Genomic DNA, 288,358 nt, shown 5'->3' with positions numbered 1-288,358 from the left:
CACACAACAAGCAGCTTATGACACTGAGGAATCAGGAAAACTTGAAGGTAGCTTAAGGCACATTAGAAAAGACTTAAAGATTACTGTCCCATAACAATGCGTTTTAATATCAGGATGCTCGCTTATATAGTTTTGTGGAGTTGATCTGAATTTTAGTGGCATGGCACATGTCATTTTGACAGTATGAGCTTGGACTAATTGGGAAAAAAAAGACTTCAACCATAATTTTTTTACATTTAATACACACATATTCAACATTATTGTACAGTAGTTTTGCAAAATACACACTTGCTTGTTTGTTGATTTTCGGTATGTACAGTGTTGGTTAATAAGCAGTTACAGTTCTAATATTGCGCTCTTCCTAGAGCACAGCACATTTGTAACCCAAAATAGTTGTTGAGTTGACACTGTGACACCATCCCTCTTAAAATGAATGTGCTTCCTACCAATTTGTTGACTGGTCTTCCATATCTTATCACTTTACACATGTATAGAGGCTCTTGTTCACTTTCTTAAAAAGTCTGAATTTAATGTCATTTGTTTTCAATCTCTCTCAGCATTAGCACCACCTATTTTATTCACCTTTGCTTCTTTTCCTTCCTGGATGCGCTGACTTTTAAAGTCAGTCCTTTGTAAAGCTTTGCCTGACAAACCCATTACTGTTAAGGGTTATGTGCCATGTTATTTTAGTAAATCTGTGTTTCATTTCACTTTTGTCAGTGTCGGCCAATATGTAAAACGGAAATAGCAATGTTTTGTAAACATCATTTCTTACGCCAAACCATTTCTTATTCCCTTTTGATTAACAGTTACATTTATTAAGGCATCGACTTCATAAAGGGAATCTAAAAAACATTCAATTCAGGCTCATATAAATTTAGTTTTTTATTTGTTAGTTTTTATTTCTATAATTATACATGGAGGACAGAATGGTGACAGAAAGGTTGTATGAAAACAATGTACATATGTTAATATATTAGAAAATACCATCATGTATATGTTTTCCCCCCATTTTTAATTTCACTGTCAGTATCTTTTTCATTTCACCATTTATTTAATAAAAATCTCCATTTCTTTGTGAATATACGACTGTGGGTTAGGCCATCTACACGCATACAGAGGTATGCACACACTTTCATTTGTATTAAGCATCATGCACACCGTACTGTCCGCCATGACACTGTGAGTAAAGCAGGAGGTTTTGGATTTTGTATAAATGTACATAACTGTAACCCTGTGAATGATGTTACAGTTGAATAATTTGTAGTATTGCTATTGGTTTATTTTCTATGAAAGAACATTTGTGGCCCGTTATGTTTTTCTTCAATAAAATATGGAGCAAGGGTCAGTGTCATGGATCATGTCATAAGTGTTTATTTTTTCCTCTTGTTTGTTTTGCTTGTAGATGTTTTACTGCTCCAGACCACAAGAGGGAGCAAAAGGCTTCAAAATGAGAACTGTGTTTTCTGACGTTTTTTAAATGTATTTACTGTCACAGGCTTTAATGTAACACTGATCCCTGCATATAACTGTGATCTCTTCCTTACAGTGATCATCAGATTTCTTGAAATGCCTATAACTCCTTCCTCTAAAGCCGTTTGTCCGGCTCTGCCAATGGAACTAAAGATGCCTCAGTCTTGTCATCTATTTAGCCTAGTCTTGTTTTGTTGACATCCTCCACTGTCACCCGGACACCAAACAAATTAGTGAGCTGTGTAAAAGTCACAGATAGGGAAACAGCTTCTCCATCTGTAGTATTAGAATGATTAGAAAGCTTTTGGCTGTGATCTGGGGTACTACTGTGTAGAGTACAAATTCTGACCAGCTGGTTTTGTCAATGCCAATAACTGTATCTTAATTCATTTTCGCAGGTGAATTGTGACTATCCGACCAATTTCAGAGTGGGGAGTGTTCTGGATACTTTTAGGTGGCTTGCTGTACACCGATTTTGTCCAGGAGGTCATGACAAATCAGGGTCAAGTAAAGTCGCATCAACAGCCAATCTTTGAAATACGATCGAACTATGTCAAGCCCATCTGATAACTGTAGTATCAGTTCATTGGCTGTGGTGGACAACAGTGTCTGTTTTAATCCCAGTGGAATTAGCAACACAACAAACCACACCAAAAGTACAATGAATTATTAATCCAGTAATCCTATAATCTGTATTAATACGTTGCCATGTTATTCTACATACACTACTGTATGCTTAAATCTACATGAATTCAATTTGTCGCTACTGTTGTGATTGAAAATGCTTTAATGACTTGGCCCAGTTTCCTTGATCCCTTGTAGTTAGGGACTTCGACGCTGTGCATTCAAGTGGGTGTCCTAGTTTTCGAGACATTCATATTTTGTGACTATCTGTGCTTTTTTTCCCCAACTCAAACTATTTATTTTGTGGCCAGTTGTCTCAGGATTGCAAAGGTTCACAGAGGTGACAGTCTCTTGCTCTTGGGCATGTTGGCGAGGATCATCTAGAATGAGGGCCTAGAATGCACCTGGAAGAAAAGTGTGTCACCATGTCCTCAGTTGAGGCTGACAGGTGCTCTATTTTTTGAGGGGGCTGTCATGCAGACTTCTGGCTGTGTGTAAATGTGTATATGGGATTATCTCATGTTTCTGTTTTAAAGACCCTGGTGAGAGAATCTAGGCTCTCCTAAGCCCTGTCATACACCTACCTTGACATGGTTCTGTAAAAAGACATGGAATCAACTCATGCCCACCAAAGCAAGGCACACAAAGTTACCATCCCTTTATTTTCTTGCACGCGAGCTACATTTAGATCACAGTAAGTCGCATTACCTTTTGTTTGTGACCTTTCTTGTTGTTTCCCATTGATTACCCAACTGTGCCAAACAGTGTGCTGCTCATGATATTTATCATTAATTCATGTGTCAGATTTTAATTGTGAATGGAAAATCTGCACAGCATTTCCGACACTGTCAAATGCCCTACTGAGAAGATATCCTGTACCTACCTCTTTCTTTGCACTAATGAACTTGACATTTCTTTCTTTTACAGGGACACTGTGGGTAACTTTTCAGACAAGTTTTTCAAAGATGTGCCACATGAAAAGGTCAAAGGCAAGTCTCTTTTTTTGTTGTTGGTGATGCCTGCCAGAAAGGTCAAGGTTAGGATTTGACCTATGGGAGTATTGTGTAATTCCACTGGGCAGTGCCATGCCATTCTCCAGTGCATGTGATGTAAGAGGAAAGCTGTCTGTGGTCACAGCATGTGTTCTGTTTGCCTGGAGATTTACAGCAGCACAGGAGTAAACATGAATTCGAAACACAGAGCGACAAAAATAAACAACAACAGCTGGAAAAGAGATGAGTAATGACTGCTTTCATGGACGCACTGGAGAAGAGGTACTGTCATAACCTTTTTGTATTCCTCTCGATTCATATAGACAGATTTTTTCGGACAGCTGTTACATTTAGGAAATAAACAAGCATGATTGAAGTGTGTAGCTGTGATGAGGTGGGAAGGTTTTGCGTGCAATATTTGATTCGTACTGTAGCATGCAATAGACAGCAATAATCCTCTCCACTGAGGTTCACACAGTAATTCACAGTCACCATCTCTCACTTTCAGGGCAGTAATCTGCATGCACACAGCACCATGTTAATCGTCACATGCATCACCATGGCAATGGAGCCATAATATGAAATCAGACACTACGTGACTGAATTGAAGGACAACAAAAAGAAACCGAATGTCATTAGATTGCCAACAAGTCATTATTCATAAATTCAGGATTGCAACTACAGCCTTGGGTCAAATGTGCTGTTAGCACCACGTTACGTCTTGCACCCATTCAAGAGCAGAAACGTTTGGACCAAGATAAGGATCCTCACATGGTATACATTTGAATTAAGAAATCCAGAATTCCCTTCCGACCGTGGGTTAACCGAGTGGGCTACACCTCCCTTCTATCGTCACACTGCCCTCCCCTCTCGGTGCCCCCAGCGCTTCCCAGTCTGTGGTTCACTCGTCTCTGTTTACCTCCACTAATCCCTCACATCGCCGTCTCTCTCACTCTCTCTCTCTTCCCCACATTCTCTCGATTGCTGTCTCTCCTCCCCTTTCATGCTCAGAGCTAGCGGCTTGCCACACGACCCACACTGCCTGCTACATGATCTCCTGGAAAACATAGATCCGTGTTTTTGTAGCTGCTTTTCGCTGCACGAGCCTTTGTAGATTGCAATCTAGGAGACAAGGAAAGATGCCTTCACGACAACCCTGACTCTAGTCATCTCCAGATTCACCCCTGTCCCCTTTCCTAGTATCTCACCCCCTGACCTTTACCCCATCCCCGTTCCTCTACCCTTCTCCAAACCTCCCTCTCTTAATCCCCCCCAAACTCCCCTTCACCTCGCACCCTCTTGACAATGTTCTCATGTGTTCGCTGGCTTCAGCCTTTCCTTGCCTTGCTGTCCTCTACCTTGTTAACTTGCGGGTACAACTGTCCATCCAGCTGCTTGTGTCCGGACCATCACACCGTGGACTGCACAGGTCAAGGGCTCACCCGTCTTCCAGACTCCATCCCTTTGGACGTGAGGAGACTCCTTCTGTCTAACAACTGGATTCCCTGGATCCCTTCTGATTTCCTGGTTCTCTACAGTGATTTGGTCTATCTGGATTTGAGGAATAACTCTTTAACAAGGCTGGAGCCTGGAACTCTGAGCACATCCTCCAGGCTGGTCTATCTGGACCTGGGGAGCAACAACTTAACTGAGATCCCCTCTGGAACCTTTGGGGAGTCCCGTAGTCTGATCAAGCTACGGCTGGGGAACAATCCATATTTGAACATGGTCAGCAAGGACGCCTTCTTGGGCCTCACCTCCTTACGAGAGCTCGAGCTTGAGAGTAATGCCCTCTCTGGCCTGGACGTTGGGGTGCTAAGCCAGTTGCCTTCCTTACGGATGATACGACTGGAAGGGAACCCCTGGGTATGCAATTGCAACTTTGCCAAACTCTTTTTGTGGCTTCTGGAGAATCAACACAAGCTCCCAAATGGTAAGCTGCTTAAATATTGCTTTTCCGATCTGCATGAAATAATTCCCTTTTCCCTCTTGAATGAATCATTTGAATGCTCACCGTTTGTGGTGGTTCACGTGTGGAACTTTCAAAAGATCAGTAACACCCAAGGGTGAGAAGTGTTAATCCATAAAACCTACTAGACCTCGACTTAGTCATACATGGTTGGGTTATAGATGCCCATATAGATGCCCATAACAGCCTATTGATCACTGAACTAGACTCGTCTCATTATTGAGTTAGGCTAATAATTGGTTAATGCCTTGAAATGAAAAACACAGAGAGTCAAATACACTGTAGGTGATCACTAGAATATGCAGAATATTTTGTGCATAATTCATGAAACATATGCCACACCACATGTTCCCTAATTTTTTCCTCACATCTTGTCCTCTTTGTTGACGTTAATTTGAGTGGCAACTAAAGGATGAAACTGAGGGAACTCTACTCTCTTCTATATCTACAGTATCTGTTGGTCATTAGGTCAGTTACCTATAGTTCAAGGTTAAGGTCAATTTAAGCTCCACATTAAAACCAAATATGGATGCAGGATTCCCACTAGTCCATATAAACACAGGTTACTTTTCACACAAACATGTGTCTCTTTTAAACACTGATGTAATAGTAAGTCGCATGCTATAAATATGTAAATATAAAAAAATATATTTATTTATACAAGGAACACGTGTAGTGGTGTTACAAATTCAGCTGTTTTTTAAATGTAGTACTAAAAGCAACATACTATATTATCTTTTTTGGTGTGAATCTTCCTGATTGGATTAAACTCATCATAATGGAATTATTTCATAGCTGTTATTTCTGTAGCTTTCTGTTATTTAAAGATGCGTTTTGTGCATAAATGTAAAACAATATGCCATGTTTTTATTTTTAGACGACCACTTCTTCATAATAAAGGTGGAATAACCTTGATGTTCAATCACAGCAAATGAAAGCATTTGTTATTCTGACCAATTGCCATTATCTGAAAAAACGAATCAAAATAGCTCCAAATGACAAAATTTGAGCTTGTTATCAGACTTTTATAGAATAAAACAAATATTAACATTTTACTCAAACCCATGCCGAAAATATCCAGTAAATCCAGAGAAACTGAGAATTTTCCATTGTTTAGAATAGAAATAATATGCTCGATATTATAATGATGGAAATCATGGAATATCCAACTACCAGGCAACTGAAAAGATGCTGAAATGACATCTGACTGTATAATTTTAAATTTGAACATCCGTAATGAACGTTAATTTTTTTAGATTAATAATATTAACCGTGCTTGCTGCTTGTTTCTTGTATCCAGGAAGACAAGGAAAGTTAGTTGAATTTGTAAATTGAACTTTTACCCAATCATAAATGTGTAGTTGGTATAGACCTTGCAGTAGTTAATGAACAACACAACAACACTTCACCTGTATTTATAGATTACTTACATGATAGAAGTTGGAACAGTGAACAGTAGTACATTGACTTAATACTAATGCAATGATATAATATAACTTGGATATAATGTACTTTGATATAGTTATAGAATACTACTTTTGACCCTACAGAAAAATCCATCTTAAACCAGCTTAGGCTGGTTGGCTGGTTTTAGCTAGTCAACCAGCCTGGTTTTAGAGGGGTTTTGGCCATTTCCAGGCTGGTTTCCAGCCATTTCCAGCCTGGTCTTTGTTGGTCAGGTTTTAAAATGACCAGCTAAAACCAGCTTGTTCAGCCTAGACAGGCTGGGAGCCCAGCCAAAACCAGCTATGTCCAGCTTAAACCAGGCTGGTCAAGCTGGTTTTAGCTGGATTTAGCTGGTCATTTTCCAGCCTGACCAGCTAAGACCAGGCTAGAAATGGCTGGAAACCAGCCTGGAAATGGCCAAAACCCCTCTAAAACCAGGCTGGTCAACCAGCCAACCAGCCTAAGCTGGTTTAAGCTGTATTTTTCAGCAGGGGATCCTTAAGATAATTATGTTGTTTTGGTTTAAACAACTAAATCAATTAAAAATAAATACCATTATAATTTAGATTTCTGAAAATGTTTTCGACTGTTTAAATTACATTTACACATTTGGTATGAAAGTGTCTGTGTGTATATATTTATTTATTTTTCAAAAATTTACATTGCAATCAGTGTATAGCTACATAATGCTACAAATTCTGCCAAAAAAACGGAACAGAAAGATGCACATTAGTTAAAATAATGCATGAAGAAAAACAGCTCAAAACGCCCCACAGTGTAAGCTTTGACTTGGGTAGTCCAACTACTTACTTGAGTACGGATGAACATGTTACATTCATTATTCAACCCAACACTGAATCTGATACTGATGATGGCACAATTTCAGTTGCCTGGTAATTGGAGATTCTATGATTTCCATCATTATAGTGTCTCAAGCATATTATTTCTTTACTAAACAATGGAAAATTCTCAGTTTCTCTGGATTTACTGGATAATTTAGGTTTGAGTAAAATGTTAATATTTGTTTTATTCTATGGTCTGATAACAAGCTCACATATTGTCATTTATGACAATTGGTCAGAATAACAAATGTTTTAATTTGCCATGATAGAAAATCAGGGTTATTCCACCTTTCTTATGAAGTTAAAAATGTGGTTGTCTAAACAAAAAAAAAACATGGCACATTTTTTTTTATTTATGCACAAAAAACATTCTAAATGACATTTTTATCTGAAATTTGGAAGAAATATCATCAGTATTTTTCACAATAAAATGAAAATTACACACAATAAAGCAATTACACATTTTTATTGCACACATGACTTAAAAAAAAAACCTCAAAGGTCAACAGAGCCTGGGAGGTTACCACGTCATACCTCATATCACAATTAAGCCACGCTTTTACCACAAACATACAGCAAACGTACGTTATATCAGTCAATCTCATGCAATCCAGTGCAATACACAAACTGAACAAAGAGAGACCTAATGAGATTCATGCATCCAGCTGTATTACACAACAAAGGCTTTGATTCATTTCACCGTGGCGAACATAAGAACATGGCAGCGTCCTCCTCTCGTTACACATATGTGGTGACAGCAGGCAAGACGACACTAGTCGGCTGACTGAGCTTGTGGCTGCTGTGAGAATTTTCTAAATGGGCAAAAGCATGTGTGCGCGTGTTGCTGATTTGTTCTCTTGGCTCGGAGGGATCCCTGACGCTCGAAAACATTAGATAGGCAAACGGCCACGTGACAGGCAAACTCGACAAAGAAAGCTGAGGTCACTGAATCCCCTGCATGAGGAAAACCCCTTCTGGATGGAGTGAGTCATGCACATTTACCGCCTCACACGGTTGATGATGATGTCAGCTGACTTTGACCAATGACATGAGCAAAAACGGTTGTGTATCAATGAGATTGGCATTTCTCTTTTGTCTTAGCATTTCCTCCAAACGGTGATGCAGAAACACAAGGGGTTTGGAGCGTGAATGTACTTTAATAAAAAGAGGGAAAGGTGGCTCTGTTGTGTCTGTCTGTCAGCGTGGCTGTATTACGTAGGCGATGTTCCGCTTTAAATCTGTCATCTGGTGGCCGCTGATCACACGGCTGAAAGGAGATTAAACCTCCCTCTGTGAAAATCAAAATACAAACCAACGAGGAAAATTTCACAAATGTTTCCTATAAAGAGAGAGAGAATGGGGAGGGAAATGAAGGCGTCCCATCTCGCATCTTATCCTGCTGTTATGTAATGGGAGTTTTCTGAGTCATAGCTGCAGCTCGGTGTTATTGCTGGATACAAAAAAAAAATGTCTAAATGATGCTTTTTCATGTTATTGTATGCTAGTATGGCATATTTCTGAGTACTGATATAGCATTATACAATATATATTTATTATGTTTTATTTATCTCCTCAGCTTAGAAGTCAAAATTGCTTGGAATGCGAAGACATTATATATTTGAGCAATACCACATGAGTAGTAGACAGTGCGATATGGCTGTATATTGGCAATGGTGGGAGGCGTGCTTTGGCTTGAGGCCGCAGGCAGAGTCCCTTAGTGCACCACCAGTGACGATATACAGCCATATCGCACAGCTGCGAGTGTAATTTTGCGTTGATATGGACAAGAGTTTGACAGCATAATCGTGTATATAATTTTTTTTTTTTAAACGCGGAGAGTTTCAAAAATTCTTTTGTACAAGGAACTACTTTCTTCCACTATTCATTCACATCTGCAGCTGACCGTTAAAACAGCAGAAACTGTTGCTGATTCACAAACGTCACTTTGGAGCTTGTATTTATTGATTCTTTTGCGTAATGTCTAAAGTGATCACAAAACAGGTGATTTTGCTCACATTTTAAGATTATATGGCTGAACAGCATGAAATGCCATCAGTCTACAGAGATTTCCCAGTATTTCTATGTTGCGATCGGGAGATCACAGTAAACCCCTAAAAAGCCAAGCCAAAGCCAACACTACTAGTTTACTGTGGTGTAAATACAGCACTACAAAATACAATAGAGGGAGAGATCGACTTAGAATGTCACTTACCTGTTCTATAATGATTTGTTCAGTTGTAGTCTGAAACTTACGCAGAGAAAATGCTGACCTTTTATCCCTCTACGGACTTATTATGTGGTCTCTGTTGCCATCTTATTGCGAAATGACAGCTGTCAATTTTTTTAGCTCTTCTCAATATGATGTCCACCGATGCCCTGAATCTCTGAAATTATAAATATTTAAAAATAGGCACTATCCTTATAAATAAAATGCATAGCTGCAATCTAAACAACTACATTCTTGCCTAAAGCCTCAAAAGTACATTGTTGTCCAAAACTCTAGTGAGCTTATTCCTCTGCTTGTCATGTGTACAAGGATGAAGAGGCTGTACGAGTGCTGTTATTGCAGAATATCGGCTATCAGCCAAGCAGATTCGAAAATCATATGTCCTATTGTAATTCTAATAAGCAGTGGTGGACAGAGTACTGAAAAATCATACTCCGGTTGAAGTACAGTACTATTTCTTGCCAAAAAATGTAGTGCAAGTAGAGTAAAAGTATTTGTTCTAAATGCTATTCAAAGTATGTGTAAAAAGTAGCCCTTCTAAAAGCATTCCAGTAGTAAATACTGAGTAAACTGAAAATCATTCCACCTTATACAGTACACTGCAATTTAAAAATGTATTTTCTTTGAAGGGTGTTCCTAAGTGTAAGTTAAATGACAGTATTTGCCATCCGTGCACTAAAAATTTAAAATGTGAGATGAGTTTATAAGCCGACAAAGGTTAATTAGGTTGATACATTTATATGCGGAGTAAAGTCAAAGTAACCTACAGTAAGTGCAAAATCTGGCTGTGAAGATACATTAATTCTTAGGTTTTGCACTTCAAAAACTGACAATCAAGCTACAGTATGCGTGTCTATCAGGTGGTTTATGTAATCATGTGTTTGAAAACGTAACGTTCTGTAGTGCATTTAGTTAATGTTTAAGGTTATTTTGTGATTTCAGTCATCATACAGCAGGCATCCTTCATCTTCTCATCAGTGACAGGATGTCTAAACAGTCAATCTGTTGTTGCGTGGAACAATTTTGAATCTTCTTTATGCTTCCACATATTAAATGTTTGCTATTTTTATAAAGTGTTGAGGTCAAGCTGGTGGAATTTTCTATATGATTTGTGTGATTTGATTGGAAAGGAATCACAGGACTGAATATTACTTATCCAATCCTTGTAGACAAGAGAAAATAAAGTAATACAGAGACATGATTCAAACTTTAAGTAAAAGTACATATTTTAAACTACTCAATTACAGTAATTTGAGTATTTGTAATTCATTAAGTCACGCTACTGCTAATGTGAAACAGAAACAACATGCAATATTTAAAATGTATGGAAAACTCAAATTCCACTATAATGTAGTCTTAATTTAGTCAGCCAAAAAGCCTGTAGTTTAAAAACCATAGAGTAGTTGTTGTACTTTTGGCACATTGTGACTACATTATAATACGAGATGTTTAATACAGAATCATTATAGACCCCAGAGAGTTTTGTTGTGGCTGGGTTTTCATATTTTTAACCTCATCTCAAACAGACGTGTCAAATCTCATGAGTATTCAGTGCAAACCAGGAAAACAGACTCATTCTACGTGTAACTCGATCATCAGAAAAGCACTTATGTGTAATGGCCCTGAGTGCTATTACACATGTTCTGATAGTGTACTGTATATAGCCTTGGGTTTTATGTGGGTTAATAAAGTCTGCTTGCTCATTTATTATACTTTGATGCTGGATATATGAGCATCAAATGGCATTTAAAGAGATGAACTTAATTAAATGAGAAATATGAACTCAATTTAAAATGTGTGAAATGATAAATCAATTAAACCGCTGAAAAATATCTGTAATTAACAGTAGATTAGCATTCAGAGGTTTGAACTAGTTAAGGATTGTAGAATGTCATTTATTCTTGTGATGGCCACTTTTCCAGTTTTCATATCCTTCTGTTTTGCTGCTCAAGAAACATTTCTTATTGTTATTATGAATGTTGAAAATGGTTTTGCTGCTTAAAATCCACATGAACTGGAAGCTGCAACCATTTTTTTCCATAATGTGACAGTTCAAAGAGAAACAAAATATTAAATGACATAACAGTAGGCGTGGCTTGTTTTTTCTACTGCGATGGTTATTGGATGTAGTAAAGTAGGAATTTCATTCTGAAAGATTGGGAAAGGGGTTTGGGAAGAGTTATTACAGTACAACCTAACAGACTCCTCCTCATCACCATTTCTTTTTGTTATCAAAACTGACAGTTGAAGCAGCGTTATTAAATATGTTAGTGAGGCCTAATTCCTAAGATATATGTAATCTGACAATTTAACTGAAAAACAAAAACAGGAAGTGCATTTTCAGATTTTAATGAAAGATTAGATAGCAAACTTTTTTGTTTTTAATGACATGCGCAGATGAATTGTTCACCACAAAACTAGCAATGTGAGCTAACGAAATCACAGTTAGTTTTGATTGCATGGGGACTTTATTTTTTTACGGACAGTTGAAATGCAGTATTTTCAGGATTCTGAACAAATTTAAAGAGTGTTTATTTAAAATCAAAATGATTTTTAATGATGTAAATGTCTTTACTGTCACACTTGATCAATTTAATGCATATTTGCTGAACAAAAGTATTCATTCATCTTTTAAACCTTTAGCTAAACTTTTTAACGCTTGTATATACATGGGTCAAAGATAGGGCATCCATCAAATTTAATTAGCAAAATAAAATTTATACACAAAGAAAGCCTACTAATGCAAGTAAAGTGTCATGTCAAATGTTTCAAATAAAAACGGTTGGTAAAAATTAAATGTCCACAAATGGGTGAAATAATGGCAACATACTCATTCTGACCTGTACTTGTTAAAATACTTGTGCTTTTTGTACTGCCTTTTTGGGAAGACCAGTGAGGAGTCCGTTACAATCCACTCTGCTGGTGATAAAAGCATGAACAAGTTTCTCTAAGACTGGAAACAAAGTACTTAAATTCTTGCAATGTTTTTGAGATGATAGTATGCTGATTTAGTTAGTTTTGACATGACTACTGAAACTTATAGCTGACTCCAGAATAACACTAAGATTCTTGAGCATATGTTTTGTTGTTTGACCCTTAGAGCCAAGGTACGCATTCACCTTGAGAACCTCATCTCTGTTCCTAAATGCAATGACTTCAGTTTTTTCTTTGTACTGTAAGTAATTGGCACATCCCATAATGCTACTAATGCAAGTAAAATGTCATGTCGAATGTTTCAAATAAAAACTGTTAGTAAAATGTAAATGTCCACAAATGGGTGAAATAATGTCAACATACTTATTCTGCCCTGTACTTGTTAAAATATATAAAAGATTAAGTGATCATACTAAAATTCAGCATATTTTGAAATTAAAAAGCTTTTAAAATGAAACGTTTATTAGGGGGAGGCGAAAAGGTCTTTTGGGGGATTAGAAACTATTGCTTTAGTGTGTGTGTGTGTGGGGGGGGGGTACATTTAACTTTTGAACTTTTTTAATTTACTGAAATAAAAAACAGTAAAGCTATTATACTTTTATTGTTTTGATGCTTGAAAACCTCTTTTCTTCTAAATGCAGTAAATCAACCCATACCTTTTATGCAGCACGGCCTCAATCTATCATCATATGATGTGTGATATGCTAATTAGTAAAGGTGTTGAGACTTCTAAAATGACTGAATATGAAATCAAACTCAGATAATGTGCATGATTTTGTGCAACCGAGTCTGCTTGTGACATTAAGGAACTGACATGTGAGCTGGTTCGGAAACTCATACAAGGCCGGTAACTGAACACTGGTCATTAGAGACTAAACTGAATGTTCCACGTACACTTCATTAAAAGATTCACCATGTTCTGTTAAAGCTGTCATATAATAAAAATCACTTTTTTTCATTATAAATATTTTTCAGATACCGTAGTCATTCAGAACTTCCTCCCTAGACCAAAAACTAGTCTTTGTACTTTGTATGTCCTCATTGATTTTAATAAATAAAAAAACTAAACAATGTCTAAATACTGCTATGTGACATTTTGAACAGTAAACAAGCTTAAAAAAAACATGCAGAAGTACACTTTCATACGCTTTCAACCTCAAAAAATGTGCATTTAAGGACAGAAGCAAAGCGCAGCATGTAATATTAAAGAACTACTGTTACACCTGCTGGAATAAAATGTAATCGGCGACAGGAAACATTTATTATTTTTAATCATGTTCAAAAAAAGGATTATTTCACCACCCTATGTGAACCGGAGAGGAGGATATATATATAGAGAAACTAAACTGGTCTATGTCAGACCTTTTCTGTTGCTTTCCAAAACCTTCAACCTCTCCTTTTTGATGTGCTATCACCCCTCACTAAACACCATTACCTCTTTAAAGAAGCAGCTCTTTTGCCATCACTTAATTACCTCACACTTTTATGTACAGTAGAAAAACAAACTATCATTTTGTACAAAATCAGGCCATAATGTATTTTGATTCAAGTTTGTTTGAGGAATTTAAAATCACTGGCCATAGAGAATTTTATAGAAAAATTTACTTCGGCTGGTAAACACCTTTGATACGCTCCCATTGATCAATGGTGGTTGTTTAATAGCTTCAGTAGGTGTGTAGCTTTGTAAATCTTTTCTGGTTCTGTAGATCAATCCACAGATGTCTGTGCGTAAAAACATAAACAGATATTTTTGTGTGTTTGATTTAAGCTGCTTGATTTAAACTGTATCTATTTGAATCTTACTGTATAAAGTGCTTTATATATACTGTAAATGTGTCTTCACTGCAGTGCCGAATTACAGAGCTTGTGCAAACATCCACATCATTATCTTTATTGGATGCTTTCTTAACTGTTGTTTTCTCACCACTACAGGTTTACTCGTATGTTTAATTTGTTATTGTGATTAAACATGCTGTGAATTATTTACATGTACATATTAATCTAAACTCTGCCCTCAGCACTAATGTAACCCTGATGTGCCACATGCCCTTTAATAGCAAGCAAGATGTTTACAGCTTGATTACATAATTGCTTTGTTTAGAATGAGGAGGATGTTTTAAGCTGTGAACCTTTCTGGATGACTTGCCTGATTACCCTAACTTCCCTAATTAACCTAATTAACCTAGTAAAGCCTTTAAATAGCACTTTTAAGCTGAATACTAGTATCTTGAAAAATATTTAGTAAAATATTATGTACTTTCCTCATAGCAAAGATAAATGAAATCAGTTACTAGAAGTTCGTTATTAAAACTATTATGTTTAGAAATGTGTTGAAAAAAGTCTTCTTTTCATTAAACAGAAATTGAGTGGAAAAATACACAGGGGGGATAATAATTCAGGTGGGCTAATAATTCTGTCTTCAACTGTGTATATACCATCCTTATATATTTTTTTATTTAGAGTATTAAAGTCATTAAAGTATTAGACTAGGGTCAACACAATATTGCGAAGACATTTTCATTGAAGCATTTAGTTACTTAATACAGTGAGTAAAACTGTTGTCCACTGTTAAGTTGACTTATCTAAGGCTAGGGTATACCCACTTTTTAGGTAAAGTAAGCTAATCACCTTTAAACGCAATAAGTTTTACTCACTTTACTCACTCAACTAATCGCTTTATTTAAATCAGAGGGAAATAATAGGTGAATAATAATGGTGTATAAGCTACTAACCCTTATTTAAAGCCTAAAATTACACTGAACTATAAACATATCCCTCAAATCTGATTGGCTGTAGCCGCAGGATGGGTTTACTCATTTTAGTAAACTAATCACTTTAAAAACAATGAGTTTTACTGACTTTTTAAAGTAATTTAATCATTTTTACAGTGTTCCTGGATTAGCATTCCTGTTCAAAAACTTTACTTGGCATCGTACCTACACTTAACCCTAACCTCTTAAATCAGAGGGAAATAATAGGTGATTAATAATGGTGTATAAACTCCTAATCCTTATTTAAAGCCTAAAGTTCAACTGAACTATAAACATATCCCTCAAATCTGATTGGCTGTTGCTCCAGAATGAACAAAGATATTGATCCAGCAACACGTTCTACTGTACTTGGTGTAATCGTGTTTAGAATAAGTTGGAGGAATATAATATTTTTTCTTCTGCAGAAAGTTGTTTTATTTCGGCTAGAATAAAAGCAGTTTTACATTTAAAAAAAAAAAACATTTTGAGGTCAATATTTTTTGCCTCCTTAAGCAATATATTTTTTTCAAATGTCTCTTCAGAACAAACCATCATTGAACAATGACTTGCCTAATAACCATAACTTGTCTAATTAACATAGTTAAGCCTTTAAATTGCACTTTAAGCTGAATACTAGTATCTATAAACAGTATTCTTCAAATCTGATTTTGCTCCAGGATGAACAAAGATTTTGATCCAGGAACTTGTTTTACTGTATACTTGGTAAAATCTGGTTAATAATTAGTTGATAGAAGAACAAGTTACTTAATAGGAAATCTACAGAGTGAGCATCAAGTGTTAACAGATACTTATAGTCAACGGAATGTGAAAAAAGTGTGTGTTTTTCTCTTTTTTTAGGGTTGGAGGGTATGGAGTGCTCTCTTCCAGTAGACGGGCAGCAGGTGTCCCTCAGCGATCTTTCTGAGGACAGTTTCCGGGAGTGCCGGGGACTGCTGACTCTTACTGATTATCTCATAGTGATTTTTTCTGGGATTTGTATTTCAGTGGCAGCCATTATCGCCAGTTTCTTTCTGGCCTCCACCATCCACTGTTTCCAGCGGCTCAAATCCAAAAGGACAGATGAAGAGGAGGCAGAGGACTGAGGACGGACACAATGGAAGTTACAAATTTCCCATAATGCACCATTCAGTGGAAGCCAAGGGTTGGGATAAAGAGGTGAACAACTTTATTTCCATGACTAAAGAGCCCTGAATTAGGCCCCTGTGCGACTATTCGGATTTAAAACCTTCGCTGTGAAGCATCATGTGGTTTTTTTTATACTTGAACATCGATGATTGAATTGAGCCTTAAGACTAAAACTGTTCCTGAAAATGCAGTTCATGAAACCACTATCCCATGTATTCAGCATTATATTTTGACATCAATTAGCAACAATGGTCTTTTTATGGAAATGAGTTGATTAGTATTTTCTACATGATTTATTTTTTTGGTATTGTGTACATGAATCTTGCTCCGTTGTAGTAAGGTTTAGCTAATTGCACTTTAAAGTACATAGATGATGTATTGCACACAATCCCAGTGAGCCATAATGTAAGCCAGTTTTTCATAAACCGCAATGGCACTTATCACCAAAGAACTAACATGAGCATATTTGTGACGTACGTGTTTCTCAAGAGAAGGGTTCAGACGCCAGTCAATTCAATTCTATTATAAATACATGTTTTGTTGTTGTTGGTGATCTACGATGACTTTCATGCAGACTTTCAATATAGAAAACTGTAGATGAAGATGGGTCGCAGTTATCGTGATACTCAAACAAGGTCATTTAAAAGCTGAATTAAAAGGGAACGTTTTGTCCATTTTATGTCAACTTTGTCTCGTTATATTCTTTCCTTTTTTATTTTATAAAATGACAAAATAATAAAAATTGACGCCAAATTGTTTAAAATGATCTAGTAATGCCTTGATCATTATTTTTTAATATATATTCTTTGCAAACATATGTGCTTTTCACATTGCGCACAAGTTTGTCCACTTTTTGACAAAAATGTAAACAACTTAAATGCTTAAAGGGGTGGTCCAGAGTGTATTTTTAAGGCTTGGTTGTGTTTAAAAGATGCAAAGCAATGTGCGTTCATGCTTCATATGTATAAAAATCACATTATTTTTTTTTAAATATATCTTACTTTAATATACTGCTACTCAGCTAACATGAAAACGACTGTCATATTTCCTAGTTCCTCCAAAAGTCCGCCCTCAAGAGGCTCTGATTGGTCAGCTAACATAATGTGCTGTAATTCACAAATTGGCTCCACATTACCAGGAAAGGCGTCATACACCTACAAGCAAGCGCTTTGTCTTTGCTCTATAAATACTGTCATTCGGAATAGCTGTTAGCTGTATCAGTTGAGGCCTGAATCAGACAGAAAATAGGAAGGACACAGCTGAACCTCACGCCTGCTCTTTAAATAAAATCTGACAAGTGTCCTTCACATATATTCGGAATAAGCATGTGTAAGTAGTATAAAATGTTCACATATGTTTTGCAAGATTGTTATTTGAGATGCAGAACTCACAGACAGTGGTCACATAGAGAGACACTGCAGCGCTGCTGAAGATTGTTGCTGTTTACAGCAGTTTGACGTATAAATATGAGTTTGTAGCTAAATTGTTAAACCATACCTAACAGCATTTCCCATTGTTTACGTCCTTGCTACAACATACTGTTAACGCTAGACATGCTATGCATGTAATAGATCAATTTTAACAACGAAAAAAGTTTACAGGTTGTGGCTCACAATCCACAGCTTCATCTATTATGGTTGGAGCTGCTCCTTCTTTGAGGAGTTTTTAGCTGAATCCAGCACTGAAATGGGGGAAATTTTGGAAGTTCTCCTTTGTCAAATGTTAGCTATATCTTTTATTAGAATTATCTGGAACATAATTAAAATTAAACTGTAAGCACTTCTCTCTTTGTGTGGTCCTTTGGAAGTCCAAATACAGAAACTGAACAAGTTCTATGAAAACAGCAGCGTTTGGACGGCATTTTAGCTTTCTCTGCTATAACATTACAGCACCTCTGGCCACGCCCCTTTGCTGGTCATCGTGTATGCGCATGGTGAATGCTCGTAACCTGTGATCTCACTAACCCAGATGTATTTTTTTGTTGTGCCCAATCTTTGTTCGCTGTAGGCTTTGCTAAGCTTACTCTGTAAAAGTCAATGTCTCCCTTTGCATTGAACATTGAGCATATTACATTCAGAGATGATGTTTCACAGCTACATTACACAACAACTAAAGTTTAAAATATGATATTGTAGTGATTAGTCAACCACCCCTTTAAATTATTATATTATATTATATTATATTATATTATATTATATTATATTATATTATATTATATTATATTATATTATATTATTATATTATATTATTATATTATATTATATTATATTATATTATATTATATTATATTATATTATATTATTATATTATATTATATTATATTATATATATATTATATTATATATTATATTATTATTATATTATATTATATTATATTATTATATTATATTATATTATATTATATTATTATTATTATTATTATTATATTATATTATATTATATTATATTATATTATATTATATTATATTATATTATTATATTATATTATATTATTATATTATATTATATTATATTATAATATTATATTATATTATATTATTATATTATATTATATTATATTATATTATTATATTATATTATATTATATTATATTTTATTTTATTTTATTTTATTTTATTTTATTTTATTTTATTTTATTTTATTTTATTTTATTTTATTTTATTTTATTTTATTTTATTTTATCTTATTTTATTTTATTTTATTTTATCTGAAAAAGATAACTGTTCACAGTGTTTTGGGCAATGCTTTCTGCCAGTGTCTTGTGAAAATAACATCAAGTTCCTGCAGGTGCAAGCAATGACATGCTGTATCACTCCTTATTTCCTTTGACCCGGAAAGCCCTGAAAGCTCTCAAAGTGCAAAACAAACAATAGAGCAAATGCGCTGCTTTTATATAATCTCATTTTGCTTCTGCTACACATAGAATTTCATCTCTTCAGGTTGATGCTGGAGGACATTTTTGTTTCAATGAAAGCTTCTAAAATCGAGCTTACGATACGCTGTGGATGAGAGATACCCATGACTGAGCAACAGTGACGTTTGAGTTTTACTCGGACTGAGTAATTAAGCCGACGACACAGACTCTCTCAGAGGAGGGCAGGCACACTAGGCTTATTCCTGCTCGTTTTGCCCACTCATTTTCTAGGCGAAAAGTTGAATGAGACAGAGAAAAGAATTTGTTGAAATGAGGCTACGGTCCTCCAGCATCCAGATCTGGTTGTTGCCATGGTTACATGTCCGTGGGCCAGTTGTGTTGAATTCAGACACAGCCACTGAGGACGGCTTTTGAATATTTGACTAATCAAACCTCCTCCGGTCCCTTGACATCTCTCACTTAGTCTAAAACCAACTTTTCTCTAATCAAAACTGACTTGATCTATAACAATGTTTCCTTATTATTTAAAGGGATAGTTCACCCCAAAATTGGCTCACCATTTACTCACCATGTGGACACAATATATATTGATTCATTCATTTTCCTTCAGCTTAGTCCTATATTTATTAGGAGTCACCACAGTGGAATGAACTGCCAAATAACAAGTGTATATCTAATTTAGAGCAGTGTTTCCCAATCCTGTTCCTAGAGGTACAACAACAGTATATATTTTTTATGTCCCCCTTATATGAACCATTCATTTCAGGCTTTTGGGTTTTTTCTAATGTTCTGGGGCCTCATGTACGAAGATTTGCGTTAAAATCATACTAAAACATTGCGTACGCACAAACCTGTAAATGGGCGTACACAATAAAAAATTCAGATGTATGAAACACTGTACGCAGAATCCCACGCATATTCTCTTTGTACATCCAATTTAACGAGAAACTGAGCGCACATGCACGAGCGCAAAACCACTGCCTCCTGCCTCCTCCCCCTAATAAATATGGTAATGAGTCTCCTTTGGCAAAACCAAATGAAAAAATGATGGCAAAAGCAAGCAAATAGAGAAACTATGAACAGAATGTGAATTGGAGGTGCTCCTATCGGAGGTAGACCAGAGAAAAAACAGTGTTATTTACAAGTTTGTCATTGGAATGAGCTAGTTGAGTGATTTCCGCCCGTTTGATTGACATACAAAGCTGAAGAGAGTGGTTGTAAGCAGTGCGTGTGGCATAGCTTGGAAAGCGCATGGCATCATGTTTTGACACTATCATTCATGAACCCGGTTCGAATTCAGCGTCTAATGAACTTCTTCTTTTCCACATTACATATCAGATTTTGCCTACTCTTCATCACGAGGAAGACAAGTAGGAATCATTAATAAGTGTGTGTGTGTTATGTTAAGCGCATTTGAGCATCACATATTATTTGCACATTTATTGAATGGAAAGTTTCCGATTCATGTAGCCTATGCAAATTCATCTTCAGATGGCACCTTTATAGCAATGTGTGTGCAGTAGATTGCTCCGATTACATTGGGAAAACCGGCGATCGCTGCAAATTGCGCTTTAATGTTTGGCTGGTCAACTGTATGGTATGGAAACCTTATATACCTGTTAGACATGCGGATGATCCCGTCCCATACAGCTGCCATTGCACGGCTCAAAGATACTTTGTTGTGTGCAATTTAACACAATTGCTTCTAGGAGTCGCCAATGGAAAAAAACAAACACACACAAGAAATGCACGTACGCCAGACATGTAGTTGGCGTAGACCAACTCACATTCTCACGTTCATTTCATCATTAGTAAATCCAAATGTGAGCGTGAAACCTGGCGTACGCAAAGTATTTGTGCGTACGCAGCATTGATACATGAGGCCTCTGATGATTTGATTCAGGTGTCTTTGAAACAACGCAATTTCACGGCAATTTGTACATTTTTGATTTAGTGGCTAAAGCTGCGGTCACACTGGGCTTTTCCTCCCATAGACTTTCATTCACACGCACGCAAATGCGTCAGACCGGAAACGCAGGGTCATGCGTCAAGTTTCGCAGGTTGCTGCAGTGCAAAGTTCAAGCTTGGTGAACTCTGACCTGCGAAATCGCATCACTTGACTGCGTGAGACCAATCAAGGATCAAAACATGACCTCTCTGGACAGAAATTTAAAGCATGGAGCAATCGCTCGCTTTTTTTAATGTCTAATCATCTTGTTTAATCCCGCCCCTTTTCGCAGCGCAGTACGACAGAATTTCGCACACACAAAGCCCGGTGTGACCGCAGCTTAATTCTTATGAATTTGTAGGATCTAATCAGTACAATTTGCTCATCACCCAATGACTGTTGAGTTTAGGGGTGGGGTTTGGTGCCACGCCTCCTTTTTAAAATCGTACATTTTTGTACGACTGAATTAGCCACTAAACTGATAAAACGTAAAATACTTGCGTTTTCTCATGAGATCAGGCTAGTTTGAATAGGAAGTGGTTGAAAATGTATACTGTTGATGTGCCTTCAGGAACAGGGTTGGGAAAGTATTCAATATTTAGAGTATTCATATTTAGAGTATTCAAACTAGTCCTTGACTTAGTATAAAAAATACTATGGAAGTCAATGGCTAGTTTCGAATCTACTGAGGTCTACTCTATCACAGACGATTGCCTTCTTTTAATTCATTGCAAAATAAACTCAAAATGCTCAGCCAAAACAGATTTGAAAATGTTAAACCAAGAAAACGATAAATATAACAATAATATTGCAGAGACCGTTATAAAAGTAGTTCTACATTTCAAGAATTAGGAACTTTAAACATGTTCGAGCTGATAACTGCTAAATTGTTTGAAACCCTTGTTTTTAGAAACATCGGTGGCCAATAATTGAACTGCAGCCAGCAACTAACTGCTTGTGCTTGTCCTCACTCACTCATACAAGAGACCGAATGTTAATTATTTAGCTCATGGCCCCAATATATTATTTTTCAATTTTTGACTAGAAGTAAAATAAATAATGAATACCTTTGCTGCAATATACTGATGCTGAATGTTCTGACTGAAATCATCTGCACTTCATATAGACTATCCATGAAATCCAGATAGTTCTTGATGATGTACGTCTCAGCACTGTCAGTAACTCATGTGCTGCACGTTTCTTTGTCAATAACAAAATAAAATGCAATCATTTTGGTGAGAAAACAGCAGTTAAGAAACTATCTGATAATAGTAATATGGTTAAAGTTGCATAAGCTCAGCCATTCACCAGCATCCTTTTTAACAAATTTTGTCATTACAATTGACATTGACATTACATATAGATTGATAATGACATATATTTGAGATTTAGATCTGGGTATAGTCCCTTTATTAATCTGGGGTCACCACAGCGGAATGAACTTATCCAGCATATGTTTTACGCAGCGGATGCCCTTCCAGCTGCAACCCATCACTGGGAAACACCCATACACAGTCATTCACACACATACACTACAGACAATTTAGCTCATTAAATTCACCTGTACCACATGTACCACAAACGTGAGGAGAACTTGCAAACTCCACACAGAAATGCCAACTGACCCAGCTGAGGCTCAAACCAGCGACCTTCTTGCTGTGAGGCGACAGCGCTACCTACTGCGCCACCGCATCGCCACTTTACAAATATACTGTATATTCAGTTTAATTTGGATGGCCATTCTCTAAAGGAAAAACAACATGACATAACGCATTACATCATCAGAGTTTTACTAATTCATAGAAACACTGATACTCTGTAAAAGACTGAAACAACATCCTCTCACGTCAGGTATGAAGGCGAGTAAAGCCTACAGGTCAAAGGCTGCTACAGTTTGTCATGAAAATGAAGGCACGTGTCGGGTATGAAGGTATGTGTCAAGCTCTGTTTACTTGGAGAGAGGCCAAGATACTTTTACATTCAGGACAAACGAAACTGATCCTCCAACTGTCCACTCATTATCCAACGGTGGACTATGACCTGAGAAGGAAACCTAGATCCCTGAAAACAAGAGCAGCATGACCCTGCATCCTGATCCTCTCTACTGTTTCTGACACCGATGCTGCTTAGTTTACAGCGCTGAGTGTGATTACAGCAAGAATAACCTGCCCTGGTAGTATGAGGTAAAATAGCGGGAAATGTGTTGTATAGAAGTGCATTGTATTAAGTATTTGCTATATATTGATGTTGGGAGCAGTGGATTATAATCATTACAATCATACCAGGTAACTCATAATGATCAAACTCTTTTGACTATATTTAAATTAAATTTGTATGTAAGTTATTTAATGTATTTTAGGAAATTCTTTTAATATGACTAATTATTGTTTTTAATAATTTTGTATAATATTAACAACAAAGACAGGTTGCCTTTATGCATTTTTTAGTAATATTATTAATCTTAAATTGTTGATTTTTTAAAAATATAATTTCAAATGTACAATATGTTTAAAAAATGATAAATATTGCTTATAATGCATACACTTTAATGTATGTTAATCAATAATATTTGTATATTTTATTCAGAAATAATTGTATTTATTATTTTTGTGTCTGTATTTAAGCACGCACACAAGTTTGACCAACATTATCTAATATACAATATATTAATTATTATATTAACATATTATTTGTGTAGTAAAATTCTCTTTTAACACACATTTATATATTGCTATCTTTTAACTTATTGGTCATATGTCCTTTACCTTTGCGTTATATTTTTAAAAACTTTAAATTTTATTTATCTTATTATTAATCTCCTTTATTTAGCTAGGAAGTCACAATGAGACCGTACTGTCTCTTCTTCCAGTGAGATCTGGTCAAGACGGCAGACAGCACATAAAGTTTGACATAAAAATCACAAAAACAAATATCACAACATTACAAAATCACCATTCGTAAAAAGGTCAGATCATAAACCAAAGATCCCTTGTGTATAAATTTGAGTGTTTAAGTTGACTACCCATTAGTTGTGTTGGTGGCTGTTTCTGCCCCATTGACTTCCATTTTAACCACATTTTTGATTGCAAAGCCATGGCACCAAATAATCTTGCATTCTTGATTGTTGGTGTTCATCCATGTTGGAAAGAGTTAAAACTTTTCATTTTTAATGTTGATCATCGGTTGGCAGCATTCACCCTTTAGATCAGGGGTGTCCAAACTCGGTCCTGGAGGGCCGGTGTCCTGCAGATTTTAGCTCCAACTTGCCTCAACACACCTGCACGGATGTTTCTAGAAAGCCTAGTAAGTGCTTGATTAGCTAGCCCAGGTGTGTCTGATTGGGGTTGGAACTAAACTTTGCAGGACACCAGCCCTCCAGGACCGAGCTTGGACATGCCTGCTTTAGATAGACCTGTGCAAAAATGTTTCTGGCTTTTATATGGAGTTCTGTAAAGTAAAACAGCAGATTATAGTGTGCACGTATATAAATACACTTACTATGTTCTGAGAAATGAGCTGCTAATTTTTTTATTTTCTCAAACATATCAAAATATGTACACAAAGGTCTCTCTCACACACTCGCACACACTCACACACACTATACTCCATACACTGTAAAAAAATGTTGGGTTCCACATAATTTATTTGTGTTGGGACTATATGAAGGAATTAAGTTAACTTATTAGTTTTTACAAATTTAAATGGATTGAACATAAAACAATTAAGTTGTGGCTAAAAAAATCTTAAGAATTGTGATGTTTTAGCTCATTTTAAGTAAGTAGTTTAAACAAACTGCAAAACAATTTAAGTGTAGCACCATTTTTTTCTTTAGAAACTAAGCTTTTTTTACGCTGCAACTAATGATCAACAGTTAAAATGAGTAAATGTACCTCTTCCCAACAGGGAACAATCAAGAATGCATATTTATATGCTGTCATAGCTTTGCTATCAAGAAATGTCATTACAATGGAAGTAACTGGGGCAAAAACAGCCACCAACATAACGAAACGGTAGTCAATTTGCCCAGCTTGTGTTTTTGAAATATTTTTTTAAAAATTTCTAAAAACGTGTCAAAATAAGATTTGTCGCCGAATATCATTCCAATTTCTGAAACACGGAGAAAGATTTGACCGAATTAAGACTCAAAATTAGCCTAGAGTGAATGAAAACATCCACAACAGCACATAAGGGATATATTACCTGATACATTTATTTGGAACAAAAAGAAAATAACACTGAAAAAATTATATCTGCCGTTTGTTCAAACTACCTGTATAAAATGTAAGGAGACTGGTCTTGCTAGATTCCTTGGATCATTCGGAGAACATTGATATAATTTATTGCCTAATTGACACAACTTTCTGTCCACCATCTTGAATTAGTTTGAAAATTAGTTGTTTTGAACTCTAGTTCTATAGTTCTCTATAGATTGTTAGCCCAATTTCCACTAAATTTGGCTCAGAGCATGCTGCTAAAATGTTATAGAATTCTCCAGTTGCTCTGCTGCTGTGTCTGTTCATGATGTAGCCGCTAGGCTGCTTGGCCCTGATAATTGCTGCTTGCAGCTATAGTTTTTGTTTGTTTATGGGAGGTAACTTATTTGTTTTATGTTCAATCAACTTAAATTTGTAAAAACTAGTAAGCTAACTTAATTCCTTTATGTTGTCCCAACACAAAATGATTGCGTGAAACCCATTCATTTTTACAGTGAACACAATAAGCCATTATCCATAAAATTTGTGCAAAGATATTGATTCCTGCATGCTTAAAATAAGTCTACAACCATTAGTTTATCATCCACGCTAAGATACACAGTTATGTTCCGTTTAAATTGTACAACTGCACACTTCAGAAAGAGACGTTTATGCTTATAGACATATATGATATCAGTAATCGCCGTAATCTCTGTAATGACCATGTTGAGTAAAAATACAGTATGACAGAACATCTAATCTCATTAGTGAACTTCAGATGGGAGGGCAGAAAAGAAGAGTTTTAGCGTGAGAGAGAGGGGGACGTTCGCTGCCCCCACTCCACTGTCCAGATGTGCTGTTTTAAAGGCCTATGAGCTGAACAGATGGCCCTCTCTGCTATTGTAAACAGCCTGGGATTATGTGGTTGCACACGACCGGGCAGGGGGGTGCAGAACTCCACATGTGCTGGGATTATTGTTATTTTATGTGTTCAGCAGGAGAGTGGTGTATTTCATCTCAAGATATATGACAAACAGTCCTGGATGTCTACTTGCATCTGAAACAAGCAGGGGGGGGGGGGATGTGGAATTACTAAAACTGCAGCCTCTGGAAGGCCTGTACGGATTACACTAGATGTAGGGTTTGCGTGGATTACACTGCTTAATGCATGTGGTCAGATCTTATGAATTTATGCCATCTCTGTACTGTCAGTTCAGTAATTAAAGATGCAAGAACATCAACAAAAAACAACACGGAATAGATAAAAGTGCGAGGTCTAGAAATAATGCAATATTCCTTTAAATGTCATATGAAAATAAATATACTTCATGCACAGTGTCTAAAAACAATAAACAAGAGTAAATCATTGTGCGAGAGTATTATAAAATATGTTTTCAGTCCATTTAACTAATACAAAAGTTAAATGCAAATGCTCACCTATCTATTGACAATTGATTGACAAGGGCTTATTTACCTAAACTTAAAACTGTAAATCAACAGCTTCAGTATTTTGTGTGTTTTCCGTTTATTTAGGGTTGTGAATTGCATTATGGGACTTTACTCCAGGGAATTTACACTGTATTTAAATGATGATGATGATGTTGATGATGGTCCAGGATCAACAAAAATGATGATGATGATGGTCTAGGATCAATATAAATGAGGATGATGATGATGATGATGATGATAGTCTAGGATCAACATAAAAGAGGATGATGATGATGATGGTCTGGGATCAACATAAACAATGATGATGATGATGGTCCAGGATCAACAAAAATGATGATGATGAAGATGATGGTCCAGGATCAACAAAAATGATGATGATGATGGTCTAGAATCAATATAAATGAGGATGATGATGATGATGATGGTCTAGGATCAACATAAATGAGGATGATGATGATGATGGTCTGGGATCAACATAAACGATGATGATGATGGTCCAGGATCAACATAAATGAGGATGATGATGATGATGATGGTCTAGGATCAACATAAATGATGATGATGATGATGATGGTCTGGGATCAACATAAATGATGATGATGATGGTCCAGGATCAACATAAATGATGATGATGATGATGGTCTGGGATCAACATAAAAAATGATGATGATGATGACAGTCCAGGATCAACATAAATTATGATGTTGATGATGATGGTCTGGGATCAACATTAACAATGATGATGATGATGGTCCAGGATCAACATAAATGATGTTGATGATGATGGTCTGGGATCAACATTAACAATGATGATGATGATGGTCCAGGATCAACATAAATGATGATGATGATGATGGTCTGGGATCAACATAAAAAATGATGATGATGATGACAGTCCAGGATCAACATAAATTATGATGTTGATGATGATGGTCTGGGATCAACATTAACAATGATGATGATGATGGTCCAGGATCAACATAAATGAGATGATGATGGTCCAGGATCAACATTAGGGAATTTATACTGTATTAAAATGATGATGATGATAATAATGGACCAGGATCAACATAAATGATGATGATGATGATGATGATGATGATGATGATGGTGGTCCATGATCAACAATAGTGAATTTAAAATGTATTTAAATGATGATGATGGTCCAGGATCAACATAAATGATGAAGATGATGATGGTCCAGGATCAACAAAAATGATGATGGTCCAGGATAAACATAAACGATGATGATGATGGTCCAGGATCAACATAAATGATGAAGATGATGATGATCCAGGATCAACATAAATGATGATGATGTTGATGATGATGATGGTCCAGGATAAACATAAACGATGATGATGATGGTACAGGATCAACATAAATGATGAAGATGATGATGGTCCAGGATCAACATAAATGATGATGATGATGATGATGATGATGATGATGATGATGATGATGATGATGATGATGGTGGTCCATGATCAACAATAGTGAATTTAAAATGTATTTAAATGATGATGATGGTCCAGGATCAACATAAATGATGAAGATGATGATGGTCCAGGATCAACAAAAATGATGATGGTCCAGGATAAACATAAACGATGATGATGATGGTACAGGATCAACATAAATGATGAAGATGATGATGGACCTGGATCAACATAAATGATGATGATGTTGATGATGATGATGGTCCAGGATAAACATAAACGATGATGATGATGGTACAGGATCAACATAAATGATGAAGATGATGATGGTCCAGGATCAACATAAATGATGAAGATGATGATGGTCCAGGATCAACATAAATGATGATGATGTTGATGATGATGATGGTCCAGGATCAACATAAATTATCTATACAGATACACACGATACACTCCATACATATGCACACATGATACACCCTATACATATACACACATGATACACTCCATACATAAACACACGATACACTCTATACATATGCACACATGATACACTCCATACATATGCACACATGATACACCCTATACATATACACACATGAAACACTCTATAGATGTAAAACATATGATACAACCTATACATATACACTCCTGTTAGGGTCTGGGATAGGTCTCTGGTGTGAGAGGTGAGTCACATAACAACTGAGCCACTGGAAGTTGATAAATCCAGACAGCCAAACACCCTGGTACACACTATACATATACACTCTATACATACATGATGCACTTTATACATACAGTATACACACATGATACACTCTATACATATACACTCTATACATACATAATACACTCTATACATCTACACACATGATACAGACTATACATATACACACATGATACACTCTATACATATACACACATGATAGACCCTATTCAGATACACTCTATACATACACAATACACTCTATACATCTACACACATGATACACTCTATACATATACACACATGATAGACCCTATTCATATACACTCTATACATACACAACACACTCTATACATCTACACACATGATACAGACTATACATATACACACATGATACATACTAAATATATACACAGATGATAAACACGATACACTCCATACAGATACACACATGATACACTCACATGATGGTGTGAGAGGTGAGTCACATAAACACTGAGCTAATGGAAGTTGGTGAAATTTATTAATACCAAAAAATCTTAAATACAGTGAACAACAAACAGTGGAAAAATACACGATACACAATATACATATATGCTCATGATACACTCTATGCATTTGGACACATGATACACTCTATACATAAACACACATGATACACTATATACATATACACACTTGATGCACTCCATACATATGCACACATGATTCCCCCTCTACATATACACACGATACATTCCATACAAATGCACGCATGATACACCCTATAAACTCTATACATATACACACAGACACTCTATATACATACACAAACTATTTATATGCACACATGATACATTCCATACATATACACTCTATACTTATGCACACATGATACATACATGATACACTCTATACATATACATCCTCTACATACATATGATACACACGATACATTCTATACATATGCACACATGACACTCTATTCATATACACACCATACATATGCACACATACAGTATACATATACACTCTATACGTATGCACACATGATACACTCTATACATATACACCCTATACATACATATGATACACACTATACATATACACACTTGATACACTCTATTCATATACACACATGATACACTCTATACATACGATACATTTTATACATATACAAACATGATACACTCTATACATATACACCCTATACATACATATGATACACACTATACATATACACACTATTCATATACACACATGATACACTCTATACATATGCACACCCCATACATACACACACGTTACATTACATACATACTGTATGCACACTCTATACATACAAACACACCCTATACATATACAAACATGATACACTCTATACATACACACACTATACATTTTATAAATAAACACTCTATACATATGCACACATCCACACTCCATACATATGCACATTCTATACATACACACAGACATGATACAGTCCATACATTTGAACCCTTTACATTCACACACATGATGCACTCTATACATATACACACACGATACACTTTATACATATTCACACATACATATAGACACATGATACACTCAATGCATATACACACATATGATACACTCCGTACAAATGCACACATGATAGGGTCTGGGATAGAACCCGGGTCTCTGGCGTGAGAGGTGGTGAATCACATAACCACTGAGCAACTGGAAGTTGATGAATCCAATCAATGAAAGGCATTCTATACATATACACACATATACATTCCATAAATATGCACACATGATACTTTTTACATATACACACCATACATATGCACACATGATACACTCTATACATTTACACTCCATAAATATACACAGATGAAACTCTATACATATATAGACCATACATATGCAACCATGATATACTCATATACATATATATATATATATATGTATGTTCAGTTCATGTTCAGTGTGGTTTAATTTTCACTGCTGAAAGTCTAAACACTGAAGAGCAAATCCATCGATGCGCAGCTCCACAAGTCCCTTCACCAATTGACGAAAGTGAAGGATAAAAAGCCTGGAGAGAAACCAGGCTCAGTTGTGCTGTGCACGACCATTTCGTCTTGTGCCCGACCATGGCCAAACGTCTTGTGCAGAGCTGAGTCTAGGCGCTGAGGCTGGAGAATGCTGGATGTCCATTGTGGAGAAGCGGCAGGTGGAATAGGTCACCGGCTGGGGTTCAGGCTGGCCCTTCAGGATCAATGTGAGGACTCGTCTGTCACTGGGGTCTTACAGGAATCAGTCTCATCCTCTCCACTCCTTCATGACAACAGCAGCTGCTCAAATAAATGGTATTTTTCATAGTAGTTAAAAATATTGTTAAATTAAAAAGCTATTCATACTGTTGTTCTATTTAAGTGATAAACAAATATAGCACTACATTAAAAAACTGACATTTGTTTACAAAGCATTGAAATTTGACCATTTTCAAGTTAAATGCCAGCCGTGGGGTAAACAACTGAACGTGCACTTCTGCCGCCCTCCAATGCTGGAAACCAGAACTGCAGTCTTGGAAAATGAACTGACGCGTTTACATAAGTTTACATAACAGGTTACATAGCGATTTATTTTTGTATCCTGTTTATCAATATTACACGAATGAGCATCAATGCCGATAAACAGCTCAACGCCGATTTATGTAAATTATCATCAGATCAACCCCCTAGCGCTAGATGTCACATGACGACATCACTTTTGTTTTGGCACGTGACCGGAAGCGTTGCAGGCTCCAGGAAGCATTTCGTGAATTCAGTTTGACATGTTGGAAGTTGAACGCAGAGGACCCACAACAGAAACTGCCTAGAGATAAGGGATTATTTCGCTTGAGACTCGGACCGGTGGAGGACTAAACTACGGTCTGTGAGCGCGCACTGTGCCCGGTTGTTGGTTATGTTTTAAAGTTAGCAGGTGGCTGTTTGTGCAGTGCTAAAGGACGAGCGCTCATGCTAACGCTGCCCCGGTGTCACTGCTGTTGAGTCACACAGAGTTGGGTTGTTTAGTTCGTCACACATACACACACAGAATCGAGTGTGTTTTCGGATGTGGTTGTCAGCTGCGGTTTGTTTTGTGAGGATATTCTTTTTAAAGAAAGAAGCTATTTTACTTTCTCTTTAACCAGCAAGGACAGCTTATTGGCTTGGACATTGGGGATCTTAACCTCATTTGGACTGAAATGATTATAGACTGCGGTTGACTGAGGAACAGCAGGTCTCATAACAATGGTAAGTTGTTCGTTAATAATGTTAGTCTACGCTAAAATGAGAATGCTGTCATTGTTTTGTCTCATCCTCATGGGTTGTAGGGCAGAATGACAACCTCACTTTCACTTTCCTTATATTGATTAATTGCAGTGAAGATTAATGCTGTCTGAACCTGGCAGCTCCCGAGGTTATGCTTCTTCTGTTCAAATTTTCAATTAGACAAACCACTTTAGTGTGTTTGTAGTGTAGATGTTTAGGGCATTGATTCTTTGCAAGGGGCAAGGGTCCACTAGAGGGGGCTCAGCAAACTTACAAACGTTTTTATTTCACTTTTATTTACTACTACGGTCACATGTGTTGTCTTTTAATTCTGTCAACAACGTATTTCTTTTTTTCTATTTCTTTTATTTATTTTCATATATCAAATTCATGCCAAGACCAAAGGGTTGCCCAAAACCATAAAACTAAAATCTACCAAACAAAAATGACATTTTTTAATTTTAATTAGATTAATGTATTATGTTTTAATTTAAGAATGTTTTTACAATGAACAAAATCAATTTATTACCTGTCAACCACTTTTTGAAGAGGGACCTGAACATTAAATTTCCAACTGTCATCATAAACCTTGAACGCTAGTTTGGACTTAAATTTGGTCTCTTATTTAAAAAGATGCACGGCAGATTATTGCAGGAAAAGTGAAAATTACATGAATTAATAATATATATGATTATTGTTAATGAATACAAACATATTATCTTCAAAATGTATAGGAAATTGAGGCTTTTTACAATTATTAACTGAAAAAAAAACTTTGAGACTTTAATATATGAAAAAGTTACTTTCATAAGGATTTCTGTTTGAGCACAATACAAAACAAAATATGCAAACTCCACACAGAAACGCCAACTGACCCAGCCGAGACTCGAACCGGCGGCTTTCTTGCTATGAGGCGACAGCACTACCTACTGCGCCACTGCATCGCCCAATAATAATAATTATTATTATTATTATTATTAACAACTTATTATTAATTGTCTACTTTATGTACAGATAGCAAGTATTTAGTACCATTCTGATGTAGTAGGGAGAAAAAGACAACAGCACCAGAGTTAAAAGTGTTTATGTTTAAGTATATACATATAAACCTGCATATAAAGTCTTGCAAATCAATAAAATATTATGTGTTATTAATAGGCTTATTCAGTGAATCATCTGTTAAAGTTACAGAGTTGTGTCTTTAGAATATTGTTGTAGTTTTTTGGAAGCTCTGCTGCAGTTACTGTTGAAATCAGAATTCTTTTTCAAATATTTTCAAAATGATGTTTAACAGAGCAAGGAAATTTTCACAGTACGTCTGATATACTGTTTTATTTTTACTGTTATGGTCTTATTTGTTTTATTTCGGCTAGAATAAAGCAGTTTTAAAGTTTTTTTAAATCCGTGTTAAGGTCAAAATTATTAGCCCCTTTAAGCTATATATTTTTTCGATAGTCTACAGAACAAACCATCGTTATACAATAACTTGCCTAATTACCCTAACCTGCCTAGTTAACCTAATTAACCTAGTTAAGCCTTTAAATTAAATAATATTTATTTTCATCATGGCAAAGATAAATTAAATCAGTTATTAAAACTGTTATGTTTAGAAATGTTTCAAAAAAAATTATCTCCGTTAAACAAAAATTGGGGGAAAAAAATGAACAGTGGGGCTAATAATTAAGGGGGATTAATAATTCTGACTTCAACTGTATAAGATGTAACTTTTGTGTCTCTTTGACTCCTCAGACTTCAGATGAATGGAGTGAACACTAACTGTGAAGCTCATTGCCTGCTGGGATTTACTCTGCCTGAATAATCCCAGCGCACTCTTTCCTTCCTATAATGTTGGAAGGACTTGTTGCCTGGGTGCTCAACACATATCTTGGCAAATATGTGAGCAATCTTAACACTGACCAGCTCTCCATTGCTCTTCTCAAAGGTATTTGAATGTATTTGTTTTAGACCTTGCTCATCAGAGTTTGCTGTCTGTATTGTGTATCATTTTGTGAACTATGCATATTGCTGTAATTTAGGGGCAGTGGAGTTGGAGAACCTTCCACTAAGAAAAGATGCACTACGAGGATTTGATCTGCCTTTTGAGGTCAAAGCAGGTCAGTGTTAAAGGTTCAGTATTTAATTAGTTTGTTTTGTGCGCTGATATGACAGTCACCTTGGACTTTATACTGCGCCTATCACTGTGACCCTAATTCATCAAACAAAGTGAAGTGTTTTATAATAGGTAACCTAAGGAAGCCTTGATATAAATGAGTAGTATTTGGGTGGTCATGTGATCGCATGGTGGCCACTTTGAAGTAACCTGATTTTGAGCAAGTGAGCTGGGTTACTGATTACTGGAGTATTGATGATATTTTGTTTGCATGTTATTTTAAGCATAGTTGTCTGAAGTAATATTCATGATTTTAGATCATTAATCCTCAATGAATGTATTTTGATTTTGTCTTTTATCTAAGGCTCAGATAGTCTATTTACGTCTAGTGATTGTGTCAAAACAGAGTAATCTGGATATTCTTGTGAAGTATCATTATGACATCTGTATTGTATATACCTTTTAATTTATATTTAGGTATTATTACTTGCTCAATTTCATTGATATTTATTCATAACTTAGATATTAAATATTAGACTTCTGTTCAAAGGTTAAAAAATTATGAAGTTCAAAAAGGATGAAGTTAGCAAAGATGTTTTTAATGTTACCAAGATTCCTATTTCAAAAACATTCTGTTCTTGTGTATTTCTTTCCAGGTGTCATTGGAAAGATCACCCTGCAGATCCCCTTTTATCGACCACACAGTGATCCATGGGTCATCTGCATGTCCCAGCTAAACCTGATTATCGGCCCGGCCCTCCCCCAGGAATATGATGAGGTGCAAGAAAGAGAAGCTGAGAGAGAGCAGAAGAAACAGCTGCTCAAGGCACTAGAGGACAAGTGGAAGGTACAGGCTGCTAGAAAACATTAGCATTCACTTATTGCTTTTTACAGGGATGTTTTTTTTACTTCTGTTACTTATTTTTACACAGTTTTTCTTTCGTGCTATTCCTTATTTGTATAGACAGAGTGCTAAACATTAATTGATGAATCAGTTTATTGTATGTATAAAATATGCAATACAAAAACATATTTTTTTTGCATACTTTAAATGTTCCTATAGAGTGAATGTGAGCAGAAGGGAGAATCCTACTGGTACTCTGTCACAGCATCCGTTGTGACTAGAATCGTTGAGAACATTGAGGTAATTTTTACTGTTGCCATATTCATTTCTTTGCTTGCACTTTGCTGCTGTATCGATTTATTTTCAGATATATTATTTCTCTGTATGTTATTAGTTGAAAATTCAAGGTGTCCACTTACGATTTGAAGATGATTTCTCCAACCCTGAGAAACCCTATGCCTTTGGTGTTTGTATCAAGAATGTATCAGCACAAAACTGCTTTAAAGAACCAGTGAGTTATTCACATTTTTCTGTGCCTTCTTGAATTTAAATGCTTTATTTATTTTAAACATATGCTTTTCACTCACAGGCACAGAAGCTTATTCGGCAGAAGGAGCTGGAAATCAGTGAATTCAGTGTTTACTGGGACACAGAGTGCACCATGCTTGGAGATCTTCCCCCATCAGAAATACAGGTAGATTGCTGACACTGTCAGGACACTCAATGACGCATTGACTAATGCTTGAGGTAAACCTTTTCTCAAAAAACTTTCTGCTCCAGGAGCGGATGAGCAAATGTATGCAGAGCCGCGAACATCAGTATATATTTGAGCCAGTATGTGCCTCAGTGCTGGTGAGAAGGAATGCATCCAAAGAACCACTACGATCTCGTAACACACCTCGCATTGAGGGCCAAGTGCAACTGGAACCCCTCTCGCTGCGTCTGTCACAGGTAACGACTTTTTAAGATCTTTCAGCATTTATTAAATCTTAAACTGAAATAACATGTATACTGTTTTTTTTGATTGATTTGTAATATGTTCCTTTTTATGTCTGCTTATAATGTGAACGCCCAAAATACTGAAGTGGCTTGCTGCCTGTTCTCTTACTGTATAAATGTAATCATTCTGAGGTTCATTCGAAATCTACTAAATATGAACAGTCTATGTTATATGGTTGTTTTCTTGTGAGCTCAATTGAATGAACTGGTGGTTGAATACAGGTTCAGTATCAACAGATCATGGCGTTCCTCAAAGAACTGGACAGACGGGAAAAGGAGATGCTTTTTCGAAAGTGGAGACCTAAACTTCCCATTTCTGGAAAGTAAGATTTATTTTTTCATTTTATTACAAATAAGCCAAATATGTTTTAAAATAAGCGTCTAAGTAGATTAAAACCTGAAAAATTCTTTGTTTGACAAAGGCATTGTCCTCTAGAATAATGTTGCCTTTATTGTTGAAGCTGTCGACAGTGGTGGATGTTTGCCATTAATGCTAACCTGCATGAGATCAGAAAGCAGCGCCGACACGGAAGCTGGGATTTTGCTCTGCACAGGGCGCGTGATGCTAAACTCTACACTAGCCTGTATGTCCAGAGGCTTAGAGGAGTTACTCTGAGTCCACAGGAGGAGGTAAGAATTATAGACTTAGAATAGAAGGGTTTTCAGAACAAACTTATATTGTCTAATTTCTCAAGAGCTTTTTAGCTTTGCATGTTTTATCAGTTTGCATGGTTTTCAAACAATATGAAAACTTAAAAACATTATCAAACCAAAAGTGCTTCAGGGGTAAGTAATGTGTGGGTGCTCTTTGGGTAAAGGATTCATAAAGATAAACAATGAAATCATATCCTTGTAGTGCCTGGGACTTCTGTTTTTATTATTTATCAAAATGAAAACTTACTCTGTCTTTCACATTAATAGAGTGAGATGGAGAGGATTGAAGATGAACAGACATTGGAGGAGTTGCAGATTCTCCGGGAGACTGTTTATGTCTCCTTCCGGAAGCATGAGGAAATTGCTGAGGCAAGCTGAGATTACTTACTGTCCTAGTTGTATGTCCTTGAAAAAATGACATGTTATCGATGCTATGAAATATGATCCTTTTCCTTCTATGAACAAAAAAAATATTAGCAATGTAACAACAAAATGTCAATATTGAAATAGCTATTTTTAATGTTATCAGACAAAGACTTGTATCTGGAGCGATTTTAAAGGAATTTTTTTAATTAATAAAATTTGGTAGAATTCTTCAAAAATGGTAGAATTTTTATCAAAGTAAATCTTTAAAAACTGTTTCATCTTTTTAAAAATCTTTTTTTATTATTATTTAAAATTGTTTTTAAAGAATATTATAAAAGTATTATTCATAAAATGGTTGTAAACTTTCTCCGTTTTTCCCATGAAGATGTCAAAAGAAGCTCTTTCTCAATGTGTCAAAACCCGAAAACACTCATCAATAATTTGAATCATACCTCTCATCCATTTAGAGTCTACGGGAGCCTCTAATAAATGAGTCCCCAGCTACTTCTCCCTCAGGCTCCATACCTAAAAGTGGAAGTTCTGGAATGATTCAGTATCTGCAGTCTTGGTTCCCAGGCTGGGGTGGTTGGTATGGGGGGGCTGAAAGAGGGCCAGATGGACAGCCGGTTTCGGATGAGCTTTTACCAGGCACTGCACAGTGGGAAATTCTCGGTCAGTTTTCTATTTATGCTTATCATGGTTTAACAATTTTACATGCAGTGCTTCTTGGAAATAAAATCTGTATCAAATAATATAATGAACCATGTAACAAGACATCTGTCTCCTCCAAACAGCTGAGACAGATGATCTCTTTGACCCTTTGGAGGATTCACAAACATTGAATACCTTTACAAGAAGGGATCATCTCTTTGCACGGCTGGACTTTAAGCTTGAGAAAGCGGCTGTCACACTGTACCATCAAAACAAAAATAAACCTCTTTTGAGTGAGAGTGGGGTCATTCAGCTGGAGTTTTCAGGTATTTTCAGTATCTACTTATTGCATTTATGTTTCAGTGGTGTTAAATCAATTTCAAAGTTGATTTTTCACATTTTCTATTTTGCATTACAGGTGTGAAGATTGAAGTTGAGTCTCTACCTCGATCTGAGTCATCCTTGCTCACAGTGAAACTTGGTGGGCTGTTTCTCCGTGATCTTACTACGCAGGGCTCAATTTTTCCAGTGCTTGTTTCTCCAAAACCGGTTAGATTTTCCCACATTTAAAGTTGCTTGGGATTATAGAACAGTAATATATTGTGTTGAAATGATCTGTGGCAGAAATATAAATGTTATAATAATTTTCATATCACTACTCTTCATTTAAGGACAAGGTTGTTGTTGCAATCAATCAACCGTTTGGCCAGACTAACAGCACAGAATATAGCAATCCCGGTGAGTAATTGAATAAAGGCATAGGTCAGCCCAAAAATCCAAATTATGTCATTATTCCTCTACTGTCTCAAACCTGTTTGAGTTTTGTTCTGTTAAACACAAAAAAGATGTTCTGAAAAATGTTGGAAACCGCTGCCCATTGACATGCATAGTATTTTTTTCCTACTACAGATATCATTGGCTACCAGCTTCCAATCTTTCTGTAAATGTTTTCTTTAAATTATTATAATCATATTAATATTATTATTATTACCTTTTTCAGCTTCAGATGTGGAATCATCAGCACCACCTGTCTTTGAGATGATTTATGAACGTAATCCAATAAGGAGCAAATTTGAGAGGAGACTAGAGGTCAATACCAGTCCCCTTAATATCATTTATAACCCTCAGGCTATCAAGAAAGTGGCTGAGTTTTTCTACAAAGGAAGGGTCCACACCTCAGGTTTGTATTAAGGATAAGCATCCCTCTTAAATTAGTTTGAATTGCTTTTGTGAAATATCAGATCAATATGGTTTACGTGACATTTTTCAGGATTCGGATATCAGTCTGAGTTAGAGCTGAGAGTGGCTGAAGCAGCCAGGAGGCAATATAACAAGCTGAAGATGCAAACCAAGGCGGAAATTAGACAAACCATTGATCAGCTGCTAGTTGGAGAGTTCATTGTACGAGAATAATTGAATTACAATCAATCAGTACTCTTTTTTTTTATTATTATAGTAAATCAATTATGATATGTTTTCATAATTCTGCTGTGGTTTTCATTTTACAGGAGAACAGTAAACATTGGACTATGAAATTGGATATTTGTGCCCCTCAAGTCATCTTCCCAGATGATTTTCAGTCTGAAGACCCCATGCTAGTTGTTGTAGACCTTGGGCGTATTCTTCTTACTAATTCTCAAGGTAACTGATTCTGGTCAAATCTAATTTTCTGCTTTCATCTTTTTGTGTGTTCATAATTTATTGCAGTTGATAGCCACTTGTGACAGTTTTATTTTTGTTCACATAGAAGATCATAAAACAAATCTTAAGACCTCTCAGACAGAAGGAGAAAGTGATGAAGAATTCCAGACCCCACTAGCAACACCACCTGCATCTCCGCCTCCAGAACAAGAGGTGGATGTCAAAGGTCAGGAGAAGCACCGTGATTTCAGCAGCCTTAAGTCATCAGAAGGTGCCCAAATTATCAGCAGGAACCTTTATGAAAAGTACTCTTTATCTTTCAATGACCTTCAGATCATGGTTGGTCATTATAAAGACAATTGGAAGCATCTTCAGGAGAGTGAAGTGGGGCCCACACATGTGGTGGAGAAATTCAATGTCCTACTACAGCTAGAGCAACGACTGCGATACACCTCAGACCCTCAGTTTCCAGGGGCTGTTCTCTCAGGAACACTACCAGACCTCAAAGTGCACATCAACCTGGAGAAGATGACTGCCCTGAGAAGTTGCCTGGCTAGACTTGGTAATTCAGGGGCTGATGAAGGTGAGAGTAATGGGGAAAATCTCAAATCTCCTGACCCACTTACACTTCGTCATGAGAAGATCTTTCAGAGGGAAGACAGTGATTGGAAGCTCCAGGGCTCTGACAAAAATCTTACCAAGAGTGTGATGACACTTGAGCAGCATACCCGAGAGGTGCTTGTGGAATCTAAACTTCTTCTGGTAGAGTTTAGTATCAATTATATGCAGCTTGGCATTGAAAGTGGTGGACGGTATATTTCTGTTCTGAAAGTGTTTGGAACAAATGCACATTTTGTGAAGCGGCCATATGACGCAATGGTTTCCCTCACAGTTCATGGCCTTTATCTGGTGGACACATTGCAAACGTATGGCTCAGACTTTGATCTTCTTGTTGCATCTCATAAACATTTAAGTTTTGATGTTCCTACTGGAAGTCTACGAGAGAGCCAGCCCACGTCCCCTGTCTCACCAGACAATAAATCTCCAGAACTACCAGGTTTGCATAGGAACTCTTCAGATCTTGCTTTTGACAAAGCATCTCCACGGGGCTCTCCACTAAGAGACCAGGAGGCTCTCATTAAGTTGGAATACCAATTTATCAGCTCAGACTGCCCTTCTATGAACTTGGACAGCTCACTTCAAGTCACCTCCATGCAGGTCAACAACCTGGATATCATCCTTAACCCTGAAACCATGGTAGAGCTTCTAAAATTCCTTCAGCAGTCTTTTCCTAAAGAAGAAAGCTCTCCAGCACAACAGATAGCACCAGTGCCTAATGGAGAAGACAACGAGGAGAACTATCAATCCACTTATGTCCAGAATAAAGAACTGACTGTTGAAATTCACAGGTTAAATTTACTCCTTCTAAGAACTGTTACTACTGGTACTGTTTTGGGAGGTGAGAAGAAAGGCATGAAAATTGCTACTGCCAGTATAAATGGGACAAAAGTCAATGTATCAATGGGAAGTCGGTTGGATGTCAATGGTTCTCTAGGATGCATTCAGCTTGTAGACTTGACTCAGGAAGGTGGCAGAAGTCAGTTTGTGGTCAGTATTGGAAGTGTAGAGGACAGCACCTCTACAGATGGTGTGGCATTCTTTCCCATTGCTGGCATGACTCCTTCCGAAGCTTTGAGTTTCCGCTTTATGGAAAAATCTCAAGGAGAATGCTCCCTTCAACTTCAGATGGCATCTTTACACTATAACCACTCGGCAAAGTTCCTGAAAGAGCTCAGTTTATCAGCAAATGAAGTAGAGGATAATTTCAGGTTTATGCTGAAGACTGCAGCTACAAAGGTCTCTACTGTATTGGTGACGAAAACAGCAGAGTACAGTGGTATGGTGTCTCTCTTTGACAACCCGTGCAGAAGATCCAGGAGGCAGAGTCAATGCAACTGGACACTTGACCCATTCGAGGAAGATGATTTCTGTGTCCCTGAAAAAGAACCAGCCTTAGATTCTTTTCTGGTCAAGCTGACTCTAGATGTCAGTATAGAGTCCCCCGTTGTGTCAATTCCTAGAAAGCCTGGTCACCCTGAGCTGCTTGTTGGACATTTAGGGAGCATACGAATTCAGAACTTTGTTACTGGGCAAGACTCGGAAGGGGAGAAACTACAAGTTGAAGTAAGAGATATAAGACTTTATTCAGTCAACACAAGCAACTTGTTTTTAAGGAAAGGAGCAAGACTCAACAGCAGCACCACTTCCGGACCCTCACCTTCTCATGGTGGCAACATTAATTTGAACGAGCCACAGTTTACACGACATGACTTCTTTGAGTACTTAAGCAGAGGAAAAGGTCAGTTTTTTGTTGTCAGTTAAATTTTGGGAATTCACAACTTTATCTTATCCTTTATGTTTTAATAGATGCTTTAAGACATTAAAAAATCTGTATTTATGTCTTCTTCTTTCAGCATTTCATATATTAAAAGATGCAACAATCCAGCTCACTGTTGAGAAAATCCCTGTTGACGAAAACTCTACCTTTAACTTTTTGTCTTGTGATGAACCTTACCAAAGCACTGGGATATTAAGAGTAGAAGGCAAATTTGTTAACGCTGTGCAGGTAAAGCACCACAAAATTGCACAACAGCTGTCCATTTATCTTATACACATCTCCTGATATTTAATTTGACATATTTTCCCTCAGGTGTGTCTCTGCAAGCCTGTGTATGAACAGGTCCTTCAGACTCTTGATAATCTCTCCTTCACTGAAGATCAACGAGTAACCCCAAGTCAACCACCCACCCCACCACCTCCCACACCCTCCTCCACTAAACCACACCGATTCCCTGATCATCAAGGTGGGCTCTTTGCCCGAGACCCTCCTCATGGTGGAGTCTCTTATTCCACACTGTCATCATCTCTTTCAGCAACACTTCCACTGCATAATGAAAGCCCTCCTCTCCAGCCTCCTTCTTTTACCCAAGTGAGGGCCACCTTTCGAGTCTCTGAGCTGCAAGTGCAGTTAAGTGGAGATCTCAGCCAAGGATCTCAAGGGTTGGTTAGTCTACGGTTTCAAGATCTGGAAGGAGACTTCACTAAAGATCATCCCCACTCAATCTCCATTCAACTAGCCCTTCACTCCTTGTTAATGGAAGACTTGCTAGAGCCAAACCCTGAATCAAAATACAAACACCTCATGGTGTCTAGAGGTGCTCCAAAGCCTTCCACCTTTAGTCCAAAGGAATATCTATCACAATCTTGCCCGACAGCATCCAATGTTCTGTACACTGAAATGCCCCGTTCTCTTCCAGCTCAATTTGAAGAGGCACAGAATGTTTTCCAGTTTTATCAGAGGCATCCCAGTACGCCATCTGCATCCAGTCGAAAGAGCAAGAAGGATGCAGAGTGTCCCAGCACACCACCTCCATCCCCATCCCGCCAAACTCCATCTCCACACCCACGACCAGATTTTGACGACTCTTTGGTACATATCAATGTGTTAATGGTTGATAGGCGGCACTCTGAATTTAAGACACGGTATGGCAGCATCGGTCGTAGTGTGGACGTGGACTTCAACTGCCTTGATATTCTCATAACACTGCAAACCTGGGTCATGATTCTAGACTTCTTTGGCATTGGCTCTACTGCTAACAATCATGCAGTCAAAGTGCCTACCACCACGCCACAGCCTATACATGAACACTCACCAGAAAATTGCACACTCAATGACTTTAGTGATTTGTATCCAGAGATTGAAGAAAGGGTCAATACAAAGCTAGATTTAAAGGTATGAATATAAACATTTTTATTCATAAAACAATGTATATTACATATGTTCAGCAAATTATAGACTTTTTCCCTCCAATTTTCAACAATTTTCTTCACAGGTTCATTCTTTATCACTGGTGTTGAGAAAGAAAACCAATGAGCTTGCCAAAGCTAGTGTCTCTAAACTGTTTACACATATGGAAATGATTGGTTTGTACAACTTTTTTTAAAATCAGATCAGACATTTTCTGAGTAGTGGTTTTTGTTTAATTTATATATGACTTTTCAGATGGAGATTTGGCATTGCAAGGGAGTCTGGGAAGTTTATCTCTGAGTGATTTGACCCCTCATGGGGATCTATATAGAGAACGTTTTACAACAAGGGGTGGAGAGGCTCTCGTCTATAACATTTACAAGTATATTCTCGTTACATTAATTTTTTTAAACATGGATTTCATGCTTATTAGGTGCAGTTGCACGTTTTGTGTGCCCATGATTTAGCATTGACCTTGCTTCTGTCTTCAGGTATGGAGAAACTGACCTCTTCTTGCAACGAGAATATGATATGAAGGTGTCTCTTCAGATGGCCTCAGTGCAGTATGTCCATACACAGCGCTTCCAGGCTGAGGTAGTGGCCTTTATCCAACACTTCACCCAGCTACAGGACGTCCTGGGCAGGCAGAGAGCAGCCGTTGAGGGTCAGGCTGTAAGTGGGCCATTTTTATTCTGTTTGTTCAGAAGTAACCTTTGGACAGAATGAAAGATTATGTTTATATAGCCCATCCGTGTGTGCTTTTGTATAACCTAGTGCAAATGATGCATGTATCCCAGGGAAAACAGACCCGCAATTGCTGCTCAGATAGCCGCTTGCCATTTGGGTGATCAGCTGGCTGCCCTCAATCCTTCCCCGCAGAGACATGATAGAGTTATACAAGTAGTTGTCAACACCCATTTCTTTTAGACTGGAGACACTGGTGATGAGGCTGGACACTGAGCTGTCTGTCCTGCCTCTAATCTCCTACTAAACACCACAAGCGGAGAATCAGCAATTGCCCACTGTCGTGTCTCACTGTCAGACTCGCTCTTTTGTGCTTATTACATTTTTGTATTAAGAAAGCAACAATATTTGAAGCTCTTTCACAGATTTTTTGTTGATTTATTGATTTATTAATTTCACAGTTCATTATTTTCTGAATTGGGCTGGTTTTTTATTAAAAGCCCAAATTTATATGGTCAAAATGTATATAAATGGGTCTAAAACAGTGGTTCTCAAACTGGCTTTCTTCTAGTGGTGCATGGAGAAATCGCTGAATAATTCAAGTAAAAAAATGAATACACTTTTAACCCTTTAAACGATAACACTGATGTGATCAGTAAATTGATTTTAATAGGCTAAACCTTTTATTTTATTTTCAATGTTCTAATTGTTATGTATTCCATTTGAAGCTAATTTCCTCCACATATTTGTAATGGTTGTTGGAGGTGTATCCCCTATTTTCATATCCCTATGTTGACAGGTACAGTTTAATTACACACAAAGCCTACTCTTAACGCGCAGTAAGCAGATCTAATTTCTAGTTTAAATATGTAAATCCAGTTCATAAATGAAAAATACAAGTCAATGTTTAGATTTCAAGTCATTTATAATACATTTATACATGCAACATATATTTAAAAATGTATCAAAAAGAGTTTATATTTGAATATGATGACATATAGCCTATATTTATTAGGTCCAAAGAACATTTCCAGGTTTTGATGAATAGGCTACTTTATGGTAATTCTTTGCATTTAAGTACAGCAGTTTTCATTTTACTTCTTAAGAACAGTGCTATTTTTAATTAACTTTTAAAAGCACATTTTAATTTAAACATTGACCTTTTATCTATTTTTTATTCATTATGGTGGTGCATGGAAAGACATTTTTTTTCTGAGGTGGTACTTGGTGATAAAAGTTTAAATTTATTTGGAAAAGATTAGTTTTTATTATGTTACTTTTATTTCTATTCTTTATATTAGTGTATTTAATAAAACATTTATTAGCTTATTTTAATACAATTTTATTTTTAAATGTGATTTCTAAAATCCTTTTTTATAATCTATTATTTGATTAAAATGACTATTGCTTGTATTATTAAATTATTAGTATTATAATGAATGATAATGTTATTTATATTATTTAATTCGGTAATGATACATTATATGTGTTTTGAAAGTCATTAACATATTTTTTAATTACATACCATTACTCAACTAGTGAGTTACTCAACTGAAAACTGAAACTTGAAACACAAAAAATGGAAATATTACATATTTTTAATCACACAAAACAAATTCAACAAACCAAAACATGTTAAACATTATAAAACATGATTTATTTGTAATATTTTAGTTTCTAAATTAGTTTAGCTCTAAACAAGAGATTCCTGGCATGGAGGTAACATTTATTTCTATGTAGTCATTATGACATTCTAGTAACGTTGTCAGGGGATTGCTGTTAATTCACTGTCTATCCTCCAGGTGCGTGAGAGGCCACAGCGAGCTGCTCGTGTGCTGCTGGACATAGAGGCAGGTGCTCCTGTTCTCTTGATCCCAGAAAGCTCCCGCTCGAAACGCCTCATAGTGGCCAACCTGGGCCAACTCCGAGTGCGTAACTGCTTTCTGCCAGCTGGCGCTCGTGGCACCTTCTCTCTCAGAGATAAGGTAGAGAAACTTACAATGGCACATACCTTTTTGCCTTCTCTGGTGAGTCCTGTCATCCCCAAATACGGTACACATAATACTGCCAGATGTGGGATGCATTTAAGGAGCATTTTACTGTTATTGTTACTGTTTGCTGCAATCTGAGAATGATTTAATTATGTGAGAAGACTTGGGAGGGTAAACCCATTGAGTTTTAATAGCCAAGACTCAACATCTTAAACAATCTTAGAGGAAAGTGCTTCATGGATGTAGTCCCAATTTTTATTGCGCATGGTAAAGTTCACATATTTGCACTAAAACTTTGATATTAACACAACTGGGTAATTGTTTGCAGTTTGTCAAATGTAATTTAATGGGCTGGTTAACACAAAACTGAAAATATGACATAATTTACTCACCTTTTAGTTGTCACAAATCCTTTTGACTTTCTTTCTTCTGTTAATAAAAAAATATATTTGGATGAACAATGGAAACCAGTTACTATTGACTCCCATAGTTTACTTCCATACATGTTGTTATTCCTACTTTGGGTCTCAATGGTTAGCAGGTTTTCAGCTTTCTTCTAAATATGTTTTTTTGTGTTCAACATAAAAAAAAAACTCAAAGGTTTGTAACCACTTGGGGATAAATATTGAGTAAGTTTGAAGTTTTGAGTGAACTGTCCCTTCAAAAGTAACGGTTTAAAAACACTAACATCACTCTCGTCATTTATTTTTGAAGAATTTGATTTTGCATGCAAATTCATACAAGGATCCCTCACATTATAAGGTATTAGGGCATGCTAAACTGGTGTGTGTGTGTGTGTGTTTTATTTGGTAATAGGATGGTGTTTCTTCTCTCTTATCTTGTTTTCATGACTCACGTTGAGTAAATTCCACTTTAGCGTTGCTTGTAGGAAATGCAGTGAACTTTAACACTGTAATTTCACACAAGAATTATAAGTATGCCATTATTTACTCCTTTCATGCACTAAACCTGTACGAACATGAAAGAGTAAATAATGAATGTTATTTCTGGGTGAACTATGCTTTAAATTATGTTAAAACTGACTCATGCATGCCTTTGAAGATTAGCAAACTGTGTTAGTAAATGTAAATGAAATGCCTTATCTCAGTGTAATTGGAATGTGTGTTTTCAATATCAGTATTTCGGCTGCGGTGCACACACTGAACTAAGCTCTGACTTTTATTGGGATTTTTTTTTTAAATGTAAATATTTAGAAGTGCCAAAGTTGTTGTTTCTCTACTGATTTTCTCTATAATGAATAAATGTGTTAGATTTGTTTTTCGGGCTTCTCTTCACTTGATTATTAACATGAATCATTCTTGAAGGATCGAGTGAAGGATGTCCATTCCGCCTCTGATGCTGGGAAGACTAGTCAAAAAAGGCCTACAAGTTTCAGCACATCTTCTGGATTTATGCTGGGCAAACCTCAGCCCAGTCTCGGATGCATACCAGAAGGAGATGTTCTAGGTCTAGGTCAGCAACCAAAATGCTTCATTATGGGGAAAAATTTTCTATTAAATTGTACTAGTAGTCATTTTGTACCCCCGAGCTTGGTTTGTATTTACCCAGTTAAATTCAATTTATATGTGTTACAGAAGACCATGTGTGCCTGCTGGATTGTATAGCGCTTGACCTTCAAGAGATGGACATTTTTGCTGCAGAGCGATTGCCCTGTGAGCCATGGGACAGTGCTGGAAAGCATCTAGAAACCGATTTGGTCTTCCCATCCTACTCAGTGCGTAGAAGTGGAGAGAGCCTCTTAAAGGAGCGTTGCCATCTGAAGCTGAAAGTTGAGCGCAACCTGGACAAGTCAGTCCATTGTGCACATTTAGCCTTCTGTTTCCTGTCTGTTCCAAAAAATACTCCCATTTTTAATTCAGTTGTCGTGTATTTCATTTGTGGCTTAGGGAATTAAGTCATGCTGTCCCGGACATGTCCATTCATGGCAGCCTGTCTTCTGTCCACTGCTCGCTGGACCTGAAGAGGTATCAGATGATCCGTGGACTCTTGGAGCACAATCTGGGAGAGCCTGTGGAGGAGTTTCTCAGACCTTACAATCTCCAGGACCCCAGCTCATATGTAAGCTTGTTACCACAGCTAGCGGTGGGCAGTGTTTATCATCTATTATCTTGCTTTAACAATGTGCAAGCTGACATTATGTGTATATCACTCATTTTGCAAAAAACACAAATAAAACATGTCTTGTGAAACCAAAAGCAATTACTGAATGGTGAAGTATTTTATATAGCAGTTGGTTTGACCCTGAAAGTCAAAGTATGAAAGAAAAAAAACACTTTTCACTTTGTACTTATCTAATAAAACATAAGTAATAATTACTATAGTATGCTAATCATTTATTATTTGTTTATTATTATTGTATCAGGCCAAAACCAACTAAGGTACCGTTACAAAACACATACAGCAAAATACTGTTTAATTATTATATATTTTTTAAACAAAGCTATCACGTACCCCTTTTCCCCTATTCAAAACCTCTTCACATAAACAAAGGAGGAAAATAACTGAATGAATGATGAAACCTCATTAAATGAGACGATGAAAATGATTCTTCCATTTGGTACCTCTAAAAAGACTTTATCCGGTTCAGTTACTGGATAAAATGAATAAATTATAAAAAATAATTAAGCTACTGTAAAAGCATCTCTGTGCAAGGATCATTTTCATCAAGCTCAGATCAGTTCAGTGTTGATTCATTTTAGTTTAATAACTGAATAACAGTTATCTAGTTATTAACAGCTTGGAACAGTGATGAACAAAAAAAAAAACTGCACTTAATGTCCTAAATATTAGATTCCTGAAATAAATTATGGAGAATGGCTTATTTCTCAGTCAAATTCATTAATTCATTCCCCTGTGGCTTTCTGTTCCTATCTGCAATTAAGACAAAACTAGCTTATTAGTTTGTACATCAAAATTCAGTAATTACTTCTTCCCCCATTGCTTTCTGTTTCCTATCTGTAATTAAGACAGAAAGCAGAGAAAATTCAATTATTATAATATTCTATACATTTTTGTAAGATGAAGTAATATGCAGTCTTTGCAGGACAGTCATAATGTATTAATGTAAGTGTCATCTTGCAGACCGTTTTGAGTGGTGATGTGTTCACATCCCTGTCTCTTCTGGTGGACATGAAGGACGTCAGTTTGGAGTTACTGGACAACCATAAATCCACAGGTCTTAACCGCTCCTTGGCAAGGTAATTCTTTCAGAATATTTTATTTCCTTGCACTTTTGCATAGACCAAAGATATATCTGACGATCTTAACCTTTCATTCCAAATAGATTTGATTTTATGAAATCGAAGCTCCTGTTCGAGAGTTTCTCTAATGGCTCCAAGTCTGTGAACCTGGTCTCCCATTCACTCCTGGCCCACGACACTCGATTAACTGGCAGCAGTGCCCCTACAGAAGGCAAGCACAATGTGTTTGATTGCATTCTGCAGCCATCCAGGACTGGTACAAACCGAGCTTCGCTGCAGCTGGAGCTACATTACAGGTCAAGACTGTTACTGAAACCACATTTAACTGCATATGAACAGTAAATGTATGCTATATTCTATATTTTGCCTGCTTCACAGATCAACAAGGGACTCCTCATGCTTCACCGTGGTTTTAAACAATCTGCGAGTGTTCCTCATTTTTGATTGGCTGCAGCTGGTACAGGACTTTCTGCACATGCCTGTGGAAAAAGCAACAGCACCAATACACCAGCGCTGGCCAAGTGGCAGCAGTGACCAAGGTTGCACTGGAGCCGTCATGCCCAAAACAGTCAAGAGTGGCGTGGTCACCAAGCGATCCACTGTGCCTGTCATTCAAGATAAACAGCTGGAGGTCAAAGTCAATGTGACAGGTAACTATACTGGGTTCATTTCTAGCACTTTTCAATGTGTACATCTCATTGGAAGCGTATAAATTGAATTGAAGGGGAATAGAGTGCTTCAGATTTAAAGATAGAAGATATTTTATTTGTTCCTAAGGAAATTGGTCTTGGACATAAAGGCTGCCACATACAAAATACATAGTAGATATATAACAGGAGACCAATTATTTAAAGCAAGTTCAAAACGACAACGACAACAAATCACTTCACCTCAACCTTATATCCTAAGTTCAGGAGAGTCACTGATGAGGAATAAAAACATGTGGGAATAACTTTTTTACATTAACTTTGAATTTGCATTTACTTATCTGAAAGATGCTTTTATCCAAAACAACTTATAAATATGGACTATAGAAGTACTAAAATCAACAGTTATAACCATATTATTGTTGGGGAAAATCATATAAATCATGAGGTACCTGTAGAATACTGTTGAAACCATGAAATTATAATCTTTTGATAAATTATATGTCTTTAATGTCAATTTAATGCATCCTTGATTCATTAGAGTATTAGTTATATGAGAGTATTATCTTTTTTAAAAATCATAGTGACCTGAGTTTTTTCTTCTTCTCTTTTCTCCCCAGGGACAGAGTTTGTGGTGGTTGAAGATTCTTCATGTTTGGACACCAATGCTATCATTTTGAAAGGCACTACTGTGCTCACATACAAGCCTCGACTTCTCGACAGACCTTTTTCCGGCAGCTTAGCAGGCATTGAGGTGATGTGAGGCCCTGGACATCTCTGACTGTCCATTATACATGACTTAAAGCGTTTTGATTTTTAATTTATCGTTTCTTTTATTTAGGTTTTCTCCTGTCGACTGGGCAGCGAGCAAGAAACAGCTTTGTCCATCATTGATCCTGTCAATGTCCAAATGGAGCTCTGTGGAAGCCCAACATACCAAAGCAGTTCAGGCCTCCTTGATGCCTTCAACATAGAGGACTTTCCACCTCTCTTGGAGGTCAGTATTGAATCCAACTGATACACGTGTCAGGAAGAACCATCTGTGCATAATTTAAGATTTTGGTTTCCCAACAGATCCAATTTCCTGCTCTAGACATCCGTCTTTCCTACAATGATGTGCAGCTATTCCTGGCAATAGCTAAGTCCATTCCAACTACAGCATCTGCCAACCCTTCAGACACTGCCACAGAAGCGGAGAGTTTAGCATCCACTGCCAGTATTGACACCCCATCCAAAACAAAGGACAGCTTCAGGCAAAAGACAGAGGCTTTACTGGGTTTGTTCATTTATCAAATCATTTTTTAATTAACTGGTACCTTCACCCATAAAGAAAAATGCAATGTAATCAGTGTTCAAAAAATAAATAAATAAATAAATAAATAAATACATTGTTTTTATTATTTATTTTATTTTTTAAGTTGAAAATAAAATGACTAGAGGTACTGATAGAACAGTTGAGGGGTAAAGGGCTATTTTTTAAAATCAATTAAAGACTTAAACAGCTATAACAATAGACGCATTCAAAATCAACACAAGGATTTTTTTTCATCACTCCGCTTACATAGCATTTATCGCTGTCACTTTTTAGCCAGCTGTCCAGTCAAATAGCACACTGAACAACTGACACATGCATGTCACCAGCCAGTAACAGCAAGCACAGCACTGGAGCTCATATTTTACATTGTGTCAACGTTTTTATATTCGCAAACTTAAACTCTCTGCAAAATATTAGCTTGACAAAAAGCTGATCACAAAACTATTTTGTAAGGAATTTACACATAGCACAAGTGCCTTATTAGACACATGTATTATAAAAGTGGTTTGTATGATTCACCCACTATGTACTAACACTTTTGAAGACAAATGATAGCCTTGAAAAAAATGACATCCAAAGTGATGGACTGGTTTGGTCATGCATTGTTTGTAATTACATGAATGTGCAATTCTTTATGCTTTTACTATACTTTTAAATAACTATTTTGCAAATATTTTGTTATAGAAGGTCAGCTTACTCGATTACAGGACCTTGGGTTTAGGAAGGAAGACTGCAGACGGGCACTTATTCACTGTAGAGGTAAAGCACTAGTCTAGTAATATTGCAAAACACACACTTTTGAATCAGAGGATGGCATGCTTCATTTGTTTATATACACTTGTATATTCAGGTCAGTTGGATCAGGCTGCCACATGGCTATGGGAGAATGCAGAGAGCATGTCGGGCAGAAGCCGAACTGACTCTGGCTCCAGCAGCCATTCGGCTCCTCCACTGTCTGGAATAGAAGTGAAGGCCGAGAGCGTGTGTATCTGTTTTATCGACGACTGTCTGGACTGTGACGTCCCTCTGGCAGAGCTCACCTTCTCCCGTCAGGATGACTGCATACTGTTATACATTTCATATTGCTAGAATATTGTAGCAGAATTGAATATTTCAATTCTGAAGCGGCTTTCCTCTTCCGCAGGTCTTTATGTTCTACAGAGGATTGGGTCTATGCAGGAAGGCAAGGCTAGTTTCACATTGTCTGGAGATTATTACAACAGAGAACTCTCAGGTGAGATCTGTCATCCTTAATGTTGTTTAGCCGGTCCCTTCTACAGTTCACATAACTTTCTGCTGCTTTGGATAGATTTTTTGATTGTTTTGATAGATTGAGTTTAGGTTTAATTTTTGAGACACATCAGAAATCTGGCATACAAAATTAAGTGAAGTTTTCAAACTAGTTTCGAGAGGAGCACGTGATATGATTGACTGCAGCTGGCCACTCATCTACATTCACTAGTTAGCCAATCAGATTAACCCCAACTCACTATAAGTAGCCTAGCTAGAACTACTCTCTTATCTTCGTTTTCCGAAGAAACCCCCCATCCACCCCTTCTTCTCCTTTTTTCTTTTACCACGGGGAGCTCTCGAGAACCACCTGATCTCGTACTCCCCTCACATGCTCTATGGACCAGGCGGGAGCCCTGGGCTCACCTATCTCTGAGCTCAGGGTTCTCTCCCGGGACAGCATGCCAAACTTGCTAACAGTTGTCAAACAATATCTAAGTGTGAACTCTTGAAAATTATTTTAGGAAAGTAGAGATACACTGATTTCAAAATTCTGGCTTAAACTGAGATGCCAATAGTTGTTTAAATTATATGTACAGTAACCAGTGAAATTCAAATATCTTATATAAAGCTGAATACTAGTTTAATTAGTTTAAAATAAATAAATTAAATAGCTAAATTGAATTTATGCATTACATCATTAGTCATTTATTCATTTTTCTTTTGGCTTAGTCCCTTATTCCAGCATATGTTTTACACAGTGAATGCCTTTGCATCCGCAACCCAGTACTTTCGCATTCACACACACTCATACACTACAGCCAATTTTGTTTACCCAATTCACCCATAGTGCATGTCTTTGGACTGTGAGAAAAACTGGAGCACCCAGAGGAAACCCACGTGAGCATTAATAGAACATGCAAACTCCACACAGAAATGCTCACTGACCGAGCCGGGATCAAACCAGCAATAGTCTTGCTGTGAGCTGACAGTGCTAACCACTGAGCCACCGTGCTGCCACATTACATTGTTATACTGTGTAAAAAAATGTATTTGAAATCTAATTTGAGAGAAGATTGCATATATTTTTTGTCAGTAAATAATTTTGTCCCACATGTTAAACAAGTCTACAGAAAGTTCACACATTCACACACACACACAGACACACGCAATAGCGATTTCTCTTAAAGGAGCCGCACCCCATTTTCACTCATTACAGACACATGTCAGATTTTATTTTAGAGCGCGAGCAGAAGGTTGACTGACTGTTTACACAGCAGAAAAGCGTGTGCCTGTAGGGGCGTGACGTGGAGTCAATCCGCGAATCGCAGCACATTATGACAGATGACCAATTAGAGTCACTTGAGGGCGGGCCTTTCAGAGGAACTAGGAAATATGTCAGTCGTTTTCATGTTAGCTGAGTAGCTGTATATAATCAAAGTGAGATATATGAAAAAATAACATGATTTCCTTCAAGTGAAACATGAGCACACATTGCTTTGCATCTTATAAACACAACCAAGCCTTAAAATTACATTCCGGACCACCCCTTTACCAAACATTTTGACGTAGTGTTAGATGATGACAAAGCTTATTTAAAATGCGTAACTCAAGTAAATAAGTACTGAATTTACTAAATCTAAAACAAAATAAAACCAAATATTCTATCACAGATAGTGTAGTTCAAGTGAATATTTAAAATAAATAGATGAATAAAAGTTCATTTGAAATGTTATTAGATTACATTAAAGTAATACAGATACAGTTATTATCAATCTGTGTGTGTGCATGTGTGTGGAATAGCTCAATAGGGTATATGCCGAAGCATGCTAATAGGACTTTGAATTTGCCAGTAACCTGGGTTAAGCGTTTCCGGTCAACTGTATGTCAATGCAAAAATCTGCGCGTTTAAGGTCAGTTTTCTTCAAAAATCTGCAATCTCCACTGGCTGAGTGATATCTGATATAAAGTGGGTCTCAGATTGTACAAGAACCACTGCATTAAATTACATTTCCCCCACCATGTCTTTATAATACGAGCATTTATTTTACCCCATTATATTCAATGGAGCTTCTGCGCTAGCCTGCCGATTCTGACAGGCGCGTGCAAGTAAACGGCTTTTTGTCTCGTTTTACACTTGAGCAACTAAATGAATGCCAAAGTTTATTTAACTGAATGTATTTTAATTACATTACGACATCGATGCTGTAAAAGGAACCGTATAAAATGGAAAAAAATTCACAATAACAGGTCACCGGATGTTTATCAGTATAAGAAAAACACTAGCTCGGTATATACCCTATAGCCTGATGGTGATGATGTAAAATTAATGTTAATTTTGGCGATTCTGTATTCATTCTACTTCATTAATCAATGGAAATTGGACAACAGCACACACATTAGTCTATAATGAATGCTCAGCCAAATAACAAGCACAAAAATGTACAAAAAGATAGCAACACCAAAGCTCCAAAAATATGAATTTATTAACTTAAAAGCCTTTCACAAAGCATGTGACGTTTGGAGCCCATTTTTAGGTTAATAAGTTCATTGTTGAAGCTTTGGTGTTACTGCCTTTTTGTGTATTTTTGTACTTAATTCATCAATAAAATGATACATTTTTGGGTGTTGACTTTCCTCCATTTTGCCAAATGTCACGTTTCCAAGGAAAACCACATGGGTCATTTTCAAGTTTCGACTAATTGTGAAATGTAAGCCCCACTCTATGCATTTCTGCGCACCTTCATAAGCACACACACACTTGTGTTTGCCGGTCTTCAGGCTGGGAGCCATTCATCGAGCCTTGGCCGTGTTTCCTGGATTGGCAGCGACAGGCGGCAGGCCGGCTCCATCCTCCGCGCCTGAAGATCGGAGTTCGAGCCAAGCAGAGGCTGGATGTCAACATCACCTCTGTCTTATTGGGTACATAGTCTGGGTCAAACACTCTTGCAGGCCTCTGCGCTTTTCTCTGACTGTTTGCTTCCATATTTATGAGTGGTATGTTGATTCTGACACCGTGCTGCGGGTTTGTCGTTCTGACATACAGAGCAGTACAGCACCACCAAGACTTCGTGGTTAGCAGATTACTGTAAGGAAGACGAGCAGTCGCCACAGGCCTCCACCGCTCTGTCTTGGATGGGCTCATCAGTGGATCCTCCTTCCTTTGGCCAGAGTGAGTAGAAGTCATCTGATTGGGGGAAAAAAAAGAAGAACTGCGGCTCTGTGTGTTACATACTCGTATATACACTACCAGCCAAAAGTCATGTTTTTTTTTTTAAAGAAAATTATTCTGTTCATCAAGGTGGCATATATTAAATGGAAAAAAGTAAAATTGTTAAATATTTTTAAATTTTTAAATAACTGCTTTCTTATTGTATGTAGATTCATATGAAATTATTACTGCAGTCATTATTGCTTTTATTACGATTACCATTTATAAAAATAATATTAATCATAACAACAATAATAATTAATATTAGAGTGATTTCTGAAGGATCATGTGACTGAAGACTGGAGTAATGAAGCGGAAAAATCATTTTAAAACTAACAACTTTAAAATCACTGGAATAATTTATTAAATTAAATTATAAACTACTTTTGAACTGTTATTTTATAGCGCAATAACATTTCACAATTTTACAGTTTGTTCTGTATTTTTGATAAAAAAATTGCAGCCTTGGTGAGCAGGATAAGCTTATTTTAAAACATTTAAAAAACCTACTGACTCCTAACTTTTGACCGGTGGTGTAATAAAACTTATTCTACCTCTAACATGGTTTTCAAAGCTGAGGAGGGATGGAGTCATGTATACTTAACAAGTCAGCATTTTTTGATTAAAAATACTGTAAAAAATACCAATAATAAAGAAATAGTTTTTAAAAATTAATATATATATATATAGAAATAACAATTAAAATTAATTTTGTAGTATTCATTTGCGATTATTTCTGTGTTGACTTGATCCACTTGACACCTGATCTTTCAGGAATAGTTCAAATATGCTGATTTGGTCTCGTGGGCTAAATTTACTTTTTTAAAGCATCAGAAAAAGGTTGTAATGCATGATATTTTGGGGGAAACCATTCTTTTTTAATGAATTCTTAGAATAAGAAGTTTTAAAACCAACAGCATTTATTTGAAGCATTTATTTGTGGCCTATCCCTTTAAAAAGTCAAAAGCGTCTCTAGGACTACAGGAAAGAAAAAATAAGAATGAATGAATTAATGAATGAATGAATGAATAAATAAATAAAATACAAATTTAAAGTCACTACATTGTGGATGCCCTGAGTTTGTACACTTCCGTTGAAGAAAGGAATACTACAGTGGTCACTGAAATAACTTGAACCTAAAAAAGCAATGATTAATAAAAGAAATACTGAAAGTAATCTATTGAAAGTCAGTTACTGAGTTTGAATTGTGGTTCAAAAGATGCATGAAAAGGGCAAACTAATGAAACTGGCCTGGACTAAATTGAAGGGTACCAACAATTTTGTCCACGTCTGTATATAAATAATAAATCTGTTATACTGAATGGCAATGTAATGCCAAATTAAGACTTTTTTTTTATCATTTAAAACATATCATTATCATTTAAACATTTGCGCAAACACTTTAACATGCACGTAATAGTTGTTTTTTTCCCTCTCAATTTAAACAAGAAAATACTTTACATGTTCACAGCTTTAGGCAAATAAATGTTGAACAGCTTGACACAATTAATACATAAAATAAATGTTACATAAGTAAATTTAAAATAAGAAAATGGCATTCATCAAAAAACAAATGTAAATCTTAATTTTGTTTAAAATGAATGACTAACAATGTGCACTCAATATTTTTAGATAAGATCACAGTGTAAAGTACCATGATGTGTGCGTCTCATTCTACCCTTCTCTCTGACCGTATGCATCTCCGGTCCTCTTCCCACAGCCACCTAGCATGACTCTCTCTCTCTCTCTCTCTCTCTTTTCCCTAACCCTTTCTCTCTGCTGTCAGGTCTTCCTCTTGCCTACCTTAGAACTAGAAGCTCTACCAGCTTGACTTGTCTCGAGCAGCAGATTCATGCCCGAGGTACAGTTCATAGAGGCGTAGACAAACTCAGAGTCAGACCCTCATCGTGTTTGGTGTCATAGAGTTTAGAAAAGCCTCGTTTTCTTGAGTTCTGAGCTTTTGTTCTTTCCCTAACCCCTGATTTATCCCTGACCCTTAACCCATTACCATATATTAAACCTCTTTTGTGTTAATTAGTGGTTTATGATGCCATATTTCTTTAATGCCATAGTTGATTTTTACAAAATGATAGGGATGCACGATATGATCAGAATGTTCAGTAAATGTTTAATGTTACACTAATAAAATGCAAATACAATTCTAAAGTATTTAGCTAATTCTGTTTAGGAATTCTGCATTAATTGGTGTCATCAAATTACAAGCCTCATTTGATTTGATGGTCAGAAGCTACAGCTTATTGGGAATAAAAATCACAAACCTGACACTTGTAAGCGAACACTTCAAAAAAAGATATTGGCCAAAAGAAGTAAAAAAGTATCAGCTTATCAGATGTATGCAAAAATCCAATATTGTGCATCGCTAACAATGTGTTGTAAAATTGACGTTTATAGCCTTACTTTTCTGTTGAATCTCTATGAATATGATTTGCGCTGCACTTCAGTGAGAAACATTTCAAGTTCATTTCTCACCAAATCAATCATAATTGGTATTTGGTTGATCCAGGGTTTCCACACTTCTTGAAAGTACTTAAATTTCAGACGGATGGATTCAAGGCCAGGAAAGTATTTAAAAACAAAGATAGATCCTTGAAAGTGCTTGAATTAAATTTGAAATTAAATTTGTTTATGGTGTTATTTCAACAACACAGCAAACAATTTAGTGTCTAATAGACATCTAAATGTAGACAGCTTGGCTAAAATAATGCTAAACTTGGGCTGTCAGTGAAAATCTAATAGACATCTAAGAATAGCCCAAAACTAGACTAGTTTTCAAATAGACAGATTAGACAGACTTTAAATGTGTAGTCATTCATTTCTGTTTATGATGAGTTGTCTAGTTTTGGCCTATTCTTAGATGTCTATTAGATTTTTACTGACAGCCCAAATTTAGCCTTGTTTTAGCCAAAATGACTGTTTAGACATCTATTAGACCTCTTTTAAAGGCAAAAATCCTTGCTGGGAATTGTACTGTGTGGTAAAAAATGCTCAATTCCACACAATCGATTTGAACATGAAGGAATTAAGTTAACTTATTATTTGTTATTAATTTAAGTAAATTGAACATAAAACAATTAAGTTGTTCCAAAACAATGTCAAGAATTTTATTGTTTCAGCTCATTTTAAATAAGTAGTCCAACAACAAACATATTTTTAAGTGTGCTGCTGCTGTCAAAAACAGTGGCTAAAAAGAGAAATTCTTAATTTAAAGAGCCCATATTATACATGAAATAGGGTCATCTTTAGGTTTTAAGGGTCTCCAACAACAGTCTAATATGCATGCAAGGTCAAAAAACACTTTGATGGTCTTATAATCTGCATTTATTTTTACCTAATTATTCTAGCGACTCCCATATGATTCGTTCAGCGATTCATTTGTTCCCAAACCCCTCCTCAGCGCGAAGCTAATCTGCGCTGATTGGACCGATGACAGCCTGTTGTGATTGGTCGAAACTGACAGCCTTCAGCGCGAGACAGAGTGAAATGCCCAGCAGCTAATCAACAATAGAAAAGTAGTCACAGTGCATACACGCTTCATAGTGTAAGGTGTGGATTTTGGCTGCCAGTGGGTGAATGTAAATACAGACGATGGACTTAAAAAAACAGACGACTAACTATTTTATTGAGCAAAAACTCCAAGAACTGGCGAGGAGCCCGTCACCTGCTCTTTTCACACAGACACGCACACGCACACGCACACGCACACACACACACACACACACACACACACACACACACGTCCGCGACACCTCCCTCACCACCCGCGTCCTCGGTTATATCTGCGACACCCCCCGGTCCTCGCGTTGCTAACGGGTCACTTTCATTTTCACTTTCGGGTTGAGGGCGGCGTGATCGTCCTTAACCTAGAGCGGAAGTTCAGCTTGCTGAACCGGCTCTGCGCAACACACACACACACACACACACACTCACCGTTCGCCTAGACTAGAGCGCCAGTTCAGCTTGCTGGGTGCAATTTAGACAGCTCCCTTGAATCTGAGCTGAAATATTTTGAAACTTGACCGTTGCATGTGTGTAAACAGCTGACGATCCGTAAACAAAGCAGCACGCGTCGCGTTTTCAACGTGTCTTTACACGCGATATGAGAATATAAAGAGTTAACCTGATACAGTACACGCGGTTACAAGTAACAAAACACAACTAAATACATAATTTGCAAGCTAGAGTAAACGAGGCAACAGTTTTAATCGCACGTACTTACACCGGTGAAATGGGGGAAGAAACTGATTCATGATGCACTGATCCATGTTCAGACAGTCTTCACTGATCCTTCCTTTAACAAACTGATGAAGTCTTCTTTTTAAGCATGTAGTTTCCAGAAGCACTCGATCTGCTCAAGGCTGGGCTATATTGCTGATGTTTCATCTTTGATTAGACTGTCCATAATATCCATCTGCACAGCGTGACTTTATTCGACCGGTGTCTGTGTGCGTCTCTTTGTGTGTGTGTGTGTGTGTGTGTGTGAGACTTTTTTTCTGTTAGTGGGCGGGGCCGCAGGTTTCAAATGTCCCGGGTTTGCGCGTGCAACTATTTGTGTTTCGTAGCCACGTCATCACGAAACACCTAATGACTCGTTATCAAGACGACTCGTTTGAAGCACTTCGAGTCGACTCTTTTATAGATGAATCAATAGTTTTAAACACTGTACACTTACAGATTTAAGCCTTAGCTGGATACTTCACTTCACTTAGAGCTGTGTTACACACTACATGGAAGGGCATTTTCAAAAACCCATAATATGGGCTCTTTAAGATCTTAAATTGAAATCTTGCACAACATAACTGTTTAAAGGCAAATTTTTGTTTAATTTCTACATTTGTGGAAAATGAAACATAAAAAAAATCAGTATTACTCAAACATTTTTAATGTAAACATTAAGTTTAAGTGAATTGTTAAGTACATCAAGGACTGTCATGGCACTACATATGCTGGATGGGTATAAATTACAACAGTGCTTGATTTAAAATGAGTGGTGCTTTAAAAAGTCATTGAATCTGCTGTTTATGAAGGTGTGGGAACCCTGTTGATCAGTCTTGAGCAAAACCTGTTGCTGATTTTTTGTTTATGGCATGTTTCAGCGGATATGAAGCTCTCTAAGAGGAGGCAGCCATTTGTGCCCTATGCTTTACGCAATCATACCGGCTGCACAATGTGGTTCGCTACTCTCACTACCACACCAACCAGGTCAGAGGATGGCACATATATTGTTTATACATAATTTAACTACATTTTGAAGTTGGTGAAAATACATATTGTTTGTGCTGTGTCCACAGAGTGGCGCTGTCCCACAGCAGTAGTGCTGACTCTATATCTGAAGTTCATGGGCCCGGGACAGATGATACGCACAACATCAGCCAATGGAGAGAGGTGCTGCCAGGAGAGGAGATTCCGTTTGAGTTTGAGGCCCGTGAGAAACTTCGGCACAGGTAGCAGAGAGTGTCTCTCAAATGTATTGCCTTGCTTTGATAAAAATTGTTTGGAACTTTGCAGTTTTCCGTCTTTTGTACTGTTTAGTCTACAGCTTATGATTTTTGATCATAGCCACAGGTGACAAAATCTGTAAAATTACAGAGATTGCCCCCCATTTTTATTCATTTATATTTGGATTAACCAAGTTAGCCTGGAAAATAGTAGACACAATATTTTATAAAAACGAAAATGTTGGGCAGAACTACTGCAATGCATTGGAAGCAATTGTTTGCCACCAGTATTATTTTAATATTATTTAAATATGTATAAAGTTTATATGACTTTTTATATGTTTTTCAATAGTATTTTGAAGTTAGTTCTCACTTGTCAATTTTAAGTGTAGTCATTTTTCATGTGTTTTTGTAAGCTTTTACTATTGTTTTATTATATTTCATAAAATATTTTTATTCCAATTGGGTTTTTATTTCCATTGTAGTTTTTTCAAGTTAGTTGTTACGTTAATTGAAAACAAAATGAGATTTTCGTCATCGTTGTTGTTGTTTTTCCTTTATTAATGGTTATAAAATTTCAAGTGACAAAAATGGTTTTAGATTTAGCTAACTATGCAGTAAGTCTCACTGTTTTAAATGTTAAGTTAGGTTTACTTAACTATAATAATGCAGCCGAATTAGAGCCAATCCTGAAAGCACATTTGTTACAATAGTATATAAATAGCAATAGGCTTTTAACATCCAGTAGCCCTTTGCTTGTCATCAGAAGAAAAATTTTTAATTACAGCATTTAAAATACAATGCATTTTCTTAATTGTGAATAATATGAAAAGTAATACTCAGAATAGGAATTTACTGATGTCATTTTTTAAAAACATTTATTCTGGTCTTTAGTTGAATGATTTTGTTCATGTGTTTGCTGTTGATGTTCTCTGACCGCAGACACACCCATGAACTGAAGCTCCACCAGCTGCTGGTGCGTGTTGTGGGCTGGGAGCAGGTAAAGCCTGTGTCTGTTGACAAAGTTGGGGTTTTCTTTCGCTACGCTGCCCCGGATCGAAACAACCCCTCGAGCACAGTGAGTTCTAATGAGCCAAACAGTTTGAACTAGTGAGAATTCAGTGGTTGGCCTTGTGGAAAATAAGGGGTTTGGGTTTTGGAAAACAACACTAAACTCAGTAGTAATTCATTAATAACATATTAGCGGTTCTCTGCATGCGAGTATACTCTCATGAGTCTCTAGAAGTCTTGTTATTTCATCATTTTGAAATACAAAATCTTTCAGTAGTTCATGAAAACAACAAATGCTTCATAAATATTTAATATGACTTTTCTAGGTTGGCAGTCCAATTAGCAGAACCAACATCATACACCCACATGTATATGTAAGTGTTTGTATCTCATTGCATTGCTCTCTAAATGATTCTAGAGGCTACACACTTGCGTCTTTGTTCAGTTCTCAGCTTTGCCGCCTGTTCGAGTGGTTTTCTCCATCACTATGGAGGGCAGCGCTCGTAAGGTCATTACAGTGCAGTCTGCGCTCACAGTGAAGAATCGCCTTGAGGTTCCCATGGAAGTGCGACTAGACAGCCCTTCGGCTCCAGACAGTAAGTGTCCACAAACTAGCACATGCTTTGTTTGCTATGGTTTACCCATGTTTATCTTCTATGACTCTAATATGATTCTTCTGTAGAGCCCGTTGTCCTGCCACCCATCCTGCCTGGAGAAGCTTTAGCCATCCCTCTCCATCTAACATCTTGGAGGCTTCAGGCGAGACCTAAAGGCTTGGGGCTATTCTTCTGTAAGGTGCCTATCCATTGGACCAGCGTGGAGCGACCTGGGGAGGTCAGCAGCAGTAAGAGAGAGTGCCAGTCAGCAGATTTTGATGAACAACTCAAACGCAGCTTCAGGTACAAACAGGCTGACTGGAGAAAAAATACCTCAATGATGAATGAGTTGTGAATACATTCGCACTTTTTTTTAGGTTCTGTGTTGTCATTAAGAAAGAGAACTACCCTGAACAGCAGCCTGCTAAAACTGTGGCGGGCGGTGGCACCAAGCAGATCTATCGCCAACCAGGTCACACCATCTTTCTGCTGCCCACCCTAGTGCTGGCCAACCTTCTTCCCTGTGACCTCAACTACTACATCAAAGGCACCTCAATCAAGGGAACCATGAAGCCAGGAAAAGAGGCAGTGCTGCATGCGGCAGACACGTCACAGAATATAGAAATAGGTAAACTACAGTGTTTAATGTATGTGGCACATAATTAAAAGGGTTGGCAATTAAGAATTTTTTTGGGTTGGGGGGGTACATTTTGTTATTGATTTTTCTACATGATAGGCTAAACAAAATCCTCCAGATGTCATTTAATATAGAACAAAAAGTTAATTTGCTTTCTCACCATGCCATCTTACAAATAACATTGACAATAACATACAATCAAGATAAAAAAAAAACTAAACACAAATGGTGTAGAATTAAAAAAAATGAAACCCAGTAAATGCAAGGTTGAGGTACAGTCTACAATACGGGTCACCAGAGAATGAGAATTCAAAAGTTTTACAAACACAAGTAGGGTAATAATTTCCATGAAGTAGAAAACACAGATATAATCTCAGAACCCAATCAAAAATGGGATGAGTTAATGCTGACTATCATGAAATTTGAGATATTTTACATGAATAAATTCAAAATAGTGCTGGATACCTAATCATATCAATTAAGGGGTTTCTGTTATGAATATTAAACCACAAGAGATTTTTGAATATGAAGTCTTTATGTTCTGTGTGTGTGACAAGATGGTGCAGTTTGGTTAGTCTTATTAATTGAGGACAAAAACACTCAAACGTTATCTCCAGAGCTGATCTGAGAGTCACCTCACCAGTGTTTTAGCATTTTATGTTACAAAAGTGTCACATCATGTACGCATAGAAACTCACAGCGTCTTAATAAAAGTTAATAAATTGTTGTTAAATAGGGTATATGCACAAAATTTCAAAAGGTCTGTTTTCTTTAAAAATCATCAATTTTCACTGCTTAACTTGTGTCTTAGAATGTAAAAGAAGCACTGCATTAAACTACATTTATCTGTGCCATGTCTTTAAAATATGAAAATTTATTTTAGGGGCGACGCAGTGGGGCAGTAGGTTGGGTTGCGGCTGGAAGAGCATCCGCTGCGTAAAAACGTGCTGGATAAATTGGCGGTTCATTCCGCTGTGGCGACCCCGGATTAATAAAGGGACTAAACTGAAAAGAAAATGAATTAATTTATTTTACCTTAGTATTTTTAATGACGTTTCTGCACTAGCCTGCTGATCCTGACGGCACATGCGTGTAAAAGGCTTTTTTATCTCGTTTTACGTTTGACCAACTAAATGAATGCTGAAGTCTATTTATCTGACTATATTTTAATTACATTACAACATCGATGCTGTAAAAGGAATTGTAAAATGTTAACCGTTCTCCAGAAGTTTATTGGTATGGAAAAAAAAACACTAGTTGTGCATATACACTACTGAAGAATTTTCAATTCAATTCAATTCACCTTTATTTGTATAGCGCTTATACAATATAGATTGTGTCAAAGCAGCTTCACATAAAAGGTCATAGTAAATAGTAAATAGGAACAGTGTAATTCAGTTTGTAGTGTTTAAGTTTAGTTCAGTTTAGCTCAGTTCAGTGTGGTTTAATAATCACTACTGAGAGTCCAAATACTGAAGAGCAAATCCAACGATGCGCAGCTCTACAGATCCTGAACCATGCAAGCCAGAGGCGACAGCGGAGAGGAAAAAAAAAACTTTACTAATGGCGGAAGTGAAGAAAAAAAACCTTGAGAGAAACCAGACTCAGTTGGGCACGATCATTTTAATTTCTCCGCTGGCCAAGCGTCTTGTGCAGAGCTGCAGTCTCAGTGGCGGAGGCTGGAAGCTGGCCTCAGCGAAGACTCGTCTGTCTCTGGAGCGTCACAGGAATCAGTCTCATGATTATTTTATTGCATTTTGAGTGCTAAAATTTATTCATTCAAAATACAAACTATTATTTAGTCATAATTCCTCAGAAAAAAATGATTCAAATCTATAGCAAAAGTAAAACAATAAACTGTTTATTGTACAATAAACATGTTTCAGATCATGTCAATGAGACATTTGTCCATTTTATTCTGTAAATTCATTTTTAAACAAAGAAATGTAGTTCATGGTCTTTTTAACATGAATCTTTGTTTGCATACACATAAAGCATTCAAGGGTATGCTTTTTGTCCTCAGGTGTGCTATTAGAGAACTTCCCTGTGTGTAAAGAGCTGCTTATCCCTCCGGGTACACAAAACTATGTGGTACGCATGCGGCTCTACGATGTCAACAAACGCCTGCTCTGTCTCACCATCCGGATTATTCTCAGAGCCCAAGGAGCATTAAAAATCCTCATCTCTGCTCCCTACTGGCTTGCCAACAAAACTGGTATGCTTTTAATTCTATGCACTGATTATAGGTTGAATTTGAATTCATCTGACTTAAAGGGATAGTTAACCCAAAAAAGGTAATTAACTCATCCTCAAGTGGCTCTAAACCTTTGTGTTTCTTTCTTCTGCTGAAACAAAAGAAGATATTTTAAAGAAAGCTGAAAACCTGTAACCATTGATTTCCATAGTAGGAAAAACAAATACTATAGAAGTCAATGGTTACAGGTTTCCAGCATTTTTCTAAATGTCTGATTGTGTGTTTAACAGAAGAAAGAAACTACTAAAGGTTTGAAACAAGCAAAGGGTGAGTAAATGATGACAGAACTTTCTCTTTAACCTAAACACACAAACACATCTATTTTCATTGGTTATTGTGTGTCCAGGGCTGCCTCTGATTTTCCGTCAAGACAATGGGAAAACAGATGCTGCTGGACAGTTTGAGGAGCACGAGTTGGCCAGGAGTTTGAGCCCACTGCTCTTCTGCTACACTGACAAAGAGCAGCCCAATATGTGAGTTCAAAAGAAAAGGCTATCATCAGATGCTTTTGAATATCTAATTTAATAAGCCTGCATACTTTGCACCACCACAGTCATTAATTTGTTACCCAACACAGCAGAAGTGTAGCTTGCTTGCATAGCTACTGGAGTTCTCTAAAGTCTTGTCCTCTTTGATCAGGTGCACCATGCGGATCGGGAAAGGAATCCACCCAGATGGTGTTCCAGGGTGGTGTCAAGGTTTCTCTCTGGATGGAGGGAGTGGAGTGAGAGCAGTCAAAGTCATCCAGCATGGCAACAGACCTGGACTTATTTATAATATTGGTAATAAGGAATGCACATTCGGTTTAAAGAAACATTTCTCTTGCATTGTGGAATCTGCTAATTCAGACATCATTCTGAACAGTAATAATGCATTGAAATGTCTCATTGTAGGAATAAATGTGCGAAAAGGGAAAGGACGCTATCGTGACACACACATTGTGACTTTTGCTCCACGATACTTGCTTGACAATCGATCATCTCACAAGCTAGCCTTCTCTCAGAGGGAATTTGCCAGAGGAAAGGTGGGAATGCATGTTTTCAGTGTTTTTGTGCTGTGTTTTAGATATTTTTCATGTATCATAAGATATGCATGAAAGAAAGGCTAGGAAGTGTTTTTTTTTTTCTTCAAAGAAGAACTCAGAACTAATTCATGATTATTATTTAATTTATTTACATGTTAACTTTCTTTTTCACTATATTTCAAGTGCAGAATACATAAACTGTGCAAATGTAAAATGTGTATGTGTTTGGTCAGGAATGATGCATGAAACAAGTAATACATTAACATTTTAACCCTCCTAAAATCCCTTAACACTTAAAACCTCCCGAATATACTTCTTTTAAGGCTTATGTCTAGTAATCTATGTCTTTTGTTGACTATTTAAATAAATCATGTATATACTGACCTTAAACAATGAATAGGGTCGAATTGACTTCTCTGAGAAATTCTTTAAAATTAAGAAATGCAATATTTTCATAACCAAAATGTTGGCATTCAGCTTTAGAGTCCAACTCAAAGTATAATAACAACAAGTGTAATGCCAGTAGCAGGTGATTATTACCAATAACTAAAATAAAAATTAATTCAAAAATTCCTGCACCATAATGCATAAGCATATATGAGTTAAGTATGCAGTACTGTGCAAAAGTCCAAAAACCAAGGTTTTTGTTGTCCAAGGTTTAAAGTTGGTTATTTCTATAGGTTTCAGTAGAATTGATCAATTTACATTCACAAAATTTTTTTTTTGTCATTAATTGTAATTAAACAGTGATTATTGTCTGCACAAATAGTCTGACTACAGCCAGTGCTCCACACAGAGATCTGATTGTCATCCGGTCTTTTATGGAATGACATGATGAAACGGAACAAACTGAGACAAACTAAATCCTAAAATATCTACCTGCAAAGCTACAATAATGTTTAAAGTTTTAGGCACTTGTGTAAAAATGTTGCAAAAATAATGTGTAAATAATTTACCAATTAACTTATATTAACTAAATCAAATCAACATTTGGTATGACCACACTTTGCATAGTCTTTTAGGTAGCTTTGCAGGTAGGTTTTTTTTCTTCAAAATGACATGCTACATAAAAATATAGAATAAACTGACCCCAAACTTTTTTGGGGTGAAAATACTAGTGGCCTAAGTCTTTTGCACAGTACTGTACACTATTCCAAAGTGCTGCTTTTGCTTATGTAAACACATTTGTCTGACATGTTTTGCATTTGCATCTTTTTTCAACATCTAAAAACATGCTCCTGTTAAAATAAGTTCAGCTGGAATCATATAATCATATAATCTTTCATTTTTTATTATTTGATTGCCTGCTTCTCTGTGTTTAGCTCTTTAGGACAAGCAATATGTTTTTACAGTATGTTTTTAAGGAGAGCGCGTTCCTATTACCATTCATATTCATTTTTTGTTACCAATGTTATAATTGGCATTATGTTAAGATTAAATGTAACGTATGAAGTTCTGATAACTTCTTATAGGGCACAGCAAATCCAGAAGGATACATCTCCACCCTGCCAGGCTCCAGTGTGGTGTTCCACTGGCCTAGAAATGACTACGATCAGCTTCTCTGTGTTCGACTCATGGATGTTCCCAACTGCACCTGGTCTGGAGGTTTTGAGGTCAACAAGCCTAAATCTTTTCACATCAACATGAGGTACCCGGATACATAGATACACTCAATCTCTAGGGATGGCTGAACAGAACAGAAAATGACTACTGAGGGTGAAGTTCTCGATTTCATAGACACTTTTTTCCCTTCATTATGTGTTCCATAGAGACACTTTGGGGAACTGCTTCTTCCTGCGTGCTGAGATTGCTTTGAAAGGGGCAACGCATCAAATCTCATTCAGTGACACTGACCAGCTGCCCCCACCCTTCCGTATAGATAACATCTCTGAGGTAAGTCCACAGAGGGTACTCATTATCAGGTATTATAAAGCAGTTGAACGCTTCAGAAGATTTCAGACTAAAGAGTATCGCAAGAATGGTTTGGAATATGACCTGTTCTGAACTTGAACCCAGGTCACTCGTGAGAATCACAGCTCTGATTTTGCTTTAAAAAGGGTCAGGGTTCTTCTTAAAATAATGACATCATCAAGAGATTTCCTTTCAGTGTTTGTTGTGTTTTATTCTGACACCATAACTAAAAGAAGAGTCCTTGTAATTAATATTTTTGGCTGTTATCCGGGGCTTAATGGAATATTTGCAGGTGTGCACATTTTTTGTCACCTTCCTCCGCTTTTAAGCCAGCTTCCCTGTCATATGATCTGTTGGTGGTTTTAAATTTACAGAGTGAGACACCATTGTAGTCTCCACAAAAGGTGGATATAAAGCTTTTGTCTCACAAAATAGCTCTTTTACTCCCTCTGGCATGACTTAAGCAATCGATTCATCTGTCAAGCATTGAATTCGCACCTGACAGCTCAAGCTAAATGTCAGCTGGGCCGACATTTAGCTGCATTTTTGATGTTGGTCTTGAAAAGAAAAAAAATGAAATGTTGGAGCTTACATTAAATGAATTCCTTGTCCAAGTCCTTGGATGTTTCAGGCCTTTCATCACCAAACACGCTTGCCCAGGCTGCCCAGCTTGCAATGATCAACCTTCAGTTTATGCCATAGGAGCAATTTCACATGAATACATTTAAAACCTTTCCAGAGGACAGTATAGAAGTATCCTGCATCTTGGTTATTGTCAGTGACAATATGCCCCTTTTTTCACTAAAGCTTTTGTTAAGGCTGCTTTATTTACTCCAGCATCTGCTTTACTGTCTCTGATACTAAAGCATCCAGTCTGTGGGCCATAGCACACCAATGCAATAGTCGGTTGTCAGTCAACATTGGAGCATTGGCATCTGTCAGGCTAGCTGCAGTGTCCTACTTGCTGGCCCAATGGTTAGGTATTTGGACTTGTAATCAATAGGTTATTATCTTCGATATCCAGCTGAGGTGCCCTTGAACAAGGCACCTAAACCCTAATTGCTCCCGGGCAAATCATGTATGGGTAACCATATTTGACAATACTAACTTCATTTCTCTTCACATCTGCCCAGTTCAGCATGTTGACTTAGCATCGGCCCCATCTGTGAGAAAGATTGGATGTTCAGTTTAGCCTACAATTTAAGACTGAGCATCAACCACACATTGCCTGCCAGTCCACTTAATTAATGTTTAAAGTGGTAAGCACTGTTTTGTTTAAGTTTGTGTTTTTGCAGTCCTAGTTTTGCAGTCCTAGTCTTGCCAACATGAAGGAAATTGGGTTGTTTAAGCAACTGGACTGTCAACCGCTCATTCTTTGCCCTGTTTTAAATGATGAAGAATTTTGAATATGTTATCTCTAAGCTTCTACCTAGATGGTCTCTATAGTGGTCTTAAATAGATGTTTCAACCAAAACCAATCATTCTGTCACTCACTTACGCTTCACTAGTAAAAAAAACTTTTTTTTGTTGTTGAACACAAAAGAAGTAAAATTTTACAAATTTGGAAACTGGAAACCATTGACTTCCATAGTTTTTATTTTTCTTACTATGGATTTTAATGGTTGATTAGTTTCTAACATTCTTTAAAATATATTTTGTGTTCAACAGAAAAATAAACACATAAAGGTTTTGAACAACCTGAGAGTGTGTAAATAGTGAGTAAATAACATTTTTGGGTGAACTATCCCTTTAAAGACCTGATCTTGTTATTGTAGAATGTCTAGGGCAAATGGCATTTTAGGGGATCCAACTCACCCTGGCTATAGCCTGCTCACGCTTATGCCATCAGGCAGGCGTTACAGAAGCCTGAGGACCAAATCAGTGTGGTTTCGTGATAGTTTTTATCCTGTCATTATAAGACTTTTGAATAAGACCAATTCTTAAACAGTATTGATAGCTAGTGTAAAATAATAAATCAATAAATAGTCAAACTAGCATAAATTATTAATATTACAACTATTATAACAAATGGTGAAATAGGTATTTTAGTATTAAGTTACTCTCTACTGAGATTTCTTTTTAAATCAGGTTATATCTTATATAACTATATTTTTATATTTTTATGAAATTATCAAGCTTGTCTATCATGTTAGGATTTTATAATGTTTGTATAGTGATGTTTTTTATGTTCTTGTGGGGTCTGTTGCAACGTAAGTTCGTTCTGCATTACAATTTTATTGTGATGTTTTGAATGACAAAATAAAGGTACCTGAACTGAACTGAGAATTTTGCTCTTTTTTTTTTTTTCTCCATCAGGTGCCTATCCAATTCTGGCAACATGGAGTTGCTGATATCAGGCTACACACAGAGGTAAAACCAGGGGCAGATCTGGACTATGCCTGCGATGAGCCAATTCTTGAACCCTACCTCACAGTCACTGTGAAGGGAGCTGGATCCTCCGAGGTGACCGCTGACATGAACTTCTTCAGAGAATACAACAAACTCTACTATGAGAACTTCATCTACATTGCTGCGTCATTCACATTCTCAGAGTGAGTTCACAACCTCTAAATCACCAGCCAACATTTCTAAAAGAAACCTTTCCACTAGCTGAATAATAAGATCATTGTATTTAATATTTTTAGTTGATAATTTGATTTGTTAACAGAGATGCAGGAAAGAGGCCAGTGGGGAAAAATCGGGCTGTTAGCTGTGCTGAACTGGTGCTGGATGTGGAGACTAAAACACAGAGAGTCATCCTGAAGAAAAAGGTCTGCTTATGTTCTCCTTTAGCTATCTATCGGTTTCATATTTCTATTTAATTCTCAAAGGTACTTACATTTCTTTATCTGTTTAGGAGCCTGGAAAGCGCTCGCAGCTTTGGCGAATGACAGGAACTGGAATGCTATGTCATGAGGGTTCGTCTCCTCCACAGAGCAAACCTTCTCAGCCGCGACCCCTCAGTTCATCTTTGGTGCTTGATATTGCTGGACTGGCTGCAGTGACAGACAACAGGTTATCCACACACTTCACAGAACAGCAAATGACAAATTGTGCTGTCTATTTTAAGCTTGTTCTTGTCCCTGTTGAGAGTAAACATTATCCTGGTGTGCGGTTGTCATTTCTCACATTTGTTGAATTTTCTTTTTTAGCTATGAGCCTCTGATGTTGAGACGGCCAGACAGCCGCCGCAGCACCACCCAGACTTGGCACTTCAACTCTGGCATGTTGACCTGTGGTTTACCCAGACTAGTTGTCCAGGTTTGTCCGTTTGATATTTCACTCCTCACTCATTATTTTCCCTGAGAAAGATACTGTGGCTCTTTATAAAGTTTTATTTGGCATTTTAGGTAAGCGGAGGGGTGTCTGGACTGTATGATGGTGCTGAGGTGGTACTAGGACCAGACTCTGGTATTTTGGAAGCGACACCTGAGCAACAGTTCATCAACCAGAAAATGCGACCCGGCTCAGGGGTTCTGTCCGTTCAGGTCCTTCCTGATGGGCCCACGAGAGTATTACAGGTATTATCACCTCTCCTGTCTTAATATTATTGAAGGACATGGTTGGGGTAGCATGCAATCTGAAACCACATGAAATTGAAGTTCCTATCTTTCTTTCACACTTTCTAATATGAGAAGCTGCATACCTTATTTCAGATCAGTGACTTCAATCAGCGGCGCGTGAATAGACCCTCTCCAAGCACAGAGGAAGAGCCGAATAAAGAGATAGCTCAGACAAAATTCCCAGAGGAGGAGCTTGAGGTAAAAAATATGTTTGTTTTTTTGTTCGTTCAGACTGATGGATATGGAATTTTACTGTGATTATGCTTCCAGTAGAAAGTAATTCAGTAGAATTTGCAAATATTGAACCTGGAAGTTAAGACCTCCTTACTCATGTGCTTTTGTGTAGGTGTTGGTGAACCTAGAGGAAGGAGTGGGCCTATCACTGGTGAATAAGCTCCCTGAAGAATTAGTGTTTGCCACCCTGTCTGGCATTGATGTACACTTTACCCGCACTGCCGCCAACCAAGTATTGGAACTTACGGTGAAAAACATTCAGGTAAGCAGCCATACACCAAAACATACTTTCGCAATATGAAATAATTAATTTGTTTGGCATTAGGGATAGGTCAAAATGGTTATCCGAACTGTGATGTTGACTAGTTTATGTTGATTTTTCAATGTACTTGGGACCTTCAAAACAAACCCAGGCCAAGTTTAATCCAATAGTCAGGGTTGATACCTGGCAAAGATCTCTTTCTACTTCATTTGTTTTCTATTCCAACTAATTTTTCAGTCGCAAGCTAATGCATTTCTGACACATTTGTCACTTTTCTCTTGTCTTTCCTAGGTGGACAATCAGCTTCTGGGCACCACTCACCCTGTGCTACTATGTGTGACTCCAGGCTCCTCTGAAAGTACTGCATTAGATTCAGGTCCTGCTTTGCAGGTCAACGCTGTGAAAGTGCCCAGCAGGCTTATGCTCACAGACCTTTTTAAGGTGAAATCAATCAAGTTCTCTTTCTGACCAGAAATGCTTCAGGCCTGTCTGTACCTTGTTCCTTTAACTACAAAAGCTTGATCATAGATGTTGCTCTCTGATTTACAGCATCTGATGGTCACAGCGCGACGCTACACTGTAATCATAGAGGAGAAGCTCTTGATGAAACTGCTGATATTCTTTGGCTATGGTCAGACAGAGGGAGGTGTGTAATGTTTAGCCCTCTAGTGTGCTGTATGGAAAATGAAACCATTATCTCCTGCTGTAAAGTACATGATTTTGTGTTACAGAGATGGAGAAGCTGGATGAGAACATCTATGAGAAAGCCAGTGAGGATCCAGGAACGCCAAAGCGATATTATTTTGAGAACTTGAAAATCAGTCTTCCTCAGGTCAAGCTGAGTGTGTTCACCTCTCACAAGCTGCCCCATGACCTTAAGGTAAAAGAGCCAGAGTAAAATCAACTGCAATACTTTCAAGCTTGCATAATGTTATGGTTTGGCTCCTTGCAGTATAGTCAAGTGTTGTTTTGCACAGGCCTTGAAGGGAACCCTTGGCTTCCCACTCATTCGGTTTGAAGATGCAATCATCAACATGTACCCCTACACTCGAGTTCATCCCTATGAGACGCAGGAGATGGTCATCAATGATATCCTCAAGCACTTCAAAGAGGTCACAAGCATTCTTTGTCCTGAATTTTTACATATACGTTTTATTTTCTTGTGATATGTCGCAATGTTTGCATAATCTTTGTCACCTCTTGGTCTTAAATGTTCTTAACCTTTTTTTTAGGAGCTTATCAGTCAGGCAGCTCAGATCCTGGGCTCGGTGGACTTCCTGGGTAACCCTATGGGCCTACTGAATGACGTCACTGAGGGGATGAATGAGCTCATTAAGTATGGCAACGTTGGAGGGCTCATCCGCAGTGTTACACATGGCGTTTCTAACTCGGCTGCCAAGGTAGCAAAAGTTAACATTCTTACTGTCGTCTTCACTAGTCTATCTTACCACTTGTGATTCTCGAGAATTTCACAGGATTGTTTTTGCTAGTTATTCCCAAATGTTTGATATATGATAAAGTCCATCCGTTCAGCTGCAAAGTACAAGAGCAAAAGAGGCATTCATTGGGTGCAAGGCCAGGTCAAAACAAAGAAAAAGAACAAGAGGACGAATAGTGCTCTGTGATCTGGTCTGTTCAAATGTAAATTAGAAGCTGAAGTTGTTTATTTTACAGGCTTCTTATTGAATATGTTTTTGAAGAACCGTCCAAGCAGTCTGCCTGAGCAGAACACTAGAACGAGCCACATGTTGTCATTTGATTTCCAGGAAAAGATTGGTAACAGCATCAAAAGGTCAGATGCACATGATGTTCACCAGCAGAGCAATCTGACCTGATTTTCATCTTAATATGCAAAGAAGAGGTGAAGGTTCAGGGAGTTTATTAGTTTTGGTCTCTCAGCATAAACAGGCAAGTTTCTTCATGTTTACAGAATCATGGGAACACTGGCATTTAAGTGTTTCAACAATATGAAAGTTGAACATCAGCCCTGGAATTTTCTCATGAACAAGAAAATTGTGAGGCTCTTACCGTTGAGCTTGAGCAGATGGAATTGAGCTGATTTGCCCATGGCGCTAGTGTGTGAATGTGTGTACTCCTATGAGGCTGCAGTTGTGTGTGGTCAAGACATGAGCCTCCACTTCATGTCCTGCAGCCAGCTCTCAGCATGTCTGTCTGACAGGCCATCGCACCACGTCCTTCATTGGCAGCCAGCTCACTGTCAGACAGTGCTTTGTGAGCTTTTCTCTCTGTCCGCTCCCTTTGCGCTCTCATCTACTTTCCTTCCAGCCACACTGGCCGAGCTCACGCCAAACGTACTCATAGCACAGAATAACACTAGGTCTCAATCAACAAATTTTCCTATGTGGGTTTGACCTTTTGTTATCTCAATTTGCTTATGCAGAATGGTTAGGTGAGATGGTCAGATGGTTTAGATAAGCTACTAGGTTCATTCAGGTTATGCTGAAAGTCATACGGAGCAACATTTTTAAAAGGTTGGTTCACCCTAAAATGAAAGTTATATTATTAAATACTCATCCTCAAGTCGTTTTAAACCCCTGAGACTTTAATTTGTCTTCAAAATAGAAATTCTGATATTTTATCTCAATACTGAGAGCTCCCTCATCCTCCATAGACAGCAAGTTCATTCCTGACCAGTTCAAAGCCCAGAAAGGTACCAAAAACATCCTCAAAGCAGACCATATATCTTCAGAGGTTTTACTGGAATATTATCAAGCTATGAGAATATTTTTGTGCACACATAAAATAAGTAACAACTTCATTCAACAGTTTCTTATCCTCTGTGTCAGCATAATGAGCACTCAGTAGTGTTGTATAGCGCCCAGTTGCCTGTGCGTGACGATTTCTGTTTGAAACAATGCATGGACACAATAGAGGTAACATGTCAGAAACACGACCTTGTGGGAAACGTGAACGTGCACCCTATACTTACACAGAGGTGAAGAATATAGCCCCTTTCACATATACAGACCAGCAATTTTCCGGAAAGGGATCATGTGTGAACAGGCTCTTTTTGAAAATACCGGTATATTTGTTTCAGCAGTTTTCCAGAAAGAGAAGTTGTAACGTTACCGGTAATTTGCCAGAATGCTGCTCTTTGTGAACGCAGAAGGAAAATTGCTGGTAAGATATCGTTCGCTGACATGAGACGTCTACTGCAGCCAATCAGAAAATTCAGACGCATTCACATCCGCGCTGTTTATGTAAATAAAAGCCTTTGATTATTTTTCCAGACACATTTAGCTGCTAGTTGTTAGTCAGATAACGTTTTTATAGTCATTATTAATGCCAGCTGTGTAAAACGTTATAGATAAAATGCTTATGATAAACCTCTGTTTGTTTACCTTCAAGCTCTGCTTCAGTTGCTTGACGCATGTGCACGTGAATCTACCGGTAATTTGGAATGGATGTGTGAATGGACTTTTCCGAAAAAATTCTGGAAAATTCGGTAAAGTCGTTCCGGAAATTTTCTGGATATTTACTGGTATCACTGTGTGAAAGGGGCTACTGTTGAATAAAGCTATTTATTTATTATTTTTTTGTTGAATAAATGTATTCTTAAAGCTTGATAATATTCTAATTGAGCCACTAAAAGCATATAGTCTGTTTTGAGATTTTTTTTGTATTCTTATGGACTTTAAACATCGGGACCCTTACTGTCTATGGAGGATGAGGGAGCTCTCAGATTTCACCAAAAATATCTTGATTCTAAAGTTGAACAAAGGTTTCATGTTTTTGGAATGACATAAGGGTTGAGTAATTATTAATAGTATTTTAACTTTTGGTTGAATAACTTACTAAACTGCTAGTTATGCTTAGCTCTGCTGGAAAGATAAGAATTAAAAAAAGCTTCTCTGTTGGCTGCATTTATGCCACTAACTCTATTTCACGAGTATAAACCATTTTTTTTCTTCCCCTAGGGAACTTCCAGCAGCTTGAATAAAAATGCTTAGCCAAAATGGTCTACCAATTGAATAAGGCTCCATGTCACGTTGCTTGTGGTGGAAAAACTTTTAATGAAATAAATAAAAAGGCATTTAAGAGCTTTGGTTTGATCAAGTGCCTAGAATCTTGAGGTTTATTGTGTTTGCAAAGATTACTGTTAGCTTTTTTAACTTATATCAGTGACCACCCTGAAATGTTTTGGAACGTTTACAGTCCACAGGAATTCTTAGTTGTTAGTTTTACCTCTAAGGAAGCCTGAACATTTTTAATAGGTATTTTAGCTAAAGCAAACTCTATTGACTGCAACATGACTCCATTGATTTTAAACAGTGCCTATAAAATAGATTTCTTTATAACTGTTTCTGATACAGCCTTAGACTGTCTAACTGTAGAGCAGAATTTAGTCTGTTAACCTTATATTTACATTTGTGATTTTATAGTTTTTCCTCATCTCCGTAAGACTCTATGTATATTATATCAATCACACTGTTTTTCATTCTTCTACATCTTTCTCACACATTGACTCACTGAAACCCATTCTCGCACACCTCTAGGGGCCCTGCTTTGAGATAGGATAGTCTAATGGTCCAAGCAGGGGTGGTGTGTGGGGCCATAAACTTGAAAGTGTTCTGATCCTCCTCTCCCTCCTGCAAGCTCATATCTGGTAAATGTATTGGTATAATTTCACAGCCAAGCTTTAAAAAAAGGAAAGAGGGTGGGAGAGAGGGAGGTGGAAGAGGAGGAGCAGAGAATCTGAGCTGCCCTTCAGATGAACCCACCAGGGACTTTGCTTGGAGGGGTCATCCCAAGTTCATGCCTGGCTCTTGCTGGAGTTCTGCAGAATGTGCCTGTGTTTATAAAGTGCTCTGGTTGCTGTAGGGAGCTCACTGGGCCTGTAACACAAACTCCATTCCAGGAGGCACCTGCAGGGAGCCTGAGGGGGGCCACTCTGGGCAAAGTCAGGTCAACTGTGCCATCAGGGGGAAGCTCCATCCCATTAGACAAATTACAGCCTGATATATTTGACAGCTGGGTGAGATTGTGTGTAAAATCACTTATCTGTAAAATCAATGCATATCCTCAGAGTTCAGTGGTAGAAGAGTTTGTGAACCACGACGGGGCACCCTGCAAATAATGTTGCAATATATTTTCCATGAGCAAACAGAAAAATCTACATGAGAAGAGTTGCCTGAACTTTTGCTGAAGATTAAATAGGGAAACCATAATAATCAGTGATGTGTCCTAAAGTAGACAGTCCACTCCTTAGGGACCTCATCTACATTTTTTGTTCTTCGACTGAACGCAAAAAGAAGTTTGAAAAAGCTGAGTGACACCACTGTGCTGCAGTAAGAAGTGTGTGAATTGTAAATGTGTCACACTGTTTAAGTCTACTCACAAATACAACAATGATGGAGGCTGTGAGAGAATAACAGTTTCATAAACATCTGGCAAACAGCCTTCTACAGGCTGTCGCACACCGGATAAATGCCACCAAACCGAACCACACTTTTACATTGTTTTCTATTTGCAGTGAGGAGACACTAAATGGTGCTGTCAGTTTGTGGATTCTCAAAGAAAAGGGTTTAGAACTTTAAAATATATGGTGCGATGTGTTCGTGTGTTGTACAGGTGCAGATACAACTTGCCGTTTTACTTGGTGGTTTTGTTTTCAATGTTGTTCATCTGTCTGATCTCCACGTAGCCAAACAAACTCCCCCAAAAAGTTTGCTTAGAGTTGCTTCAAACTGCTGAAACTAACTCAAAACTAAAAATTCAGCCAGATTTATTTCGAAATTACACAATTTCTGTTCGTTCTTCAATTTCGTTAGGTTTACTGGCATTGACATTAAATGATTCTGTCTTAAATAACAGGGGTATCCAAATGGGTCACTGTCCTACAGAGTTTACATTAATGGCTCAAACCCAATTCCTGGAGGGCTGCAGCTCTACCACCTCCAACTCACACCTGCTTAATAGTCTATTGCAAGGATTCTCACCCAGTGGGCCGCAGCCCACTAGTGGGACTCAGCGATCCTGCAGGTGGGCTGTGAGATAGCTTAAAATTAACTTAAATATTATACTATAATTATTTGATTTCATTATTAAACATGTCATATTAAAATGATCGAAGTTATGGCATTTCCCGTTTTCTATGATTGAATAAGCTAATTCGGACTCTGTGCAAAAACAGCCTCACTGTTAACAGCCGCACAAGTCCATTGATTCACAAACTAAGCATGCTCTCTTTGTGTGAAATATATATTTCTTCTGGGTTTTTTATAAAATGATGAAGAAAAATAAGAGAATAATAGAAGACAAAAGAAATGTTCATTTGGGCCTTCAAAAAATTTTCAGAGAATTAGGTGGGCCCCGAAGTGAAAAAGGTTGAGAACCCTTGGTCTATAGTAGTCTTGAACACTTTAATTACTAGTGGGATTAGGGTTGGAGCAAAACTGTGCAGAGCTGCGCCCTTCCAGGAATCAAGTTTGAGAACTATGGTTTGAATGTAGCTCAACATACTTATCAACATACTTATCTAGATGTTTCTAGTATCACTAATAAGCTGGTTCAGGAGCATTTAATTAAGCTAGGACCTAACTGCAGCAGAATTGGACACCCCTGAGGTTTAATATAAGAATTTATCATTGCAGTTATGTTGTCTACTGTTCTTTTCGATTGTTGTTCTTATGCCTATTTGTCTCTGTAGTTTGCAGGTACCCTATCAGATGGACTAGGCAAGACAATGGACAATCGGCATCAGACTGAACGAGAGTGCATTCGCTATCATGGAGCCACAAGTGGAGAGCACCTTGTGGCAGGGATTCATGGTCTTGCTCATGGTACATTTGGACCATTTGATATTTCAATGGCTCAATAATTAAAAAAATTCATTGTCTGATAGGATCATTTGTCTGTTACTTTTAAACTAACCAAAGTTGGTATAAATGCTGTATAGGTATCATTGGGGGTCTGACCAGTGTGATAACGTCAACAGTAGAGGGAGTGAAGACTGAAGGGGGTGTCAGTGGATTTTTCTCCGGTCTGGGGAAGGGACTGGTTGGCACAGTGACCAAACCTGTTGCAGGAGCTTTGGATTTTGCATCAGAAACAGCACAAACCGTCAGAGACATGGCCAGCGTAAACAACAGGTATTTTTTACTATGAATTCAGGTTTGATTTTCTGTTGTTGAAGAAGATTACAGAAATAATGAGAAGGTTTTGTGCACGGCCCTTTTATAGAGACAGGATAGGCCAGTGCTAGGATACAAAACAGCACCAGAATTTTAAATGAAAGTAAAATTCACTCTAGCAAGACTGAAATGTTAGTGCAATAAATCCCCTAGTTGAGCACTGTCTTCACAAGAACCTTTGCCATTTTAGTGGAAATGGGGTATCTGTGGTTCGATGTTTATAGCTCTTACAACTTTGCAGAGCCTTTGTGACCTCTGTTGATGTGTTCATAAATCCCACCTGCCTTTTGATGAGTTTAGCTTGTGGCTAGCCAAGCTCTACACTAATGAACACCTGCTAATGATCCAAAAAACTGGTCTGAAGAACATACCTACTGTTTTAAGAGCAGCCTCCAGGGTCTCACCTTCACTTCATCCTATAAAGGCAGCAGCTTTACCTGAGGTTTTATGAGGGGGCCCAAAAGCAGGTCATATTACACAGGCTGTCTGGTATGTAAAGCCATTTGTTCTTCATTTGCCTATGTATATGTGCAGTGGGGAGTTTTTGAGGTTTTACTGCTCCAACTGGAGAAGGAATGAGTTTCCGGTCGTCTCACCATTCCCCTTCAATAGAGAGAGGCTGTGTATGTGTGTGCGCGCAGAGAAGGGAACTGCTGGTGAACTGTGCAGTAAAGAGCTGGGGGAGTTTAAGGGAGAAGCATTCGGAGCGTGCCTGCCACAGTGCGGCCAAGAGTTCAGCCAGAGTTCACTCGAAAATGTTCAGGATTCATGGGTCGCAGCGGACGCAGTCTGACCCAACGATTGCATATTCACAATAACACATTCGCAGGTAGCACTTCTGTAGAAATCTCAGACATCCACTACTACATCAATCACTTTTGAAAGATCAATTTTATATGGATCAGCAACTGGTCATGGTGGTTCCCAGCTGAGCTTTCTTCCCCTACCGTCTGTAATGTTCATAATATTTCCCAAATTCTCATGCAGACAATGTCACCGTAATTAATATCACTTATTTATGAAGTGATCTTTGTCTCTTGCTGGTCAGGAGAATGTGTCATACATCCCATATCAAATAGCAAACAGGAAATAAACAAGTAAATGAGAAGCAGACTGTAGTGAGGTCAGGAATAGTGGAAGTGTCCACACAGCCTTTTTTGCTCTCCTGCCCTGCTAGTGAACTCAGCCTCCCACATCAGTTCCTCGGACCCCAGCACCCTCCCCAACACACACACTCGCCCAACATACACCATTCCCTACTGCACTATGCAATCCAGGCAGGCTTCCAGAGGCAGCTCAATTACAATCTCAAAACAAAGGCAAAGAAGTGCTGGGGGTTGGCGGGGACAGCAGTAGGGGCTCAGACTTTGACTGAATAAGCACCCTGTTCCCCACCTTTAGCTGTCAGTTCAGTTTGGAAAAGCATGCATTTCTATTACCCCAAGCTTTATTAAAGAAAACCCCTCGTGTGGTTTGCCTTTTGACTTGTATTTGACTGTCAACTTTGGGAAAGACTTCAAGGAGAACTCATTTGCCTTCATCATGTTTTGGTAAACCTCAAATTCCTCCACAGTAAAAGATGACAGTACTTGTTCTGTACTTATTCTATTGGCATTTAATCAAGACATCAGACATAATGCAACTGTGGTTTATTCCCACTGTTGAACTGTGCATTTCTGATCATCTTACTGTACCTAGGAACCAGCATACTAAAAGACTACACAGTTGACTCACCAATGGCCCGGCTAAAGACAAAAATCATAAAGTTAAACCAATACTAGTCAGCTGTTCATGAAACATTCGCAATGAGCAAACTTGATGTCTCACTATAAGCAAAGTATGTTTACTTGCATTTTAAAAGCTTGATAGTAAAACAAATAGACACATTTTATTGTAGCTTGTTTTCTTCTGATCTTCTCCTGAATGGTCAGTTTCCTTTGTATTTTACCTTCAGGGTGTACTCACACTAGGTACAGTTGCCTTGAACCATGCTGAAGCGCGATTGTCCCCCCTTCTTCCTCCCCTGATGGCCTGCACTCCCATTGCATTACCTTCCAAGCCAAAGCACGCTTACGTCATCGATGATGTGACTCTTCAGTTTCACAGCAAGAGAAGCGCTCTCGCTCAGCACAGTGGACATTTCTTTAGTTATATAATTTTTTATTATTTTTAGTTGTTTGGAATGCAGTCACACACAGTCAAATATTTTGCGGAACAGATTCTCCACTTTTGGCGCTCATAAATTATCATGCTGCAGGTAATGGAATTTGCTGTGGTAGGAGAAGTTGCGTGAATCTTTTCTTCATTTAATAAATGACTTGCGCCTCAGAAGGCAATCCTGACACGCAGTGAACACGCTTTGGCGTTTGAAGGCGTGAGACCTGGAGCACAGGCGCTCTTGATTCTGGAGGTCATTAGTAATATATAAACACTAATACTGAAACTGTTAAGGTGTTTTAGAATGACCAAAACAACATTTCAGATGTTTTACAATGTGTTCAGCCTGCTGGTTTATCCATTGGCACACATTTCTATCATCACATGATCTATTAAAACAAAGTCACATGACTTTTTTAATGCACACACTGGAATTTGTTTGGTAAAAGTGTTTCCATCATAGTTTATGCACATCTTTTCTTATCGAATAGAAAGTTTATTCTATTCAGTTATACATATTTTTGAAATATATGCGCATCTTGACATTTACCTCAACCATTTTTTATGCGCATATCCAAAACGCAGAAAACAGAACCGCGCTCTGGCACACCTCTTCCAACTGGGCCAGGGCCAGCCAACTGAACCACGCCTGGACCCAATTTGGAGCACTAAAACCTGTCAAACGAATCAGGAAATGCGCCCGGGCACGGTTTGGATAGCGTAGTGTAAGTGCACCCTCAAACACAAATTTCTAGTTATCTTATAGATCTTGATTAGGGGATTTTTGTGTGTTCAGTTAAGATTGGAGCTAAACTAAGCAGTATAGTGCCCCTCCAGTAGCAGAATTGAACACCCCTGCTTTAATTGGACTACAGTTGGCCCTATTGTGAACTTGCTCAAAGGATAGCAGTGGCATGTATTATACATGTTGAGTTGACAGATGAAGACTCAAGTCAACTATGTTTAAATATGCTGTAGCTTGATTATAAATGCACATTTCACATATTGGGTTGAGAGATGAACTAAAACTTATACGCTCCAGCAGGAATTCATTTAGTAGCTTTGTCTGAGGAGAACCATGGAAGTTAAACACCTCCGTTCAGCAGCCTTCAACATAACGTCTGCCTTCAGCCCATTTTACTCATGATCTTTCTCGGAAAGGAGCAAGAAGTAAGAGCTGTTTGTTTGCACCCATTGACGGCTGACTGGCCAGGCTCCAAGCCCTGTGCCTGACCTAGAGTTGAACTCTATTGTTCCTATCCCACAATCGGGTGCGGGGCATTGTGCTTGATCGCCTCCAGAGCAGTGGGAGAGGCTGGAGAAAGAGAGAAAAAGAGAGGTTAAGAGTCTCCCTGGGTCTGTTACAGTCCTGTCATGCACAGGGCCAGATCTCATGACTTACGGTTATGATTATGAACCGTGGCTTGCTGTCAAAAAGAGAGCCAAGTGCATGTGGAAGTTCTGGCTTTTCTAGGCAAAAAACAACACCACAATCTCCTTAACATGTCATAATGAAGTAATCAGTGGCTTCAGAATATTTGATTTAGTTGCTAATGCTAAAATTTGTCCAGGTGGGGCTGTTTGTCTTTGCATGACATAAGCAGGTTTTATAGCAAATTGAACAAGTCACTTGGCTTTTCGGTAGTATTGGCTTGCAGTAAAAAAGCAAAAGGGATTGCCATTATGACCCACTTTGGGACTTCAGGTTTGTCTATCTTTGGTTCTCCTTTTCCACAGCGCCTTGCATTTTGAGCTCTTGATGAACAGAGGCAGCTGCATTCATTCGGGCTTCATTTTAAACAGAACACAGAAATGCAGTACACTGCAGTCTTTGTGAATCAACTGGAAGCCATCAGCTCTAATCAAAAGCCTGCTGGACCAGATTCAAGCCAGATGTAGGAATTCCATTTGGCCCACCAGTGGCAGCCAAAGAGACGTGAAGGGTTGTTTGCAGAAGAAGCAAGACCCAAGCTTTGCATTGGCATTGTCGGCTTCTGGTTAGTCCCGTCAGCTTTGGCCAGGACCACCAGAACACTGGAGCTATCATGCCCCTGACCATTGATTGAACCCAAAACCAACCATTGTGCTTGTATGTGAAACAGAGTTGAATGACATGATATGTTGGCAGGATATCACCTTAAAAAGCATAGCAGGAGTCTGAGTTTGTGGGGTTTTTGGATTGTGCCACAACAGGTGTTATTTCAAGAGACTCAGTTGTACTCTTTACCGGGAAATGGGGAGAAAGGAGAAAAAAGGTTCAGCCTTTCCAGTAAAAAGGTGCTTCATTCCAACTTGGATTCCCCAGTGTTAACCCTCTTAAGGCTGTTGGTTTTGTAAGTAATGATCCTTGTGTGTTTTGTGTGTGCGTTTCAGGCTAAGTGTACAGCGAGTAAGGAAGCCGCGCTGCTGTAAGGGCCCTCAGGGGCTGCTGCCTCGATTCTCCTCCCTACAAGCAGATGGACAAGAACAGCTCTTTCACTTAACGGACAATATCCACTCTGAATAGTAAGTACACGGTCTGATGGTAAAGTCAGGATAAGTTGTTCTTCAGGTTTGTCTATCTTGAATTTTTTTTACGTTTATTAAATGTTGGATTAAGACTTGAATGGCAATTTGAATCCCCAAATGTAGAGTTGTCATTTTTAGACTTGTCTTTAGGAGCTTTCACACCAGAGGGACTTTTTCATAGTTCTTAGAACTATTGTACCCACTTGTTGACATTATTGCACCAAAGGAAGTGGAAACAACTTTAGTTTTATGATCACCTTTTGGCAGGACTAAATTAGCTCCTTGTTCAGAGTAGGGTCTAGCAGTGACCATGCAAAAACAACCAGAAAAATCGCCAAAGGGCGAGTTTAGTTCTCAGAGAATTGACCTAGTCGCTAGTTCCTATAACTGTACACTACACAAGTCTCCCACGATTGGAAGCATCAGGGCTTGTTTCTCTATTCAAAGTGAGACTGAAAAGGCATTTATCATCAACGAGGGTAATCCATCCAGATCAGCAGACCCCCTGTTGGCCCACCTGACCTCTCTCCTCAGAGGTGCCGCACAGGCCATTAGTCTCTTCAGCTGCAGCCTGCACGCTTGCCTCCTGTGGTGTCTGACACACTTGAACTGCCTTAATGTTTTCTGTTTAATTTGATGCGCTAATCTTCTCTTCTCTAAACACAGTTTGTGCGTTAAATGGCACGCTTGACTTAATCCCTTTTCATTTATTGCAGAATTTATATCTTTACAGATTTTCATTGGATTCCTGCGGCGAATTTGCTTCGATATGAATCCTTGTACATCTGCTGTGCTATTGTGCAGTTTAAATTGAATTAACCCAGATATTGTGAGGGCATACCGTTTGTTCTGTCTTTTTAAAGCAATGATGTACCAATTGTATGTTTGTTTCTTTTGTAGTTTCATTGCAGTGGAGCCCATAGACACCTACTGTGTTCTGATCTCCTCCAAAGTGGTGTATTTCCTCAAGCCTGGAGAATTTGCGGATCGAGAAGCAATCTTTTTGGAGGTCAAATATGATGATCTCTATCATTGTCTGGTGTCCAAGGATCACGGGAAAGTATATGTGCAACTAACTAAGAAAGCAGAAAACACCAGTAGTGGGGTGGCCATACCAGGTCCATCACATCAAAAACCAATGGTAAGATTTGTGTCAAGAACATTAGTTATAATGCTACAAAACAATTTATTTACTCTCCTTATCATCAATTTTCTAAATTTCTTTTTTTTTTACGTACTTAACCTAATTGCCTTAAAACCTAAATTAAATGTTTTCGCAATAGGGATGTCCAGATCCGATCACGTGATTGGAAATCGGGCCCGATCACATGGTTTCAAACTCTATCAGAATCGGACGTTACCTCCCGATCAGGACTCGAATATATATATATATATATATATATATATATATATATATATATATATATATATATATATATATATATATATATATATATATATATATATATATATATATATATATATATAGATATATATATATATATATAGATATATATAGATATATATATATAGATATATATATATAGATATATATATATATAGATATATATATATATATCTATATATATAGATATATATATATATATATATATATATATATATATATCTATATATATATATATATATCTATATATATATATATATATATATATATATATATATCTATATATATATATATATATCTATATATATATATATATATATATAGATATATATATATAAATATATATATATATATATATATATATAGATATATATATATATAGATATATATATATATATATATATATAGATAGATAGATAGATAGATAGATAGATATATATCTATATATATATATATATCTATATATATCTATATATATAGTCCTTATTTTTTGCGCATCTATAGTTATGCGGTGGCACAGAGTTAGACCTTTTTCTTGACTTCACACAGAAACAGCAATGCGTGCGGCATGACATCACTTCCTTGCAGAGATACTATTGGTTATATACAGGCAAAATAGAGCATGGAAGCAGCTTGAAGAAAATGCAAGTATGCCTGCGGTCTGGAGGTATTGTAAAGTTGATGACGACAACATTGCCATAGAAAACTGTGAGATATGTAAACTTGGGATTACCTGCCAGTTATTTTAAGTTAAGGTGCTATTTGTTTTTTTATTAGACTTTTTTAATATTTACTGTTGCACTAAAGTCCAAAAGTGAATAATTTAGGTTATTTATTTTTTCTGTATTTTAGTTATTTATTACTTATTGTTCAAGCTACCTCACAGAAGTGCTCTGTCTGTTAACAGAGTTGTTGAATGTTAAAATAAGCTGAATTAAATCTGGATCCGTTTCTTCGCTCTTCTTTATTCTTTTTTATGTATTATAGAATTATCAGATCGGGTTTCAGTATCGGTACTCAAAAACAATTGACTTGGACTCGAGGGCAAAAAAAAACCCCTGATCGAGACATCCCTATTTTGCAATAAACAGATGAAGTCAGAATTATTAGCCCCCCTTTGAATTTTTTTTTCTTTTTAAATAATTCCCAATTGATGTTTAACAGAGCAAGTAAATTTTCACAGTATGTCTGATAATATTTTTTCTTCTGGAGAAAGTCTTATTTGTTTTAGTTCGGCTAGAATTAATTAATTTAAAAATAAAAACATTTTAAGGTCAAAATTATTAGCCCCTTTAAGTTATATTTTTTTCGATAGTCTACAGAACAAACTATCCTTATACAATAACTTGCCTAATTACCCTAACCTGCCTAACCTAATTAGCATAGTTAAGCCTTTAAATGTCACTTGAGGGTGTAAAGAACAGTCTTGAAAAATATCTAGTCAAATTTTTTACTGTCATCATGGCAAAGATAAAAGAAATCAGTTATTAGAAATGAGTTATTAAAACTATTATGTTTAGAAATGTGTTGATAAAAATCTCTCCGTTAAACAGGGGGGCTAATAATTCAGGGTGGCTAATATTTCTGACTTCAACTGTAAACCTGAAAAATATATATTACTAAATACTGTAATAAAATTTTTTAAGGGGTGATTCATAGCTGCCAATTGTAATCAGCAGCAATTAAAGGCTAATATTATTCAAAATCTCCAACAACTTCAAACTCTATTTGTTGTTTCTCCACAGGTCCATGTGAAAAGCGAGAGCCTTGCCATCAAGATTTCGCAAGAAATCAATTATGCCAAGAGCCTTTACTATGAACAGCAGCTCATGCTGCCTCCCAGTGAGAATGAGGATAGCTTATTATTAGACTCTTAACTACACTGACCTGCAGGATAAAAAGTATTACTCGCTCATTTTTCAACAGCTACTTCCTTTTTTCTGTTTCAGTGAAAGGATAGTAATAAATCAGCAGAGCGTGATCACCCACTTAGACCAGTAAACGGGACATGCTCACAGCATGTGGTTTGTTCAATGATGCAAACTAGCCTAGAGGGGCTGCTGAAAGCTCCAGCAAGCACAGATTTAACTTGAATATGCAAGTATTTTAATTTCCTTGCAAACTTTAGAAGTGTAATTAACTCTGTTTGTTTTACAATTGGTTAAACAACTGCTGTTTGATGCTAGATGTACACAGCTAGTCTGATACTGTATATGTTTGTGTATAGGTTCACTATGTACATTTGTAGGGACACTCATTGGACTTTCTGCCATGTATATAGATGTTGAGATTAATTATAAGGTATAAAATTAATCTATGATTGCTGTATAAACTGCCTTTAAAGAAAAGATAATTTGGTGATTATTTGGTTTAAATTGCACTGAGATAAATGTAAAGAACGTCAGCTGCTCTCACCATGCACCGGTGAACCAACATTCACACAAACACACAGACAACAACACTGTTGTGTAAATACTGTCACATTTTTCACCTCACCACATGCAGCCCATGCTCAAAAACATCTGCCTGATGTTTTTCTTATTTCAGTTTGTTTTTCCTTTTTTTCTTTATTAAATTCGATGAAATTTAAAATATGAAAAATGTAATGTTTCACTGATCTTTTTTTCTCCTTTATTCAGTTTTCTTACATCTTTTAGGAGTTCAAGCTTAACATCTGAAACACATTGAACATATTTCAACAAATAAAACGATGGTATTCTGTAGTGCTTAAAGTTTATGATTCTCCCTTTTTATGAATGTGCTCTTTCTGTGACGTCATCATTGCTACTTTTACATCACAGAAACTTTTATTTTCTCATTTCAAAGATTAATTTTCTCACTGCTTAAAATTTGTTTCAGAAAATCAAGTTATTCTTTAAGTTGCTACAAGTTGTTACCAAAGATCAGACACTACTAATGTTTTGGTTTTAAAAAGTCACCTTCTTTGCATATGTGTACATAATTGTCTGTCATAAATAATGTAGATTTTTAACTCCAGTGACGGTGCCTCAGAGAACACTGGTCAGTATAATTTAGAATTATATGAACAATACAACTAATGTGTTTTCTAAGTTGTCTATTACAGTAATTAAATATTGGTAAATGTTGTATACAACCTTACTGTTGGATTCCTCTATAACTGCACAAATATGCAAAGTAAATATAGTGTGTACATTTATTTTGTTTTAATATGCAAATGTATAAAGCATAATAATAAAATATATGAATTAACAACTTTTGAATGTATTTATTGTGGTTAGATAAGATAGGTTGTTCATATTAAAAGACGTGAAAACAAATATGTAACCCTCTTTGTAGCCACGTATCCTTTACTAGTACACATTATGTGAAAAAAGGATAATCATTTGACAATCTTACACTTAACATTACATTACAAACAAAAAAACAACATCAAAAGCTTGAATAGTCCATTTAAACAGTCAATTTACAGTTACTGCTATAATAAAAATACACTTATATGGCAAATTTTTGTCATAGATAGATAGATAGATAGATAGATAGATAGATAGATAGATAGATAGATAGATAGATAGATAGATAGATAGATAGATAGATAGATAGATAGATAGATAGATAGATAGATAGATAGTATATCAGAAAATATTATTTCAAACACAGTAAATAATTTTTTCAGCTTACATTATTGTGGCCTTTGGTGATCTTTTCTCAACCGTCATTGTTCATTCGACTGCTGAATATTCAGTCGACTATTTAACTTCCATTTGCGCGCCCAAGGCACGTGATGCTGCTGCAGCAAATCACGAAAAAGTACAATGGCGCGAAATTGATGCACGGAGTTTATCGCGCGAGGAGGTAAGAAATGCTAATAAATTTACTTGTTAGAGATGGATGTTAGAGATACACTGATAAGAGGTTAATGTAAAATGAGATACAAATGCTGGTCTCATACTTTTCTGTAAGACCTCTCACGGCCTAAAACAAAAACTACTGAAATGTTCAGAATTTGTAATGGTTTTATTGGGAATTTATAGGAAATGGGCTCATGGCGTCTGTTGCTTTCAGTGTCCCAAATATGTCCCAAAACTAGATGTTTATGGCTAAAATGTAGTTGTTTGTTTTTACTGATTTTTGTTTTGGAAACCAACAACATACTATGCGATTGTCGTCCTCCTTGTGTTTTTGTTGTTGTTTTTATTTTCCAACAGGCAGATTTCTTCGTTTTGTTTTGTTAAATAGTTGAATTTCCTAACACTTCATATAACTTTCTGGTATCCATTGGAACGCACTTTAAAAAAGTGACTTCATAAAACTTTTTCATTATTAATCCAATCCAAATGAGTGCAGACAGGGTTAAGGTGTTTTTGTTTGTAGCAACAAACTGAAGGTTTGTTTTGTTCAGATTTTGTTTGTTTGATTGAGCCTTCAAAGTAAATATCTCAGGTCATTTCATGCCCTCTACCAAATCATTAAAGAGCTTTATAAGCTTGATGTCCCTGCTGAAAAAAATCATCTTAAACCAGGTCTCAGCCGATCAGACTGGCAAGTTGGAATGAGCAGCAGCTAAAACCAGCCTGGTAGTGGCCAAATCTACTCTAAAACCAGCCTTGTGGACAAGAATAAAATAAGAACAACAACCAGCTTAGATAGATAGATGTTTTATATATCAGAAAATAGTTCTTAGGATTTTTGTGACCTCAACCGTCTTTGTTCATTCGACTATCGAATATTCATTTGACTATTCAAAATAACTATAATTTATGGGCCCAAAGGGACATGATGCTGCAGCAGTAAATTGCACGCCAAGTACAATAGCACGAAATTGATGCTCAAAGTTTGTCATGCGAGGTAAGAAATGCTAATTAATTTACTTGTTAGAGATGCACTAAATAGGGTTATTGTAAAATAAGATAAAACTGTTGGGTTATACTTTTCTGTAACATCTCCCTGCAGAAAAAAAACTACTGAAACATTAAGAATTTGCAATGGTTTCAACGGGTATTTTAAAGGGAATGGGCTTATGTTATGTTATGCTCTGTTGCTTTCAGTGTCCCAAATATGTCCAAAAACAAACTAGAATATGAACTGGTAATAATGGCTTAAATTTGGTTGTTTTTAGTGATTTTTGTTTTGGAAAATAATACCATTCTATGTGATTGTTGTTTTGTTAAATAGATGAATTTCCAAACTCTTCTTCTAACTTTCTGGTATCCATTGGAACCCATGTTAAAAAAAAGTGACTTCATAAAGCTATTTCATTATTAATCCAAACCAAATGAGTGCAGGCAGGGTTAAGGTGTGTTTTTGTTTGCAGCAAGGTGGTTTGTTTTGATCAGGTTTTGTTGGTTTGATTGAGCCTTCACAGTAAATGTCTCAGGCCATTTCATGCCCTTGACCAAATCGTTAAACGGCTTTGTAAGCTTAATGTAATGAAAAACTTAAATCTTAAACTAGCCTAGGTCTTAAGACCAGTTGGAATGACCGGCAGCTAAAACCAGTCTGGAAAGAAAAAAAAAACAGCCAACAAGCTTAGGCTGGTTTAAGCGTGTGTGTGTGCGTGTGCGTGTGCGTGTGCGTGTGCGTGTGTGTGTGTGTGTGTGTGTGTGTGTTTTAAATCAGTGATTACATTAACGGCTTATCCAGAGTGAAATTCAAAAGCATAATACTGGTAAGGTCAGGCAGAAGGTGTAATGTAATGTGTAGTATGAATAAAATAAGCAGAGCCTACTACCGCCATCATTTCACAATTATCATGTGACCTTTTTATTGCTTTTTTACTTCCATAAATCCTCTCCCATCATGACCGTATAAGAATTTGAACTTTTTTATTTGCACTAAAGAATCTTTTGCTGTTTTTTATTATTTGCTAACATTTTATGTATCCGGACATATTGTGCTACTCACTTCACACACTGTTTTTTGTCTACTATATAGTATGAAAGAAGTCAGCATATTTTGATGTAGTGTTTATCTACATCCTTCTTCTTGACGGACAATATGTCTTCAGATCAAGGGTCTCTTCCTTAAGAGCGACACACTCATTAGCTAAAGATGGATTTGCCCAGGCCACACAATCTATATGCGTAAGCTGGTTAGACGAGTCTAACACTAAAAATGTCTAGAAACAACAGCGTCAATGCTAAAGTTTAGCCTTCATTCACAGCCCATAAAGTGTTGTCATAACCATATGGGTTCAAGCAATTACAATATGAAGTAACACAACAAATATGGCTCAAATATGATCTCATTTACAATCATATGAACGCTATAAAATATACATTCAACATCGTCACTGTTACAACATGCCCTATCGATACCATTAGAACCCAGTTGTACTTCTTCTCCACCTGTGCTGGGTCACATGAAGCTCGCTGTTCTTTTCTCTGGGCAAAGGGTTCATCACAGGGTGAGCTGTCTGTCCAACAGCCTACTCAGATTTATCTACTATTTGGCTAACCTTGCTCTGAACTCACCCCCTGAGATTTGAGCTGACTTCTCCAACACACATGCGCTCCATGACACAGTTTTCATGTCCTGATCCCACTCTCAACAGTGTCCATCATTGCAGCGAGACATGCCAAGACTCATTCGTCAGTTTTTGCCATTTGCGTTATACAACGTTTTCAATGATTATTCCCCCAGCTCCAGAACGTACGTTGTTTGTTATTTTCTAGAATTTTCTTCTTTGTTTCAGCCACAAAATGTAGGGAAGAATGTGAATTGGTAATCACGTAATTGTAATGGCTGTTTTGTGTCTGTTGTGTGTCAGCTTTAGCCCCAAGTGTGCTTTGATAACACTCTATTGTCTTTAAGACTGCAGCAGGGATGCACCGCACGGAAAGAATTTGAGGGAGAGAAAAAAACATCTGCCTGTAGATTTGATTTTATGAGGTTACATAGTCTTAGATCTCGCATCCAAATTGGCAAATCGAGGCGTAGGAGAAAATTGTCAACAGACTCTGCATTACCTACCCATCTGTTTGGTGCGATACTGCTGTATAGTCAGCGAACATCAATGGCGAAGTTGAGGAGTTCTACGTTTGTCTATTAGTTTTCCAGTGGCTGACCCCTCTCCTGTGTGCTTTCCTGTTAAGCAGAGTTAGTGTTATGACAACCCTGCCTAGTGCACAATGAGCTCATGATTGGCTGGCCTGCAGCGGTGGAATGCTGACCATGAAATGCCTGTGAGTTTTGGCAGAGACAGAACAACCACACTGCCAGGGACCAACACTTCCCTGTTTTCAAACCCACATGAACACCCACAAAATAACACTCACCCCAGTTTTTTTAAGATCAAATACTGTTTATTTTGAAGTTGATGTTAATATGAAGATAGACATGCGGGCATTACTTTAAAAATGTCCCATATGTCAAAAAAAATTGATATATTGTTTCTGGCCAAAATATATTGTAGTAAACAGTAGTTTAAGAAAGTGTATTGTTGTTCAAACAAAAAAAATAATAATAATAACATTGAAAAATTTTAGTGATGCACAATGTGTCAGAGGCTATATCGTTATTGGTCGATAAATGCTTATTTTTTATGTTAACATTATTGCCTGATACGAAAAAATAAATGATCTGCAGATAAATTATGGATATTTCCACTAGTTGAACTGCTATAGAAGAGGAAATAAAGAAGAAATAAACTTAAGAAATGCAGTTTTTAATTGATTCTGAGAAACATCTACTATAGCTGTTTCAGCCGATTTTCTGCAAGTATTTACTCTTTTTGTTTGAATTTATTTTTGTAATCAGGCTCAGAAACAAATCTTAACAAAATTTGTATTTATCACCCTACGGGTATATCCTAGTTATCAGTTTCTATATACAAAGAGTTCTCAGTTTTCAATATTTATCGATATAAATATACCAAAAATACCATATTGCTGCATCCATGCAAAATGTTCTTGAAGAAGCAAGAAAATACATTTCCAATCTTTAAAAAAGTGGAAAAGTTAATTTTATTTTAGAATAATGCAAAACAGACTGAAAAACAATGGGCATTTTTACATCTATATTAGTAACTTATTTTAAATATATATATATGTTTGCTGTATGCTGTTGAAAAGTCAAATTGCATTGACCTGTGCTACAAATGTTTTTTTTAATCTGTGAAAAACTATAAAACCCAAGAGCAGCCTTTTAGGGGCCCTTATGAAAAGTTCAGAGCGTTCTAAAAAACAGTTTTCTTTTGAACAGTCTGCTCCGTTATCACAGTATCTGAGAAACATTTTCTCCTACATGGTTTGTGCAGTCCAATATAGGGCAATCAAATCCAAATTCATCCACGTAAGACTTGCAGACATAACAGTTCTTGGGACAACAAGCCGTCTCGATTCGCTCATCCCAATGACTGTCATCTTTCCGTGTCCACAATAAAACAGTTTGATGTTTCTGGACATAGTACTTGCGTTGAATGAAAAATCAACAGTCAAGCAGCTCCTGAGATTAAGTCCGTCCTTTAAATGTGTTCATACAGGTGTAGCTTCCTGAAAACTTATGGATCTCTTCCAGAGCAGACTGTGGCAGAAGGCTGAAAGGAAATAAACAAAAAGTTGTGGCCAATTATTTATGCTGAGTTGCATATAGCATTTCATTCTCACAAGTTATTAAAGGAACAGTTCACCCCCCAAAAAAACGAATTCTGACATTATGTTCTCATCCTCCACTTCTTTAAAACATGTTTGAGTTTCTTCCTTCTGTTAAAATATATATTTTGAAAAATGTTGCAAACCGGTAGTCATAGGCTTCCATAATAGGAAAAACAAACAGATACAGAAAACCAGAAACTGAAAAATTTAGAACCACTTGAGAGTGAGAAAATGGTACATAATATCTTGTATTACTAGCATTATTCTAACAAGTTATTGGCGTGTTATAACAGATTGCAAACAAAAATTGGAATAATTTGAAACATTGGCATATTTCTAGCATGATTTAATACTGCTACCATCATGGAACAGCACATTAGGGCATGGTCCTCCTAAGACAGGGGTCTCAAACTCAAATTAGCAGGGGGGCATTTTAGTGACTGACAATTCATAAGAGGGCTGTTTTAACATTCAAGCACAAGAAAAAAGTGGAAACCTGACATAATTGATGCATCTCAGGACCACAGACATGAGGTTTTTATTTCAAGCTTTACCTGTCATCAGTGATAATGCAAATCAGCACGTTTATCTGTGGTTGTTGTGTGTATGGCCAAGCATTAGACACACACTCAGTCATTCTTCCACAGAGTACATGAGGTCAAAACTATAACTTTACTTGAGGTACATATTGAAGGGGTAGTTTAAATTGCTATGAAAATACTACAAATAATAGGCATAATAATTAGTATTCTGTCCCAACCAATTGTATTGTCCCAAATTAGCGTAAGAACAACAGAAAGCAGTTTAGGGAACTTTAGTGACTTTACTGCTTTACTGGCAATTGTTCGTCTCAATATCTTTCTTTTTTTGTAAAATGACAACAAAGAAGGGGAAAGTATGTACATATTCACATTTACTTTAACAAGTTCAATTCAACCAGCAGTACAATATTACTAATGTACATAGTTTTTATGCAAATATTATTATGCATATGAGGAAAATCTATAAAAAAATCTATTATCTGAATGCAGGACTTTAAATGTCGACTAGGTGGTGGGTCAAAACCACAAGTGGCTAGACGCGACTGCACAACGATAGTAATTCAAAAATGATGTTTTGATGAGGCGAATATCGTTATATTTTTGACATCAGTTTGCGGGCCGGAGGGAGAAGGAGGGCGGGCCGTTAATGGCCAGTTTGAGACCCCTGTCCTAAGATGAATAATAATTTCTTAATTTATGAATAGTAATTGATGACAAACAGTGATGGTCTCACCTTTTAAGAATTACAAGAAAGTGCATGGTCCATGGCAGGACAACAAAGGCAGTGTTGGTCCTAACTGCGTCCACAGTGCGCTCGGCCACCATTTCAGGATTCAGAGGAGGAAAAAGCTTAGGGAACCTAAAAGATGAGTTCAGAAATAATTGATTGATTGATTCAGTCTAGATCTTGATGCGTATTTACAACAGCAGCGGCTCATTACCTCACTCTCATGCCTTGGAACATCTCTGTGTCTGTATGGAAGGGAAGCACTGTAGTGCATCCCACTCCAGGACAGTCCAGCAGGCCCAACGTCAGGCTCTCCATGAAGGCATAAGACGAAGCTTTGGACGTGCAGTAGTCGATGGCTCCAGGGATGGAGGAGAGGGAGAGAATAGAGTTAATGCACACCACATGGCCGTTGCACAGCTCCAGCATGCGAGGCAGAAATGCTTTCGTGGTCTGTGGGGGAGACAGACACAATTACACATTGTTCGCTTCCCTCAATCATCTTCTGGAAAATCCAACAATAACAATGAGAGCTTCAGAACCTCAGGGTCGAGAATGTGTTAATTGTCTAGGATTCTCTAGGCTACCTTAGGTGAAAGTCAACAAGAATATTTGAGTAGAAATATGAGCCCACGTTCAGTGTTTGATCTGAGTCAGATAGTGGCTACAAAACTCTGTTTGAAATGGGCTTTCAGAAAAGCCATGTGGTTGAGATTTTGATGGTTTTTTAATTCAAGAAATATAATGAATTTTCAATGTCAGTATGATTTAGCACTGTGCTGACAGATTTTAACAAATTGCTAACAGGTTTAACACAATGTTTTAGCATAATGCTAGAAAAATGTAATATATTGTTGGTATTCAGTGTTTGAAGCATTGAAACATAATGCTAGAATGTTTTGAGCATGATTTACCACTGCATGTATTAGCATGTTTCTAGCATAGTTTAACAACGCTAACACATTTTTTCCAGTTGTTAGTATGATTTAAAAGATTATTGCACATTTTTATCAGATTACAGCATCCTTAACACTGCTAATTTTAAGCACAAGGCTAGTATATACACAGTGTTATTCAATGTTTAATCAGTGCATGCAGACCTTGCGTGATCTAACACAATGTTAGCATGTTTTAACAGTTTGCTTGCATATAATCTTGGATGATTTAACACATTTCTAGCATGTTTTGTTTCGCAGGTTGCTACTATAGTTTATCAGTGTTGAAAGGTTTGATCAGGTAGCTAGCCTGATTAAAAACTGCTACTGTCTTAGGATGCTAGCATGATTTAGTGCGACGGTGGCAATCAGTGGATGATGTTTTTTTTCTGTGTAACACAATGTTAGCATGTTTTAGCATGTTGTTAGCATGTTTCTAGCATTATTTAACACACTTGTAACATATTGTAAGTTGCATGCATGTTTCTAAATGGATTTAACACAATTAATGCATGTTATAGCAGACTGCTAACACAATGTTAGCATGTTGTAACAGTTTGCTTGCATATAATCTTGGATGATTTAACACATTCCTAGCAGGTTTTGTTTTGCAAGTTTCTACTATGGTTTATCAGTGTTGACAGGTTTGATCAGGTAGCTAGCATGATTCAAAACTGCTACTGTCTGTTAGCATGATTTAGCACAATGGTGGCATTCAGTGCTTGACCGGGTTGAGTAATGGTTTCTTTGTGTAACACAATGTTAGCATGTTTTAGCATGTTGGTAGCATGTTTTTAGCATTATTTCATTTGTATGCATGTTTCTAAATGAATTTGACACAATTCTTGCATGTTTTATCAGGTTGCTAACACATTGTTAGCATGTTGTAACAGTTTAGTAGCATGGTTTACTATAGTTTAACACAATTCTAGTCTTCTTTAACACATCTCACAATTTTAATCTGGTTGGTCGCAGGATTTAACACTGTTAAATGTTTTAACATAATGCTAGCATGATTCAGCACAAATCTGGCATTCAGTGTTTGATCTGAAGTCTGACAATGGCTTCTCTGAAAAACTATTTCAATATGGCATTCAGAAACGACATGTGTTTGAAATTAGAGCAACAATATACTACAGAAATGCTCAGCGTGAGCTACTACTGCAGCTAAAGCCTCAGATGATCAGCTCTTTTTCTCTTTGACTATGAATGTGCCATATAAAGCATGACTGCGTATCCTAGATCTTCCGAGCAGTCATTTTTTCAAACTTTTTCTATCCCCCTTGTTCTTTACGGATCATTCCATTGCTTTTGTTTGCGAGTCTCTCTTGTATTTTTGTCTCTGACTGTTCTATGTGAGGAATGCAGTGTTACTTTTTCTCTCTTGGCAAAAACATGCTAAAACGATGAGGAAGGCTTCCAAGAATTACAGAATGCCAAGTGACTTAACGTTAAGTAACTGAAAAATGTTCTGCAAAACACAAAGGAGTATCTAGAGTTCATGTTGGGTTCAACGAGCGGTTACTGTAGTACGGCTGCGCTGTAATAAACTGACAGCCATGAGAGCAGCAAGGAAGTCAGAGTATTGATTTGTCTCTTACCCAGAACTGTCCAAGGGTGTTTATGTGCTGAGTCTTCAAGAGTGCATCATCATCGCTGTCCATTAGACTTTTCCCATGGACAACAGCTGCATTATTTACAAGAATGGTGACATCTCCGACCTGTGCAAAATTAAATTATTTTACTTTGGAAAACATTTATACCACGATAGATACCAAAACTGAGAAAAACATAATTAAATAGTTTAAACATAAAATTTTATGTTAAGCATAAAAAATATTTAGTAACAATAATTATGATAATAATATATAACAACAATGTTACAAATGAAACAATATAACAAAGCACTTGTTTATTTTAGAAAACAATAATATAATTAAGGGAAATATAATATAAAATAACACAATTTAATAATAATAATAATAAAATAAAATAATAATAGTAATGAAATTAGTTGATATTCCAATTATAGTTATTATGTAATATCAGAGTAAATGTTATATTTTAGTAAAAAATGAAAGAAAATAAATAAATTATTAATACAATTTAAAATATAATACATTAAAATATGTACCAGAGAAAATTAAATATAATGTTTTTTTGCGTAATAGTGCAATTTTTAAAAAAATTAAGTAGTACATCCAAATAAATTAATCATAAACAAATAATTATAACAACGGTCAATTTATATTATATTATATTATATTATATTATATTATATTATATTATATTATATTATATTATATTATATTATATTATATTATATTATATTATATATTATATTATATTATATTATATTATATTATATTATATTATATTATATTGTATTATGTTATATTATATTGTATTAGATTAGATTAGATTAGATTAGATTAGATTAGATTAGATTAGATTAGGTTAGATTAGATTAGATTAGATTAGATTAGATTGTGCCATGCAAGGAGATCATTATTTACGAGGGTCTTATGCGTCAAGAGTTTTTAAAAATGAAAAAAATCAAGTAGTGGCCACAAAGGGTGCGCTAGAGAGCACCCCTCTGAAACATAAAATGTCAAACCAGATGTGCTAAATATTTATTGATTTATATCTACAGTAGCTGAGGATGCAGAACGTAATCTTACCTTTTCCCTGAGCACTTTGGCTTGCTGGTAAACCTCCTCCCTGTTGCCCACATCACACACAAAATAATGGCACTCTGTTCCATTCATGGAGATATCCTCACAGGTCTCTTTTAAACATTTCTCTGTGCGGCCCCACAAAATCACCTGAGGGAGCAAACACATGATTTATGTACAACAAATGTCCAATTTGCAAGTCAACAAGAGTGAGAGCCGAGGAACTATATTTCCAGCTCTGTGATGTATTATGCAGGATTGCTCCACACTGATGTATAGGTTGAGTTCTGTAAGGAGTATTTCTTTATCGCTGGCTTTAGGGAGAGCAAGTGAGAGTGATAGAGGACAGGGTCAGTTCACTCTCTGTCTATTAGATCCATCACTCCGCAAGGTCAGCGAGAGGTAATGAACACAAGGATGAGCTCGTCTCCTCCCCAGCCTGTCAATCTCAATCTAGCTCATAAACAAACATACACACATAAAACGGTCACTCGCTCTGACCTTTGGAGGAACCTGTCAGTACTCCAGGCTTCTCAGGGGAGAGCATTCGTGTGGGGTGAAGCTCACAAAACCTGTCCAGATTGTTTTGGGGGACTTTGTGACAGAATGTTATTCACATTTTTTTTAAGAATGGATTACATAAAATTAATCATTTATTTATTTATTGTATTATATTATATTAAATTAATGCTTTTTTGCCTAAATCAATGTAATGCAATGCCATAAAATAAAGTAAAATATTCCATAAATAACAATTATCCAAAAAAATCTTATAGCAATTAAATTCAATGAAAAACATCTTCAGCCTTGCATATGAATTAGTCTGAATGAAAATAAATGTGTTAATTTTAATTAATAGTTCCTAAAACTGACTTTATTAAATGCAGTCCTAAAATCGGCTATATAAAAATAAGCAATGCAACAGATGCTTTCTCATGTGCCGAGTGAGATTCTGCCGGCCTCATGTCCCAACAATGTCAGAAACAGCACATGGTGAGTGTCCCATTATCAGTAAAAGTTCAAGCAACAGAGCCACCAGGAGACATAGGCAGGGGCAGCCCAACGTCCACTTATTAGTGCAGGCCCAGTGGGGTCAGACTTGGGCCAAAGCCTAGCTGGGAGCATGAGAGAACCAGTCTCCATTCACCTACAGTACACCTTCTCACAATCCCACCTTTACTCCTCATGCATGATCATTTACAGCAATTAAGCCTATATTCTGCTCACCAATTCTGCATTTATTAAATTAAAAATGTGAAATATAATTGAATAATATCTAAAGAATTCAATCACACTGGAGACTAATTATGCTGCTTTGAATAACAAGAACACTGAGAAAAAAATGGTTGCAAAATTGTTGCAAGCAATTTATATGTTGAATTTAAACAAACAAACCAATTTTAGTAATGTTCAACTTAATTTATTTGTTTAAATTCAGCCCAAATAAATAGTTTACAAGTACTTAACTTAAGAAAAAATCATAAATCCTAGGATTCATCTTTAAATCATTTTGTTCAGTGAATAAATTACATTTTAAATCGCATTCAATAACAAAACAGATATTTTAAATTGTAATAATATCTCACAATTTTACAGTATTTGTAATAGAGTTAAATTGTTAACAAAGGTTCAAGACCACGCCTCAGTTTGCCTCCTTTACCAATCACCTACTTCCTAAAACTTATTTAATGCAGACTAGCCCCCTAACACTGTTCTTCTCGTTCTCTCGAACCCTCCCTCCTTCCCTCCATTTCCTTGCTTTTCATTAACAGTCCTTATAACCTTCTCTTCCTTCCTAGGTTAAATCGAGGGCTCGACTCACTCTACCAAAATATTACAAAAACGGTACCCCCACTCTGAGTCTCTGGGCGTCATCATAGGACGCCCGATCAACCTACCTAACTGTTCACTGTTCATCCCTTACTTCTGTTCTGGTGAAATCAAATAAATGCAGTCTTGGTGAGCAGAATTGGCTCCTTTTAAATCATGAAAATTTTTTTACTAATCCTAAACTTTTGATCTAGTGTAGATGTATATGTAATGGGAACAGATTAGGAGATCTGAGCGATTTGAATCCCCTCATAGGGAAATAAAAGTTATATCAATATATAATTAATCAATATACAAGCAAGGAGCTTAACTTGCATGATCTACTTGACTTTTATCTACAGCCTAGCCTCGTTTGGCTTTCTGTTTGATTCTTTCCCTTTGGGACTCAGCCGTAAGAAGTCCACACAATAACACAAATGACATCATCAGGCCTGCTCCGCAAAAGCTGGCTGACCTGCCAATGAACTTGGTTGTGGTAACCAATCTGTAAGGTGCTTCTCTGCCTACTACACCCCCCTTGCAATTGATCCATTCACACACCTACACATGCTGAGCGCCCATTCACCCGCTCACACGCACACGCTGTCAAAATAAGGAGCTATCACTGACAAGCCTACCAAGCTATTACATTATTCTTGAGAGGACCGATATAATGAGTTGAAATCAGTTGGTATTAATCATAATAAATATCACAGACAGCTCATCCTGGATGTTTTCCCTCACTCGGAGTAGGGAAGTATGAACTTCCCTGGAAGGTTAAAGAGTCACACATGATTTGAGTTCAACAAAACAGCCTTGCCTGTCAGCGGCTCATTGTTGGGCATTTGTAAAGACATAAAAGCTTAGGAAACACCTGTGTTTGTGTGCTGGAGGAATATGAAACAGAGCTCAAGGCTTCAGATGAGGGCAGCGACAGGTCACTGTACCTTCTGTTGACTACACTGGACCATTTCAAAGTGTATTTACATAGTTTAAAAGGGGTGTTTACTGCTATGAATAATTCAGATAAACACAATTGTTAGTAATGCAGAAATAATAAATAAACCCATTAATAATGGCATGTAGCTTACATGTTGTCTCTTAACTCGACAGTTCACCTGAAAATGTCCAGTTTTTTGTTTTATTTTGTTTTGTAGGCTGCTCACCATCAGGTCTTTCAGGATATATGGCCTTTTCATTAGTAGAACAGGTGCTGAAACTGTGGTCCTTAGTGATTCATAAAATGCAAGTCAATGGTAAAAAAAAAAAGCATATTCAGGCAAACTAAATTAAAACTCATAGCTCCTGATGATACACTGAAGTCTTACAAAGAAACAATATTGGTCTGTGCAAGAAACTGATCGTTACTTGCATTGTTACCTCAAATCCTCAGCATCCACAAATGGTCTCCAAAACGGCTGAAGTGCAACCTCAGCATGTGCTGGTAAACTCACACGTGAGCTGATGAAAGTTCAAAGTAGTAACGTTCTATTTCTTACACACTGGTTGTTTCATAAAACTTCATTAGGAGCCTTGGGTATTAATTTTGTCTTGCATGTATTTATTAATTCTTTTTTTCATATTTAGCCATTGATTTGTATTTTATCAATCACAAAGGAGATTTAATTGAATCTTAATCTTAACGTTAATTAACAGGTTATTTTCATATTTGTGAACTGTCACTTAATGTACTGGCACTTGTGAACATTTCAGTGCAGTGGACTTGAGCTTAAAATTAAAACAAGCGCTTATTTTCACCTGTCGCCAAACAAACACAAGCCGCGTTCGCCAGAACAGGTATGGCACGCGCTTTCCATTAACATAGATAAAGTAAGACAGATAGTCTCAAAGCATATTGTTCAGCTATGGAGTGTGGAGGCAGATAACAGATTTAACACAAACATTTATAAAAGCATTTTTGTTAGACAACTGACGTCTAGCTATCCGCGTTATTAGTGGCGCCAAATTACAAGTTGCGTTGCGCGAGTACAGACCTCATACTGCGCACTGACACTTATCCAGTCATTTGAAATAATCCCGTTCACAATAATGCATTCAATATTTATGAACACGTTCAACAGACAAATGTCTTACAAGTGTAAGCAAAGGGCTAATTTATAATGTGCACATTGATTAATACAACAGCTAAACTACAAGTGGATAAATGCGTGAACACCGTAAATAATAGCATTACACCACTCATGCACGAGGTACAAACTTTACCTTTTTTGCTCCTTGCTTGGCAAACTCTTTAGCCAGGTGACGGCCGATTCCTCTTCCACCTCCAGTGATGAGCACCACATCGGTGCCCAGATCTCTGCGCTTCTGGCGCGTAAAGAAGCGCACGATCGCCTTCAATATGCTGAAGACAATCTGAAAGGGGAAAAGCAACGCGCATCCCAACACCTTCATCTCCATCATGGTTTTCAGACAGCAAGCGCTTTCTATCGAGTTTGAGGAATAAAGCAGCTCGTGAGAAGGGAGAGTGTGTGTGATTTGTCAGTTGTCATAGGGCACGCTGGAGAAACTGGAAACGCGTCCTGCTTTCCTCTTCCTAGAAGTTTAACAGAGGAGGTCCATCAGCGTGCTAAGTGTCTTACCTACAATATCTGGAAGTGAACAACTGTCACATGTAAGACGTCTCTCCCTCTCCCTCACCCACCCACACACACACACACACTCTCTCTCTCTCTCTCTCTCTCTCTCTCTCTCTCTCTCTTTAGGAGAATGGTTTAAGAACACGGTGTCTCCGTGCTCTATATCTCAAGAGGCGGGACGGGACTTTTGCAAGTGTCGTTAGTAAATTGAGAGACAATTAGTGAAACATTAATTCATAATTCTGCTGCACTGTTATCCTCTCATTATATGTGAAGTCATGCTGATCAGTGTTAAAGACTTTAAGGGGCTCATAGTAAGCACTGTTGGGGGTCTCATTAGTGATGTGCATGTATTTTGTCACCCAACTTTTCCGAGCTGGCGTTTCGAGCACCGGCAACGCCGCATTCATTTAGCACATCTCTGCAATTTGACGTTCCACATGGACTTGCTCTGAAAAAATGAAGTGCACTTAAAAGGATAGTTCAATGGAAAATGAAATTCTGTTATCATTCACTGGCCCTTAAGTTTCTTCCATTCATCAGCTGAACACAAAAGATATTTTAATTATTGAGAAACCAGTTCCAGTTCGTCACAGACTTCCACGGTATAAAAAACCAATTATATTCTACATATAAATTTTCTGATAACATTTTTTGGGTTCACAGAATGTTTTTGGTTTCAAAACAATAAAACCTAACAGAATTTAAAAAGATTTTCCTGTAACACTTGTCAATAAACAACAGTACACGAATAATGATGTTAATATGTAAACTAAACATTACTTTATTACTTCATTACATTATTTTATGAACTAATGATGAGTTAATGCATGCGCTAATCGTGAACTAACTTCAACTACAACATGAGTCACATGGGTTCATGTGTAAATAACGGCTACCTTACTTGTTCGTACATGATTGTTTGTTAATTAATGTATTAATTACCAGATTAGTTTATGCTTATTTTAACCATCATGAACTCATGACAGGTTAATATATAATTATGTCATGACTTTACTTAGAGGGGTATATCATCATTAGTCCTTTCTTAACTACTCATGAACTCCTTATGCACATCCGTCTAGTGCGTTCACACTGAATAACAATAGAAAAGTGTTCCGATAACATCAAACAGTTTAAACACAGGAGCCCATAAGTAGTTAAGGATATGTTAATGAGGTTGTGCCCCTCAAAGTAAAGTCATGACATAATTATACATTAACAGCTCATGAGTTCATGTTGGTTACATTTAGCGTAAAACGTAAATGTTAATTAATACATTAACTAACATCATGTACTAACATGTAATAAAGGTAGCCATTATTTACGCATGAACTCATGTGACTCGTGCTGTAGTTAAAGTTCGTTCTTGATTAGTACACACCTTAACTCATCTTTAATTTATAATAAAGTAATGTTTAGTTTACATATTAATACATCATTATTCATGTACTATTATTGTAAAGTGTTACCGATTTTCTTTGGGTTCTTTAAAAAAAAATTAAAAATAGGGGAATGTTATACGTTTACTGGGTGTTTGACCAGAATTTTCATTTAGAGTGAACTATCCCTTAAATAAAATGAAAGTTTTTCAGAAATATTGAGCAATATCCCATGATTAAGAATTCTGATTGAGCCTAAAACACCAAAAAGGCTTGCATGATGTAAAATACCACAACAAATTTGATCTAGCTTTAACATTTGCATGCATAAAACTGACAGAAATCAAAATAAAACAAATGTTAAACATTTAAAAAGTTTTTTCCCCAAGCACTAGCAATATTAAAGCTTGTTTCCATCATGAAGTTAAAGCATAAATCAAATCAATAAAAGCTTGACACTTTTTAATCTTCCAATTCTGAATATTTCTAAAAAAAAAAAGAGTGAGGCTATTTCAAGGTTTGTTTTTAATTATTCTTTATAAAGTGTAGCAACACACCTTGTTAACTGGATTCCATTTTCTCTGCAGAAACAATTGCAATATAATGCATTACACAACTGTTTTTTGAAACATCTCGGTGCACACCAGCCAACAGGATTTATGGACTTTTCATGTCTAAAAAAATGTGTTCAATCTAAAGATCTACACTGTCATCTAGAGGTCGTATGCAGTAGGTGAATCTGATCCGCGAGTTCCTATAGCTTCAGCCCTGAAAGCAAGTTAGCAATTTTGCACTCAGCAGCCCGAGTATATTAAGGAACAACATTAATGAAATTACATTACAGTAAGCTGTTTTGAATGATGAAAGCTGTAATGTATGTCCAGGATTATCTGTATGTGGGACGACCCATTCCACTTGGCTCTAATCCTTTTCTGCAACGCAGCTGTGCACAAATACAATGTAGAAAATGAAGTCGAAGCATGAATATGTCACTGTATTGTGACTAAACAGGTGCGGAACAAACTGAGCTTAACTGTAGTCACATGGTTGGGGTGTTCAGGGTGGGTTGAGCTTATCGTTCTCATTCTGAGCACACATTTCTCTGCTGCAATCTCAGTCCTGGATTATAGCGTAGCTGCTGGACAGCGAGAGAGATGGCAGAGGAGCTGATAGAGTATCAGAGAGGGTACTAATGGGAAAACGCATCCCATATTTCTCATGTGAACTCCAGAGTCAATGACAACAGCACCATTGTCATCAGCGAGGGTCCCAGCATGTCTCGGGCAGAACTGCCAGCTGAAAATATTCAACAGTCATTGTCAGAGTTCATCAAGATTAGTGCGTGATATTTGATGATGTGATGTGTTTTTGGGCCTTACAATTCATATGTGTTGGCTGCCTCTTGATCTTGGGATTTTCTGTTAACATAAAAGTTAAGATAAACCATAAAACAGACGATAAACACAAAGAAAAGATCAATGACACAATTGGATTTACAGTGCATCCGGAAAGTGTTCATAGCGCTTTTTCCATATTTTTTTATGTTACAGCCTTATTCCAAAATAGATTAAATTCATTTATTTCCTCAAAATTCTACACACAATACCCCATAATGACAATGTGAAAAAAGATTTTTTTAAATTGTTGCAAATTTATTAACAATAAAAAACCTGAAAAATCACATGTACGCAAGTACTCTCAGCCTTTGCTCAATATTTTGTTGATGCTCCTTTGGCAGCAATTACAGCCTCAAGTGTTTTTGAATACAATCCCACAAGCTTGGCACACCAGTCTTTGGGAATTTTTGCCCATTCCTCTTTGCAGTACCTCTCAAGCTCTATCAGGTTGGATGGGAAGCGACGGTGTACAGCCATTTTCAGATCTCTTCAGAGATGTTCAATAGGATTTAGGTCTGGGCTCTGTCTGGGTCACTCAACAACATTCACCAGGTTGTTGTGAAGCCACTCCATTAATATTTTGGGTTATTGTCCTGCTGGAAGATGAACCGTCACCCCAGTCTGAGGTCAAGAGCACTCGGAAGCAGGTTTCATTCAGGATGTCTCTGCACATTGCTGCATTCATCTTTCCCTCTATGCTGACTAGTCTTCCAGTTTCTGCTGTTGAAAAACATTCCCACATCATGATGCTGCCACCACTATGCTTCACTGTAGGGATGGTATTAGCCTGGTGATGAGCAGTGCCTGGTTATCTCCAAACGTAATGCCTGGCATTCACTCGAAAGAGTTCAATTTTAGTCTCTTCAGACCAGAGAATTTAGTTTCTTATGGTCTGAGAGTCCTTCAGATGCCTTTTTGGCAATTCCAGGTGGGGAGTGACTTCCGTTCTCCTCTCTGAAGAATGCTGGAGCTTAGACAGAGTGACCATTGGGTTATTGATCACCTTCCTGACTAAGGCCCTTCTCCCCCGATCACTCAGCTTAGATGGCTGACCAGCTCTAGGAAGAGTCCTGGTGGTTCCAAACATCTTCCACTTACGGATGATGGAGGCCACTGTGCTATTGGACCTTTCAGAGGAGCAGAGATTTTTCTGTAACCTTCCCCAGCCTTGTGCCTCAAGACAATTCTTTCTCAGAGGTCTAAAGACAATTCCTTTGTCTTCATGCTTGTTTTTTGCTTTGGCATGCACTGTCAACCCTGGGACCTTATATAGACAGGTGTATGCCTTTTCAAGTCATGTCCAATCAACTGAATTTACCACTGGTGAACTCAAATTAAGCTGCTGAAACATCTCAAGAATGATCAGTGGAAACAGAATATACCTGAGCTCAATTTAGAGCTTCACGGCAAAGGCTGTGAATACTTATGTACATGTGATTTTTCAGGTTATTTATTTTTAATACATTTGCAACAATTTCTAACAACAAATCTACGTGATAATACAAAATGCTATTGCTAATGGCTTTTTTGTAATCATCAGACATGATTACTTGACATTAGGTAACAATTGACCTGTCACATCTGTCCGTAATTGGGAAGAGATCATCATTTAAGATTCTGAAAGCTTCACTTGAGGTCCGAAAGTGTATACAATACCAAATTGTATAGTTAGACTGCAGAATTCTGACCTTAACAGGGTCATTGGGAAGCTGCAAACTCTTGTCTTCATAAATGTGACAAGCAATTTTTACATGTTGTGACAAACAATCTTGTCTGGGTGCAATTAAAAGTTATGAGGCATGCAATTTCATATAAAATAACAATGTTGATTAGGGAATTCTGAACAATATATCATCTTAAGACGACTTTTATTGTCCCTTTTGATTCACTTCATATGTAGGACTACTGTAAATTATGATGTTTTTTTTGTAGGCCTTTCACGATATCTGTTTTTTGTTGTACAATATATTGCACCAAAATATATTGCGATAAACGATATTCTTGTAATTTTAAGACCATTTTATGCCACTCATTATATAATGCCAGAATGACAATATAGTATCATCACAATGCAAGTACACTCGTCCAAAAACACATATTTAATTCGTAATTTAATTATAGTCATTTTAATGAATTAATAATTAGGTATTGGAATCAGAATGTAAAAACACATATCCTAAATAAATAATAATAAATGTTAAAAAAAGTACAAGGTAAAAAGTAACCGAGGCTGAAATATCTGCTGCTAGATCTATTTTCAGTTGTCAGACATCCACATGAAAATATACTATAGTAACTTATAGGAAATACTATCAGCTCAAATGTTGCTAGAATTGTTTTTTTAATGTATGACCTGTATATATTGTATCAACAAAAACGATTTAGGTCATTTTGTGCGATAAGTCGATATATTGATTATTGTGACAGGCCTAGGTTTTTGATTGACTTATTTTATGTCAATATAATAAAATCTATTGTATTTTATTAACGTCTACACTTAGCCCAAACCTAAACCTAACGCTTACAGTAACCTATTGTGTTTCATTAACATCTACACCTACTCCAACTTTAAACCTACCCCTAACAGTAACCTATTGTATCCTATTGTCTACACCTACCCCAACCTGAAACCTATCCCTTACAGTAATGCCAAAACAGTAATTATTGTTGTACAGTGTCACAAAAATGATGAATTTTTTTGCTGTTTTAAAAAGGCATAGTCTTATATGTACACTGATGGTGAATTGAGAACCACATACTATGTTGAGGAGGTTCCAAATACATCCTAAATGTTTTAGTTTTGTTAGATTTTAGTGATATTTTGATCATCAATACTGACACCTTGTGGTGTGGATTAAACATCATGTAAAAGTTATTAGTTAAAGGTGCAGTAGGCAAACCTGCCAACACTCCCGTTTTTCCCGGGAGTCTCCTGTATTTCAGACCCATCTCCCGCCCACCTCCCCTATTGTTCTGTCTCCCGGAAAACTCCCGGAATTCCCCCATTATGATATTATGCTAACGGTTGGCATTTAGGCAGATCACCTACTACACCTTTAATGTCAATGTTGAGACGCTCAGTTTGCATTCAGTTGTGATTAACTGAATTGATTGTGCTCTATGTAAAATAAAAGAGCTTCTTTAATAGTTTTTATTTCCTTCTGATTTAACAAATTTTTTATATGTGACAGGAAGCTGGCACTCCAGAATATCATGAATACACTTGGGACTGCTTGCTGAGAGGCTGAATTAAAGGTAATAATGTTTTTAGTTTCTTACATAGAGCATTCGTTTAGCTTCATAAGACCTTAGTTTAAAGTCTTTGTTTTACCTTTAAACAGTATCTTCTCAAAGTGGCAGAAACAATTGATTAGGAATGACCAAGGACCACAAATCTTCACAAATGTTTACTGACGCAGAAAAAACATCTGTGAGGTACTAAAGGTGAATAGAATAACAGTTTTTTTTTTAATTTTGGGGTGAACGGTCTCTTTAAATACTTAAATGTTTGCTTTCTTTCTTTTCATTTATTTCAGTGGTCGATTTATGATTGATATTTATGCCTCCTGGTACTTCAATTGACTAGACATTATGAGTGCTACATGTTTTCTTTCCTACTGTTCAAACACTGCAGTAGCTTTTGGAAACAAACAGCTTACTGTGATTGAATCTTAGTGAACAGTATGGGGCATTTAATTACTGGATACAAAACAAAACACTGTGAGAAAATAAGGATGTTTGGGAATGGTTTGAACATTTTAAGTTATGCGAGTGCTGGATAAAGACTAAACACTCTGAGCGTCAGATGTGGATCCAGGTTTATGAAGTGCGCACAGGTGGAAGCTGAACACAATAAGGTATATGAATATTGGCATGTGCATGTGATGCGTCTGGTATACTGACCGAACACTATGAGGCGGGTGTGTGTGTTGGTGGATCCCAAAGGGTTTTGGACCGTGCAGCGGTACATCGAGCCGTTGAGCTCTGCCGGGACTCTCTCCAGAACCAGTTCTTTCCCAAATCTCTCTTCACTTCCATCCAGCAGAGGTCCTCCCACACGTGTCCATGTGAACAGAGGCTCAGGAAACACTTCATTCTGCGGCAGAAATAGAAAAACCTAAATATTCACACAGCAGACAATGTACATTTGTACAGATAATGTACATTTTTATGTAAATAAAATATTTATAGCTATAAGAGCTATAATATTTGTGAGGAATTGCTTAGGAGACCTCTTTTTAATCGTTTATATACATTTACTAAACACTGTTGGCACTGGCAGTATCCATTTGTTCATGTATTATATACTTGCAGAGAATATTAAACAATTTTCAAAAGAAGCTTTTAAACATTTAAGGTCTACTATACGACATCAAAAGCACCTGAATAATTTATATTCAACATTTACAAAAGGCATTGGTAGGCATTTTAATTGTAAAATACTATCCGTTGCCAAATATAAAGCAACATGCTGTGCATTCAAATTAGAGCAGTCCTACTTTGCTCATGCAAAAACATGAATCACTGCTACTGTTAAGTTGTATTATTTGCAAATAATTATTTTGCACCACTTCATATTCCAGAAACATTTCTCCTTTCATGATTGTACCGCTTTGGGCCCCATTTGGAATCCCTCCACTTTGATGCGAACCGTGTCTCCCACTTTCGCTCTGCTTGGTGCCACAGAGAGTTTCGGGCCCTTTGGAGCAGCTTGTAAACAGTGAAAAACAGCTTTGTCATTATTATGTTATACTGTTGGAGAGTTATTTAAGGTTTCACTGTATGCACATACACAAAATTCTCATTTCTTCAACTAAAATAAAACTATATATATATATATATATATATATATATATATATATATATATATATATATATATAGTTTATGTCAGAATTATTAAACCCCCTGAATTATTAGCCCCACTGTTTATTTTTTTTCCACAATTTTTCCACATAATAGTTTGTTCTGCAGACCATCGAAAAAATATATAGCTTAAAGGGGCTAATAATTTTGACCTTAAAATAGTTTTTAAAAAATTAAAAACGGATTTTATTCTAGCCGAAATAAAACAAATAAGACTTTCGCCAGAAGAAAAAATATTATTAGACACACTGTGAAAATTTTCTTGCTCTGTTAAACATCATTTGGTAAATATTTAAAAAAGAAAAAAAATTAAAGGTGGATTAATAATTCTGATTTCAACTTTGTGTGTGTGTGTGTGTGTGTGTGTGTGTGTTTGTGTGTGTGTGTGTGTGTGTGTGTGTGTGTGTGTGTGTGTGTGTGTGTGTGTGTGTGTGTGTACATATATATTAGAGCTGGGCCGATAAATCAAATTGCGATAAAATGTATGTCAATAATAATGATATGCTCTGGACTTCTTTACTCTATATTGATCTAAGAGCCAATCACACAGCAGAAATGTGCAACAATGGGAATCTAAAAGTGTGTTCATATTAGAGATGTACCCAATTTTTGGCCACTGAAAATTTATTGGTAAAAAAAAAATGCCATTAAATGGACCTTCTAATTTTTCTGACGTCAGTCATTGTTACTTATATCAAAATATTTATCGTTATCATTCAGTATTCAAGATAGTTAAACATTTACATAGATGTAAAAAGGGAATAAAAGCATGCATAATTAAAAGTATTAAACTCAGCAACACTGTACCCTATAAGGTCTTATGTGTGATCATATACAGTAAGCTAATAGACTAATAATGAGTGATTTTTTTAAAAAGGATTTATAATTTTTGTTAAGTAAGAGATAATACACATATAGGCAATTATTCTCACAGAATAAAGCCCAAAAGGCTTGCCAGAAGCCAGTTGTATAAGTCTGAAGGGATTTATTCTGTGAAAACCACTTATTCTACTTATTACACAGCTACTTGCAACAGAAGCGATTAGACACCAAAAAAATTGATCTGAGCTGTAATAATTTACTAACACTTTAGGCTTGCAGAAAGAAAAATGGCTAAATACAACATACATAGCCTATTATATGTATTATTGAGCCGCAACATGTTGCCAAACAATCAAAATCATTGTTTGGAAAGATAAGCATATACATATGAATGTGTTCATTAACAGCAGATTTAAAGTACCTGGATAAGTGATATCAGTTTTAGTGAGTGTTAATTCATTCATTCATTTTCTTTTCGGCTTAGTCCCTTTATTAATCTGGGATTGCCACAGCGGAATGAACCGCCAACTTATCCAGCATGTTTTGCGCAGAGGGAAACACTGGAAACATTCATACACATTCATTCACTTCGGACAATTTAGCTTACCCAATTCACCTATTTTTGGAATTGTGGAGGAAACCGGAGCACCCGGAGGAAACCCACGTGAACATGGGGAGAACATGCAAACTCCACACAGAAATGCCAACTGACCCAGCCGAATGTTATCTGGGAATAAAATACCTTGGAATGTCAATTGACCAATCAGAATCATGTATTCCAGAGAGCTGTGTAACAATGTTAGCTAACTTTAGTTAACTAATTGTTGTTCGTTAATATTAACTTTGTATTTCAATAAACCTTAAGTAAATGTAGAAACTACTACTGACAAGTCCTGTATTAATTCACGGTAACGGCTATAGCTAATTTATAATAAATAAAACCCTATTGTAAAGTGCCTACCAAAAACTCCTGATAACCACTATGAAAAATTGTTCATCCCTAAAAACATATAACAAACAGACCCCCTGGATGTACCTGGACAAATATCTAAATAAACTGTAAAGTATGTCAGATATAAAAGCTGACACTCACAGAGTGTAACCTCAGCCTTCATAGGCATGGAAAGTGCCGGGTGCTTGACTTCACAGCTGAAAAGAGCCTCATTGTCCAGTTGTGGATTAAGGTGCCAGGTCAGCATAGCCTGAACCTCCAGAGTGCCATCATGAAGCTCAGACTGCGTTTGGTTGAAAAAGTAGAGCGGGCTGGAGCTCAGCACCCAGCGGGGAAACTCTCGGCTGATCACAGTCTCTGGGATGACCTCTGTGGTGGGACTGGGCACCTCATGAGTGGGGGCCCCAGACGTGTAGCTGCGCTGGGGCCGGTCTTTATCCAGACGCACAGGCTCGCTGTAAGGGCCCATGAAAGAGAGCGACTTCTGCACTTTTGTGTCATCGAGTTCTCGGCTGATAAGCGGCTGGTTATCCTTGGACGCGAACAAACCTCTGTTTTCAACTTTCTCAGAAGACGCAAATGGATGGACTTCAATAACTTCTCCATCCCTCTTGAAGTACACCTAAGTTTGAGAAAAATAATTACAAGAAGTTACTTCAGAAGCAACTGAACACATTTCCATTTAAATTACCTCTGATTCTTCACATGTCCTTCTTTATTTAGGTTTTAATTTAAAGCTTGTACTATTTTCTTCTACTAACCACAGGGGCAGGTTTTCCTCCGGTTACAATGCAAACAAGCGTGAAGTTTTGAGCCTCGTAGCGATTGAATCGAGCAGGCTGATTTGCTGCCTCAACAAATATTGATTTTGGTGGAGCTGGGGAAAAAACAAAGCCATTGAAAACTCATTATAAATCGATAGCGTCACTACAGAAATTCAAAGAGATAAAAAGATATGACAGTGCGACACTCAAAGTAATTATGAGTATCTTTCCCTAAAGGGCATTTTGGTGCTTCAGACTGCAAAGACAGGAGATCCTCGTTTAATGAGCTCAATGTGCATTAGTAAGCAAGATTTACAATAGCACAATCTCTTGTTTTAAGTCAGCAATCCATGGACAATCTTTCAGATGGTTTCTTAGCTTCCATTAGATGAACTCTACCTCATATCTCAATTACATGTCACGCCATATTACTGTTGAAACTTATTAATTTACAAGTGCATGCAGACGGAAATTGCCTTAATTCCCTGCTGAATATTCGAGGCTTTCATGGGCATGAATGTACAAGCAGAGGCAAACGAAAAAAAATGTGTGATTGAGAACTTGAAATCTTCTGGCTTTGGTAGACTGTTATTAATCTAAAAACTGTTCAGTGAAAATAATCATATCTTTTTGTATTTAAATAGATGGTTCACCCTAAATTGAACATTCTGTCACCATTTAATCACGCAAGGGGTTCTAAACTTTCTTTCTTCTGTTGAATACAAAATGAGATATTCTTCAGAATGTTGGAAAAACAGCTATTGACATCAATTGTAGGAAGAAAAATTCTATGTCATTTGGGTTTTATGTGCAATATCCTTCAGTATATTTTCCTTTGTGTTCAGTAGAAGAAAGAAACTCAAACAGCTTTGGAACAAGCGGAGGATGAGTAAGTTTTGACAGAATATTTATTGTTGGGTGAAATATGCCTTTAATCATGAATTTCACATTATCATTATTGCATTTGATCATCTCCATCTAATCAAATTCAGTTGCGTCTGGAAAAAGCACTCTCTCTTCCTTCATTTTTTTTTTACTTTTTAGTGATTGAGGTTGAAGGGATGACAGTTCTGTCATCTTTTTCTCACCCTTGTGCAGTTTCAAACCTTTCATTCTCATGTGGAACACAAAAGAAGATATTTTTGTTCAAGGTGGTTGGGTTTCAGCTGTCAGTGATTGGGAATGACAGGCACACTTCTTGTAAGTGTGAGTCTCGATATGACCAGTTCACATAGCAGCTTTTCACAGAAGCTTGGATCACATCTGTGGCCATGAATACACTGCAGCTAAATTCGGTTGTACAGTTCAACCTTTAGTGGTTTACTCTATTCTGTGCACATATAGCTCAGTAATTATTAGAGTGACAAGCACATTCAACCACCAAATTAACTCCTGTAAAATGCTGATAGTGACAACTGCATTTAGTAAAATGCTGTGCATTGTTTACAAAAGCAGGCCATTTATAAATGATGTACAAGTTAATGAGATGTGTCTCTTTTGTTTGCATAGTGCAACAAATCAAAGGAACAACAAACGTCTTGACTCATTTATGTTGCCAGATCTTACTAGAAAAAACAAACAAATAATAACAAGCTCATAATAAACTTCAAGGCACAATATGTATGATTTAAATTAATATATTGCAAATCCACTTGAACAGTGTTATGTAGTTTGCTACATATGTTGTGTGTTTTATTAGACTGCACAGATCAGAACCCTAAAATGTATTTAGTAAGATAAAACACTGTTACTTCTTCCACACATGATCATGATTGGACCTGAAGCAGTGGACTGTGGTATATTAAAAGCTTTGCTGCTCTCGCTCTCATTTCACTTCCATGGCTTTCAGCCTTACTCTGCCTCACTACCATAATAATAAATATAGCATACTTTAATCTCATCCATAAACATGATTTCTGTAGGAGTCCCGTATTATGTAATGACGACAACAACTCCCATGATTCCACATTTAAAAAAAAACTAATAAAAAAAACTTTAGTCTGTTGTAAATATCTATGTAAATAAACATAGATAGCATGGTATAAATATGCCACCCTCTAGTGGCAAAAACCCAAACACTCACTTTCCTTCAGCTTAGTCTCTGAATTATCGAGAAGGGTATAAACGGAGGTCGGAGCCAGCTTCAAGTTGGTGGGACTTGAGCTCCAAGTGGGCTGTACAAAACTGAAGTTTTTATTTATTTAATGTCTTGTACATGAGTCCAATATTGTGCTTTATGAATGTCTACACCTACCCCAACTCTAAACCCAGCCTCACAGTAACCTGATGTATTTTATCAACGTCTACTCCAACACCACCTAAACCCAGCCCACCTGTGGCGTAAATCCCTCCCACTTGGAGGTCACCCAACCTACTTGCGGTATAATACCTCCCACTTGGAGGTCTCCGGGCTGCATTGATACCTACATGGATTTATCAGTGGCCACCACAGCAGAATGTACCGCCAATTATTTATATGCTTATTTATGCCCTTCCAGCCACAACCCAGCACTGAGAGTACTCTAACTTCTAAACCAGGCCCAGCTGGGACTCAAAGCCACAACCGTCTTGCTGTGACAGTGCTAACCACTGAGCCACCGAGCCACCCCTAAAACCCTAAATCATTAACTGGCAGAATCAAATTAACCATTTTGGGGACTTTTGAAACGTAACATGAAAAATACTTGATGTAGCTTTATGCAGTAAAGATCTATTGTGCAAAATAAATATAATATATAGTAAATAAATATAATTGTATATTTTCTAGGTGCAGGTGTGCAGATAGTCTTTGATATACAGTTGAAGTCAGAATTATTAGCCCCCTGTTTATTTTTTCTATTTAACAGAGAGATTTTTTCAAAATATTTCTAAACATAATAGTTTTAATAACTCATATCTAATAACTGATTTCTTTTATCTTTGCCATGATAACGGTAATTAATATACAGCTTAAACCGACATTTAAAGACTTAACTAGGTTATTAAGGTTAACTAGGCAGGCTAGGGTAATTAGGCAAGTTATCGTATAATGATGGTTTGTTCTGTAGACTATCGAAAATTTACAGCTTAAAGAGGCTAATAATATTGACCTCAAAATGTTTTTTTTTTTATTAAAAACTGCTTTTATTGTAGCCGAAATAAACAAATAAGACTTTCTCCAGAAGAAAAAATATTATCAGACATACTGTGAAAATTGTCTTGCTCTGTTAAACATCATTTGGGAAATATTTAAAAAAGAAAAAAGAATTCAAAGGGGGGCTAATAATTCTGACTTCAACGGTATATAAGTGACTGATTTATAAAGAAAGAATTGGTATACAGTTTATTAAAAATATTCACCACTAACAGTTAAACAGATGATCCCAGAAAACAACCGCAACATGCTAAAAGTTTTCTTTCTACTGGTTTTCTATGGGAACAAAAATCTGTGTGTTCATTTTCTTAGTTAATCCATTTACCTTTAAGTGCAAAATATTTTGTGAATGTAAATAATTTTTTTTTATACTCTGCAGTGGAAAGAAAGCCATACAGCTTTGGATCAACATAAGAGTGAGAAAACAATGCCACGATGTTTTAAAAATAAAAGGCAGCCGCTAACGGTTACAATGCCTTTCATGTTAAAGCAACCATACACTGAAGCACATCACTTCATTTTTCTAAGAACAACCGCTTATAACCAGTACTCACACATGACATTTAGAGTGATACTTCCAGATGCCAATACCACCTTCTCTCTAGACGCCCTGTCGTAGATCCCCACATGGCATTCGTATGGTCCGTCATCTTCCATCTGAACCTCAGGGAGCCTGCGAACATTGAGGAACAATCTGTCTAAAAACATAATAGCAGTTGTAAAAATAGCACGGTGCGTGCTGAGAGAAAAGCCAAGTCCAAATATCCTCTATAAACTGAGCTCTGCTGGGTATAACTATAACCTGACAGTTGACTGGTAAACAAGGTCCTCTCGTCTGCGGAAGTCCTCCATGTGAGAGAAATTGGTGTTGTACATGGCGTCATAAGTGAAAATTTTCTGCTTTGAGGTTCCACCTTCTGTAACCTGCGAAACAAATACAATATGCCATCAAGAATTAGGTTAAAGAGAGTTGAGGGAAATACATCTCTATTTAAAGGGATAGTTCACCTAAAAATGAACATTTACACACACTCAAGTGGCTTTATGAGTTTTCTTTTTCTGTTGAAGACAAAGGAAGATTTTTTTTTAAATGTTGGAAACCGGTAACTATTGACTTCCACAGTAGGAAAATACTACAAAAGTCAATGGTTACAGGTTTTTCAAAATATTTTCTTTTGTGTTTAATATAAAAAAAAAAAAAACTCTTGAAGTGGAGTGAAGGGTGAATTAATGATGATAGAATTTTCAGTTTTGGATGAACTATCCCTTTAAAAGTGTGCAGTAATTCACTTTAAAATGCTTTGCTTTTGATTTTAACTAATATTATGTATATGAATTTGCCTGTATATGATAAAGCAAACGTGTGGTGAGTTCTTGCATACTTTTCTTCTCAATTATTTTTAACCAGCTAGCATCAAAGTGATTTTTAAGTGATGTATGAAGTGAGTTGGTCTCATTAACTATGGACGTGATCCATTAACATTTAACAACCACATTTAAATGTATGCACTTTGCAATTAAACTCAAAGCAAATCCATTTATTTTAAGGTACATTTTTACCAATTGATGCATTCCCTGCAATTCAAACCAATGACCTTGTGTGTGATGCTTTTTAAAAGTATTTAAAATGATGTCCTGTTTTGTTATCCAATACAAAACCTTTGTATGTTTTAATTGTGGCGTAAGTTCCCAAATAGCTTTTGTGGCCACTATTATTATTTGACCTTTGTTTGATTTTCAATGGAGGGGCAGAAAAACTGCAAATTTATGGCTTTCTAAGTAAAATGTGACACATTGCACGGTAGGGTTTTATTTTAAATGTCACGGAAACCTGTCAGCAAACTGATATGTTTTTTAATGGAATATTTTATCCGTTAGCTCATCAATCCTGCCACACTTATGGCTCGGTGTGACGACAAAATGAAAACCGCTTGTCCTAAAATCACTGAGCCGTTCACTCTTAATCCTGAATATATTTTCATATTTTTTGACAGCTTCTGTTCTCACAACGTCAGTTTGCCAACAGAACAACAACCTAAAAGAGTTTAAAAGAGCACAAAAACTAGCACAGTGAAAAACAAGTGATTATTTTTTCCAGGATGCTGAAATAAATGGCATATCACGAAAAGATGAAGCTCGGACCCCACTTACCCGAAACCACACAATCTCTCGTAAGTTGCCATCCGTCCTAAAATTGCACTTCAAAGTCACTGTGTCCCCCATAACCACAGGAGGCAGAGGCTCAATGGTGACTGTTAAATAACCTGGAAGAAGATAGCAGTGTCATTTCTTCAATGCTTTATTACATCCGCAAATTGCACAGGCTCTTTAACAATCCCATCCAAATTACCAGCAATGAGCCCTGGCAAAATTACAGTGCTCTCCTCATTTCTGAAAGCATTAAGTCATAAGTTAGTAAAACGGAGTGCTTTTGAAGAACCCAATATAAAACTTGCCCCAAGAGAGGTCATACTGCAATGACAGCGGAATTATAGCACATAATGAGCTCTTGATTTAACTTCTGAATATTTCCGATCAAAAAGTGTGATTGCAAAAAACGCTATTAATGAATGTTGTGAGAAGACCACAGAGCATCAGTGCTCCGATTCATTCATTTTTAATCTACTTGCTGCAAGAAACAACTTTCATCAGAGTTTACCTGACAGATATATCCCTGATTATTTATTATTTAACAAACTCTGCTTGTAATGTAATCGATCCACATAAATTCTTCTAAAAGTAATGTCTATATTGCAGATAATGTTAGTATATCTTTTCATTTCTAGGAAAAAAGCTAGAAAAAATTGCAAAAAAAAAAATATAAATAACTCGAAAAAAATAACTAAACAAAAATTAAGCTAAAATAGTTTTCCATCAGAGCAAAATGAACATGTATCCCTGGTTATCAATTATTCTGTTTAATAAAACCAATTCAGAAAAAATGATCTAAAAACACATTTTTTCAGTGATTAAACAAAACAAAAATCAAAGCCAAACATCAATAAAATCAAACAATAAATAACAGATTTCTACAGGTATGACTAATATATATGACACGTCTTTCCTCTTTCACTTCTCTTTAATGAAAAAAAATCTAATTTAAATGAAAAGAAACTAAATCGTAAAATTAAATGAAGTCTAAATAAATAAGTAAAAAATAAATGAGTAAATAAACTCAACAAAAATGTAAGTAAACAAAAGAGTAAAATTAAGCAAAGTAAAACTAAACTGAAAATTCAACTCTAAACAAAAGAAACCTAAATTGACTACAAATGTTGCATAAAAATAAAACAAAATATCAAATTAAAAGCAGTGATAAAAACAAAAACACACAAAAAATAAATAATATACAAAAACCAAAGCAAAAAACTTGGCAAAAGTAAACATTAACAAATTAAGAAAAGATCTTCACCCACTTGACAGCACATGTGGTGCAAATCCTCACAACACAAACACGTTAAAAAAATCGAGCTGCATTTTCCCACAACGCAAACAATAAATGTGCTGCATTTTTTTACAACACAAACAATTTACGAAACCACGCTGCAACACTTGCAAAATCAATGGAAATGGGACCCAAAAACATGACAGATGCAGCTGTGCTGTGACTATTGTTGCGTCCCAATTCGCATACTATCCATCCTATATAGTATTTGAAAATAGAATTAGTATGTCCCAAATCGTAGTATGTTAAAAAGAGAATGCCAAAGGTTCCCGGATGGTTTACTATTTCCGGTAAAAATTCGAAGTGTAAAACCATCCATACTCTAACCGCTGATATTGCCCACAATACCGTGTGCGTTGGACGTGAATTTGATTAGAACTACAAACGTGGTTGAAAAGTGTAAAAGAACTACAAACATGGTGGACGCGCGAGACCAACCGTCAAATAGAGAGGCTTCGGTAAAGATGTTTGTAGGACTGTTAATTAATATCTAGGCCACTGGAAAATAATTAAATCAATTTTCCATGTTATATTTCATCTGCAACAACAATGTGAAGTTATATAAACATGTGTTTGGACATTAACGTCTGAATTAACGACCTGAGGAGATTTCTCTGCATGAAAGACTCTCGAATGGCAGATTAACCTGCTGCTGCTTTTCTAATAAGGTAGGAAATTAAATATGAAAGAAATGTGGATGATGTGTGGATGACTGTCAGAGCTCATAACTAACCAACATAACGATCTGTTAATGAGGAAGTAGTATGTCCTAAAGCTTGCATACTCGCCTGTTACACACTCAAAAGTATATACTTTTCCTTTACAAAAAAGTACATACTTTTAAGGCGGAGTATAAGTATGCGAATTGTTTGTTTAAATAGCCAGGTGGTGTCACAGTGGTGCAGTGGGTAGCACGATTGCCTCACAGCAAGAAGGTTGCAGGTTCAAGCACCGGCTGGGTCAGTTGACATTTCTGTGTGGTTTCCTCCAGGTGCTCTGATTTCCCCAACAGTCCAAAGACATGCGCTATTGGTGAATTGAATAAGCTAAATTGGCCGTAGTGTATGTGTGTGAATGCAAGAGTGTATGGGTGTTTCCCAGTGTTGGGTTGCAGCTGGAAGGGCATCCACTGTGTAAAACATGCTGGATAAGTTGGCGGTTCATTCTGCTGTGGCGACCCCTGATTAATAAAGGGACTGAGCCAAAAATAAAATGAATGAATGAATAAATAGCCAGGTCTGTCATGCTTTACGTTCTCTTTGAAACATTTCCATTGTGTTTCAAGCTATTTGAAAGAGTTGTGCAGCATGTTTTCGTAAATTGTTTGCATTGTGAGAAAATGCAGCACGTTTTATTAATTTGTATGTGTTGTGAGAAAATACAGTGCGTCTTTAAACAGATGAAGAACTTTTCTTAATTTGCTGGCCTTTTTTGTAATTGCATTTGTTTTCTTAAATTGCAGCATGTTAAGCTCTCTTGGCCACTGTACAAAAGCTACACTATAAAACAATAACTCCAATAATGTAAAGCAAAGTGAAATAAAACTAAATGTCAACATATAAAATACACTACAAATTTAACATTAATAAACAAAGTGCAACAAAACAAGTCAAATTAGAAGCAAGGTGAAACAAAAAACACAAAGCAGAATACACTACACTGAAAAAAATTATTCAAAGATGATTCCTTGGATTTACTCATTTTTTTTACGTTAAGTGGTTGTAAACAATTTATTTGGGCTGAATTTAAACAAACAAATGAAGTTGAACATTGTTAAATTTAATTTGTTTAAATTCAACACAAATAAATTGTTTGCAACAGTTTTGCATGCAACACTTTTTTCAGTGTACTAACAAAGTGTGAAGAAATACCAAGTCAAATTAAAAAGAATTAGAGTGAAACAACATCAAAGCAAAAAAAACGAAGTGACTATAAATGTTACACTGTAAATCAGACACCCATCTGTTTAAAATGGATTTGAAAAGATGTTACACACACACATATACACACAGACATTGTTCAGCGCATTACAGTATTACATAATGCCTGTCAAAAGAATTGATTCCTTGTGTAGTTTGATGCTTCAAGAGCTAGAGCTACATTTCATCTTTTCTTCATCTTCAATCCATCACTGCTGCCAGAGCTATGTCTCTGTCCTAATAAAGTGATGGGGCTTAGTTTACAAATGTTACTCCAATTTTTTACCAACATCAGACTGGAAGCATGAAATACCTCCCCATCTTGAACAACCGCAGAAAACAGCCGTGTGCTGCTGAGTGCTGCACTTCCATTGAAACAGTCACCGTGTACCGAGAGCAGGCATCAGAGTGGGAGGCAATCGGCCTATAATCTGTCACATATTCACTGACCTACAAAATCCCACCGCTTCACCGTATTGGTTTTTTTTAAAGCATGACGTCAGCCAATGGATTATTTTTTTTTCCTGTGTGTTTTCTTCTTTGCCTAATCCATGGTTTTTTTTTTCTCCATCAACCAAGTGATTCTGTCCCACATGCAGCACAGGACACTGGGATGTCCTGTGACCCCCAGGCACTTACTTCAACATGTCGTCATTCTCTCCGCTACAGAGTGTCTTTTAGGAGGCTTAGTGAGTGGAGAGCGTGTACATTTTTAGGGTTTACAGCAATTCCACATCCCATAAGCACATTTTATAGACTGAAATAATCTTGAAAATCACAGAAAATCAATCTGTGGTCAAATGTCAAAGTTGGCCGGCAATGTTAATGGTGATGTGCAAGGATTAGTTGGGTCACTGAGATGATTTCAGTAATCTATTTGATTATGTAAACACGCATAAAAGCATATCAAAGGTTAGTATTAAAGACGTCTAGTGCGGTGGAATGGTTGCCATCTGTGTTATCCATGAAGATGATTAAGAAATGACGCAATCTGAAACTTCCAGTGAATCTTGAGCAAATAGAATAGAATGGTTCCATAGAATATAATTTTTTTCGGTTCCACAAACTACCAATCATCTTAATTTGAAGGATATTTTAATACACTTTTAAAAATTAATGTTCCTAAAGAGAGTTTTCGCAGGGAGGTCAAAGTAAAATCATTTCAAAATCAAAATCATCAAGAATCTAATTTTTGAAAGAACTTCTAAAGAAATTTTTCAATATAAAGAGAACGATGTTAAAAATCAAGTTATTTTGGGTGTCAGTGGTTCAATGAAGAACCTTAAGGAGTCACAGAATCTTTTCATTCCCCAAAAGGTTTTATTAGATCATTAAAATGTTCTTCAGTCAAAGAAATAAATGGTTATTTTAAGAATCGGATATTAAAAGGTTGATTGGGGGACCCAAAATGGTTCTTTTGTGGGAGTCACTGTGCACTGTTAAAATAATATTTCAAAAAACTTATTTTTTGTCATAATTGAACCAATTTAAAATAATCTTTTAGGCAGCAGTTCTTAAAATTATCCTTCTTTTTCAAGTAAAGAATATTTAATGATCCTAAAAACCCCTTTCACCTTAAAAAAAACTTCAATTAATCATCATTACGACCAAATTACTATTCTTTTTTAACCTATTCCTAAAGCTTTACATTTGGTTTGCTTCAGTCTTGAGTATTTAGTTACAGTACTGTTACAGTCTTTATCAAATTGGTGTATTATCTGTAACAGAAGTAGCTTTTCAATAACGTCTAAAACTTTATAAATACAATACTGAATATTTACACAAGTCTTGCATGGGTAGAAATAGTACAAAGGGTAAACACTTTTAAGGCTTAAACCACATTCATATCGTTAAAGCTAACAAAGCACTTCCTAAAACATCTGTACCTCTAATAAGATCTGACCAGTGACATTAAGTGCTGGACTCAAGGGAATGAGGCATGACATGATGCTAGCCAGCATTATTGAGTTACAGTAAGGAGTTTGATGTCTGCAATTACAAATCTGTGCCAAGATCAAGCACTCTCATTTATGCATGCACAGGCATGAAAGAAGAAAAGAAAAGAAAGAACAAAAACTCTACTAAATAATAATAATAATAAAAAATAACCATTACATAATATTATACATTCGCTAGCTCTGAAGCTTAGATACTCCTGCTTTATTGTTCAGCAATCAATGGCATTTAATTATTTCAGAGTGCAGATAACCCCTCATAAAACTGGGTCAGGACAAAAGATTAAGCTTTATCCTCAAAATAGCCACCCATCACAATCATTAAACAACAGCACCTAAGTTTAAAGGACACGCACCTCAATTTAGAAATCAATCATCTGGTAACTTTCTGAGGACTGTAGCTACATACAAATGACAGATGTGGATTATGTTGTGCGATACTGATAGATGTTTTAAAATGTACACTATAAAGTCCAAAAGTGTGATTGCGAGTTGTAGAAATAAACAAAACAATCAAAATATCAAGACTTTATCACATCTTAAACTGTTCTCAAAACAGCTGACTAGTCATATCATACATAATTCAGACCAAACGTACCTATAACGAAATCCAGCAGGTCAGCACACAGAAGCAACGATAAAGTAATTACACTCATCTCTCTCGTCTTATTTCAATATCAGTCAATGCCGCAACAGTGTCAGTATTCCATATTAAGTCTATGTTAATGTCATCCTCCGTTCAAAGCTGAAATATTGAGCAACTCGTCGCGGTTTTCCCTCATGTTGTGCTTCTAAAGGAGCAGAAGCAGCGGCATCTCTCTTGGCTCCGTCGGGCGGAGAGATTCACCAAAGCAACAGATTTGAATGAATTCATTCTCTCGTGCGCGCGCTCACTGCCCGAGCGCGCGCAGTCATTAACTCTCATACTCACACACACACACACACACGTTACACACATCATACACGATCACTCAGCCGTGGATGAAATCATTGTCAGGGACAAACACGTAATTCTATGTCATTGACGTATTAGTTATATAGTGTAGTCTATATGTGTTTTATTTACCTGTAAAGAATTTTATGTCGAATTATTACATTGTTTGCTATTGTGTAAAGATCTTAATAGACATTACAGTATAGCAGGTCAAATGCAATGTATTTTAGCCACTCAGACAGAAGCACTCTTAAAAGGGTGACATTTCAATAGCCCACAGTGTATTGTGTTGATCAGGTCAGACTTTCTTCCATGGAAACTGGGTTATTTTTCATCTCTCAGCATGGATTTTTTTTCTTTGCTATACAGTTTTTGTGCTAATTAGAAGAATAAAAAAGAGATAATGCAGGTCAACCCACCCTCTACACAATTAAGTGAATGTAATGCCAAACGCTTCATGATATTATTTTTTTCATTATACTTATTATACCTAAACAAAATAAAAACTGTGTATAAAATATAAACTGCTCACAATTTTTTTTTCTATATTGAAAAACAAAACAAATTATTGGAGAAAATGTTAAAAGAAAAGTAGTGCAGTTTCTAACATTCTAAACGTTTCTAACATTTTATTGACAGCATTAACAATTTCTGAGCATTTTTCCCACTCAACTTATAAGTAAAAATGTTTTATTAAGTTCTCTACACACAAAAAAAATGATTCAAATATGATTCCTTGGATTTACACGTTTTTTTTTAAGTTGAGTGGTTGTAAACAATGTGTTTGTTTAAATTCAGCCCAAATAAATAAAGTTGAACATTACTCAATTTCATTTGTTTAAATTCCACCCATATAACTTGATTGCACCAGTTTTGCAGACATCATTTTTTTCAGTGTATATTTGAACTTAACTTAATTTAATACAACTTGTATTAATGTTTTGTAATTAGTTTTATCAGTCCCTCCAAAGTCCAGTGGTTCGAGATCAGAAAAAAAAGAGATTTTATGTATTTTCTCAGCAAAACAAATAAACTGAAGCAAATTATGCCATTGTCAGTTTAATGTAATGAATATTAAAATGACTTTGATGTTCAAAGAAAATCCTACATCAAACGAAGGTAATAAAAATGTCATGTTTTAATATCACATATAAAATATTATATAAATCTTTTTAGAAATCTAGGCTCCCTTGTATTTGTATGTTTATTTTATTAAGTATTTTTCACCTTTATTTGGACATGTGCGCATTTGCAATAGTTGACCAGGAGCCCCAAAATTGTATTTAATTATAAATTAAATATTTATGTGGAACTTATATGATTTACAACTTTATATGATTAAAAAATTATTCTTGCTTTGAATTTTTGTCTTGTTTCTAGCCCAAATATCCACATTTTAAAGCGAAAACAAGATTTTTTTACTTACCCCACTGGCAGATAATTTCATTAAAACAAGCAAAAACTCTTCTGATGGTCAAAACTAAGCAATATTTTTACTTGATCTAAGAATTTGTTTTGATTTTTGGAGAAACGAGACCAACAAAGTAAGAAAAGCATTTTTTTTTGCATTGTGATCAAAACATTTCTGGACCTGAATACTGTTAGACTCCCCAGAAAACCCTCAAATAGTGCCATTTAAACCATCCTCTGCAGCTGTATTCATCACAATATTTATCGCAGAAAAATAAAATCACAATATCAGATTTTTCCAATATCGCACAGCCCTACCAAGAAGGTAACTATTTTAAGCCATTATAATCAGTTTAGTCAAATGTAAGTAACAATGACTCATAAAAATGTAAGGCAACCACAGTTCCTAATTGCAATTGTTTGTAAAATGTACAGATAATTTGAGTGTTTTACTGCAGTTCACAAAAATAATGACTATGGATGTTATTATATACTATATAGAGTTTTTAAACCAAAAAACAAGAGATATTTTCTTCAACATTTAATGTCAACACACATGCTCCAGTAGTAGGCGTTTTAAAAGTAAGTAAAGTTACTGGCACATCCTCCATAATCACAGAGGTATGAACATGGTGCTTCTATTTAAGTTTTACAAAAGGAGGGGCTTTATCTTGATCAAGTCCTTCAATTAGCAATAATGAGCGTCTTGATTTCCCACAAGACACAAAGCAATCAAACATCTCTAATTAGAAGCCTTTGATGTAAGCATAGTTTACAGCTCCTCAAACTAAACCCGGCTCCTCACAAGAAAAACTTGCTGTCACAGAGAAAAATCACCATATTTTAAGTAAACCAAAGTTTCCCATTTGCAAACATGGTAGCTTTTTTGTCTAACAACACATTCTGAATATTACAATAACATTTGTATAAGAAACGAGCACGTATACTTACACAAACATCTACTATCAGAATTATGACGACTGACAGCTCCTTCAAATCCTGACAGGTCAGTTTTACTCACGTCTGCCAGAGATGTGATTTGGCATCCTTTTCACGTAGCGCTGGTGTCACAGCGTGCATATATTAACCGCTGCCTGAGCTGCGCCATACTGCGTTTGCTGATATGTTTACCGTGAGAGCTGGCAGTGGCTGCCCAGAGATAAAAGGCTGAAAATACGCTGCGATTCAACATAAAATATTACTCTGCAGTATTCATTTACAGCAGGCCTTCGCACACAATGCCATTTCAAAGTCAGTTTCAAATCAAATTAAATGCTTAGGAAATAAATTGTAATGAAGGAAAAAAACAGCATAAGCGTCAATCATAGTAAATATGATTTATTTTTAACAAAGTGACACTGCGAACAATGAGAACTGCCAGAAACAAGTACCTGCGTTTCTCCCTAGCACATTCCACACTAAAATAACATTAAAACACATTTAAATAAACTGACTCTGAATGTTCTACTGCCTTACTTTTCTGTGCGCACCACTTTTCTGGTGGTACTGCATAAAAAAAAACAACTTTTATCATTTAAAGAAAGAATTGGGTCACATTCAATACTCTGATACATATTAAGGATTACGTTGTGTTACTTCTGGGAGAAAAAATGAAGTAAAAAAGATGACAATACTTACCCTGATTCCTCACATGCAGATGAGATGTAGTAAAATTCAATCACTTGGTGATTTTATGATCAATTGTTAGAGGTGTGATTATTTTATATTTAGTGGTTCCGCATTTTTACAACCTACCGAGTGCATGCTGTTATTACGACAGATGAATGTTGAACGATAGATTTTTATTGATTTAAAAGAATATTTCAGCTCCTCCGACAGCATCTGTGGCATAATGTCAGTTATACAACCTGTAGTACTGTATACACAGCTGGGAAAATAAGTATTGAACACATCACCATTTTTCACAGAAAACATATTTCTAAAGGTGCCGTTGACTTGAAATGTTCCCCCGATGTTGGTAACAACCAAAGAAATCCATATATGCAAAGAAAACGAAACTAAAAAGTATTGAACACATGAAGAAAGGGAGGTGTAGGAAGGCAGTGAATGCCCAGACAGCAGCTGAAATCTCTCTGTAGTTATTCAGCAATCCTCTGCTCTTCATTATTGTAAATGAATATTAGCTGCTTCAGTCCAACATCTACATTTGCAGAAGATAAAACCAGAGTGGACATTTCAGCAAGACAATGATCCAAAATACAGCCAAGGAAACCCTCAAATGCTTTCAGAGAAAGATAAAAATCAAGCTGTAGAATGGCCCAGCCAATCACCTGACTTGAATACAATACAAAATAAAGATCAGATTTTTTTTAGACGAGACCCACAGAACCATCAAGATTTTACACTTTGTTGAAGTCTGTGAAGAACTCACACCTGAGCAATTCATGTGACTTCATTCTCCATTTGAGAGCTCCATTTAAGCTGCCATCAACAAAAAAGCCTGTTTTAATTCGTTGTCAACAGCTCGTTTAGAAATATTATTCCCAAAGAAAAACATGACGTGTTTAATATTTATTTTCCCCGCTGTATAAATAGTTATAATAATTTAGACATGATTTCTTAAAACAACAATTGCTGAGGAGTTTTCAATGGAAGTGAAAGAAGGCAATCTGAGAAAGAGCTTTGTGAAGCGTATCATTTTAAAAAGCACCTTCTGTTAATGGAACTTTTTGACATTTAAATCTATTCAAATCATAAATACTTTAATTTTAAGGTTGTAAGTTCTTGCCAAATTATAGTAAAAATCAGCTTCTTGTAGAGTAAACAGTGTTACTTGAAAGACTACAGGTAAATTTTACTATTTCTAACAGTCCCCGATAATATGATTTTGCATATTATCACATGATAAAGACTGCACAGCAAGTATATAAATACATAATCTGAAGCACACATCACTGTCACTCTTTGACATGTGCAGCTCAGGATGTGTTTTCAGTGTCTCAGTTATTGATGTGATAAACCGAACTGCTGAGAATGATTTATAAGTCGTCAACAAAAAAGAATCTTCTCAAAAAATACACTTCCTTGTGGTATTCCACCAAATAAGTGCTATAGTGTACATCTGAAAGCAAAAAAACAAACAGAAGTATGTTTATATATATATATATATATATATATATATATATATATATATATATATATATATATATATATATATATATATATATATATATACAGTTGGAGTCAGAATTATTAGCCCCCTTTTGAATGTTTTTTCATTTTTAAATATTTCCCAAATGATGTTTAACAAAGCAAGGAAATTTTCACAGTATGTGTGATAATATTTTTTCTTCTAAAGAAAGTCTTATTTGTTTCATTTCAGCTAGAATAAAAGCAGTTTTTAATTTTTAAAAACCATTTTAAGGTCAAAATTATAAGCCTTTTTAAGCTATATTTTTTTTGATAGTCTACAGAACAAACCATCATTATACAATAACTTGCCCAATTACCCTAACCTGCCTAGTTAACCTAATTAACCTAATTAAGCCTTTAAATGTCACTTTAAGCTGAATAGAAGTGTCTTAAAAATTTCTAGTCAAATATTATTTGCTGTCATCATGGCAAAGAGAAAATAAATCAGTTATTAGAAATGAGTTATTAAAACTATTATGATTATAAATGTGTTAAAAAAAGATCTTCTCTTTGTTAAACAGAAATTGGGGAAAAATAAACAGGGGGGCTAATAATTCAGGGGGCTAATATTTCTGACTTTAACTATATATATATATATATATATATATATATATATATATATATATATATATATTAATCATTTCTTAACAAGGCTTACAATATTGACCTAAAAATTATTTTAAAAGTAAAAAAAAAATTTCAGCCAAACTAAAAGAAATAATAATTTCTCCAGAAAAAAATATAATATGTAAATATCTGAAAAAGAATAAAATAAATTCACAGGAAGGCTAATACTTTAACCTTCAACATTGTATACTGTATATGTTGTCGCATTATCAGTAGCACTTAAATATTGCACTGCAAAGACAAAAACTCATTTTAACTTGTCTACAACTTAGCAAATGACCAAGGAATAAGCAGGATAATCAACAGCTTGCCATGCGTTAAAGGATTTTAACTGCACTTCGCAGAGGTTCTTTGCCTCCGAGAGGTATGCAAGCTTTAGGAGTGCTGATTCCAGATTGGCTCCATTCACTTCCATTATAAAGGCCTCACTATAGCCAGTATTTCTGAGAATAAAATAATAGAATTTTTGTGGAAAATCGACATTATACCACAGCCATAGCTTAACGTTCACTGATCCGGGGGAATATTCCTTCAAAACCTTCTGGAGGAGAAAGTGGAATGAATAATCCACATAAGCCACACAAATACAGGCTTAGAGTGTGTGTTTGTCCTTCAGTGATCCAGCAATCCTTCACACACTCCTCCCTCAAACTGTAATGGGCAGCTGCCAGACCATCAGCGTATTTTCACTGGACTCCGCCGAGTGTGAAGAATTAGCCAGTCGACGGAATCCTTTTCCACCGGATATAACCGCAGCCGAGGTCACCTTTTCCCGACGTCCAGCTTCCTTAGATGTTGTCCCGGGCCCTCGGACCCAAACCTCAGGGTCATCGCTCAGCTCATAGATCGAGCCGTCCTCCAGGCTGTGCTCCAGAGTGTCCTGGGCTAAATCTGGTGTTTCTTCAGGCCGCGCCGTCAGGACTTTTCCTGGGAGTCTGGAGGTAGAGCGAAGGTGGTATTGCAGAAGGACGCCTTTGCTTTTGGCTTCTCCTTGAGAAGTGGCGTCCGCCTGCTGGAGCGACTCCTCAGAGGAATTCGTCGCCTCCTTTTCATCACCTCCGCTATTTGAATCCACATTGTCTGTAGCGGAGTCACGCTTGAGGAAATCTTGGGGTAAAATGCTGGAAGTGGCCAATAGGAATTCGACAGGGCCATTGTGAGCGTTGAGTGAGGTCATTCCTTTTCCTGATAGGGAAAGAGGGAGAGTTTGTGTTTGTCAACATAAAGGAGGATTAGATGTAATGGCTTGTTTGTTTGAATTGCATCTCACCTGTTATTTTTGGGATGCCCTCCAGTCTGGGTACTGGCAAGGTGACGATAATGCCCTGAGCTGTACCCACCCAGAGTAGACCCTGGCAGATGAGGAGGCTGCTCACACACAGGCTGGGCTTTTGAGCTGAGAACAGATTATGATATCTTGTCATTTATTTTTTATATTTTTATTGTTATTTTTTGTACATGTTTGCATGTGTGTCCCAATAAGAAAATATGATACATTTCATATTTGTTTTTTTTATTAATTGTTTACATTTTGTCATTATCAATTTATTTCATGTTGTTTTATTTTTACTGTCTATTTTCATTCATTTTCTTTTCGGCTTAGTCCCTTTATTAATCTGGGGTTGCCACAACGGAATGAACCGCCAACTAATCCAGCATATGTTTTACGCAGCAGATGCCCTTCTAGCTACAACCCAACACCTAACCGGACATGTCTTTTGGACTGGGGGAAACCGGAGCTCCCAGAGGATGCAAACTCCACACAGAAATGCCAACTGGCTCATCTGTGGCCCAAACCAGCGACCTTCTTGCTGTGAGGCGATCGTGCTACCCACTGCACCCTAATTTTATTTTGGATTCTGCATGTTACTCAGATTTACAGAGATTTCACTTGACATTTTTATATAAGAAAATTATAAACTGTCACTATTTTTTATATATATATATATATATATATATATATATATATATATATATATATATATATATATATATATATATATATATATATATATATATATATATATATATATATATATATATATGTGTGTGTGTGTGTGTTATTGATTTTAATTAAATGTATTGAATTTTTATTTAAGTAAAATGATTAATTAGCTTCTTGTCAGTCTTAGATCACATTTTTAATTTATTAGTTTATTTATTTTTTGGGATATAATTCGTTTCATATTTTGTTTATATATTTTATTTATATCAAATAGTTTAAGTTTAAAATATACAGCTGAAGTCACAATTTTAGTCCTCCTGTGAATTGTTTTCTTTTTTAAGAATTTCTGTTTTTAAGTAAGGAATTTTTCACAGTATTTCCTGTAATATTTTTTTTTCTGGAGAAACTCTTATTTGTTTTATTTCGACTACAATAAAAGCAGTTTTTAATTAAAAAATAATTCTACACTCAATATTTTTGGCCCCCTTAAGCAATATTTTTTGACTGTCTGCAGAACAAAGCATTGTTATACAATAACTTGCCTAGTTAACCTAATTAATCTTGTTATGCCTTTGATTGCACTTTAAGCTGAATACTAGTATCTTGAATTAGCACTGAATACTAGTATCTTATCAAATATCTAGTAAAATATTATTTACTGTCATCTTGGCAAAGATTAAATAAATCAGTTATTGGTAATTAGTTTATGGGGGGGGGGGGACGCAGTGGCGCAGTAGGGTAGTGCTGTCGCCTCACAGCAAGAGGGTCGCTGGTTCGAGCCTCGGCTGGGTCAGTTGGCATTTCTGTGTGGAGTTTGCATGTTTTCCCTGCGTTCGCGTGGGTTTCCTCCGGGTGCTCCAGTTTCCTCCACAGTCCAAAGACATGTGGTACAAGTGAATTGGGTAAGCTAAATTGTCCGTAGTGTATGTGTGTGTGAATATGTCCATAGTGTATGTGTGTGTGAAGTGTGTATGTGTTTCCCAGTGATGGGTTGCAGCTGGAAGGGCATCTGCTGCATAAAAAATGCTGGATAAGTTGGCGGTTCATTCCGCTGTGGCAACCCCAGATTAATAAAGGGACTAAGCCGAAAAGAAAATGAATGAATGAATGTACAGGGGGGCTAATAATTCTGACTTCAACTGTATATTGTTACTTCTTTATTTTATTATTAATTAATTCAGTTAATTTTATTTCACTTTTTAAATGAAATCAAATGTAATTAAGTCAGTATTTTGTTTTGCCAGAAGCTCATTCAGTTTTAAACAGTGAATCTACTTGACTCGTGTGCCCCCTTTCATGGCCTGAGTGCAAAACCATCAAACTACGGAAATAATATCCTAGCCATAATCACATGTTGGACTTGCCAGAGCTGAAATATGCAGAGGGTGTTGAAATGTTGATCTCCTGGAGGTGTTCCAGTGTTTCAGTGTGAAACAGACGTAGGGATGATCCCTCTGAAAATGCCATCCACACCCCTCCTCCAGCGCGCACCATGTGGGTCACACTAACCATAGGGTCTGGATGAACTTCAAAACTCTGAGAATCATAAAAGATACAAAATCATCATGAAAATGCAGAAAAACAAGACAGAGCAAGAGGAATTGTAGATTTAGAGGGAAAGGAGGAAAAAAAACATCAAAGTTTAGGCCAACTCTGTGGACTGTAGTGCTCAAAGTAGGTTTAATTCACAGTCAGAGAACATTCTGCTTAATTAAAGTCTGTTTGGGCATGAGAGGATAGACACTTTACAGCACAGTCCAGAATGGCAATGTTTCATTTCTAAGTTTAATGTGTAAATAGTCCACTTAAACCCACTAGAAATCAATGATTTTATTCAAAGCCCCAGTATTAATATAGAAATAAGAGCTTATAGTTATAATATGCATGAATTTATGTGTATGGACGCCACGGTGGCACAGTGGGTATAGCATGATCACCTCACAGCAAGAAGGTCGCTGGTTCGAGCTTCGGCTGGGTCAGTTGGCATTTCTGTGTGGATGCATGTTCTCCCTGTGATTGTGTGGGTTTCCTCCGGGTGCTCCGGTTTCCACCACAAGTCCAGACATGTGCTATAGGTGAATTGGGTAAGCTATATTGTCCGTAATGTGTGTGTGTGTGTATGGATGATTCCCAGTGATGGGTTGCAGCTGGAAGGGCATCAGCTGTGTAAAACATATGCTCAATAAATTGGCGGTTCATTCCGCTGTGGCGACCCCAGATTAATAAAGGGACTCAGCCGAAAAGAAAAATGAATGAATGAATATATGTGTGTATGTGGGTTGGGGGGTAATATTGTATTATGCTCTAAACAGTGCTGGGTTGTTGTAACCCAACATTGGGTCAAAAATGGACAAACCTAAGGTAAATTTAAATGACGATTTTTTTTTTTACCCAATGGTTGAGTTTGCCCATATTTGACCCATATGGAGTTAAAACAACCCAGAATTTTTAGAATGTATATTTAAATAATTGAAACTTGACATAAATATGTAAATAAATAATTATTATGATATATAAAACAAACATTAAAAGCTGCGTAACATTTAACTTTCATGCTTAAACTATACATCTGATCAATTATAAACTATATTTGTTATCCAGAATAAAGTTTTGTACCCATTAATACTTAATATTTAATTGAAAAGCTCCATTAATCAACAGAGCTGTTTTTACCCATATAAATTCAGTGTACCTGTAGAAGTGTTCTCCAGCAGCTAAATACTGACAAACACATTCCTTACGGATGCAAAGAACTACTGACTCGCAAATGTAAACAGGCTGACAAGTCCATATGCGCACCCACATCTTATCTTCCGGTTGAACTGAACTTGCAACTTCCCGAGCTGAATTTAATCCTGATATTAAGCATCAGGAAGGCAGAGGGAGGGTGCGCTCCTTGCGGCAAAATAGAGAGGTTGGCTCAGCTGTCAGAAGTGATCAAAGGCGAGCACCCTAACATGCTGTTGGGCTTCTACAGGGAGGATACCTTTTATGTGTGGCTTAAGATGCTCTCTCATAATGCATCTGGCACTGGAAGCTGTCTTAACCGGGAAACCAAATGTAAAAGTCTGAAATAAAAGAATCATTTCAAGCTTTGCTAAACCGACCTTTTGTTATGGAAGAGATCTTTGATTGTGACGGGACGGATCACTCTTTTGACTCAAAGCAGTTGCGCAGTGCGTCTGAAGATGGTGGAATTGTATAGAAGGCATTTTCATTTCGCCTACACATTTTTTTTATGTCTGAGGTGCGAGTGTCTACCTGAGTCCTGAGAGAGGAGCCCTCAATCACAGACACCTGGTTGGCACAGCTGGCCCACACACACTGGTCGATTCGGAGCAGCTTGAGGATGGGCGCGTATCCAATAACTACATGTCTGCAGGAATCTGGATCCCACAGGCCTTCTGGAACCGGAAAATGCAAGCTGGAATTAGAGGTGCAACTGGAAACGACTGATATTTGCACATATTTCACAATGTAGCAATAGATTCTGATAGAGGCGATTTAAAACAAAAAGAATTTGAATTTACTTAATTTTCTGTTTACTTACTATTTACTTCTATTTATATTTATTTTTAATTACTTGTAAAAAAATAATAATAATAATAATATTTTTACTGTATTCATTTGTCATAAGCACAATAACACATTGATAAGATGTGGCATTAGTACTATAAAGAGATGCAGGAAAACGTATGTAAACTTAGTAGTACATGGTCTTTTTTTTCTTTAAAAGGGTACTTTAAAGTAGCAGTAAATAATTAAAGTAAGATATATGCAAAAAAATCACGTGATTTTCTACAAATGAAGCATGAACACACTCTGCATCTTATAAACACAACCAAGCCTTAAAAGTACACTCTGGACCACCCCTTTATTCAATTCAATTCAATTCACCTTTATTTGTATAGCGCTTATACAATGTAGATTGTGTCAAAGCAGCTTCACATAAAAGGTCACAGTAAATAGGAACAGTGTAATTCAGTTTGTAGTGTTTAAATTCAGTTCAGTTTAGCTCAGTTCAGTGTGGTTTAATAATTACTACTGAGAGTCCAAGTACTGAAGAGCAAATCAATCACTTTAAAGTAGCATAAGATCTGAATAAATTGAATTTTAATTGACTTTTCATAGTATGAAAAATCAAATCTCCTTTTTTACAGAAAAAAGGAAAATGATACAATTTTGGAATCGGGCACACGGAGGTCATTAAGAAAACTAGGAAAATTCACAGAAGGCCATTAATAAATTTAGCTGTAAGTTTCACACATGTAAAATACAAATGCCAACTTCATTATCAACGAGAGACATGCAGAAAGCAGAAAATCACAGATTTAAACTATATGAGTTTTGGAAACTAGGCATTATGACAAAATGTTAGTCTGACAAGTTTCTGTAGGATTTGGTTAGCATGGAAACATGCCATTTTTAATAAAAATAGTAATTAATAATTACACTCGAAGCACTTAATACATTTTTGGGGGGAATCTCCTCATCCACCACCAGTATGCACACAGCAAAAATGATTTTTTTTAGAATTTTGTCTTGTTTCTAGTCCAAATATCTAAAATGTATAAATCAAGAAGCATTTTTTAGGCAAGCAAAACATATTGTCTTGTTTTAAGAAAAAATATGCCAAAATTTAGTTTTTCCTTAAACCAAGCAAAATAATATGCCAATGAGGAAGAAAAACAAGATTATTTTGCTTACCCCATGCTTGTTTCAAGGAAAAACTCACTTAATATTGGCATATTATTTCTGAAAACAAGGCAATATGTTTTTCTTGCCCATAAAATGCTTCTTAATATAAGACTTTTTAGATATTTGGACTCGAACTTGGGCTAGAACTTTTGCAGTGCAGCATCCACCTGGATGATGTGACTGCAGTCATATTCCGCCAGACCACACCCACAGACCAACTGATTGGTAGAGAGGAGACAGAGTGATGAAGCCAATTAAGATATGGGGATGGTTACGTGGACAGAGGCCAGTGGGCAAATTTGGCCAGGATGCCCAAAGATGGCACTCACTGAGCAGTCCCCATCAATACACTGGGGCGTTAGGACCCATACAAACCACAGGTCAATGCCTCAACCTAACCAGCAATGCAGCTTTTGCAGATCGTATGAAATTTAATGAGTGAGATAATAAAAAATGTACATGAATTAGTCATCAATTGCCATATTTACTAACAGCTTGGCAACACCAGGTCAAATTCTCTTTTGGCTTTAAAACAATAATGTACTCATGTGAAATATTTGTTCTGAAAAAGGCATGGAAAAGGTGATTTTATTGCTTGTAAATACATTATGCAATACAATTGAACAAGTTTTGCAATAGTAAATAAGCATATGTAGCATTAAAAAAAGCAATTCAGCAGTTTTGTGCTTGACACCTTTTATCAGTAGATTGACCTGCAGAGCTTTCCACTTCCATCAACACTTTTAAGGGATTGCACTCTCATGCTGACATTTCTTGATTATTAAATCCACAAATTTGCAAAACATAAAAATAGATACATTAGTTAAAAAACTTCCATGCGATTGTGTTAAATAAACCAGAGTAACAACAATTAGACTGGACTGAAGGTGAATATGAAGAAAATGTTTGGATGTTCTGACATTGCTACTAGCAAAAAGATTCTGTGGACAGCCAAATGTTTTTGAAAGTTTTCAGAAGCTCTTTAGAAAAACTGGGATGGAGCGACATCATGGGGCTTTCAGCCTCTGGGTCTACGCAGCGTACTCTCACTGACAGAAAAATCACTTCCCTAGCTTATCAGGTCATTTTGCAGGAGGATGTAAGGTCATCTGTTTGTCACTGGAACTCAAAAGTCAAATGATTCAACAGGACAGTGTTCTCAAGCACAAGACTCTACATCGCCAACAAAAACAGCATCTGATGTGACCCAGTTCTGACCTCAACCTGACTGAGACGCTTTGGCTTGATCTCGGGAGAGATGTTCAAACCACACCTCACAAAAATACTGCTAAACTCAAGTCAATTTGGAAAGAGGAAACATTTTTTCCACTATGCCCAGCAAATCTTTATATTGTCAATCTAATAAAGATAATGATTTTGTGCTATTTCTTTAAGCAGATTATGTTTGTCTTTTATTGAAAAATAGATGTAATTTATATTAATTTTGCAGAAATAAATTGTTGCAGGGTGTGTATAGGTGGGATTTATTGTAGAAACCAGTAATATACAAATCATAACCAATAATATCCAGTCACTGAGCGATGGAGGCATTCATTTATTTGATGAGACTTTTCTCCATTCCATTTTTATTGACCCCTCTCCAATTCCACAGCATGCTATAAACTCAATGGGCTTAGGGGAGATACCATGTTAAGCACTGTTACTTTATAAAAACAAGTCATTACTGTAGGTTTTATTTGATCATATTTAAGGTGTTTTTGTTCTAAGGAATATTTTCTTTTTCTCTTTTTTCAGAAGGCACTGCCTCCTATTGAAGCTCGTTTCCACTACTGATTAAAAAAGGTAGTTATTAGCATGATACGTCAGTCGCGTCTCTTTCATTCTCCAATCAAATGAAAGCAGAGGCGGGGTTTCCGTTGAGGTGACAGCAGTGATTGTGTTGTCAAGATAACTACGTAGACTTTTGAAGGTGGAGGAGAGACTAGTGGTTGTTGTTTTACGTTATCAGGTGTTGTATGAATCACAAATCTTGAATATCACAATATTATTGAATATTAAAATCATAGGCGGAGCGTGTGTAAGGCTGGGGAAGGCTTAGCCTCCCCCTGGCCAGAGACCACGGAGATAGCACCAAAGAAAAAAAAAATGCATTGAAAACATGTAACAGGTGTAAGGTGTAATATGAATGTAATTTAATGTTGATGATTAACACAACACTTTAGCTATTGTAAGTTTGTCAATCAAATATAAAGTCCCCCTCCGCACAAAAATGGAACTGTCCAACCCCGCACGTTGTGATGAGCGCTGTTTATTACTGGAGTTCTTAGCAGCTCTGAAAACCAAACCAAAAGTGCTGGCCAGCGGACTATTATGTTTTGCTGGTCAAGGACATAAGTAATAAAACAACAAATGAGTATTACGAGAGAGGTATTATCTATTATTCTGGTTTTATTTGTTTTCAGCATTAAATTGGTAGTTTCATTGTAACGTAGTCTAGCCTATAGTGTAGTAATCTTGTTTAGGCAATCGTTTGGAGTTTTATATTAAGGTCAAATATTTATTGCTGAATTACAAGTTTGGTTTTCGATTGGCCTCGTGAAAAAGAGAATGATTTCATATTCTCGGGGCCGGCGCGTCCAGAGGCGACCTAGCCGGCCGCCTAGGGTGGCAGAAAAGTGAGGGCTGTGTCCGTGATGATGAATATTCAGCTTTATTACTTCTGTCTTCAGAGACGGATGATCCTTTGGAAATAACTCTAAAATGATTATTATTGTTATTATTTTTATTATTATTATTATTGGTAATAGTAATAAAAGCAACAAGTAGTAATAATTTAATTTGAAACTGCATACAGTAAGTAATAAATAAATATTTAATAAATAAGTATTTAACAATTTTTTAATATTTAATAAATGCCGCCTTGATGAACAGAATCATTTTAATTAGATTTTTAAATAAAAGTAATAATAATAAAAAATAAATCAACTGACCCCAAACTTTTGACTGGTACTTTAGATCAGTGGGAAAGTTTAATAAAATAATTTAATGCGCGTGTTGAATATAATAGACGTTTGTTGATAGGCGGTGCTTTTGTTAAAACCTCTTCTTGGTCGGTTGCAAATCTTTTTAAATGCATTAAAGGACAGCGCATGTATTAGCCTTACCCTGGAGTTTGTTCACCCTCCCCCTATGATTAAAATTATAACAATATCAAGAGCAACACTCTGGCACAATACCCAGCTGATTCAGTTGTTGCCTAGCGACATAAAAAAGTGCACTACAACACTACACTACACTATGCCCCACCCTCTCTTCATGTTTTGGTTGAGATTACGTCAAACATTGAATAAATATGCACATATCAAAGCACTTCATTGGACCTTTAAAAAAAATCTTGCATCTCTGATCCCAAAGTGAATCCAAAGTACAAAATGTAATAACAATAAAAATATTAATAATGCATTTTATTTATAATGCGCTTTTCTAAAACCCAAAGCCCTACAACAACAGAGAAATCAAACATGCAATAAAACACAAGGATACATCGAAACATTCTAAAATATAAACACATTAAAATGATCAAGAATCTAAAAATACGACGAGGCGAGTTTTTAACATCTTCTTAAAGCCAGCTAGTGTGGAAGCATTTCTTACAGAATGAGGGAGAGCATTCCATAACATTGGTGCAGCAACGAAGAAGGCTCTCTCCCCTATTGATTTTAATCTACAGGGTGGATGTTGAAGGGTGAGAGTATCAGAAGACCGCAGGGAACGAGAAGGTGTGTACTGAGAAACAATGTCACAGATATAGGAAGGAGCTGTACCATGTAGAGCTTTATATGCAAGTGTCAGTCTTTTAAAAATGATACGGGACTGAACTGGGAGCCAATGCAAGCTATAAAGCACACCAGTGATGTGCTGGCATGGTGAGAATGCGTGCTGCTGAGTTTTGAATGTATTGCAGCCGTTTGATTAATTTAGCGAAAAAATATAGTATCAGAAAATGAAGATTCTGTAATCATTCCGTAATCAACCTGATTTCTTCTGTCGAACACAAAGTGAAGTTTAGTTATAACCTAATTTCGAGAGAATCACGTGCTTATGATTGCTAGCGACTGGATCCACATTATCCAATTCTCAATGCACCAATCAGACGACTCCTAAGCTACTACAAATACCCTGGGTTAACGTACCACCGCTATCTTCGTTTTGAAGAATCCCCCCATCCACCCCTACTCCTCCTTCTTCCTAGATGGGTGACACGGTAGCCCAGTGCTTAGCACTGTTGCCTCACAGCAAGAATGTCTCTGGTTCTAGGCTTTACCAAACCAGCAGACATTTCTGTGCGGAGTTTGCATTTTCTCCCCGTGCTCATGTGGGTTTTCCCCGGTTTCCTCCCACCGTCCAAAAAACATGCAACATAAGTTAATTGACTAATCCAAACCAGCACTATAGACATGCTCCTAGTAAATGGTTATCTCTCAAGAGCAATCACTGGCTGTTCATTGGTTATTACAGCTGGGGAGTTCTCGAGATCTACCTGAGCTCAAACTCCCCTCTCGCCTTGCAACGGGAGGGAGCCCCAGGCTCGAGGATCTTATGAGCTCAGGGCTCTCTCCCGGGACAGCATGCCAAACAAGCTTATAATTAATCATCAGCTAAGTGTGAACTCTTGAAATAAAAGATGGTGGTGATAAACAACAGCTAGCCAAACCTTCTTTTATGCTTCTTTAATGAAAGATCATACAGTTGTGAATCAACATGAGTGAATTGATGTCTGAATTTTCATTTTAAGGTGAATTGTCCCTACATTTGCATAGAAAATGTAATTTTCATACCTCCACTTTTTCTGTTGTAAACTGCAACTTTTCCATTACTCAGACCAGCAAAGAGAAAGTTGCCCGAGTGTTTCAGACAGAGAACGTGGCAGCGCTCGGGGTTACAGAACGTTAGCAAACACTGAGCAGCGGTGTCCACACTCCCATAAACCATGATGCTAGAGAAAGCACACACACAAACATACACAATCAAAAGCTTTGCCTGAAAAAATAAGCAAATTAATTCAGCCTTTCTGCATCAAATTAGCAAAGTAAACAAATTATTCCACACCAGTACAGGTACGTATATACACACTGACTCACTTGCCATCCAATAATCCTACACAGATGGTGTTGCCGATCTTGGAAGGAACTTCAGAGGCCTGAGTTTCCTGTTCTTCCTCGGTGCTGGGCTCTGTGATATACTCCAGACAAAGCACCTGGGAACTGAGAGAGAAACTCTTGACGGAGCGTGGAGTGGGCCTGTTGAGGGAGAAAATCTCCACCTGCCCATGAGAGTCGTCACCCCTACTAGCCACCTGCACAGTCGAAGAGACAACAAAAAGAAAACAAACATGAGAAAGAGGACATCCAGCGCCTCAATTCACTGAAATGGCCCTCTGAGAGGCTGCAGGCAAAAAAGCTGGAAGAAGAAAAACGTGAAAGCACAGCCATGAGATAAATGATTTATAGAACGCCTTTTGATGTGGAATACTTGATGTTTGTTTCTAGAGCTGCCTTTCGAGAAACTTTTAATCCTGCTTCCTTCTTTCTTTTAAATGTCGATCAAGCTATTCTAACAGTGTTTTTTTAGGCAGTGCTCCCGCTACCATCACTTACCTCTGCTGGAAAATCTCTGTAAGTCAAAAGAAAACTATAAGAGAAGAGTACATTTCAATGCAGGAGTTGTGATTCAGTCTGATTTGAGAGATGATTTATGGTTTGGAAAGTTTTGTATTGCAAATTATACAAGTTAGTTATACAAGAGGAGTCCAATTTTCAGAGTTGAAGTTCAGTTTAGTTCAGTTCAGTGTGGTTTAAATTTCACTGCTGAAAATCCAAACACTAAAGAGCAAATCCATCGATGCGCAGCTCCACAAGTCCCAACCAAGCAAGCCAGTGGCTAAAGTGACGATGAACAAACTTCACCAATTGACGAAAGTGAAGGACAAAACCTTGAGAGAAACCAGTCTCTGTTTGGCACAACAATTTCTCCTCTGGCCAAACTTCTTGTGCAGAGCTGCTGTCTAGGCGCCTGAGAATGCTGGACGTCCTTCGTGGAGAACTGCAGGTGTGAGTAGGTCACCAGCAGGTGTTCAGGTTAGCCTACGGGATCAACGCAAAGACTCGTCTGTCACTGTGGTCTTTCAGGAATCAGTCTCATGCTTTCCATTCCTCCATGACCGTCACAGCATCAGCTCGGGATACGGCCTGGTCCAGGATTATGGATACATTGGCATCATTTCTTCACAGGTCTTGGATTGCATCAATGGTGCTGCATAATCTCTAGGGGCCTCGGGATGAGTGTCCCCAGGTGGAAATAGAGTGGGAAAAAAGGGATGGAAATAGTGTCCAGGGTCAGTGCCCTTAACGCATGTATTCTGAGGTGTATTTGATATAAAATGGATTGCATAAATTAGACCTTTAATTTAAACTGCATCAGAGTTAATTTGGAAGTCATTTGGTTTGGTTTGATTAAATGTAATATATAACAAAAATCTGGTTATTCTTAGGCAAACCTGAATAATAAGAGTTCAGTACTTGGAAACGACACACCTGGAGCCTCAAACTCCATTGCTTCCACCATTGTTTTTGAGCGTAAAATTCTGGAGAAAAACAGGCCAATTAGAACAATACTCAAACAATCCAGAAAGGATCCCTTGGCCCCAGGCAGCGATTGATTGGCCGCAATGTTTCCTAATTAGATTACAACAGTGATAATTTGGGGACTTTTATTTTGAAAATAAGACTGGAATTACAGAGCTCTTTGAAAAATATGAGAAAAAATCTCATACATATCATTAGAGTGTGTATGTGCGTGTGTGTGAGTGCCAGGCAATGACACAAGCTCCGGAGCATTAGAGCAGAGCTGATTAATATTCATGACCATTCCAAATATGGTCAAAGCAGATCCTTTCATTCTAGGGGTTATTCCTGTGTTTTTAAATGAGAATATAAAACACTTCTGGAGAAGATTTGCACTTATCTAGGCCACATCTCTTCTGTGATAGCATGGTTTATTTGAATAAATGTGGATGCTGCCATTAAAAAAACAAATGACACAGAGAGTTCTTGATCTGTTTCTCATCAAGATTCGGTTTGCAGTATTCACATTTATTAAAATAAAAATTGTAGAAAATAGATTGCATAACTAGACAAATACACATGTGTATTAGAGTGGTGCAGTAGGTGACAAGTAAAAATGAAGCCTGGTTTATACTTCTGCGTAGAATGATCGGAACCATGGCCTATACCTTTCACATTGCCGTGCATTTATACTTCTGCTCGCTGTTTCTGCTGCTCTGCATTAACACATCCAAAATGCTAGCAGGCAGTAGATGTTTATGTTACTCTGTCAAGTTTCTTCCCTGGTGTTTTATTTTTCTGAACGCTTCCTTAATGTACAAGTGGTTCAAACTCGCTCATTTTATGGTGGGAACCAGCGGAGATGCAACAACTGTAACCATAAGGTAAACACAAAACAACAGTTTCCATCTAGAGCTTCTTCATGGGACTACACACTTGCAAACACTCGCTCCATCAGTCTCGCATGGCTCTCAACTCCGGCCACACTCGTCAGCGATACCAAGCCGACCAATCACAGAGTTTGCAGTATGCATCGTTGCGACGTCTAGTTACATTTTTTGAGAGATGCGCGTTAGCGTTGCCTACAGCAACGGCAAATGCGTAGGCTGTGCCGGAGCATAGGCGTGCGCTTGACGCAGAAGTATAAATCAGCCTTGAGTCGTTGAATAATTCGTTCAAGCTATTCATTCAAACACTGGTTCATTCAGGTTGACCTGCCATATTTCAGGTACACCTGCCATATTTACACTTCACCTCTTGTATACATCCCATATTTCTTCAATTTGGTTGAAATGTGGAACACTAATAATATTGTTTTGTCCAATTTTTACTTGAGTTTGAACAGCTTTATTTTCAATATTTTGAATACTTTGCATTGTCTATATAACTGTTTAGTAGTATTTATGTAACAATTCACCTGTACAGTTGCAAATGTTTTATAAAATACACACTCATCTCTGTATCAATAAAATATGCAACACTTTACCTTTGACTAAGTGTAATATTCCTTTTGTTTTACTTACTGTACTATAAAATGTAAGGAGTATTCAGAACAACGACACTCGTGCTTGTGTGATTAAATATAAACTGAATACTGTGTAATGCTGAGGAAATAAAATTAAACTTAATATGGTGCAGCGCTTAAACCCTGCAAGGAATGATCCATGCAGTTTTTATGTTGTGCCTCCGAGCAAGAAAACTGTAAGTGGATAGAAAAACATCTGCTAAATGACTACTTAGTAAAATGTGATGAAACCGGCGGTGTGTGAAATTAGCATATTGTCAGTGAATTTAAGCTTTGACTGTTCTCTGCTGTACTGGCCCGATGAAAGTCCTGGTCATTAGTAAACTATTGAAATGTTTATGTGGGTAATTTGTTTCCCCTCAGGTGCATCAGGGCTGAAGTGAGAAAAGTGGCCATCATCAGAGCCCTACAGAGACACACTGATGTTCCTGCACCAGTGGGAAGATGGAGTTATAAAGAAGAAAAGATGTTCTCATTGTGCAAATGTACATACCCAGAGGTAGCCTTGAGGCAAGGATGTACTGGCAGCAGAAAAACCCAGAAGAGCACAGTGGACCGGGTTATACAGGGCAGCCTGCAACTGCAACAAAAAGAGAAGAGATCACACTAAAACTCAGCATTAAATCACGAAGCTCGGTAAGTTTAGCAAGAATTACTCACACAGAGACACACAAATACTGTATGGAACAGTTTAAATTTGTACAAGGGTTGTGAGGTGACAAAATGACAACACCAGTACCAGTATCAGTGGGGGCGAGGCCTTTATAAATTGTTTATAAATTGTGCGCTATTGAATGACCTTCACTTTTGAATTAGTGACGACAGTTCAAAACTCGTCCTGAAACTGCTTGTCACTGACTACTCTGATCAGTGATATCTGACTCTTGCTGCTGATCTGTGATGGAACATGTTCAGTTTTATGTTGTAATGTCTTTTCTCTTGCATAACTAAATTTTTTTTTACTATAGAAAATTTAAATGACAGCGGTGGTGGTGACACGGTGGGAGAGTGACCAAAGCGGTGTTGTGCCAGGGGTGGATTTAACTAATAAGCAAGGTAAGCAGCCGCTTAGGGCCTCAGGAAATCTGAGGGCCCTCAAATAAATACCTAGAATTATTAATGTGAATGATAAATAATATTGATTTTTATGGTATTTTGTCTGGTTAGGGTCTAAAATTTTTAATTTTAATGTAATTATTACATCTGCACAAATGTGTCCTCCACCCTCAATCATGGACCAGTCCAGAAGTCAAATCAGCAAAGATTTAGTTTTAAAAATCAAATAGTTTATTTATTATTTTTACTTGTGAATTTATTTTGGTGTGGTGGTGCAGTGGGTAACGCTGTTGCCTTAGAGTAAGAAGGTCGCTGGTTTGCGCCTTGACTGGGTCAGTTGGCATTTCTGTGTGGTCCATTGTCTATGCTCTCCCCGTGTTGGTGTGCGTTTCCTCTGAGTGCTCCAGTTTCCCCCACAAGTCTAAAGACATACACTATAGATAGGCCCACATGGAATCTGCGCACGCAGAAATCTGCAGGTTTCCGCAGGTTTTTAGACTATCGTTGAGTCTATTTATTTACTTGTGTAAATGTGTTTAAATGTATATTTATTCAATTATTATATTATTTAAATTAATTTAACTAATAATATTAAGTTATAACAATAGTAGTATTAAAATGTTCATCTGATTTATGTACAATACAGATTGTAAAGTAATATTTTCTGTCTTTTAGTAGATGCATAAGAGAGACTTGCTTTGTTTACCAAATAAGTGAATCTAATAGGATTTGCATTGTAAACATTAAATAAAGTTAAAAATGTATCATTTTTTTATTTGACATATTAAGTTAAGTTTTTAGTTATGATACTCCTAAAATCATTCTGCATACATGCGCAGATTTTTTTTTTTTTTTTACAAAATTCTCAGCAGAAATAGCAAAAAATGAAATGAAATTATTCTGTCTGGCCCTTAGGTGAATTGGGTAAGCTAAATTGTCTGTAGTGTATGTGTGTGAATGAAGGTGTGTGAGTGTTTCCCAGTGATGGATTGCAGCTGGAGGGGCATCCGCTGCATAAAAAACATATGCTGGACAAGTTGGCGGTTCATTACGCTGTGGCGAGTTATTAATAAAGGGACTAAGCCGAAAAGAAAATGAATGAATGAATGAATGAATGAATTCATTCATTCATTTTAAGAAAACAAATTGTTTCAAAAGTTTTACAAGATGCTTTACATGTTATCATTATTTTGCAATAAGATTAAATTTAGAAAAGGAGATCGAGTGGTATAAGAAAAAATACAGCTAAATAAATTGTAAATCTTTTGGGCCCCATGGCTGGAATAGCTCAGGGCCCCCAAATCACTAAATCTGCCCTTGGGCTTAATACCGTTATCATCGCTATTGCAGCAAGCATAATCTTTACTGAACTCATACAGTGTACATACAGAACTCCCAACATCAATTTTTCAGCCTATGCTTTTTTAGTTGATGCATAAATTATTAAAAGAATAAATCTTTACTAGACTTAATATAGCAGACATGCATTCAATAATCAAAAGCAGCTCTGTGTTTTATTACTTTCTATAACAAAGTCTCATCTTTCAAATTACAACAATAATTGCTACTCTACTACAAGCCATTGCACCAATTAAATATGAGTGAACATCTCAAATCTTATGCAATCATTTATCAGTATTCCAGCCATGGAAAAACTAGACGCCTTTAGTAATGTGTAAGCAATAGCATTTCTCTACAATTAAAGTGGATCCAAAAAAAATTCTAAATTGTCCCAAGACCATAATGGCTGTTCAATAGCTTTTGGGCAACTTTGCTGAAAGGTGATGATCCACTTCAAATGTTGACTACTGTAGTTTACAACAATGTATTTTTAGATGCAAGATTGGTTGAATAAACCACTCTATAAAGGGGACCTATTGTGCAAAAATCAGTTTTATAAGAGGTTTAAACACAGTTGTGTGGCAACAGTGTGTGAATTTAGCCAGCCTCTAATGGTAAAAATTTATTTATTTTACTTTTTATAATCACACTTGATAAAAACAGTCTGCAGAAACACGTTGACTGACATTCTCCCTTTGTATATGTCATTAGAGGGGGAAGCCACACCCATTAGTGACAATCTCTGCCGCATTGGCATAGACAGCCCTGGAATTGGAATTGGAATGTCTTTATTGTCCCCGAAGAGAAATTAGGTTTACAGCAATAGCTGACAGTTAACAGCAACAGGTCACATTCGACAACATAGAAGTAACAGAAAACAATAAAATTAATTATAGTAATGTAAAAACAAACAAAAAAACAAAAAAAACATACAACTTAAAGCTTGTTAAATAGCCCAACTTCTGTTGGAACAAATGAATGCAAATATCAGATAGACCTTGCCAATCTAAAATAAGTACACCTTCTGCCTGAAGGCAGGAGGCAAAACTTTGAATAAAGTGGGTGGTTCTCATCTGCTAAAATGGACATAGCCCTCTTTATATGACTCTCATCTCATACACATGTCCAATACTATTAAGAATTGTGCCCAAAATCTTTTGCGATAGATGAACAATTTTTGAAAGTCTGTTTTTACTTGTCCCCCTCAAATTACCACACCAGCATTTACTGCGAAAGTTAAAGGAGACTCAATAAAAGAAGAATAAAATGTCCTAAGAAGAGGCCTATCCACATTAAACTCTTTCAATTTCTTCAAGTAAATCGTTGATTCGCCTTTTTACAAACAAAAATTGTGTTGGCCTCAAAGTTCCGTTTATCATCCAGGATGGTGCCCGGGTATTTATACTCACTTACTGTCTCAACAACAGTACTGTTTATAGTAGTAGTAATAGTAGTAGCACTAGAAATAGAGTTACGGCGAAAATCAATAAGCATCTCTTTAGCCCTGAGTGAGAAGCAGCTATCCACCATTAGTTTCTGCATCGTATCTGCTTAAGATGTCACAGTAGTCTCCAAAGACGGCCTTCCTCTGAGACACTTCACATTTTTAGTTTTTCACAGAGATAATGCTAGTACTAGATGCACAGGTGTTTCTAGCTCCTCCCTCTTTTGAAAAGAGCACAAGCTCATTTGAATTTAAAGCAACAGTCACCAAAATGGCACAATTTGGATCAAAGCCTAAAAGGGGTAGTTTTAAAGGAGTTATCTGTGTTGTATTTTGAGCTGAAATCTCACAAACATACTCTAGGGACATCTCTAGGGACAAAAATGGGGCATAAAAGGGGTCTCCTTTAATAAAAAGGGGGAAACATATGCAATTTTTAAATCAATTAGCTGTTTTTCCACCATCCTGCAATATTAAAAACATTTTAAACAGTCTATCATGTTTGTGCACTGTTGCACCCCTTTCTTTCCTGAATCCAATTTTAAACTCACTTTGTATGTCTCAGTAATTCTGCTTCTAGATAACTGTAGTGAAGCATTCTGGCACAACTGCACTTTTATTCTGCATACTAACAAGAAATCAGCAAAATTTTGAGTCGGTCAACAAAAAAGTCAAGACATTATAATGTTAACTCTCAACGTAAGCATCTTGAGGCTCCATTTCATCAGAGTGAGCTTTAAAAAATAGCCTGCTTCTGACTACGGGAATACCTGATATTAATCAAAACACCTACAAGTCACTCAAACCTTAAGCTGGTGCTCAGAAAACTGTCAGTTTGCTCAATGCATGGGTAAAAAATATCATTTAAACATAATCCCGGCCAATTGTAGAATATTTAGCTGTATTTGCAAGCCTATTACTGGTACGAAAATGGCCGCAAAGTGAACTGAACTGCATAAAAGGAACATTTAGATTTCAGGTTCTTTATGCCACTGTGTTGAACGCACATTTTGTTCTAAAACACGATCAGTAAAGCAACAGAAGGATCAAAGAAGAAAAACTGTTTTTTTTTTGCATGTTCAGAAAGCCATCCGAGAGCCAAAGGATTATCTAAACTACAGAACAGAATTACACTTTTATTTATTTATTTGGGATTGAAGGCTGTAAATGGGGCATGATAAATATGATGCGCATCTTTTGATTCCCCGTTTCAAAATGAGACATGCAGAAACTGCTATTCGGATTTTTGCAGTTCATTCCATATTGTTTCAGGGCAGGGAAAGCACAGACTTTTCAAATCGTACACATTTTGCCATCCATGTTTTTGGCAGCAGTGGTGACACTCATTGCAGCACATCTAAAAGAACTGGTGACCGCGGCCAGCATTTGGCTTAAGAAAGAAAAGTAAAAGAAGTTAATTGACTGCGGGGTGTTTTGGCTCAATCAGACAGGCATAAGGTTGTTAAACAGCCATTGCGTTTCACATATAATTTATGCATAAGCCAGACAGGCTATTATTCCAGGTTTAATCATCAGCGGCCCATATGGCTGGTGACAAATGCACCCCTGCCAACACTGTGTTAATCTTAATTAAGGTTTCACTGTTTACCACAGCAAGACAACACATCAATCAGCACGTACTGTAGTAACCTCATAGTATTCGATTACAGCCGCTTATAATTATAGTGCATCGCAAATATATCACAAAGGTTTTGAGGGGGTTTTTTTTCAGCCTAATGGTATGCTACAGTATGAATGTATTGTCATGTCATGGTGTATCTAATTAAGTTGAACATGGCACAGCATAGAGAGAAATGTAGCATAATTCTGGGTAACTATCACAGAACGATTCACAAAACAATGAAATAATTTGGACTTCTTCATTTTAAACAATGTTAACAGTGTCACATCTGTGGAGTTTATATGTTTTTTTTTTTCATTTTTAGAAGCTGAAAAGATGGCAATTTTTTTTCCACACACTTAAGACATTTCCTGTTATTGCATTTTATGCTCTCCATTAGTTGAGACCGTGATTTAACCTCAGTGATGGCAGTGAAGTGCAGACGTAAACAACATTTTGTTGTTTTCTGCTTTTAGCTCTGACAAAGCTGTAGAATACATTTGTACAAGTTGTCCCAAACATCTTTATTATATGTAAGGTAAAATATATTTATTTATTTTTATTTATACATTTTTTAATGGTTAACTAATTATAGTAACTAAATATTTATTGACAGAAAATATTTAACATATTAGCTATTTTAATTATTTGTTAATCATATCAAACAACCAGACAAAAAAAAATTAATTAATTAAATAATAATATAATATAATATAATATAATATAATATAATATAATATAATATAATATAATATAATATAATATAATATAATATAATAAATATAATATAATATATAATTGTCACAATCACCAGCGATCTAATCCTTTCAGATCGCTAGTATGCATGCGGATCGCTAGACAACTACACACACCACACAGAACTACATATCCAGTCATGCACCGCTCACATGCACCTGTTCCAGGTTCCATTGATTACACACACACACAGCCAGATTATCGTTATGAACTGATTACAAGGACTATTTAAACAACACACACACACGCATCAGTGTTGAGTCTTGTTTAACTGTTATTGTGAACTTTACGACACGTTTGCCTTGCCTTCCTGTGACTCTTGCTTTGTTGTATTGTTTATTCCTGTCTGCTGTCTGCCTTTTGACCATTTGCCTGTTTATCGACCACGACTCTGGAGCTATAGGTGAATTTAATAAACTAAACTGGCCGTAGTCTATGTGTGTGAATGAGTGTGTAAGGATGTTTCCCTGTACTGAGTTGCAGCTGGAAGGGCATCTGCTGTGTAAAATGCTCGATAAGTTGGTGGTTCATTCCACTGTGACGAACCCTGATGAATAAAGGGATTAAGCCAAAGGAAAATGAATGAATAATAATATAATATAATATAATATAATATAATATAATATAATATAATATAATATAATATAATATAATATAATATAATATAATATAATATAATATAATATAATATATATAATATAATGTAATAAAAGAATGAAGAACCAACCAAACAACAGATGAATAATTCACTTCATCAACATCGTATCACTGACAATTGAATCATTCACCATTGTATCATTCATCAGCTACTTCAGAACAGCAACACAACATCTTAGAAACTGGGCAGCTTTTATTCGTTATGTAATGAGAAGTCATTTGGTTTTCATGACACATTAGCCTATATCGCAGCTACATGGTAAGAGGATGACCCGTTTGGTTGTGTTGGAGGGATCTTGAGTTGGATCTTGCGTGGGAATGGCAGGCTGGCGCTGTCCCTCTCCTGCTGTGAGCCTGATGCTCGGAGCTCTGATGTGCAAAACTCGCTCTTCCTGGATATGCACAGTGGGAATGGAGCCCCGTTTCATCTTAAGCAATCTTTTGGGGCCAAGACTTTTATTCACATTTTCCACTCCATGGAAAAAAACACAGCCGAAAATATTTAATATGTACATGAATTAGCCCACTGGAATTATTTATATACAAGGTTCTGTGTCAGGCTTGTCGCTTTCCTGCAGGATGGGCTGAAAACTTGTGCTGATGTATTTTACTGTAGCATCTTTTTTAAAAAGTCTCCTAAATTAGAGGTTTTCTAAGGCAAGAAACTGTTTTTTTATGTGCGTCAACTGCCTTTTGGCATCCAAATTTTTGGCATGTTTTATTTTATATATTTTATCAGTTTGTCATATTTGTCATATTATCATATTTTAAAGGCTGCTCTCTCAAAATGAGTATTTGCTTTAGCACCGAGTCATAAATCTTCACTTCAAACCCCAAACTTATAAGGATCTATTTTAATGATCTTGACGCAAAATCTAAAGCACATGGCGCAAAAGTATTAAGGGTGTGCCCAAATCCACTTTTGCTATTTTAAGAATTGAACAATACGCTCTTTGCCCTGGCGCATGGTTTAACAGGGTTGTGCTTATTTTCTTAATGAGTTATGGGTGTGTTTTGAACATAACGTGCATTAAATCAACCAGAGTGTCATCTCCCATTCCCTTTAAGAGTCAGTTGCGCATTTTGCGCAATGGCGCATTTGCTATTTATACGGTGGACTTTGTAAGTGGAAAAACTGAACACTTCACTAGCGAGAGTTCTAATTTTGAGCTTGAAATGTATGCAAATTTTAATGAAGTAATGCCTCATTTGGATATAAAATTATACAAAAATAATTAACCAATACAAAAAAATGAGCAATTCCTAAAGTGTTACTTCACCCAAACTGTTAATTATTGTATTATTATTATAGTTAAAGTTATAGTTATAGTTAATTATTTTATTATTTATGTCTTTCAGACCTTTGAGCTCTCTCACCCATGGTTCAGAAAAGGAACCAAAAACATTATCAAAACATTTAATATGATTTCAGTGGTTAAACTGTTATCATACGAAGCTCCAAGAACAGTTTTGTGTGATAAAAAAAAAAATAACAATGACTTTGTTTGTCTTCTCTGACCTAAGAGTAATAATGCCCATATTAAAAGTGCACCATAATCTAATGCGGAAACCATAGATGATTCAAGGTGAGCAAAGTAGTTGTTATGAATTTTTGGTAAAAAAAAAAAGTGTTCATGGACATTTATATTGGACATTGTGTAATTAGAGTTGAACAATGTTTTTGGTTTCTTTTCTGAACTAGGAATAGTCTCAGGACTATTGATGTCTATGGAGGTGTCAGAGAGCTTTTGGATTTAATCTAAAATCTCTTAGTTTGCGTACTGAAGATGTGCAAATGTCTAACGAGATTGAAACAACGTGAGAGTGAGTCATTAATAGCATAATTTAGATTTTTGGGTGAACTAACTCTTCAATAAATCAATAAGCAGTGGATGTATGGTGATAACTATTAGTTTTAACTTATTCTGCTGCAGTGTCTCGCCTTAATGACCTGACGACAGAATTTCATCTTATCGTTAGCTCTTGTGTTGTGATAATATGGGGGTGGATGAGGATTTTATGAGAAGACATAGTTTAGACACCGCTACACTTGTCTCATGGGTTTTCGCTGCACTTCACACCACATAAGCATCCGCTTGTCTATTCCTGTGTCTTCTTCAGAGCCGCTGCGCTTTAATCTGCGGTAACGAAGGTATTTTCCCCACGCTCTTCTTACCATCACACATATTCCGCTAAAAAGTTTCCCCAATACAAGTGATATTTAAGAATGTCTTCAGATCTACTCTGCCACAAACATACATTTACAAAAATATAACAAACATTCTTCTAGTCGTACAGTATGCAAACGCTTCCCTTTTGAAGATGACAAGCCGTTCACTTCAGCTTTGGACTTTTCTTGGGAAATAAACAAGATTACTCAGCAGCGCTGATTTAATTGGTTTACTCCTGCTTAGTCTGTAATGCACTGAGAGAGAGAACAGTGCAAGCAAAGGGTCAGGATTGGTTAATATGGGCCAGTTAGCTTTTGATGCCAGATGACGACATATCTATTATTCAAGCTAAAAGCCTCTCTACTTTTATTTGGTAATAAAATGTATGAATTTATTACTAAAAGCATGCATTAAATCGATCAAAAGTAAAAATGCTGTTAAACAGAAGTCCAACAGTTTAAAACATTGACAATACTACTACATACTTTTATGAGCAGCAAATCATCATACCAAAATGATTTCTGAAGGATCACGAGGATGAAATCTGGAGTAATGATGCTGAAAATACAGCTTTGAATCACAGGAATAAAGGACACCCTTCTCTTTAAAATTAGACACTTCTGTTTAAAATTGCTGTTAAGAAAAAGCTGAATTGGTTTCATCATTGATAATACTGAATATTTTCATGAGTAGTGATGTCTGAAGGATCACATGACTAGGGACTAGGGTAAATTACATTTTTACATTTATTGTAAAAAATGTATTGTGGAATGTATGGTAAAAATGGACAGCTACTATAGCAGAATTGTTTCATAAAAATATAGTACCAATATCTCTTATTTTTACTTATGTAACTCAAATCCACACAAACACTAAATGCCACCATGGTGCGAAAGTAATGCAATGCAGTATTTGACAATTCTATTGAATGAAAACAATAGATCTCTGTGGAACTATGGTGTGATCCTTTGTGGCATGACAAAGAAAGTTTCGTTTTTTTTTGGAAATTTTACCCACCGATCTACAATGAAATTAAGCTTCAGATCTTGTACCTTGAGCTGCTAATATAACCTTTATTTAACCAGGTAAATCAATTGAGAACCAGTTCTCATTTACAATGACAACATGGCCAAGAGGCAACATGAAAAGCAGATACGAAGCAGCAGGGACATAATACAATAACACAAATGCAGATAATAACATATAAAACCAAGGAAAATCTAAAAACAAGCACAGTGATCTTCAACTATTAACTGTATTGAATTTTTAAAGGATGATGGTGGAATAAAAGTGTTGAGCTTTAAAGTTAGCTGCAGATGATTTCAAGCAGCATGCTTGAGTTGCCCAAAATGGCAAAACTGATGATGTTACAGTACAGAAAGCTGAAAGTCATGTCCTGTAGATGAACAAAAGTTTGTTTTCGGTGTGAAAGCACCAAAGGATCTACCTCATTTTGTCATGACGCATTTACAATAGCACAGACCAGACTAAATATTTAACTTTTAAAACATTTTAATATAAAATGTTACAACCTTAAAAGGTTAAGTTTTTTTACCGGGCATATAAACTTCAATTAGTAAAGTTTCACAAACTAATTTCGAGAGGAGCACATGATATGATTGATCGCGGCTGGTCTCTCATCTGTAATCATTAGTAAGCCAATCGGATCATTCCAAACTCACTATAAATAGCCTGACTAGCATTACTTCCTCATCTTCGTTTTTTGAAGAATTCCCCCATCCACCCCATCTCCACCTTTCCGCCTTTACCAGGGGGAGTTCTCGAGAACTACCTGATCTCGTACCCCCTCACATGTTCATTGACCAGGCAGGAGCCCTGGGCTAAATTATCTCCAAGCTCAGGGTTTTTTCCTGGACAGCATGCCAAACCTGCTATTAATATCAATCAATATCTAAGTGTAACTCTTGAAATCTGACTTAAAACATCAAGCTAAAATTTGCACAACCTAAAGCCTAAAGCTGAAACCTTATTAACCTATTAATAATTAGTTTAGCTCAGCTACTAAATACGATCTCCAAAGACTACGGCGAATAGTTCGGACTGCTGAGCGAATCACTGGTACAACCCTTCCTACTCCCCAAGAACTGTACTTATCCAGAGCGAGCAGAAGGGCTGCCAAAATCACTCTGGACCCCTCACACCCAGCACACTGCCTCTTTGAACTTTTACCTTCTGGTCGACGCTACAGAGCACTGCGCACCAGAACAGCCCGACACAGAAACAACAGTTTCTTCCCTCAGACAATCCATCTCATGAACACTTGATGATAATAATTGCGGAACCAACATCACTACTGTTATACACTTTTATACACATATACACTTATTTAACAACACACTTTACATGCCAATTTGCACATAACAGCTGCACATATAACATTGTATATAGTAATAAACATGTACATACACTTGTCAATCTGTATATTTGCACTCACTACTTACTTCTATTTTTTTTTTAAATATATTTATTATCTGTTGTTTGTCCTGTCTCTGTAATCCTGTTGCATTGTAAGACCTCTGTCACGAAAACAAATTCCTAGTATGTGTGAACATACCTGGCAATAAAGCTCTTTCTGATTCTGATTCTGATTAAAATAAGTATAATTTAAAAAAAAACATAGATTGTTGTGACTTTTTCATCATATCTCTTTTTTACACAACATGTGTTTCCATCCAAACATGAAAAATAGATTTATGCGCAAAACTGGAATTTACCAGAAAATAAAAAGCATCGTTTCCATCCAATGAGAGAACAAAATCGTCACTTCCTGATCAACTGGCACCAAATATCAGAAAGAGAAATGGAAAAGACGAAACACAATGAATGCCCAGTTTTGAAGGTGTGAGATGCTCTTTGGGAGCACAGCTGCTCAAGACAGCTCTGGGAGGTAATAATACTAAACCACTTTGATGACAGACTTTGGCTGAGGGATTTTAAAATGACCAAAACAACATTTCAGATGTTGACAAAAACTATAATTAATGTCTGTCCATTAATGCCATCTCATCACACCTGTTTTTATCATCACATGACCTGTTATAACATGACTTTTTTTAATGTGCATGTTGAAATTTATTCTGTAAATTTCCATCGAAGTTTTGTATTTTTGTAATTGTATAAAAAGTGTGCATGTTATTTATGCACATTTTTCAGAATTTATGTACACCTTGGCATTTCATTAAGCATTTTCATGCAATATTCCAAAATGAGCTCAAACAACTGGTAGATGGAAACATAGCTAGTGAAAGAAAGCAACATCAATATCAAACATTCCAGGGGACAATTTTCTAGTTAAGGGACACTTGTCTTGCAGTTATGGCCCTGCAGTGCAGTCAAAAAGATCTGTTGCGACTTTAATGGAAACATTTCATTAATACATCTTAACTTCAAGTATTATATTCAGGCAAGCAAGTATATTGACCTTCATGGAAATGTTGTTATCAAAGCAAGGATTGAAATCAGCCGCAGAAACCATGTGATTTATGAAGATACTTCTCCTTGGGACTTGTACAGTGACACATTCAAACTCATTTTGGGCAAGGCTGGCACTGAAGTGCACTTCAAAAAGCATGATGACAGAATGCAGATGAAAGCAGATGCATATTCGCTAGGTTAAGACGAGGGTTTGTTCAGTACCAAAGAGAAGAGATGTATACACGCTTGGTGAATCACTCGCAGCTGACTGACTGAATGCAAATGTAGGCATAGAGAAAGCAAAGCCTTAGCTTTCGGGAGAAAGTTTGATTTGATCACAGACCAAAATACGAGGGACTATATTTAGGTCTTAATCTAAACTCTCTGCCGGCATCGAACAATGGGTCCAAAGACTGCAACGCTATGACTTCAAAGTGGTACACGTGGCAGGCAAAAGAACATCCACAAAACCACAAAAACAAGAAACATCAAAAACATCAGGTGCAGGATCAGGATAAGAGCGACACCCAAAGCAGCCAGAAGACACATCAGCCACACATCCCGAGCTGAGAGCAGTATGGAAAGCAATCATTAAAGGATGATTGCATCACATTTTGAGAATAGTAAAGTGGATGAACCGGCAGCAAATGAGCTGTGAAGCATTTGTCATGTTGCTTCCTATATGGCATACCCTTGATATGGGATGCTAAGGATTTTGGAATGTACCGACGCCATTGAAACAATCATTTCACAGGTAGACAAAGCAGATTAACAGAATTAAACCAAATCAAAAGAAGACCTGCCCACAACTACACTGATATTTGTTTGTACAGTATTGCGCATGCATTCCAATTCTCAAAATTTAGTTACAGCATTAAACATAAAAAATACAAATAATTAGACTGTTTATTTGACAATGCAACAATGTTTAATTTAATTAGGTTCTGTTTATTCATTCATTCATTCATTTATTTTATTTTCGGCTTAGTCCCTTTATTAATCCGGGGTCACCACAGCGGAATGAACCGCCCACTTATCCAGCACATGTTTACGCAGCGGATGCCCTTCCAGCCGCAACCCATCTCTGGAAAACATCCATACACTCTCACCCACACTCATACACTATGGACAATTTAGCTTACCCAATTCACCTGTACCGCATGTCTTCGGACTGTGGGGGAAACAGGAGCACCCGGAGGAAACGCGAACGCAGGGAGAACATGCAAACTCCACACAGAAACGCCAACCAACCCAGCCAAGGCTCAAACAGGTGACCTTCTCGCTGTAAGGGGCGACAGCACTACCTACTGCGCGACTGCATTGCCAGGTTCTGTTTACATTTGGCAATAAGATGAATTTCGGTCGACACAAATTAGCACACATAGACAACAAAATTTTTATGATTTTTTAAAATTATATTTATGTTGAGATCTATAAATTTAGTAGATGCTTTTATTATCAGTCTTTGCTTTCTTAAGTAATTGAACCCATATCCTTGGCATTGCTACCGTTTCTCAACTTTCTCAACTAATTGCGCTACAGGTTTGCTGTTTTACCAATGGAGTAATGATTATATAATTATCTCTCGGTGTACAGCTGAACAGGGAATTCAAATGTGGAGAAAAAAAAGAGCTGATACTTTAAAACCCTGACAGCTGGCCTCCACAATCTAAGTCCCAATTCTGTTTTGTCCCCCGTCATAGACCCCTCATCTCTCGAAACAGCTTGGTAAAGGGTAGGCGTGAAAATAGTCCCCAAAGAAATGGGAAAATAAGAACAAAACTGTAAGCAAACTGTTCATTTACATCATCCACACGAATTCATGTATATAGGCAGAAGAAAACAACATTTATTATTTAACATTTAATTATTTAAATCTTAACATTATGCATAGATACCAGACGTACAGGAAAACATAAGCAAATTCCCTGCCATAAGACTTTTATATGGGACATGGTATCCTGTCAATTCACCATCTATCTGACATGAAAGCATGATGTAAGGCTGTTATGCATTCAGCTAATGGTGTAACTGTAGCGAACTGTAGGACAGGAGTGTGAATATGAACCCCAGCTTGAAGGAATAAAATACAAGAGTATTAGATTCCTTATAGTTATATAAATAAATACTTGCATTTCTGTCAAATTTCTAATACTCCTTTAAAGTGGCCTTAAAGTCCATATGAAATCAATATAGCTTTTTAGATGTTAGTATCAGTACATTATTCTTAAGGATTTTTGGAAGCTAATGTGCTCCAAAACAGTTACAAAATTCACATTAAGAAGATATATACACTTCAAAAGCTTGCAGTTTGTCACTTCCATCAAAACGGATCAACAATTACTTTGATGTCACTTCAATTTCTCATCAACTCTTCTGACCAACTAGTATCTGACATGTCCCGCCTCCTTCAAGATACTATTGCTACTATATATGTGCTAGAGCTCCACCACTCTCACTGGCAGAGCTGTTATAAATACAAAATGCAGTTTTTTTTTAAAGGGGAGGAGCTACTCTATGTCTTCATGTTACAGTTCAAACTAGGGCTCTATTTTAACGATCTAGGCGCAAAGTCTAAAGCACATGGCGCAAAAGCATTAAAGGCATGTCAGAATCCACTTTTGCTATTTTAAGGATGGAAAATACGCTCTGTGCCCTGGCACATGGTCTAACAAGGTTGTGCTTATTCTCTTAATGATTTATGGGTGTGTTTTGAGCATAACATGCATTAAACCAATCAGAGTCTCATCCCCTATTCCCTTTAAGAGTCAGTTGAGTCGTGCCATGGTTGCTATTTATATGGTGGACTTTTTAAGTGGAAAAACGCTTCACTAGCAAGCAAACAGTTAAATAAACCATCTGCATGAAGATAAAGAATGAGCCTCCTCCATTCGGCCTCTTTACATTCTTTATTTACATTCATTACTTTATTTTTACTCTTTACGTTTCAAAACTATTTCTAAATCCAGTTCTAATTTCCAGCAAACAAATAAATGAACAATAATAACGATGTGTGCTCAAAAAAGTTATATCTAAAAACACGTCCTATTCTTACGCCCTATATGATGATGCATACGTCTCCAAAACTCGACAGGTGGATAAATATAATAAATATAATAAATATAATAAATATAATAAATATAATATAATATAATATAATATAATATAATATAATATAATATAATATAATATAATATTTATTATATAATATAATAAATATTACTATTAATAATAATAACATTATACAAATCAAATTGTAATGAATAAACTGAAAAGATTTGCTGGTTCGAGACCCGGCTGGGTCACTTGGCATCCCTGTGTTAAGGTGGGTTTCCTCCGGGTTCTCCGGTTTCCCCCACAGTCCAAAGACTGCTTCAGTTGACGTGACAAGAATATCTTTGTTAGTACAATACAATAATCAACATTGCATGAATAAACAAGATTATGTTAGCTGAACAAAATATTGTTACTGAGAAAAACTAAAAAACAGTTGTTGAGACATCTCAAAGTTCTTACTGCATCAAGTTGCCTTGTTTTTTTTAATGTTTTCTTAACTATTTATTTTTTACAGTGTGTTGCACTTGTCTAAAAAGAGCAACAAATCGTGCCCATACACATCTTGCACCTTATTGCACCGGGTGTATGATAGGGCCCCTTACTTGAACGAAAATGCAGATTTCAAAGCACTTAACGGGACCATTAACATTCACTTTTTTAGCAGTAATCTGTACCTTTAGGGTATCAACATGGACCAAATGTGTAAAACAGCACTAAATTTAGCCAATTTGTTTTGAAAATTGTGTTGTTGATTTTTTTATTTGTATTTTGTGTACATATTTTTTTTTTCTCACTTTAAATTTGAATTAAGGGACCAAAACATAAATATGGATGTGCACATTTTATGTTTCCTTACTTGCTGTGTCTTCATAACTGTATGTGAAATGTACTAGCAATTCCTGAGTGAAAATTAATGACTCTTTAGTGTACCCTAAATCCATACAATAATAACCACGTTTTCTTGGACGATTGCATCTGGATAAAACATTACTGGTAGTTTGGAGCTTTCATGACGACACAATTTGCATATTTTAACAAGACCTTATCTGTGTTACCCAGCAACATTATATCACAGACAAAATCAGCAGCACTGGCAAAAAAATGTTGAATACACCGCAAAAATCAACAAACCACTCGGTGAGACTGAATATGAAACATTAACCTCAACACAAAGGCAGTTCACTGGCAATTATTGCAGTGCTATAAAAGCAACAAAAAAAAGCCAATGGGAGATCAGAACTAACACAGATCCTCCAAACGGGATCGGCATAAGGTCTTGATAAAAAAGTGAAGTCCTGTGGATTGAAAATACCGCCCGATGTTGTGAAGTTGCATACAGACCTGGAGGTGTGGAATAGCAATGGCGCACTAAACAGAGGATCAAAGGTGTATGTAAATATATGGCAACATGTGTTTGATTCAGACGCCTTGTCTGATTGCAAACAGTATGTTAGAAAGATTGCCAGCTCACCATGTTGTGCTGAACTGATAGGACAGATAAAGGTTTCGGATGCTGGCCAAGCAATAAGCCGTCAATTATAGTCTAGCACATGCATACAAATGAAATCCTGAATCTAAATCTGAGTACAATCTGCCTTGTCCTAGATCAAACACTGACTACCCAGAGGAAATGTTTTTTTTTTTTCCTGCAGCTCCAGGAAAACATTGCTCATAGGCTGGCAGTTAAGGGTTATTTCAATATCAACTCTCAGATGCTACTTCTAAATTTATGTAGGAGAAGTAAACAGATGGAAAGCAGACGATGGGTGTTATATAGTACAAAATGTACAGTTTGAGTCCATGCTGAAATCTTTTAATTGCTTTACATTGTAGGTCTTCTAAAAGATGTAAGAAGCACGAGTCGTTAGATGATTCAGATTTTATCTAATTGCCATCTAGGACTGGGGTTTTCAAACTTTTTCAGGCTTTTTGATGTCAGAGTCCCAAAAATGACCCTCTTGAGAGGGACCCTCTCTCTAAAATAGAGAAGCAGTTGGAGTATATATACATGTACAAGACTTATCACTAAGGAGAAAACTGTGAGAAAAGAGTATAATATTATTATAACATCATGATAAATATGATATTTGCTTTCATCATCTTTGTTTACTGGTGGTGTGGGTTTCCTCCGCGTGCTCCGGTTTCCTCCACAGCCCAAAAACATGCAGTATAAGTGAAAATTGGGTAATCAAAGAATTTGGCCATAGTGTATGAGAGTGTGTGTGTGTGAGTGTGTGTGTGTGTGTGTGTGTGTGTGCATGTGAGTGAATGTGAGAGTGTGTGGGTATTTCCCAGTACTGGGTTGCAGCTAGAAGGGCGTTTGCTGTGTAAAACATATGTCGGAATAGTTGGCGGTTCATTCCGCTGTGGCGACCCCTGACAAATAAGGAACTAAGCCGAAGGAAAATGAATGAATGAATGGATGAATCTCTGTTTACATCAACACTCTATCTATCTATCTATCTATCTATCTATCTATCTATCTATCTATCTATCTATCTATCTATCTATCTATCTATCTATCTATCTATCTATCTATCTAGTCTCTATTTATTATATTGTATGCATATACACTATCCAAGTTTTAGGAATAACAAATAATTACTTGACTTCTAGTTGATCATTTGGTATCAGAAGTGGCTTATATGAAAGGCAAAGGCCTCTAGATTACGCTTATTTTACCAAAATAAAATATGATCACGCCTTGATTTTTGATTAATTAGGACAGTAAGGTCTGACTTTGCTTAGACAAAAGTCTTGTCACTTAACATAAATAATGTACAGAATAGAATATAAAGTCATGGTGCAGTGAAAGAAGAATTATTAATGTGTATGACTCCCATGAGCTTGGAGGACTGCATCCATACATCTCTGCAACAACTCGAATGACTTATTAATAAAGTCATCTTGAGCGGCAAAGAAAGCGTTCTTGCAGGACTCCCAGAGTTCATCAAGATTATTTAGATTCATCTTCAATGCCTCCTCCATCTTACCCCAGACATGCTCAATAATGGCCAGTCCTGGAGCACCTTGACCTTCTTTGCTTTAAGGAACTTTGATGTGAAGACTGAAGTACAAAGAGGAGTGCTATCCTGCTGAAGAATTTGCCCTCGCCTGTGGTTTGTAATGTAATTACAGGTAACCTCAGGTACTGTAACCTCAGGCTGTTGATGTTGCCTTCCACTCTGCAGATCTCTGCACGCCCCATACTGAATGTACCCCCAAACCATGATTTTTTCCTTCACCAAACTTGACTGATTAATCTGAGTAGGTTTTCTGCAGTATTTGTAATGATTGGGATGCAGTTCAATAGATGATTCATCGGAAAAAACTACCTTCTGCCACTTTTCCAAATGATCAACTAGAAGTCAAGTTATTATATTTTTCTCTTACAACCGGGATTGTTGACAAGACGTTTTTCAGGAAGTGTATATATAATATAATATAATATAATATAATATAATATAATATAATATAATATAATATAATATAATATAATATAATATAATATAATATAATATAATATAATATAATATAATATAATATAATATAATATAATATAATATAATGTTCCACAATAAGCTGAACTAGCTAAATTATAAGTTAAAAAAATCTATAAATATGAGTAATAAAACATTAAATGTATAATATTTGTGGACCCCTAGAATCTATGGGTCTGAGATTAAACAAACCTCTGCAATTTCTCCTTTTAGAAGTTAAGACATGCTTCTAACCACTCACAGTGCACTTTCAAGGTTAGTAAAAGATGAACATTTATTTTCCAGTTACTTTCAGCAAAATATAAAATAACATCATAACATAACATCTATAGCTGACTAGATTTCTTTCTTAAGTATCCTTGAACACAAATTGTCCCAAAGAGTGGTTCATTGCCTCTCCCTTACCTTCAGATCTTGCACTTTTGGGGTAAACACAGGCACCCGGCAGGCCAGTAACGGGCACCAGAATGGAGGCTTAGTCTTTTCATCATCCTCAACACACACCCAGCCAGGCAAGTTCTCCTCTCCTACACAAACGGTAATAAGCTTAGCCAGAGGCGCAGTACTGTCACTGAACTCAAAGCTAAAGCTAGCGCAGTTTTAAACATGAGAGTGAATCCATGAAAATAATAAGTGAAAGATTCATGTCAACAACTGTTAGTCATATCTGAGAGGCCACGCTTACTCAGGGCGATTTTGGCCAGATGCAGACGATTAACCCAGGAGATTTTGCTAATTGGACTGGGCGTACTGAAGACCACTGTGAAACTGACTGGACGGCCAGACCTGTCAACAGATAAACACACACATGCGCAAACTGTGAAAATCCAAGAGGGATTTAACACAATCAAAATCCAAGTGAAACAAAGCCTCTTTCAGTTCCACACATGACTGAAATTGGTTTGTACAGCTCTATTTGTGCCAAGAGTCATACGAGTTTGTGTCTGCTGTAAGAGAAAAAACTACACGGAAACAACAAAAAACACAATTCGGCTTAAAGCAAAGGACTTCAACGGGGGGTCCACTGCGCTACAGTGGGGGGTCCGGCAATTACTGTTTGATCTTGAAAATAATTGTTTTGGAAAAAATGGAAGATATCCTTTAAACAACGCCGAGTTCATTTCAGTCAAAGCTTTAATTGTGTTTCCCATTCTGCAAAGTATAAAGTAATATCTACTGATTATATTGCATTTATTTAAATACTATGCAATACTATGAATTAATATAATGAAACTGAATAGGACCACAGTCTAAAACAACTGTATTCTGTTATTATGTCATTTAGAATTTAATGCAGAGTTGAATTTTCACTAAAGAGTCACATGATTTTTTTAAATAAATAATGCTAATTTAATTATTTGGTGCTCCAGATATGGCAGGGGAAGAATTTCAAATTTTTGTTGAATGTAAAAAACAAAACAAAGCCTACAAAATGTAAACTATATAGACCAGAGATGCCCAAACTAGGGCCCATGTAACCTTTGATTTGGTCCGCCATCCCATCTGAGAAGAAGAGGGAGAATGATGGGGATGGTTTAGATGGGGTCTGTCATTTTAAATTTATTGTAACCTTTTATTTATTTGTTTTATTGTTAAGCTACAAAAAGCTAACAGAAATTAAATGTTTCAATTTAAATGCTGTAATTTAGTTTAAAATGTACATACACAGTCACCTGACGGATATAGGAGAATGCAGACACTTGAGCAAATCAAGGCAAAACGCAGATTCTGCTTGACTGTATTCAGCATTGAACTCTATAAATGTGATTGTTTATGTTTTCATTGCAATAAGTTAGAATTCAAATATTGTACTGCATTAGTTACTACGATTCAAAGTAATGCTTTCTGTTGATTTTTAAATATTATGAAATAAATATTGCAATGCCCATGGCAACTTTAATGTAAAATAGTTTGGCCCTTCATACGACAACGTTTGGGCACCCCTGATATCCTGTGCATTTGGAAAGTATTAATCATGCTTCACCTTTTCCACATTTTTTTATGTTACAGCCTTATTCCAAAACGAATTAAATCCATTTATTTCCTCAGAATTCTACACACAGTAGTTTTTTATTTTTAATAAATTTGCAACAATTTCAAAAAATCTTTTCACATTGTCATTATGGGATATTGTGTGTAGAATTCTGAGGAAATAAACAAATTTAATCCATTTTGGAATAAGGCTGTAACATTAAAAAATGTGGAAAAAGTGAAGCGCTAAAATTACTTTCCGGACCACTGTAAAAAATAAACAAAAATTTACAAAACATCTAATAATATACATATATCTCAAATCATTAGTAAAAATCTATAATAGTAATTTGATGCTGGAAAAAAAGGAAAAAACATGTGCAATTTAAAAAATATATAGTTTTGAAAGCTGGTAAAAATGGCGGTTCATTCCGCTGTGGCGACCCCAGATTAATAAGCTCAAAAAGAAACTGAATGAATAAATGAAGCTGGTAAAAGTGTATATAACAACAGAAATTCACTTTTTGCAAAGATTTTTTTTTCATCTTTTTCCAAAGATTTCAGAGTAACTGTAAATTATTTTGTGCATCCATGCTAAATAAAACTGTTCATAAAAATAAAAATAACTGACCACCAATTTAAACAAAAAACGCCCTATAATAAAAATAACTTGCCCTGTCTCACTAACCACCAAGGTGGTCCCCTGCCTTAAACCATTATAATCCAATAGAGTTCACGGCCATCTGTCTAAAAAGCTGTTCAGCCTGTGTTTAAACCTCCATCTGATCTACAAAGTCTTTTGGCTGTATATGGAATAACATAGCGACACCAAAGAGCCTGTCCAAGACAAATCCAAGAGATGTAAATCCCTCTGCTACAAGTGCAATGAAATGGATGAATGTAACTGTCACATCCACCCACATTTAAGAGGAATTTAACGTGCAGCTCTATTCTGTGTAACCTGTGCCCACTGGCGGCGTTCGGGTAGTCGGCACTCACTTGTCAGGCTTGCCAGGAACCATCAGCCGCAGACGGCACTTGTTGGCACACTGGATCTCGTCCTCTTTGATGCGGATGAGCCTCTGAAGAGCCATGCACCAGTCCTGTCCCACCGTCGTGTTGAGATTCTGGACACGCACACAGTCACATTTAGACAGCTGTCAGACTGGCTAAGCATCGGTTAGCACACTGCTTTTTCACATTCACAGCATCATTAGCGCAGGGAGAGGTGAGAGGTCGAGAGAGCAACTCAACAGGGTCAATCGGTGAGATGCTTTTGTTTCGGTTTGAATATTTTTAGCGGGCGCGCGTTTAAAGGGATGAATTTGGTGAAGAAATGTCTTTGGGGTGTTAGCATTCTGAAAGTGTGCTGTGCTCTTAATGGTAAGCTACAACTAAAAAGCTTTATACAGTATGGATAATTGTGACTCCTGGACCACAAAGCCAGTCTTATGGTGCACAGGTATATTTGTGGCAATAGCCAAAAATACATTTTATGGGTCAAAATTATCTATTTTTCCTTTTATGCCAAAAAATCAGTAGAATATTAAGTAAAGATCATGATTCATGAAGATATTTTGTAAATGTACACTACCAGTCAAAAGTTTGGGGTCAGTAGAATTTTTAAATGTTTTTAAATAAGTTTATCATTTATCATTTCATCAAAAATACAGTAAAAATTGTGAAACTGTGAAATGTTATTGTACTGTATAAAATAACTGTTCAAAAGTAGTTTATAATTTAATTTTATCATTTATTCCAGTGATTTAAAGATGTATTTTCAGCTTCCAGTCTTCAGACATGATCCTTCAGAAATCACTCTAATATTAAATTATTATAATTATTATTATTATTAATTGTAATAGTAATAAAAGCAATAATGGCTGGAGTAATAATTTCATTTGATACTACATACAATAAGAAAGCAGTTCATTAAAAATGTTAATAAATATTTAACAATTCATTTTTTTTTACCTTTTTTACATTTAATGCTGCCTTGATGAACAGAATCATTTTCTTTAAAAAAAAAGAAAAGAAAACCGACCCCACACTTTTGACTGGCCGTGTACAACTGTAAATATATCAAAATGTTTTTGTTTAGATATGCACATCGGCAAGAATTTAATTTGGACAATTTTAAATGCAATTTTTTCAATATTCAGATTTTATTTTTAACCCTCGGATTTTAGATGTTAAAATAATTGCATCTCGAAAATAATATTGTTCTATCATTGGAAAGTTAATTTATTCAGATTTCATATTATGTATACATCTTAAGTTCCGAAAATGGACACTTATGACTGGTTTTGTGGTGCAGGATCACAATTTAATTAAAACACGTTACATAACAAATAAAAATATAAATTAAAAAAGTTACAAATTATTTCATTGCATCTATTGCTGAAAAAGAAATAATCTCATTTTCATTTAATGTCAAAGTAAATAGCTAAAAATACTTCAATAAAACTATAAACAATAAATAAAACCAGTTTTGTAATTTATATAAAATAAAATCAAGTTAAAAAGCTTACAAAAACTACAAAAAAAATCATATGAAGTATAAAGACAAAATACCAATGACAAAACATGCAACATGATTAAGTATAAGTGCAATAATTACTTAACTGAATGTAAAATTAAAACAAACTAAAAAAAAAAAAACTACAATACTAACTCTTTACAAATTTTTTACATTCACAGCACAGATTTTTTTGAACCCTCAGATTCAAGATATTAAAATAGCTGCATCTCGAAAATAATATTGTTCTATCATTGGAAAGTTTATCTATTCAGCCTTCAGATTATGTATAAATCTCAATTACTAAAAATAGACACTTATGATTATTACAATTATCACAATTTAGTTAAAACAAACGTTACATAACAAAATAAAACATACATTAAAGTTAAAAATCATTTTACTGCAGCTATTGCCGAAAAAAAATATTCTCATTTTAGTTTAATAATCAATTTAAAAGTAAATTAATTTAAAATATTTCCATAAAACTATAAAAAATGTACTAAAACCATATTTTTTAATTTATATAAAATAAAGGTTCAAATAAAATCAAGTTAAAAAGTTTATGAAAACTTCAATAAAAAAATCATATAACCTATAAAGACAAAATAAAACTGACCAATCATGCAACAATTACTTATATGTATAATTGCAATAATTAATTAAGTGAATGTAAAATGTAAAAACAATACTAATAATAAGTTACTACAATCCTAACGCTATACTAATTTTTCACATCCACAGCATCATTAGCTCAGAGATTGGTGAGATAAAACGCACTTTATGAGATGAATCTATTGAAGAAATGTCTCTTGTGTTTGGGGTGTTAGCATTCTGACAGTGTGCTGTGCTTTAATGGTAAACTAGAACCATAAAGGTTTAAACATTTTGAATAATCTAATTAAAGCAAAATGGTTATAATACAAAATAAAATATACATAAAGTTAACATTTTCATTAAATACAAGAGTAAAATAACTAATATGCTACCTAAATCTATAAACACATTAACGTAACATACAAATAATAATTGTTTAATTTATATAAAATAAGTTACCTTACAAAATAAAATAAATAAATAAAATTTATAAAAACCACAATAAAAATGTATATGAACAGTAAAGACATTAAAAATGCTAATTACAAAACATGCAACATTATTTTAAGCATAATAATTAAATAAATATAACATTTCAATTTCTTTTTGGCATAATCCCTTTATTAATCAGGGGTCGCCACAGCGGAATGAACCACCAACTTATCCAGAATATGTTTTATGCATCGGATACCCTTCTAGCTGCAACCCAGGACAGGGACATTAAAGCAAAAATGCTAATTTTTAACAGCATCATTAGTGGATAGAGAGGTGAAAGGACGAGAAAGCAGAACAAAGGGGCCATCTGTGAGCTCATACTTTTTTTTTTTTGGTTTCAATATTTTCAGCAGGCCTACTATAAATGCGATGACTTCACGGAGGAAACGTTTCAGTGTTAGGGGTGTTAGCATTCCGACAGCGTGCTGTGCTTTAATGGTAAAATGTCTCCGAGAAGCTTCATCTCTAAATTCATCCTCCTGAAAGCACCGCCGCTGCAGCCATCATAGCAGAGCTTTTCTTTACAAATCCACCGTCTTCAACAATACATTTCAAGACAATTACTGTCGGACTTCAAATCACCCGCTGTGAGCAATGTTTCTGTTAGTATGCATAATCCACCTTTTGTGTCGACTAGATTTGTGAAATAAAACGTTGCAGATTTCATATTGAAAATAGCTGGCAGTAACCTGTTGGATCTTAGTCAGGGTTTATGTACATTACAGTCTTCAATATTTAATTTTTGGTTAATGAAAACAAGGCGGTTAACAGAGACTATTCTTTACTACCAAAGCAATAAATAGTCAAACCAGCAACAATTGAGACATAAAAATGATAAATATAACTATGGAAATATAATACACATTTGAAATTATACAAAATCATTTAGGTCACTGGTTCGAGCCCATGCTTGGTCAGTTGGCATTTCTGTGTGGAGTTTGCATGTTCTTCCCGTGTTTGCGCTTGTCCAAAGACGTGTGTTATATGTGAATTGAATAAACTAAATTGGCCGTAGTGGATGTGAGGGGATGTTTTCCAGTACTGGGTTGCAGCTGGAAGAGCATCTGCTGTGTAAAACATATGCTGGATAAGTTGGCGGTTCATTCCACTGTGGCAACCCCTGACGAATAAAGAGTCTAAGCCGAAGGAAGATGAAAGAATGAACATAATCATTTATAAAATATGCAGAAAGTGTTTTTAGTTTTTATTTATTTCTGTTTTACATTTGCTTTATAATGACCTACAAGTTCAAATAAACCACAAAAATATGTGGAACATTTAAGTTCTGGAAGAAGAAGACAAATTTGTTTAATGTATTTCAATGATCAAATTATTTTTTAAATGTTAAACTTTTTATGTATAGGAAAATGAAACATGTTTGGACTGCAAAATAATGATACGATACAATACAATGTACTTTTTTGTCCACTTGGGCATGAATTTTTCTTGGGCATGATACTAAAGTAATTGATACTAATGTTATTGGTTACTAATATTTCCTTGGTTTTTCTCTGTATTGATTGCAGTCATTCTTGTGCGCATAACTCAATAAGCGATCCTTAAACACTTGAAATGCAAAGAACATATCACTCTCCTGCACAACTCTGTAATATCCTTATCCTGAAAATACATATCAACATAACATCAATATGTTTGAATAAAAACCAACAAAAAAAATCACTTTTCTTTGACTTCTACTGTATGTCTGTTATGTTTATAACAACCTTCACAGCTGCTAGATGCTGTCTTTGTTTTTTAACTACGCCTCTTTTTGAACACTCCCTCACCCCTTGTGATCAATATCTTGTGTAGACAGCTTTAAAACAGCCCGAGGGCTTCCTCAAAGGGACACTTCACCCTGAGAAGCTAAATTTTGTTTACCCATACAGAAAAAATATCTTAAATGTTCTCATAATGTTTCAAATTCTCATGTAGATTCCTCTTCCTTTAAAGGGATAGTTCACAAAACAACTAATTAGGTCTTCATTTACTCAGTTTCAGGCCATCCAAGATGTACGCGACTTGTTTTTCTTTAGTAGAGAGTTAAAGAAGGTTTGGAGCTGAATCTGTGGTCCTTGGTGATTCATAAAATGCAACTGCCAATTTGAGTAAAAATAAATTGACTACCCATGGCTCCTGAACACATTTCTGAGGTCTTTTGAAGCAAAAATTGCTTGTGCAAGAAACTGAACATTATGACTACATAATTACCTTTAGGGTTAGATTTACAAACAGGACAAATTTGCAGGTGAGCACAAATTTTACTGCTCACAAGGTGATCTACAGTGACCATATTTTTTATGTATACAAATAGGTGGGAAAATAATCAACAATCAAAATGTCAAAGTTAGCCTACTTCATAAAATGTAGTTAAAAGCAGAACACATATTCACAAAATATTCAAGCTTAGCCAAAGACAATGAAAAAAACTTTTATATGCTAAACGTGATAGACTTCAGAACCAGACATTACCCATGCACACTGCTCACATGCTTTACATTGACTTACAGTAAGCCATATCTGACTGTATTTATGTGAGATAGTTTACAAGATGTATATTTAGTTTTAGTTTGATCATAGAACTGATCAAACACTGTCTGAGGGAACTAAGAACGTGCTGATATTACATGACTCACCCTAGTTGTTTGTTCAAAGTCCTCTTTTAATTACAGAATCAAATTAAAAATAAAATAAAAAACATATTTGGCACACATTATGCTTGGACGATGTGTTCATGTGTCCAAAAGGAAAAAAATCTCATTTCTACCACACTCCTCCAACTTATACCACGCTGCTCCTCCAACAACAACAACTGAAACCATTTCAAGGTCTACAGTTAAAGCATGCTTTGTTTAGGTGTTAAATAATGGTGCAAATATTTGTAATTCCAAAAGTGCAAATAGGAGTAAATCACATTGCATGATTCATTTAAATACCTCCCTCCTATAAAATTTTAATCTGAGCAAGAAACTATTACAAACGGATTTTCAAAAAAGTGCTGGTGACCATTCACTTTCATTTTATGAACACCAAGGACCACTGTTGAAGTCATTTTTTTTGAAAGTGCATTTTATTTAGTTTAAACATACATTTTTGGTGTTTTGTTCTTCAATTTGAATGTAAATGTCATGAAGGTGTGAAAAATGGAATTAAGTCGGACAATTTTTTGGCCGCATGAATTGTTTGATTATTGTTTTATAATGAATTTAATTCGGTATTAATTTGGTAATGCATTTTGTTGTTATATTACCCGTTTAATAAAAAAAGAGGGAGATGTGATGGTGCAGTAGGTAGTGCTGTCGCCTCACAGCAAGAAGGTCGCTGGTTTGAGCCTCAGCTGGGTCAGTTTCTGTGTGGAGTGTGCATGTTCTCCCCGTGTTTGCGTGAGTTTCCTCCGAGTTCTCCGGGTTTCCCCCACAAGTCCGAAGACGTGGTATTGATGAATTGGGTAAGCTAAAATGTTCGTAGTGTGTGAGTGTGAATGTTTCCCAGTGACGGGTTGCGGCTGGAAGGGCATCCGCTGTGTAAAGCATGTGCTGAATAAGTTGGCGGTTCATTCCGCTGTGGTGACTCCAGCTTAATAAAGGGACTAAGCCGAAAAGAAAATGAATGAATGAATGAATGAATAAAAAAGAGAACTGAATAAAAGCAAATGGAGTGAAGTGCGTTGTAAAAACTGATATTTCTATGGTCTCAGCTAAAAAGACAGAACAATAGTATTAGCTTAAACATCTTCTTTAATGCTCCACCGAAGAAAAAAGTCAGCTACATCTTGAACACCATCAGAATAAGTAAATCAACAGCAATTTGTCTCTTTAAAGAAATAGTTTGTCCAAAAATGAAAATCTTTTCATCATTTATTGACTTTCCAATTGTTCTAAACATATTTGGTTTTCTTTCTTCTGAAGAACAGAATAAAAAAACCTGGTAAAATACCAGGTAGCCTTCGAATTCCATATATTTTTTTTCTACTACAAATGTCAATGGCTACTGTTTTTTTTACATTTTTTCAAAATTTCTTCCTTTGTGGTCAGAGGGGAAGAAAAGAATCCACACCAGGGTTAGTAAATGCTTAGTAAACATTAATTTTAGGTTCAACTCAATTCAATTCAATTCACCTTTATTTGTATAGCACTTATACAATGTAGATTGTGTCAAAGCAGCTTCACATAAAAGGTCACAGTAAATAGGAACAGTGTAGTTCAGTTTGTAGTGTTCAACTGTCCCTATAAGGCCAACTATTCATCCATACAACCAAGTCATTCATCAATTATGGAAATATCTGCTATCATACATTTTCTCCGACAGTCAGAAACTGACCAGGTGTGTGAAAGTGGAAATAATGAAGGATTGTACCTGGTATGATCCCTGCAGGGTGCCAACTAACAACGTGACTTCCTCCACCACAGTGAGATCATGCTGTAACTCCTGCAGTTCCTGGTACAGCCGAGGTGGTCCCAGGAACAGCTTTCCTGAACAAATAGCATTTCCATCATAATCAGTAATTATATTCACATTACAGCTTTGGGCTCTGAAATGATACGCCTCCAGCAAATTCGTGCAGCGGACTAGCTGCGCTCAACTAACATTGTAATTCTGTGCAGTATTTGCATCAGGCTGAAAGCTCAAACGCAGCAGGAAAGACATGGAGAAAGGGTTGAAGTTTCTGATGTAAAAAAAGAAAGTCAGCCAAGGACTTTCGGTTCATCCTGGAATTAGACCCTCTGTTGTGTCCCCTGACTGTGAGTGTATATGTTTCCCCTGCTGGAGAGTATGAGCTGGGTTTAACACAGGGAAACCTGAGGTTTTCTGAATGAGATGAATGCAGAGCTCCCTTTAGATCTGGGAGAGTGATTTGTTAAAAGTAAAACTTGCGTAACTGGAAATTTATTTTGTTGAGCAGCCACAGAGAACAGTCAAAATCTATACACTAATTCACAAGGAGAATGAATATTAATACAATATGGCACTTTTCCCTGCTCTATTACATTACCGCAAATACAAACAATCCACTCTAAGTAATTTACATTTATGCTCCTTCACAATACATAAACAAGCGTACTCTAATGAGCCCTTTTTTTAATGAAATGCACAAGGTTAATGGTTTGAAGCACTCTTACTCATGCACTGAATTGAAAGTCATCAATTTTGGTCTTGTAAAACAACCAATCAGTGACGACATCTATGTAAAGATATTAATAGTTTAATTCATTCATTCATTTTCTTTGCGACTTAGTCCCTCTAATCTGGGGTCGCCACTGCGGAATGAACAGCCAACTTATCCAGCATTTGTTTTTATGCAGCGGACGCCCTTCCAGCTGCAACCCATCACTGGGAAACATCCATACACATTCACAAACATACACTATGGACAATTTAGCTTACCCAATTCACTTATATCGCACGTCTTTGGACTGTGGGGGAAACCGGAGCACCCGGAGCAGACTCTACCCAGACATGCCAAGTGACCCAGCCGAGGCTCGAACCAGCAACTTTCTTGCTGTGAGGCAACAGCACTACCTACTGCGCCACTGTTTCGTCATTAATAGTTTCATATATAATATTTAGTATGTAAATGATACCTGTAAATTACAAATTCAAAATATAATTTTAAATAGTGTAATGCATAATATCAATAAGGTATTCAAAATTAAAAATTGATTTTTTATTATTTTTTTATTGTATTATTGTTATAAATAAGATGGAAAACTATAGAAAAGTATAGAAAACTTTAATGATAAAGATATTTTAATTAAATAAACTTTTATAAATACACTACCTATTTCTAAATTATACAATTTGTTCTGTATTTTTGATTAAATAAATGCAGCCTTGGTGGGCAGGATAAGCTTATTTTAAAACATTTAAAAATCCTACTGACCCCAAACTTTTGACCAGTAGTGTATATTTTTCATATATATTATAAATATTTAAATAAATTATATTTTAAAAAATTAAAAAACAAAATATTAAGAATTTATTATTTAATTTATGACTAAATAAAATATTAAAACAAAATAAAGTATGTGTTTTCAAAGAATGAAGTCTCTTAAGCTAATTTGCTCACTAGACTGCAGTTTAATAAAATAAATAAATAAAGTAAAAATCTCATTTAAATTTTATTTGAGCATCTTATCTTCTGCTAATTATTCCTGTAATGACAAGGCTCAATTTTCAGCACCCTCAATGACTCATGATTAGAAATGATTAAAATTAACTGATTTGGTAAAGAAACATTTCTTGTGATTATCAATAATATAAAGCTGCACCGAGAGAAAACATTGAAGATTCTTTTATGAACAGAAAGTTTAAAAGAACAGAATTTCTTTTTTATTATATTTTTTGCAACCATAAAAAAGCTTTTATACAGCCACTAAAGGTCAACTTAGATTCTTACTGAATAGAAGCATTCACTCCTTACAAAAAAACCCAATCTTTTGAACTGTAGCTTATGAATGAGCATACAGTATATACACTTAAGAAAGATTTTTGCTACTCGTTCAAATACAATTCATCAGTTTTTTTTTTTTGCGACAGTATAATTGTTTTATGTTCAATCCACAAATAAATTTTATATGAGTATTCACTCCTTCAAAAAAAGCACACATTTTTGAATAGTAGAATAGTTATGACCAATTTGTTTGAGCACATGAACCTCTTCCTTTACTGGCATCAAAAAAGAAAGGAAGCACAAAAAAAGAGGCACTCTTAAAAATACCAACCTTGGGGGTTGCTGGAGCTCAGACGCCTGTTACTGGTCTGCTGGAGAATGCTTTCTTTGCGCTGCGGCGTCTCCTGGCCCACCTCCACCACTTGCACCTGCAGCAGGGGGGCAGTCCACTTAACCGCATACTTGGGGCCAATAGGGACAAGGCTGCTGATATCCGGAGGTCCCCTAAATAAACACACAACAATTACCCGAAGACCCCAACTCACAATAACCAATATTACATAATCAGAAGACATCTGAATGATCCGAGATCCAGGAATCAGGGAGGCAATTAGAGCTTTGTGATCAGGAGGATTCTCAGAGAGCCAAACACCCCCCGCTGTGATTTCAGGGAAATTATTATTCATGTATTCCTCTGTTAAGCATGATCTGCATTGAGAACATCTGGATGAGATTGAGGAATGAAGCCAGTGTTAAATCGTTCTGATCCGTAGTCTTTGAAAACAGCATGACCCAGTGGTCATTAATGAAAAAGCCTGGCAGACGTGAGAGCTTTACCTTGGCTCGTCAAAGATGTTATCAATGCCCGATTCAATGTATCTAGAAGTCAGTTGAGAGGAAGTTAAAAAGAAGATGGCCTTAATTCATAAATTATGAGCAAGTAACTGGATTCCAGTTTTCTGTAGCTTTTTACAATTTGAACATCTTAATTCACTTAAATTGACCCAGAAATGAAAAGTCTGTCTACTCTTACTCAACCTCATGTTATTTCAAAGTTCAAACCCTTTTGACTTTCATTCATTTGTCAAATGTGAAAGGCAGATATTAGTAAGGATGTTTACACTACACTTCTTCTTTTATTAAAAGTGAACGGTGACCTCCAAATGGCATTAAAGTATTCCAAAACTAGATCATTCCACTCATGCATTATATATTATAAGTTCTCCAAAGTAATGCGATAGCTTTAATTTAAGACCTTTATTCACAGAAAAAAATGTCTCTGCCACCAAAGCTCTCAAATCTTGTGTGCAATTTAAATATGTGCATATGTTAATACGCATATGTACACATTTCAATCTGGGACATTGCAATTGGTTATAAATCACAAGGGAAACCAATGACTTTAAACATGGTTTGATATGTTTTGACACTCTAGATTTAAACACGCATGAAATCTGAGCAATGACTCAGAGGAGAACAATGTCAGTTGGAAAAAAACTAAACTTAATGTGTTCTTTCTTCGACACAAAGCTATCATGTGGCTTTAGATTGAACTGGAACATGGCGCATGAGTCATATGGACTACTTTTATTTTTGAAGCTTCCCACCATGCACTTTTATTATATACAGAAAAGCTGCATTAAATGGGCCATGATCTGCCTTTTTGCAGAAAATAAAAACTAAACGTTGTGTACTGAACATGTACTGTTCTCTGAGGTCCATTTATTTTTACTTACATCTTTACTTCCAATTATAATGTTTTTGATGTAGTCTATTTTCTGTACTGTTTTGACGCCCACCCACCACTAAAACAGATTGTAGACTCAGAAGTAAACATCAACAGCAGAGCTTCTCAGAATCCAAATTCTGAACCCAGAGAGAATTCAATCCAGACTAACCCAACTCCGTTTTATAGTTCAAGAGCACTAATTGTGAAAAGAGGATTAAAAGTATGGATTTCGTATTTTTATAAACTTATTTGAAACTTCTAAATTTGATTTGAACCTTTAAACTGAATCTACTGGTATATTTGGCTAAAACTTTGCATATTTACATTATTTTTTATGTTAAAAAGGACGGCTGTTTGCCCATCGATGTAAACTTCTGCATGTACATTTGACAGCCCATGTCCATCATAGATGCACACTGCGGGATTTCGATTAAAAATGAGAAACACTCAAACAATTTGTAATAACAGACATTGCAAAAATTTCCATGTCATAAAAACATTTGCTCACACTTGTGGGATGCAACATTACTTTTGGATTCTATTTAGTCAGCACAGCACAATCTAGTTTCAATCTTTCTGAAATTCCTGCTTGATTGTACCTTGTTAGTAAACAAATCCACGGTAAAATGAAGTGAAAAAATGACTTACTGACTGAAGAAGTTCTTACTGATGCTGTCTGGAATTAAGTTAATTAAAAAATTTAATTGAAGCTCATCCACTCTTTCTTAATGTTAAGATCAGAAGGAAGTCATTGCAAAGATAACTTGGAACTGCACAGCATCTTGTTGTCTTCAAAGCCATATTTGTTGTTTGGTTTCTGTGAAGACCGTTATTTGCCTTTCTTGCTATTTACCAACAGCAGTGTGAATCAATGGACTGACCGAACAGGCAGTGATGCTTTGATCTTCTTCTGCAGAGGCAGAGGTCAGTCACACTATTACATAATAAAGGGGAAATTTCCACAACCTGCCATTTTGGTTGAAGACTTATAATAAAGTTTGAGTTCTGAAAAGTACCAGATGGTTTATAGCACAATGATCTCTTATATGGTAAAAGATCAAGGGAAATTTAATGTCCCAGTTCATGACCCCCTTAAACACTTTCTTTTGGTCTGAATAATATGGGGTTGAGTAAATGAAGACATCATTTTAATTATGGGGTATAAAAATAAAGGGTTTAAACATTTACATTTAAACATTTAAAGGGTGTGTTCACATTTGAAAGTTTTGACTTCACTCACTCACTGTCTTTTGGCTTAGTCCCTGATTTATCAGACTGCCACAGCTGAATGAACCAACTTTTATTCTAGCATACTGTAAGTTTTATGTGGCGAATTCCCAGTTTTGACTTCATTATTAAAACAAATTCTTGAACAAGTGTAAATGCTGAATCTAGATTCGCAACTGACACTGCTAAAAACAAGCCTTAAGGCCTGTGCACACCAGGACAATATTTACTCACGATTTTAGCCAACATTTAACGTCTTGTAAGTAAACAAAGGTGCTATAATCTGCGTGTGTGCAGCAATGTTCAAAACACCAAGCATAAAAACTGCATTCATGTACACTACCTGACAAAAGTCTTGTCTTTGATCTCAGTTGTAAGTGCAACAAATAATAACTTGACTTGATCATTTGGAAAAGTGGCAGAAGGTAAATTTTTCTGATGAATCATCCGTTGAAATGCATCCCAATCATCACAAATACTTCAGAAGACCTATTGGAACCCACATGGATCCAAGATTCTCACAGAAATCAGTCAAATTTGGTGAAGGAAAAATCATGGTTTGGGGTTACATTCAATATGGGAGTGTGAGAGATCTGCAGAGTGGAAGGCAACATCAACAGCCTGAGGTATCAAGACATTTGTGCTGCCCATTACATTAGAAACCACAGGCGAGGGCAAAATCTCCAGCAGGATAGCACTCCTTCTCATACTTCAGCCCTTCTCATCAAAGTTCTGAAAGCAAAGAAGGTCAAGGTGCTCCAGTATTGGCCTCCCCATTTATCAGACATGAACATTATTGAGAATGTCTGAAGGAGGAGGCATTGAAGATAAATCCAAAGCATCTTGATGAACTCTGCGAGTCCTGCAAGGATGCTTTCTTCGTCATTCCAGATGACTTTATTAATACGTTATTCGAGTCATTGCAGAGATGTATAGATGCAGTTGTCCAAGCTCATGGAAGTCATACACAATATTAATTCTCTTTCCACTGCACCATGACTTTATATTCTATACTGGACATTATTTCTGGTAAGTGACAAGACTTTTGTCTAAGTAAAGACAGACCTTACTGTTCTAATTAAAGGCATGACCATATTTTATTTTGGTAAATTAAGCATAATCTAGAGGCTTTTGCCACTTCTGATACCAATTGATCAAGTAAAAGTCAAGTTATTTTTGGTTGTTCCTAAAAGTTGGATAGGCGACAAGACTTTTGTCAGGTAGTCTTAAAAAGAAATCATTGTGAACTCAAAGCGAACATGTACAATTCAGTCCTAATCAAACAATCTAACAGAACCAAACTACAAATGTGACACACTTTGAATTTCTCTCATAAAAGACTTAGATGACAAAGTTGCAATGTTTACAGTCAAAGACACATGAATTACAGACTACTTACTTTACATTAATGTTTGCACAAATGAGCATGTCATTCAGAAGAAAGACTTTGCGCTCCTTAGACTTGAGGACTTGACCCTTCTCGCCATAGACAGTCTCAATCAACGTCTCAGAAAGAATTAACTGCTTCTGATCCGAATTTAGTTGCTGTTGAGAAAAAAACAATTTCAAAAGGTAAATGAACACATCCACACCATGTCAGAGCCCTTGCATCACCTGGATGTCTGTGCTCTTCAGTTTGACTCTCGACTTTGAAGAGACGTTTCATTGATCTACATCATTTTAATTTCAATCCCTCTCGCTCTAACATCTTTGTGCGGTTGAACAAATCTACCGAGGTTAGTGTGATGTAACCTTTGGGGATTCAAAAACTGCTTATTTGCACATGAATGTGAGATATATGTGTGCGGTGCAGTTGCTGAGGAAAGCAGTAAGACTTTAGTGCAATACTCACTATTAATATAGTTTTAATCAATAGATTAAATCAGTCAAGCTTAATTAAAATACTAAAAACATACCATGTCAAGATAAAAACAGAAATAACAGCTTATTTTTTTCCTCTTCTGTAAGAACATATAAATCTAAACCTTTTAATTGATTATTTTGTGTATGTCTGCTAAAATTTATACTATAAGTCTGGAAATGCCCAGATGTACGCAAACTTGTAAAAAAAAAACATAGACATTTAATATTGTGTAAATGTTTTTTTAAAAGAAGGATTTTGACTCTTCACTCTCCAATGACTCTCGATTTAAGTTTCTATACATAAATATGCTTGCAAATTATTTTTATTGAAATGTCTTCAGGTTTGTACTTTAACATTACTAATATACAGTGCTCAGCATATAGAAGTACACCCTTCACAAATGTAAGTTTTAAAGTAATATTTTCAATAGGATGCATTACAATATTAGATTTGAGCATATACTGTACATTAGATTAGGCAAGCCAAATCCGTAGCTAATCAAACAAAAAACTTACGATAAGCGTCCAAAAATTAGTTTAAAATTATGAAATAATTTTCTTTAAGAAAGAGAAAAAATCAGGAGAAAAAAATATAGATTTTTTTTTTGTTTCCAACAAGCTTCAAGCCTCATTCACACTACGAGCGACTCACAGCGTGAGTCACAAGTGACAAGCGACGGTTCATTTTGACAGAGAGTGATTTACAAGCTCAAACGGGGAACAAAAACGGCATATAACAATATATACACACTTCCAATCACATTCACATTATACAGTGCATACACACATTTTAATGCATAACATTAAAAGAAAGAAAAAAATACGTTTAGGGGGTTACACAAAAAATTATTAATTAAATCACAATGTAATTAAATTAAAAATAAAGATACATTTTTAAAATGAAAGAGACTCAGCCATAGTTTTGTATATTTCCTTTGTAGCCTTATTTTCTTTGGATATTACTTGTAAAGACTTTAAATATGTTTTTCATTCATTTTTAAATCAATTAATCGAGGGTTTACTGTTATTCCATTTACTTTTGTGTATATAATATTTACCTATAATAATAATAATGTTTTAACATCAATAACATTTTTTAGGGAAAACCATCTGCATAAACCAAAACCTTAATCAAAATTAAGGATGGAATGTCAGTATCTATATTGTTGCAAGTTGAGAATCCTTCAACTTTATGCAAATGAAGAGTGTCTTTTTTGAGTGACAGCCAATAGAAACACCAGTAGAGCTCATGTGATACTCTCTCAGCTCGTTCAGAGGCCAGTTGTATTCTACGTGCTGTAGACCTAAGCTTCGTCCCAAATGGCAAGCTATACACTATGCACTATGTACTTATACATACACTTACACACTCAACAGCATAGTATATGTATGTAGTGTCATCCCAAATGGAACAATAACGTTTCCCAGATGACATTTGACGGTTGCCAAATTAGTGAAATGACCCAACTACCAAATAATACCTGCCATGAGAATAACCGCACTCACCATCGGGAGGTGGTATAATCACTCTCATAGGAGCATACTGCTTTCACAATCCAAAATAAATAAAGTAATCCAACATCAGTCGCCGAAAGGTCCGCCCCTTCTGCTACGTAAGCAAAGCTGCGGTCATTGAGTGTGTGTAATATCCATCATTCCACACTTATTTTTAACAGTTGAATAAGTGCATCATCCAGGTATTTAAAGTGCACTTATAATTTTAGAGCTTTCTATGTGAACGCACTACATACTCTATTTATACTACAAAATGGCATAGAATAGTGCATAAGTATACGATTTGGGACGCACTACTACACAGACCTGGTTTGCAGCAGATCGCCACCCAGAGCGACAGGCAGCTGCAAAGTTGCTGCAAGTGTGAACGATCTAAAGATGTTCAGTGACTAAAATATTATTTTAATAAAAATATATGTTTAATATAAATCTATTTTGCTTAATGCATCAAAATACATTACATATATTATTAATATATATTAATAATAATATATTAAATAGTTTTCAAAATTGGGTGTACTTATTTATGCTGATCACTGTATAATGCTAAATAAAATAATATCTGTTTTTAAAATAATACAAAATAAGTAATTGTCAGACTGCACTTCTTAGATTCCAACTTTTACTTTATAACAATTTGAAAGACAGGTAATTTTGGAAACAATATATTGTATATAAACAGTCCAACTAATCTTCAGTTAAGAAGTGTTTGTCATCAGGTACTTTAACATTAAAATTGGGTAGAAAGGAATGGACACAAAAAATGCAAACAATTTCTGGATAATATCTAAAATTCTTCTTGGTTTTTTTTCAACATGCTGTCTCTTGTACACACTGCAGAGAAAATGACTTCGTACATGACAAATATAGATATATATCAAGAGGTTTGTTATGCGAAGGACATTTTTAAAGCTAACATACTTGAAATAAAACTGCAGAACTCCAACTTTAATATCACAAGGTCTTAAATAGCTCCCTCTAAAATTACTTTCACTGACAACCCGCCATCCTGGCAAGGAAACGTCTTTGTCAAAGCTATTTCTAGAAAGAGGAAACGTGGAAGTAGCAGTTCGATCACACTGACAGCTCATGTCCTTCCATACTGCCAACCAAATGAGCTCGTAAAGCCAAATCATTGTGTTTTTGGGTTGATAACACGTTGGAGTGTTTGAAGTGTGATGAACTCTGACCTTACTGAGGCTGCGGTCGCTGATGCTGCGAGCGAGCTGTTGGATCTCGGCGAGCTGCTCGGCCAGACGTTTCTGCTCATTCAGCTTCTCTGCCAGAGTCTCCAGCTCAGTGAGCGCCAGCTGCAGTGGCAGCCGGTCCTGATGCCCCACAGGGGTGTTTTTCAACATGTCCTGCCAACATACACAGATATGTCTGCTTACAATAAATAATTATTAGCTATTTTGTCATTTAGCTAATGTTTTAGTCATGCAAGTGATCTATAATTACTTGTGGGACAGTAAAAGATGTTAAAGGAACAGTTATTTTGGAAATGGGCTCATTTTACAACTCGCCCAGAGTTGAACAGTTGAGTTTTAACATTTTTAAAACTATTGAGCCAATATCCAAGTCTGGCGGGAACTTTTTTAGCTTATCTTAGCATAAATCATTGAATCGGATTAGACCATTAGCATCTTGCTTAAAGATTAAAAGAGAAAAAAGAATTTTAGTACTTTGAATAAATGCAATTCAGTAATTTGAAATGAAAAGTTGTTTTTCGGTCAATAGGACTAGAAACTATACTGTCATCCTGGCATAATAACAAGAAACTTTGCTCCAGACTAGCTAGAGACTATTTTCAGGTGCTACATAATATCATAACTACAGAACAGTCCAGCTTTAAACAGAAAAATAATCAAAACCCTTTTAAAAAAATGTTTTATTTTGAGCAGGATGCTAATGGTCTAATCCGTTTCAATGATTTATGCTAAGCTAAGCTAAGCTAAGCTACAAGTGCTTCTGCCAGAGAGACAAATGGTACAACTCAACTGTTTAACTAAAGATGACTTATCAAGTTGACAAAACAATTGAATACATGTGTAAAGGAATTAACAGAAATATGTTTTTCACGAAAACAAACGTTTTTATTCCTTGTAACTTTTGGGGAAACTAAGCACAGACACTTATATTTTAAATAGAGTATGGTTTTTAAAAATAAGTGTATATGGTGGACACTGACCTAAGAGTTAATTGAAACCCACATGGTTTAAACATTTCCATACATGCTAGCAATACAAAACTTACTCTATTTACTTTTTGCCATATCTGAACAAAATAGAGAAATAAATGACAAAATTCCAAAATCTTTTGAAGATATCGTCCAACATTTATTTAAATATACATTTTTTCATTCCAGTTTTTAGTGTTTATTAATGAGAGATTTGTTAATTTATGATTATTTATATTATTTAGTTGTTTATAAAGTTCTTAAATACTTTGCTAACCAGCAGAAGACACTAACAAGATGGATAACACTGTTTCAATGTGCTTCAATGTGCCATGCTATTATTAAAATGATGCTATTCTGTAACAGTAACGATGCCATTTTTTCTCTATGTCTGAATGCGTCTCTTCATTTCTCTGCCCACCTCTTTTGATGTGCACTATAGCTGTGTTACAATCAGGACCATAACACGCATAAGACCAGTGTGTTCACTCTCAAAATTAATTCCTAAAAAAAGTAACATTTTAAAGTATTAATTTATATTAGAAAATATTTTAGATCGTATTGTACATTTTTTCATTAGATAAGACAACATTTTAATTGGCATATGGCATATGAGCCACTCAGATTTTACAATGTGCTCCACCTATAGTGCACATTGTCACATTTCTCTTCAATTCTTTTGAAGTAAATGATAAATAAAGGTATATTATTGGAGAAAAAACACTTATTTGTCTTTGTGAGGTTTAAAATTATTTTAGGAAAACATATACTCTGAACTCCATGTGGAATTACACAAACTGAGAAAGTCAAAAAGTGTTAGATCATGCCCTTTTCTTCTTAGTACACCTTGGGCTTTATTGTGCAAAACACATCAGTGCAAATTTATCCAATTAAAAACTCTTTGAAATCTTTGTTTTCCTCCCTTTTAATCATCTGCAATATAAAGAAGACGTTTTCATTCCTATGGATAAAATCAAGGGTTGTTTAAATATAGTCAATGAAAGTAAAATGGGATGGGAATGTGGTTTCATTGTACCCTTTCTGTAATGACTTCTGTTTAGCCATCTCAGCTAAACTTCAACTGTTGTCTCAAACTCATTTTAAACAGCCTAGCTACAGTACACCCTTATTTGAACTCCGATGTCCCTGTAAAACCCATTTGGTAACAGCTAGTCTCAGGCCCCAGAGGCAACATGCAAATGAAGTTACTGAGATGAAATTTTCAAATGACAGAAAAAATCCTAACAGAACTTGCTTTTTTGCTGCTGTAGTGAAATAACGATTGTTTAACGATTGATCAGCATATATAAGCATGCCATCAGCATTCATGTTTACATTTTTAAGCATTTGATCTGCAGTATCATAATATGGTTTTGATAGTAAGCATGCGTGTGTAAATGTAATGTCTGTCACTTCCCCGTGCTGAACAGTTTGAGAAAATTCCATTATCATTAAATACTCCCTAAATAGGAAATGGTATGTGTGTGTATGTGTTTTTGTCACACATTTGTCACAATTGTTTATTGAGACTTGTATGACATACTGTAGGTATTATAAGGTAAAGGTTACTTACTTGGTCCCCATTTATCAAAAGGCTTATAAGAAGTATGTGATTTTTAAAAATTATTATTATTTTTTATTTTTCAAAAAGTAAAAAACACAATTTCCCAGTTTCTGCATGTTTCACAGAGTTAAATTTATGACTTTTTAAGACATTTTTAAGACCACTATGAATGAAATTTTAGACCCATAAAGGGTTAAAGGCTAAGGAATTTTTCAAATGGCCCAGATGGTAAAGATTTTTATTTGCTCTTTGAATTTTTCTCATAATTTAATATATTTAATAATCCAATAATACATAAATAATAAAAGATTTAAATATTTTCGATTTTATTTCTTAGCTAAATATTTTAAACATTGTGTAACAACAAGCAAGCTCTACTTGTCTCCATACACTTTTTTTCCCAGATAAACTTTCTTTAAAATAATTTTAAAAAAGAACAAATGTTTAAAAAGTTTAAAAAGCTATAATGAACTAAATCTATGCACAACAATATGTCCAGGTCGGTGTCCTCAGCAGTAAATACATGGAGCACTTTTAATCAAATGTTATTGTAAGCAAAGCAATTAAACCATTATGATAAATAGAGTTAAATTACCTCTTTAAATAAAAAGTTTAAAGTTGAAGTTTAAAGTTGATTGTTGATGATTGTATGGCCAGATTTGGGAGCAATACATGAACAAAGAAAAATTAAGACCTGTTTAAAAAAGATTTAAGGCCAACAACACAATATGTCAGTAAATTTGAGACTTTTTAAGGCCTAAAATTGAGATATTTAAGATTTAATTTTTAGACTTTGTTTGTACAGTATGAAAACAATGAAAACCTATGGAATTTTCCCAAAATTAACAAAAACCAAACGTGTGAGTGTGTACTTGTTTATGTGATTTACAAGAACAAAATTGGATAAAATTGTATAATGTCAAGGACAAAAATGCATAATGACAAAAGTATGACCAAGCTGTAATCTATTTAGCTGGTTTACAAGGACATATGTTGTGTCCTAGTAATAAAAAAAACTCCAGAATCATACATAATGGGTCAATTTGACATTTGAATTTTACCACAGGTTTCATGTGAGGGTTGGGATAAGGTAAGGCCTTATAATAGAGTTTTTACAGTACAAAATACATTACACCTATGTAAAGTCCTCATAAACCATATATACGTGTGTGTGTTTGTGTGTGTGTGAGTGTGTGTGTGTGTGTATAAGTGTGTGTGCGTGCGTGCGTGTGTGTGTGTTTGGACAAGAGCACTAACCTGCAGAAGGAGAATGAACTGAGGAAAGCGCTGGATTGGTTTGACCATCAAGCCATAAAGAGTGATTCTGTCTATACTGGTGGCCTGCTTCTTCTACAACCCAAGACAAACACAAAAATGGCAATTATTTGCCAGAACACGGCTATGCATTTTCCTCATTATCACTCATTCATTTTCCTTCGGTTTAGTCCCTTTATTCATCAGGAGTCGCCACAGTGGAATGAACCACTAACTTATCCAGCATATGTTTTACACAGCTGCAACCCAGTACTTGGAAATATCCACACACTCATTCACACAAATACACTACGGCCAGTTTATTAAGTTCACCTATAGCGCATGTCTTTGGACTGTGGGGGAAACCGGAGGACCCGAAGGAAACCCACGCCAACACGAGGAGAACATGCAAACTCCACACAGAAATGCCAACTGACCCAGCCGGGGCTCAAACCAGTGACCATCTTGCTGTGAGGCAACAGTGCTAACCACTGTGCCACCGTATCGCCCCCTACTTGATGCAATAACAATTAAATGCTTGATTATTTTGATATACTATTTAGTGATGCAACATATGTCAGTAACATATTCATTATTGGATGAATAAAACCTTGCATATGCAGGTGATCATTATTGGATATTTAATTTTACAATGGATATCATGTTGGCTCAGTGGGTAGCATGATCGCCTCACTGCACGAAGGTCGCTGGTTCGAGCCTCAGCTGGGTCAGTTGGCATTTCTGTGTGGAGTTTGCATGTTCTCCCTGTGTTCGCGTGGGTTTCCTCTGGGTGGTCCGGTTTCCCCCACAAGTCCAAAGACATGCGCTATAGGTGAATTGGGTAAGATAAAATTGTCAGTAGTGTATGTGTGTGAATGAGTGTGTATGAATGTTTCCCAGTGATGGGTTGCAGATGAAAGGGCATCCACTGCGTAAAACATATGCTGGATAAGTTGGTGGTTCATTCCGTTGTGGTGACCCCTGATTAATAAAGGGACTAAGCTGAAAAGAAAATGAATGAATGAATGAACAATTTTACAATATAAATATAATTATTTTTTTTTTCTTATTTTTTTATAATTATTTTATAATAAGAAAGTAAACTTCAGCAAATCTGAAAAGATTGGTTGTCAACTGAATAAAAGAGGATTAGTGTTTTTCACTTTAATCACTGAGAAGGAACATTGAAGAATAATTGGAAAGGTTCACCTTGAGAAACTCCAGGAACGCTGGCTTGGACATACAAGCTTTCTTGATAAGGGCCATAGCATTGGTGAAATTGTTGACATAGTCACTGTAGACGTCTAGCACCATTGACTTGGAAAACTGGAGGGAAAAAAAATAACAATCCACTCAGAGTCAGACATAACAACACACATTTCAGACATAACAAGATTCACATATGAATGCTTTGAATCATAGAACAGTATGTACTGCGCTTGCATTTCTACTGTCAAAAGTTATGACTTTTTTGTGATTGTTCCAAATTGTTCTGATTAAACTGACTTTAACAGAATGTGCTCAGCTGCAGGGCGCAGCCTGGGTGATGCAGAGGAAATTAGCACACTTTAAATAAAACTGCTGACTAAAGGATGTTCTGTTTTTCCATCTGCAAAGATCTCTCATTACAGAAACAACAGAAATCGTGTCATGCAGGCATCTAAAAATACAGGCTATTTCACAGCTCATTTGACTTTAATAAGCAAATATGACAAAGCCTATTCATGCAAAAATCTTCATCTTAAAGTGAGGTGGAATACACAATGGCATTGTTATGGCTGCACGAATCAGCTCAATCAATGCCACTGAACAAAATGGGTAATGTTTAAAACAAAAAAGTGTGATAAAATGAGAGGAATAGAAATGGGTGGCACTTTATAATCAGGTTTCATTGGTTAGCTAACATAAACCAATAATGAACAATACTTGTACAACATTTATTAATCATAGTCCAGCATTTACTAATCAATTATTAAAATCCAAATTGATGCTTGTTAAAATTAATGCACAGTAAGTCAACATAAACAACTTTGTTTCCATTAACTAAAGTTAATAAAGATGAATAAACATGGTCATAAATGCATTGTTTATTGTTTGTTCATGTTGTTCATATCTTGTTAACTTTATAGTAAAGTTAACAAGATATGAAATCTTTAAGTTTTCTAACTTGAGAAAAAAAAAAAAATCAATGAACTACAAGCTGTGAAACACACCACAAACTGAACACATTAGTAGAACAACAGGAGACGTACTGAAGCGACAAAAAGGTCTCCAATCTTCTCAGTGTTATCCCATTCTGCTACACGGGACGCCAGAGCAATCTGAAACATGGAGTGACACTGCAGGATCTCCTTCAGCCTGTAAAAAATAGGCTGGATCTTTTTCAGGCTCAGGATCCGGGGCTCCGCCTCCATCAAAGGCTTCTTATACTCCTAAAATATAACGCAGGTAAGAGTCACTTTTACGTTCAGATTTAGTCTTCTATCTCTGTTCGTTTAATTTATTTTTAAATCAAACAAGCAACATTTAATCAATGGCATGTTTTCTGTGTTAACAATTTCATCTCATCCAGCTACAATAGCGATATGTCACTTGTGACAGGGGAATCTACTTTAGAAATTGTTTCTATTTCTGGTATGCCTAATTTGAGATTGAACATTGTGTGAGCTTTATAGACATTCATGAGTTCACGCTTATAGATATTTGACTGAATAGAATATGCGTATTTGGCGTGATGTCTGGCGAGAAGGCTCTGAGCTCGGAAAGACAACCTAACTCATGTTATTCATGTCTAGCTCGGCTCCAGAACGCTCCTCCTCAGATTTAAGTAGGTATCAGGTTTAATAGTGTGGAGTTGGCGAGGTGGAGGGATGCTGAAGTCAAGAGAAAAAGGAGGTATGACGTGTTTGACTATTTATGGGGCTTTGGTCTTGAGCTGATTGGATAATAGAATGATTGTCTGTGATGAATTAGCCTCGTCAAAGACTCATCGTGCTCCTCCTCAAATTTGTTTATTAAACATCACTGGGGGAGCAGGGACGAAATGAACATTTTTCATAAAAATGTGATTTTAAAAGATTTGTTTTTAGCAGAAATATAGTTTTTTTTTGTAGTGGTTACTAACTCAATGTAGAACAACTCCAATATAACTTCACTTTAAACAAAAGTTGCAGTGTTAATTTTGACCCTATCAGCAGGGATGAAAGTAACACACGGCTGGGTCAAAAGTAGCACAACAATATTTTCTAGATTTACTGGCTTAATATTGTTTATTTTAAATATATCTGACTATGACCTTGTTAATGTTAACTGCAAACATATTTTGTCCTTTATTTTTGCAAAGAATATTAAAACGGCATTTAAATTTTTTAACTTCAGTTCCATCAAATGTTTCAAAAGCAATCCAACAATGCAAAATGTTAACATTTTCTACAATTTATGATTTTCATTTTATTATTATTGGCAATATGCATGAATTTTTAAACACTACAAACTGTAATGTGGAAGTGAAATATAAAGTATGGTTATTAGCAGTGGGACATAAATAAGTGTTACTTTCGTCCCCTCTGGAACTCTTGCCATTTAAACCGGATTTACTTGTAACCTGAAAAACTGAGGGATTGCAAACTTAAGGATGTATTGTTGCACTGAATAACCTGTTGATTGATAATTACTGTCATGCATGTAAAGTGAAACACAACTTGTAATAAGGAAAAAAGAACCCACAATTTACTTTTTACACTTAAAAACTGAAACTTTAACTTAGCTAACTGCGGGACATGGTCCTGAAATCACATGATATTTGGCAGCTCCATCAAGGCTTGCATGCTGAATGTGCTGTTATAGCCTGGAAATCAAATGTTGTCAGGGCTTCGAGAAAATCACTTTGTTACTTTTGCCCCTGCTCTCCCCGACATTTATTTCAAAATAAATGAAATTAATGTATTTTCATTCATCACAGTTTAATTTTTATGTTAAAACAGTGGTCTCTATTTGAACAAATAAGTGTATTACATAAAATAATCAAGTTATGGTTTAACATTTATGAATGAGGCTGCTTTCACTTTAAGATGGATGCACAGATCAAATTTATTGATCAATTTGAGACAAAATGTTTGGAATGTAGAATAATATTTGCAAAGGCGGGCATTTTTTTGGTTTTGGAATTGGAATTGTTTTGACTTGGGGTCATGATTGCTTGTTATATTACACATTGTGATTGTTGCATTGGTGATATTAATGGATTACTATTTTCTCAAATATGTTGTGTCTTTCTATGTGTATATTCTGTTGAAGTCGGAATTATTAGCCCTCCTATTAAGTTGAATTATTTTATTTTATATTTTTACATATTTTTTCAACACATTTCTAAACATAATATTTTTCTATAACTCATTTCTAATAATTTCTTTCAATTTTGCCATAATGACAGTATGTCATATTTTTCAGGAGATTTTTTAACATACTAGTTTTCAGTTTAAAGTGCAATTTAAAGGCTTAACTTGGTTAATTAGGTTAACTAGCCAAGTTAGAGTAATTAGGTAAGTTATTGTATAACGATTGTGTGTTCTATATCAAAAAACATTATTTGTAAGGGGGATAATAATAATGACCTCAAAACGCTTTTAAAAAAATGTTAACTTCTTTTATTGCAGTCAAAATTTTGTTCTCCTGAAAAATTTTCACTTGAGAAATATTTGAAAAAGAATAAATATTATACAGGAGGGCTAATAGGTTTGCCCTCAACTGTATGTCTGATGAAGTTCAAGAGACCAGAATGTTACATTATGTCATGATTGTGTCACTGACCAGCAGGATCCTCTTGAGAGAGTCTAAGTAGCTTCTTTCACTCTGGAGGATTGAGCCAAGAATATGACGCCTGACGACCTGTGACATACAAAAAAAAAAAGCAAAAGGGGAATAGGAATTGAATAATTCATTCATTCATTTTTCTTCAGCTTTGTCATTTATCAGGGGCCGCCACAGTGGAATGAACCGTCAACTATTCAAGCATATGTTTAACGCAGCAGATGCCCTTCAAGTCGCAACCCAATACTTTGAAACATCCATACACTTTCGCATTCACACACACACTCACACAACTGGGCTGTGGGGGAAACCGGAGCATCCAGAGGAACCCACGCAAACATCGGGAGAACATGAAAACTGCACACAGAAATGGGATTCAAACCAGCAACCTTCTTGCTGTGAGGTAACAGTGCTAACCACTGAGCCATCGTGCCACCCCTGAATCAAATTAGAGAACTGAAAATAAATATCCAACATTCAATATAAATATATACTTTAATTCAAAAGAATTGGTAAATATGTGCAAATGATTAACAGTCATGTAAGGTCTACAAGGTAAAAACGTCAGACTCTATTGTGAAATATAATTATAATGCATATATTATTATTTATATACATTTATTTATTTTTCAGAATTGATGAAAACAATGTTCTAGGAAAGACAGCATTTGTTTAATACAAATTATTGTATGAGTATGAGCTTGTAATTTTTGATCAAGACTGAAAATGGTATGTGTAAAAAATGTAGTATAATGTTAATGTATATATAAATATATCATAAATAAGCAGAGCGAGCATGATAATGACAGGAATGCAAACAGACTCACACGCATAAGCACATAAACAAAAACACACCTGTTGGCTACTGAGCCCTTCTGGCATTGGAGAAAGCTGAGGTGGCGGATGTTTGAGTTCAGATACAGTCACGTCCAGATATCCAGTATCATCCTCTGTGTCATCTGCACAATTACAGTCAAAATCCTCAATCACACTGGCATCACACACTACTCCGAAATTTGCCATCTTCATCTAAATAATCACAATTCTGGAGATCTAATAATAAATGCCACCTGCTATCAAAACATTATAAGACGCATCTCGTTTCTACTATTGTTTCTGTACTGCATGTGTCAGAAAAAAAGTACCAGAAATGAACAAGAGGAAATGAGAGTCAACGAGTCAAACCTGTGCACTCTTTTTTACTCAGGAAGGACACTTTTCGCATCATGGCTATTTTGGTCTTTTCCAGTCCATCTTTTGTGCCATTTCTCGCTGCTTTCATGAGCTGCTGAACCTACAGGAGGAAAGAGAGAGCTGCATAAGATGACAGAAAAGAACAAAATGAGAACTAAAAGAAATAGAAATTCCTGTTTGTGGATTCAGTGTGTTCATCAGCAGAACAAACCCTGAAACTCTCATTCAACTCAGTTGCAACACTCAGTGGATTTTACACAGTTTCAGTTTCATTGTGGAAAAAAAAATTAAAAAGCTGTCCATTTTAAACAATAATGAACATGACATATTACAACATAGGGCTGGTGATTTGGCCTGAAATCAAAATCTCAATTAATTTGAACATTTTAGTTCAATTATGATTAATGAATGATTAATTAATGTAATTAATTAATACATTTATTGATTTAGTATACCCACAAATTGTACTTAAACTTTTCAAATACTAAATAATGTTAAAATTGCAAATTACAGCTATTTTCTGCATCTTTTATTGTGTTTTGTGGGAAGTATCCTATGTTCATCAAAGACTTTTTTATCTTAGTAAAAAAAATAGAACAAATCTGCAATATTGTGATATTTTTATTTAATTTATGTAATTATTTTTGTGATGCAAAGCTCTATAGTTGTCATTGACACGTGATCTTTCAGAAATCATTAAAATATGTATATTTGGTACTCAAAAAACATTTCTTCTTATTATAATTGTATTAATATAAAGTTATTAATAAAAAAAGCTGAAAAGAAAATGAATGAATGAATAATATAAAATTATGCTACTAAAGATTTGTGTGGAAACAGTGATGCATTTTACCTTTTTTATATTTATGAATATATGAAGTCCAAAAGAACACGATTTTTTAAAACTATAAATTATTTAATCCATTATAAGTGTTATTACTGTCACTTTTGACAGTTTATTTATCAATTTATTGCACCTTTGCAAGATAAATGTATTCATTTTACTGAAAAATGGATTTGCTAAATATTGCAATATATATTTTTAATTTGTGTATTACATGCAAACCCCATTTTGTTTGTTTGATGTGACCAGCCATGAAAAAACACCTCTAATCTCTATAAAACTGTCAGTATCACTTTATTTCGATGGTCCTTTTAACACATTTTTAGGTTACATTGCATCTACCTGCCAACCAATTCTCATTAGATTATAAGTAGGCTGTTATGTTGAGTTTAGGGTTAGGGTTAGTGTAAGTTGACATGTACTTGCAAAGTTTCTTATAGTCAGTTATTTGTCTGTTGAAGGATCAATATCCACCCTTATTAAGCAGACAGTCTACTAATACTCAAAAGAGAATCAATTGGCATGTAATTGCAATGCAACTTTTAGTCAACAAAATGTGCAATAGGGATCATCAAAACGAAGTGTTACCAAACTGTCAATACGGAGCTGATTTATTACAGAAAACATGCATGGGCATTCAAAAATATACATTTTGTCTCAAGCATCCCAAAGATCACTGAAGACCACACATCTACCACTGGATTAATATACCTTAATGTCATAGTTTTGTTTGAGCTGGCCCACATCTCTTGCCCCTAACCGCATGGCTAGCTCACGCCTGGTCTGGACACAGCGTTGCTTCAGACGTCGTACATCTGGGGAAATCTATGTCCATTATCGCATGTCCACGGGCGGTAAAGTGGAGTGGGGTTATATATATTAGTGCACAGAAAAAAAGATGGAAAAAAACAGAAGGGAAAAGGAGGAAAATAATGAGAATGATAAAAGTGAGAAACACAGGCAGACAGTGATAACATCAAGGCCAACAAGAGAGGGAATAAAGACAGACATAACAGAGCGAACAAGACAGTAAGACCAAAGATTTAGCCTCAGATACTGTCTCAGTTCACCATGATAAAAACAATGCACTTGAACAGCGTTTCTGCTTCTAAATTAGTCTTTAACTGAATTTAAGGCCCCTTAATGCCCATTCAGGGCTCTCTGGTTAGTCTAGTAAAGGCTTTCTGTACCTGTTTTCATGCATGACGTACAACATCTGTGGATTAAGACCTGATCCTTTCTCCGTGCATCAGTACACAATAACTAAGAACAGGAACAGGGTAAACCCAGCAAGGAAGGAGAACTGAAACAAAACCGAGTGCCAAAAAGATCCTTTTCCTTTTTTCTAAAGTTAAAGTGTGTCATTTCTGCTTGACTGAAGAGAATGGATAAACTTAATGTTTGTTTTCAAACCTGTTTCCCTCATTTGTCACTGGTCAAACCATTTAAAGGCACAAACAAACTCACACCATTGGCTGCTCTGATGTTGGACTTCCCAAACAAAACTGAAATTGCCTCAGAATTATTGTGTTTACAAGGGCAAATACATCTAGCTAATGCCTTACGGTTGTCTTTGGAAAATACATGATTCAAATACAATAGGAGCTCTACCAACAGGTTTTGGATTCACCATTAAAAATGGATTGCATTTTTTTTACCAATCTACATTAAAATGTTACTTGTTTAGACACTCTTGATGTGCTTTTACCTTATTGCGGGTGGGCTGCTTGGTCTCATTATCTGACTGCTCATCGTAACTCTCAAACTCACTGGAGCCCCAGCCGTTGTCTATCAATCCAGATTCACCGGATCTCTGCACCTCCTCATAGATCACGTCATCCCCTGATAAATAACATGCAAAGAAGTATTTTTGGTAAGAGGAAGACAGACATCCTCACTCAAGCTTACATCCAAATGAAAAAAAAGTAGGTTGGTTGGTACAGGCTGATTGCTTAAGGGTGAAAACAAATTAGCGCCTGCGAAGGGAATTTATTGATTACTGCTCAAGGGGACATTCTATAGCTCAGAGATTGCACTTTATTAGCACTTTTCTGTTTCTGGGTCTCATGGGCTCCTCATAACTCACGGATCCCTCTAGTGGATTAATGCACCCCACTGAGTGGCCTAAAAAATGAAGGCTGATAAAAAAAAAAATCTGTCAACTTTCTTAGTGCATTAATGTATAATTTTAGTTTCCTTAAAGTTCTTAATGAGGATATCATGTTCCAGATGGTTTGACATTATTCTTAAGGAAGTGTTTGAACTTTTAATAGAATCATTGATACTTTGGTAAATCTGAAACTGCACTGCAACAAAAACTATGCAGATACAGTTCTGTATTTACAATATTTTCCATAATATTTTTTATTCATCTGAAACATGTTGGACTTATGCATTATGTTCAAATTAAATTAATAGAAGCTTTGCCATCACATGCATGAACTATATAAAAGCAGTTGTTTTATAGACTATCTTGGCAAATCAGGAACTCTATACTGTAAACTAATAAATAAAAAACTAAAATAAATAAAGATAATGTTCTTGCAGATGTTTTCCTTTTTTTTTTTTACACTTTTACACTTCAAAGTAGCTTATATAATGCAAAGGATGGTCCATCTTTATATTAAGTGGCTTTAACTAATATGTACATACATTGAAATTCATAATTCGTTACAATGTAGTTATTCTGTAAATACATGTTTTACATTGTACTTACGATTGATTAAATACCTGCATGTAATTAGTGTGAGGCGCAGTGGGTAGCACGATCGCCTCACAGCAAGAAGGTCGCTGGTTCGAGCCTCAGCTGGGTCAGTTGGCATTTCTGTGTGGAGTTTGCATGCTCTCCCGTGATCACGTGGGTTTCCTCCGGATGCTCCGGTTTCCCCCACAAGTCCAAACACATGCGCTATAGGTGAATTGGGTAAGCTAAATTGTCTGTAGTGTATGTGTGTGAATGAGTGTGTATGGATGTTTCCCAGTGATGGAAGAGCATCCATTGCGTAAAACATATGCTGGACAAGTTGGCGGTTCATTCTGCTGTGGCTACCCCAGATTAATAAAGGGACTGAGCCGAAAAGAAAATGAATGAATGAATAATTACAACGTTGATCCCTTAGACTTTAACCCACCCTTAAACCTACCACCAAAGCTTTTCCTAATCTTACCCATATCCCACCTTAATATTCAACTCAATTCATTCATTTATTTTCTTTTTGGCTTAGTCCCTTTATTAATCCAGGGTCGCCACAGCGGAATAAACCGCCAATTTATCCAGCACATGTTTTACACAGCTGATGCCCTTCCAGCCGCAACCCATCTCTGGGAAACATCCATACACACTCACTCACTCTCATACACTACAGACAATTTAGCCTACCCAATTCACCTGTACCGCATGTCTTTGAACTGGGGGGGAAACCGGAGCACCCGGAGGAAACCCACGCGACCCACACAGAAACACCAACTGACCCAGCCGAGGCTCAAACCAGCGAGATTCTTGCTGTGAGGCGTTAGCACTACCTACTGCACCACCTTCAATTCAATTCAATTCACCTTTATTTGTATAGTGCTTGTACAATGTAGATTGTGTCAAAGCAGCTTCACATAAACGATCATAGTAAATTGAAACAGTGTAGCTCAGTTTCCAGAGTTTAAGTTCAGTTCAGTTCAGTGTGGTTTAATAATCAATACTGTGAGTTCAAACACTGAAGAGCAAATCCATCGATGCCCAGCTATAATATCACCATAAGTGTTCTGCAATACATTATGAAGATATTAAATACATTGTAGTCATAGGTTGAAGTAAGTACATGGTAGTTAAGGCCACTTAATATAAAGTGGGACAGACATTTATTATAAATGTTTCATAGTAAATTCCACAATAATTGATGTTTCCTTTATACTGTACATACGTTTGCCTGCTCTGAACTCTGCCTAACGATTTGGACTAAAGTATGTTTATAATGTCATCTTTTTATTTTAGTTAAAGCTTCCAGTAGCCTATTTTATATTATCTCTAAATAAGAGGATAAAATGTAACTTAGAAATCAATGCCACTTACCTGTTATTTTATTTACGAACAAAGCAAATTTGATATGGAGCAACTTATAGACTTGGTGCAACTGACAGGATCATCCTCTTATCTGGTGATGTGGTACTGTTATTTTTATGTAAATTTCATTTAAATAACACAATGTAGATGTACACTCAAAGTATTGTTGCTGCTTGTTCAAATTATTTATTTAAAATGACTTAAAATTACACAATTTCAGATTTTTTTTGGGGACAACTTGATTGTTTTATGTTCAATCAACTTAAATTTATAAAAACAATTAAGTTAACTTATTCGATTTATGTTAGAACAACAAATTGTGTGGAACCCTCCATTTATTACAGTGCAGTTTTTAAAAATTGCGACCTCGGTGCTATTTTGAAGGAACATTTGAGATATTAAAGATCTCTCACTGATGAATTTTCCTATGGTAGATGATGATAATATTGGCCAGGACAGATGACACCCATCAGACACTCACCTACATCCGGAGGTGTAATGTTTTCACAGGGCACATCATCATAAACGACCTCCGAGCGAACAGGAACAGTTGAGTTCACCTTCGCTTGCTCTGGGGGTGAATCTCCGTTTGATTCAGGAACGTTTTTTCCTGGAGGACAGAGAACTAGAACGTTATTCATACACTTATACTAAAAACACCTAACCACATTAACTGTATAGCATAAATTCCATAGCAACGAGACTTCTAATTGAACTATATATGGAACTATACATATTTGGACATATACTATGCATGGATATCAAGAAAAAGGGATTGGAAGATTTAAAGCTATAATGTGACATCAAAATTTACAATGTTTATTTACCTACACATTGTTATTCTTTAGGTGAACCATTAACGCCAACCTGATTTGACCAAGTAGAACATGTTCCTGGATTAACATCTATGTTGATCCTGGAATAACATTCCAATCAGCCAATCAGAATTAAGGAATACGTTTACCGTTTATGTTAAGTTTAGGCTTACGGTTAGATTTAAGCACTTCCATGATTGTTATTCAACTTTTATTCCCCTCTGATTTTGGGAATAATTTACAGTTATGGTTGGTTTTAGGGGGAGGGAATAGGTATGGATTATATTTTCGAACAAAAATTATGTTCCAGAATCAACATAGATGTTAATCCAGGATTGCATCATACTTGGCAAAATCTTGACATGCGAACAATTAATCTGTGCAATTAAATAAACTGAAAAAAAACGTTTTGTTTTGATAATGCTCAATCAAAGTCTGACAATTTGCGTCTGCGTTTAGAGTGGCAATCTTTCTCTCTTGACGTCAGTTTGACATCTTTAGCCACAATATTATAACCACGCCACTCTAACTGTTAGTTTGCTATGAGGGAATGATGTGCAGAAAGAAAAACCTGCCCACTACTTAATATTCTGCTACAGTTGGGTTTCAATCAACAGACTTAAATAAAAGTCTCAGCAACTTCAGGTTCACACAGAATTTAACACCACACAGAACTGCCACAGCTTAAAATTTACTGACGGATGTTTTTAAAGTTTACATAAAACTTTTTTCAGTAAAAGTTCCCATCATATACTTTTTGGAAAAAAATGTTTAAATAAAACCAGACTGATGATGTAATATATATATATCTATAAATGCCAGCAGGTCAAATTTATTTTATGCCTTTATTTTTTGGGCTGTTAATTTCAAATAAATATAATAAATAATAAATTTTGAATTACTTCAATCCATTGAGAGCAGTATTAAGTTTTAGTCAAAATGAAGAAGGCATTTAATTGCTACCAAACAGGTCTCAAAGGCATTAAATGTCAGCTGATGGACAGAAATTAAGAGTGATCCTGGGTCGGTACACTTTAAAAAGCAATTAGTTGACTTTACTTAAAAAGCAAGTACATTTATTGTCTTAATAAGTAAATGATCTATGTGCAATTTGTGCATGATTCTAAAAATCTAAAAGTTAAAGCAAGGGTTTTACTCACTTTTTTTTTAAGTAATGTACTAATTATTTTTTTTATGTAAATATAATGACCTTAGAAATTTCTTTATGAAGACAGTGACACAATACAGTGGACAAACATGTCTGAACACATTTACTGGCAATTGTGGGTATACAATAGTGTTAAATTAGTGGGAAATTGGGTTTTGGATCATAGTTGTTAACCAAGAATTGCAAACATCATTTGATTATGATTTTAGAACTCAAACAAGATATTAAGCAGAATGATAAACTGAGCGTAAATGAAATTGATGCCTGATTAGCACAGAAAAGCGCATTATTAATCTTTTGACACAGATTTGTGCTTGCATGCTGACAACAGTACTACAAAATAACAAACATACTCCTACACACAGCGAACTGACAATACGTACACCCGTCTCCACTGTGACAGTGTGTACAGATTTGTTGACAGCCTCTTTTTACCTAATGAAGTCGCCTGCTGAGACTCCCCCACGGGAGCTTAAAATACCTCAAAGCGAATTCTGCTTTAAACTCTTTAGGCCTCTGAATATCTGAAAGAAATATCGAGACTACTGTCTGGGATGTCAGAGGGAAATCATTTAATATTCAGTGAGCACGTTAATTAGGAGTAGGAGTATAATATAAATATCTTTCCTGGGAATATTCCAGGTTAAACACAAGTTAAGCAAGCATGGCACGCTCTTGTTTACAGCAGACAATTCATTTCTGATCTCTCAGCTTGTAAAAACGAGTGGAAAATGTAGAAAATCTATGGGGAAATAGTTGCATTGGCATCGTACGCACTTGCAATAGTGTGTTTCTCTCAACATGTTCAGATCGAAAATATTGTCATCATATCGCAGATGTTACTGATACAGCTTTACTTGGAAACATTGATGTTTTTCATGTGGGTTTGTAGCTAACATAGATTGTCAGTGTGATGGAGCATATATAAATAAAAAGTGTATACACTGAGGAAAATGCACAAAGATTTAAAAGAGGTAAAAATGACAGCAGCGGGAAGTGGATATGGAAGCCAGAGTACTCATTACTAGTCAGTAATAGCACAGTAAGAGCCTGTATTTAAAGCACAGTACAGTACACTGTAACACACTGGGTCTATTTATGGGCTAAAACACTGGGACTATGATGGCAAAATACTCCAACAGTCTATAAAGTAAAATATCAGGGAAGGTCAGAAATCATTCCGGAAACTTGGTAAATGAATGCAGGAAAGCGTTTTACAGATCTAACATAAGGGATAATGTACAACCAGCTGGGTTTTATTGCAAAATAAGCCACTTGATATTACACGGCTACAAACCAGATAAATAAATACACCATCATTTAAATGATGGTATAATGTGGATACAATTGTGTATAAATAAATAAATGCATGAATAAAACGTCATTTAAAAATATCTAAATTAAGTCATTTGCAATCAATCAGGGGTGCGTTTCCCAAACAACAACGTAACTCATGGCTGAGCTATCATAGTACGATGCATCATTTGGGAAAAGAACAATGTAGTGGGAAGTTTCCCAAAATCATAGTTTTTCTGTCGCAGATCCATCGTTTAAACCATGTTAGTTATAACGTAAAATGCCCATAATGATGCTCTAAACGGGGTGGTAACAACTTCTTTAGAGAAAAAAAACCCATAATTTCTTTGTGCAAATTATATTGTTTTACACACACAGGCATTTTAAAAAAATCCAATATTAGTTTTGGTAAAAACATGCACTCATTTTCCTTATTTAATGAAACATATGTAAACGTCACATATAGGGTCCTATGTTTCCTTCACAAATATTATTGAGATATTTCCTATTTTATTCTAAAACATAAAATCACTTACAAAAAGCTAACATATTTTCTAATATCATATAAAAATCATATAAATAAATAAATAAATGATGAGGCTATTTATTAAGAAATTAAATTTAATATTTATTATTTATAAGGAAATGAAAAAATCTTACTTTAATAATAATGATATTAATAATAATGATGATGATTATTATTTTTGCTATTATTATTCATTATTAATAGTATTATTGTGGTAATGTGGGAAATGCCAAATCAACAAACTATGCTTGTAACGACAGAACTTGCGACCTTAGTTGGCTAATGATGGCTTTCGGAAACGCACCCCAAGAGTGGAGTTAGGAATAAAATGACGAGTCAATTTAATAATTCAAGCATAAAACTGTATATAAATAAAGTACAGTTTAAATGAAAAACAATGGACAAATAAATACAATTTTATGCTTCAGTTATTAAATTGATCGTTTGATTCTTCAGTTATTTTTCCAACCAGTACTCCTGGTTCTCCATAAAAAGGTGTCATTTGTGTATAAATAAAGTGAGAGCAAGTGAGAGAGCAAGAACTGACTGATTATATTTGCACTATTGCCATTGGTGCCATAAAATAGGAGCATAAAATAGGTGTAAATTGACCAATCGGTGGCAAATATCTCAAAGAGCCGTGTAAAGGAAAAAAGGATATCTATAGTCAAATACAAAAAAGCCACAGCTATGAGTCCTAAGGATGGGGGATTTTACCTTTATGCAGTCGCAGTGTGAGCTCTGAAACCACACTGAACCATTCCCGAGAGTGAACCGGGGCTGCACAAACATAGCACACACCGTTTAACTTCTACTATGACAACTGCTCACGTCCCCAAGACCTCAAGCGACACCAGGTAATTTTATCATGTTATCTAGAACATGCAGAATTCTTATCCACTGCAGATTGGACCATTTAGGAAAGACAAAATTATTAGCCTTCCGGTGGACTAATTAAAAAAAATAATAATAATATAATAATATATATATATATATATATTCCCCAGGTGCCGTTTAACGAAAGTTAAACCATGACTACATGACTACAGTACATAAATTGTCTAGTTATTTTGAGGTTATTATTAGGTATGTCATTGGACAACAGTGATTTGTTCTGTAGCCAATTGAAAAAAATATAAATTCTTAAGGTGGCTAATAATATTGACCCTAATTTTTTTCATATTATTAAAAACTGCTTTTATTCCATCCAAACAAAGAAAAATAATTCTTGAATTATTACAGGAAAAACTGTGAACATAACTGGGGAAATATTTGAAAAAGACTAATCATTTTGCCTTCCGCTGAATGTGCATTGTAGGATTTTGTTTGCATGATCAACTGTTTATTGAGTTATTTGATTGGACTGAAACGGACAAATTTCCAAAGAGTCTGATTTATTAAGCTGAATCAGTGGCTGAATGTGTGGACACAGGAGTGTTGTTTTCTTTCCCGTGAGATTTCTGTGGGTCTGGATTGGATTAGTCATTGTGATTTTTCAGATCTTTGGATTCTGTGCTGATTTGTGGATTTTGCTTTAGTGTGGATTACAGGAAGGCATGGCGCAGGCCCTTTTCAGAGCCACCAACCTGTCTGAACATGTTTGTGAGGAGACGGCAAAACCGTTGCGTAGAGGCACCCTGGCTCAAAATATGAACCTGCAGACACATTTTCAAACATACAGTATATGCCAGATTTAAACATTGAAATGCCTTCCCAGACAGGATTTCAATGTCATTTATTCTCAAGTGCATATATACCATGGATCAAGTTTGATTGCACTGCCCTTCTTTGTGAATCAAACAATGTTGCCTTTGCATTACTGTTTTAACATCAGCATAGAATTTAACTTTAACGTCTTGTTAAAATTTCTAGCTAATTTACAATTAATTAATTAAAAAAATTTTTATAATAATTTACAATAAACTAATAATTTTACATCTTATAGAAAAAAACACATGAGCTCCACATGAGCTTTATATCTGCAATGACATGTAAAAATAACATGTGAAACACACTGAAATGTTAGCTTTTTATGTGAAAAAAAAACATGTTGCTTGGCAAGGATTAATTGCAATAAAATAAATCAAATCTAAAACATATGTTGTTTTTAATAAATATTCACACAATCATAAAAGCAAAAAGCTAAATTAAAATTTACATTGATATTTAAATCAGTTCAAATAAATGCAAGTGTGTGCATCTATACATAACAAATATACATAGTACACACACACATCCACACATACATACATACATACATACATACATACATACATACATACATACATACCTACATACATACATACATACATACATACATACATACATACATACATACATATATATATATATATATATATATATATATATATATATATATATATATATATATATATAATTTAAATACACATTTTTATTTTGGATGTGATTAATCATGATTAATCTTTGCTAGCACTAAAAATATATATTATTTATTTTAAATCATACGATTTCTTTTTTTAAATGTTTTCAAGCACTGTAAAATTGCCAAATTTTCAAGCACTGTAAAACATGAAATGACAAAAATTCATGAACACAAATGTTATTATGTTACTTACAGGGTTCCCAAACTTTCATAAACAGCAGATTTAAGGATTTAAGATTTAAGCTTTTTAAAGCACCATCAGTTTGAAATAAAACACCTATGTAAGGTAACCATAGCATACATTTTGTAGCGCCATGAAAGTCTTCACTTAACATTTTACTTATATTTTAATGTCAGTTCAATGTCAAATCCAATGCTGGTAATATTCAAATGTGGTTTCTAAAATATTAAATTTAAATTTTTTGTTCTGTTTTTGACAATCAAGTAAATTTGTAAATTTGTGACCTGTTTGTTTTAAGTACTTTCTAGGCCTTGAATACATATGTCTGAAATTCAAGCACTTAAGTACTTTCAAGAAGCATGGGAACCCTATACTTTAACTTAATTTACTCAGTTAATCAGGTGTTAACTAAGATTTTTGTAGCTATACAAAGTTTAACAAAATATTTTAGTCTGATATTTTGTTTGATTGATTTAAGTTGAGATGACAATAAAAGTTCCTTTGATTCAACTAAATAAAGATTTGTTTTACAGTGAGTGTGTTGCAGATTTCATTTGAACTGCTCCTGTAATGCTCATGACATTATAATTGACATATAATTGTTCGACAACCTGTTTAAGTCAATCAATAGCTTGCTGGGTATTTGGCACTAATGACACATTTTGAGACGTCCAGGTAGACTGCTTTAAATAGATTCATCTCAAAACATTCACAACCACAAACAAACAGAGGCATGTTTGGATATGGTATGCTGCATGTATTACCTTCATAAATGATATTTCTTTTCAAAATGCTGGTTTGTTCTTCGGCTGCTCGAGGCTCGGTTGAAACAGAACTCCTAAAACAAAAACAGCAATGCAAAAGTATTGAAATGTTGTCCCTCCATGCTTAATATTATCACTAAATGTGTGCTAATGATCTGTCATATAACCTCCAATGTCACAGAGCCAGAACAAGTTGCTAAATAACTAATAGTTTCAGATTATTAGGAAAAGTGTTGGACTAGGAGGTAAATCATCAACCGCATGAATACATAACTAAAACAGAACAAGTCCTTTAGAGGAAAAACTGTTTAAACAGTAAGCATATAAAGATTTATAGTGCTTTTATGGATGACATTCTGTTGGAATAATAAGGTTCAAGATGTTCATCTGGAAAATGTTTGAAGCACAAGGCATGAATGTCTCACAGAATCAGCTGTGTTTGTTAAAACAAACAATCTTACCCATCAGGAGACTGTCTGGCTACCATGTCTGTGGGAAGAGAAGAAACTGTTTTATTTTTAATTTATCAACAAAAAAGCTGGGATAAAATCATTTATAAAAAAATATTTCAATGATTTCATAATGATGTAATATCAGTGGTGAACTGTAGGTATCTGTACTTAGAGGAATAATTCACCAAAAAATGAAATTTACACACTATTTACTCACCTTTCACTTGATCCAAACCTGTTTGAGTTTCTTTCTTATGTAGAACACTAAAGACAACATTTTTTGAAGTTGAAAATCTGCCATTGATGTACGTATAGGAAAAACAAATACTATGGAAGTCAATAGTTACAGGTTTCCAGCTTTTCTCAAAATATCTTTGTTTGTGTGCAACAAAAAAAAGAACTCAAACAGGTTTGGAACAAGTAAAAAGGGAGTAATTGATGACGCAATTTTCAGTTTTGGGTGAACTATCCCTTTAAGTGCATTTTGTCAAGTATCTTATTAGAGTATTTTTACTTTAGGAATTTTTTACTTCACTACATTTCATGAATGAGGAAAAAACACTATTTTTAACTGTAGAAATTGTCGAGCGATTCTTCTACAAGTCTACAATTATTTCAGAGCAGGACTGAAATTTATGACCCATTTATCCCAGTGATCCATTTAGAGTCAGTCTGTTCTGTGACACATGGTGCAAAATCTGAGTTACTCATGCAGAATTGAAGGATTTATTGTTGTAAATGAAAGTAATTCATAGGTAATGACTGATTTGGTAAAGTAAACGTGCTATAAAATAAATCCACTATTTGAAATGCTTGAATGAGGACAACTGGACATCTCCTTATTGATATTGTCTGAACAGGGCTGCTTTTTTCATATTTAAAATATAAAATAACACAAAATAATGCTAATGTGTTTCAAACTGATTTAACACATAACAGATAAGAAATTGCTACATTCTTCTTAAAAATGGCAACACATTTTTTATATACAGTGCTCTGCATAATTGAGTACACCTCATTTTGAAAATGAATATTTTATCTATTTCAGGCCCGTAGCCAGCCAGTTGAAAGAGGTGGTTCTTTTTTCTCAAAACATGGACCTTTTTGCAGTTATACTCTTCACTTTCTATTAAATCATGATTAAATTGTGATTATATTAAATACTGCATTATAGTGACATTTTAAGCACTATTTTAGCTGAATTAGCTTGTAGGATGGTCATCATAACTATACTTTTTCATATATCAAAAACATTTCCTAAAGATTTAGAACAAAGAAAGTGAAATAATACTTATTTTTAAAATACATATTAATCATATCATCTATCATTAGAAAAAAAATAGAAACCTGTTTTAAATTAAAAACTGTATCCTATTGTCATTTATTAGGCAAATAACAAACCGGCCAGCACATTCAACTGTCCTCAGTCAGATTTTGGCCCTTTGAATAAAAAAAAAAAAGAACATAATAAAAATGAGAACAAGAAGAAGAAGAATATTAATAATCTAGAGATTCACAATTTTTCTAGCTAAAATAGTATTCAAATTAGTTTCAGCATGGGCCGCTTTTGGTGCATCACAACTTGCTCATTTTTTGTTTCCTGAATAAGGTCCAGCATTTAGAATGCTACCTGTACAATGTTTTTGTTTTTAAACTCTGTTTAAAAAACAATACAGTAGCGAAAGAAGATTTCTCTTACGTCAGATCGTAAAATGACAATATTTGTAAGCATTGGCAAAAACTGATTAGCTAAAGTCACACTGAAGTGTCAGCCAATTTCACTTGGTCTTAAAGCCTTTTTTGGTGTTTTTTTTTTTTACTATTTATGAAGGCCTAGCAGTCAAAATAGAACAAATGAGCTCATGTATGAGGCAAATTCTGGACCTTTATCAGTGAGGGGTGGGTCTTTTGAACCACCCGAACCCCTCCCTCCCTGGCTACGGGCCTGCATTTCTCAGTGAATATGGGTGATATATATTGGTGCATTTGAACAAAACAGTTTTATAAAACAGATATATTTATTAAAATAACATTTTAGTCACAGAACATCTTTATAAATTGAAAGATAATACAATTAAATTCATGCAAAATATTGCAAAAAGAAAATACAAAGTACAAAATTTCAACGAAATTATATATATTTTTTCTCTCTTGATTTTTGCTATTTTTGAAATTTTTATTTCATATTTTTCCCTGACATCTAAATTTGGCCTACTAATTTTTGAACCATTACCAGTTTTTTGTTAGATATGCTCCAGATGTGGCTTCAGTACTGACTAATCTAATGTATATGCACAAAAATAATATTGTAAAGCATCTTATAAAAAATATTATTTTAAATGAGAGATTTATGAAGGTTGTACTCATATATGCTGAGCACTGTATATTTCTTCTGTATATATTTTTCAGCATTTATATATTCATTATTATTATTAATATTATTATTATTTTATTTTTATTTTTTTCAGTTGCTTTGTGATGCATTAAAAAAGTATGACTGTGAGTGTAGTATATGTAAGTATATGCAAGGAGTTTTTATTTTTTATTTTTATTAAATCAAATAATTGTTATTATTGTTACCTTTGAAGTTATATGGAACTTGGTTGTGGAAAAAAAGGAGAGGAAAACTAAATAAACAAAAATAATAAATAAAAAAAAATGAAAAAAAATTTTTGATAGAAACAGAAAAGAAGAATGAATAGAACAAAAGGGGAAATAAAGAAGTATGTAAATAACGAATTATAATGTGGGGAAGTATTAATAAGATTAATATGAAAAACTTTTTGCTTTTTCCTTTTAATTTATTTATTTTTAATTAGATTTGATATTAAAGACGTTTGTTTTTTTTAAATACTATTATTTTTTGTTAAATACTAGTATGTATGTTATAATTTGTTCTTTTTACTTTTTTGCACATTTCAATTATCATTAATCATTCCTCATGGTTTTCAGTATAATGCATGTGGATAATATTAAATATTAAAACTATACATTCATTAATCAGTATCGTTCCTTTTTTCTTTACATTTAACATCAAAGATAAGCACTTTACTGAAGTAAAACTGAAAAGGTGGACTTTATACTTTACTGAAATTATATGTTGTTTAGTTATCTATATACTTTTGTGTACCTTGTCCATCACTGTGTGATACTGTATATACCATGCAGACAAACCTTGGTGTGTGTGTGGATGTGTGGGCATATTCTGTTCCTCCAGACCAGCAGGGGTCCCTCCGTTGACTGCTGGCTGATTACTGTGCGTGACATGCTTCATAGATTGACAATAAAGTGCATTTACATCAGAGCTGCCTGAAAGCTCAGCTTCCACATGAGGAGTTCCTGACTCTTTATCCTCCACTGCATTCTTCTCGTCTTCACTGTCATCAAACTCAAACTTCTCACCAGTTTCCTCATCATCTTCATCCTCCTCTTCCTCCTCCTGGGGCTTCTGAGTCACACCAGTGACCATGGACTCTAAAATAACACATAAAAACATTGCTAGTTAGTTGGGTATTTTGAGTGTTTCTGAGAGTTGCTAGTGTGTTTATGGTAGTTGTCTAAGAAAGTCATGAATGATAAATAAAGCTACTTTTCCACGAGCTAAAATGCATGCTAGCATGTAGAAGGTGCCAGTTTTATTCTTACAGCTACTAAACATATACTAAAACAATGTGATAAACATTAATTTGACAATATTAGAGCTAGCATAACACTCTAAACTTATGAGTATTTTGCATAATATTTGCATGATGTTTAACAGAGCAAGGAAATTTTCACAGTATGTCTGATAATATTTTTTCTTCTGGAAGAAATCTTATTTGTTTTATTTCAGCTAGAATAAAAGCAGTTTTTAATTTTTTATGAACCATTTTAAGGTCAAAATTATTAGTCCCTTTAAGCAAATTTTTTTCTACTGTCTACAGAACAAACCATCATTATACAGTAACTTGCCTAATTATCCTAACCTGCCTAGTTAACCTAATTAACCTAGTTAAGCCTTTAAATGTCACTTTAAGCTGTATTGAAGTGTCTTGAAAAATATCTAGTAAAATATTATTTACTTAATTTATTATTATTTAAAATGAATCAGTTATTAGAGATGAGTTATTAAAACTATTATGTTTAGAAATGGATTGAGAAAATCTTCTCTCTGTTAAACAGAAATTGGGGAAAAAATAAACAGGTGGCTAATAATTCTGACTTGAACTGTAGTATCCGTGACGTCACCCATAGGTTTCTGAAGAGCATAAATGAAGCAAATGATATATACACTAGATATCGCATACGGACCCTGAGCATGCGTCAATACCGCTGCCAAATTTGTACAGTGCTCTCAGGACAAACATCATTCAACCACACTAGTCAAGACAAAAGCCAATCTGAAGATGCTGAACTTTTTCCCTGCGTACAGGTGTAGTAACGAGCAAACAAAGCACAAAGGCAGAAGATTTCATAGGTAAGATTTGTTTTTTTACATTTTTGTATGTTACGGACTTTTGTGCTAAACAAGTATCGATATTAATACAGTCTCTTATTGCCCTGACCATAAGGCGAAGTAGCCCCGAACTCACACTAAATACTAGGTTTATGCTAGTTTTGTTGAATAAAATAAGCAAACAATGTAAATGAAATTTGACAACAAGATGCGGCAGTGCCTAGAAACTTGTATTATTGAACAAGTCATTCATAACGGGGATTCATTCACAAACAATTGCTCCCTCCATTAGAATGAAAAGTGAAAGCAGGAGAGGGGGTGTGTTTCAGGACACGCATTAGATCAAATTTAACAGGTAGGGAGATAATACATTTTTCTATGCACACAAACACACGCTCTTTGTCAGCAATGCCCATGCGGTCACTTATCCATCGATGTAGAAAAGTGATGTAAAATTATAATTTTCGTAATTGCATACTAACCACCGGGAAAACTCCCGATCATAGATATATGTATATATGTGTATATATGTCTGGCTCTGGACGGCCAGTCCTCCACTGCACCTTGGTCTCACATTCATTTCAAAGGAGCTCTACCCTGTACTAAAATGGCGGCTCTATTGACACATTCCTTCCAATAGACAGCGATTCTGTATTTTATTGTAATTCAACAAAAACATGAAGTGTCACACAGGGAATTCTGTGAATTTCAATTTATGCTTATTCATATAGTAAGGAAACTGTACTGTCAGGTTGTTGTGTTGTTCTCAAATTTGTTTAAGAATTGCTTGGCAAGTATTGTGAGGTGACTGGAAAGCCTTCTTGAGGGTTTTGGGTGTTTGTCTTCTTGGTTTTGAAGTTGTTCATAGGATTTTCTCAGGGTTTCTGCAGGTTTCAGGTAGTCAAATCTAAGACTTTTAAAGATCCTTTTAAGACTATTAAGAATAAAATTTTAGACTTATACAGGGTTATCGACTTAGGACTTTTTTCTATTTACCTGACATTATCATGAGGAATTAGTGTAATTCTTTTTGTTTTTTTTCTGTGATAAGGGAATTTAATTTGGGGAATATGCTGTAAAAATGTCTAACAGCTGTTAGAACTTAATTGTATTGTTGTCATTGGATGGATGTCAGCCCAATTGAGTAGCTTTACTAAGACAAATCAAAATTAAGACCTGTTTAAAATGATTTAAGACCTACAACACCATATTTCAGTGAATTTAAGACTTTTTTAAACCTAAAATGTAGTTTTTGAAATTTAAGACATTTTAGGACCTTTTATAACCCAGCAGACACCCTGTTATCTGGGTGTTTTCGAGTTTAGCTATGTTCAATTGAATTCATCTTTATACACTTTTTACAATTTAAATTTGTGCCAAAGCAGCTTAACATAGATGGAGATAAGAGAATAAAAAGCCATCACATTATTTCAGATTATGGAAACATTATAGCACATCAGGCAGACAATAGAGTAGTGGTAGAATCCTAGTGAAGCAATAGTTCAATTAAAACTGATTTAGTTCCATTTAATATAAATGTCACTGTTAAAGTTCAATTGAGTTTAAATCAGTTCAGTTAAGTGTTCATTTTGAAGGCCGACCCACTGAAGAGCAACTCCAATGAAGCACAGCTCTGCCAGCCCTAACCAAGTAAGCCAGAAAAAATTACAGTGGCAAGAAACCAAAACTCCACCAATTGACGAAAGTATAGACAAAACCTTTTTGAGTTCTCCTCAGTTCTAATTGCTATGTTGTTATAAGTGTGGTTTGTTGTAAGCATTGGTAAAGTGCTCTGAGCGATTGTTTAAGTTGTTAGAGTGTTGCTACAGGTGGTTGATATGGTGCTGCTATGAGGTTTCTAAGAGTTTTTCTAAGTGATTGTTTAGGTGTTGTTGATGTTGATAGTGGTGAGCAGTAGTGGTTGTTTGAGGATTGCTTTGCGGTTTAAAGGCCAAGTGGTTCTGAGTGGTTTTTTGAGCATTACTAGTGTGATTAGTATTGCCACAAATCATAAGCTCTCCCACCCCTAAGCCTATATTTTTACAAATGTGGATATGTGGTAGGGCTGTACTATATTGAAAGAATCTGGCATTGCAGTATTTAGTTTTCTCCGGTTTAGGGGCTCCAGTTTCCCTTACAAGTCTAAAGACATGTGTTATAGGTGAATCGGTTAAGCTAAATTGGCCGTAGTGTATGTTTGTGAATGAGAGTGTATGGGTGTTTCCCAATGATGGGTTGCAGCTGGAAGGGCATCCGCTGCGTAAAACATGGGGATACGTTGGCTGTGGCGAACCCTGATTAATAAAGGGACTAAGTCGAAAAGAAAATGAAATGAATGACTTGAACAGCTCTCTTTGGAAATTATTCATTAATTTAGATTGATAGGGATGATGTTGCAGGGAAATGATTAATGCTTAAAATATAATAAACAAATTACAAGCATAGATAAATACAACAGAGAAAAGACAAAAGTGAAATAAACTGCTTTTCTGGGGAGTCTTAACAGTTTATTCAGATACAGAAATTGAATGATCAAATGTAAATGAAAGGAAATTAGTCTTTATTAGTCACTGAATACTTGAAGCTCCCTTACAATGCTCACACAATCGCAGGCCTTAAAAACACATGCAGATGATAAACTTTCACTCCATTACAGTTAAACTCTGTAGTGACTCTATACTCAACTATAATCCCTACTCAACACGGCACATCCCATATTGTGATTTTTGCAGATACACACATTGTGATATCGATACTAAAGCGATATGTTATTCAGCCCTAATATGCAGGTTTTAAGAACAGAGAACAATCTATTTTCTTTCATGAGCGTTTTGTTTAATAGTGTAACAATATGAGCCCCAAGACCCGTCTGTTATGCACTGATTGCAATGTAACACTCTGACTTAGCACGCATAATCCAGTTTGACATAAAAGCATAAACAACAACAAACAATTGTGTCTTTATAATTCAGAGCACACTCTTGTCTCTAAGCAGCTACATTTGCATTCCATTATGAAGCCAGATTGAGTCAAAGGGGAGGCTCTAAAATATGTTTTGACCATAACACTGGAAACAAAACCCTTGTGAGTCATCATTTGGTCCGAAAAACACCCAATCCTCACAAGCTTAAAGCCAAGACACCCTCCCTCTGATAACACATACTGCAAACACTGAACAGATGGACAAAATAATAATACACATCTGTTACACGCACTAAAAGTGTAAGCGTGTTGTAAGCCGAATCCCAAAGCAATAATGACAGCCTATATCTTTCTTTTTGTTAACCACAAAGCCAAGTTAAGCAACTATTACATCACTTTTTTGGCCATGTCTGACCAGTTGTTGGAACATTACATTTAGGAAAAGAAGCCAAAGTGCAGGAATACAGATTACAGACTCCACTGGATGGAGAAAAACAGATCATGTGATGAGCAGGATTACACATGTGACCATATGGTCTCTTCGGAGAATACGCAACTGAAAGTATTTCATACAACTAAATGTTTTAACTATGAAAGTGGCTTGTGCAAAGCAGTTACAGTATAGCAAAGAAGAAATTTATATGCTCGCATTTATATCTTTACATCTCTGCAGTTTTCTTTGGTGCACATTTACCTTATAAACCAACATAAGTTACTTCATAGCAGTCCAATATAAACTCACATGACTTGAAAATGGCTCTAAAGGTCAGTAATCATGCAATCCTCTGTGCTATTTATTTCAACAATCACAAAAACCAATAAAACAATGGTTTTACCATGCCGCTTGTTGTCCTCAACCCCCTCACTCCAGCAGAAGTATGAAAACCTCTTAGACCCGGCCAGGTGGATTTTGGGTGACCCTAAAAATTTCAGCGATTGCCTCATGCAAACAGTCTCCATAGCTGCAGGATGGTTGTGTGTCAAGAGCAGGTGGCATATGGTGCAAGAATTGCTCTGCTGCAGCATATGGTCAGTTACCTTGAGCGCTCAGGCGGTTTCCCAAGATCTCAAGAGATTAAGTGGGTAATGCCGTGTTCTCTCTAGGTAACTGTGTTTCAGTGATTTACACAATATACTGTTTTGTAATGTACCAGAACAAGTGACGTGCAGGGGTAAATACACTGTCATTATGGTTTCTCTGTATTTGAAAAGAGCGCACCCTAATGTGTCATGCACAGATACCCTTTGTTTGGGCTTGTTTGTGTCAGAGAGTGCAGTGAACAGTGTGATGTCACGTGACGCACCTCCTCAAACATCTTGGCAGGGCTACTAAATCATGACTACACACCACTGGGCTTGGAAGATCTGTACTTGAATAAGAGTATGTGGAGTAACAGCGTGTAGAAGCATATTCTTCTGTTAAATAAATAATTTCATTTTATTTTTAAAGATTCAAATATCTAATCAATTTATAATATCAATAAATACATGTTAGTAGAGCTGCACGAGAATGGAAAAATCTGGCATTGCGATATTTGGTTTTTCTGCTTTATATATTGCGATATGAATATGTATTTTTTAATCGAATACCTCTATTTGGAAAGCTTTCATTTCTTTAGATATATTAGAATGATCAAGTATTTTTCTATGCAGTGCATCTGCATAAATATAATATATTACAAGCATATATAAATACAACAGAGCAAAGATAAAAGTTAAATAATCTGTGCTTTATGGTCTTCTGTAAGTAGACTGTAAGTCTAAAAGTATTCAAGCACAGAAATTGAACAATCCTACATAAAATAACATGGTCAAAATTGTATAAATTATTTCAAAATAATCATATTTAATAATATCTTTATCTTTTAAACTTTAATAAATAATCTAATCTTGCGATGTGACTATTGTGGATACACACGATGCTCAAACGATATATCGTGCAGCCCTACATGTTATAAAAATATATCTAGGATGACATCCATCTTATAACTATAATATAAAATTAATAATTACTTGCATTAAAATAAGCAAATTATCAATAATTTTAAGACATTTAACACTTAATTTAAAATGTGATTTTTTTGGGGGGGGTCTGTATGTGTGTGTTTGTTTTTTTTGCCCCTTTCTAGAAAAAAGCAGAGCCTTTACAGTCTTTGTTTTGAATTCTCTAAACATGTTTGGTTTTATCAGGTCTATCATACTCGCATGACACAGCAGTTCATCATCATGTAAGTTTACTATCTGCATGCATGACAAAGCCTCCTGATAGTGTTATACTAAGTGTATGTCACGTAAACGTTTTAGAAAGTTGCTGGTAAATCTGGTCCAAGATCTGTTAAACATTTATTTCAGTAACTGCAAATAAACTGAATCCAAGCAGTGCTCTGTTAAGAATCTCCGTAAGCATTGCTTGTGAGAAGTTTTTGACATAACAATAAGGATTTAACAGTTTATAAATAATACTAAAATAAATTCATCATGCACTCGAAAAGATATTTTTGCTGCTTGTTCAATCTACTTATTTAAAATGAGCTGAAACAACACAACTCTTGAGATTTTTTTGGAACAACTTAATTGTTTTACATTCAATCCAAACAAATTTGTTAAGCTAACTTAATAAATTTGTGTTGGGACAACATAAATGAATTGTGTTGAAGCCTGCATTTTTTACAGTGTGAGTGGGCCCTCTTTGTCGTCTTTTTGTAAAATAAATTAAACTTTTTTTTTTAATTAACACATATGGAAAACAATGAGCAGCATGACACATGTACTAACCTTTTTCAGGAGGGGTAACAGACTGTGAAGATGCCATGAAGTTAATTTCTAGTCATGTCTACTCTCCTGTAAAAGAGAAAAATACAATGTCAACACATTTACTCTAATATGTTAAAGTCCTCAAACACACATGGTTTTTGAATGAGTTAAAGACAATGCCTTTAAACTGTAAAATATCTAACACAACACCCCTGAATAATGAACTCTGAACACCACAGAATTATGAATAATATTGCTGATAATAACTAAAGGAGAGATTACAGATAACTTCAGGGTGAAAATGTGAAATTCCTCAACATTGTGTGGCAGATTCAGGCTTGCCTTATACCGGCTGAATCCTCGCACAACATCTCCTCCCACATTTATGGGAAAAACTCTCTGCATGTGTCAGAACAACACGACTTAACCAATACAAACCACAACTCAAACAAGAGGAAAGACCAGAGGGAGACACAGAAAAATGTGCTGAAGAAACTTCACAATAGGCTGAGTTATGTCAGTACCACGCTGTACAAATATCCATTGAACAGTTGCCTGTATAACTCACTCTTTATGTGTATTCCATTTATTTATGCTTTCAAAGTGTTTGTATCATGGAGCCTTGATCTCTGCTCTGTCAACTTCTGTTGTTTCAAAATCTAAGAAAGTGACAGTAGTTCTTCAGTAGTTTGAACTATTGATTTGTATGGGTTGGTTGTGTAAATTACAGTACAAACCTCATAATGAGCTGCCAGAACTTTGTATGTTATTTCACAGTTGTATTTCTATATTATATTTATTACGCAATCTGAAGAGTTTAGATGCAAAAACCTCTAAATGGCGTCTGAAATTTTCCTCTGAAATTAAGATTTTTGTCAGGCTCCTGTGTGTATGTTCAGTAATATCACTTTATGGCAAATAATAAGTCCTTTTCCTGGTCTTTAAAGTGAAATATCTCAACATAAACAAAGGAAGCTGAGAAAAATGTTCATTTTTGATGGAAATTTCAGACGGCACTTCGTATAATGTTTCAAACTTAAAATGTCAACAACAAAAAAAGTCTCATTATAAGACTGAACTGAATTCTCTACATCAGAAGTTGTCTGAGCAGAGGTCAAGGTCTCATAATACAATTCAAAAGCAGAAATACACTTTTTCAATTCAAAACCATTGAAATAAATAATTTCAAGTCACAAAGCATTTGTATACAGTAAGTAATAAAAACTTTAAACAACATTAACCAACTTCAATTTATAGCCCCTATAGAGCTGAAATATAATGTATATATATATAAAGATTAAGTAAAATAGAGCTAATTAAACTTAACAGTTTAATTAACAAAAATGTTAACCTAGCAGCTAACTAAAGTAGCCAAAAAAATAAAGTCAGTCTAATAAAATTTATCAAAAATAATAAAAATTACTTAAATCTATATATGAATCTTTAAAAATTTCACTAAAATATCATAAAAGTTTACACATATTTTATTAAATATTTATTATGTGATATAATAGTGCACTGTAAAACCCAACTGTCAACTTTATCCAATGAAATGAGTGTAGTTAACTCAAAATTGACTGAAAGTTAGTTATACTCATTTAAAAAGAGTTTTTGATCTTCATATTGAAGGTAATGAGTTAATTAAACACTTCATTACTTCAACTTAAATGGAGTAAGTTCACAGTACTCAAAAAGATTAGTTTTTTTTTACTTAAATGGCTTGTAGCAATCGGTTTCCTCAAACAGTTTGAGTTGCCTCAACTTATTGGGTTTTACAGTACTCAGATGGTTTGAGTTGCCTTAATTTATTGGGTTTTACTGTGCTCAAAATGCTTTGTTTACTCAAATGGATTAAGTTCACAGTACTCATTAGGATTTGCTTTTGATCTTTAATGGTTTGTTGCAATCGGTTTCCTCAAATGTTACCATAACTTTTTGATTTTTACATCTGTTTTTAATCATTTTTGTTATTAGATTTTATTTTTCTTATACTTATAGTCTCTTTTATTCCTGTTTATGTAAAGCACTTTGAATTGCCACTGTGTATGAAATGTGCTATATAAATAAAAGTGCCTTGCCTTGTATATAATTAATACTGAAATTAATTGTTCTGCATGGATCCTTATTGCAATGAGTTTGACAGTCAGAAAGTGAATACCACCTTTAAATGCTCTGTAATTCGCTTTTGATAAAAGTGACAGCCAAACCCCAAGTGTTTATTCAAAGTCCCATATTGTTTCCTGATAGATAACCCTACAGCTGGAGGTCAGTGTGCATGAATTATTCACTAAAGAAGGCCAGGCTAAGGCCAGTGAATGAACAAAGGCAAAACAGCTTCTTTCCCTCTCCAAGAACACAGCAAGGTTGAATTGTTGAGAGTAAAGCACCGAGTAAGAGCTGAGGCCCAATGAATGGCCCAGCAAATCCTTACAAAGAAATGACACAGGCATCGCCTTGGACACAAGACACAATGAGACAGGCATCTGAACCTCCATATATATTTACTCTCCATGCCCGCTCTTTTTTACAGACCTTTTATCACAGAAAACCATCTCTACTTCCTGTTTAGGGTGCTGTGTAAATTTGCAATCAGTCAATACACTTGACAGAACTGATAAGGTAACACACAAACCTAACAGGCTGTAGCCTTGAGCTTAAAATAATGACCAAAAGGAGTGGTTTGATTCGAAATTGTCATCCCATGTGAGTCAGTGATATCAAACCACTGGATAACTGAAAGACAGAGCATGAACCTGGCCTCAGATTAGCTTTAGCACAGGCCTGATATTATGATTACCTTTTAAATGTCACAAATATACCATAGTAAAAGTCATTTTACAGAGCCACTAGTGCTGTCAGGTGAAATAGCTGTGTTTGAGGTATAGTCTATCCGGATGCTTAATTCTGCTCAGGGATCATTAGACTCTATTTATGTTTATGTCAAAATAGCATTAGCATTTTATGATTTGAAGCTACAATTATAACCATATCATTAATAAATATATATAAAAAGATTCATTTCACAAAAGAACAGCAAGTGAATTAACAGCACATTCTTATTATGGATTCAATATTGATTCAAGTGGTATGATTATTATGAACAATCATCTTTTCATCTGACAGTCTTAATGTTTTTGTTGTTGTTAATGATGTTTTTTGTATTAATCTACTGTATTAATTATCACTCCCCCCTAGTGAGTTGCATTGTTACATTTTGTACATGTAAAACAACCTAAGCACTGCATTTTTGAGCTCTTATTCCAAAGAAAGACTTACTCACAGGCCTGGCTTTAAGTCCCTTAAAATGTCACCCCTCTGATTTTGTCCTTATTGATCAGAGGCTATCAATACAAATCCATTGTCATGTCTGCTCCCATCTTTGCGCAGTGCAGCCATCTGTGAATGTAAAATTGATGACACCACTGTATCTTCCTCAGAAAGCACAACAGATTCAAACAGCTGATCTGCAGTCTTTTAGTGGAAGAACAAGTTCTGAGTCTCTCCCGGTGCATTAACTGACACGGCGAAAATGAGAACTCTTCTCCCTCTATTCTTTCACTCAGTCCCTCCCTTTTTCCTTTCTTTTCACTCACTCCTTCCCCCTGCCGTACATCAGGAGAGAGCCTCCATGTAAATATTCTCAGGAACAACCAGCCAATGAAAGACGAGCAGGGCTGCAAACCAACCAATCAATGGCTACTTCCAGTTTTCTTTCAGAAATTCCATGCTGCTGGATTCAGAAAGTCTGTGATTATTTTTTCCTACTGTGTCCCAAAAGTAAATGTAAACCATTTTTTATTAAATATTTGACTAATGGCGTACACAACAACTAATGGTGTTAAACATTATAAAGCAAAGAATTCTGTTTATTATTTCCTGAACTGTATTTATTTCCTCCCTGAAGTTACTTTAAATGTCAGTCAAGTTAAACAAGATAAACCAGGTTGTTTTTGTCCTTTTCACCTCTATTAAAATATCCTGGTTTAAATAAGTTAAAATGCATCATAATGTTTGTATTTCCTATGACAAGCCATTTTGAATTAATTTATTTCCAGGATATTATTAAGAAGTGTAATTATGATTTGCGAATTGCAGTTTATTGTCATATTGCGTAAAAGATATTTACAGCTATTACAAATTATTGATTAATATTTTTTTATATTATTTCGATTTCTGTCTTTTTGATATCAAGGATTTATGTTTTTATTAGTGAAGTAATTCTTACAAAATCTTTGTAACAAAAATTACCATTTGAGATTAACTGCCCCACCAAGAAAAACAATTTTGGATTGCATTTCTTAACTCCTAATGTTGCTAGTTAACACACTCAGTGCATTTTTTACAACACATCTCATAATTTCTAAAATATAAACTACTACCAAACGGTAGATATGTCGGATTATGGTAAAAGAACTGGAATTATTACATACTAAAAAAATCTGATAATATGAAGTGTTAGACCGATTTATGAAAACAAAATTATTAAAAGAAAAGATTTTAAAAAGATCTTTATTTTTGAAGTATGGCATAAAAATTTTCAGATTCTCACTTAACATGTTTTTTTTTTTGTTTTTTGTTTTTACAATAAAAACAAAATCAAGTGTAGTAGTGCAACAGGATTATGTTTGTATGTTTATTTTGTAAACCAACAATGCTGTGTGTGTAAAACAGTCAAAATATGGTCAAGTATTTAGTAAAGCGAGCAGTTAAAGGGTTAAGAATGATTTTAACTGTTAAAAATAAAACTGTTGAAATCAAAAATTCATATTCTGGAGTAGGCCTACACATATTCCATATCTAAAACATAACTGTATGTCCTTTAATTTACCTTATATTGTGGTTATTTATCCAGGGTGAGAATTTGAGAGGGGCTCAGCTCTTTAATTATCAAGAAATAGTTTGCTCAGATCTGTATCTTAAATAATAATATTAAGAATAAAAATTATAGATAATATTAGCATACATTTGACAACCCCTATGATGATTCAACCATTCTGAAAGCATGATTGCACCCTCCAGTCTATGCAGGGAAATATTCAGTCAACTTTAAAACGAGTCTGAAACTTGCAAGTCTAGTCTTTTTTTATATATATAAAATAGATGTTTGTGTTTACAAATAACCCAAAAGTAAAGTAAAATTAAACATGTAATTTGTTTATGATGGTGCTCTTACATTTTATCCTACCCATCAGATTATGATACCAACACTGTATTTGGATGGTTCTGGGATTGAAGTTAGAGATTAGGTAGGTTAGGGCGATATTACAGCTTCATACCACACTATACTCCAAATAAAAATTTACACTGGTAGCAAAATCTGATGAGTAGCATAATACTTTTGGAAATGGAGGCAGGACAATATGACAAGGTAAGACAAATCGACAGAACACCGGCCATCATCAATCCTCACACTTACCATATTAGTAACCAAGAACACCCTCGTGTCTAAGCAAAACAGATGATTATGAAGACTAACGTAGATATATATCTAAATATTTTCTACGCTCTTTGGTAAAACTAACAAAAACGTCGAAACCGGTCAAAACACACATCTCAGAATGGACAAAATGCATATCCTCCCAATCAGCAGAGGGCGCTATACAGTCTATTTTATCCAGCTCGAAATTTGTAGTTCTCTTAGCACTGAATCCCTCCCTCGTGTGTTTGTTTTGTGGACTACACGCTCACTGTCATGAAAGTTACATGAGTGCTTTAACTGTACATTTGGACCTAAATTAACTTAATAAATACACATAGGAAAAATACATTTAAGCCTAACGTTCAACGTGTCCGTCCCATCATAACGCAGGTAATCTTGCGATCTTTAAGTAAGAAACTTTTTGCGAGTTTCTACACTTAATGACAATAAAATCCGCTTAAATGTGTGTTTTTGGGGTATTTTAAATGTGAAATTCAGCGTTCGGTCCAGACAGATGTGTGCTGTGTAAAGCCCTGAGTGTGCGCTGCACCCACGTGGTTTGATCGCGAGGCTGCGAGTCTTTTGTTCCGAATCAATCAAAAAAACGAGGAAGACGGACAGACATAAGTAGAGCATCTGAATCAGGAAATCTACTTATATAATAACCGCATCTTTCAGCACAACAGACCAACCTGCAGCCTCTGAACTTGACACATTTATAGTCCTACAACTTTAATATTTGTATTTAAAGTAGAAGGCGGAAAGTTTTACTCAGGTAAGTTATGATATTCACGATGTTTATGAATGCGGCTTCGGATGCAAATGCAGTGTAGCATGCTAACACGGCTACGTCTGCATCGTACACATCTGTAAACGTTAACGTTTCAAATGCACTAAGTTTACGGCTTGGGTTGTTTTAACGGGACAGGGCAAATGTATAACACGTGGGTAATGGAATAGTTTAGTTACTAGTTTGGTTGAAGCACAGCGGTGCTAGTTGGCTAACCGGCGGCTGCGTTATAAAACATAACAAAGAAACAAATGGAGACTGAGTGAGACAGACGCGTTGCTGCTGATTCTTTTGTTGCAGCATTGCTAGTCTGTTAGCATAGCACATGACATCTGCTTTCATGACGCTTTATGTTTATATTTTTGATAAATACGCAGAAATACTAATTAGCGCAGATGTTTGTGTTTTCTTAAGGTTTCTTTAGCTGTGAGATAATTGGGAATTTGGAGCAGAAGAAGAAATGAATCAGACTGTTTCTTCATTCGAGTGTTTTCGGCTCGTTTGATTCTTTTTTTCTGTCACATTATGATCTGTACTGAACACTGATTGCTTACTACATTTCTTTTGCTTTATTGTAGGATTTTGTACTATGCCACGCAAGAAGGTGACAGATGTGTCCGGGAACGGTGGATTGAAGAGGAAAAGAGGAGGTGGAAAGAAAAAGGAAAGAGAGTTCAGCAGTGATGATGAGTTTGATGACTTTGAACAGGAAAACACCAAGAAACCTGGGAAACCAGCAGCTAAAGCGGGTCTGCAACCGGTCACTGTGGCTGATGATGTGAAGGAGAAGATTGTAAGGATGCCTCTTGCATACATCAGTCTGTGTAGAGAAAGATCTTTGTAAAATTATGATAATATACAGAGAATATATTCAAAATTGAATGTATGCATTGTCACTGATCTGAAAACAAAATGCTTTTTGGTTGCGATTAGTTGTCTTGTCTTCCTATTGATGTTATCTGCATAAACCTTAAAAAAAAAAAAAAAAAATATATATATATATATATATATATGTATATATATATGTATGTATGTATGTATAATTTTTTAACGTCTTTTTAAACTTATTAATTTATTTTACATAAAGTTTAAGAATTATATTATTGGATTGTTCATAGATTTATTATTTTTTCCCCCTGTTGTGCAGAAACTCGAGGTTCCCAAAGTTAAAGGTCAGCTGCTCGTTTTTGGGGCCACCAATTGGGACCTGATTGGCAGAAAAGAAGTGCCAAAACAGCAAGGTATGATCACATTTGAGCCAGAGATATCTGTGATAGATGTTAGTTTGGGAGGCGTTAGGAAAGCAGTTTCGTCTTGAGTGAGTCATGTGTTAATCTTTTAATAGGACACTGAGACAGCAGATTTTAGTTGGTGGTTTTGTTTTTTTCTGAAGTAGTTCAGTGCTGTTTCTGACTTGATGGCCAATGGGACGTCCTGGTTGCTTAAGTGTATTAAGATTTAAAGGGAATAAGTTCTGGCATCCTCAGCCCTTGCAAATTGAGATGAAGTGGGTAATGTAAACCTCTACTAATAAAAGTGCTTTTTTTAATTGTAATTTATATATATATATATAATATATATATATATATAGTAAGTACAAGTATCTTAGCAGGACAGCCATAATTCTACCCAACCAATGAACTTGTCTTAATCCATTGTTGCGCTGAAAGTTTTTATTTATTATATTTATTTATTTATTTTTTAAACCAAGAAAATAATATTTATTAATAAAGGGACAGTTTTTCGGCACGCTTGGTTATATGAATTTCTTAAGTTAAATGAAATTTTTTTCCTGTTGGAACACAAAAAAATATTCTGAAGATCAGCAAGAAAAAAAGCTGTTGACATGCAAAGCGTTTTTGTTTCTACAATGGAAGTCACTCATTTACTCATCCTCCAGTCAATGTCAGAATGTTCATTTTTGGCAGAACTATTCATTTAAGATTAGTAAACAAACTACAACTTTATTTTTAAATGGCAAATTTTTGTTCATGTCAAAATTGAAACACAGCATTAAAAACAAAATTCTTCTCTTAAAAATGTGTAGATACTGATCAGTGTTGCCAGATATAGCTGACTTTTTCCAGCCAAAAGCTGTCCAAAACCCACCCACACGCACAAAAAAACCACCCAAAATATTAGATTAATATTTTATAAAATTTGAAAATTAACCTAGTTACTTTATCTGTCATAATTTAACCATACGGCAACTAAAACCTGCAGTCACATAACCACAACATAACCGGATCACATCGAAACCCTGCCCTCCTCTCACCCACACGCTGTAGTGTAATTACCTATTCGAAATAAGGTATACATTCGTCTTATTTGCCATTTTTAATTCTTTTTAACATAATTACTTGCTGCTTGCTAATCAGACAATGCTTCTATGTTTGTTCATGCTGTCAAATGAGGGAAAAAATGATTGATAAATAGTGTCATGATAAACCGCTGTGAGTTTAACTGCAGGCGCTGCGTGAAGCGCGTGCACGAGAAGGGGGGTCAGCTTTTGATACAACTTTCCCTCACCCCTTGCGGATGGGCCCACGTGGTTTGCTGGTCACTACTAACTGAATGAAGTAGGAGCACACAGTTATTTTTTATTAGATAAGTTGCATATAAAATGAACGTTCCAAAACCGCCCAAATTTTGTCAACCTGCCAATGCCATTTTTACCCTCGAAATCAAATTCTAAACCCCCAATTGTGCGGGAACCCACCCAATCTGGCAACACTGATACTGACATTTAAGGTATTTTTATATACTCTTCAAAGTATTGAGGGTCAGTGAAGCTTTTACAAATGAAACATTCTTGTACAGAAAACCAACCAGGTGCAAAGACTGACTTCACGCTTAAAATATAAAAGAGGAAGTGTGTGGGTTGCAGCCAGTTATAGATATCAGCTTTTAAGTATTTGTTTTTCTCAATTCGTTTTTATTTTTTGCAGCTGCTTTCAGAAACCTTGGTCAGAATCTGTGGGGTCCACATCGCTATGGATGCCTCAATGATGTCCAGGTTAGTTGTGTGGTGTCTGGACCTTGCGCTGCCCACAGTCTCATAATCACCACAGAGGGCAAACTCTGGAGCTGGGGTGAGTGAACCTGTTTTATTTAAGACCTTAACTTGGCCTCACATCACGGCTATTGTCAATTTTTTTTACTACTTAAAATAAATAAACTTCATGCATTAAATTACATGAAAACCTTTTTTTTCTGATTTGCTCATTTGCTGTCTCTCAGGTCGTAATGATAAAGGACAGCTGGGTCACGGAGACACTAAAAGATTGGAGGCCCCAAAACTGATTGAGGGCCTGGGGGAGGAAGTGATTGTAGCAGCTGCTTGTGGTAGAAACCACACCTTGGCTTTAACAGGTAGGCTACCATTTGCTGTATGTCAAGGATATTTCCTATAATTGTTATAATAATCTAACTACATTGTGGCATTCTTTATGCTTTGTCTGACAGAAAATGGTACTGTCTACACCTTTGGAGAAAACAAACTGGGGCAGCTAGGCCAGGGCAATCAGACCGATGCAGTGCTCAGCCCAGCTACAGTAAGACTCTGTTCAACCTATGGCTCCTTTCCACTGAGCGGTACAGGACTCTTATTTCTGTACAGTACTCCTTTTTTGCGACCCTTTTGTAAGGTTTGATAACAGGTAACTAAAAAGGTGGAGCTAGACTCACTCCAGAACAATGATTGATTTATAGAGAACTGTCTCTTGCCCAAGCTACAAGAGGAACAACAAGATCGGAAGTGATTTTATTTCATACAAAGCCAAAACACAACTCTGTAATAATACAATGACAGTGTGTTCGAGTCCCCTCTGGAATCGGGTCCACTTAGGACCCTGTTGTAAATGCCTATTATTTATTGTGTAAAGCTAACATTTATATATGTAAATAGGGCTGTGCGATTTGGGGAAAATATCTAATTGTGATTTTATTTTTTATTTTATTTATTTTTATAATCATTTTGACATTGCGATTTTGATTTGATTTGCTTTTTATTTTTTGTATAGTCAAGCTTTAGCTCAATCTATATCGCAGCTTCTTACTGCTTAAATGCAGTGAGTGTTCATTAAAAAAGGAACTGAAAAGATATTAACTTAAACATTTATACAAATTTATGTTTGAATATTCAGAAATTTAACACATTTTTCTCTACAACAAACCGTAAACACAAATAAAATGACCTTACCTTTCTGTAAACAATTTGAACTCAAATTAGGGTGATGGTGTAGCTTATTATTAAGAAAATGATAATAATTATAAAATAGATACACTCAGCAAACTAACATGACTGAAACAACTCTGAAATTGTACTTTGCTGTTGCTTGCTACTAGATTGTCATTGGCAATACTTTAAGTTGACTTTAGCAAGACACGTCTCATATAGCTGCCTGTGGTGCTTTTTTAGGTGCTGGTTGTTGCATTTCCTTGTGCTGTGGCAGCAATTCTAAGACCGCTCTTACCAATTACCTCTTTTTGTTCAGTGTCTGTGACTTTGAAACCAAAATATTCCCAAATTACAGATGTCCTGTTTTTCTTTTTGATATTAATTCATCTAGTAATTCTTCTGAAACGGCAAACCCTATCATCCCATTTGTCCTCACTTTCCTGTTTGTTTGTTTTGATTGTGGGTGTTCCGCATAGTTTGGTTGCGCAATTCTGAGTGGGCTGAATAAAAGCGTGCTCACTCAATTGGCTAGTAGGAATATCACACACAGACAGCAGTCACACATTTGCTCTGGGCAATTAAATAATACATATATTTTGTATTGCAGCCTCTAGTGATTTTAGATAATTGCAACACTTAAAATCACCATTGCGATTCGATTTCGATTAACTGTACAGCCCTAATGTATATGTAACTTTCCAGGGTTGACCTGAGCTTAAACAACACTTGTTGCCGTCTTGTGACACAGCAATATTCCAAGGAGCAAGAACAGGATCTAGACTAAATGTATACCATTTAAGGGGCCATACACGTCAAGTTTAAAAATGTTTGAAAAGCGCAATGCATGCGGCATTGTCTCAATTTGTAAACGCTTGCTTCAGACCCATATTTGTAATGACAAACTTGAGTGCACAAAAAAACCTGTTCAGGGACTAGCTAAAATCTGGCATACACCATACCTTCCAAGTGCGGTGTTATTAACACTAGTGCATTTCACAAGCCATTAGGGTTTATGTCCACATGGTATTAACATGTTGTATTGATCTAGTCTCTATCACCATCTTCTCAGCCACAATGTTCACATTAGGGGGCAAAAGGCATTGAATGCATTTCGATGATTGTCTATGCTACAAAACGCAATCAGATTGCAACAACCCCTGAAAATGGTAAACAAATTCAACACTATAGACCATTTATTGACCAATTTTATTTGACAAATAATTGGATTAGAAACTCTATTAGAATTATAAAGTAACATTTCATTGTTTAAGATTTCATTGTTTAAGTCTTTCAAGACATCAGTTAAGTTGTATTTAACTGTAATGTTATATACAAGTCTTATAGGGTTCCTTTTTTATAACCTGGTGGAAATGGTCCTTACTCAAGGGTGCTTGGCTTGAACATGTTCCTTGTTGTTTGTATGCTCTACAAAACGTCTGCCTTAATTTGCCTTCAGATCCAGTACAACGGACAGCCGATTGTCAAAGTGGCCTGTGGAGCAGAGTTCAGTATGATCGTGGACTGCAAGGGAAATCTATACTCTTTTGGCTGCCCAGAATACGGACAACTTGGTAAGCAAGTGCCATCTCTTAGCTGAAATACAGTTATGAAATGCATCTGTTTGGATAATTCGCATTCATTGTGTTTTTTACCTAATAGGGCATAACTCTGATGGAAAGTTCATTGCTCGTGCCCAGCGCATTGAATTCGACTGTGAGCTGATACCTAGACGAGTGGCCATTTTTATTGAGAAGACCAAGGATGGCCAAGTGCTTCCTGTGCCCAATGTTGTGGCTCGGGATGTAGCATGTGGCGCTAATCACACGGTGAGTAGTGTGGAAACTGTGGTGCAGGTCAGACATGGATAAATTGAGACTCACTTATATTGTTGTTTCCACACAGCTGGTGTTGGATTCTCAAAAGCGTGTGTTTTCGTGGGGATTCGGTGGATATGGACGTCTTGGCCATGCTGAACAGAAAGATGAAATGGTCCCTCGATTAGTCAAGCTGTTTGACTTCCCTGGACGTGGTGCAACTCAGATATACTGTGGATATCAGTGTTCCTTTGCTTTGAGTGAAATGGGTAAGCATCTGATTCCGCTCTGAAAAAGGACATGTCTAATATCCATCGTGTGTTTGTGGTTAATGCTGCTTCTCGTTTCTCAGGCGGCCTGTTTTCTGGGGAGTGACAAATACGTCCCGTGAGTCCACCATGTACCCTAAAGCTGTACAGGACCTGTGCGGATGGAAGATTCGCAGTTTGGCCTGTGGGTGGGTAAAGCAGGCTCTGAATGTGTTATGAGACATTTTGAAATGTTTGTAAAAAAAGTTGATAAGATGTTTTCTCTATATCCTCACAGGAAGAGCAGTATTATCGTAGCAGCTGATGACAGCACCATTAGCTGGGGACCATCACCCACATTCGGAGAGCTGGTAAGATTGTCCTTTCTGTCTAAATCATGACTAGTTGTTGTTTTTTAATTTTAATTTTTTTATTTTATTAAATTATTTGCTTTTATTCAGCAAAAATACATTAGATTCATTAGAGGTGTAAACCTACACTGGTCTCATGGTTCGGTTACAATTATCATGCCATTGATTCGGTTCAATTAAATATCACGGTGCATTGACGATGCTTTACATACACCATTTTAGTTCACATCACTAGAATTCTTGTATTAAAATGTATAATTCATAAATACATTTTGTATGTATTTGTAATACAATCTTGTCCTTTAATACAAGCAGTCAGACATATGAACTGTAGCTTTAATGTTACCTGCTCAAAGAAAAAACTTTTTGATTGTATCAAACAACATTCAAGTAAATGCACAGAACAACATGAGCATTTAAAACAAATAAACAAACGTAAAAATTATCCCGCTTTTTAAACCATGTGGATTGAGTTGTTAAACACATATGATTGGTTATGAGCGATTGGCTCTGATGCTGTTCACCAATAAGTGACACTGTTAAACGGATGCAGTGATCACAGCTGATCCATGAAACATCACACCAGCAAGTCAAAGGTCCACAGTGAGAGAGAGAGAAATGGAGTTTACTTTCATTTTCTCCACAGCAGTGAAATGGGGGGCTTCTGCTGTAACTTCAGTGTCAGTGAATGACTGTGCAGCAAATACGCAGTGAATTGTGCAGAGTTTCTGCATTTTAATTACTCACTCACCTCCCTTGCCATAGTATTCTACCACGACATCGCGCATGAGATAATTGACATCAATACATAGTAACCGGTTATGATCTATTACTGATATTAAATTGTCTGCATTGCGGTGCACCGAAGAAACAACTCATTTTTACACCCTTAAGATTCATAAGTGGTGACATCATCTTTTCACATTATAGCTGCGGTCACACTGGGCTTTTCTCCCCATAGACTTCCATTTCAAACGCACACGAATGAGTAAGACCGTAAACGCAAGCTCATGCGACAACTTTCGCAGTTTGCTGCGTTGCAAAGTTCAAGCTTTTTCAACTCTGACCTGCGAAATTGCATCACTTGACTGTGTGAGACCAATCCATGTTAAATCATTTTAAACATTATTTGCACAAGCAAGTACATTTAGTATTGTCCACTTGTATTCAGACTGACAAAAACGCATCTTAATATCAGGTGTAAACAGGCCTTTAGAGTGACCTCTGAACAATTGTGTGACCGTGAAGACTGCTGTAGAGGCAGTGCAATGCAAATATTAAAATAAACTATGTATTAATATTATACGGGTGCATCTGATTCCATCTGACATTAGCAAAATTAAATTTACCAGACCAATTTTGCCTTTTAAAAATCATCAAAAGGGATAACTTGATGGACAAACCAGTCAGTAAGATTGTTTTACATTGATTCAAATATTATTGCAGAAAGAAACTGCTATTGACCAGTCTGCATCAAGAACCAGTACTATCCATTTTAGAATCCACAATATTGACCTTATTCTGTAATGCTGAAGTGCTCTCGTCTTTGCAATTTTTGTTTTAGAGCTTCTGATTCAGTTGCCTATGGAAGAAATGACTGGGAATAATAGAATACTTCAAAATATCAGTTTGCAACATCGAGCAGCATGACAAGCTTTTTAAATGTTTTTAATGTTTATTGAAAGCCAATGAGACTGGAAGCGTCAAGCCAAAAAGACAAGCATTTCACAATTTCGCAAAACACTGTTATGTAAATAAATACACATAAATGGCATGAACTTGCTTTTTTTATTGTCTGAAACTAATTCCAAAGCTTTCGTATTGTAATGAATGTCAATAAGCTTCTCATGCAAATATTGCTTTTTTTTTTTAGGGCTATGGTGACAACAAACCTAAGTCATCCACCACTGCCCAAGAAGTCAAAACTCTGGATGGGGTGTATTCCGAGCAGGTGCTGTTCAAAACATGACTTTTTCCAGAATTATTTTCCTGTGTGTAAAAGGTATGACTCTGCAACTGAATACTGAATTTTTTTAAGGTGGTGATGGGCTATTCGCACTCCCTGGTTATTGCTCGGCAAGACACCGAGCAGGAGAAGGAGAAGCTGAAGAAGCTGCCCGAATACAATCCACGCACTCTCTGATGTGACCCCGCTCATTTCCTCCAGGGGCTTTTTGAAAGAAAATCCTCTGTTCGATAGGTCACCTGGGTAATCACAGTATGGTTGGGATGGGATCGTTTATTTTTTCCTTTATATTTTGGACATCAATTTACATTTTTGAGAGACAAGCCAGGTGTCGGATGAAAGTGTTGAAGTTGCTTTAACTGATCTGTGTAGGCTGTGGCGTTTCAGATGCTAAATGTTTTAAATACACAATAGAGCCAGCAGCCGCTCAAAGCACTCGGATTCCACTGGATCCTTCCCTTTTACTTATACATTCCTAATGGAAGTTTATCACTTATTGTAACTTAATTGTTTTGTTTTTGTTTTTCCATAACAATGACTGTGAGATCCGTGTCTGCTCTCTTCCAAAAAAAAACAAAACAAACTGGTGCTAAATCGTTTTAATGCAGACTATCAATGGGCTAGCGGTTAACTAAAAGATGACAAACTCACTCCATTCTTGTGCCTTTCTAAGTGAGGTGATTCAGGCTGAGGAAGTTCAGTTAGTCCTAGGACAACTCATGCATTATGGGGCACTTCACCCTTCTGAACATCACTTCCATCTCCGTTATATCATCAAATATAAGAGCATCATTTTCCACACCATGTAGCTAATGAGTTGTTGGGTTTTTCTCCCCTCTCCCCCATCCATGTTTAAAAGACAGACTCCTGTTAATCTGATCAGGGAAGTATTATCAACTCCTACAATGCAAATGAGACATCAGCTGTGAGATTTTTATTCAATTCATTCTCCCTTTTCTAGAAATGTAAGTCATTAATGTTCATCGCTTGTATTGTAAACTACAGAAATGCTGTTCTCACGTGTTGATGTTAGCATGTTTTGGAAATTCTTTGGACTTGATGTTGAGAAGAGTCGGATTGTCCTGTAATCTGGGACCACAGTGTCTTTACAGAGCATCATTTTCTGAAATACTGTGCCATTTCTTTGTTCACCTGGGCTTAAACTGTGATGGCATTTTTTCTTTCATCATCTGGAAGTCCATGCAAGAGTCCATCCACTGTTTGTGGGTGAGCGACAAGCTCATGTGTGTTATGTTGTGTGAAAACAGCCATTTTAAATTGTGTACTTCAAAAGAAATGTTCATTGGTTTAGGCAGTGTGTTTCCAGGAACTGGAATTCCAACTCATGCTTTGATTTTCTTAAATGTTATTTTGTTTTCTTAATATTAAATAAAAGTTAATGTAAATTGGTATTTGGTGCTGTAGTTTTTCTTTCATTGTATGTTTTCAGCTCTAAAGTGAAAGTTAACCCTACTTTCTAAATGCGTGAACCATTTATCTGAGTGCATGATTCTTTATTTCAGTGTTTATAATTGAAGGTTTTTTTGTTATATGATAGACTTCTCTCGTATGTGCAGGATTTCTCCAATTATTTTTTTACATTGATCATCTTATTTGTTCTTTTTGGTAGTTTGTTCTACTGGCTGCATGTCAGAATATGCACTGTAAAAAAAAAAAAAAAAAAAAAAAAAAAGTGGACAACTTAGTTTTAAGGCAACCAGCCTCAGGACATTTTTGAGTTTACTCTACTTAAATCGAGTCAAGTGCAGTACTTGGGTTGAAAGTTGAGTCAACTCAAAAGCACTGCAGCAAGTTGCCTTACAATTTTGAGTTGTCAACTTTTTTGTTCATGGTGTGGTAGAAAACATGTCATGATTTCATTGTGACTTTGAATGTATTCGTAAGTATAATGAGTAAGGATCAATGACATTTAATGTCTACAACAAGGAGAAAAAGCATATAAATGCAAGTGTCTACTAAAAAAACACAAGAAAAAAATGACTACTGTTTGGGTAAATTATTTTTCTATCATTACAGAACTTAATAATTGTAAAACTTGAGTAAAATCTAGTGGTTAAAAGTATTTCTGTATATTGTGATTCTTATACATTTATTGATTTGTCATTAATTCATGGTCAATATGCCTAACTAATTTCTTTGGGGTAAATAAATGATTACACCGTCTAAAATGTAAGTGGAAAGCATCCTGTTAATCATCATCAAAATATGGGATAATCATGTTTTGCTTGTGGTCATATACAGATGTATGGGGAAAACCCTATACATTTTCATTTAGCAACACACAGCAACCATGCCTCCTTTAAAAAACTAAATCATGTTTTCATATGAATTTACTCCGATATATGAATTCGCTAAAATAAGCCACCAATATATAGAATAGTTGTTTTTTCATGAGATCGGACTGACACAAACTGATGAAATTGTCATTCATTTTCCTTCAGTTTAGTCCCTTCAGGGGTCACCACAGCTGAATGAACTGCCAACTTATTCAGCATATGTTTACAATGGATGCCCTTCCAGCTCACACTCATTCATACACATACACTACTGCCAATGTAGTTTTTATTCATTCACCTATAGCGCATGTCTTTGCACTGTGGGGGAAACCGGAGCACTCTAAGCAAACCCACGTAAACACGGGGAGACCACAAGGCCAACCTCATACAAATTACAATGAGTATATGACCAATTGTTTGGGATTAAAGATACACTAAAAATGTTGGGGGGGAAACCCTCAGAATATATTGCTTTGTGTTTAACAGAAGAAATTTTCTTAAATATATGTTAGAAAAAGAAATTGAAATTTTTTACACATCCCACCCTCACCCTTCAGAACGACTTGAGCAGTTTCAGATCATTACATTCTTCACTCTGCTACAATTCTGATGTGTCTGTTTATTATACATCCTGGGTTTCAGTGTGAGGTCTATCATATTTCACCAGGGTCAACTCAACAATTTCTGTTCACTATTTCGCACCAAAAAAATAGCGTCTTTTTATGTTGCACTACCAAATTGTAAGTAAATCTCTAATTATTTAACACTGGAATGATTCAGGAGTATGTGAGTTCCTGAACAGGATAGATGGTGGTATGCGCTTACCATCAACTACCACTCTGATGTGAGATGTTCTTGTGACCAATCATGTTCAAATGTTTACATTGTGTAGATAATGTAAAAAAAAGTTTACACTGATGTTATGTGAGTGTTTTTCATGACATGTTAGTTTAAGCAAGATACACCGTGTGATTTATTTTTAGCTTCTTTTGACAGACAATGGCATCTGGCTTGTGTTGTGTAATCAGTGTTTGAGTATTGTGACCTCAACAAATCACCCTTCTCATACCACACATACAGGAGAGTTCTTTGTTTGTTTTTTGTCACATCCTGCATCGGAAGCCACTTCAACCAGCAGAAGCTCTCGGACAGGACAAGGTATTTAGATATCCATTATATGAGAATGAAATTAAATATGTACATTAAATACAGTTTCCTACTTTTCAGTACTGAAGCAATATAAAGGTCAGCATGGGACCTTTATATTGCCCCAAAGTCTGTTCAGAGGCTTGTTTTTGTCTAATAATGAACATTAACCTCAGTTCCTGAAGAACATTTGAATGACGGAGAGCTCCAGGATACCATCTATGCTCAAAATAATACATCTGATCGATAAATGCGCTCAAGGAAACACTATATCAAGTTTCTCAAGGTCTTCGCTGTATTTTCAGATGTCCGGAGAGATCTTTTCCTCTTTGGATAATCTCTATGACCTGGACAGTGCCAACTGCCATCCTCTAGTGTGCCATTTGTGCCAAGAGCAATACGAGCATCCATGTTTACTGGACTGTTATCACACGTTCTGTGCCAGCTGCCTGCGGGGAAGAGTCGCGGACAGCCGACTGACTTGCCCTGTATGTGGGTAAGAATATAATATATACACGTTCATTGATCAGCTTATTCGGACAGTTCAACATGTATTTAAATCACTCACAAAGGCGCACATGAAGCCATGCATTTGAAAAATCTGAGACTGTATTTATAGATGGTCAAATAACAATGTCTGGGCAAATCTACGGTGCCAAACAGCTGCGTCATAAACCCGGCCTTTGTGCTGGACTTAATCGAAAGTCTCTGGGTGCATTCTTGCAAGGCCACCATGGCATCAAACAATAAGCCGAGCACTATCTGATACTTGACATTGGATCCGCAGGTCATAGGCTGGCTGCAGTCAGAGATGGCTGAAATGCCTGTGCGTGCGCTCGCTCTTCTGCTGCCATATACTGTAGTAAGTCTGGCAGCAGCTTAAACGCACACCGTAGATCTTGCACATATGGATGACATTTATCAAAAAGGGGGAAACGATTGGTGGTCTTTATAAAGCAGCATGTTAGAGTAAGTATGAGTGTTCAGTGTTAAGTCGAGTGTTGATTATACTGCAGATTTCTCTGAGTTAATTGTGATTGCATGCATTGTGTGTTGTGTTAGTAATGAAAAAGACAATGTTTATGTTATAATATAGAATATTATATATAGTGTTTGGTCGAATAAATTGCGAGTACTTATATATAGCAATCTTTAAACTATTAATCATAAAAATATTCAAATACATGACTTATAATTGAGTTCCACATTGTTTGTGTCTATTGTGGGTTTACTGTCGCTCTCTGTTCTATCTTTGAGAGCTATTTGTGTCCTTGTTGCTATGAGTCAGAGATAAACACTTCAGTGCCAGATGTATGACTAAAAGATAATCAGGCAATGGGTCAAACATTCTGCACAATCTGTTTCCTTTGCAGACATCAGTCTGTTGTGAAAGGAATCAATGCACTCCCTCCTGAGGATCGACTCTTGAAGTTTTTGGTGGACAGTTCAGCGGACAGCGAGGAAACTGTGCAGTGTGCCAACTGTGATTTGGAGTGCAAGAAACAGGTCTGTTTGATACAAGAAACGTGCAATTTGTAGACAATTTTTTCTTCTGGATTATGATGAACATTTGAGAATAACAAATTATTGAAAATTGAGATGCAGGGTGAAGATTTTTATTCATCTGCAGCTGATTGGATGGACAGATTTAATGGCGAGCTTGCAGTTGTATGGAAAAAAGGGGTGGAGTTTAAATAAATAACTCAATAATTAACTCATCTCAAAGAAAAAAAAAAGAAGTAAAAATCAAATCTTTCATTATTTGCACACTCTCTAGTTATTTAAAACCCCAATGTGTTTCTTAAAAGATTTTATTTTTATGGTTTGTTTACTTTCTAGGGTTGTTATCATGGTGGTCAAAATTAACTTTAATTAAATATAATATAAACAACATAAAATATGTAATACACCTCAGTACTAATATACTTGTGTACTAAAGGTTTTTTATTTATTTATTCATATTTTATAGTAAAACATTTATTAGCAGTAGTACTTTTTGCAGTCTTGACATCCCGAAAATGAAATTAGCAATTTTTACCACTAGAGAGCGCATATTCACAACAAACAAAGGTGCAGTTTGATGACGCCATGACTGAGTGTGGAATCATGGGAGTGGTCTTCATCACATCCTACAGGACTGCATAAATCATGTTCATATTCAAAACTCATTATGTACAGTGGTATGAAGCAGAGTAAGGCTAAAAACTGTTGACGTGATATGATAGATGAGTGGAAAGAAGCACGAGAGCACATTCTTCGAAACATTTGAGATAATATAAAATAGGTCTGCAAAATCTGTCACACTGTTCTGGTGGTTTTTGGATATTTTCATGAATAAAATGTTACATATAGGGCATTTAAATTTGAGTTTGATATGTTTAAAAGTTTTTGTTTTTTTTTGCGACATAACAAATACTTCCATTAGACGAAATTGCAGAATTTGTTTTTCTGGACCATTGTTACTGGTTGTGTATTCATATGGAAAGTGGCAAAATTTTAGAGAGTGTTGTACCATTCTGATGCTATGGAGTAGAGTTGCACAATATAACGTTTCAGCATCGACATCGCAATGAGCACATCCAGAATTTTCAATGTTAAGTTTATATTTTGGGATTTTAGTTGACCCCGTGTTGGGCTACACGATGGCACAGTGGGTAGCACGTTGGCCTTACAGCAAGAAAGTCACTGGTTCAAGCCTCGGCTGGGTCAGTTGGCATTTCTGTGAGGAGTTTGCATGTTCTCCCAGTGTTGGCGTGGGTTTCCTCCGAGTGCTCTGGTTTCCCCCACAAGTGCAAAGACATGTGGTATAGGTGAATTGGGAAGGCTAAATTGTCCATAGTGTATGAGTGTGAATGAGCGTGTATGGATGTTTCCCAGAGATGGGTTGCAGCTGGAAGGGCATCCACTGTGTAAAACATATGCTGGAATAGTTGGCGGTTCATTCCGCTGTGGTGACCCCAGATTAATAAAGGGACAAAGCCGAAAAGAAAATGAATGAATGAGAAAATAGTCGACCTCCAGCCACAGATCAGAACACATGAGATTTGTAGAGTCACTGCAGAGTTGAACTGAAATGGAGTAAAAATGTATCATTTGTGTTTCTTAAGGCCTGTGAGTTTTTCAAGATTAAACATTGTTTGATTTTTCAAGTTTTAAAGAGTTTAAAACATTTGTACAAAATTGTACCATTTCTAATCTCAATAAATACTACTTTTATTGAATTATTTCCATATGTGAAGACTATATAGTGACTATATAGTGTATTCAAATTCTGTATCTGAATACTGTCAGACTTCACCGGAAAACCGAAATTTACATTTCTCTTTGCTCTCCTGTATTTCTCTATGCTTTGTAACATAATTATTATATTTGATCAACTCCCCTACAGAATCACCCCAATCAGTTTAAATTAATGAATTATTTCCTAATAGAGCTATTGAAGTCATCTGGTGAATATGTATTCATATCACAATATATATTGCAGAGAAACAAAATATCACAATGTTGGATTTTTCTAATTTTATGCAGCCCTGGAGAGGGTAAAAAAAAAGCTAAAAACAGGAAAATTTATTTAATTTCCATGCTGAAAACACATTTTTTATAGACCTTCATGAGTGCTGGGAGTATTTAATTACATGTTTGATTCAGAATTGAAGTCATTCATTCATTGATTGAAAAAGAATTGAGTCATTGAGAATTGGACAGTTGTGCTGCAGTGGTGTTGTGTTTGTCACATGAATGTATTTAAGCACAGTGTTCCTCTGATTTTTATTATTTTAAAAAAATTTTAAAACAACACTTTTTGGTTACTTATTTAATCTCTCTGTGTCACAAACTTCAGGATGTGGATGCAATGTATTATTGCAACACTTGTTGCCAGCCACTGTGTCGAGACTGCAGGGAAACCACCCATAAGGCCAAGATGTTTTCCCGCCACGAGATCGTCTCCCTGGCAAAACGTACCAAAGAAGCCCACAAAAAATGTGGTGAGTGTAAATTAGTCCAAACAATCTCAAGTTTCTCAAGCAAAATATAAACAAATGAAATCTTCTATATATATATATATATATATATATATATATATATATATATATATATATATATATATATATATATATATTATATATATATATATATATATATATATAAAAAAACAAGCCTTGAGACGAGACTCATGCACAGTCTGTGTTCGCAGCCCTCCATGAGGAATTCTACATCATGTTTTCTACAGAGAAAAAGTCCATGCTCTGCATCAACTGCTTCAGAGACATGCAAGTGTGAGTCTTAAACTTGAGTATTCATTGCCCAGCATTAATATGTGCATTCCCCTTGAAAATGTATATTTTATGTTTTCTTGGTGAATGTGGACAATATACAGGGATAGTGTACAGTAACTAGGGGGTAAATAGAACCTTTAGTACCAGTGGAGTCATAATAAAAACAGCCTCTAAATAAATGAGCATAAACTGGATTTCCATGTTAATTTTCCATGTTAATGATTCAGACAACAGCCACAAAGGCAGAATTAGAAATATTGACTTTATTAACTATTTTTATTGCCGTTTGCTTTTCATATTGGTACATTTTTGTTTTATTTATGGGGTTAGTCTAGGGGTTAGTCTAGGTGAGTGTTTTTAGGTAAAATTACAATTCCAAAATGATGTTGGAAAAGAAAAATGGTGACTCTTTTACAATGAGGTTTCCATTTCCATAGAAAGGTTAATGTGAATGTATTTACTAACATGAACTAATAATGATCAATACTTGTACAGCCTTTATTAATCATAGTTCAACATTTTCAAATGTGATATTACAATTTAAAGTTGTGCTTTTTAACATTAATGAATGCACTGTAAGAAAAATGAGAGTTCCATACAATTCATTCATGTTGTCCTAACACAAATTGATTAAGTTTACTTAACATATTTAAGTGGATTGAACAAAAAACAATTAAGTTGTTACCCCAAATCTCAAGAATTGTGTTGTTTCAGCAATTTTTAAATAATTATTTTTAACAAGCAGCAAAAATGTTTTGTGTGTGTGAGGTAACATCAATGTAAAAGTAATAAAAAGTAATGTTAACAAAGATTAATAAATGTAGTGTTCTTTGTTTCTTCATGTTAGTTAATGCACTACCTAATGAAACCTTGTTGTAAAGTGAGACTTTTTAAAACCTTTTAATTAGCTACATTTGATATTTTGTATGACCTATAATTGTTTTTAATTATTTCCCCTTTAGTGTATATTTATTTTTTGCACTGATTTAAAGTTATTTTATTAGATTAGTTCCAGTTTTGGAGTTGGTACCGGCCAATCAATTTTAAAACCAGATTTACACAAATGTCTCATTTTATAGCATCTCATAGAATGTATCAACTTAAAAACAAGATGGATGTTTTTCTGAAATCTGTTAGTGTTTATGCTGGGCACTTAATAAACTGTAGCACACGATTCATATGATTCAAAAAAATCTGGGTTTTGTCTTATTCCATAGGGAAAGCAGAGCACACTGCATTGATATTGAGACAGCATATATACACGGCTGTGAAAAACTGGACCAAGCCGTCTTAGTGAGTTTCCCTTCCTTTTTTCTGTAGCGATATGTACTTTCATTGTTAATTTGAGAGATATACAAAGGTAACTTGATTCAACTAAAAATAATGAATGCAGCTGGAATTCCTTTACAGTGTAATGCAGTGATTTGTCTCTCTTCAGGCAGTGAAGGAGCTTCAGATGTCAGCACGAGAGGCCATTATTCTGCTCAAAGCCATGATTGGAGAGGTCAGAGACAATGTGGATGAAGAGGAGAGCGCCATCTGCACACTCTTCAATAGCATGCAGGTGTCATGTGACTCCATTATCTTTTATTTGTTTTATGAAAAATATAACTTATTATTTATTTATCTGGGAAAAAGAAAGTTCCTATAACATGATAAAACTCATGATTTTGTTATTTATTTATTTTGTTGCTCAGGAAAAACTAGCGGAAAGAAAGAAGATTCTACTGAAGGCAGCACGGAGGTAAATAAAATACATATTCAAAATAGAAGTAAAAACATCGATGCAGCCTACATTGACATAATTTACATTATATAATATATTAAGTATGATATTACACAATATATATGATATTACAATATATATATATATATATATATATATATATATATATATATATATATATATATATATATATATATATATATATATATATATATATATATATATATATATATATATATATATATATATATATGAAACAATGACTGATATTAGAGATTTTAATATTTATATTGAACCAATTGGTCCAAATTATATAATTTTTATATTTTATATTTATATTTTTCAGTCTATTTTAGGTAGAGTGTAAATGAGTTCATGTTTTACAGCAAAATGTTTTTATTAAAGTAGGTATAATGTGACAAGTGTTATTACTAATAAATTTACAATAATAACAGTTGTAGTTACATAGTGCAAGGTATTATTACATATCACTATAAGGTACTGTAAGTACATGTATATACAGAATATAAAACATTTTCTAAAATGATTCATTAAAATTTACAAAAAATAATTATATTTTTTAAAAGTTTGCATAGAGTACATAGTGTATATATAATATAAAGTGGGTCTGAATAATTTAATATTAAAATTTTAATATCTGTTTTTTATTAGTTGTCAACCATAGTTCTCAGTATTGGTCATAAGCCCTAGTCATTATAAAATAATATAAATTGTTTTGTTTTTTATTATATAACTTACTTTATTATATAATGTTAGACTAAATAATCAGAATAATAATAACAATAATAAATATACAAAATAATTAAGCTCCAAAAAGGTCTAAAAAAATTCTATTTTTTAGTCAGCATGAAGAGAAGGAGAGAACCTTTAAAGAGCAGTTATCTCATCTTGCTGCACTCCTGCCAACTCTCCAGGTAAATTTATTTCCTTCATGTATTCATAAATATTGGCTTTTCATATATTCCCGCTTGCTTCCAGACACTTTTTTTTTCTACAGGTTCATCTTGTTACATGCTCTGCCTTCTTAAGCTCAGCAAACAAGTTTGAGTTCTTAGACATGGGATATGTGAGTTCAAACTGCAATCCAAATCTATTTGATCGATATACTGATTAGATGTTGACAGTTGAAGTCAGAATTATTAGCCCCCATTTGATTTTTTTTCTTTTTAAAATATTTCCCAAATGATGTTTAACAGTGCAAGGACATTTTCACAGTATTTCTGATAATATTTTTTCTTCTGGAGAAAGCCTTATTTGTTTTATTTCGGCTAGAATAAAAGCAGTTTTTAATTTTTTTTATAAACATTTAAAAGTCATAATTATTACCCCCTTTAATCTATATATTTTTTTTCAATAGTCTACAGAAAAAAACCCATTATACAATAACTTACCTAATTACCCTAACCTGCCTATTTAACCTAATTAACCTAGTTAAGCCTTTAAATGTCACTTTAAGCTGTATAGAAGTGTCTTGAAAAATATCTAGTCAAATATTATTTACTGTCATCATGGCAAAGATAAAATAAATCAGTTATTAGAAATGAGTTATTAAAACTATTATGTTTACAAATGTGTTGAAAAAATCTTCTCTCCGTTAAACAGAAATTGGGGAAAAAAATAAACAGGGGGGCTGATAATTCAGTGGGGCTAATAATTCTGACTTTAGCTGTATGTTAAAATATGTGAATTAGACTTATATGCACGAAACTGGAATATTGCATAAAACATTTGCGAATAAATCCCAGTTTCCATCCAATGAGTCAAAATCATCACGTTCTGATAAACCGGCAAAAGCAAAATTTGGTAGCATTGCAGAGGGGCCATAAGTCACTTTTCAAAACCATTTCATTCAATGTTCCCCACTGGTGGAATGATCTTCCCATTTCAACAGAGACTGCGGATTCACTGGTATCCTTCAAAAAAAACAAACAAAAAAAAACATGTCTTCTGAGAGCACCTTAACCCCGGTGAATAAAACGAAGACCACCCGTAGAAGCACTTTCTCCCTCTCTCCCCACCTATCTCTTAAAAAAAGGTTGTGTTTCTTTTTTTCTTATATAAAGAAAAATTGTGTTTCTCTTTTTTCTCTATTTAACATTATTTTTCTCTATTAACATTAATGGACAAACCAGCGGACCACATTGTAAAATACCTGACTTGTTGTTTTGGTCAATCTAAAAATTCTTCGCCAAAGCCCGTCATTAAAATGGTTCAGAATAATTACCTCCCAGAACTGTCTTTTATGCAATATTCCAGGTTTGTGTATAAATCTAATTGGCATCTTTGGATGGAAAATATTGATTGATTGATTGATTTATTGATTGATTTACCTCACATAGCAATTAATGGAGAGACTAAAGAAGATTGTGAAACTACCGCACAGGTTGAGACCAACACAGAGCAGTAAGGTTAGTTTACTAAATTCCTATATGTTAAATAAGTCCATACGTCATTTACACCTGCTATATTCCGTCCACACAGATCAACACAGAGTATCGCTCTGAATTTGCTCGCTGCCTGGAGCCGCTGCTGCTGTTGGGTCAACGGCGCTCAGTGTCCACCACAGGGAGTGTGGCTTTAGCTTTGGGAAATGCCAGTGGATTGTGAGTCTTAGTAGAAGCTACTAGTGTTCTTTTGGTAACACTTTAGCATTAATACCATAAACATATTGCTAATTAGTTGTTCATGTTAGTAAATACATTAACTATGATTATTTTTAAGTGCTACCATTTAATTTTCACCGTTTTTACTAAAATGTGCATTATTTAAGCAAAGTTAAACCTTTTAAATAGTCTATTTAAATAACCCATTATTAGTTTATTGTTAAATAGTCTACTGTTAGCTTATTGTTTGGTTTCCTTATACCTTTTGTACATGAAGAATTAAAAATCTGTGTGTATGTAAAACATTTTTTTCTTTAAATATATGTAATTTTGTATTGTATTTTTAAATATTTGTTTTTATGTCTTTAAAAAAAAACAAGCCTCCATTGGACAAGAGATGAAAATTAACAAGTCTTTTATAACAATTAAAAATGTATATGGTTTGTCCAGTGTAATTGTGATGTCCATATCAAATAAATAGATTAAATAAAGAAATGCTCTTCTCCCCATAGGATGCAGTCATCTCTGTCAGTGCAGTGTCACTCTCCAGCTATGAGTGACATGTCGCTGTGCTCATCGGTGGTGCGCAGGCCAACCTCACACCGCTACATCAGCACCAAGGTTCTGCTGGCCAAGGGTGGAGAGACGCCCTTTATGGAGCACTGCTGCAACTATGAGAACAGCTACAGGGTAAGTGTTACTCACACTCCGTTATGTTATTTTTAGCCGTTTACCTCAAAGGGCCTCAGTACATATGGTCAAGATGAAGTTCAAACTGAGCATCAGAATGAGGAAGTGTGATTAAGGAGACTGGGATGGTTGTTGATGTTTTGTGGCAGAGAGAGCTCACAAAACAATACCAAACTGAATCAAAACAACAACTTATACATCATTCTGACAACACACGCATACGCAAATTCTCACAACACGCTGCAAATAGCACAGAGCAAAACACATATGTGTCAGAAGCCACAGAAAGTGACAAACAGGGCTGTTTCTCGTTTAGGATCAGGGGTATTGTTATTAAATAGTAATTCTTTACATTATTAGAGCTAAAAATATACAAACAACAAGGAACCGGATGTACGTCAAAATAAAAGAATAAAAGGACAATCTTATCTGTTTCATGATGACTTTAACTTGCAGTATGATTGAGCTCACGTCATATTTTGGTGTCTTGTCTTTCTTGTTGATCTACTGGGATTTTCACGCACAACCAACACAAGGGATTAGGGAGAATGGCCAAAAAAATAAATAGTAAACTAGAGAAAGGCAGTTCTGTGTGTGCCGAGAAAAACAAGCAGACTGGATCAAGCTGATATCAAAGACAACAGTAAATCAACAAACCTTGAAGCAGGTGAGCTACAGCAGCAGAAGAAGATACTGATACTGGTGGTGCATTGGTGTATATTTTGGCATATATACACCTTTATATATATACCTTTTATGTAACCCAGCGGTCCTACTGCACTCAACTCGCAGTTGGGATCAAACCGGCGATTCTTTGCATGGGAGTCAGTTGCTCTAATAAGGAGGCTAAAGACCACAGCCTTGACCATCTGCTGCTAGAGCACCTTTTGAGGTCAGAGGATTGAGGTTTACCTGCATAGCACTTCGCTAGCTGACCTCCGTTACACTTATGACCTATTTTATACACTGTAAAACCCAACAGTCAACTTCATCAAATTAAACGAGTGTAGTTAACTCAAAATTGACTGAAAGTTAATTCTACTCATTTGAAAAGTTTTGAACTGTGTGTTTAAGGTAATGAGTTAATTAAAATTAAATTCATTACTTCAACTTGGAGTAAAATTGAGTAAGTTCACAGTACTCATATAAGTTAGTTTTTTTAACTCAAATGGTTTGTAGCAATCTGTTTCCTCAAACGGTTTGAGTTGCCTTAACTTATTGGGTTTTAGATTACTCAGTTGGTTTGGGTCCTCTTCATTTATTGAGTTTTACTGTGCTCAAAATGCTTAATTTACTCAAATGGATTATGTTCACAGTACTCATTAGGATTAGTTTTTGAACTTAAATGGTTTGTTGCAATCAGTTTCCTCAAACGGTTTGAGTTACCTTAACGTTTTGGGTTTTACATTGTACATACTTTGTGATGGCTATCACTATAAATAAAGGCACCATGTCAAAAAGCTCAAATCATCTCAAACTGATCCTTTGAGTATGACAAAGAGTTACTCAAATGACCTGCACAACCTTCAGAACTCAATCCTGAAGATCACCTTTAAGACATGGAGGAACAGCAGATTGACATCATGCATGTGAAGGCGACAAATCTGATCAAGATTCCATCATGTCAATATGGAGCAAAACTTCTGATTTCTGACCTTTTTGAATCGGAGCACACAGATTTTAGCTCTATTTTCCAAGGGCAAATGATGTTTGAATCATTTGGGGAATCCCATGAGTTGCTATGTGATTACATAATTAGATATTTGTGTTAACAAGCAGTTAAAGTCCAGCTCAAATGAAGCCAAGCCTCTGAAAGCATATTTAGCATATTCATTGATAAAATGCTTTAAATTTACTGCAACTGACAAATTCTCATTGTCGGTTTATTCAGACTTTACAGACAGAGATCCAGAAGCTGAAAGACCAGGTGCAGGAGATTCACCGAGACCTGACCAAGCACCATTCCCTCACCAAACCTGACAGCATGAGTGAGATTTTGGAGAGGTCTGTACAGGTAGACAGTCAGATCTCCACCGAGTATGCTTCAGTGGAGCTCATGCGGGCCATGTTCGAGGAGGTGAGGTCCCAGTGCTTTCAATCTGACATAAGGATGAGGCGACAATCGGATTCGTAATGTCATTATTTTTGTTCTTAGATCTGGGAGGAAACTTTACAGAGAGTGGCAAATGAACAGGAGATTTATGAAGGTAGGTAAACACTATTTTACTCAGTAAGCACGTCTCACTACTTGTGTTGTTATATCAGAGTTAACAGTTCGATAATTCCTTTCTATTAGCGCAACTTCATGATCTCCTTCAGTTGAAACAGGAGAATTCCTATTTGACAACAATCTCCCGACAAATAGGTCCCTACATCCGCTCCATAGCAAAAGTGAAAGAACGTCTGGAGCCAAGGTACTAGAGAGCTTAATTTATAAGTTTCATGGCTATTAGAGCAATATAGATCAAGTGAGCCCTTAAAAGTCAAGCCAAATATTATCGCCCTCTGGTGGCCGACTTAAGAATTGTTCATAAATCCAACTTGTCATTTTACATTCCTATCATGCTGTTGTTTAAGTGTCTTTTTAGTAATTTAGTTATTTTACACTATTAAGATTGCATATTTGCAGTTGGGCTTGCAGGATTTTAGGTTCCAGTTGCCACCATCTGTGGAATAATCCAGCAGCCAGACAGGGACATTGGCTTTACATTTCTGCGGCGTAATGAATGTGTTTTGTGTGTGTATGCAAATTTGATCTTTAACAGGCTGAAGGAGCCTAAAGAACTCAAGGATGATCGCACAGAAATCATGTTGAAGCTCTATGAGGACAGCACGTCTGCTGCGGACACACAGCCAAGGTGAGTCCGCATCAGTACGTCAAAAGCATATCACGCTCTTATGTAGACATATAAAAGGGAAATACAGGTAATTATAAGATATTAAAACCTATTCCATGTGTCATCATTACAGTAATGAGCTATCCTGCAACACTGAAGACAACTGGACTCTAAACAGCCTATCAGAAGAGACCAATCCTAAGAACAAGGATTATTACAAGCCAAACAAACAAAAGAACACCACTGATTTAGCCAAATCGCAAAGAGATCCCAGTGTGATCTGTCAGCTTTAGACATCTGTTACCCCCAAAAAATAAGTATGCACTTATACAAATCTAATACACCAAAGTTTGAAAGATCTGTACTGGCGAGGCCACAAAAAAAAACTTCTATGACTGACTTTAGCATAATTCACAGTGGTTTAGCTCTGAGATCTTTAGATTTGATTGTACAGTATGTGTTTATTAAGCTATGTTAGACAGCCTAGTTTTATGTAATGTCACAAAGTGTATTTCCATCAAATTTGCATTAATTTTTGCCAAAGATGTTGTAGATAGTGTACTGATGATGGAAGCATCTCTACTGTCTGATTTCAGTGGTGTAAAGTTACAAATTACAAATACTCAAATGACTGTTATTGAGTAGCTTTTCTCAGAAATTTACTAAGTAGTTTACTAAGTTTACTAAGTAGTTTTAAAAATGTGCACTTTTATTTTGCCTTGAGTACATTTTTAGTGCTGTATCAGTACTTTTACTCCACTATTTTTCTTCCTCCTGCAGTCACTACTTCATTTTTTCCTGTCTATAGGGATTAGAAAAATTAGTCCTGTGATTCCTGTCCAATCAAAATCCCACATAGAAAGTAAATCGCATCATACTGAACAACTGCAAGACGTGGACGACTTATAAATGCAGCAAACTGTTTGGAAGCATTAAAAGTGTCCAAGAAGATGTCCAAAATCTTTACTCTCAATGATCCAGAGACTGTTTAGATGCATGTCACTAATGAGAAGATGATCGATGTTTACTGTATGATAACCCAAACAGCCTTAAACAATAACTAAATGCACTACAGAATGTTACGTTTACACACAGATCCACAAATTGCATGTAAAAGCATCAGCTTTTTACAGTGTAAAACTCACTATTGCGTTCTTTTGAAAGGGCTACTTTTAATCATATTTGAGTAATATTTACAACAGATACTTTTACTCTACTTGCACTACATCTTTTACTTGAGTATGATTTTTCAGTACTCTTTCCACCACTGTCTGACTTTAACTTTGTAAAATCTACTCTAGCATATCCCAAATACATTTCAAGAGTTCCCACTAAGATATGCTTGGCGTATAAAGCAGGTTTGGCATGCTGTCCCGGGAGAGAACCCTGAGCTCGGAGATATTTGAGCCCAGGGCTCCCGCCCGGTCGATAAGCATATCAGGAGATCCGAGATCAGGTAGGTCTCGAGAGCTCCCCCTTTAGAAAAGGGAGGAAAAGGAGGAGATGGGGTGGAAGGGGGGATTCTTCCAAACGAAGATAGAAACAGTAGGGAGAAAATGACCCATTTATAGTAAACTAGGATCACTCTGATTGGATTATTACTGGTTACAGATGAGTGGCCAGACGTGCTCAATCATACCACGTGCTCCTCTCGAAATTAGTTTATGAAACTTCACTTAGCTGGCCAATGAGGCCAATTCATGTGTGAAAATGAAGCAGACTTGCAATATTCCAAACCATAGGATACATTTCCATAATTGTGAAGACATAAAAAAACCCACATAGTGCATTAATTAACCTTAAAAGAGTAGTTGCCAAAATATAACCAGCCAAAGACTCACTAATCACTGCAAGTAACATCCATTTATAGTAGAATTTCTTAATTACCTTTTTTTGGTCAGACTGTATAGTTTGCAATGGTTGCATTTCAGAAAACCACAGTAACGTTAAATAAACATCAGATTCAGTGTTTATTTTAAAGGTTTGTTACATTTCGCTGAAGATGTTAATAATGTAAGTGGTACAGTTATCATCCAAGAGGTAGGATGGTCCTCTCCCGTCAGCTTTTCGCACGCAGTGCAACTCTTACATCATAGAAACCTATTGCATGTGTTCAAATGTCCATTACCTGTACGCATATATTATAGTGCTCATCATTGGTTTAAAGTGTGCAAGAAATTTCTATTCTTTACCCAATGTCTATATAAGCTACATCATGCCAGGAGGAGAGTGGAGCCTTCCTCCCAGAAATGTCAAACTGGAAAGAGTACGACTTTGGATACAGCAAACCCTCCGGCGTTCGGCCCTCTGAATCCCACTTTCCGGACAACAGATTTTTCTTCTTGAAATATCATGCAAGTGTGAGGGAAAGCGAAAAAGATATGGTAATGAGCAAGTGTGGGAGTGAAGACGGATGGAGTCAGATGCAAAGAAACATGACTGGAGGACTGTAAAGACCAATGGGAACAAGGGAATTCAACAGAAGAGTTAAAGCTGTAATTGATAATATGTTTATTTCTCTAATAATTGTATTAAAATTGTCAAAAAACATTTACAAATGACAGATATTTAGAGATTGTCTGAAATCAGTTTTAATTTGTAGGCCTGTTGTGACTGACAGAATGAGTGCAATATATATGTAAAAAAGCCCCCTTTCTGACATATTAAACTCATTTTTACACAAAATTAACATCCAAGTTGCCATTGGAATAAATATACCTTAGGTCCAATTTAAAGTCTGTAAAAGAAATCTACTGAAAATCTCTGGACATTTATAAGCAACCGATGCGCTGAATCAAACCTCTAAGGTTTCTAACCACAAAATCCAGGGGATTACAAATACCAAACGCAAAACCAGTGTATGAAATTTCATGGTGCAATGACTATAAATAAGAGGATATCTGAATTATGAATGGAATGTAAATGAGACAGAACAGAAATATGATGAAGTAGGAAAAAAACAGTTGCTGAAAAAACTTGTATCTTTGATGATATTGGTGGTGGAAGCTCCACTATGCTCAGAGCAGACCAATGTGTCTCAGAGCAGATCATCGGGTCAGTTTTACTGTGCTGCCACCTCATTTATCTGTGCTGCCTCAGGGGCCGCACCATGATGCCACCAGGCAAGCAGCTCGCTCAGAGTGCCAGTCAGAAGTGTCCGGGTGTGCACTTTCAGGCTATTTCCTTCACTCGACGCAGCACGGATTTAGGAATTAACCCTGATTCCTGAGATGAAGGGCAAGCCAGTGAAGACCTTCTTCTTGTACTCTATGTAGTCCTCTCCAAAGAAATGGATGAGCGAGATCTCCTCTTCCTCGATACGCTCCCGAAAGAACCGCCAGCTGGCGACCGTATATCCCAGTATACATATTGGGTTGCACAGCATTATCTGAGGAACAGGGATTTGCAAGAGTACAGGTTTAAAACAAAGAGCACGTTGACATATCCTCTAGACTACCAACCGAACGCTCAGTGTTCAAAAAATATTTTGCCTGCCAAAAGAAAGACCCATTTCCGAAATGCCTGAAATAAATCATCGATTATTCCATTCTTCATGCACAAACTAGGGAAGCTCAAAATAACAGAGTAACCATTAACCAAAAGGGTGCTTTTAAACTGATTAATGGTCGCAGTTAAATAATTAATAAACATTATTTTGCCAAAGAAGGAAAGAAATAAAAGAAGGATATTGCTGGTCACAATTTGACACAGAAGAGTTGATGCAGTTACAGTTATTAATAGATAAATTATAAATTTTTAAAATAGCCTACATAGCCTAATCTACGAATCAAAGAAATACAAAGATTTTCTTGATTTTGGCATAATGATAACTCTGCACCAAACTAAGGCTTTCATTTTATAGCTTATAAAACATGTATGCAAATTAGGGATGCTCAGTAATAACCGATTGATTGTATCAGTTAAATGATAAAAAATAAATTGTTATATAAATTTTTCAAGTTTGGCTGCATCAGGGGCCAATCACAGTGAACGCACTTTTTGCTTTGAGAGGGGCATCTTTTGAATGGTTTACTAAAGGCCACAAGCGTTATGCGGCGTCCTGCGCACCTCACGTGCGCTCGCAGTTGAAAGAAAGTCAACTCTGAGTAGAAAAAGCATGTTACGTCAGTCGCGTCTTTTTCATTCTTCAATCAAATGAAAGCAGAGGCGGGGTTACCGTTGATTAAATGCACATTTTCCATGGAGCGATCGATTTGAGATAGCCTGCTATTTTAAATTGACAGAAGAAAAAAAAACATATGACAAACAGCATGTGCCGGTGCTTAAAAAATGATTCAGTCAGTGTAGGTGAAATTTAGGTGAAAAATATCTTGGGCAGGACTATTTATTTTATTCTTTTTATTTAGTTTATTTAGTTTTTCTATGCTGTTGGAAACGCTGCAGGTGCTTGAAGATGTGCTGTTGTTCTGAATGTTGTTGTTCACATGTTAAAATAAATCATTATTTTAAAATGCTATATTTAGTGTCAGACACAAAAGACACGTCAATTTTTTAAAACCAAATAATAATTTGATATTAATCTGACCAGTTAACCGTTAATATTTAGCTAACGAGCGGCGGTTATTGGTTGGCAAAATTAACCAAAATGAGCATCCCAAATGCAAATGAATGCAATATCATATGTAATCAACAAAACTGTTAAATGGTATAGTAGCCTATACTTTACTAAAAGTCAACATATGAGCCTCGTCATTGTCTTTGATCACATGCGGTGAAAAATATCTAGGGCAGGCCTATTTATTTTATTATTTTTGTTTAGTTTACTCTTTTCTTTCTGTGCTGTAGGTGTGAGTGAATATGCTCTGTTGTTCTGTATGCTGTTGTTCGCATGTTAAAATAAATCAGCATTTTAAAATGCAATATTTAATGTGTCAGACACAAAATAGACACATCAATTATTTTTTTAATTAAATAATAATTTAATATTATGCTGACCAGTTAACCATAAATATTCGGTTAATGAATATTCTCCATTCTGTCAGCAAACAACATCCATTTTATCCCGTTAACAGTGTAGTTGTAGCTGAGGCTTGGATGAGTTTGCTTTGTGTTGTCAACACGTCAAGATGTTGTTTTTTGTATCGCACTTTGTAATGCCCTTGCAAAGGATAAGCACTCAAACTGGTATGGTAAAACCAATGCTATGGTTACCCTTTATATCAGTGTTTACAAGTGCCGAGGAAGCCTCTAAAGCTCAAATTCTGATTTCCAAATTGCCCCATTTTAAGGCACAGTTCACACCAAAAGTGAAAAGGTACTCAACATTTACTCAAGTGTTTGCAAACCTTTAGGAGTTCCTTTTTTCTGTTGAACACAAAAGTTATATCAATATTAGAAACCTGTATCCATTGACTCCACTGTAGGAAAGACAAACACTATGGAAGTCAATTGATACAGGTTTTCAGCATTTTTCAAAATACCTTCTCGTGTGTTTTACAGACGAAATAAATCAAACAGGTTTGTAACAAGTGAATGATCAGTAAATCATGACAGAATTTACAGTTTTGGATTTTTATCCATTTAAGTGATAGACCAATCAAAACAAACTGGGTCATCTGACCAATCAGAACCTAGTGGAGTAGTTTCAGAAAGGCAGGCATTGGAGATAAAGAAATGAGCTGCAATGTATATTATGATAAATTTAGAGTCTCAATGAACCAGAAGCTGCAGTTGTTATTTTTTCATATTGTGATGCAGTTCCAAAAGACACAGAATATTAAATGAGCAAACAGTGGACGTGGCTTGTTTTTCTACCGTGGGCTGAATGGGTGAAGTAGGCATTTTATTCAGAAAGATCGGGAAAGGGGTTTTAGAAGAGTTATTACAACCTTACAGACTACTTCTGCTCACTATTTCTGTTTGTTGTCAAAACTGACGGTTAAACCAGCATGGTTAAGTGTGTTAGCTACTCCCATTACCTCAAAATCTGATAAATTAGAAGGGCAAACTATTTTTTTCTTAATGATATGCACAGATGAATTGTTCACCAAAAACTGGAAATGTGAGCTAACAAAATCATATGGTTAGTTTAGATTTTTTGGGGACTTTAAAATGTTTTTGGCCCATGGATGGACAAAATCCAATAGTATAGTCTCCAAGACCAATTACAAACCATTAGAATAGGTTGCTTAATTGTAAATGTACCTGAGTGCCGATGCTCCAGTAAAACCAGCCCACATAGGAAGGATGTCTGAAGAGGGCGTAAACTCCAGTGGTGACCAGAACGTGGCTCTGGGCCTTCTCATTCTGCACTATATGGTTGAAGTTGGACCCTGCTGTCAACATGGCAGCTTTGCGCAGACCCTCCCCACACATAACCATCACCAAACCGACTAAACACAGCCAGTTCAACTGCTTTATCTCTGATGGGGAAAAAAAAGAAAAAAAACAGAGTCAGTTCACCTGCATTAATTCTTTCAAAAATAGGTAGAGGAATAAACATTTAATTTTAAACACATTGAATTCATTTCAAACACGAGGAATAAGTACATTTCAATATTTTATGACAAAAATACATTATTATTAATAATAACATATAATAATATATTTCTAATTTTTAAATTTTTGAAATTGAAAATAAATAAATGAGTATGTGACTTTTTTTTGCCAATATTTGCAGATTAAATTAGGGCAAACTTTAGCATACAACTATAAATGACATTATCAAAAATAATACATTTAATACCTTCTAAAATATCATTTAAGACTTTTCAATACTTTTTAGGGGTCTTAAATTTCTCTAAATTGATTTATCAACTTTTAATACTTTTTAAGAGCTGAATAATAATAACAGTGAAAAAGGAAGAAGAAAATATAACAGAGAGGTCACCGTAATCTCTTGAAAACAAAAATACAAAAAATTACGTTTAATCCTCATAAATCATTAAAAATCTGTATATTATTATCACATACCGGCTCCGATTGGACCTGAACAATCCTTATTTTAATAAAAAAACTAATCTCTCGGCACACATTCATATACAAAATGAATTCCAAAAGCATGCATGTTACATAACTTTTTATTGACACAATACCATTTTATATATAACTTTATTAATGTATAATTTGTGCATAATGGTGTCTGAAATTATCATTTCATTTTGTTAATTGGTTATATCTAAAAAAAAAATTTAAACTACGCTTTTATTTCAACACATCTCTTCTGCTTCAAAACAGACTCAGATGTATTATGACATCTTTATATTGGTATTAGGCGTTTATACATTCTGCGAAGTTCAAAAACATACTATAGGCTTTACCAAAGCAATCCTAAACCAAGTCAGTAGACCCTTAAATCATTGGTCTGCAAAACAAACCTGGAACGAGGAGCTTTTCTACAGTGAACTCCAGCCAGGAGGAAACAGCTGCTAATGTGTACTCAACACTGTGGTTGAGCAGGAAGGAGTCCAGAGAAAGACTGCGCGGGTTAATGATGGCAGTAACCAGGTACTCCGAGTAGTGAAAAAAGGACAGTGAACACATATACCTAGTGGAACGAAACAGGAGTCAATACCAGATGACAGAAGACAAATCACGTCCACACCACACATTCTTGTTTTGTAATAATTTATTTTTTTTAAATGAGCATTTTAATCAAACTTCTATGTTCAGATTCTGTTACTCTTAAAAGCAATTTCAGAATAAATGACAAATGCAATAAATATAAATCAAAAGATAATCTCTCTCTCTCTCTCTCTCTTTCTCTCTCTCTATATATATATATATATATATATATATATATATATAAAATCATATCTTATTGTCATCACTTCCATCCAATTCCATCTTCCACGTCATTAATTTACAAAATAATATCACAGGTTTGACATCAGAGAATGGAGTCTGACACTGAATTGTTCAGGTGTATCTAGGTTCAAAGATTTCACTTTTATGTGATAAAAATAAGCCATTCTAATAGATCATATTGACTATAACCTTTTCATTCCCATGCAACTAAAATAAACATAGGATACTGCTGAAAATACCTTTTTAAAAAAAAGAAAAAAGCCATATGAGCCTAAAGAGATAGTTCAACCATAACTGAACATTTTGTCATCATTTACTCACTCTTTACTTGTTTGTGTTAACCACAAAAGATGACATTTTGAAGAAAGTTGAAACCAGTAACCATTGACTTCCGTAGTACTTGTTTTTCCCCACTATGGAAGTCAATGGTTCCAGATGTCCAAACTTTCCTCAAAATATTCTCTTTAGTGTCCAAAAGAATACAAAACTCATAAATATTTGTAACCACTCGAGGGAGAGTAAATGGTGAGTACATTTTCATTTTCTGGTGAACTATCCCTTTAAAGTTGTTGTAGTTGTCTTGTTTGTAGTTAAAGTCTTCAAATATAATTTAATACTTAACAAAAACTTATTTACCATCCAAAGTGTGTCCATGTTGTATCTGCAAAACTTAAAGTGAGACCACATCCAAAGGCAAATCCAAGAAAGCAGGCTCGAACAGCCACCTAAATGAGGAAAAAGCAAGATATAGGTAGTCAAATCCGGATGCTGCAAACCCACATACTTCTTATTGTCTTCTTGTAACAGTTAGAGCTTATTGATATTGACAGAGACACCCCTAGGAGATCCCATTAGAGTGCTTATAATAGGATTACACCTGCACACAGGACACTTCTACAGTCCTGAAGACTTTGAAACTAACGTTACACAGCTACATATTTCTTCATTTATTTTAATTATTCATATGCGTTTCGGTTAGACTATGGTAGTTTTATTTGCCTAACACACATCTTCCAGACAGTCTCTCTTGAGTCTTACCTTATATAAAGGTCCCTTGTATATGATTAGCAGGAAGCCATTGATAACTGTAATATACGCCGCGATGGCTATTTTGCCATTCACGTCTGTGAGGTAATCGAATATCCAGTCCACGTGAGAGCCGAATTTGACAAGTAAAGGTATTATGATGACGGCCAGTCCTGAGATAAAGCTAATAATACTGATCCTCCCTTCTAGCACCAACTTGCTGCCTGCCATGTTGAAAACAGCCAGATCTCGCCGCGAAATCTCGCGTAGCTTCAGAGCTCACGCTGACTTGCTTATTAATTGGTTTGACATCGTTTTCACGCTCAGCGAACTGTAGCTATGCATTCATTTATTGGGTTGAATTGAGCTCTTACGTTTGTAAATTAACAAATGTGCCCCATACTTTTGTCCTCAAATATGTTACTTAAAAAATACCAAGCCTTTATCTTTTAAATACATTGTTAATTTATATTATTGAATGCGAAATGTTTTCATTCATAAGCAAAAATGGCTGAAATCTTCTTTATATTTCTCGTTTTTTCTCGCTAAATTTAACTATTGTTTCCTCTTTTACAAATATAAAGAAAAGTGCAAAGAGTTTGATGCATTATGACGATCTTTTCAAGTATATAATCCTTATAATTCCTGCTTGTTTTTCTTTTTGTCTATTGATGAAACCATAGCTTAATTCATGCAAATGCATTCATGCAAACTCACATTTTTTGTTGTGGTTGTTGTTAAATTTGTCTGTATTATATATATATATATATATATATATATATATATATATATATATATATATATATATATATATATATATATATATATATATATATATATATATATATATATATATATATATATATATATATATATATATATATATATATATATAATATAATATTATGTTATATTATATTATATTATATTATATTATATTATATTATATTATATTATATTATATTATATTATATTATAACCTCTTAAGGCTCAAGGTGTTTTTTTACATGCATTTCTTTTATTTCTCTTTGCTATTTGGGCATATTGGAACCTAATTAGAATAAAAATGTAAGTATCATTGTTTGAAATTATGTACCTTTAGAGAAAAACGATGTCCATATATGTGGACTCGTGGTCCGAATTTACATAAAACACTTTTTCCTGAATTGTTTTAATGCATATATATTTTTAATTGCTTTGACTATCAGAGAATAAAAACAATTTTTTTCCCATTTTGGACAGTTAAAAATAGGATTTGGGACATTTCATATGCTACAAAACAGTTGCAGGATGACACTGTATGTCTGTAACAAATTATAAAACACTCGAAGTATTTTAAATAGCCACTTAAGAGCTAAAATGTGCTGTTCACTTATGTGGACACTCAAGCCCTAGGAGGATATATAAATATTGGCAGCAACTCAATGCATTTAGGAATGTAGACATGGTCAAGACGATCTGTAGTTCAAATCGAACATCAGAATACGGAAGAAAGATGATTTAAGTGACTTTGAACATGGCATGGTTGTTGGTGCCAGATGGGATAGTCTAAGTATTATAGAAATGGCTGATATACTGGGATTTTCACACACAACCATCCAGTAAGTGGCAGTTCTGTGGGTGCAAATGTCTTGTTGATGCCAGAGGTCAGAGGAGAATGGCCAGACTGGTTCAAGCTGATATAAAAGCAAAAGTAACTCAAATAACCACTCTTTACACCCATGGTAAGCAGAAGAGCATCTCTGAATGCACAATACATCAAACTTTGAGGCGGATGGGTTACAGCAGCAGAAGACCACACCGCGTGCCACTCTTGTAAGCTAAGAACAGGAAACTGAGGCTACAATTCAAACAGGCTCACCAAAATTAGACAATAGAAGATTGGAGAAACATTACCTGGTCTGATGAGTCTCGATTTCTGCTGTGACGTTTGGATAGTGTCAGAATTTGCCATCAACAACATGAAACCATGGATCCATCCTGCCTTGTATCAACAGTTCAGGCTGGTTGAGGTGGTGTGGGGGATATTTTGTGGGACACTTTCGGCCCATTAGGACCAACTGAGCATCATGTCAAAGCCACAGCCTACCTGAGTATTGTTGCTGACCATGTCCATCCCTTTATGACCACAATGTACACATCTTATGATGGCTACTTTCAGCAGGATAACGTGCCATATTATAAAGCGCAAATCATCTCAGGCTGGTTTCTTTACATGACAATCAATTCACACAAATGGCCTCTACAGTCACCAGATTTACATCCAATAGAGCACCTTTGGGTAGTGGTGGAACGAGAGATTCGCAGCATGGATGTGCAGCGGTCAAATCAGCAGCAACATGATAGTGATGCTATCATGTCAATAAAACCAAAATCTCTGAAGAATATTTCCAGTACCTTGTTGAATCTATGCCAAGAATGATTAAGGCAGTTCTGATGCTATCATGTCAATATGGACCAACATTTCTGAGGAATATATTTTCAGTGCCTTGTTTCAGTACCTTGGCAAAAGGGGTCCAACCTGGAACTACTACAACTACAACCTTGAATATATATATATAATATATATATATATATTGAATATATATATATATATAAAAGCATATAGTTTTTACTTATTGTTCTACTTATTATGACTTGCTTATCATCATCATCATCATCCTCATTATAACACAAGACATTTTAACAATAGTGGTATTTTAATTCACTATTGCATATTTTTCATAGTATTAATTGCATTTCTACTCATTCAAATAATACTGTAATTAGTATTTAAATAGTACAGTGAACTGCACAATTAAATTCTACAAATGACGTTGATTCAATCAAAATGTGTAAAACAGGATCCTATTTTTATTTTGCAACTCATGCACACAATATAAAAAACAGCTGTAATATGCGTATTCTGGAAAACAAAGCACTAAATATTTGATACAAGCACATTATTTGTCCTTTAATATAGAATGATGGCTCTCATTGAGTGTAATGAGAAGCACAATTCCAGCATACCACGAAACGTTTAGAGTAATTCAGATATGAGCCAAAAGGAAGATTTAATGGTTTAATAATGTCTGATGGACATCTCCCTTGTGCCCTTCTTTGTGTGTCCATTACAAAGCTGCTCATCCGGCTGGACACTGGCAGACAGTGCAGTCGCAACATTTAAAAGACCGTCTTAACATGTTTAAGTCCATCTGCTGAGTGCTGTTTCATTGGGCGGATAACAACAGAGCCATGTAACTCAACTCTCAATACAAAATACAAATGACCTACACTGTAAAAAGTAAAGGTGCTTCAAGTACTCTGTTGAGTACTCAAGGAACTTCAACATGTATTTTAAGTGCCTCAAAGCTCTTTTTCTCAAAAAGGGGTTCCTTGAGGAACCACTGACAGTCTTTGCAGTGCTTGCAGGACCCTTTTGCAGTAACTGGGATCCTACAAGCACTTTTTTGTCAATACTGAGGTTCTGGAGTCACTGTTTCCTTACACTAAGACCTCGAAGCACTTTGAAAGTTATTGGAGGAACTCAATTTTCAAAAAAGAGTTACTGAAAGATCTATGAACTTATATAATGGTTCCTGGTGGATCTCTCCTCTAAAAGCTAGCACTTAAAGGAACCAAAAGATTTTTTTTTTTGTTATAATTAAATAGACAATTGTGGAGACCAGAAAATGAGATGGATGTTAATTTACTTAATATTTACTTAGTTATTTGTGCTTTTAGAATGATATGAAATTTGGTGTTTGTTTTTCTTTTTTGTGTGGCACTCACTGTGAACACAAGAATATCATTGATAAGAGTCTAAATGTTGACTTGATTGCAGTTAGGAGACTGACTGGGAAATTGTGAAAAAATGTGAAAATGTAAAAGTAATTTTGGAGAATAAAATACAAATGAGCCACAACAGAGGAAAAAAGAGACAAAAACATGCACAGGCTTGTACAATTATGAAAATGATAATTATTATAGGGGGCTAATTCAATTTTCTGTCAATTTGTCTGTCATTTAAAACAATAATAATAACAACAACAACTGCTGCAATAATAATATTAACAATAATAATAATAATAAATATTAAGCTATTATTATTGTTGTTATTTTTATAAAAATAGAACTATTATAGCACAGTTCTTCAAAAATCCACTCATGAAAAATATTTAAGATATAACTAAACTTAAGTATATAGGCTATGGGCTCTGGGTTATTAATAAAAAGTATTCCTCCAGTTTGTTTTGATAAACCAACAAAGATAACTTGCTAATGAATGCAGTATTTTGTACATTTTTATTTTTCTAAATTAAATGTTTTTTTTTCATCTGTTTCTTGGATTAATGGAATGGAATTAATTGTGTTGCCAAAATAAATAAATAAAAATTAACCGGAACTAACAAAATAATATAAACATGACGCTGACGCGCATCATCGTGCACGCGCAGGTCGCAGGAGCGTTTTCAAATAGCGAGTTGTAACGGCTCCTTTCCTCCATTTCATGACGGCTGTCATCTCTAACACACGGAAGGTGAGTAAGTTGGCAAAATAAATATACAAATTAGATACGATTTGCACACAAATATCTACACCTACACGCATCATTATGTCGTGTAACCTGTTTTAGGAACGTCTCGCGAAGCGATTGCTGTTGTATAAGATTGGGTAAACATTATTTTGCGATAATAACAATCGGCTGGATATACATAATCACTCAAATTACACGTCTACCTCACACAAATATAAATAATTTGATGTAAAATATTGATTTATGTCGAAATATTTTATTGTCATTGAACACGAAGCTTCCATGAAAGCCATTGCAAGCGACCGTTAATTTCAAATTAAACAGATAACGTTATACATTCGTACTTATTAGACGGCTTTACCCACAAATATATATATATATATTTATTTATTGTCTTCCCTTACATAAACAGTGTGTAGCACATAGCAAGTGTCTTGAGCAGGGTTGCTTATATTATTTTCTAGCCGCGATGCTATCTAATATTCTTTCCTTTTATTGTTTGTGAGTAATATTACGCATTTGTTATTATTTGCGTTTCTTAAACAGTTACCTGTGTGACAAATTGTGTCTAAGTTATGTACTTCAATATATTTTTTATTCATTCACACAAATAATGTACATAAAGCCTGCCTTTTTCCTTCTCAGAACCTCCACATAAACCCTGAAATTGTTCAGTATTCTCTCTCAAACAGCCGTTTGAGTCACCTCAAATGTAAGTATTTTTTTAAGTAACTAACTGAATTGGAAATAAATGTAAAAATACTTCATTTAACAAACAATATTATTTGATAATCATTATCCAGCTGGGTAACACTGAACTAATGACATTAAACTTTTAACCTTTTAAGTGTTTAAAATCACTCACTTATTTTCTCATTTGCTTGTTTCTGATGTATCCATATTAGGTGTAAATCATTGTGACAGATATAGACTAGAAATTTAAAGTTTGCTGTATCAAATCCAGGTAGCAGAGGGCCAGGTTAAAACGGTCCGATGCACTTCACTTGCAATGCAGATCATCATTTCTGGACAGCTTTCTACTTACTGCTGTGGACATGAAAGGTTCAGCAGACTTTTTGCTCTGAATGAATGGCTATTAACATGGTGTGAAGAATTTGCTCTTTATTAACAATTGGAATCTTTTCTAGGATCGTCCTAGGCTTGCCCATGCTGATGGGCTGCACCACAGCAGTACTGGAGCTGAATTCCTGTCGGACAACATCTTCAGGATGCTTTGACTAGTTAGTGAAAATCCACATTTTAGTCATGTAGACTTTTGCTCGTCCCACTTTAATCACAGTAATGCATATCTGGCTAACTTCATAGAAACTGTCTGTTCCTCGCATTATTAGATCAAGAATTTAATTTACTATGTGTTCTAGAAAAAAATCTATTAAAAATCAAACCAGAAAAATGGTAAATAAGTCAAAATACTTTTTTTTTTTTTTTTAAGTTCGGTCTTCTAAACGTCAGGCCACTTGCACCTAAAGCAAGTATTGTAAATGAACAGACAACAATCTTAATGCACTAATAATCCTAATCTTAATGTCTTACTGAAACCTGACTAAAGCAAAATAACTACAGTATGTGAACTTGAATTTAATTAAATTACATTTATTATTAGATAAAGCAACATAATGCTTGGGTAATACATTTAAAATTAATAGTTGTTCAATTAAAATAATATTTATAAAGTGTCCACCAAATTAAAGTTTTTTAACAAAGTAGTGAGTTAGTTAATACCACCTCACAAATAAACGTGGTTTAAAGTAAATAAAAATTTTGTCATCATTTACCCACCTCTAATATGTTCCAAACCTGTTTGATTTTCTTTCTTTAGTTGAGTGCAAAACATTATATTTTGATTAAAGCTGAGCATTTTTAACCGTTAAAAATAAATTATAACCAGTATAACAAAAGTATGGATTGTGGTTATAGGTTTTCTGTTTTCAGTTTAACAGATGAAAGAAACTTAAACAGGATTGGAACAAGTGAAGGTTGAGTAAATGATGACAGAATTAAATTTTTTGGGTGAACTGTCCCTTTAAAGTGGAAGTGAAGCACTCAGTCAAGTTTACAGTACATTCATTTGTAAATTGATGTCCAGTTTAGTGAAAATATAATAAACAAACTCGATTAATGTAACCATTATTGAAGAAAAGAGCATGTTTTACAATAGTTTATATTTTTAGAGCTAGGGTGCAGCTATTTTGGAATATCACTGTCTGACGTCACAAGGTTGGTTCCGTTCCCTCAGCTGAACAGATACAGTGGAAGTAATGGACTGAACACGGACACTAGAAAGCCTAATTTAACACAATGCATAAAGTTTTGGATGTGCATCACAGAGCTGGTGCAAATACAAGCATTACATTTACAGTTAAAGTCAGAATTATTGACCCCCCTTTGAATTTTTTTTTTCTTTTTTTAAAATATTTTCCAAATGATGTTTAGCAGAGGAAGGAAATTTTCACAGTATGTCTGATACTATTTTTTCTTCTGGAGAAAGTTTTATTTCAGCTAGAATAAAAGCTGTTTTTAATTTTTTTTAAAAGCCATTTTAAGGTCAAAATTATTAGCCCTTTTAAGTTATATTTTTTGATAGTTTACAGAACAAACCATCGTTATACAGTAACTTGCCTAATTACCCTAACCTGCCTAGTTAACCTAATTAACCTAGTTAAGCCTTTAAATGTCACTTTAAGCTGAATACTAGTGTTCTGAAAAATATCTAGTAAAATATTATTTACTCTCATCATGGCAAAGATAAAATAAAACAGTTATTAGAAATGAGTTACTAAAACTATTATGTTTAGAAATGTGTTAAAAAAATTGGAAATTAGGGTAAAAAATAAACAAGGGTGCTAATAATTCAATGGAGCTAATAATTCTGACTTCAACTGTATGTCCGAAACATAAAAATACATTTTTAAATTTTTCTTTTATTATCGATCAATTGATGTGCTTTGGTCCACTCTCTGTTTTACGATGCCTGACTGCCCTCAATGTCTTTAACAAGATCTGGTACCTGACGTAATGGAGGCGGGTACTTTCACTTTTCACTATATAGCCCCTCACTTCTGTTCATGTTCAAACCAAACTAAGATCGGTGCCGTTTTTCACATCACAGGTTTTTTCGTGCTTCATATTTAATGTTGAAAGATTATTGTAATCGTTGCATTAGTCTGAATGTAAATCACCGTGCCAGGCAGCGCTGCACCAGTGTGAGAGAGTAGACCAAAGCACATCAAATGAACAGTATTTAAAAAAAAAAAGAAAAATAGTAAACATTTTTAAAAAAATTAGATTTTAAACACAAGTGTGTTCCTTGTATTTGTACCAGCTCTGCGATGCATGTCCACAACTTCACGCATTGTGTTAAATTAGGCTTTTCAGTCTTCATGTTCAGTCCATTATTTCCACAATATCACTTCAGTTGAGGGAACTGAACCAACCCCGTGACGTCAGACACAGCGACATTCCAAAATAGCTGCACCGTAGCTCTAAAAACTACAGTAAAACATGGCATTTTCTTCAAAATGGTTACATTAATCGAGTTTGTAATATATATTTTCATTAAAGTAGAAAACAATTCGCAAAATAACGTAAACTTGACAGACTGCTTTACTTTCATTTATATATTTTAAAAAACAAGACCAACTTTATATTAAGGCACCTTAACCACAGTACTTAAAGTTAAATTAATAATATGGTACAATGCACTTATTAAGTACTGTATATACATGTTTTTACATTGTATTATTGTAAAAACTTATTGTTGAGCCCTGTAATATTAATTTCTGTATTTCAAAGGCCACTTAAATTGTCCAAAAACAATATTTGACCTTCATGCATAGTTGATTTAAATTTTTAACTCATTTAATTTTCTCTTTATTTAATGTGTTTTTAATCAACTAATGGTTAATTAAAAAAAAAAGCTAATAACTACAACCTGAATAAAATAACTATCGCAAATGCACTACACTCAAAATTATAGTGCATTATCTGTGTGAATGAGTGGGAAAATATGTGGGGTGCACTAAGGAGGGAGTGGTTTCAGACAGCTTTTGTGTTGTCTTATTTCTGCTTGTGCTCAGATATTTGAGAGGTTTACATTCTATGGATTTTGCCTTTATTGATGTATACGGGCACTCTGCAAGCAGTGAAAAAAAATCCTTTTATATAAATTAAGACAATTCCTAACTTTATTGATGTTTCCTTTTGTTATTCAGAAATGTTCTGCATATCTTTTGTGTATATGTCTTGATAAGTAAAAAAAAATGGCTCTGGGAATATTGTGAATTTCTTTTGTTTTCATAACTTCTCAGGTTAACTACTTTTTAATTTACTTTTATAGGGACACCTTCAATGTGAAGCAGTGGACAGCTAAAGATGTTGCTGACTGTTATTGCTAGACATTATTTAAATTTGATTATTTGCATTAAAATGTATATTACATTATTAATCATATTATGTGAATGTAATTGTGATGTATATTGATTAATAAAAGTAATTATTTAAGAAAAATGCAATTGTATTTTTTAAAAATCTACAAACATGTATAGATAAAGATAGATAGATAGATAGATAGATAGATAGATAGATAGATAGATAGATAGATAGATAGATAGATGTCTATTGAATTTGTGATGAAACATGTTTGCACAAACCATAAATTAAGAGAGATAGGAAAAACAAGCATTAAAAAATAAAATGGTGCTTCAAAGCACTCAAGGTGGTTCCTGGTCATTCTTAATAAGAGGGTTCCTCAGAGAACTGCTCCTTTTGAAATAGTGCCTAGAGGTTCTTTAGAGGGTTCCGCCGGCGTGGCAATTTGAAGAACCCCAAAAAGTGCCTCCATGAACCTTTCATTTTTACAGTGTTAATAAGAGGGTTCTTCCAGGAACCCTTGAAGTTCCTCAAAGAACTGCCCTTTTTTGAAATGGTGCCTAGAGGTTCTTTAGAGGGTTCCGCCGGTGTGGCAATGTGAAAAACCCCAAAAAGTGCCTCCAGGAACCTTTAATTTTTACAGTGTACATGCAACAACTTTCAATATATTTGTTACAAATTACACATTTCATATTCATTTCACAAGGTTCATAACACATTACAGCTCATTTTTTTTATTAATTTGAATGAACTTAAATTGCAGGCATAAATAATATGTCCTCCTGCAGATTTGTAATCAGCATTTTCAAAATATTGTTGCGAATGTTTTAAAATTTCAGAAAAAAATTAAGGAAAACAATCATGAATTTTGATGAGGATGAATAAAAAAATTCTAAAACAGTGGAAAATAGAGTATTCTCTACTAATATTGGCAGCGTTGGTAAATATAAGGAATGAAGGGGTGAAAAGATGTCTTTACCGTTTAACCTTTTAAAGAGTTAGTTCACCCAAAAATGAAAAATCTGAATTATTAGTCACCCCATGTCCTTCCAATCCTCTGAGACATTCATTTATCTTCAGAACAAAAATGAAGGTATTTTAGATGAAATCAGAGAGCTCTCTGGCCTTCTATAGACAGTATGGGTCGTGAAACATTTAAACTTAAGGGCAGAAAAACAAACAACAACAGTTCAGTGAAGTTGTTTTGTGTAAAACAGCATGTTACATTCAGAAGGGCTCATCCTTATGCCCCAGTCCCTTCAAATGGTTTACCCAGTGCTGTTTTGCCCATAGTAAACATGCATTCTAACCTAATGCAAAAACAATGCATTACAAAACCCTTTTTTTGCACAAGAGGTTTCTTCGAGCTTTGTATGGTTTTAAGCCAATAAGAGCTGGGAACACTTCCCAAAAGATGTTATAATTTGAACGGCATCTACGCTTATGTTAGTCTGTTTTTCATTATTTCTGAGGTTTCCATAATTCCTGGACCAGGCCATATTCTGAGCAGATGCTGTGGTGGTCATGGAGGAGTGGAGAGCATGACACTGATTCCACAGTGACAGATGAATCTCCGCACTGATCCCATGGGACAGCCTGAACACCCGCTGGTGACCTACTCACACCTACAGCTTCTCCATATTGGACGTCCAGGGTTCTTTAGCCTTCGGTGCCTAGACAGCAGCTCTGCACAAGAAGTTTGGCCAGAGGAGAAATGATCGTGCCAAACTGAGCCTGGTTTCTCTCTAGGTTATTTCCTTTACTTCCATCAATTGGTAAAGTTTGTCCCTCGCCACTGTCGCCACTGGCTTGCTTGGTTTGGGACTTGTGAAGCTGCGTGTCGATAGATTTGCTCTTCAGTGTTTGGATTTTCAGCAGTGAAATTTAAACCACACTGAAATGAACTAAACTGAACTTCAACTCTGAAAACTGGACTGACACAGTTTCAGTTTACTAGAACTTCTATGTTAAGGTGCTTTGACACAATCTACATTTTAAAAAGCGCTATATAAGTAAAGATTAATTCAATTCAATTCAATTCATGTTGAACCGCTGAAGTCACATGGAATGTTTTGACAATTATTTGGGTCCTTTTCTGGACTTTGAACGTCTCTGAACCTTGACTTTCTATGGAAAGCCAGAGAGTTCTCAGATTACATCTAAATTTGTGTTCTGAGGATGAATGAAAATCTCAGGGGATGTAAACAACACGAGAGAGAGAGTAATTAATAACAGAATTTTAATATTTAGCTAAACTAATCCTTCAATCTTTTGTTAAACATGTTAACAAAACCAAAAATTCATTGAGGACCAAAAAATTGCAAACACAGCACCATTTTATCACAAAAAAAGGTAACTTTGGCACTAATAATAATAATAACTAATAATAACTATTGATAATTAGTGTTGGAACACCATGAAATCATATGAACTGTTTTTTTTTAAGTATATTGCCATTGGTGTTTTATATTTGTTTAGTACACCTCTGTGACTAGGAACAGAAAATTGTTCAACCATCTCTTGTTTCACACGTCTAAAAATGTGAGGAAACACACAGGCCAAACTCACTTACAAATTCATCACAATGGGTAAAAGCAACGAACGCAGCTGTGGTTTGCGGCAAAAGTTTGTTGAGCTTCACAAAATGGATGTGCTCTGAATCAGTCTAGAAGAGGACGTGTGTTTATCGTGACAGAAGGATGGTTCAAGATGCCAAAAAACTCACAGCTGCAGAATTGCTGATGTTAGTGTGTCTTGTGGTCAGAAAGTCTCTAAAACTACAATACCACATCAACAATATTGTTTGAAAGGTTTCCAAGAAAAAGCCACTACACTCATCCAAAAACAAACCCAAGCATTTTCAGGTTTTTTTTTTGGTTAATATTTTGAGTAAAAATTTCTCTCCATTTTTCTTCGCTTGTATTTAGCAAGCTTGCCAATATTAGTGGAGGACAGTGTATAATTGCATGCATTTGTAAGGAAAAATGACCAATCCCTTATTATTTAAACAATAATAAACATGCCATGGTTTAAGTCCTCAGGATCAACACACTGTCCCTTTTTGCGGGTGATGCGGTAATGTCTGTGGGATTTTGCATAGCACCGAAGCCCTGTGAAGATGCAAGGTACAATTTAAAACATGGTCTCCAATCTGTCAACATGAGTGATAATGAGTCGTAAGACACCCGCTCACCTTCCTCACACATGCAGCTGTCATAGCACTTGTTATTGAAGCCACGGTTATGAAGCTCACACACATGCTTTCTGAGATTGCAGCAAGAACCTAAGAGGGGGAGGGGGAAAATTGGTGTCATTTAAAAATTTTTATTAAATCGTTTTTAATACCATTCAAATGTTTCAAGTCAGTTTGAGTTTGTACAGCTGGATTTGTATATAAAAAAAATGGTAGATCTTAAAACAAGAATTAATACTTCTGTCCTAGCAGAAGAATTACATTTAAGAACTATTTTAAATTATTCTTTCATTTATTTTCTTTTCAGCTTAGTCCCTTTATTAATCTGGGGTCGCCACAGTAGAATGAACCGCCAACTTATTAAGCATATGTTTTACGCAGCGGATGCCCTTCCGGCTGCAACCCATCTCTGGGAAACATTCATACACACCCATTCAAACTCATACACTAAGGACAATTTAGCCTCGCGAACGTGGGGAGAACATGCAAACTACACACAGCAACGCTAACTGACAGAGCCGAGGCTCGAACCAGCGACCTTCTTGCTGTGAGGCGACACCACTACCTACTGCGCCACCATGTCACCCTATTTTAAAATATATATAACATAAAACTGACCAAACTTTTAAATTATATTATATTATATTATATTATATTATATTATATTATATTATATTATATTATATTATATTATATTATATTATATTATATTATTAAAAAAATTATAAACAAAGTTAATAAAGATAAAGATAATTGTATTGTTATGTACAATGATTATTCAATTTATGATCAAAAATTATTATGAGGGTTTACCTGCAGTTTCATTGTTCATACCACACATTTTTATATATAATTTTATTAAAGCAAAGGGGAAAAATATCACCTGGCAGACAATCCAGATGATGTTTACAGGCATTGTTTTCTGATGCAAGTCTCACAAGTCCAGTGCTGGGGCTTTGTGTAGCCTGTTTTTCAGAACCTGGATGGAAACAGCAATGGTCAAGTGTTAGTATAAAGGAAAAATAAATATATTTTTTATGAGAACACACTGTCAAAAACATTCATTCATTTTCCTTCAGCTTAGTCCCTTATTTATCAGGGGTCACTACAGCGGAATGAACCTCCAACTTATCCAGCATATGTTTTACATAGCAGATGCCCTTCCAGACGCAACGCAGTACTGGAAAACACCCTACGGCCAATTTAGTTAATCCAATTCACTTATATCACATGCCTTTGAACAGTGGGAAAAACTGGAGAACCCCGAGAAAACCCATGCGAACACGAGGAGAACATGCAAACTCCACACAGAAAAGCCTGGTCGAGTCTGGAGTCGAACCAGCGACCTTCTTGCTGAGGTGACAGTGCTAACCACTGAGCCACCGTGCCATCCACACTATCAAAAACGTTAAAAAAAAGAATACTTATTCAGTTTGTCTTCCTCTAAATATCAACATTTCTACATAAAAATAGGCTATATGTAAGAATGTTCATGTATTAATCACTTTCTTACTGTTAAATCTGTGAACAGTTTATAGGTTTAGGTAGTTTAGGTAACTATTTCAAAACAAGCATACTTAAAAAAGTAAAAATATTATGTTATCTATTACGCCCATACCACACTTTATCATTACTATATTGTAAAGCATTGTTGGTTTAAACTCCTTTTTTCCATTGTTTTCCATTATTTACATTACACATGTCTGAACATCATAGAGAAAGTCTTCTCTCAGAGAGTATATGTTAAATTTAAGTTCCCTTTATAGTGAGTAAATTGAAAAAAGAACACGCAGGTCATATCAGAAACTCAAAAAACAAACAAAAAACACACACACACAGATGGTTTATGTCTGTGAATGTAAGCAGCTGGGAAAGAAATCAGGTTTATGTTAGATCTATATATTAACCCTGGTTTTAAATTCTCATGCATAGTGGATTAAATAGACCACCATGCATGAGTTTTCAAAATGACCATTATTTTACTGTGAGCGTGTCCCAAATCGTATACTTATGCACTATTCTACGCCAGTTTGTAGTATAAATAGAGTAAGTAGTGCGTTCACACTGAAAACTCTAATAATAAAAAGTGCACTTTAATTACCCGAATGATGCACTTATTCAACCCTTAAAATGAAGTGTGGAATGATGGACACTTCATGCACTTAACAGTCGCAGCTTTGCTCACGTAGCAGAAGAGGCGGAGCTTTCAGGCAGGATTCAGGTTGGATTACTTTATTTACTTTAGATTGTGAAAACCAAAGACTCCTACGAGAGGGATTACACTGCCTCCCAATGGTAAATGCGGTTATACTCATGGCAGGTATTATTTGGTAGTTTGTTCATTTATTTCACTGATTTGGCAACCGTTAAACGTCATCAGGTTTGAGTTTCCACTTATTTAAAAAACCATTAGTGTTCCATTTGGGACGACACTTCATACATATGCTGTTGAGTGTGTAAGTGCATAAGTGAATAGTGTATAGTGTATCATTTGGGGCGCTGTCCATTTTAAACCATTTATTTATAAATGCATCACTTCAAAGTTTTCATGAGAACCCATTATGTTAATCACACGACAGCCCCAGTGATATATGTAGTTGTTTTAGTTTCTTTTTCCATTTTTTGTAAATTTTGACAAATGTCTAAATTATATTATAGATTCTTAAATATGTGTAAGAATACATATTTTGCCATTTAAATGGCTTAACAACAATCATATTTTCTGATTTATTATGAGTGATGGGTGCCGCCATGTTAGTCTGCGTTGGAGAGATTAGAGCTACTAGATTTACTTAATCAACATCTCCCAAAATACATGACAGTAAGTGGCTGTTTAACAGGGAGAAGTTAGGTGTAAATATTCTAGTAACCTAAAAAGTGTTTCTACAATATGAATAAAATGCATTGTCCCATTATGTTTAAAACATATATTATTGGGGATTGTGACATCACAGTAGGGGGAAATCTGGAACAGTGTGATTTCAGACACCACGTCTGATTTATGAGAGTTATAATAAAAAGTGGATGGATTTTCACCAAAATTGCCTGGTTGTTTACACACAAGCAAAAAGACATCATGTAAAAAGACATAATGTAAATGTGAATTTTGCATAATACTGTCCCTTTAACACTACAGCAGAAGTTGGCATTTCTGTGTGGAGTTTACATGTTCTCCCCGTATTTGCGTGGGTTTCCTCTAGGTGCTCTGGTTTCCCCTACAGTCTAAAGACATGCAAGGTGAATTGAATAAACTAAATTGGCCGTAGGGTATGTGTGTGGATGTGAAAGTGTATGGGTTTATGGGTTTTCCGTTACCGGGTTGCAGCTGGAAAGGCATCCACTGTGTAAAACATTTGCTGGATAAGTTAGCGGTTCATTCTGCTGTGGCGACCCCTGATGAATAAAGGGACTAAGCTGAAGGAAAATGAATGAATGAATGTACTTCTATGTGCAATATTGGTTTACCTTGCTTTTTCGAATATTGCTTTTTATCTACAGGCCTCATATCTTCATAATCCGTCCAGTCAAATAAGGCCATGTTGAAAGTGGGCGCCACATCTCCACCTAAATAACGTCTGACCTATGGTACAAAAATAACATTCAGTATTCATATCACTGTACGGGGTTATGAAATTTCACTTTGTCATATGAACGTAAATCACTTTCTTAATCCTTTTAGGTGTAATGGAACAAATCATGATGGTCTGTTGTATAGCTTTGGAGGCAATAAACAAGAAATGTGTGGATTAAATTGATGGCATGAACCTATTATTCCTCATAATGTAGGTCATTGGGATTCAATTTTATTAAGCCTGTTTCTAGACACTGATAGATGAGAAGCTGAGATATTTTTAATCAGTGTGATTGAAAAGACTGAACAGCGAGCTGATGGTTACCTGCGGTTCACTTGAGGGGTTTGGATCCCCATCGACTGCTGCAGTTATGGGCAATATGAAGGTGCCAACAGTGGCAGCAGGAAGCACTGGCTCTGTGGGACTCCCAAAGGAGGCTTTATTGAGCCTTTGATCAAAAGAAACCCTCCGTTTCTTCCCTGATGCCAAAGACTCTGCGAGAAAAAATGGCAGGCAGATAATTAAAAAATAGCAGGACAGCTACAAGGGAGTTCTACTTGGGAAAGTTTGAAGGGTTTCTTTTCACCTTCCTCAAGAGGAGCCCTAATGACGTGCCCTCCAAACACTTTTCGAACAGTGGGACGCCTCATCGCCTTCTCTGGAGTCTCAGCACCAGGAGAAATATTCATTTTCTCTTGAATTAGGGAATCAGAGCCCATGAAGGTCTTCTTTCTAGGAGTCATTACCCGACGTTTATCTGTCGGCTCCATCTCTAAGCGAACGGGACTGAGCCCCTCCAGGTCTGGCCCTTCATTTTGGGTGTGGAAGACGGCAATGCGGGGTCTTTCTCTGAGCTGACCGCCTGTCATCCTCTCCTTGCGTCCTCTGTCTGTCCTTTGATGAGTCTGATGATGTATGGACGCCTCTGGCTTGGGCGGGATAATTATGTTGTCGCTGAAGACTTCCATTGGTGAATTGTAGTGGGTGTTGGTGCCCAGTGTCATGGTCATCAAATCAAAGATGAGAAATAAGCCAAAATACCAACTGGAAACTGCCATTCTAGAAGTAGAAATGTAAACAGTCAAGTATTAATAATAATAATAATTCTATGTGTGAGTGCAAAATGTTAATATTTTACACACAAGAAACAAGAAGCTTGTTTCTGCAACTTTTATGTCTGTATTGGACCATGGCGATATTATTTATATGTATGCATCTTCTCAGAGTTTGGTGTACTTAGGTTTATAACAAATCTTAAGTCCCTCACTCATCATTGTGTGTTGTACACTCAGGTAAGATGGTCTGCTTTGTCCACTTGTAGGCTCAAACTTTGGCAAATTTTTGTTTATAAATCTATTTTAGGTTTACTCCCCTCATATCTCCAAACTTGCATTTGTAAAAACCTGTCTCTATAGCCTTTGGTCTCAGGAAGTTTATTTATTGTCTGTACCAGTGGTGGGTACTGAAATGGGGGAAAAGGCTTTTAAAAATGCATGGAAATACCTCCAAACAAAGTTGCCATTTAAAGAGCTGGTTTCACTACATGGTTTAAAAAAGATTTGGAATGACTTGGAGTTTGAAACATCGGCTTGTAGATGTTCTGAATACAAATAGTATTGTGTTGTCTAAAATAAATATATACAGTGCCCAGCATATATAAGTAAACCCATCACAAATCTATCTTTTAAATTCATATTTTAATAAGAAGCTATACAATATTACATTTGTGCATATACATTCGATTAGTCAACACTGAATCCAAATCTGGAGCTTGTCTAACAAAATAACTTACAATAACAATCCAAAAACTAGCACATCCAAATGTGTATGTTATAGAAAAATATTAAATACAAATTTAAAAAAAGAGGAGAAATCAAGAGAAGCAAAAAAAATGTAAAAATCTAGTTGAAATTTTGTAGGTTGTAATTTTTTTTGCAATACTTTGCTTGAATTTAATTGTATTAACTTTCAATTTCTAAATATATTTGGTGACTAAAATATCATTTTAATAAATATATCCATTTAATAAATCTGTTTTGTTTAAATGCACCAAAATACATTTCCTATATTCACTGAAAACTTATTACAAATTTTCATTTTCAAAATGAGGTGTACTCAATTATGTTGAGCACTGCACATGGCTCCTTTTTTGAACAACTGTCCTTTATGCTTTACATGCCAATGCTTTTCATGTTTTAGTTCAAAAGAAACATGATCAGTAGTTTAGACAGAAACAAAACAAAGCAAAACAACATTACATTTCAGTCAAACATATTGTAAATCCAGTGAAACTATAGAAAATCCTAGTGGTCTCTTTATCTTTTTCCATAGCTGTATTTGCATTATGGCAGATACAAAAAAACAAACAAATATTTCAGCTTTTACATATTTGCATCTACCTTGTTATCACTCTACTGTCTTGACCTTCCTTTTCATAGCCTATTATCAAAAAATATTCATATTGTGCATTTTAGGTCTAAAATCATATATAAAATATCATACTGCAGGTATATTTAGATGAATCTGAAAATTAACATTCCTTCATACAAGAAAGACATTATAGAATACAAACGCAATGAAAAAGGAGTCAATTTAGTTCAGTTTATTTAAATAGTGTGATGCTATTCTACTCTCCAAATATCTACTTATGTTAAGCACATCAACCTTATACAAATAATGAATTTGATTGAGTATTGGCTTTGAGGCGCACTTCCAATCATGAAGAAACCACTTGGCTTCTTTCAAGCTTACACCATAAAGTAAAAGTAATGTTCTGAGGTAAACCAAAGCAATGCAGACTGACAGATGATTTGATGTTTTGTCCGAACATTTACAAGGCTTTGGGAGTTGCACCAGGCTCTATGCTGGGTCTTTGATCTCGACACAACTGGACAGCATTGAATATATATAGGCTTGGGGTGGGCAATGGAGTCTGAGAGAGTTGAGAAATGCTATATTCCCTATTTGACTTATTATTACAATATGTAGACAGACATGTTTAAGCACATTCGCTCTAACTGAAATTTTTGTAAGCATCTTAGAGATGAGGATGAGGAGAACTGATCCAGGCCAAGGGATTTTTATCCTTAGAAAATGGATTACGCAGACTGAGCAGATGAGTGTGACTAATTAAACAAGCGCATTTAGCTTTCATGTACTGACAGACTAGAGTTGTGACAAATCCAACATTTCCCAAAACGCTGCTACATTTACATATATGAACAGCAAAACTTGGAGATTTAACCAAGAGCTTGTGATTTGGATGTTACAGATAAAGCCTGAGGATGTTAAAAGATTATTATGCAGTAGCTGAACTTTTTCAGATGTTAGCTGTAAAACCCCTAAGCTCTTCTATGGCAGCATGCCACGTGCAATTAAGTTTGATGTATTTTTTGGGGAAAAAAATATTAGAGGCAGCAAAACATGGATAAAGTTCAGGGAAATGCATTAATGTGCATAACCAATGTACCAGAAAAAGAAAATGAAATCATTTGAAACTTAGCACATCTCCCTTTGAAGCCCAGCATAATGATAATTTAGCAGAAAAGGAAACAAATAATGAGCTTCTATCGGTTTCCTATGCACTTAATTATTCAAAATCTGCATACTGCACGATCATGTGTTCATATTATCATCGTTAATTTTAATATCCCTTGCTGTGCACGCCGATGCTGCTCATGAGCCTAAAAATATCAAAGCTTCACCCCTTTCTCTCATTAGTCTGTGTAAACAGTGACATGATTAATTCAATAGGGAATCTGGGCTCGTTCTTAGTATGGAGACTCCACTTTCCCTGCTCACGAGTATCGCTGAACTATCCGCTATTAAAGCAGCTGTGATACTACACCATATATTAATCAGACATATACTGTAAACAAAACGACACACTTCAATACAATAATACAATAATATAATACAATAATAGTTTTAACACGGCAGTATATTTCACTTAAGCTTCACAAAACAGCTCAGTAATGGCTATAAAACAATTAGAAACGGAAAAGATTTGAAAGTGATCACCTGTTCTCCGGTGTGTGTGTTCCGTTATTTCTGGTCTCAGTTCACAATGAGCGCGTGTGAGTTGTGGAGGAGAGAGAGATGTGTGTGAGTGTGAAGAAGCGCAGTATCGAGCTCTCATTGAAGACTGAAGACTGCGCGTCACGGGCGTCGCCTATAACCTAAATACCTGAACAAAAGAAGAGCTCTCATCTCATCACTGACTCTACCATTGGGCAAAGTGTGGCGGTTTGGAAAAGTGTAGGGTTGGCATTTGCACGTGTGGTAACCTACTGTTGCACAGTCAGTAATAACTGAAGGTATGTGTAATTTATTTTAGAATAATTGCACATATATTTAGATATGGATTCGTTTTTAGAATTGCTTAACATATATGAATAGGTATGAATAACAAATTGAAATGAGAAACATTGGTGTTGTGATGGAAATATGAATATGAAAATGTATATATAGATGTTTAACATGTCCACAAATGTCCGATAATATTTTTTCTTCTGGAGAAAGTCTTATTTGTATTATTTTGGCTAGACTAAAATCAGTTTTTAATTTTTCAAAAAACATTTTAAGGTCAAAATTATTAGCCCCTTTTTAGCTATATTTTTTTTCAATAGTCTACAGAACAAACCATCTTTATACAATAACTTACCTAATTACCTAAACATGCATAGTTAACCTAATTAACCTTAAGCCTTTAAATGTCACTTTAAACTGTATAGAAGTGTCTTAAAAATATCTAGTAAAATATTATTTACTTAATTTATTATTAATTAAAATGAATTAGTTATTAGAGATGAGTTATTAAAACTATTATGTTTAGAAATGTGTTGAAAAAATCTTCTCTCTGTTAAACAGAAATTGGGGAAAAAATAAACAGGGTGGCTAATAATTCAGGGGGGCTAATAATTCTGACTTCAACTGTATATATAGACAAAACAACACCAATGTTTCTCATTTGAATTTGCTATTATGACAAAAAAGCTCTAATTTTGTTAGAAATTTGTAATAAATGTTTGAATTTTATGGAACAAAGCAAATATGAATGAAAACATAACTAATAAACAAGGCAAGGTGGGGGAAAATTCCCTTCTGCTTAAAACTTAAGACATTTTTTTTCTGGACAGTGAACATCTCAAAGTAAAATATAAAGAATCACAGAATAAAACTGATCCTGATTAAGTCTATGCACCTAATTATAATTCGTAATTGATATTACTTATATTTAAGAAATAATGCACAAACACATGTCACTATCATAAAATAAACTCATAACTTATTTGAGTTAAATTAATATAGGCCTATTGTGAATATAATTTTTTTACTATGTACAAAACTTCATCTAAGACAAAACGATGTTACCTAAATAGATATTAAAAATATTAGTTTATTTAACCTATTTTTAATTTGTAATCATTTGTAATCATTATTAATCCCCAACTTTTTATTTTATAAACCAACAAATCTTCCTCTGTTTTAATTTCTCATAGAGTTTCCCTAACAATACTACTATGACTGAAATTAAAATGAACATTTTGTGGTCATTAGTATCAATATGTTAGTGTTATGGTCATCTATGAGCACCAAAAAGATACAAAATTGACATTTAGAAGAAATGAAAATTACTTTCTTGAAGGCTGCTACCTTCAGGGCTAGTCAAACCTATTTATTTGAATCATGAGAAGGTCCTATTCTGCCTTCAATTAATAAGAGAAGTATGTGAGCACAGAGTGATAGCAACAAGAGACATTCAAGAAGTGTCATTGTTCTTATATTCTGTAAACTACTGATGACATCTCTAAAGAAATGGTAATTTATATTAACATTTGACTTAAACCCAAATCCTGAAAATGCAGAGAAACTGAGAATTTTCAAATGGTCTTATTTTTTCCCCCATACTGTAGCTCTATATTTGAGCATCAATTGTAATTACTTCAGAAATTAATTAAAGTGTGTAACATGGACAGTTGTGTGTGTCGGTTATGGATACTAATTTCTGTTTGTTATGTGTCTACTGTTTAAACATGTTACATGACTTCTGATTCAGATCTATTGGCGGTGCTTTGTTAAATTTGAAGTGCTTTTTTACTCAAGACACCTTCGACATAGCATTAGGATAATAATAAAACACAAATAGTTTTAAAAAATACAAACAAATGGTTCAGTTTGCTGTTACCTTAAAGTCCTTATATCTTAAAGGGACAGTACACCCAAAACTGAAAATTATGTCATCTTTTAATCACACTTCACTTATTCCAAACCTGTTTGAGTTTCTTTCTTCTGTTGAATATAAAAGAAGACATTTTGAAAAAGGCTGGAAATATATATGGACACTATATGTAACCATTGATTTCCATATATATATATATATATATATCCTACAATGGAAGTCGGTGGTTACAGGTTTTCAACTTTCTTTAAAATATATTCTTTTGTGTTCAATAGAATACAAAACACACACACGCACGCACGCACGCACGCACGCACACACACACACACACACACACACACACACACACACACACACACACACACACACACACACACAAACGTTTAGAACCACTTAAGTGAGAGTAAATGGTGAGTATATTTTCATTTCTGTTTTCCTTCTAAAGTCACTTCAGTTTATACTGCTGCTTTATCATTTTCTTCAACAAATTGGTCCCACAACATATCCTATAACATTCAGAGCACAGCCTAGTCCACATATCTGATCTTTCATATGTATAAAATCATGATCTCTCCCTCAGAAAATGTTTTATTTTCCACCCAGGTTTATTGTGACATACCAAGACATGTGCAAATAATGTCTCTGTGCAGCCATGCGCTGAAAGATATTTCTGAACTACACACTGCTGTTCTGTTCATTCTTGTAAGTGTGATTAAACTGGGAGGGTTTCATTCCCAGTACACGTCCCACAGGTCTGATCATATAAAGAAACCAGGCCAGAAGCCCAGAGAGTGACTGCTAGATGACAGTTGCAATGTGAAGGTTTTGGGGTTCAGTGGAACAGCACACATGATGCACACACACATGCACACACAGAGACGCAGCCCCTCAGCAGAAGGCAATAAATCAACCGCCCCCGGTTTTTTTTTTTTCTTCTTTTTTTATGTAAGAGCATAACACACCGCTGAGGTATACCAATTTGGGTTCATATCTAAGGAACAGTGATCTGCTGAGATTTGCTGCCTAGCAAACATGAGAATTCTGCTTATTTTAAAAACAGCGAAAGCAAGCAGAGTCACTTGCGTCATTCTAAGAGGAACTGTCCTGTAATATATGAAATGCTCTGTAACAGTGCTGAAAACAATAAATGCCGTTGTAGTGACTTTTGGAGACCATGAGATGGCGGTACAGAACAGTGTCTGGTTTATGCAAGGTCTGATCCAGACATGCCCAAAGTTGGCCCATAGTAACCTTTGATTTGGCCCACCGTCCCTTCTGAGAGGAGAATGAGAATGATGGAGAGGGTTGGGGCGAATGCTTTTAACACAGAGATGGTAATTTTTTTAATTTGACATAACCTTTTTTTGTTTGTTTAATTGCTTTTTATTTATTTTATTTAGAGCAAACTTAAATGAAATGTTTCAATTAATTGTTGTAAATGAATTTTATTTTATTTAAAAATGTAAATACTGTCACTTGACAGATAGAGGGCTATGCAGAAGATATCGATGAGGAAATAAAGGCAAACACTTGTGTAATTCTGTTATAAATGCGAGTTTTGTTTTTATTGTAATAGGTTAATTATAAAATGTAAAAAAAATACTTTATTAGTTCAAATAAGACATTATTTGTTAGTCACTGTTAAAAATTTTTGGTTACACTTTATTTTGATGGTCCATTTGAGTATTAGTAGACTGTCTACTTAATATCTGTTGATTCTGCTCATTCAACAGACATTTAACTGACTATAAGAAACTTTGCAACATGTAAACCCTAACCCCAACATAACAATCTACCTGTAATCTAATGAGAATTAGTTGTCAAGTAGATGCAATGCAACTTAAATTCAACAAACAGACCATCAAAATAAAATGTGACCACATTATTAAACAAATTAGGAAATTACCCATGGCAAATATTTACCTTCGGCTCACTAGCCTCAATCAAGTTTGGTTTTTGACCTTTCATTTGAAAAAGTTTGGGCACCCCTGGTCTGGTTAGACAATCTGCTTTAGAATAACTAGAGAATTACAGAAAGCTTAAAGTTACACTTCATTTTATGCCATTCAGCAGTCATTCTATTACTGACTAAACAAACATTAAGTACAACTTATACTACTTTTAAGGCTACTTAACCAGTCGAGTTAAGTTGGGCCTACTTATAATCAACAGAATGGGAATATAAAAATAAAATGTGATCAGTTTTCTGTGTATGTCTGAAAAAAAAAATTGTATGGGCCTAATAACGTTTTTTTTAAAGAGTTCATTTAAATAACCAAAATAAAACAATTTTGGCAATAAATATGATCTTTTAAAATATCAATTAACTAACACGATATTTTAGGTCAGGAAAAAGTTAAATACAAGCATTTAATACTCAAATTTTAAGAAAGAATTTTATTTTGTTAACAAACATCTGATTAAATCATTAGCAAATGCATTTAAGCATTCAGACTAACACAATCCATTGCATAAAACAGCAGATAAACATATTCCTTTCTTATGAGTTATATAACTTTAGTGTCAGGTTTATCATTTAGCATGAACTCATAATATAATTTTTCCTCTGTATATTGCATCAAAAGCAATTACGCACAATTGTTGACTACAACAAATCCTATCATAAATCCATTTCTGGACTAATACAAAAATCCCCTCAGGACAACATTTGTTTTGATGCACATCATGTCTTTATAAAAGACTTCTCTGCATTAATATGCTGCTGTATTTTTTAAAAAACGCAAGTGAGACAGAAAAAATCATGCCTCCATGTCCAGCAGACAAACCAAGTTCAGTACAGCACTTCTGAAGACCAAGACTTGACCAGAGAACTCCCATGGCATCCACAGCATGCATTTGTGTCACTGCTGAATGCAAAGAGGAGACACGTCTTCTGCAGAGTCTGGGAATAATCGAAGCGTCTCCCTCGAGTACTTAGAGTATCCATTGTGGAAGATCAAGGTCTTCTTTGGGGTGAAGAACGAGATGGTTTTGTCCCAAAGCTCAGTGGGAGAGACGCCATTGTGCAGCCGCTGCTCCAAAACACCCAGAATCTGCTCTACACCATCTGAGCATTTCCTCTCCAGGCTCACTATTTTACACCTGAGACACAAGAGCAGGCTTGAATTACAAACATTCAGTTCAGAAGTTTAGATAACTAAAAAATAAAGTTTAGACGACAAAATAGGGTTGCTAATACATTCCTATGGCAAGATTAGCTTGATTAAATAAAAAATGAATTTTTTTTCTATTAGAAATTGTCTAAAATTTTGTTTAAATATGCAAATGAGGCGTTACCTAATGAATTATGCACGAATTTGCATACATTGTGTTTCAGGTTCAAAATTATAGTTTTTTTTTTGGACATATTAGATTTAAAGGTTTTTTACAGAGAGGATTTGCGGAATCTCTTTTATTCAATTCATAATTTAGAAAGTTCTGTATAGAATGAACTGTATCGAGTCAGGCGAATTATATTCCCATGTAAAACCTTCAGAATGCAGTTATGAATGAAACTTAAAGTCTGGTGTATGAAAGAACAGATTAAATTGAGATTTTTAGCTCAGCGCAATAGAAAAAAAACTTCAATTTTTTAAAAAAGAAAGAAAAGAAACACTTAAAAGTGTATTTTTGGATTTCCCTCCTCACATTAGAATAAAAAAAATTTTGAAACTAAAAAAAACGGCAGGTGTAACTTAATGTCATGAGTGTTCACTTACGTTTTCTGCAGATCTCTCATAGCGAAGGATTGTTGTTCTTCAGTGCTCAGTGAAATGCATTGATTTTTTTCTCATACTTGGGTTGAATTTATACGCAGACCGGCTGAATTTAATGAGATGTAAGTTCTCACACTTTTAACCAATCGGGAAGCTGCAGTATGACAATGCTGCAAGAGTGGATTGTTTAAATAAATAATGGCCATGCAGGGCCTGAGAACCAACTGAGCAGGTGGAAAGGAACTTTTATTTTGTCTGTTCGTCAAGGAATGAGACGTCGCTGAAAGAGCAGCATTGAGCATGTGCATCAGCATTGACCTCATTCAGGTTGTCAACAATAATATGTGGTGGGAATGTGCACTTAAACATCTGTCCAAGTATACCGGTGAAAGTTGGAGGGAAAGTTCAAACATTTAGCTTTATTAATACCTATTCATTCATTTCTAAATATTAATCATTCAATATCCTAATTTGTTAATTTATTTAATTTAATCACAAAAAGATAAATATGTATTAAATATGCAAAATATTATATTAGCTTTGTTTATTTTAATTATTTATTTATTCCTATATTTGTATGCATTTTTGGTACACATTTTTATTTAATACAATTACAACATCTGTCAGAATATTTTAATTATATTCATTGATTTATTATTATTAATTTAATATACTTGTAGCGATAATTAACGATGATGAAATATTTCTCTCATTTAGCTCTTGAAACTATTTAAACTTGTTTCTAAACAAATAATTTTCACCTAAACTTTTCCTATTATATATTTCTTTAATGCATATTAAACCCTTTTAAAATCAACTGTATTATTTAATCAACCTTAAATACATAATAAAATGTAATTTAAAAATGTATAAATATAGCATATATAGTGTTAAATCAAGTAAAACTAAGCATAAAAGTTCTTAAAATCAATTTGATATCCATTTTTATACTTTAAAATTTTTTTATTATTAATAAGTAATAATTAGATTTACAGTTTAACACACATACTTATTAATATGATAAACAATTTCATTAAACTTGATGCATATAATAAGAAAAGGCACATTTCCACATTTTATTGATAGCACAAGCTAATGAAAAATATTTTATACATTACATATTATCTCACAAAAAGGGAAGTGAATACAGAACGTGTGTAATCTGATATGGCCTCTGCAGTGCACACTTGGGCTGGAGGTAATTGAATGATGCCTCCAGATGGCGAGCCTGGCGTTGGGTCACAGTGTGACTTTGTGTAATGGGCCACGCTTCTATTATGAGGCGGATGAGCGTTGTTAATGAATAAGTGTGGGAAGCCGTGCTGCAGCGACGCTCCCAGGATCTCAGTGCTGAGACTGTAAACAGCAGCTGCCGGAGGAGCAAAGAGAGAGAGAAAGAGTGTGCCAAGACACAAATGTGCTGATCAGACGTCATCAAGAGACTGACATGAAACATATCTTTAATTATTAAATTACAGTTGTTTTTTACAGCGAACACATATCTTTTCTCTAGTGAGACTAAGATTAGTAATATAATATAATATAATATAATATAATATAATATAATATAATATAATATAATATAATATAATATAATATAATATAATATAATATAATATAATATAATATAGTATAATATATATATATAATATAATATAATATAATATAATATAATATAGTATAATATAATATAATATAATATAGTATAATATAATATAATATAATATAATATAATATAATATAATATAATATAATATAATATAGTATAATATAATATAATATAATATAATATAATAATATATAATATAATATAATATTATATTATTATATTATATTATATTATATTATATTATATTATATTATATTATATTATATTATATTATATATATCAACAGTTGTATTTATTGTAAATTTCACTAACAAATTGCTGGTAAATTAAAAAAATTCAAACAAACTGCAAGTTTCTTAAAACTCAATAACATTCTTAAAACTTTAATAACATTGATACATTAAAATTTAATGTAAAAAAGTACATATCATTGCAATGTATTTTGTATTATGAAAATATTGTAGTAATCTTTAATATATATAGTATATGCAGAGTAAGGCACGCTTGTTTTTATTTGAATAATTTGCAAAACATACTGTAAAGGCTCATGTCTAACTCTCAAGAGACAACAGAAAAATGTTGGTGCGCTGTGTGAAGAACACAATAAACCTTGCTTTAAAGAACTAAGCTGAGACTTGCAGTCACTTAGATCACTTTACGAGGTCACAAATTTCCCACATTCACAGGCCACCAGCTGAATCAGTTTTCATCCTTCTTAAACACCCCTCCACCTGCTCCCCAGAGATGAGCTCTTTGTGTTGGAGCAAAAAGGGCTTCAGCCGCCATGTGTCTCTCCAAACGCTCCGATTGGCTGCAGACTGTGAGAACCTCCAGCAAACTCCAGACTCACACATTGATATGGAGATTTGTGAGTATAAATAGAGGAGAGAGGACTGAGAGTTGAGCACAGCTCAGATCTGATCCTGAAGGAGAACTGAACACAAGACACACAGCAATGGCTCCTACAATCACTGGATCAATCAGCAGCAGAGAAACTCTACTGACAAACAAGGTAAATATTGATCATTTCACAGCTCAGCTCTCAATGTCAGATTCCAGAAATGCTGGACGAGTGTTTCTAAACGCCTGTCCTTAATGTTTCCTCAGCTGAGAAAGCCCATGGTGGAGAAGATCCGCCGAGAGCGAATCAACAGCAGCATCGAGAAGCTCAAGACTCTTCTGGCTCAAGAGTTCGTCAAGCAGCAGCCCGACTCCAGACAGGAGAAAGCTGATATCCTGGAGATGACGCTTGAGTTCTTGAGACGCTCTCAGAAAAGCAGTGCGGCTGGTGACGGACGCTCCAGATGTGTGCAGGAGGCCGTCAGCTTTCTGTCTCGGTGCCCAGTGCAGACGCAGAGCCACACAACACTGATAAAGCTCTTCCTGCACATGCAGACTCCTGCAGACCAGCACACACATGTGGACAATCCTCAGACCACCGAAACGCACGCAAACAGCAGCGCCAAACAACACACTCCAGCCCGCAGTCACATCTGGAGACCCTGGTAGAGCCCAGAGGGCCCACCGTACCATTGAGCAGACACGAGTCGTGATGCCAGTCTGAGATTGGCATGGACTGAAGTTCAGAACGTAGGAATTGATTTCCACCTCTGCAGCTTCTGCAGGACATTTAATCTGCTTTCAGAGAAAGAGAGTTTAGTGAAACTGTGTGAGCAGTCATATTTGATCACAATGCACACGATCATTTGCTGTGTAAAATGATTATTACAGTGCATTTGTGAACATTAACATTCAGTAGAAACTTTAAAGTCTGATTCAGACATTTGAGGATTTCACCCATATTGGGTTTATTTTCTCTTCATCTAAACGATGACCACACTGCTTTAGTGCACTGAAAACACTTGATTTATATTTCTGCTATTAGAAATGCATCTTATCTTTTCTTATTATAGAAGAAATATTTCTTCATCAGAAAGATTTCATTTAGTGTTGAAGCACAAATGATTGTTTCTAATGTTTACATGAAGGAGACTTTTCCCCTGTAAAGGGCAGATCAGTGTGTCACTGTTAGAGAAAGAATTTCACTTTTATATGTAAAGTCATTTTCTGACCTTCATTGAAGGTTTCTTGCTCCGCAACTAAAGGATGAGCACACTGCTTTCATTTACTGAAAGTGCTTTACTAATTATTTCTATTGTTTGAAATCATTTCATCTTCTCTTATTGTTAGAGAAATATTTCTTCATTTGAAAGATTTTACTTGTGTGTTGAAGCACAACTTAATGTTTTTATTGTTTACATGAAGGAGACTTTTCCCCTGTAAAGATGCATTTATTTTCTTACCTTCTGTGAAGGATTCTTGCTCTGCATGTAAAGGATGACCACACCGCTTTCTTTTACTGAAAGTGCTTTATTTTTATTTGTATTGTTTGAAATACATCTGATTTTCTCTTATTGTTGGAGAAATATTTCTTCATTTGAAAGATATTAATGTGTGTTGAAGCACAAATGATTGTTTTTAATGTTTACATGTGTTTACATGAAGGAGACTTTTCCCCTGTAAAGGGCAGCTCAATGTGTCACTGTTAGTGATTTAAAAATGTATCTTTTATGTTCAGTCATGGTCTTACACCTAAAGGTGTTTTCTGTTCATTACTTCATATTGAAGTACAACATGAAAATAAATTAACATATTTTCTGCCTATAATCTGTTGTTGTGACTGAATTCCTTCAAATACACAAAACATATCGCATCATATCTGCACATTTAAAATTTAAACACATATGCATTCAAGAGTTCACACTTAGCTGATGATTCATCAATAGCTTGTTTGGCATGCTGTCCCGGGAGAGAACCCCGAGCTCAAGGGATCCTCGAGCCCGGGGCTTCCTCCCGTTTGCAGAGCGAGAGGGGAGCCTGAGCTCGGTGGATCTCAGAATTCCCCGTCTGCAGTAGCTAAGGGAACACATGAGCAGAAAAAAAAAAAAAGGGGGGGCTAAACAAATGTTTCATTGTTATGCATGATGTATATTTTTTGGATGGTGGGAGGAAACCGGAGAACCTGGGGAAAACCCACGCGGACACGGGGAGAACATACAAACTCCTCACAGAAACACCTACCGACCTGGCAGGACCAGGGCTGGCAGTGTTCTTGCTGTGGGGCTAACAGTGCTAACCACTGGGCCTCCGTGCTGCCCGATCTAAGGTGAAAGAGGAGAATGGGGAGGAAGGTGGGTTTCTTCCAAACGAAGATAAAGTGGACTGAAAACAGTGGTTATTTATAGTAGCTTATGGCTCATATGATTGGATGATACTGATTAGCTTAATACGAGACCGGCTGTGATAAATCATAAGCACGTGATCCTCTCGAAATTAGTTTATTAATAAACCTCACTTATTACATATTCATGATCATATTTAGTATCTATTCAGTTCTAGTGTCCATTTCATTAATTCCATTTTAACCACGTGAGAAATTATTGTGCATGATTTACTTTTAAATCTTTTTTTGCCAAAATGTTTATCAATAATTATAACAAATAATAAACAAGATTTATTAAATTATGAATACTGAAAATATGTTTAGCTGCAAAATGTATTTTATTAATCTTCTATATTTTAAAACAGGTATACTGACCTAACTGTATTGAACATTGAACTGTACATACATTTTCATCATTTTATGCACTCATACAGTACAGCTCAGACTTCACCAATTATGATTTAGATTTCACCAAGAACAAACAAAATACATTTCAAACAATATAAATATTTTTGAACTGCTAGAAGTAGAACAAAGATATCTATGAAGCAGCACAATCCACTCATGGAATTACATTCCAGCATAGCGGATAGCTTCAGGTTTAAGGAGATGACAAAACAGAGCAAATCACATTCAAACTAAGCACTTATGAAGAAAGAAAAATGCCATTGGCTGATGTCCTTTCAAAAGGAACTGTGTTTACCTTTAATCGGTTTATATTAAATGTACATAGTGTCTAAATTGTTAAAATTGACAGATGAAAGTATTTTTAGGTTTAATTATGACCAAAAAGTACCTTGATGTGATGACTGAATTAAACAACTATAAAATGTCCTTATATTGTGCAAAAATGCTCTGATTATTATTTCTGATTGAATAAAACATTCCAAAACATAGTACAGCTTAAATTCTCAACATTTATTTTCATGTTGTACTTCAATCAATCAATTTTCATGTTGCGCAATCATTTGTGCTTCAACACACATTAATATCTTTCAAATGAAGAAATATTTCTCTAACAATAAGAGAAAATCAGATGTATTTCAAACAATACAAATAAAAATAAAGCACTTTCAGTAAAAGAAAGCGGTGTGGTCATCCTTTACATGCAGAGCAAGAATCCTTCAAAGAAGGTAAGAAATATAATGCATCTTTACAGGGGGAAAAGTCTCCTTCATGTAAACAATAAAAAACATTAAGTTGTGCTTTCAACACACAAGTAAAATCTTTCAAATGAAGAATATTTCTCTAACAATAAGAGAAGATGAAATGATTTCAGTAATAGAAATAATTAGTTTTAAAGCACTTCAGTAAATGAAAGCAGTGTGTCATCCTTAGTTGAGAGCAATGAAACCTTTCAATGAAGGTCAGAAAATGACTTTACATATAAAAGTGAAATTCTTTCTCTAACAGTGACACACTGATCTGCCCTTTACAGGGGAAAAGTCTCCTTCATGTAAACATTAGAAACAATCATTTGTGCTTCAACACTAAATTAAATCTTTCTGATGAAGAAATATTTCTTCTATAATAAGAAAAGATAAGATGCATTTCTAATAGCAGAAATATAAATCAAGTGTTTTCAGTGCACTAAAGCAGTGGTGGTCATCGTTTAGATGAAGAGAAAATAAACCCAATATGGGTGAAATCCTCAAATGTCTGAATCAGACTTTAAAGTTTCTACTGAATGTTAATGTTCACAAATGCACTGTAATAATCATTTTACACAGCAAATGATCGTGTGCATTGTGATCAAATATGACTGCTCACACAGTTTCACTAAACTCTCTTTCTCGAAAGCAGATTAAATGTCCTGCAGAAGCTGCAGAGGTGGAAATCAATTCCTACGTTCTGAACTTCAGTCCATGCCAATCTCAGACTGGCATCACGACTCGTGTCTGCTCAATGGTACGGTGGCCCTCTGGGCTCTACCAGGTCTCCAGATGTGACTGCGGGCTGGAGTGTGTTGTTTGGCGCTGCTGTTTGCGTGCGTTTCAGGTGGTCTGAGGATTGTCCACATGTGTGTGCTGGTCTGCAGGAAGTCTGCATGTGCAGGAAGAGCTTCATCAGTCTTGTGTGGCTCTGCGTCTGCACTGGGCACCGAGACAGAAAGCTGACGGCCTCCTGCACCATCTGGAGCGTCCGTCACCAGCTGCACTGCTTTTCTGAGAGCGTCTCAAGAACTCAAGCGTCATCTCCAGGATATCAGCTTTCTCCTGTCTGGAGTCGGGCTGCTGCTTGACGAAACTCTTGAGCCAGAAGAGTCTTGAGCTTCTCGATGCTGCTGTTGATTCGCTCTCGGCGGATCTTCTCCACCATGGCTTTCTCAGCTGAGGAAACATTGAGGACAGGCGTTTAGCAACACTCGTCCAGCATTTCTGGAATCTGACATTGAGAGCTGAGCTGTGAAATGATCAATATTTACCTTGTTTGTCAGTAGAGTTTCTCTGCTGCTGATTGATCCAGTGATTGTAGGAGCCATTGCTGTGTGTCTTGTGTTCAGTTCTCCTTCAGGATCAGATCTGAGCTGTGCTCAACTCTCAGTCCTCTCTCCTCTATTTATACTCACAAATCTCCATATCAATGTGTGAGTCTGGAGTTTGCTGGAGGTTCTCACAGTCTGCAGCCAATAGGA

The 288,358-nt window shown here is 35.7% G+C and overlaps 10 protein-coding genes, 1 long non-coding RNA gene and 1 pseudogene across 17 annotated transcripts; 6 read left to right on the top strand and 6 right to left on the bottom strand.

Annotated features, from left to right (window-relative positions):
* The first annotated feature begins 3,904 nt into the window (after window positions 1-3,904).
* On the top strand, window positions 3,905-17,160 carry lrrc38a (leucine rich repeat containing 38a). Its single transcript, XM_056449433.1, has 2 exons — window positions 3,905-5,022; window positions 16,116-17,160. The coding sequence occupies exons 1-2, from the start codon at window positions 4,395-4,397 to the stop codon at window positions 16,358-16,360; spliced, it is 873 nt and encodes a 290-aa protein (XP_056305408.1). The 5' UTR covers window positions 3,905-4,394; the 3' UTR covers window positions 16,361-17,160.
* A 14,632-nt stretch (window positions 17,161-31,792) lies between these two features.
* vps13d (vacuolar protein sorting 13 homolog D) lies at window positions 31,793-89,057 on the top strand. 3 transcript variants are annotated; one of them, XM_056449381.1, is made up of 70 exons: window positions 31,793-32,261; window positions 34,029-34,221; window positions 34,316-34,393; window positions 35,046-35,236; window positions 35,453-35,533; window positions 35,628-35,744; window positions 35,823-35,927; window positions 36,014-36,184; window positions 36,455-36,555; window positions 36,694-36,862; window positions 37,154-37,255; window positions 37,720-37,924; window positions 38,047-38,229; window positions 38,322-38,452; window positions 38,575-38,641; window positions 38,904-39,083; window positions 39,174-39,304; window positions 39,412-39,544; window positions 39,651-41,903; window positions 42,019-42,170; window positions 42,255-43,337; window positions 43,438-43,528; window positions 43,608-43,734; window positions 43,844-44,024; window positions 45,839-46,021; window positions 47,353-47,500; window positions 47,623-47,836; window positions 47,935-48,106; window positions 49,130-49,245; window positions 49,332-49,544; window positions 49,627-49,898; window positions 50,516-50,649; window positions 50,737-50,892; window positions 50,970-51,171; window positions 51,895-51,969; window positions 52,061-52,258; window positions 52,355-52,444; window positions 55,222-55,362; window positions 55,487-55,612; window positions 57,438-57,512; window positions 60,766-60,871; window positions 60,961-61,113; window positions 62,050-62,185; window positions 62,445-62,492; window positions 62,564-62,714; window positions 62,801-63,017; window positions 63,092-63,342; window positions 65,375-65,566; window positions 65,952-66,078; window positions 66,245-66,387; window positions 66,499-66,629; window positions 68,102-68,277; window positions 68,399-68,522; window positions 70,857-71,092; window positions 71,209-71,311; window positions 71,398-71,555; window positions 71,693-71,801; window positions 71,891-72,061; window positions 72,197-72,301; window positions 72,450-72,599; window positions 72,891-73,040; window positions 73,149-73,245; window positions 73,331-73,479; window positions 73,577-73,711; window positions 73,832-73,999; window positions 79,270-79,402; window positions 79,519-79,711; window positions 84,284-84,415; window positions 85,319-85,559; window positions 87,569-89,057. In XM_056449381.1, the coding sequence occupies exons 2-70, from the start codon at window positions 34,125-34,127 to the stop codon at window positions 87,698-87,700; spliced, it is 13,161 nt and encodes a 4,386-aa protein (XP_056305356.1). In that variant the 5' UTR covers window positions 31,793-32,261; window positions 34,029-34,124; the 3' UTR covers window positions 87,701-89,057. The 3 variants fall into 3 exon arrangements, with proteins under 3 accessions (XP_056305356.1, XP_056305355.1, XP_056305354.1); XM_056449380.1 differs by lacking the exon at window positions 57,438-57,512 and having other exon boundaries at window positions 39,654-41,903; XM_056449379.1 differs by lacking the exon at window positions 57,438-57,512.
* A 4,685-nt stretch (window positions 89,058-93,742) lies between these two features.
* dhrs3a (dehydrogenase/reductase (SDR family) member 3a) lies at window positions 93,743-103,723 on the bottom strand. Its single transcript, XM_056449898.1, has 6 exons — window positions 103,308-103,723; window positions 99,282-99,425; window positions 98,202-98,321; window positions 95,880-96,118; window positions 95,672-95,797; window positions 93,743-94,338 (listed from the first exon to the last, which is right to left on the bottom strand). The coding sequence occupies exons 1-6, from the start codon at window positions 103,503-103,505 to the stop codon at window positions 94,254-94,256; spliced, it is 912 nt and encodes a 303-aa protein (XP_056305873.1). The 5' UTR covers window positions 103,506-103,723; the 3' UTR covers window positions 93,743-94,253.
* Window positions 103,724-105,606: 1,883 nt separating this feature from the next.
* On the bottom strand, window positions 105,607-125,185 carry igsf21b (immunoglobin superfamily, member 21b). The gene is made up of 10 exons (XM_056448651.1): window positions 124,913-125,185; window positions 119,147-119,259; window positions 117,798-117,919; window positions 117,550-117,668; window positions 113,860-113,975; window positions 113,240-113,720; window positions 111,070-111,170; window positions 110,364-110,556; window positions 106,443-106,481; window positions 105,607-106,359 (listed from the first exon to the last, which is right to left on the bottom strand). Exons 1-10 carry the CDS (start codon window positions 124,968-124,970, stop codon window positions 106,280-106,282), a joined length of 1,422 nt encoding a protein of 473 aa, XP_056304626.1. The 5' UTR covers window positions 124,971-125,185; the 3' UTR covers window positions 105,607-106,279.
* Window positions 125,186-130,453: 5,268 nt separating this feature from the next.
* Window positions 130,454-219,678, bottom strand: arhgef10lb (Rho guanine nucleotide exchange factor (GEF) 10-like b). 4 transcript variants are annotated; one of them, XM_056449216.1, is made up of 28 exons: window positions 219,423-219,678; window positions 216,168-216,233; window positions 209,210-209,509; window positions 206,045-206,072; window positions 205,584-205,657; window positions 198,911-199,039; window positions 196,084-196,217; window positions 195,087-195,200; window positions 193,523-193,631; window positions 193,193-193,296; window positions 192,338-192,415; window positions 189,781-189,960; window positions 188,738-188,854; window positions 187,532-187,624; window positions 183,725-183,895; window positions 180,556-180,701; window positions 176,532-176,704; window positions 174,166-174,281; window positions 167,199-167,326; window positions 164,914-165,014; window positions 164,634-164,755; window positions 145,684-145,770; window positions 142,184-142,398; window positions 141,881-142,038; window positions 135,645-135,787; window positions 133,748-133,919; window positions 131,709-131,834; window positions 130,454-131,623 (listed from the first exon to the last, which is right to left on the bottom strand). In XM_056449216.1, exons 2-28 carry the CDS (start codon window positions 216,202-216,204, stop codon window positions 131,085-131,087), a joined length of 3,894 nt encoding a protein of 1,297 aa, XP_056305191.1. In that variant the 5' UTR covers window positions 216,205-216,233; window positions 219,423-219,678; the 3' UTR covers window positions 130,454-131,084. The 4 variants fall into 4 exon arrangements, with proteins under 4 accessions (XP_056305191.1, XP_056305190.1, XP_056305187.1 ...); XM_056449215.1 differs by having other exon boundaries at window positions 219,427-219,678; XM_056449212.1 differs by lacking the exons at window positions 216,168-216,233; window positions 219,423-219,678 and adding an exon at window positions 214,229-214,448.
* A 2,474-nt stretch (window positions 219,679-222,152) lies between these two features.
* On the top strand, window positions 222,153-232,346 carry rcc2 (regulator of chromosome condensation 2). The gene is given in 14 exon segments (XM_056449360.1): window positions 222,153-222,340; window positions 222,934-223,148; window positions 223,503-223,596; window positions 225,304-225,447; window positions 225,596-225,727; window positions 225,821-225,909; window positions 227,992-228,106; window positions 228,195-228,361; window positions 228,438-228,618; window positions 228,702-228,707; window positions 228,710-228,806; window positions 228,896-228,968; window positions 230,842-230,919; window positions 231,007-232,346. Coding segments are annotated over 13 exon segments (1,485 nt in total). The 5' UTR covers window positions 222,153-222,340; window positions 222,934-222,944; the 3' UTR covers window positions 231,112-232,346.
* Window positions 232,347-234,314: 1,968 nt separating this feature from the next.
* Window positions 234,315-248,909, top strand: rnf207b (ring finger protein 207b). Of its 2 annotated transcripts, XM_056449012.1 has the most exons (18): window positions 234,315-234,389; window positions 234,683-234,873; window positions 235,751-235,883; window positions 238,219-238,363; window positions 238,573-238,654; window positions 239,872-239,947; window positions 240,093-240,218; window positions 240,352-240,398; window positions 241,243-241,315; window positions 241,399-241,467; window positions 242,741-242,809; window positions 242,883-243,004; window positions 243,517-243,694; window positions 245,586-245,771; window positions 245,850-245,901; window positions 245,991-246,108; window positions 246,460-246,552; window positions 246,665-248,909. In XM_056449012.1, the coding sequence occupies exons 2-18, from the start codon at window positions 234,683-234,685 to the stop codon at window positions 246,822-246,824; spliced, it is 1,920 nt and encodes a 639-aa protein (XP_056304987.1). In that variant the 5' UTR covers window positions 234,315-234,389; the 3' UTR covers window positions 246,825-248,909. The 2 variants fall into 2 exon arrangements, with proteins under 2 accessions (XP_056304987.1, XP_056304988.1); XM_056449013.1 differs by lacking the exons at window positions 234,315-234,389; window positions 234,683-234,873 and adding an exon at window positions 235,172-235,346.
* On the bottom strand, window positions 248,483-255,568 carry icmt (isoprenylcysteine carboxyl methyltransferase). Its single transcript, XM_056449014.1, has 5 exons — window positions 255,337-255,568; window positions 254,935-255,023; window positions 253,869-254,038; window positions 252,697-252,914; window positions 248,483-249,919 (listed from the first exon to the last, which is right to left on the bottom strand). The coding sequence occupies exons 1-5, from the start codon at window positions 255,553-255,555 to the stop codon at window positions 249,737-249,739; spliced, it is 879 nt and encodes a 292-aa protein (XP_056304989.1). The 5' UTR covers window positions 255,556-255,568; the 3' UTR covers window positions 248,483-249,736.
* A 4,169-nt stretch (window positions 255,569-259,737) lies between these two features.
* LOC130217608 (uncharacterized) lies at window positions 259,738-264,281 on the top strand. The gene is made up of 5 exons (XR_008835880.1): window positions 259,738-259,843; window positions 260,486-260,552; window positions 260,805-260,902; window positions 260,989-261,081; window positions 264,198-264,281. It is a non-coding gene; the product is annotated as an uncharacterized LOC130217608 (long non-coding RNA).
* A 2,855-nt stretch (window positions 264,282-267,136) lies between these two features.
* On the bottom strand, window positions 267,137-275,102 carry draxinb (dorsal inhibitory axon guidance protein b). Its single transcript, XM_056449817.1, has 7 exons — window positions 275,015-275,102; window positions 271,581-272,053; window positions 271,319-271,488; window positions 270,888-271,002; window positions 268,306-268,401; window positions 267,423-267,512; window positions 267,137-267,339 (listed from the first exon to the last, which is right to left on the bottom strand). Exons 2-7 carry the CDS (start codon window positions 272,050-272,052, stop codon window positions 267,233-267,235), a joined length of 1,050 nt encoding a protein of 349 aa, XP_056305792.1. The 5' UTR covers window position 272,053; window positions 275,015-275,102; the 3' UTR covers window positions 267,137-267,232.
* An 8,313-nt stretch (window positions 275,103-283,415) lies between these two features.
* On the top strand, window positions 283,416-285,078 carry LOC130217265 (transcription factor HES-5-like). The gene is made up of 2 exons (XM_056449339.1): window positions 283,416-283,512; window positions 283,608-285,078. Exons 1-2 carry the CDS (start codon window positions 283,456-283,458, stop codon window positions 284,007-284,009), a joined length of 459 nt encoding a protein of 152 aa, XP_056305314.1. The 5' UTR covers window positions 283,416-283,455; the 3' UTR covers window positions 284,010-285,078.
* Window positions 285,079-287,625: 2,547 nt separating this feature from the next.
* Window positions 287,626-288,233, bottom strand: LOC130216841 (transcription factor HES-5-like; annotated as a pseudogene).
* Between the last annotated feature and the right edge of the window lie 125 nt (window positions 288,234-288,358).

Source organism: Danio aesculapii, chromosome 23, assembly GCF_903798145.1.
Source record: "Danio aesculapii chromosome 23, fDanAes4.1, whole genome shotgun sequence".
Classification (NCBI taxonomy): Eukaryota; Metazoa; Chordata; class Actinopteri; order Cypriniformes; family Danionidae; genus Danio; species Danio aesculapii.
The sequence above is the reverse complement of the archived record's forward strand: the minus strand, read 5'-3'. Positions and strand labels throughout refer to the sequence as shown.

What these genes read in the sequence shown, in the direction of transcription:
- lrrc38a (XM_056449433.1), top strand. Translation starts at nt 4,395, where the DNA reads ATGTTCTCATGTGTTCGCTGGCTTCAGCCTTTCCTTGCCTTGCTGTCC. An exon ending in TCAACACAAGCTCCCAAATG is followed by an intron (nt 5,023 to 16,115) that starts GTAAGCTGCTTA and finishes CTCTTTTTTTAG; the next exon opens with GGTTGGAGGGTATGGAGTGC.
- vps13d (XM_056449381.1), top strand. Translation starts at nt 34,125, where the DNA reads ATGTTGGAAGGACTTGTTGCCTGGGTGCTCAACACATATCTTGGCAAA. An exon ending in CACTAGAGGACAAGTGGAAG is followed by an intron (nt 35,237 to 35,452) that starts GTACAGGCTGCT and finishes ATGTTCCTATAG; the next exon opens with AGTGAATGTGAGCAGAAGGG. An exon ending in TGCTAGTTGGAGAGTTCATT is followed by an intron (nt 39,305 to 39,411) that starts GTACGAGAATAA and finishes TTCATTTTACAG; the next exon opens with GAGAACAGTAAACATTGGAC.
- dhrs3a (XM_056449898.1), bottom strand. Translation starts at nt 103,505, where the DNA reads ATGATGGAGATGAAGGTGTTGGGATGCGCGTTGCTTTTCCCCTTTCAG. An exon ending in CCAAAGTGCTCAGGGAAAAG is followed by an intron (nt 98,322 to 99,281) that starts GTAAGATTACGT and finishes AATTTTGCACAG; the next exon opens with GTCGGAGATGTCACCATTCT. An exon ending in TTCCAAGGCATGAGAGTGAG is followed by an intron (nt 95,798 to 95,879) that starts GTAATGAGCCGC and finishes CTCATCTTTTAG; the next exon opens with GTTCCCTAAGCTTTTTCCTC.
- igsf21b (XM_056448651.1), bottom strand. Translation starts at nt 124,970, where the DNA reads ATGAGTGTAATTACTTTATCGTTGCTTCTGTGTGCTGACCTGCTGGAT. An exon ending in CCTGCTGGATTTCGTTATAG is followed by an intron (nt 119,260 to 124,912) that starts GTACGTTTGGTC and finishes ATCTTCTTCCAG; the next exon opens with GTTATTTAACAGTCACCATT. An exon ending in TCCAAATGGGGCCCAAAGCG is followed by an intron (nt 110,557 to 111,069) that starts GTACAATCATGA and finishes TTTCTGCCGCAG; the next exon opens with AATGAAGTGTTTCCTGAGCC.
- arhgef10lb (XM_056449212.1), bottom strand. Translation starts at nt 214,418, where the DNA reads ATGCTGCAGCAGAGCAATTCTTGCACCATATGCCACCTGCTCTTGACA. An exon ending in GCGACCGCAGCCTCAGTAAG is followed by an intron (nt 180,702 to 183,724) that starts GTCAGAGTTCAT and finishes TTTTCTCAACAG; the next exon opens with CAACTAAATTCGGATCAGAA. An exon ending in TGCCTCAAGGCTACCTCTGG is followed by an intron (nt 142,399 to 145,683) that starts GTATGTACATTT and finishes TCGACTGTGCAG; the next exon opens with GTGGCTAGTAGGGGTGACGA.
- rnf207b (XM_056449012.1), top strand. Translation starts at nt 234,683, where the DNA reads ATGTCCGGAGAGATCTTTTCCTCTTTGGATAATCTCTATGACCTGGAC. An exon ending in CTGACTTGCCCTGTATGTGG is followed by an intron (nt 234,874 to 235,750) that starts GTAAGAATATAA and finishes TTTCCTTTGCAG; the next exon opens with ACATCAGTCTGTTGTGAAAG. An exon ending in CACTCCTGCCAACTCTCCAG is followed by an intron (nt 241,316 to 241,398) that starts GTAAATTTATTT and finishes TTTTTTCTACAG; the next exon opens with GTTCATCTTGTTACATGCTC.
- icmt (XM_056449014.1), bottom strand. Translation starts at nt 255,555, where the DNA reads ATGGCAGGCAGCAAGTTGGTGCTAGAAGGGAGGATCAGTATTATTAGC. An exon ending in ACAAGGGACCTTTATATAAG is followed by an intron (nt 255,024 to 255,336) that starts GTAAGACTCAAG and finishes TTCCTCATTTAG; the next exon opens with GTGGCTGTTCGAGCCTGCTT. An exon ending in AGAAAAGCTCCTCGTTCCAG is followed by an intron (nt 252,915 to 253,868) that starts GTTTGTTTTGCA and finishes TTTCCCCATCAG; the next exon opens with AGATAAAGCAGTTGAACTGG.
- draxinb (XM_056449817.1), bottom strand. Translation starts at nt 272,052, where the DNA reads ATGGCAGTTTCCAGTTGGTATTTTGGCTTATTTCTCATCTTTGATTTG. An exon ending in TAGGGCTCCTCTTGAGGAAG is followed by an intron (nt 271,489 to 271,580) that starts GTGAAAAGAAAC and finishes TTTTTCTCGCAG; the next exon opens with AGTCTTTGGCATCAGGGAAG. An exon ending in TCATCTGGATTGTCTGCCAG is followed by an intron (nt 267,513 to 268,305) that starts GTGATATTTTTC and finishes TCCCCCTCTTAG; the next exon opens with GTTCTTGCTGCAATCTCAGA.
- LOC130217265 (XM_056449339.1), top strand. Translation starts at nt 283,456, where the DNA reads ATGGCTCCTACAATCACTGGATCAATCAGCAGCAGAGAAACTCTACTG. An exon ending in AAACTCTACTGACAAACAAG is followed by an intron (nt 283,513 to 283,607) that starts GTAAATATTGAT and finishes ATGTTTCCTCAG; the next exon opens with CTGAGAAAGCCCATGGTGGA.